General features: G+C 45.6%; 1 protein-coding gene across 8 annotated transcripts; it reads left to right on the top strand.

Moving 5' to 3' along the window:
• The first annotated feature begins 6,845 nt into the window (after positions 1-6,845).
• TMEM25 (transmembrane protein 25) lies at positions 6,846-223,317 on the top strand. Of its 8 annotated transcripts, none has more exons than XM_056544133.1 (11): positions 6,849-9,252; positions 88,540-88,620; positions 129,713-129,780; positions 129,872-129,931; positions 136,915-137,154; positions 137,906-138,142; positions 138,254-138,382; positions 138,516-138,543; positions 162,887-162,987; positions 163,162-163,230; positions 221,848-222,009. In XM_056544133.1, exons 4-11 carry the CDS (start codon positions 129,928-129,930, stop codon positions 221,952-221,954), a joined length of 915 nt encoding a protein of 304 aa, XP_056400108.1. In that variant the 5' UTR covers positions 6,849-9,252; positions 88,540-88,620; positions 129,713-129,780; positions 129,872-129,927; the 3' UTR covers positions 221,955-222,009. The 8 variants fall into 8 exon arrangements, with proteins under 8 accessions (XP_056400110.1, XP_056400104.1, XP_056400106.1 ...); XM_056544130.1 differs by lacking the exons at positions 129,713-129,780; positions 129,872-129,931; positions 221,848-222,009 and adding exons at positions 91,943-92,035; positions 222,107-222,939; positions 223,217-223,317 and having other exon boundaries at positions 8,648-9,252; XM_056544129.1 differs by lacking the exons at positions 129,713-129,780; positions 129,872-129,931 and adding an exon at positions 91,943-92,035 and having other exon boundaries at positions 6,847-9,252; positions 221,848-222,034.
• The last annotated feature ends 15,714 nt before the right edge of the window (positions 223,318-239,031 follow it).

Raw genomic sequence — 239,031 nt, 5'->3', positions numbered from 1 at the left:
AAGGGGTAGAAGGAGAAAATTTATACTTATATTTGTAGCCCAATTTCTCTCAAGAAAGCACATACCTCATATGTCCATGTAAAGTGTTCTGCGGGCGCATTAGAGGGCTCAGAAGGGAAGGAGCGACAAGGGGATTTTGGAGAGTACGTTTTTCTGAAATGGTTTTTGGGGGGCATGTTGCATTTAGGAAGCCCCTATGGTACCAAAACAGCAAAAAATCCACACATGGCTTACCATTTTAGAAACTAGACCCCTTGGGGAACGTAACAAGGGGTAAAGTGAACCTTAATACCCCACAGGTGTTTCACGACTTTTGCATATGTAAAAAAATATATATATTTTTTCACTAAAATGTGTGTTTCCCCCCAAATTTCACATTTTTGCAATGGTTAATAGCAGAAAATACCCCCCAAAATTTGTAACCCCATCTCTTCTGAGTATGAAGGTACCCCATAAGTGGACCTGAAGTGCACTACGGGCGAACTACAATGCTCAGAAGAGAAGGAGTCATATTTGGCTTTTGGAGAGCAAATTTTGCTCGGGGGGCATGTCGCATTTAGGAAGCCCCTATGGTGCCAGGACAGCAAAATAACCCACACATGGCATACCATTTTGGAAACTAGACCCCTTGAGGAACGTAACAAGGGGTACAGTGAGCATTTACCCCCCACTGGTGTCTGTCAGATCTTTGGAACAGTGGGCTGTACAAAATGTTTAATTTGCACAGCCCGCTGTTCCAAAGATCTGTCAGACACCAGTGGGGTGTAAATTCTCACTGCACCCCTCATTACATTCCGTGAGGGGTGTAGTTTCCGAAATGGGGTCACATGTGGTTTTTTTTTTTGCGTTTGTCAAAACCGCTGTAACAATCAGCCACCCCTGTGCAAATCACCTCAAATGTACATGGTGCACTCTCCCTTCTGGGCCTTGTTGTGCGCCCCCAGAGACCTTTGCGCCCACTTATGGGGTATCTCCGTAGTCGGGAGAAGTTGCATTACAAATTTTGGGGGGCTTTTTCCCTTTTACCTGTTGTCAAAATGAACAGTATAGGGCAACACCAGCATGTTAGTGTAAAAATGTATTTTTTTTACACTAACGTGCTGTTGTAGACCCCAACTTCACCTTTTCATAAGGGGTTAAAGGAGAAAAAGCCCCCCAAAATTTGTTAGGCAATTTCTCCCGAGTACGGCGATACCCAATATGTGGCCCTAAACTGTTGCCCTGAAATACAACAGGGCTCCAAAGTGAGAGCGCCATGCGCATTTGAAGCCTGAATTAGGGATTTGCATAGGGGTGGACATAGGGGTATTCTACGCCAGTGATTCCCAAACAGGGTGCCTCCAGCTGTTGCAAAACTCCCAGCATGCTTGGACAGTCAACGGCTGTCCGGCAATACTGGGAGTTGTTTTGCAACAGCTGGAGGCTCCATTTTGGAAACAGTGGCGTACCAGACGTTTTTCATTTTTATTGGGGAGGGCAGGGGGGCTGTGTAGGGCTATGTGTATATGTAGTGTTTTTTTACTTTTTATTTTATTTTGTGGTAGTGTAGTGTTTTTAGGGTACAGTCACACGGGCGGGGGATTACAGCGAGTTTCCAGCTGCGAGTTTGAGCTGCCGGGCAAAATTTGCTGCATCGCAAACTTGCAGCCTGATACTCACTGTAAGCCCCCTGCCCATGTGAATGTACCCTGTACATTCACAGGAGGGGGGACCTCCAGCTGTTGCAAAACTACAACTCCGAGCATGCACAATTTATCAGTGCATACTGTTAGTTATAGTTTTGCAACAGCTGGAGGCACACGGGTTGGGAAACACTGAGTTAGGAAACAGACAATGTTTCCCAACCAGTGTGCCTCCAGTTGTTGCAAAACCACAACTCTCAGCATTCTCAGGCATGCTGGGAGTAGTAGTTCGGCAACATCTTTAGAGCCAGATGATATTGGCGAACTACAACTCCCAGCATGCTTGGAGTTGTAGTTTTGCAACATCTGGAGGACTACAGTTTGCAGACCACTAATACAGTGGTTCCCAATCTGTGCCCTTTCAGATGTTGCAAAACTACAACTCCCAGTATGCCAAAACTGTCCAGGCATGCTGGGAGTTGTAGTTCTGCAATATCTGAAGGGCCAGATGTTACAGAACTACAACTCCCAGCATACCTTGACAGTAAGGGCATGCTGAGGATGTGTAGTTTTGCAACATCTGGAAGGGCACAGTGGTACCAAAACTGTGGACCTCCAGATGTTGCAAAACTGCAATGCCAAGGGCTGTCTGGGCATGCTGGGAGTTGTAGTTTACAGGGTCCCAATACAGCAATGCATGTCGCTTCACGGCGACGTGCATTGCTGTAAAGGGCACGACCACGGCTGAAGATCAACTCACCTGTCGCCGCTGCCGCCGTCTCCGTTGCCGGGATCCGGGTCTTCAGGGACGAGGTAAGTACCGGGGCCGGTCCCCAGCACTCCCCCGTCCCCCGCCGCGTCCTCCGGTCTTCCTCCAGTCCTCTCCGGACTTCAAGGGGCCGGGCAAGGCGGGAGGAAGTATCCGCCCCCCCTGCGATTGGTCGGTTAGTTAACCGACGGATCGCAGGGGATCGGAGGAGGTGGCAGGCTTGCCACCTCGCTCCTAGTCTTCAGCATGGTTCTGGCTGTCTGTGACAGCCGGGATCATGCGAAATTACCGGGCGGTCGGGTCCCAGAGACCCGATCAGCCCGGTATCGCCGCAGATCGCAAGGTCGATTTCCCTTGCGATTTGCGGCGATCGCCGACATGGGGGGCCTACATGGCCCCCCTCAGCGTTTGCCCTGGATGCCTGCTGAAGGATTTCAGCAGGCATCCAGTTCCGATCTCTGCCCGGCGAGCGGCTCTGCCCGGCGAGCGGAAATACAACAGGACGTTCTCTAACGTCCTTGGGCATTAAAGCCTAGGTAGTGAGGACGTTAGAAAACGTCCTATGTCCTTAAGTGGTTAAAGGAGCATCACATGCTTGAAACAATCTTATTTTTCCACAATTTTGAAAGGGTGTCAATAATTTGGTCCAGTCCATTTTTTGAGTTTGGTGTGACATTATGTCCAATTAGCTTTTTTTCCTCCCTTTTATGGTTTAGTACTAATATGAACAAAGGGAATAAACATGTTTATAGCAAAACATGTGTTACTGCAATCCTTTCCTGTGAGAAATACTTCATTTTCTTGAAAAATTTCAGGGGTGACAACATTTACGGCCATGACTGTACATTGTTCATCATAACTGTCACGATTCCGGCTGGCAGGTAGTGGATCCTCTGTGTCAGCGAGGGATTGGCGGGGACCGTGCTAGTGGACCGGTTCTAAGAGGCTACTGGTTTTCACCAGAGCCCGCCGCAAAGCGGGATGGTCTTGCTGCGGCAGTAGCAACCAGGTCGTATCCACTAGCAACGGCTCACCTCGCTGACTGCTGAGAAGGCGTGGGACAGAAGGACTAGGCAGAGGCAAGGTCAGACGTAGCAGAAGGTCGGGGGCAGGCGGCAAGGTTCGTAGTCAGGATGGGTAGCAGAAGTTCAGGTACACAGGCTTTGGACACACTAAACGCTTTCACTGGCACAAGGCAACAAGATCCGGCCAGGGAGTGCAAGGGAGGAGACTAGATATATCCAGGGAACAGGTGGGAACCAATTAAGCTAATTGGGCCAGGCACCAATCATTGGTGCACTGGCCCTTTAAGTCTCAGAGAGCTGGCGCGCGCGCGCCCTAGAGAGCGGAGCCGCGCGCGCCAGCACATGACAGCAGGGGACCGGGACGGGTAAGTGACCTGGGATGCGATTCGCGAGCGGGCGCGTCCCGCTGTGCGAATCGCATCCCCAACGGCCATGACAGTGCGGCGCTCCCGGTCAGCGGGACCGACCGGAGCGCTGCAGGGAGAAAGACGCCGTGAGCGCTCCGGGGAGGAGCGGGGACCCGGAGCGCTAGGCGTAACAGTACCCCCCCCCTTAGGTCTCCCCTTCTCTTTGTCCAGTAACTGCCTCCCCTGGGATGAGGACACCGGGAAAGAATGGAGGGTTTCCTCAACGGCAGGCAGTACAGCAGGAGTGGGAATGGGGAGGGAGGGCAGAGGGCGAGACCTGGCACGGGGCAGTGTGACACCAGGACGGGGGCCATGGGGTGGCACAGAGGCTTGCCTGACGGGACTGGGAGGGGGGGAGAGGCACTTCCTGTGGCAGGCAGAGTCCCAGTTCCTGATCTCCCCGGTGGTCCAATCAATGGTGGGGGAATGAAGCCGGAGCCAAGGCAGACCGAGGAGAACCTCAGAGGTACAGTTGGGGAGAATGAAAAATTCAATCCTCTCAAGGTGGGGTCCAATAGACATGAGGAGGGGCTCTGTGCGGTAACGCACGGTGCAGTCCAATCTGGCTCCGTTGACCGCGGAAATGTAGAGCGGCTTGACGAGACGGGTCACCGGGATGCTGAATTTATTAACAAATGACTCCAAAATAAAATTTCCTGAGGCACCGGAGTCCAAGCAGGCCACGGCTGAGAGGGAGGAGCTGGCTGAAGAAGAAATCCGCACGGGTACCGTGAGACGTGGAGGAGCAGACTTGGAACCAAGAGACGCCACACCCACGTGAGCTGGGTGCGTGCGTGCGTTTCCCAGGCGTGGAGGACGGATAGGGCAATCCACCAAGAAATGCTCGGTACTGGCACAGTAAAGACAGAGATTTTCTTCCCTGCGGCGATTCCTCTCTTCCTGGGTCAGGCGAGACTTATCCACTTGCATGGCCTCCTCGGCGGGAGGCCCAGGCGTAGATTGCAACGGATACTGTGGGAGAGGTGCCCAGAGATCTAAGTCTTTTTCCTGGCGGAGCTCTTGGTGTCGCTCAGAAAAACGCATGTCAATGCGGGTAGCTAGATGGATGAGTTCTTGCAGATTGGCAGGAATCTCTCGTGCGGCCAGCACATCCTTGATGCGACTGGATAGGCCTTTTTTAAAGGTCGCGCAGAGAGCCTCGTTATTCCAGGATAGTTCTGAAGCAAGAGTACGGAATTGTACGGCATACTCGCCAACGGAAGAATTACCCTGGACCAGGTTCAACAGGGCAGTCTCGGCAGAAGAAGCTCGGGCTGGCTCCTCGAAGACACTCCGGAGTTCAGTGAAGAAGGCCTGGACTGTGGCTGTGGCAGGATCATTGCGGTCCCAGAGCGGTGTGGCCCAAGACAAGGCCTTTCCTGAGAGAAGGCTTACTACGAACGCCACCTTAGACCGTTCTGAAGGAAACAAGTCCGACATCATCTCCATATGCAGGGAACACTGAGACAAAAATCCACGGCAGAGTCTGGAGTCCCCATCAAATTTGTCCGGCAGGGACAAGCGGAGGCTAGGAGCGGCCACTCGCTGCGGAGGAGGTGCAGGAGCTGGCGGAGGAGATGGTTGCTGCTGTAGCAGAGGCAGAAGTTGCTGTAACGTGGCGGTCAACTGCGACAGCTGCTGTCCTTGTTGGGCAATCTGCTGCGATTGCTGAGCGACCACCGTGGTAAGGTCAGCGAGACTTGGCAGCGGCACCTCAGCGGGATCCATGGCCGGATCTACTGTCACGATTCCGGCTGGCAGGTAGTGGATCCTCTGTGTCAGCGAGGGATTGGCGGGGACCGTGCTAGTGGACCGGTTCTAAGAGGCTACTGGTTTTCACCAGAGCCCGCCGCAAAGCGGGATGGTCTTGCTGCGGCAGTAGCAACCAGGTCGTATCCACTAGCAACGGCTCACCTCGCTGACTGCTGAGAAGGCGTGGGACAGAAGGACTAGGCAGAGGCAAGGTCAGACGTAGCAGAAGGTCGGGGGCAGGCGGCAAGGTTCGTAGTCAGGATGGGTAGCAGAAGTTCAGGTACACAGGCTTTGGACACACTAAACGCTTTCACTGGCACAAGGCAACAAGATCCGGCCAGGGAGTGCAAGGGAGGAGACTAGATATATCCAGGGAACAGGTGGGAACCAATTAAGCTAATTGGGCCAGGCACCAATCATTGGTGCACTGGCCCTTTAAGTCTCAGAGAGCTGGCGCGCGCGCGCCCTAGAGAGCGGAGCCGCGCGCGCCAGCACATGACAGCAGGGGACCGGGACGGGTAAGTGACCTGGGATGCGATTCGCGAGCGGGCGCGTCCCGCTGTGCGAATCGCATCCCCAACGGCCATGACAGTGCGGCGCTCCCGGTCAGCGGGACCGACCGGAGCGCTGCAGGGAGAAAGACGCCGTGAGCGCTCCGGGGAGGAGCGGGGACCCGGAGCGCTAGGCGTAACAATAACAGAGATATCTATTTCCTAATATGTTCACTACAGCAAAGGTATTTACTTCCCAATATGTTTAATAGGATTTTCTGCTACCCGATACATTGGCTGGTTACCTGAGGGCCCAACGTCACTTCTGCTAGGCATCACGGACCGTCATTTGGCCGTCCCATCATTCGCATACTGAGCGCAATGTCATTTCCGTTCTGTGTCACGGTCCGACATTTTTTCCGGCCCATGGTACACAAGCACGGGACTTCCAGTGGTCTGCCTTCCAGCATAACCCAATCAGAGCTAAGGGGCTACCTCCTCCCAACTGCTTCATGCTGACCGCTATTTATGCCAGTAAAACAGTGTGTTGATTATCACTCGCTGCTGGACCGCGGTCATCATAACTATGGCTCCGAGTGATCACACTGTATCGGCACCTTTATCTCTTTCCCGATGACTTTGGTCAAGAGAAACACATTGAGAGGCTTGTCATCATGATACATCTGATACTTAAGTATTTTTTCTTTTTTTTTTTCTTCTGGGGGTTTTACCACAATTATTTATGAAATATGTTTTCTTCGTCTTTTCTCTGTTGAGTGACTTTTAGGACAGTTTGGGTATTATTGCCACTTTTCCTCTATTGTAACCACCTATTTCTAAACCACACTGCACTGATTAGATCCTTGTTTTATTATATTTTGGTGTAATCTGCAGTGTATATATCCATAGCCTTCTATTAGTAATTAACCCATACTTGGGATACACCAGTTGTCACATATGGGCAGGGAAGAGTGAAGTCCTGATCTCACCAGCTCCCACTTGCCCTGCCTACTTGCGTTCCCGCCCTAGGCGATCCACAGCCACTGTGACAGTCCCTGCCTGAATAAGTGCAGAGTGTAAAACATCAACAAAATAAACCCACATTACAGACAGAGGTTGGTACACTTTATGGAATCACACTAACAGAAATAATAACTAAAGATACACACACAATATATCACAGTCCACAAGCCGAGTCAGTACCAAGAGATAACAGAAAAGCCAAATTGCAGAAACAGGAGAGGAGTCAGAGAGCGGAGCCAATGGGTCAAATATGCCAGGAGTATGAGCTCTTTTGCAGGCAATGCCTGGATGCATACTTAAATAGGGAGCTAAGCAGATGAAAAGCCAACAATGTCAGCTGACCATCCAGAGCACAGGGCATTTCCACAGTAACCAGAATAACAAAAGACCTCAGTGCAGATTAACCCTTCGGGTTCTTACCCAGTGTTATCTATACCATCTGCAATATCAGTATTACCTTTAATAACTATAATATTTGTGCCTTATTTGGGGCAATACATGCTTGACAGTACATCTCTGTCTATATTTCTGGAACTAATGACCAATATATCCTCCCTAGTTTAGTCACTCTTGACTCTGCACTGGGTTTATCAGGCCTGGTGGATATTCAGTGTAGGGAATTGGCCAGATAGGGAGATAGGGGGAGATTTATCAAAACCTGTGCAGAGGAAAAGTTGTCCAGTTGCCCATAGCAACCAATCAGATTGCTTCTTTCATTTTGTAGACAGGTTTTGATAAATCTTTCCCATAGCCTTTATCTTTAGCAAGTAGGTTAGCCTACTATACAGATTAAATAGTACTGTAGGCTAGGTTCCTGTGTGGGAGGGTCCTTATTAGGGCAACCACCCTGCCTATGCTTAGGGCCTAGGTTAGTCCCATCCTAGTTTCTGTTAGGTTCATCTTCCCTTCCCTCCCCCCCCCCCTTCCCCCAGTTGTCCCATCCCGTGACACCACATCCATCTGGTAGGGAAAAATTGTATCACCAACTACTTTTTTTTCCCTAATTCTACACTTACTGCTGTGTCATTTGCTTGTCAGAAGTAACATCTGGTTCTTGGGAAGTGTTTCTTCTACTGGTATTGATCTTTTTATGTGTATTGCTCGGTTTGAGCATAATTTGTGTGTTCTTTGAGGTATTTGCCTCTTTTAATAGGCAGTACTATTAAAAGTTTTGTTTTAGTCTGCATTCTGTGATCAGCTTTTTGACAGTAGACAATTTCATTGGTTTCTGTGAGATTAAACATTATGAGCCAACAAGATAAATCCTGTGTATTCTTAAATTGCTTAGTCTAAGTTTGCACTGGACAGTTTTTATTTATCTGCGCCCATGTTTTGTGGCAGTTCTAAAATCACATTTTGAGCCAAAACCAGAAGTAGAGAGGAAAATATAAAGAAATAATTTATACTTCTTCCTCCTGTTGGATCCACTTCTGGCTGTGTTTGAGCGCTATCTTTCCCAGCCATCTGCAAGCTAGGAAAGTATAGTGCTGGAAAGTGGGTCTAAAACATAGATGAGGTACAAATCTTTTCATTCTACTTTTCTCTGTGTAGACTCCTCGTATTTGTTTTACAAATACTGATGCAAAAAAAAAAAAATGAATGAAATACTGTTGTCACAACAAAGGCAGAATTCCTTCAGTTTTCAGCAAAACTCTCAGCAAAAATATAATTCAAGTGAATCAGAACCCACAAATGGTGCAAATGGTATATCACAAAAAAAAATCACATATGGCCACATTAACAAAAAAGTAATATAGTTACTTAGGCATGTGCACATGCAATTTTTTAGTCAGCATTTAGCCAAAAATAGCAGTGTAACTGACACAGAGAAATCTATATTGGAAAGATTTGCAGCTTTTTCTGGGTTTTGAACTCATTCTGAATTAAAAAAAAAAAAAAAAAGAGCCCTCATCCCTGTATTGTAGTTTATTGCAAAGCAAACAAAGCAAATGTATGAAAAATATGCCCTCTGCTGGACATACGGTAAAGTGTTGTGTGGGCTGGATGAGTGCCATTTGGAATAATACTGCAGTGGCTGAACAGGCCAGAGAAGCTGCTGATACTGCAGGTGCACCGATGAGATACAGATCCCCCCATTAGTGAGGACTCCAGTGATTGAGATGGTCTCGTAATATTTGCAGACTGGAACTGAACACAACATAGGTGAGTGTACATGATGCAGTCCAGAAAAATAGGATACATAATTTATAACTAATGGGTTACTTTGCTATCCACAAGGTCAATTCAGAAATTGTATTTTGTATCTGTGTGCCTTTGAAAAAATTGCAAGCTGATCTGTTGTAGCTCAGGGCTTATAGCCAAATAATACTGGCACTTAACTATTACAACACATTTAAAGGAAACCTAAAGTATAAAGCTGACATAAGTCATATGTGAACAGAAATAGGCCTGTATCTTTAATAAAATGTTTATATATATATATTACTGAAAGGTATGGGAACTCGGCATATGTGAGATAAATAATTTTTTTCTTCCCTTTTTCTTAGTGATCCTGAACCCACTTTTCTTTTTTTTCTTTTTTCACAATCCTTCCTAAAAAACTTGTCTTGTAAGTTTACCACCCATCCATATTTATTATCCAGTCCAGTGGCGTTGCTAGGGTTGGTGTCACCCGGTGCGGTAGAAAATGGTGTCACCCCCATACCTCCCCCCTCCCCCCAGTAAGTTTTTAGCCTGTTGTGACAGACACCACTATTGTAGCGCATTGTGAGAAATTCCAGTATAATAATCAGATATGCCAGTTGCCACAGAATGGGAAAGTGTTAAAGAAGTTTTCACCATTGAAATATACAGCTCCGAGAATTACTTAAAGGGGTACTCCACTGGAAAACATTTACTTTTATATCAACTGGTGCCAGAAAGTTAAACAGATTTTTAAATTACTTCTATTTAAAATCTTAATACTTACAGTACTTATAAGCTGGTGTATGCTCCACAGGAAGTTGTGTAGTTCTTTCCAGTCTGTCCACAGTGCTCTGTCTGTCCATGTCAGGAACTGTCCAGAGCAGGATAGGTTTGCTATGGGGATTTGCTCCTACTATGGACAGTTCTTGACATGGACAGAGGTGTCAGCACAGAGCACTGTGGTCAGACAGAAAAGAAATTAAAAAAGAAAATAACTTCCTGTGAATCGCTTATACAGCAGCTAATAAGTACTGGAAGGATTAAGATTTTTAAATAGAAGTCATTTACAAATCTGTTTAACTTTGTAGCACCAGTTGATTAAAAAAAAATGTTTTCCAGTAGAGTACCCCTTTATGCAGTGGTGAGGTTATGCTGGGAGTTGTAGTTTCACTGACCATAACTGTAGAACTGACAAGCGACTACAGCTCTGATAGGACATAGAGAGGAGAATGTTCAATGATATCAGTGACTACAGGTGACGTCTTCTCTATAGTCTTCCCTTATCTAATTCAGAAGGTACATACCGCCTGGTCCAGCTAAAACTTCTGTCTGTAGAATGTGACGCCCAGACGTCTCCTCACTATGTCAGCGCATTCTCATCCTCTATATGAAAACAAGTATTATTATAAACCTGCCAGACACTGTATCCTCTAAATATAATACTACTATACACTATACTCTGATTATAAACCTTCCATACACCATACCCACTGAATATAATAATACCACACACTGTACATTCTGAATATAATACCATCACATACTGTACACTCTGAATATAAATCTGCCACACACTGTACCCCTGAATATAATACTATCACATACTGTACCCTCTGAATATAATACCAACACATACTGTACACTCTGAATATATTACTACCACCCACTGCACCCTCTGAATATAATACTTAGAGATGAGCAAACTACAGTAAATTCAACTCGTCACAAACTTCTCGGCTCGGCAGTTGATGGCTTTTCCTGCATAAATTAGTTCAGCTTTCAGGTGCTCCCGTGGGCTGGAAAAGGTGGATATTGTCCTAGGAGAATCTTTCCTATGAATGTATCCACCTTTTCCAGCCCACCGAAGCACCTGAAGGCTGAACTAATTTACGCAGGATAAGTCATCAACTGCTGAGCCGAGAAGTTCGTGACGAATCGAATTTACTGTAAGTTCGCTCATCTCTAATAATACTACCACAAACTGCGCCCTCTGAATATAATACTACCACCCACTGTGCCCTCTGAATATAATACTACCTCAAACTGCGCCCTCTGAATATAACATTGCCATACAGTGCACCCTCTGAATATAACGTTGCCATACAGTGCACCCTCTGAATATAATACCACAACCGCAGTAACACCCCTCAACATCTGTTAGCTGATGCTATTACCACGGGAGGGGGGAATTGTTGGTGTTTCTAGTGGATGATCTGGGTGCTACTACTGGGGGGGGGGGGTGTTGCTGAAGGATGATGAGGGTGCTACTGGCCATCCCCCCTGGCAGTATCACCCCCATCATCCATCGCATCCATCAGCAAGATCATCCTCCTGGCAGGAGCATCGCCATCATCCACCATCAGGATCTGCTGATGGAGGTGCTGCTGCTGGGGGGGGGGGGGGGTAGTTGCTGGCGGATGATGAGGGTGCTACTGCCAGGGGGGGAGCAGTTGGTAGGCAGCAGTTCCCCCACATTAGGTAGGTAGCAGTTTCCCCACATTAGGTAGCATCTTTTCCCCACATTAGGCAGCATAGATTCCCCACATTTGGTACCAGTTTCCCCACATTAGGTAGGTACCAGTTACCCCACATTAGGTAGCAATTTCCCCACATTAGGTGGCACAGATTCCCCACATTAGGTAGCAGTTTCCCCACATTCGGTAGCACAGATTCCCCACATTAGCTAGCATAGACTCCCCACATTAGGTAGCATAGACTCCGCACATTAGGTAGCATAGACTCCGCACATTAGGTAGCATAGACTCCGCACAGGTTCCCCACAATGCGTCAAAGTCTCCCCACACACACACACACACACACATGCACACACACACAAAAAAAAAACACATACAACACAGAGAGACACACACACAAACACAGTCATAGAGACACACACTCACAGACAGACACACAGAGTCACACACACACAGAGTCACACACACACACACACACACAGAGTCACACAAACACACAGTCACACACAGACAAACAGAGTCACACACACACAAACATAGATAGAGACAGACACACACACTCACCCATCCAGCGCAGCGATCCTTCTCACCGGGCGCAATGCGAGTGACGTAACTGACGGCCCCTGCGCGGCCATGCGGTGTGACGTCAGGCCGGCGCAGACGTGGGAGCGGAGGCCGGGCACAGTACTGGTGAAGGTGAGGGGGGGGGGAAGCGTGATGACGGACGGGCGCACTGAAAGGGGGGGGGGGGTTGCTAACGGACGGGCGCACCGCACACACAGCACAGGCGGGGGGGGGGGGGGTGCTGACGGATGGGAGGCCGGTCGGGCACATAGGGGGGTGTCAGTGTAGCTGGGGAGGGGGTGTGGGTGCTGCGGAGCGTCTTGGTGTCACCCCATTAGGTTGGTGTCACCCGGTGCGGGCCGCACCCCCCGCACCCAGGTCGCAACGCCACTGATCCAGTCATGTCTTAGTTATGCCCACTATGCCACACTTTCCTCTTTATTATGTCCTGTAAGGACTTGCCCAGCAAGGGTAACAGGGGATCCCCCAATGGGCCCTAGCTCTGATAGAATAATGTGCCATAATTATTCAGCAGAAGTCAATCCTATTTGGAGCTGACTTCTGAGCCAAACACTCGCCAATATGGTCCATTTGTTATAAATAGATATTTGTGACAATATGTCCTATGTGTGCAATGATATCAACAAAGATTACATGCAATTAAAAGTAGACATGGAAATGCTCTGTAAAGATGAAGGGGGCCCTTAAATTATCTACTCTGGTGGGCCCAAGGAACCCCTGCTCGACACTGAATTTATTAATTTTATTTGTCGGCCTTATACTCTTGTTCAGTGTGCAGTTTACAGGTTTTTAATTGTTATTTTTAACCTGCCATGCCTATTGACTATTAACTATTTAAAGTGGTAAATGCAAAATTTCTATTTGATGAATGCATAAATAAATATACAGTGCAATGAATAAGTGTAAAATAGCAAAATTTTTATATAAATATATCTCAGATATACTATGTAGCAATGATCTTACAAACCATTAGGCACAGCAATATTATGTGCAGGACAAATCAGAGCCAAAACAGCTGAGGTACAACAAATACTATGGAAATCATAAGAATGACTAAGGTTAAATCGAACCAGAATATCAAATGTTGGTGTTCATGTAGAATAGGTACATAGACACATGTCCACCAGATTCCCCATGCATTCCATCATTCTATGTGATATGCAGGGCCGGATTAAGAGCATTATCGGCCTGGTGCTGAGAATTTTTCTGGGCCTTTTTATGAAATGTATCACTCCTATCATTATGTAGTGATCCAGACACTGATGGTGGTATGGTATAACTCCTAGTAGCTCCCCACATTAGGTGCAGTATAGCTCCCCACATTAGGTGCAGTATAGTTCCCCCACATTAGGGGCCGTATAGTTCCCCCACATTAGGGGCAGTATAGTTCCCCCACATTAGGTGCAGTATAGTTCCCCCACATTAGGGCCAGTATAGCTCCCCACATTAGGTGCAGTATAGCTTCCCACATTAGGTGCAGTATAGTTCCCCCACATTAGCTGCAGTATTGCTCCCCACATTAGGTGCAGTATAGCTTCCCACATTAGGTGCAGTATAGTTCCCCCACATTAGGTGCAGTATAGCTCCCCACATTAGCTGCAATATAGCTCCCCACATTAGGTGCAGTATAGCTCCCCACATTAGGTGCAGTATAGCTCCCCACATAGTTACATAGTTAGTACGGTTGAAAAAAGACATACGTCCATCAAGTTCAACCAGGGAATTGAAGGGTAGGGGTGTGGTGGGATATTGGGGGAAGGGATGGGATTTTATATTTCTGCATAAGAATTAATGTTATTTTGTTCCAGGAATGTATCTAACCCTGTTTGAAATGTATTAATCGTTCCTGCTGTGACTAGTTCCTGAGGTAGACTGTTCCATAAATTCACAGTTCTTATGGTAAAGAAGGCATGTCGCCCCTTGAGACTAAACCATTTCTTCTCCAAATGGAGGGAGTGCCCCCTCGTCCTTTGGGGGGCTTAACCTGGAACAGTTTTTCTCCATATGTTTTGTATGGGCCATTAATATATTTATATAAGTTTATCATATCCCCCCTTAAACGTCTCTTCTCAAGACTAAACAATTGTAACTCCTTTAATTGCTCCTCATAGCTAAGATGTTCCATGCCCCATATTAGTTTAGTCGCGTGTCTCTGCACCCTTTCCAGCTCCACAGTGTCCCTTTTATGGACTGGTGCCCAAAATGGAGCAGCATATTCCAGGTGAGGCCGTACCAATGCTTTATAAAGGGGGAGTATTATGTCCCTGTCCCTCGAGTCCATGCCTCTTTTGATACATGACAATATCCTGCCGGCCTTGGAAACAGCAGCCTGACATTGCATGCTATTCTGTAGTCTGTGATCTACAAGTACACCCAGATCCTTCTCTACCAGTGACTCTGTCAGTTTAATCGCCCCTAAGACATACGACGCATGCATGTTATTAGTAACCAGATGCATAACTTTACATTTATCCACATTGAACCTCATTTACCAAGTGGATGCCCAGACACTTAGTCTATCCAAGTCATCTTGTAACCTATACACATCCTCTATAGACTGTACCGTGCTACAAAGCTTGGTGTCATCTGCAAAGATAGAAACAGAGCTGTTAGTGCCATCCTCTATATCATTTATAAATAAATTAAACAACAGCGGTCCGAGTACTGAACCTTGGGGTACACCACTAATAACCGGGGACCAATCAGAGTACGAATCATTGACCACCACTCTCTGGGTACGATCCATGAGCCAGTGTTCAATCCAGTTACAAACTAAAGTTTCCAAACCCAAAGACCTTAACTTACCTGTCAGACGTCTATGAGGGACAGTATCAAACGCTTTAGCAAAATCCAGAAACACTATATCCACAGCCATTCCTCTGTCAAGGCTTCCATCACTTCTTCATAAAAGCAAATTAGATTGGTTTGACAACTTCTATCCTTAGTAAACCCATGCTGGCTATCACTTATAATACAATTATCCCCTATGTATTCCTATATGTAGTCCCTTATAAGTCCTTCAAACAATTTATCCACAATGCACGTTAAACTTACCGGTCTATAATTTCCTGGGGAAGACCTAGAACCCTTCTTGAAGATTGGTACCACATTCGCCTTGCGCCAGTCTCTTGGCACAATACCAGACACCAGTGAATTTCTAAATATCGTGAACAAGGGTACAGATATTACTGAACTTACCTCTTTAAGAAGTCTTGGGTGCAATCCATCTGGCCCTGGAGATTTGCTTACATTTACTTTACTTAACTTACCTTGTACCATCTCTACATTAAGCCAGTTCACTACATTACATGATGTGTTACCAGAACTGACCTGTCCAATGTCAGCTCCTTCTTCCTTAGTATAAACAGAACTAAAGAACCCATTCAGTAGCTCCGCCTTCTCTTGATCGCCCGTGACAACCTCCCCATTATTATTATTAAGGGGTCCTACATGCTGTGTCCTTGTTTTTTTTTGCATTTATATATCTAAAAAAATATTTAGGATTAGTTTTGCTTTCTTTGGCCACTTGTCTCTCATTTTGAATTTTTGCTGTTTTTATTACATTTTTACAGATTTTATTAAGCTCCTTGTACTGTTTAACTGTTATAGCTGACCCCTCAGATTTGTATTTTTGAAGGCTATTTTATTGTTGTTTATTGCTCTTTTAACCTCTTCAGGACATAGGGCGTATGGATACGCCCTGCATCCCGAGTCCTTAAGGACCGAGGGCGTATCCATATGCCCGTGGGAATTCCGGCCCCCACCGCTAGCCGGTTGGGGACCGGAGCCGGATGCCTGCTGAAATCGTTCAGCAGGCATCCCGGCATATCGCCCAGGGGGGTCATTATGCCCCCCCATGTCGGCGATCGCCGCAGATCGCTGGACAATTCAGTCCAGCGATCTGCGGCGATTCCGGGTCAATCGGGTCTCCAGTGACCCGATGACCCGGAATTATTGGCTGTTCGGGTCCGTCTCTGACGGCCCCGAACAGCCAGAGCCTGCAGGGGTGAGGTGGCACTGGTGCCACCTCACGATCGCCCTGATTCGCCGGCCGGATTACCGGCCGACCAATCAGGGCGCCTGCTGCGGGTGTCACTCCCGCACCCGCTCCGCCCCTCCTCTTCTGGAGGACGTGAGCGGGTGCGGGACGTGCACCCCGGGTGCTGGGGACCCCGATCCCCGGCGCCCCTGTTGGGATCGGGGCCCCAGGAGCAGCTGCGGCGGCAGGACTGACCTGCAGCGTCTGGATCGTTGGAGGTGAGTGACAGCCTCCTGCTGTTGCTTAGCAACAGCTCCCAGCATGCAAAAAGGGCATGCTGGGAGCTGTAGTTATGCAACAGCAGGAGGCAGACCACCACAACTCCCAGCATTCCCTTATGGGCATGCTGGGACTTATGGTTTTGCAACAGCTGGAGGCACATTCTTTCTATGGAAAAGTGTACCTTCAGCTGTTGTATAACTACAACTCCCAGCTTGCACAAACAGCTAAAGTGCATGCTGGGAGTTGTAGTGGTGCATCTGCTGGTTGCATAACTACAACTCCCAGCATGCCCGTTGGCTGTCGGTGACTGCTGAGAGTTGTAGTTTTGCAAAAGCTGAAGGCACACTGGTTGTGAAACTCATTTTTTTTTTACGTTTCACGACCGGTGTGCCTCCAGCTGTTGCAAACTACAACTCTCAGCAGTCACCGTACACCATGCACCGTACATGCTGGGAGTTGTAGTTTTGCAACAGCTGGAGGCACACTGGTTGTGAAACACTGAGTTAGGTCACAAACTCAGTGATACATAACCAGTGTGCCTACAGTTGTTGCAAAACTGCACCTCTCAGCAGTCACCGACAGCCAACGGGCATGCTGGGAGTTGTAGTTATGCAACAGCTGGATGTCCCCCCCAATGTGAACGTACAGGGTACACTCACATGGGCGGAGGATTACAGTAAGTATCTGGCTGCAAATTTGAGCTGCCGCAAACTTTCTGCTGCAGCTCAAATTGCCAGCGAGAAACTACTGTGAACCCCCCGCCCAGGCGACTGTACCCTAAAAACACTACACTACCACAAAAAATAAAATAAAAAGAAAAAAAACACTACGTATACACATACCCCTACACAGCCCCCCTCCCCAATAAAAATGAAAAACGTCTGGTACGCCACTGTTTCCAGAACGGAGCCTCCAGCTGTTGCAAAACAACTCCCAGTATTGTCGGACAGCCGTTGACTGTCCAGGCATGCTGGGAGTTTTGCAACAGCTGGAGGCACCCTGTTTGGGAATCACTGGCGTAGAATACCCCTATGTCCACCCCTATGCAATCCCTAATTTAGGCCTCAAATGCGCATGGCGTTCTCAATTTGGAGCCCTGTCGTATTTCAAGGCAACAGTTTAGGGTCACATATGGGGTATCGCCGTACTCGGGAGAAATTGGGTTACAAATTTTGGGGGGTATTTTCTGCTTTTACCCTTTTTAAAAATGTAAAATGTTTGGGAAAACAAGCATTTTAGGTAAAAAAAAAATTTTTTTTTTACATATGCAAAAGTCGTGAAACACCTGTGGGGTATAAAGGTTCACTTAACCCCTTGTTACGTTCCCCGAGGGGTCTAGTTTCCAAAATGGTATGCCATGTGGTTTTTTTTTTGCTGTCCTGGCACCATAGGGGCTTCCTAAATGCGGCATGCCCCCAGAGAAAAATTTTCGTTCAAAAAGCCAAATGTGACTCCTTCTCTTCCGAGACCTGTAGTGCGCCAGCAGAGCACTTTTCACCCCCATATGGGGTGTTTTCTGAATCGGGAGAAATTGGGCTTCAAATTTTTAGGGGTATTTTCTGCTATTACCCTTTTTAAAAATAAAAAAATTTTGGGAAAACAAGAATTTTAGGTAAAAATTTTTTTTTTTTTTTTTACATTTGCAAAAGTCGTGAAACACCTGTGGGGTATTAAGGTTCACTTTATCCCATGTTACATTCCCCGAGGGGTCTAGTTTCCAAAATGGTATGCCATGTGTTTTTTTTTTGCTGTTCTGGCACCATAAGGGCTTCCTAAAGGTAACATGCCCCCCAAAACCATTTCAGAAAAACGTACTCTCCAAAATCCCCTTGTGGCTCCTTCCCTTCTGAGCCATCTACTGCGCCCGCCGAACACTTTACATAGACATATGAGGTATGTCCTTACTCGAGAGATATTGGGCTACAAGTAAAAATTTTGTCCTTTTACCCCTTGTAAAAATTCAAAAATTGGGTCTACAAGAACATGTGAGTGTAAAAAATGAAGATTGTGAATTTTCTCATTCACTTTGCTGCTATTCGTGTGAAACACCTAAAGGGTTAAAACGCTGACTGAATGTCATTTTGAATACTTTGGGGGGTGTAGTTTTTATAATGGGGTCATTTATGGGGTATTTCTAATATGAAGACCCTTCAAATCCACTTCAAAACCTGAACTGGTCCCTGAAAAATACTGAGTTTGAAAATTTTGTGAAAAATCGGAAAATTGCTGCTGACTGTTGAAGCCCTCTGGTGTCTTCCAAAAGTAAAAACACGTCAATTTTATGATGCAAACATAAAGTAGACATATTGTATATGTGAACCAAAAAAAATGTATTCGTAATATCCATTTTCCTTACAAGCAGAGAGCTTCAAAGTTAGAAAAATGCAAAATTTTCAAATTTTTCATCAAATTTACGGATTTTTCACCAAGAAAGAATGCAAGTATCGACAAAAATTTACCACTATGTTAAAGTAGAATATGTCACGAAAAAACAAATCTCGGAATCAGAATGATAACTAAAAGCATTCCAGAGTTATTAATGTTTAAAGTGACAGTGGTCAGATGTGCAAAAAACGCTCCGGTCCTTAAGGCCAAAATGGGCTCCGTCCTGAAGGGGTTAACATCATTTGTCAGCCATGTAGGATTTAGTTTTAATCGTTTATATTTGTTCCCCTTTGGTATATATTTAGCTGTATAGTTATCTAGAGTTGATTTAACCTCTTAAGGACCCAGGACGTATGAGTACGTCCTGGGTCCCGGTCCTGCGATATAACGCGGGGTCACACGGTGACCCCGCATCATATCGCGGCGGGCCCGGCGTCTTAGTGAAGCCGGGACCCGCCTCTAATAGCGCGGCACTGATCGCGGTGCCGCGCGCTATTAACCCTTTAGCCGCGTGCTCAAAGCTGAGCCAGTAAGAAGTGCCGGTTAGCTCAGGGAGCTGTTCGGGATCGCCGCGGTATAATCGCGGCATCCCGAACAGCTGTAGCACAGGAGGAATGTCTCTTACCTTCCTTCCTGCAGTCCGATCGCCGATTGAATGCTTCAAGCCTGAGATCCAGGCTTGAGCATTCAATCGCTGAAAACACTGATTGATCCATTCCTATGGAGATGAATCAATCAGTGTTAAAGATCAGTTAATGCAATGTTATAGCCCCCTATAGGAGCTATAATATTGCATTAAAAAAGTGTAAAAAAAATCATTAACCCTTTCAATTATTCCTTCCCCTAATAAAAGTTTGAATCACCCGGCATTTCCAAGAATAAAAAAAACACAGTGTAAATAAAAATAAAAATAAACATATGTGGTATTGCCACGTGCAGAAATGTCCGAATTATAAAAATATACCGCTTTTTAAACCGCACGTTCAATGGCGTACGCGCAAAAAAATTCAAAAGTCCAAAATAGCACATTTTTGATCACTTTTATACCACAAAAAAGTGAATAAAAAGGGATCAAAAAGTCTGATCAGAACAAAAATGGTACCGCTAAAAACTTCAGATCACGGCACAAAAAATGAGCCCTCATAGCACCCTGAACACAGAAAAATAAAAAAGTTATAGGGGTCAGAATATGACCATTTTAAACATATACATTTTCCTGCATGTATTCATGATTTTTTTCTGAAGTGATACAAAATCTAACCTATACAAGTAGGGTATCATTTTAACCGTATGGACCTACAGAATAAAGATATGGTATCATTTTTGCCGAAAAATCTACTGCGTAAAAACGGAAGCCCCCCAAAACTTACAAAATAGTGTTTTTTCATCAATTTTGTCGCACATTGATTTTTTTCCCGTTTCACCGTAGATTTTTGGGTAAAATAACTAATGTCATTACAAAGTAGAATTAGTGACGCAAAAAATAAGCCATCATATAGAATTTTAGGTTAAAATTTTAAAGAGTTATGATTTTTTAAAGTTAAGGAGGAAAAATTGAAAATGAAAAAATGGAAAAAGCCCGGGTACTTAAGGGGTTAAAGATGTCCCATTTACCTTCTGTATCAGTGTTTGACAACACCTCCCCCCAGTCTATGTCCTGTAGTGCAGATCTCAGCCCAGGGAAATTTGCCTTTTTAAAGTTATATGTTTTTGCCTTCCCCGTCTGTCTTTGTTTTCTACATTTTAAATCGAAAGTAACTATATTGTGGTCGCTATTACCAAGGTTTTCCCGCACAGTTACATTACCAACCAGCTCTGCGTTGTTGGAAATGATCAGATCCAACAAGGCATCACTTCTTTTTGGGTCCTCCACAAGCTGGCCCATAAAATTATGCTGCAATAAATTTAGGTATTGTCACCCCTTTGAAGTTTTAGCCAACCCCCGACCCCAATCTATATCTGGATAGCTAAAATCTCGCATTATTACCACTGTACCTGCCCGGGCGGCCCTCTCTATTTGTTTATGCAGCCGACCTTCTATCTCTTCAGTGATATTAGGGGGTCTGTAGATTACACCAAATATTATTTTTTCAGTATTTCCCTCCTTTTGTATTTCTACCCACAATGATTGCACATCCTCAGAATCATCACACACTATGGCATCGTTCACACTGACTTTCATACCACTTCTTACATACAGACAGACTCCACCACCTTTCCTGTTCATTCTATCCTTTCGAAACAATGTAAAACCCTGCAGATTGACAGCCCAGTCAGGCGAGGAGTCCAGCCATGTCTCAGTGACCCCAACTATATCAATATGTTCCTCCAGTATCAAGGCCTCCAGCTCCCCCATTTTATTAGCTAGGCTTCTGGCATTTGTGAACATACACTTTACATTTCTATCCTTTATGTTATTGGGGTTAATTGGATTCAAGGGTATATGTTTTATTTTCCTATGAAGCCTGTTCCTATTAACTATTCTAACCCCTCCCTCCGCTCCACCCCCAGGTACATTAATAATTCCCACCTCTCTATCTACACTATCTTCCCCCTCTTTGCTGTAGGTTCCCTCCCCATAAGTCCCTAGTATAAACACTCCTCCACCCTTCTAGCCATCTTCTCCCCAAGCACAGCTGCACCCTCCCCATTGAGGTGCAGCCCGTCCCTACGGTAGAGCCGGTAACCGACAGCGAAGTCGGCCCAGTTCTCCATGAACCCAAACCCCTCCTTCCTACACCAGCTTCTGAGCGTCTTGTTTACCTTCCTAATCTCCTGCTCTGCTCTGGTGTGGCTCGTGGTACTGGTAGTATTTCAGAAAATACTACCGTGGAGGTTTTTGCCTTATGCTTGCGGCCTAAGTCCCTGAAATCATTTTTAAGGACACTCCACCTACCTCTTACTTTGTCATTGGTGCCAATATGTTCCATGACTGCTGGGTCCTCTCCAGCCCCGCCCAGCAACCTGTCCACCCGATCCGCGATGTGCCGAACTCGAGCGCCAGGTAGATAACACACTGTTCGGCGATCCCGGTCTTTGTGACAGATCGCCCTGTCTGTCCCCCTAATAATTGAGTCCCCCACTACTAGTACCTGTCTGGCCTGCCCTGCACTCCTCCCTCCCTCCTTACTGGAGCAGACACCCCCCTGGCGGTCAGAGGCAGTATCCTGCTGCAGTACTGCTAGCTCTGAAATTGTATCCCCCTTCATCTGCCAAGTGGGCAAACTTGTTGGGGTGTGCCAGTTCAGGACTAGCCTCCCTGAAACTTTTTCCCCTACCCTGCTTTCTAACTGTAACCCAGCTAGCTGCCTGACTGTCCTGCAACTCCGTCCCACTGTCCTCCCCCACCTCTACCTCAGTGAGCAGGAGACTCCTCTCCGGGTTGTCAATGCATCTCAATGTGGCCAGTTGTTCCTCTAGATCCAGGATCTGGGCTTCCAAACGAACAACTCGCTCACATCTCACAAAACAATTTTCACCCTCGAACTGATGCTCAAGGATTGCATACATTGTACAAGATTCACACCGGACTGCATTTTCCAACATGGAGGCCATTCTAGGTTTGGGGATTGCAAAAATATCAGTAAAAAAAACAAAAACAAAAAAAAACAATCAAATATGTCAATTAAACTCCCTGAATTTAAAGTCCCTTAATGTTAAGTCCCTCTCACTTTTATACCCACACTCACTTGTATACTTCACACTCTTGTATACAGATCAAACAATCGCTTGTATACTTCCCTCTTATAGTTAGCAGAGACTTCCTTGCTGTTTCACTGCTGGGAGAGACTGGATGCAAAGGCTGCTGGGAGAGACTGGATGCAAAGGGACAGTATAGTTCCCCCACATTAGGGGCAGTATAGTTCCCCCACATTAGGGGCAGTATAGTTCCCCCACATTAGGGGCAGTATAGTTCCCCCACATTAGGGGCAGTATAGTTCCCCCACATTAGGTGCAGTATAGCTCCCCACATTAGGTGCAGTATAGTTACCCCACATTAAGTGCAGTATAGTTCCCCCACATTAAGTGCAGTATAGTTCCCCCACATTAGGTGCAGTATAGTTCCCCACATTAGGTGCAGTATAGCTCCCCACATTAGGGGCAGTATAGCTCCCCACATTAGGGGCAGTATAGCTCCCCCCATTAGGGGCAGTATAGCTCTCCACATTAGGGGCAGTATAGCTCCCCACATTAGGTGCTGTATAGCTCCCCGCATTAGGTGCAGTATAGTTCCCCACATTAGGTGCAGTATAGCTCCCCACATTAGGTGCAGTATAGTTCCCCACATTAGGTGCAGTATAGTTCCCCACATTAGGTGCAGTATAGTTCCCCACATTAGGTGCAGTATAGTTCCCCACATCAGGTGCAGTATAGTTCCCCCACAGACATACAGCCTCCAGCCATATACAGTGTATGGCTGGAGGCTGTATGCCTGTGTACTGACCCACTTCAGTGTTCCGACAACTATTCCTCTGGTCCGGGGTCACAATCTACTGCTATGGCCTAGAGGCCATAGCAGTAGGTGCCGGGATTGGAGGAGTGGTGGTCGGAACACTGAAGATGACTTACAACACACAGGTAACTCACCATGCGTGCCCGTGGCCTCCTCCTTGCTGCTCTGCTCTTATCAGTGACACCCCAGCGTTTTTAAAGTTAACGCGGGTGCTGCTGCAGAGAGGTAACCGCCGGGACATCCTTGTGTCCCGAAAAGATCTTTCGGGACACAGGGATGTCCAGAATGTGATGGGAGCCCCCTGCGGTGGTCAGGGCCAGAGCGAGGCCCCCACCAGAGCGAGGGTTGGTAGAGCTGCCTCTGGATCTGACTGCCGGCCGCTCCGCTCCTCGGAAGAAGCAGAAGATCAATTAATGAGGCAAATAAACAAGGCAGCAAATCAGAATGAGGTGATAATAATGGGGGACTTTTACTATCCTGATATAAATTGGGAGACTGAGTCCTGTGAATCTCATAAAGGAAACAGGTTTCTGACTATAGCTAAAGACAATTATCTGTCCCAAATGGTGCAGAGCCTGACCAGAGGGGGCGCCGTACTAGACTTAATATTAATCAAAAGACCTGACAGAGTAACTAATGTGCAAGTTGAAGGACACCTAGGAAATAGTGATCATAATATAATACATTATAACTTGTTCTTCAATAAGGGAATCTCTCGAGGGGCCACAAAAACAATGAACTTTAGAAAGGCAAAGTTTGACTAACTCAGAGAAGTAAGATGTATATACCCTATGGGAATAAAAGGGTCACAAATACAAGAAAATCAATATGGATGAATAAAAATGTTAAGGGGGCAATAAATGACAAAAATAAAGCATTTAAGCTACTAAAAGAGGACAGCAGTGAAGAAGCATTGAAAAGCTAAAGAGAAAAATGTAAAATATGTAAAAAAAAACAGATAAAAGCCACAAAAATAGAGACAGACAGACTCATTGCCAAAGAGAGTAAAACTAACCCCAAAATATTTTTTTAACTATATAAATAGCAAAAAGGTCAAAAATGAAAGTGTAGGCCCTTTAAAAAATGATAAAGAAGAAATTTTAAATGGGATCAGGAAAAAGCAAATATATGAAACAAATTCTTCTCCACTGTATTCACCGAGGAAAATGAAATGCCAGGTGAAATACAGTGTGATGAGGTAAACTCCCCAGTACAGGTCACCTGTCTAACGCAGGAAGAAGTACAGTGCCGCCTACAAAAAATCTAAATAGACAAATCACCAGGTCCAGATGGCATTCACCTCCGTGTTCTAAAGGAATTAGGTAGTGTAATAGACAGACCTCTATTTTTAATATTCATGGACTCTATAGTAACAGGGACTGTTTCCCAGGACTGGCGCATGGAAAATGTGGTGCCAATATTTAAAAAGGGGACAAAAGGTGACCCCGGAAATTATAGGCCTGTTAGTTTAACCTCTGTTGTATGTAAATTGTTTGAGGGTTTTCTAAGAGATGCTATTTTGGAATATCTTGATACAAATAAATGTATGACTCCATATCAGCATGGCTTTATGAGGGATCGGTCCTGTCAAACTAACCTGATCAGCTTTTATGAGGAGGTGAGCTCCAGACTGGACCAGGGGCAATCGCTGGATGTCGAATATCTGGATTTTTCCAAAGCATTTGATACGATGCCTCATAAAAGGTTGGTGCATAAAATGAGAAGGATGGGGCTGGGGGAGAATGTGTGTAAGTGGGTAAGTAACTGGCTCAGTGATAGGAAACAGAGGGTGGTTATTAATGGTACTTATTCTGATTGGGTGACTCTAATTAGTGGGGTACCGAAGGGGTCAGTATTGGGTCCTGTACTATTTAATATATTCATTAATGACCTTGTAGAGGGGTTGAATAGTAAAGTAGCAATCTTTGCAGATGATACTAAACTCTGTAAAGTGGTAAACACAATAGAGGACACTGTTACAAATGGATCTGGATAGGTTGGAGGCTTGCTCTGGGAAGTGGCAGATGAGGTTCAATACTGATAAATGTAAGGTAATGCACATGGGGAGGAAAAATCCGGCCTGGGATTATGTATTAAATGGGAGCACACTAGGGACGACTGACGTGGAAAAGGACTTTGGAGTTTTAGTTAACAGTAAATTTAGCTGTAATGACCAGTGTCAGGCAGCTGCTTCCAAGACAAATAAAATCATGGGGTGCATCAATAGGGGCATAGATGCCCACGACAAGGAAATAATTCTACCGCTGTACAAATCACTAGTCAGACCACACATAGAACACTGTGTACAGTACTGGGCACCAGTGTACAAGAAATATACTGTGGAACTGGAGAGGGTTCAAAGACAAGAAACCAGGGTAATACAGGGAATGGGAGGACTACAGTACCAAGAAAGATTATCAGAATTAGGGTAATTTAGTTTAGAAAAAAGAAGGCTTAGGGGAGACCTAATAACTATGTATACATATATCAGGGGACAATACAGAGATCTTTCCCATGATATATTTATACCCAGGACTGTATCTATAACAAGGGGGCATACTCTCCGTTTAGAGGAAAGAAGGTTTACCAGCACAGACGGGGTTCTTTACTGTAAGAGCAGTGAAACTGTGGAATTCTCTCCCGGAGGAGGTGGTCATGGGGAACTCTGTAAAAGAGTTTAAAAGGGGTCTGGATGCATTTTTGGAGAGTAAGAAAATTGCAGTTATATATATTAGAATTATAGGGACAGAACGTTGGTCCAGGGATTTATTCTGACTGCCATATTTGGAGTCAGGAAGAATTTTTTTACCTCTAGTATGAGAGTTTTTTTTGCCTTCCTCTGGATTAACTCAGTAGGGACTCATTAGGGATATAGGTTGAATGTGATGGACTCTGGTCTTTTTTCAACCTTATGAACTGTGTTACTATGAACTATGTTACTTACATTGCGCTAGAGTTTAGAATAATAATTGCCCATTAAAGGAAAGTTGTCAGCTCCTATTTATGATATGGACTATAGATCTGCGCTAGAGTTTAGAATAATAATTGCCCATTAAAGGAAAGTTGTCAGCTCCTATTTATGATATGGACTATAGATCTGGTCAGAGATAGGTGACGATAGGGTGATGATATCAAACATAAGTTTTATTGCAAACTGATGGGCTTATAAAACTATGATTTTCTCACAATGCTCAACTGTCCAGAAGGCAAGACTGCGCTGTTAAAGTGTGACGCAGTCCAATATTTTGTCCACTATAATGGACTACTTAAATGTCAGGGCCTAACTGCTAATGAAGTACTTTCTGATGACCTATTTGCATAGGATGAGGTTTTTAATTGTCTGTTTTTGAATAAGAGACATGAGCTCCATGTATAAGTGTGTATAGTGTTGGTATCCTGCCTTTTCTAGGCCTCCAGCATTACAATACAGCTTTCTTTATATCTTCTGCCCCCTAATGATAATGAGATGACTCTACAGACACAGTCTATACAGCAAAGCTGAAAAGTGAGCTGCATAGAACAGGGAATGGTAAATTGTGCAACTTTTTGTACCAGCCCCTGGTTTGCAAAATAATTTAGCAACTTATTCCCGATCTGAACTGCATTTGCTAAGTGTGTGTGTGTGTGTGTGTGTGGTGGGTTATGATGTTAACTTCAGACCAGCGTGTGTAATTGTGTGTGTTGCGGTTTTAGTATTTTTATTTAGATGGATGGGGATAGTAGCACAAAATAACATTCTAATTTCATTTTGGGGTCAGAAAGTTTCTTTTCATTATATTATCCCCTTCATGAGGAATATACGAATTTCAGAAAAAATTTGATTGGTAACGAATGCGGATATCGATGCGATTTGATCACACGAATCGCTTCATTAAACTCCATTTAATGCGGTCCAGGCTCCAGGGGCTGGGCATCTAAAATGGCATATCAATATGTGAGGACATGGGGCAAGGAATCCTGGGAAGGCGGGAACAAGGGTCGGCGGGATGACCTTGAATCACATGCAGCCTATCAGCAGCCAGCCACCCCTGTGATGTTACAGCCCTATATAATTGGCAGCCATCTTTCGGCCAGTCATATCAGCGTTTTATTACAGAGCGAGAGGGACAGACAGCAGTGTGTGTTGCACAGAAAATCATTTTTACAGCAGCGATTCACCTCCCAGTCACATCAGCGTTCTATTGCAGAGAGAGAGAGGGACAGAGAGCAGTGTTACGCCGAGCGCTCCGGGTCCCTGCTCCTCCCCGGAGTGCTCGCGGTGTTAATCTCCTGTTCGCAGCGCCCCAGTCAAACTCGCTGACCGGGAGCGCTGCTCTTATTCCCCCGGCGGGGATGCGATCCGCGCGGCGGGGCGTGCCTGCCCGCGGGTTGCATCCCGTTCTGCTCACCTGCCCCATCCTCTTTCGGCTCCGTCCTGGCGCGCGCAGCCCAGCTCTCTAGGGCGCGCGCGCGCCGGCTCTATGAGATTTAAAGGGCCAGTGCACCACTAATTGGTGCCTGGCCCAATCAGTGTATTACGACCAAACACTACATAAACCCACTTCCCCTTCCTGTCCTCGCTGGATCTTGTTGCCTTGTGCCCTGTGAAAGCGTTTTAGTGTGTTCCCAAGCCTGTGTACCCAGACCGTCTGCTGTTGCCCCTGACTATGAACCTCGCTGCCTGCCCTGACCTTCTGCTACGTCTGACCTCGCCTCTATCTAGTCCTTGTGTACCGCGCCTGTCTCAGCTGTCAGTGAGGTTGAGTCGCTATCCGGTCGAACGACCTGGGGGTTACTTGCCGCTGCAAGTCCATCCCGCTTTGCGGCGGGCTCTGGTGAAAACCAGTAACCCCTTAGATTCCGTTCCCCTGGTACGGCCCACGCCATCACCTCAATGACACAGAGGATTCACCACCAGTGTCCTCTCCGCAAACCAGTCCGGATCCTGACAAGCAGTGTGTGTTGCACTGAAAAGCATTTTTTACAGCAGCTGTTCACCTCCTAGTCACATCAGTGTTCTATTGCAGAGAGGGATAGAGAGCAGTGTGTTGCACAGAAAAGCTTTTTTACAGCAACAATTCACCTCAAGCCCAAATCGAGCCTAGAAGCACTGATAGGGAAGGGAGTGAGATTGAGAGATAAAGTGCAATTTTGGGTGTAGTACACAGCGACTGTGTGCTGCATCACTGGTGTGTACAACAACTGAAAAGATAATAGTAGCCAGCCAGTTAGGGTAAGCAGAGTACTGAAAGCATATTGTCCTTTATTAAGTGTAACCTGTGCGTACATCTAAGTGGTGTACCATTTTGTTCCTGTTAAAGTCTCAAGGGCCTAGATACTGTGAAAGGCCAGGCTAAAGTACACACCTATAGCAAAAAAGTATAGCGAGTGTGCTCAATCTGTCTGTAGTGTCCGAGAAACTGGCACTGTGCACACCCCCAATGGGTGCACTGTGTAATGGCAGGCACTGTAAGTGATGGACCAAAATTGTGTAAATAAAGGATATGTGCCGTTCTCAAGGATCTAATATAATTTGAAACATGTGAAGAAAGAAATTGTCAATAAATGAGATTGAACAGAATGGTTGTAATATGTGGATTTGAGAAGCTACTGACTAGATGTATATGAATGAATGAAAATAAGTGAGATGTATGAAAATCTATATGTACTGCCCTCCTAAATGGATGGATGATGACAATAGAAATGGGGATGGTGTTAATCTATGATTTTAGGAGTTGTCAAAAGCATGTAAAACAATAAGTAAGGTGTATAACAGATTTATTTTAATACAATTGACGGGGTCTCGGAGTGGATGCCGGCAATCCACTGCGAGATGTGCAGATAAAACAATTTGTTACAAACAAGTTAAAATAGATATAATGTATCTAGTGGTTGTTACTTTAATATATAAACACTGTATCCAGCAGATAAGGGTGGTTTGTCCCAGAGCAACGTTGGTCCTGGAGCAGCGCTGGCGCTACTCAAAAAATTGCCCACCAGTGGGTCTCAAAGTCCACAAGTCAATACACTAAAGTGTAGCGACGTAGGACATATAGATGGTTCAATTGTCAGTAAGAGGTAGCGCTACCTTGATGATACCAGAGAGTGAAGGGGACTGCAGCGGCTCGTTGCCACTGACACCTGTGGGTGAGGATAATGGCTGACCGCCGAGTCCCCCTGCAGTTGTTTCCCCTATGTAAATATGTTGTGTATTATATTGTGTGTTGTATCTTTAATAAATGTACCATGTGATTGTTACCCAGAAGGTACTAGTGACCAGCTGACCCCAAAGGGGACCTATGCGCTCCCTGCTAGTCTCCCCCATTTAAACCCTGGGTGGAGGTAGCTTCTCTCTCTTTTTCCTGAGGTCCAGTGCTGTCAAGTCGTCTTAGTGTGTGTGTCCAGAACATTGGAGGCCTTAAGTTAAGTCCTGCAGCTACAAGTCAAGTCCTGCAGCCACAAGTCAATTGCAAAGTAAGCTAAAGTCACAGTCCTGTCAGTCAAGTCAAGTCTTCTGTCTATCCAGCCTGGCCTGCACTAAATTCTCCTGTCTACTACAAGTCCCAGCAAACTTGCAAGGTCTCTGTGTCACTGGTCACCTCCTTTGGCCCTAGCTGTACTGCATAGACTGTAACAACTGTCTATCCTCAGTTACATAGTTACATAGTTAGTACGGTCGAAAAAAGACATATGTCCATCAAGTTCAACCAGGGAATTAAGGGGTAGGGGTGTGGCGCGATATTGGGGAAGGGATGGGATTTTAAAGCTACCATTTTCCAAAACTAGGCGCCGGAGTCTTCATTGCCCCCGTGCCTAGCCCAGGATCCAGTGGTATACCTTTTGGGTGGTTAAGGCTAAACCACATCCTGTCATCTGCCCCTAGGGCAACAACATCTGCCTTGCACCCCCCCCCCCCCCCCGCCATTACCACACTACCTTCCCCGGAGGTAGTGGAACAGGGGTTCCTGGAGTTGGCTGCAGTAGCAGTCGATCAGTGCAGACTGTCTGTGGGAAAATCAGGTACTCGGCGGTGTGGCAGTTTTTCATCAAGCAACCGGAGGATGTAAACCTGGCTACATGCAAGAAGCAGGGGCGGACACAGACAGCAGAGGGCCCCTGTGCAAAAAATGTGCCTGCCCCCCCCCCCCCCACACACACACACACCAACACAGATGAACATATAAATGCAAATAAATCTATGTTGCCTAAAGGGGGGCCTCTAAATCTATGCTGCCTAAAGGGGGCTCTAAATCTATGCTGTAGATATAGGGCTCCCCTTTAGGCAGCATAGATTTAGATCCCCCTTTATACAGCATAGATTTAGAGCCCCCCTTTAGGCAGCATAGATTTAGATCCCCTTTAGGCAGCATAGATTTAGAGCCCCCCTTTAGGCAGCATAGATTTAGATCCCCCTTTAAGCAGCATAGATTTAGATCCCCCTTTAGGCAGCAGAGCCTAAAGGGGGATCTAAATCTATGCTGCCTAAAGGGGGGATCTAAATCTATGCTGCCTAAAGGGGAGCCCTATATCTACAGCATAGATTTAGAGCCCCCCTTTAGGCAGCATAGTTTTAGAGCCCCCCTTTAGGCAGCATAGATTTAGAGCCCCCCCTTTAGGCAGCATAGATTTAGAGCCCCCTTTAGGCAGCATAGATTTAGAGCCCCCCCTTTAAGCTATGCTGCCTAAAGGAGGGCTCTAAATCTATGCTGCCTAAAGGGGGGCTCTAAATCTATGCTGTAGATATAGGGCTCCCCTTTAGGCAGCATAGATTTAGATCTCCCTTTATACAGCATAGATTTAGAGCCCCCCTTTAGGCAGCATAGATTTAGATCCCCTTTAGGCAGCATAGATTTAGAGCCCCCCTTTAGGCAGCATAGATTTAGATCCCCCTTTTAGCAGCATAGATTTAGATCCCCCTTTAGGCTCTGCTGCCTAAAGGGGATCTAAATCTATGCTGCCTAAAGGGGGGATCTAAATCTATGCTGCCTAAAGGGGAGCCCTATATCTACAGCATAGATTTAGAGCCCCCCTTTAGGCAGCATAGTTTTAGAGCCCCCCTTTAGGCAGCATAGATTTAGAGCCCCCCCTTTAGGCAGCATAGATTTAGAGCCCCCTTTAGGCAGCATTGATTTAGAGCCCCCCCTTTAAGCTATGCTGCCTAAAGGAGGGCTCTAAATCTATGCTGCCTAAAGGGGGGCTCTAAATCTATGCTGCCTAAAGGGGGGCTCTAAATCTATGTTGTAGATTTAGAGCCCCCCTTTAGGCAGCATAGCTTTAGATCCCCTTTAGGCAGCAGATATTTAGAGCCCCCACATCAGGCACTGGCAGCATACTTACATCTGCCGGCGGGTCGTGGGATGTGGGGACTTCTTGGAGGTGTGCGTTATAAGTGATGTGTGCACGTCATCACATGTGCCGCGCAGGAAGTTGGCGTAGCGGCGCAGCGCTGCGCTTGCAATGACATCACTACGCGCACCTCCGCCAGGAAGTACCCGCATCCCGTGACCCGCAGATGTAAGTAGCTATTAGCAGAAATCTCCTGCCCGGCGCCCCGGGACTGCATGTCCCGGGCGTCGGGACACGAGAGCAGGGCTGCCATCAGAAATTTTGTTGCCCCTTACACAGCTCAGGCCTGGGCCCCCTGGACACCCCTCACAGTACCACCAATTGCACATATCGCATTGCATGTCTTACGACGTATAACATGATACCAGTATCAGCCACTTCCCAGTATTTCACTTCCAGTATTTCAACCACTCCCCACTGTGCTATATCATTTGCCACTCCCCTGATCCTCCCCATGCCACTTTATTTCCACTGTCCGATCCCCCCTGCCACTTTATTCCCCCCCTCTGATCCCACCCCCTGCCACTTTATCCCCCCCCCTGATCCCCCTCTGCCACTTTATCCCCCCCCCCTGATCCCCCCCTGCCACTTTATCCCCCCTCTGATCCCCCTGCCACTTTATTCCCCCCCGATCCCCCCGGCCACTTTATTTCCCCCCCCCCCCCGAACCCCCCTGCCACTTTATTCCCCCCGACTGATCCCCCCTGCCACTTTATTCAGAGATAATGGGGAAGAATTATCAGATCCTGTGCAGAGAGAAAGTGGAGCAGTTGTTTCCCTCTGCACAGGATTTGATAAATCTCGCGCATTATCTCTGAATTTCATGTGTGTTGTGGCCTCTGTGCTTACTTGTGGTTTTCTCCTGATGCCTCATATACATGTTTTTAATTTTGTTGGTGTTAATAAAATGACCTTTTGGCAATATGTGGACACTTTTTTTGTTTTGTGTAGGTAATTTGTTTTGGAGTTTTACCCTTACAGTTACAGTCGCCGGCAGATCAGCCAGGTATTGTGGCAGCAGTGGTGGCCGGTCACAGGGGGCTCAGTCATGATTGTGACAGCTGCGACCATGATATTTATACCACTTGTGTATGACAGCCAGAATACTTTTCATTTTCAACTTTCAGACCTATATGAGGCTTGTTGCTTTTTGTGCCACCAATTTTACTTTGTAATGGCATTTTTTACTGTGTATTTCATGCTACCATGAAATACACAGTAAAAAAAAAAACGCCATTTTGCAACTTTTGGGGGCTTCCGTTTATACAAAAAATAGTATACTTAAAATCATCCTCTTCTGACCCCTATAACTTTAGCATTTTTCCATATACTGGGATGTGTGAGGGCTCATCTTTTGCGCTTTTATCTGTAGTTTTTACTGGTACCATTTTTGTTTTGATGCGACTTTTCGATCGCTTTTTTTAAATTTATTTTTTATGGTATATGAAATTACTAAAAATTAGCAATTGTGGACTTTGGTATTTTTTAACAATTATGCCATTGACCGTGTGGGATAATTAACGTTATATTGGAATAGTTTGGACATTTATTTATTTATTCTTAAATCAATTATTTATTGATTCTTAAATCAATAAATGTGGTGGGTGTGTTAAATGCAGTGTGTGGGAATTATATAGTGCAGTGTTTTCCAAACAATGTATCTCCAGCTGTTGCAAAACTACAACTCCCAGCATGCCCAGACAGCTGTTGGCTTTCTGGGCATACTGGGAGTTGTAGTTTTGTAACAGCTGGAGGCACACTGTTTGGAAAACACAGACATAGTAATTTGTGTGTGAGTATGTAGTATAGGTTACCTTCACATGATACACATTCCCCTATACAGGAACTTCTTCCTGGGCCTCCATTGCATAGTAGTCATGCTCCTCCCACCCATGTGACTGATCAGTGGCGTTGCGACCTGGGTGCGGGGGGTGCGGCCCGCACCGGGTGACACCAACCTAATGGGGTGACACCAAGACGCTCCGCAGCACCCACACCCCCTCCCCAGCTACACTGACACCCCCCTATGTGCCCGACCGGCCTCCCATCCGTCAGCACCCCCCCCGCCTGTGCTGTGTGTGCGGTGCGCCCGTCCGTTAGCAACCCCCCCCCCTTTCAGTGCGCCCGTCCGTCATCACGCTTCCCCCCCCCCCTCACCTTCACCAGTACTGTGCCCGGCCTCCGCTCCCACGTCTGCGCCGGCCTGACGTCACACCGCATGGCCGCGCAGGGGGACGTCAGTTACGTCACTCGCATTGCGCCCGGTGAGAAGGATCGCTGCGCTGGATGGGTGAGTGTGTGTGTCTGTCTCTATCTATGTTTGTGTGTGTGTGACTCTGTTTGTCTGTGTGTGACTGTGTGTTTGTGTGACTCTGTGTGTGTGTGTGTGTGTGTGTGACTCTGTGTGTGTGACTCTGTGTGTCTGTCTGTGAGTGTGTGTCTCTATGACTGTGTTTGTGTGTGTGTCTCTCTGTGTTGTATGTGTTTTTTTTTTGTGTGTGTGTGCATGTGTGTGTGTGTGTGTGTGTGTGTGTGGGGAGACTTTGACGCATTGTGGGGAACCTGTGCGGAGTCTATGCTACCTAATGTGCGGAGTCTATGCTACCTAATGTGCGGAGTCTATGCTACCTAATGTGGGGAGTCTATGCTAGCTAATGTGGGGAATCTGTGCTACCGAATGTGGGGAAACTGCTACCTAATGTGGGGAATCTGTGCCACCTAATGTGGGGAAATTGCTACCTAATGTGGGGTAACTGGTACCTACCTAATGTGGGGAAACTGGTACCAAATGTGGGGAATCTATGCTGCCTAATGTGGGGAAAAGATGCTACCTAATGTGGGGAAACTGCTACCTACCTAATGTGGGGGAACTGCTGCCTACCAACTGCTCCCCCCCTGGCAGTAGCACCCTCATCATCCGCCAGCAACTACCCCCCCCCCCAGCAGCAGCACCTCCATCAGCAGATCCTGATGGTGGATGATGGCGATGCTCCTGCCAGGAGGATGATCTTGCTGATGGATGCGATGGATGATGGGGGTGATACTGCCAGGGGGGATGGCCAGTAGCACCCTCATCATCCTTCAGCAACACCCCCCCCCAGTAGTAGCACCCAGATCATCCACTAGAAACACCACCAATTCCCCCCTCCCGTGGTAATAGCATCAGCTAACAGATGTTGAGGGGTGTTACTGTGGTTGTGGTATTATATTCAGAGGGTGCACTGTATGGCAACGTTATATTCAGAGGGTGCACTGTATGGCAATGTTATATTCAGAGGGCGCAGTTTGAGGTAGTATTATATTCAGAGGGCACAGTGGGTGGTAGTATTATATTCAGAGGGCGCAGTTTGTGGTAGTATTATTAGAGATGAGCGAACTTACAGTAAATTCGATTCGTCACGAACTTCTCGGCTCAGCAGTTGATGACTTATCCTGCGTAAATTAGTTCAGCCTTCAGGTGCTTCGGTGGGCTGGAAAAGGTGGATACATTCATAGGAAAGATTCTCCTAGGACAATATCCACCTTTTCCAGCCCACGGGAGCACCTGAAAGCTGAACTAATTTATGCAGGAAAAGCCATCAACTGCCGAGCCGAGAAGTTTGTGACGAGTTGAATTTACTGTAGTTTGCTCATCTCTAAGTATTATATTCAGAGGGTGCAGTGGGTGGTAGTAATATATTCAGAGTGTACAGTATGTGTTGGTATTATATTCAGAGGGTACAGTATGTGATAGTATTATATTCAGGGGTACAGTGTGTGGCAGATTTATATTCAGAGTGTACAGTATGTGATGGTATTATATTCAGAATGTACAGTGTGTGGTATTATTATATTCAGTGGGTATGGTGTATGGAAGGTTTATAATCAGAGTATAGTGTATAGTAGTATTATATTTAGAGGATACAGTGTCTGGCAGGTTTATAATAATACTTGTTTTCATATAGAGGATGAGAATGCGCTGACATAGTGAGGAGACGTCTGGGCGTCACATTCTACAGACAGAAGTTTTAGCTGGACCAGGCGGTATGTACCTTCTGAATTAGATAAGGGAAGACTATAGAGAAGACGTCACCTGTAGTCACTGATATCATTGAACATTCTCCTCTCTATGTCCTATCAGAGCTGTAGTCGCTTGTCAGTTCTACAGTTGTGGTCAGTGAAACTACAACTCCCAGCATAACCTCACCACTGCATAAAGGGGTACTCTACTGGAAAACATTTTTTTTTAATCAACTGGTGCTACAAAGTTAAACAGATTTGTAAATGACTTCTATTTAAAAATCTTAATCCTTCCAGTACTTATTAGCTGCTGTATAAGCGATTCACAGGAAGTTATTTTCTTTTTTAATTTCTTTTCTGTCTGACCACAGTGCTCTGTGCTGACACCTCTGTCCATGTCAAGAACTGTCCATAGTAGGAGCAAATCCCCATAGCAAACCTATCCTGCTCTGGACAGTTCCTGACATGGACAGACAGAGCACTGTGGACAGACTGGAAAGAACTACACAACTTCCTGTGGAGCATACACCAGCTTATAAGTACTGTAAGTATTAAGATTTTAAATAGAAGTAATTTAAAAATCTGTTTAACTTTCTGGCACCAGTTGATATAAAAGTAAATGTTTTCCAGTGGAGTACCCCTTTAAGTAATTCTCGGAGCTGTATATTTCAATGGTGAAAACTTCTTTAACACTTTCCCATTCTGTGGCAACTGGCATATCTGATTATTATACTGGAATTTCTCACAATGCGCTACAACAGTGGTGTCTGTCACAACAGGCTAAAAACTTACTGGGGGGAGGGGGGAGGTATGGGGGTGACACCATTTTCTACCGCACCGGGTGACACCAACCCTAGCAACGCCACTGTGACTGATCACATGGTAATGACATCACTAAAGGTCCTCTGCCTCCCATACATGGACCAATGTTAGGCAGTTATCGCTCCATTGTGCTTCTGTCGTCTGTAAGATCCTTATCCAGGGAGGAGAGGACAGATGGCAGGAAGTATTTTGCAGCCGCCAGTGAAAGCAGTAGGCTGCTGCTTAAACAGCAGTATTCTGTGCTGGGGCTGCTGCAGGGGGGTGCAGCAGGGGCCCGGCCCCCCCTGGGAGATGGGGCCCCTTAATGGAGTACTGGCTGTACCCCCCTGATGGCGGCCCTGCTCGAGAGATACAAATGCCGCCTGCATCATTCAGGTCCCATGGTAGGGCCGGCCCAGCATGAGAGGGGGCCTGCCGCTGACGGGCCCCCTCTCACGCTGGGCCCCTGTGCAGTTGAACATGTTGCACATGTGATATGTCCGCCCCTGGCAAGATGTGTCCGCAGAAGGTGAAGTGTGGCCCGGGTCTCAATGTTGGCACCACGGCCATGCATCAACATATGCAGCTTCACCATAAAGTAGCCTGGGAGAACTGTGGCACTGATGTGGTGGTCCGGCCTGCTGCTTTTCAAAAATTCGATTCGGCTGTTTTGCCGAATTTTCCAGAAAAGTTCGTTTTGATCCGAATTTTTTCGTGGCGAATCTATATTAAAAAAGGCTATTTCTAGCCTATATACAGCCTCTATATGGGAATAGAACACTTTGCTGTGTTCTAAAACGCATATGGAGTGTGCTGGGTTAGTGAAATAATACTGTTATTCAGAATAACATGCAGATTACCGGCATCGCTTTTAGAATCACTGCCGCACAGCAGCACAATGACAGAGCCTGGTGGTGGCATCAGTGTCAGGAGACCATATAGTGACTGAATGACAGCGTGGAGGTGTTGGCAGCATGAGGAGACCATTTAGTGGCTGAATGACACAGCTTGGATGAGGTTGAAGCATGAGGATACTATATAGTGGCTCAATGACACAGAATGGAGGTGTTGTCAGCATGAGGACACCATATAGTGGCTGAATGACACAGCTTGGATGAGGCTGAAGCATGAGGACACCATGTAGTGGCTCAATGACACAAAATGGAGGTGTTGTCAGCATGAGGACACCATATAGTGGCTGAATGGCACAGTGTGGGGGTGTTGGCAGCATGAGGACACCATATAGTGGCTGAATGACACAGCTTGGATGAAGCTGAAGCATGAGGACACCATATAGAGGCAGAATGACACAGCATGGAGGTGTTGTCAGCATGAGGAGACCATATAGTGGCTTAATGACACAGCATGGTCATGTTGGCAGCATAAGGACACCATATAGTGGCTGAATGACACAGCATGGACATGTTGTCAGCACGAGGACACCATATAGTGGCTGAATGACACAGCTTGGATGAGGCTGAAGCATGAGGACACCATATAGTGGCTGAATGACACAGCATGGACATGTTGGCAGCATAAGGACACCATATAGTGGCTGAATGACACAGCATGGACATGTTGTCAGCATGAGGACACCATATAGTGGCTGAATGACACAGCTTGGATGAGGCTGAAGCATGAGGACACCATATAGTGGCTGAATGACACAGCATGGAGGTATTGGCAGCATGAGGACACCATATAGTGGCTGAATGGCACAGTGTGGAGGTGTTGGCAGCATGAGGACACCATATAGTGGCTGAATGACACTGCTTGGATGAAGGTGAAGCATGAGGACACCATATAGTGGCTGAATGACACAGCCTGGAGGTGTTGTCAGCATGAGGACACCATATAGTGGCTAAATGACACAGCATGGACATGTTGGCAGCATGAGGACACCATATAGTGGCTGAATGACACAGCATGGACATGTTGTCAGCATGAGGACACCATATAGTGGCTTAATGACACAGCTTGGATGAGGCTGAAGCATGAGGACACCATATAGTGGCTGAATGACACAGCATGGACATGTTGGCAGCATGATGACACCATATAGTGGCTGAATGACACAGCATGGACATGTTGTCAGCATGAGGACACCATATAGTGGCTGAATGACACAGCTTGGATGAGGCTGAAGCATGAGGAAACCATATAGTGGCTGAATGACACAGCATGGAGGTGTTGTCAGCATGAGGACACCATATAGTGGATGAATGGCACAGCCCGGAGTTGCCAGCAGCATGAGTAGGCACTAGGCCTTCACAATCCCTAACATTAAAAGATGAATTCAGAAATTTAAACCGAAGATTTTGGATAGCGGGTGCTACCTATGAGAAAATTTGAAATGACCAGACCCAGGCCCCACAGCGGCATCAGCAACCCATATATTGCCTAAATGACACAGCCTGGAGTTGGCTGATGCACAAGTACACACCAGGGCTTCACAATCCCTCAAAAAAAACACCACAATTTTAGACATTTTTGAAAAAGATTTTGGATAGCGGGTGCTACCTATGAGAAAAGTTGAAATTAACAGACCCAGGCCCAGCAGCGCCATCATTTTTTTATTTGAAATTTAAAACAACCTTTGCGTGTCCCGGACCCCAGCGTGTGAGTACGAAGGACCAAATCAAAAAAGCCCCCACAGGGCTCATGTGGCCGTGAGATTTAGGCGAAATGTCTCCATTGCCCTGACCGCCCATTGTTTCCAAGACTTCTCGCCAAGGCAAACCATGTGAAGAACAGCGTGACACCGCCATGACCTGCACACATGGAAGGGCCACTGAGACTTGTCCGGGAAGTGGAGGCTTAAGACACAGAGGAGAATGTGGAGGCGGAGTAGCACACTGTCGCAGGACCAACGGGCTGACAGAGTGTAGCAGGAAGCAGCATTGAGTACACACCAGGGCTTCAGAATCCCAAAGAAAAAACTAAAATTTTTAAAATAATTTTAAGAATATTTAGGACAGCGGGTGCTACCTATATGTTGCATGAATGACAAACCCTGGAGTTGGCTGATGCATGAGTACACACTAGGGCTTCAAATCCCTCAAAAAAAACACAATTGTAGAAATTTATGAAGAAGACTTATGGATAGCGGATGCTACCTATGAGAAAATTTTAAATTCCCAGACCCAGGCCCAGCAGCGCCATCAGTAAACCATATATTGCCTGAATGACACAGGCTGGAGTTGGCTGATGCATGAGTACGCACCAAAGCTTCACAATCCCTAATAAAAAAGACAAACATTTTTGACGAAAAATTTTAACGGAAATTTAGGACAGCGAGTGCTCTCTATATATTACCAGAATGACGCAGCCAGGAGTTGGCTGCAGCATGAGGAGACCATTGAAATGTGTGATTTTTTTTATTTGAAATTTAAATCAAAATTTGTGTCCCGGACCCAGCCGTGTGGGTACAAAGGACCTAATCTCACAAGCATCCACAGGGCTCATGTGGCCATAAGATGTAGGCGCAACGTCTCCATAGCCCTGACCAGCCATTTTTGTTTTTTGTACCTTTGTTTAAAAACAAGCGCATATCCAAGAGTCCAGAAGACTCTATAATGCAGGACGGTGAACCACCAAAAGACATTCTTCTATAAAAGAATTTTTTATGAAATGAAGCAGAGTTCATCCCTCAGCGTATTTATTTTTTTTTAAAATTTACTTAAAAAATCACACGCAACAACCGTTCAATGGTGTAATGGTTATTATTGTGGAAAATTCAAGTTTATTACTGTGATAATTATCAGAAAATTTGAAAAAAACACTACCCAAGAGTGTTTAATAACCCCATACATTGCACCATAAATGTTGAAATTTTAATTAAGCATGTATGTATGTACTTCAAAAATCCTAAAATTAAAGGCCCAAGCCCAGAAGCATCAGGAAGTCAAGTACTTCCTGAAAGACACAGGAGCAGTCAGGAGTAGGCATCAGCAGTACCCAAGAGGCTTTAATAACCCCTTACATTGCACGATTACTCGCGAGATCGAGCAATAACAGGTGGGTTATGCCCTCGGATAACCGTTTGTCTATCCTTCACCGACAGGTGCGGGTAACCCGCTGAACCCCCTTCGCCATAGGGATCAGGGATTGCAATTATTTGCCAGGAAAGAAGAATCACAACTAAGCGCCGGTCATAAGCTCGGGTTCATTAAGTCCCTGCCCTTTGTACACACCGCATGTCTCTACTATCGATTGGATGGTTTAGTGAGGTCCTCGGATCGGCCCCGGCAGGGTAGGAGAAGGCCCTAGCAGAGTGCCGAGAATTTAAAGATCATTGTTGAAATTAGCATTAAGCATGTATTAGCTACTGCTAAACTTCCAAAAATTTTAAGCCCAAGGCCTGAGGCATCAGGGAGGCAATTATTTCCTGAAAGACACAGAATGAGTCAGGAGCAGTCATTCGCAGTACCCAAGAGGGTTTCATAACCATCCCATTACATTTAAAAGTCAATGTTGAAATTTGCATTAAACATGTATTTAGCTCCTGCAAAACATCCAAAAATTGAAGGCCCAAGGCCTGAGGCATCAGGGAGGCAAGTAGTTCCCGAAAGACACAGAATGAGTCAGGAGCAGTTATTCGCAGTACCCAAGAGGGTTTCATAACAATCCCATTACATTTAAAAGTCAATGTTGAAATTTGCATTAAGCATGTATTTAGCTACTGCTAAACATCCAAAAATTGAAGGCCGAAGGCCTGAGGGCAGGGAGGCAAGTAGTTCCTGAAAGACACAGAATGAGTATGGAGCAGGCATTCGCAGTACACAAGAGGGTTTCATAACCCCTTACATTTAAAGATCAATGTTGACATTTGCATTAAGCATATATTTAGCTACTGCTCAACATCCAAAAATTAAAGGCCCAAGGCCAGAAGCATCAGTGAGGCAAGTAGTTCCTGAAAGACACAGGATGAGCCAGGAGCAGGCAATCGCAGTACCCTAGAGGGTTTCCTAACCAACCCCCTACATTTAACCCCTTAAGGACTTAGCCCTTTTTCACCTTAAAGGGGTACTCCGCCCTAGACATCTTATCCCCTATCCAAAGGATTTAACATAGTGGTAAAATTTTATGGAAACTTGCATCCTTTCTTGGTGAAAAATCCCAAAATTTTATGAAAAAATTTTGCATTTTTCTAACTTTGAAGCTCTCTGCTTGTAAGGAAAATGGATATTCAAAATAAATTTTTTTTGGGTTCACATATACAATATGTCTACTTTATGTTTGCATCATAAAATTTATGAGTTTTTACTTTTGGAAGACACCAGAGGGCTTCAAAGTTCAGCAGCAATTTTGAAATTTTTCACAAAATTTTCAAACTCAATATTTTTCAGGGACCAGTTCAGTTTTGAAGTGGATTTGAAGGGTCTTCATATTAGAAATACCCCACAAATGACCCCATTATAAAAACTGCACCCCAAAAGTATTCGAAATGACATTCAGTCACTGTTTTCACCCTTTAGGTGTTTCACAGAAATAGCAGCAAAGTGAAGGAGAAAATTTAAAATCTTAATTTTTTACACTCGCATATTCTTGTAGACCCAATTTTTGAATTTTTTGCAAGTGGTAAAAGGAGAAAATGTTTACATGTATTTGTAGCCCAATTTCTCTCGAGTAAGCACATACCTCATATGTCTATGTAAAGTGTTCGGTGGGCGCAGTAGAGGGCTCAGAAGGGAAGGAGCGACAAGGGGATTTTGGAGAGAACATTTTTCTGAATTGGTTTTTGGGGGGCATGTCATGATTCATGTTTATGAAGCCCCTAGGGTGTCAAAACAGCAAAAAAAAAGCACATGGCATACCATTTTGGAAACTAGACCCCTCGGGGAATGTAACATGGGATAAAGTGAGCCTTAATACCCCACAGGTGTTTCATGACTTTTGCCAATGTAAAAAAATTTTTTTTACCTAAAATGCTTGGTTTCCCAAAAATTTTACATTTTTACAAAGGGTTAAAGCAGAAAATACCCTGTAAAATTTGAAGCCCAATTTCTCCCAATTCAGAAGACACCCCATATGGGGGTGAAAAGTACTCTGCTGGCGCACTACAGGTCTCAGAAGAGAAGGAGTCACATTTGGCTTTTTGGAATCAAATTTTGCTCTGGGGGCATGCCGCATTTAGGAAGCCCCTATGGTGCCAGGACAGCAAAAAAAAAAACACATGGCATACCATTTTGGAAACTAGACCCCTTGGGGAATGTAACAAGGGGTAAAGTGAACCTTAATACCCCACAGGGGTTTCACGACTTTGGCATATGTAAAAAAAAAATTTTTACCTAAAATGCTTGGATTCCCAAAAATTTTACATTTTTACAAAGGGTTAAAGCAGAAAATACCCCCCAAAATTTGAAGCCCAATTTCTCCCGATTCAGAAAACACCCCATATGGGGGTGAAAAGTGCTCTGCTGGCGCACTACAGGTCTCAGAAGAGGAGTAGTCACATTTGGCTTTTTGGAAGCAAATTTTGCTCTGGGGGCATGCCGCATTTAGGAAGCCCCTATGGTGCCAGGACAGCAAAAAAAAAAAAAAAAACACATGGCATTACATTTTGGAAACTAGAGCCCTCGAGGAACGTACCAGTGTTACAGTGAGTACTTACACCTCACAGGTTTTTTGAACAGTGGGCCGTAAAAGTGAAAAATTTGATTTTTTAGCACTATATTGATAGTGTTACCCCAAATGTTTCATTTTCACATTGGGTAATAGGGCAAAAGGCCCCCAAAATTTGTAGAACAACTTCGTCTGAGAGAAAAAAAATACCCCATATGTGGATGTAAATTGCTCTGTGGACGTACTACAATGCTCAGAATAGAAGGAGTGAAATTTTGTTGAAATTGAAGTCGGGGGTCATGTGCATTTATAAAGCCCCTCATTGTGCAATAACAGCCCAAAAAAAAAAACATGTGACACCATTTTAGAAACTACACCCCTCAATGAACGTAACAAGGGGTACAGTGGGAAATAACACCTCACAGGTTTTTTGAAAAATGTGCCATAAATTGAAAAATTAGATGTTTTTACACTAAAATGCTGGGGTTACCCAATTTTTAACATTTTCACATGGGGTAATATGAGATATTGGGTTACAAATTTTTGAGGACTTTTCCCCCTGACTATAAAAATACATACACATATGAGGTAACGTGCTGGGCGGGCGCACAACAAGGCTCAGAAGTCATAGAGGTCAGTTTGTATTTGTGACCTATGGCATATCAGTAGCTGACGGTTACATACATTCCGTGGAAAATACAAAAATGAAACACCCACATGTGACACCATTACAGAAAGTACCCACCCTGAGTAATGGGTATACGGGTAAAGAGGACATTTTTAACGCACAGGTGTTTCCTAAATTTATTTTCCAGGAATGGATGAAGGGTAGCTTTTGAAAATTGCAATTTTCAACCTTTGCTCTGCTTCATTTTTCTGGGAACAACTAACATGTGACTCCGAATTGTCGCCTGGAAATACGACAGAGCTCAGCGAGAACTCTTCGCATTTGAGGTGGATGTTTGTTACGGACCTAACAGTTACATACATTCAGAGGAAAATACAAGAAAGGAACACCCACATGTGAGAATATTACAAACAGTACATCCCCTAGGGAAGGTGTATAGGGTGAAGTGGAGATTTGGAACAGACGGGTGTTCCCTTCATTTATTTTCCAGGAATGGATGAAGTGTACTATGGGGGGAAGAAAATTGCAATTTTACTGATTTGCCAATTATTTTCCCAGAATGATGACCCAGAGTACAGCCAAAAGTTAAAATGATGCCCGCCCCAAACCCTATACTCTGAATCATCATTCTGGGAAGGGGATGTGTGGTGCCATCCCTATTCTGTTACCTCAAATGCGCATCCCGCTCAGGTGGGGAGAGAGAGCGTTGCACATTTGAGGCAACTGCAAACCTCCAATGCTGTTGACTCTGTGTCCCATGACCCATTTTTTAGGGGGAAGAAAAAAAAGGTATTGGGGTATTGGGAATTTTTTTTTTTTTTTATGGGGGGGGGGTAGGGTATTTTGGTATAAAATTTGGAAGTCAATGTACCCTGGACTGGTACATTGGAGCCGAATTCTGGGGAATGAAAATTAGGGCAAAGGATGGAAAATGTAGTACTCCATGGAAGTGTGATACTCCCTGATGCAGGCTATGCAGAGGCCCGGATTATCTGGGCAAGTGTCACACTGAATGGTGGTGTCCCTCCGTCTCCCTTCCTGTGACACTCTGAATTTCTTCTGGGTTCGTCCCGACCTTCTTGTGTTGGGGATCACACCAGGAAAGTGTTGGCCCGGGACGATCCGGGGACCTAAAGTTCCAGAGGTGCTCTGACCCGCTCCTTGGCAGTTACCAAAGATGAAGGCCCTTAGAACTACCTCTTGGAACTGCATAATGCAAACATCTCCGAATGGCCTCGAACCAGGGACGTGTCATGGCCATACTGTAGAGGGGTGTCTGGTAAAGGACATCCCCACTCTAATATTGCCTGACACTGGGTTTTTTAACTAGACCCATATGCAGCACGAGGCCCCAAAAGGTCCTCATTTCGGCTGCATCGTCTGGAGTCCAGCCGCCGGGTCTAGCTAAAAATGAGCCCGGGTTAGCGGCGACGAACTGTTGGGCATACAGATTTGTCTGTGAAACCATCAAATTAACAAAGTCGTCACTGAAAAAATGACCGAAAAAGTCCATTTCAGTGAACCCGACAATGTTAAAGGGGTATTCCAGGAAAAAACTTTTTTTTATTTATCAACTGGCTCCAGAAAGTTAAACAGATTTGTAAATTACTTCTATTAAAAAATCTTAATCCTTTTAGTACTTATGACCTTCAGAAGTTAAGGTTGTTTTTTTCTGTCTAAGTCCTCTCTGATGACACGTGTCTCGGGAAACGCCCAGTTTAGAAGAGGTTTGCTATGGGGATTTGCTTCGAAACTGGGCGTTTCCTGAGACACGTGTCATAAGATAGCACTTAGACAGAAAAGAACAACCTTAACTTCAGAAGCTCACAAGTACCGAAAGGATTAAGATTTTTTAATAGAAGTAATTTACAAATCTGTTTAACTTTCTGGAGCCAGTCAATATATAAAAAAAAGTTTTTTCCTGGATAACCCCTTTAATTTTGATTCCTGAGTTGCGAACAAACTCAGGAATCACGGGCTCGTGGTCCGCTGGCTGAGTCCAGACAAGTTCTCCGGTACGATGTACCAGTGAACTTGGCTGGGGGGCTTCACTAGTATGAGCGACAGTGGGACTCATACTAGCATGGGGCACTGGGTCAAGGGCAGAGGAGGTTTGCGGCGCCACACGGCGATATCTCCGCCGCCTTGGAGGCTCATCATCAGAATTAGATGATGAGGAGGACGATGAAATAAGGAAGGTGGGGTCTTCATCGTCCTCTGAGATGCTTTAACCCCTTCACGACGAGCGACGTACATGTACGGTGCCGCGAAGTGTCACTTGGCGCACGGCGACGTACATGTATGTCGCGGGGTTCCGGGAGCGCCGCGTCACCGGTAGCGGTGATCGGGCCGGGATGACTGCTGTTATCTAACAGCAGGCATCCCGGCACATCGCCGAGGGGGGTCCTGAGACCCCCCCCCATGACCGCGATGCGCGCAAATCGCAGGTCAATTCAGACCTGAGATCTGCGCGATTCCGGGTCATACGGGTCACTGGTGACCCGGTGACCCGGAAAATAAGAGGGATCGTAGGTGTCCGAGACACCATCGATCCCCCTAAAGGGATAGGAGTTTGGTGGCAGGGGTGCCACCCCTCCTATCCCTGCTATTGGTCGGCCGAGCGACCGACTGATAGCAGACCGGGGGAGGGGGGGGGTTAAAGTTCGGTTCCCCCGCTTTGCCCACCTATCGGTGTCCGGGCAAAATGTGGGAACCGTCCAGGGAAGGTCGGCGCCGAAGGTCCCTATCTGGATCCCGGATCGCGATCCTCCATGCGGGGATCCCTTACGTGCGGCAGCGGCGGCTTCCGGGTCCTGCTAGGTGAGTTGTTGCCTAGCAACATCCGGAGGGCCACAGTTTACAGTGGTCTCTAAACCGTGGCCCTCCAGATGTTGCAAAACTACAACTCCCAGCATGCCCAGACAGCTGTTTGCTGTGTGGGCATGCTGGGACTTGTAGTTTTGCAATATTTAGAGGGGTTCAGGTTGTAGATCACTAAGTGGTCTCAAACTGTAGCCCTCCAGATGTTGCAAAACTACAACTCTCAGCATGCCCAGACAGCAGTTTGCTGTCTGGGCATGCTGCGAGTTGTAGTTTTGCAACATCTGGAGGGCCACAGTTTTGAGACCACTGGACAGTGATTTACAACTTGAACCCCTCTAAATCTTGCAAAACTACAACTCCCAGCATTCAGGAACAGCATAAGGCTGTCTTGGCATGCTGGGGGTTGTACTTGCGTGCCTCCAGCCATTGCATAACTACATCTCCCAGCATGCCCTTCCGCAATCAGTACATGCTGGGAGTTGCAGTTTTGCAACAGCTGGAGGCACACTGGTTGGAAAATACTGAGTTAGGTCATAGAACCTAACTCAAGGTTTTCCAGCCAGTGTGCCTCCAGCTGTTGCAAAACTACAACTCCCAGCATGCATGGTCTGTCAGTGCATGCTGGGAGTTGTAGTTTCGACCCCCCTCCCGTGTGAATGTACAGGCTACATTCACACTGGCGGCAGTGAGTTCCCCGTTACAAATTTGAGCTGCGGCAAATTTTCCGCCGCAGCTCAAACTCCTAGCGGGAGACTCCGTGTAATCTGCCGCCAGTGTGAATGTAACCTAAAAACACTACACTACACTAACATAAAATAAAGAGTAAAACACTACATATACACACGTACGCTGCCCCCCCACCACCCCACTCCCCAATAAAAATGAAAAACGTATTGTATGGCAGTGTTTCTAAGATAGAGCCTCCAGCTGTTGCAAAACAAAAACTCCCAGCATTTCTGGACAGCAATTGACTATCCAAGCATGCTGGGAGTTTAGCAACAGCTGGAGGCACCCTGTTTGGGAATCACTGGCATATAATACCCCTATGTCCACCCCTATGCAAGTCCCTAATTCAGGCCTCAAATGCGCATGGCGCTCTCACTTTGGAGCCCTGTCATATTTCAAGGCAACAGAATAGGGTCACATATGGGGTATCGCCGTACTCGGGAGAAATTGCCTAACAAATTTTGGGGGGCTTTTTCTCCTTTTACCCCTTATGAAAAGGAACAGTTGGGGTCTACACCAGCATGTTAGTGTAAAAAAATAAAAAATTTTACACTAACATGCTGGTGTAAAATTTTCACAAGAGGTAAAAGGGAAAAACGCCCCCCAAAATTTGTTACGCAAGTTCTCCCGAGTACGGAGATACCCCATATGTGGGCGCAAAGTGCTCTGGGGGCGCACAACAAGGCCCAGAAGGGAGAGTGCGCCATGTACATTTGAGGTGATTTGCACAGAGGTGGCTGATTGTTACAGCGGTTCTGACAAACGCAAAAAAAAAACACACCCACATGTGACCCCATTTTGAAAACTACACCCCTCACGGAATGTAATAAGGGGTGCAGTGAGAATTTACACCCCACAGGTGTCTGACGGATCTTTGGAACAGTGGTCCGTGAAAATGAAAAATTTTGCACAGCCCACTGTTCCAAAGATCTGTCAGACACCAGTGGGGGGTAAATGCTCACTGTACCCCTCATTACATTCTGTGAGGGGTCTAGTTTCCAAAATGGTATGCCATGTGGGGGTTATTTTGCTGTTCTGGCACCATAGGGGCTTCCTAAATGCGACATGCCCCCCGAGCAAAATTTGCTCTCAAAAAGCCAAATATGACGCCTTCCCTTCTGAGCATTGTAGTTCACCCGCAGTGCACTTCAGGTCCACTTATGGGGTACCTCCATACTCAGAAGTGATGGGGTTACAAATTTTGGGGGGTCTTTTCTGCTATTAACTCTTGCAAAAATGTGAAATTTGGGGGGAAACCCACATTTTAGTGAAATTATTATTTTTTTTTTACATATGCAAAAGTCGTGAAACACCTGTGGGGTATTAAGGCTCACTTTATCCCTTGCTACGTTCCCCAAGGGGTCTAGTTTCCAAAATGGTATGCCATGTGTTTTTTTTTTTTGCTGTTCTGGCACCATAGGGGCTTCCTAAATGCAACATGCCCCCGAGCAAAATTTGCTCTCAAAAAGCCAAATATGACTCCTTCTCTTCTGAGCATTGTAGTTCGTCCGCAGTGCACTTCAGGTCCACTTATGGGGAACCTCCATACTCAGAAGAGATGGGGTTACAAATTTTGGGGGGTCTTTTCTGCTATTAACCATTTAAAAAATGTGAAATTTGGGGGGAAACCAACATTTTTGTGAATTTTTTTTTTTTTTTTTTTACATATGCAAAAGTCGTGAAACACCTGTGGGGTATTAAGGCTCACTTTATTCCTTGTTATGTTCCTCAAGGGGTCTAGTTTCCAAAATGGTATGCCATGTGTTTTTTTTTTGCTGTTCTGGAACCATAGGGGCTTCCTAAATGCGACATGCCCCCAAAAAGCATTTCAGAAAAACGTACTCTCTAAAATCCCCTTGTCGCTCCTTCGCTTCTGAGACCTCTACTGCGCCCGCCGAACACTTTACATAGACATATGAGGTATGTGCTTACTCGAGAGAAATTGGGCTACAAATATAAGTATACATATTCTCCTTTTACCCCTTGTAAAAAATCTAAAATTGGGTCTACAAGAACATGCGAGTGTAAAAAATGAAGATTTTGAATTTTCTCCTTCACTTTGCTGCTTTTCCTGTGAAACATCTAAAGGGTTAAAACATTTACTGAATGTCATTTTGAATACTTTGGGGGGTGCAGTTTTTATAATGGGGTCATTTATGGGGTATTTCTAATATGAAGACCCTTCAAATCCACTTCAAACCTGAACTGGTGCCTGAAAAATTGCGAGTTTGAAAACTTTGTGAAAAATTGGAAAATTGCTGCTGAACTTTGAAGCCCTCTGGTGTCTTCCGAAAGTAAAAACTCGTCAATTTTAGGATGCAATCATAAAGTAGACATATTGTATATGTGAATCCCAAAAAAAAATTATTTGGAATATCCATTTTCCTTACAAGCAGAGAGCTTCAAAGTTAGAAAAATGCAAAATTTTAAATTTTTTCATCAAATTTTAGGACTTTTCACCAAGAAAGGATGCAAGTTACCACAAAAATTTACCACTATGTTAAAGTAGAATATGTCACGAAAAAACAGTCTCAGAATCAGAATGATAACTAAAAGCATTCCAGAGTTATTAATGTTTAAAGTGACAGTGGTCACTTTGCTAAAAAGGGCTTCGTCCTAGAGGTGAAAATGGGCTCCGTCCTTAAGGGGTTAAGAGTCAGAGGCAAGTATGGCATATGCCTCCTCCGCCGAAAACTCTCTGCGAGCCATTTCCCTACTCTGCTGTGGATACGGGTGTGTGTGTGTGTGTGGGGGAGAAACTTTATTTGTGTATGTGCTGCGTGTGTGGTGCGATACTACCTCCCTAACCCGCCCTAACCTAACCTAACTAAACTAAACTAACCCGCCCTAACAGAAAATGAAAAAAAAAATATATATATAAAAAGGGGACTTTTTTTTTAAAAAAAGGGGACTTCTAGCGCAAAAAAAGCCCTGCGCAAAAAAAAAAGCGTTTATCTAATCAGTGGTGTGCGCAGGGGGCGCAGAAATCAGTGGGGGGTCCGGCCACTCAGCCCAAAACAGTGGCTGGTGGCTTGTACACAGACCCCCACACAAAAAACCCGAAAAATAAAATAAATAAACGCTTAACCCCGAAAAAATGCACCCACCTGAACCCAAAAAAAAAAACGCTGATCAATGATAAATCACTGACAGCGGTGGGACAGGCTGCACACACAGGTACGGTCCGTCCACACAGTACACACCTGCTACTGGTGGCACGGATCGCCTATGGGTGCAAAAAAGTGCTAGAAAACCCGAAAAAAAGCGACGACACCACAAAAAAAAAAAAACGCTGATCAGTACTACGGGACTGATCAGCGGCGGGTGGGCATTAACAAATGGTGGCGGACCACTCTTTTATAACTAAGAGGGTCCGCACACACGCTTAAGGGAAAAAAAATCTGCGCCAAAAAAAAAAACGCTGGCGGCAGACCCTACCTAAACTAAAGCTATCCCTGGGGATTTCTGTGCCAAGGGGCCACAGAAAGGGGGCAAGGGGCACTTTTTTTTTTTACTGAGGGGATGGTGGGCAGCACGGGGCTCCGTCCTGCTCGCCAGATCTCTGTGAAATGGCGGGCAGAACGGAGCAACATGCTCCTAGCCCCCACCATCCCCTCCCATTACACTGTGATTGGTGTGGCCACTTTGGCCACCCAATCACACTGTAGTGGGGGCGGTGGCAACAATGCCAGCCCCCAGTACAGCACTGATGATGATTGGTGGTGTATATTACACCACCATTCATCATCTATATCCGGGTCACACGTGACCCTGATGACCCGGAACCGCTGCAGAACGCCGGTAAGTAGTTACCGGCACCCTGCAGCGATCGCCGGTATAGGAGGTCCTCCGGACGTCCTCCGGCACACTGCCGGGATGTCTGCTGATGACGGCGAGCGGCAGGGAACGGAATTGCAGCGCATCGCTCGTCTGAATTGACTAGCGATGCGCTGCGATCGCCGACATGGGGGGTCAACATGACTCCCCTGGGCGATATGCTGCGATGCCTGCTGAACGATTTCAGCCGGCATCGGGCACCGGCTCCCCTCCAGCTAGCGGCGGGGGGCCGGGATTTGACAGGACGTACTCAAACTTCCTGAGTCCTTAAGGACTCGGAAAAGGGGCCATTTGAGTACGTCCTGCGTCCTTAAGGGGTTAAAGATGAATGTTGAAATTTGCATTAAGCATGTATTTAGCTACTGCTAAACATCCAAAAATTAAAGGCCCAAGGCCAGAAGCATGAGTGAGGCAAGTAGTTCCTGAAAGACGCAGGATGAGCCAGGAGCAGGCAATCGCAGTACCAAAGAGGGTTCCATAACCCTAATTGATAACCCAAGAGGGTTTCATAACCAACCATAATTGGGAAATGTTGGTGTAGCAGCTTAGTCAATCAATCTGAGGCATTTGGCTTTGGTGGCTGGAAACCCTGGCTGATACATCCCTGATTCATCTTGACAAACGTCAGTCTCTCCACATTTTTGGTGGACAGACGAGTTCGTCTTGGGGTGACTATGGCCCCGGCCGCACTAAACACCCGCTCTGATGGCACACTACTTGCTGGGCAGGACAGCTTTTCCAGGGCAAACTCTGCTAGTTGTGGCCATAAATCAAGTTTGGCTGCCCAGAAGTCCAGCGGATCTTCAATGGTTGTTGGCATGGCAATGTCAAGGTATGCCACCACCTGCTGGTTCAGGTCCTGCTCCATGTCTACCTGCTACTGATGAGTTGCTTCACTATGCGTGTGAAGAAAGCTGCTCATCAGCGACTGTAGACTCAGGCTGCTGCTGATTGAGCTGGTACTGCTCCTCCCACCCCTCTCCTCCCCAGCAGCCATGGAATTGGAAGGTGAGCGCAGAGGGCCCCCCGAGTCAGACCTGCGAGTGGATAGACCATGTGGCCGATAGGCATCAGCCAGGTGACTACGTAGAATGTCTCTGTAGTAGGTCAGTTTGTCCTCCCTCTCAGTGGGTGTAAAAAAGGCCCCCATTTTGGGACGATAGCGAGGGTCTAATAAGGTGGAGATCCAGAAGTCATCCCGCTGACGAATTTTGACAACTGAGCATGCATCGTGCCATTTGCGCCAGTGACTTGGAGGGACTATCTGCCTCCATCTCCACTGCATACTGCCATGGTGTGTCTGGGACCTCTGTCTCAACTTCCGCATAACCCTCCAGCTCCTCTGGCTGCTCCTCCTCTCCTGTCCGAAGACTAGAAACACCGGCCATCTCATCCAACCTAAACTGTGCTCCGCTCTGCCCCTCATCATCCTCCTCCTCCAGTTCAGCCCCCACAGGGCTCATGTAGTCTTGAGATGTAGGCGCAACGTCTCCATTGCTGTGACCAGCCATGGTTTCAATCATTTGTTGTAGGAAATGTAGGAGTGGAATTACGTCGTTCATGGCGTAATCCAGGCGACTCACAAATAATGTGGCTTCCTCAAAGGGCCTCAGCAAATGGCAGGTCTCATGTATGAGCTGCCACTGGTTCACATTGAAGTTACACAGGGGAGTACTCCTATCTGCTTGGATCATCAAGAAATCGGTGATGGCTTTTTTTTGTTCGTATAGTCTGTCCAACATATGGAGGGTGGAATTCCAACGTGTGGCAACGTCACAAATAAGACTATGTTGTGGGATACCGTTCTGACGCTGCAGCTCAAGGAAGGTGTGCTTGGCGGTGTACGAGTGGCTGAAGTGCATGCACAGTTTCCTTGCCATTTTCAGGATGTTTTGCAAATGGGGTGAAGACTTGAGGAAGTGCTTGACAACCAGATTCAACACGTGTGCCATTCAGGGCGCAGGTTTCACACTTCCTTGTTGCAGCGCGGACACGATGTTCTTCCCGTTGTTTGTCACCATGGTTCCCATTTCCAGATTTCGTGGCGTAAGCCATACTCGGATTTCTTTACGAATGAACTTTAGCAGTTCCTCCCCTGTGTGACTCCATTTGCCAAGGCAAACCATGTGAAGAACAGCTTGACACCGCCGTGACCTACACACATGGCACTATGAATGGCCACCGAGATTTGGACGTGCAGTGGAGGCCGAGAACACGGTGGAGCATGAGGAGGCAGCGTCGCACACTGTAACAGGACCAACTGCCTGGGAGCGAGAGCGTGGAGGAGGAAGCGGTGTGACCTGTCCAAGTTGCTGTTGTGGCTGTGCAGGAACCACATTTACCCAGTGAGCCGCAAAAGACAAGTATTGTCCCTGCCCGTAGTTACAGCTCCACACGTCGGCGCTGCCGTGCACTTTTGAACACACCGACAGGCTCAAGGACTGGCCCACCTTCTCTTGTACAAACTTATGCAGGGCTGGTACTGCCTTCTTTGCAAAGAAATGACGGCTTGGGACTCTCCACCTCGGCTCGGCACATACAACTTGAAAAGGGAGGGACTGTTGTCTCTTGGACATGGCTTCGCCGATGGATTGTTGGCGGAATGGCTGACTAAAAGCGGGAGAAGCAGGAGCGACATAAGGAGGGTTTGACACACAGCTCCCTTCGGCAGAGGTGGTGGAGCCTTGGCTGGATGAAGGAGGGAGCGGATGGCCACTGGGTGATGCAGCAGGCTGGACCACTACATCGGAGCCACGGTTCTCCCAGGCCGTTTTATGGTGGCGAAGCATGTGTTGATGCAGGGCCGAGGTCCCGACATTGGGACCCTGGCCACGCTTCACCTTCTGCCGACAGATCATGCATGTGGCTACGTGAACCTCCTCCGGATGCCTTATGAAAAACTTCCACACCGCCGAGTAGCTGATTTTCCCACTCGTAGTCCGCACTAATTGACTGCTACTGGCGGCGTCTGCAGGAACCCCTGTTCCACTACCTCCCGGAAAGGTAGGCTGCCGCGAAGCAGGTGATCTCCCCCGGGCACGTTTGGCTCCTGAATTTCCACTACTGCCCCCACGCTGACTGCCAACCGTGCTACCGCCTTGCTGCCTCAAGGGCAACCTGCAACTCTCTTCTCCTGATGATGATGAAGCCCCTTCTGCACCCGGCTCCCAATTGCGATCAGCTTCATCATCATCAACAGTTGTGTGAACGTCACTGATATCCTCCTCAGGTTCCCCAACAGTGTCTGCTTCAGAACCCTGAACACTTGCAACACCGCCTCCCACGTCACTCTCCGCATCACTACTTGGCCGCCTAGCGGAGCAAGCGGCGCATGTCTCGTCCCCTTCTTGGCTGTCCAGTAGCTGCTGACTGTCCTCTATTGGATCGTCCTCAGTAAATAGTGGAGCTGAACCCACAGCATAAGATACTTTTTTAGGAGACGGAACAGCATAGGACAAAGGCAATGGGAGCTCTCGGGCCATGCCAACTGAGGGTTGTGTCTGAGGAACCCACCGACTGTTGACTGGGGGTGTCAGATGTCACTTATGGATGAGCGTGTTAACCAATCAACGACGACAGATGGGTTGCTGATGGAGACACGACCCCTGGCTGATAACGGGAGCTCAGGCCTTTCGCTGCGACTCCTGCTGCGACTCGCCCCAAGTCTGCGGCCAACTCTGCCTGAAGTATTTAGGCCTCTGCCACTCCTCTGTGCACGTCCTGGCACTTCTCTGCCTGACATACTTAGTGCGTTTATGAGGGTATTACAATACGCTACACTACTCTTTAAACAGTATTTGTCTAGAACAGCAGCAGGTGATTACTTACGGCTGTCCGTGAACAGTATGTAGGCCCTTGACAGATTAACAGGAACTAAATTGTACAATACTTGGATGTACGTATGCGGTATGCACTGATGAGGGCAGTAATATGCCTAACTATTAGCAGAAAAAACTCTGTATTTTTGTAATACACCAGCCGGTGGATACTATTGTTTGGACTTTGACGGTTTGGAGCACCTTGACAGCTACTATATGGTACAATACTTGGATGTACCTATGCGGTATGCACTGATGAGGGCAGTAATATGCCTAATTATTAGCAGAAAAAACTCAGTATTTTGGACTTTGACGGTAGGGAGCACCTTGACAGCTTAACAGATACTAAATGGTACAATACTTGGATGTACGTGTGCAGTATGCACTGATGAGGGCCTATTAGCAGAAAAAACTCTGTATTTTTGTAAAACACCAGCCGTTGGATACTATCGTTTGGACTTTGACGGTATGGAGCACCTTGACAGCTTAACAGGTACTAAATGGTACAATACTTGGATGTACCTATGCGGTATACACTGATGTGGGCAGTTATATATGCGTAACTATACGCAGAAAAAACTGTTTAAAAAAAAAATCAGCCGGTGAATAGTATTGTTTGGACTTGCACAGTATGTAGCCAGCCCCTTGACAGATTAACAGGTACAAAATGGTGCAAATGCACTACAGTCCACTGAACAATCACGTATTTCTGAACAGCAGCAGGACCCAACAGTGCAGCACCACAAAAAAAAATCCAGGGATTAAACCCTAAATTGCACTCTGACACACAATTCTGAGCAGCAGAAGTTTTGTGGAGCAAACAAAAATAAACTCAATTGGGCTGAACAATGAGGAAATAAGATGCTGCAGAAAGTTCAGGCAGCTTGGAGATCTGTATGAGGCAGCTGACAGCTATCTGCCCCTCTCTGCTGCAATGCTCAATAACGTGAATAAAAGGTTTAGCAATCAATGATCCTTCTCAGTGTAACAGCACAGCACTCTGCACTTCTGCCTTTCCCTAATGCTGATGTGACTATCAGTTGCAGTGTAACGCTGTGGTATGAGCTATTCACACACACGCAGTCCCGTCCACTCCATCTGAGTGCATAGATTAAATGAAGAGAGGCAAGATGGCCGCCGATTATATAGGGGCTGTGACATGACAGGGGTCAGTGAACACTGATAGGCTGCATCTCACATGTGATTCAGGGTCAGCCCGTCTACCTTCATTCCCGCCGCTGTTTTCCGCCCTCCCATAATCCCGTGCCCCATGTACTCACATGTGGATCCGCCATCTTAGGTCCCCAATAGCCTGGAACGCTGTAAAATGGAGTTTAATGAAGCGATTCGCACGATAGAATCGCGGTGATATTGGTATTAGTTGCAAAATGAATTTTTCGTGAAATTCGAAACGAATTCGGGTTCGTCAACTTCGATTCGCTCATCTCTAATTATTAGTCAGTCGCCAGGATTACGAGATGAACGACGTCATTTCACTGGTTCATTTACTTCAACATGTGTTGGAAACAATGGCTAGTCAGGGCACTGGAGACGTGGCATCTACATCTCACGGCCACATGAGCCCTGCGGGGGCTGCACTGGAGGAGGAGGGGGAGCACAGTTTAGGTTTCGCGAGATGGGCGGGTTTTCCAAACATCTGACAGGAGAGAAGGAGCAGGAGCAGCTAAAGGGTTATGAAGAAGGCAAGACAGAGGACCCAGACACATCGTGGCAGTATGCAGTGGAGATGGAGGCAGGGAGTCCCTCCGAGTCACTTGCACAAATGACACAATGCATGCTCACTTGCTTGCGCAGTGCCCGACGAATTGTCACCATTCGGCAGTGGGGTGACTTCTGGCTCTCCACCTTATTGGACCCTCGCTTCTTGCACAAAATGGGGGCCTTTGTTACACCCACTGAGAGGGAGGACAAACTGACCTACTACAGAGTCATCCTACATAATCAGTTGGCCGATGCCTATGTGTGCCATCGTCCATCCTCTCGCAGGTCTGACTCGGGGGGGAGGGGGGCCCTCTGCACTCACCTTCCACTGCTATGGCTGCTGGGAGGGGTGGCAGTAGCAGTACCAGTTCCATCAGCAACAGCCTGATTCTACAGTCACTGATGAGTAGCTTTCTTCACCCGCATAATGAAGCAACTCATCAGCAGCAGGTGGACCTGGAGCAGGACCTGAACCAGCAGGAGGTGGCATACCTTGACATGCCCATGCCAACACACCTTGAAGATCCGCTGGACTTCTGGGCAGCAAAACTTGATTTGTGGCCGCAACTAGCAGAGTTCGCCCTGGAAAAGCTTCCCTGCGCGGCCAGTAGTGTGCCATCAGAGTGGGTGTTTAGTGCGGCACGGGCAATAGTAACCCCAAGGAGAACTCGACTGTCCATGAAAAATGTGGAGAGACTGACCTTTGTGAAGATGAATCAGGCATGGATCAGCCAGGATTGCCACCCACCAATGCCTGATGCAGCAGAATAGATTGACCATGGTGCCACACCAACACTTCACAAATATGGAGTGCTAAACATATTTAAGGCATTAGTAACGTAGAGAGAGGTGATTAGGCACTGCAACTGGTTCTGACACTATATCGTATATGCAGGTCCCGTGCAACAGTAAACTCAAGACGTGCCGTCCCTTGAAATTGTAGGTGGGGGTGCTAGCGTTACGAGCAGAAGCAAAAGTTCAATAATCCAACAATTGAAAACAAAGAAAAAGAACGCTGCACTCACCCACTGTAGCAGATAAAATCCTTTTTTAATTCAGGACATCAAACACGGTGCAAGGAAATAGCGAGCAGGGAGTGAGAGATGCCGCTCTCAGTGCAGGGGGCGTACCACTAGACTATACTAGTTTCACGTCATAGGGCGACGCTTCTTCCGGTCAACAGGTAATTAAGTCCACAGTGATAGACATACTTATATACAGGTGTGTTAAAAAGAAATTAACAAATTAGATAATGCAAAAAAGTTAAAAACAACTACAAAAGTACAAAAGACCTGTTAAGCAGACTCCTAGGATGTGGACTATACTGCGATTTTATAGAAATGGGATAGATCGTTACGCTCATTTAACCCTGTCTGCCCCAAGGCCGAGAGGTGCATAATCCAATACGCTTCTCTTCTCATTAGGTGAGTATGGCGATCTACCCCAATTGGGACCCATTGTATGCCCTCCAACCCGGCAAACCAGAGCCCATCGCAACAATTGTTATGTATTTCTTTTATATGTGTTACAAAGTGAGGTGCTCCTTTTCCGGTGCGGAGCTAATACAAATGTTCCCTAATACGGGTGCACAATTTTCTCTTAGTTTTACCAACGTAAAAATAATAACAAGGGCATATAATTGTGTACACCACGTAATCAGACTGGCAAGTGATGAGCTGGTTAATGATAATACTTTGTCCCCCTAACACAAAATTTCTTTGTGCTAAATTAAATCTGCAAAATTTGCAATTCCTACAGGGGTAATTTCCCTTAGGGGTAGTAGAGGTAAGCCAGTCCTCATTTCTCCTTTGCACTTATAATTTTTCATTCTTTATCACATCGCCTACTGTTTTGGTCCGTCTGAAAGTAATGATGGGTTTTTCTCTTGCGAACTCTTGCAAATCTGGATCTTGTTCCAAAATAAACCAGTTATTGTAAATACTTCTTTTTATAATCTCGTTCATACAAGTGTTCGCAAAGGAAAAAACGCAGCGTTTTGTTTCTCTTTTTCTCTTTGATTTTCGCAACAGATTCTCTCTAGGTATATTATCAACCTTCTCTCTTGCCCTTTTTACTATTTCTCTGGGATATCCTCTTTCAATTAGTCTGGAATTAAGTTCTTCTATTTGTTTTGAAATAGTATTAGGATCACTGTTTACTATCTTTAATCTTAGCATTTGACTAAAGGGGATATTGGGGGAGATTTATCAAAACCTGTGCAGAGGAAAACTTGCCCAGTTGCCCATAGCAACCAATCAGCTTGCTTCTTTCATTTTTATGAAGGCCTGTGAAAAATGAAAGAAGCAATCTGATTGGTTGCTATGGGCAACTGGGCAAGTTTTCCTCTGCAAAAGTTTTGATAAATCTCCCCCATTGTCTTTTACACTTTTAAGATGAGAGCTATTATAACGGAGCAATGGATTTTTGGCAATAGATTTACGATAACCTGATGTCACTAGGATATTATTTACTATCTCAAATCTTACATCTAGAAAATCGAGCATTTTATCTCCAAAGAGACTGGTGAACAGCATGTTCTTGTCAATCACTTCATTTAGATAGCATACAAAGTATTCAAAAGATTGTTTGGGCCTTCCCCACACCATCAGAATATCATCTATGTAGCGAAGATAATATCTGATGCAATTGATGAAAGGATTTTGTGAGGAAAAAATGTATTCCTGTTCAAACATGAGAGCGGTGTCTCTCTGCACTGAGAGCGGCGTCTCTCACTCCCTGCTCGCTATTTCCTTGCACCATGTTTGATGTCCTGAAATAAAGAAAAATTTTATCTGCTACAGTGTGTGAGTGCAGCGTTCTTTTTCTTTGTCTTCAATTGTTGGAATATTTAAGGCACTGCTCCCCAGTTACAGACATTCCTTAGCATCAGACCACAAGTGCGTATTGAGGATATGCATTAGGCTGCGTTTGTTACGCCGAGCGCTCCGGGTCCCCGCTCCTCCCCGGAGCGCTCGCTACACTCTCCTCACTGCAGCGCTCCGGTCAGATCCACTGACCCGGGGCGCTGCGATACCGCATCCAGCCGGGATGCGATTCGCGATGCGGGTGGCGCCCGCTCGCGATGCGCACCCCGGCTCCCGTACCTGACTCGCTCTCCGTCGGTCCTGTCCCGGCGCGCGCGGCCCCGCTCCCTAGGGCGCGCGCGCGCCGGGTCTTTGCGATTTAAAGGGCCACTGCGCCGCTGATTGGCGCAGTGGTTCCAATCAGTATCTTCACCTGTGCACTTCCCTATTTATACCTCACTTCCCCTGCACTTCCTTGCCGGATCTTATTGCCATTGTGCCAGTGAAAGCGTTTCCTTGTGTGTTCCTAGCCTGTGTTCCAGACCTCCTGCCGTTGCCCCTGACTACGATCCTTGCTGCCTGCCCCGACCTTCTGCTACGTCCGACCTTGCTTCTGTCTACTCCCTTGTACCGCGCCTATCTTCAGCAGTCAGAGAGGTTGAGCCGTTGCTAGTGGATACGACCTGGTCACTACCGCCGCAGCAAGACCATCCCGCTTTGCGGCGGGCTCTGGTGAAAACCAGTAGTGACTTAGAACCGATCCACTAGCACGGTCCACGCCAATCCCTCTTTGGCACAGAGGATCCACTACCTGCCAGCCGGCATCGTGACAGTAGATCCGGCCATGGATCCCGCTGAAGTTCCTCTGCCAGTTGTCGCTGACCTCACCACGGTGGTCGCCCAGCAGTCACAACAGATAGCGCAACAAGGCCAACAGCTGTCTCAACTGACCGTGATGCTACAGCAGCTACTACCACAGCTTCAGCAATCATCTCCTCCGCCAGCTCCTGCACCTCCTCCGCAGCGAGTGGCCGCTTCTGGTCTACGACTATCCTTGCCGGATAAATTTGATGGGGACTCCAAGTTTTGCCGTGGCTTTCTTTCCCAGTGTTCCCTGCACTTGGAGATGATGTCGGACCAGTTTCCTACTGAAAGGTCTAAGGTGGCTTTCGTAGTCAGCCTTCTGTCTGGAAAAGCTCTATCATGGGCCACACCGCTCTGGGACCGCAATGACCCCGTCACTGCCTCTATACACTCCTTCTTCTCGGAAATTCGAAGTGTCTTTGAGGAACCTGCCCGAGCCTCTTCTGCTGAGACTGCCCTGTTGAACCTGGTCCAGGGTAATTCTTCCGTTGGCGAGTACGCCGTACAATTCCGTACTCTTGCTTCAGAATTATCCTGGAATAATGAGGCCCTCTGCGCGACCTTTAAAAAAGGCCTATCCAGCAACATTAAGGATGTTCTGGCCGCACGAGAAATTCCTGCTAACCTACATGAACTCATTCATCTAGCCACTCGCATTGACATGCGTTTTTCCGAAAGGCGTCAGGAGCTCCGCCAGGATATGGACTTTGTTCGCACGAGGCGTTTTTTCTCCCCGGCTCCTCTCTCCTCTGGTCCCCTGCAATCCCTTCCTGTGCCTCCCGCCGTGGAGGCTATGCAGGTCGACCGGTCTCGCCTGACACCTCAAGAGAGGACACGACGCCGCATGGAGAATCTCTGCCTGTACTGTGCCAGTACTGAACACTTCCTGAAGGATTGTCCTATCCGTCCTCCCCGCCTGGAAAGACGTACGCTGACTCCGCACAAAGGTGAGACAGTCCTTGATGTCTACTCTGCTTCTCCACGTCTTACTGTGCCTGTGCGGATATCTGCCTCTGCCTTCTCCTTCTCTACTATGGCCTTCTTGGATTCCGGATCTGCAGGAAATTTTATTTTGGCCTCTCTCGTCAACAGGTTCAACATCCCGGTGACCAGTCTCGCCAGACCCCTCTACATCAATTGTGTAAACAATGAAAGATTGGACTGTACCATACGTTTCCGCACGGAGCCCCTTCTAATGTGCATCGGACCTCATCACGAGAAGATTGAATTGTTGGTCCTCCCCAATTGCACTTCCGAAATTCTCCTTGGACTACCCTGGCTTCAACTTCATTCCCCAACCCTAGATTGGTCCACTGGGGAGATCAAGAGTTGGGGGCCCTCTTGTTTCAAGGACTGCCTAAAACCGGTTCCCAGTACCCCTTGCCGGGACTCTGTGGTTCCTCCTGTAACCGGTCTCCCTAAGGCCTATATGGACTTTGCGGATGTTTTTTGCAAAAAACAAGCTGAGACTCTACCTCCTCACAGGCCTTATGATTGTCCTATTGACCTCCTTCCGGGCACTACTCCACCCCGGGGCAGAATTTATCCTCTGTCCGCCCCTGAGACTCTTGCCATGTCTGAATACATCCAGGAAAATTTAAAAAAGGGCTTTATCCGTAAATCCTCCTCTCCTGCCGGAGCCGGATTCTTCTTTGTGTCCAAAAAAGATGGCTCTCTACGTCCTTGCATCGACTACCGCGGTCTTAATAAAATCACGGTAAAGAACCGCTACCCCCTACCCCTCATCTCTGAACTCTTTGATCGCCTCCAAGGTGCCCACATCTTTACCAAACTGGACTTAAGAGGTGCTTATAATCTCATCCGCATCAGAGAGGGGGATGAATGGAAAACGGCATTTAACACTAGAGATGGACACTTTGAGTATCTGGTCATGCCCTTTGGCCTGTGCAACGCCCCTGCCGTCTTCCAAGACTTTGTTAATGAAATTTTTCGTGATCTCTTATACTCTTGTGTTGTTGTATATCTGGACGATATCCTGATTTTTTCTGCCAATCTAGAAGAACACCGCCAGCATGTACGTATGGTTCTTCAGAGACTTTGTGACAATCAACTTTATGCTAAGATAGAGAAATGTCTGTTTGAATGCCAATCTCTTCCTTTCCTAGGATACTTGGTCTCTGGCCAGGGACTACAAATGGATCCAGACAAACTCTCTGCCGTCTTAGATTGGCCACGCCCCTCCGGACTCCGTGCTATCCAACGTTTTTTGGGGTTCGCCAATTATTACAGGCAATTTATTCCACATTTTTCTACCGTTGTGGCTCCTATCGTGGCTTTAACCAAAAAAAATGCCGATCCCAAGTCTTGGCCTCCTCAAGCGGAAGACGCCTTTAAACGGCTCAAGTCTGCCTTTTCTTCGGCTCCCGTGCTCTCCAGACCTGACCCATCTAAACCCTTCCTATTGGAGGTTGATGCCTCCTCTGTAGGAGCTGGAGCGGTCCTTCTACAAAAAAATTCTTCCGGGCATGCTGTTACTTGTGGTTTTTTTTCTAGGACCTTCTCTCCGGCGGAGAGGAACTACTCCATCGGGGATCGAGAGCTTCTAGCCATTAAATTAGCACTTGAGGAATGGAGGCATCTGCTGGAGGGATCAAGATTTCCAGTTATTATTTACACCGATCACAAGAACCTCTCCTACCTCCAGTCTGCCCAACGGCTGAATCCTCGCCAGGCCAGGTGGTCTCTGTTCTTTGCCCGATTTAATTTCGAAATTCACTTTCGGCCTGCCGATAAGAACATTAGGGCCGATGCTCTCTCTCGTTCCTCGGATGCTTCGGAAGTTGAACTCTCTCCGCAACACATCATTCCTCCTGACTGCCTGATTTCCTCTTCTCCAGCCTCCATCAGGCAAACTCCTCCAGGAAAGACCTTCGTCTCTCCACGCCAACGCCTCGGAATCCTCAAATGGGGTCACTCCTCTCATCTCGCAGGTCATGCAGGCATCAAGAAATCTGTGCAACTCATCTCTCGCTTCTATTGGTGGCCGACTCTGGAGACGGATGTCGTGGACTTTGTACGAGCCTGCACTGTCTGTGCCCGCGATAAGACTCCTCGCCAGAAGCCTGCTGGTTTTCTTCATCCTCTGCCTGTCCCCGAACAGCCTTGGTCTCTGATTGGTATGGATTTTATTACTGACTTACCCCCATCCCGTGGCAACACTGTTATTTGGGTGGTCGTTGATCGATTCTCCAAAATGGCACATTTCATCCCTCTTCCTGGTCTTCCTTCAGCGCCTCAGTTGGCTAAACAATTTTTTGTACACATTTTTCGTCTTCACGGGTTGCCCACACAAATCGTCTCGGATAGAGGCGTCCAATTCGTGTCAAAATTCTGGAGGGCTCTCTGTAAACAACTCAAGATTAAATTAAACTTTTCTTCTGCATATCATCCTCAATCTAATGGACAAGTAGAAAGAATTAACCAGGTCTTGGGTGATTATTTACGACATTTTGTTTCCTCCCGCCAGGATGATTGGGCAGATCTTCTACCATGGGCCGAATTCTCGTATAACTTCAGAGTCTCTGAATCTTCCTCCAAATCCCCATTTTTCGTGGTGTACGGCCGTCACCCTCTTCCCCCCCTCCCTACCCCCTTGCCCTCTGGTCTGCCCGCTGTGGATGAAATTTCTCGTGATCTTTCCATCATATGGAGAGAGACCCAAAATTCTCTCTTACAGGCTTCATCACGCATGAAGAAATTTGCGGATAAGAAAAGAAGAGCTCCTCCCATTTTTTCTCCTGGAGACAAGGTATGGCTCTCCGCTAAATATGTCCGCTTCCGTGTCCCTAGCTACAAGTTGGGACCACGCTATCTTGGTCCTTTCAAAATTTTGTGCCAGATTAATCCTGTCTCTTACAAACTTCTTCTTCCTCCTTCTCTTCGTATTCCTAATGCCTTTCACGTTTCTCTTCTTAAACCACTCATCATCAACCGTTTCTCTCCCAAACTTGTTTCCCCCACTCCTGTTTCCGGCTCCTCGGACATCTTCTCCGTCAAAGAGATTCTGGCATCCAAGAAGGTCAGAGGGAAAACCTTTTTTTTAGTTGATTGGGAGGGTTGTGGTCCAGAAGAGAGATCCTGGGAACCTGAGGACAATATTCTAGACAAAGGTCTGATCCTCAGGTTCTCAGGCTCTAAGAAGAGGGGGAGACCCAAGGGGGGGGGTACTGTTACGCCGAGCGCTCCGGGTCCCCGCTCCTCCCCGGAGCGCTCGCTACACTCTCCTCACTGCAGCGCTCCGGTCAGATCCACTGACCCGGGGCGCTGCGATACCGCATCCAGCCGGGATGCGATTCGCGATGCGGGTGGCGCCCGCTCGCGATGCGCACCCCGGCTCCCGTACCTGACTCGCTCTCCGTCGGTCCTGTCCCGGCGCGCGCGGCCCCGCTCCCTAGGGCGCGCGCGCGCCGGGTCTTTGCGATTTAAAGGGCCACTGCGCCGCTGATTGGCGCAGTGGTTCCAATCAGTATCTTCACCTGTGCACTTCCCTATTTATACCTCACTTCCCCTGCACTTCCTTGCCGGATCTTGTTGCCATTGTGCCAGTGAAAGCGTTTCCTTGTGTGTTCCTAGCCTGTGTTCCAGACCTCCTGCCGTTGCCCCTGACTACGATCCTTGCTGCCTGCCCCGACCTTCTGCTACGTCCGACCTTGCTTCTGTCTACTCCCTTGTACCGCGCCTATCTTCAGCAGTCAGAGAGGTTGAGCCGTTGCTAGTGGATACGACCTGGTCACTACCGCCGCTGCAAGACCATCCCGCTTTGCGGCGGGCTCTGGTGAAAACCAGTAGTGACTTAGAACCGATCCACTAGCACGGTCCACGCCAATCCCTCTTTGGCACAGAGGATCCACTACCTGCCAGCCGGCATCGTGACAGCGTTCACATCAGAACTTCTCCATCCTACTTGAGTAAACGATTTTATAACTTAAAATCGTATGAAATCGTATATAAAGTTGGATCCATTGACCTCCATTAAAAAAATCGGATCCATTACACACATCCGATTTGATCCGCATCCGATTTCACACAATTTTTGTTCAGGTCTGAAATCGTCGCCAAACCCGATTTCAGACCCGAACAAAAATCATGTGAAATCAGATGTGGATCAAATTGGATGTGTGTAATGGATCCAATTTTTTAATGGAGGTCAATGGATCCTACTTTATATACGATTTCATACGATTTTAAGTAATAAAATAGTTTACTCAAGTCGGATGGAGAAATCGTGATGTGAACACAGCCTTAGCTAAAACTTTTCGTAGGATAAAATATATGTACCCCAAATTGTTTTTAAATCACACAAAAGGAAAGGTCTGCAAAAAAACACCATGTGCCACCTACACCACCAAGTATTGATGTGATGCAAAGACCTCTAAAAGGTGCAAAGGAACAACGTATGGTCCATTGTTATCGGTGGGGGTAAAAACTTCCCCTGTAAGACCCTACTCTCGCATTATTAATTTGCTTTTTGACAAGTATTACTCACCCTAAAAAGGACAGCCCCACACAGGAAACTCTCCCTCTCCCACCGGTTACAATGGACAATATGTTGTTCCCCTCCACCTTTTCGAGGAAAGTGTTACCCGTCTTAAAAAGGGAGGCTCCACACAGGAACAGTGGCGTCTCCAGCATTCATATTTGGGGGGGAACATGGGGGGCCAGTGACAAAAATTTTTAAAACAATATATTTTTATATATATATATATATATATATATATATATATATATATATATATACACACACACCGTGCAGAACATGTTTAATATACACTAAGCAAACTACACTCTCATGTGCACACATACACAGCCCCCATATACACACATACAGAGCCCTGACATACACAGATCTCCATACACAAACATACACAGACCCCCATATACATACATACACAGCCCCATTATACACAGCCCTCCATACACAAACATACACAGCCCCCATACACAGCCGTCCATACACAAACATACACAGCCCCCATATACACAGCCCCCATACACAAACATACACAGGCCCCATACACGCATACACAGCCCCCATATCAACACATACACAGCCCACAAATCCTCAAACACACAGCCCCCATATACACAGCCCTCCATACACAAACATACACAGCCCCAATATACACACATACACAGCCCCCATACACAAATAAACACAGCCCCAATACACACATACACAGCCCCCATATCCACACATACACAGCCCTCATATCCACACATACACAGCCCCGATATACACACATACACAGCCCCCATATACACACATAAACAGCCCACATATACACACATACACAACCCTCCATACACAAACATACACATCTCCCATATACACACATATAGAGCCCCCATATCCACACATACACAGCCCCATATACACAGCCCCCATATACACAGCCCTCATATCCACACATACACAGCCCCCATATCCACACATACACAGCCCCCATATCCACACATACACAGCCCCATATACACAGCCCCCATATACACAGCCCTCCATATCCACACATACACAGCCCTCATATCCACACATACACAGCCCCCATATCCACACATACACAGCCCTCATATCCACACATACTCAGCCCCGATATACACACATACACAGCCCCAATATACACACATACACAGCCCCCATATACACACATACACAGGCCCATATACACAGCCCTCCATATCCACACATACACAGCCCTCATATCCACACATACACAGCCCCCATATCCATACATACACAGCCCCCATATCCACACATACACAGCCCCCATATCCACACATACACAGCCCCATATACACACATACACAGCCCCCATATACACAGCCCTCCATACACAAACATACACATCCCCCATATCCACATATACACAACCCCAATATCCACACATACACAACCCCTATATACACACTAAGCCCTCTAAATACACACTGCCCCCATATACACAGCCCTCCATATACACAACCCCATCCCCATATACACAGCCCTCCATATCCTCTTAAGGACCAAGCACGTATGAGTACGTCCCTCCACCCTGGGTCTTAAGGACCAGGCACGTACTCATACGTCAATGGGAATTTCAGTCCCTGCCGCACCCTGGGCGGGGACCGGACCGGGGTGACTGCTGATATCGATCAGCAGTCACCCCGCGCAAATGCCCAGGGGGGTAATCAGACCCCCCCCCATGTCGGCGATCGGCGCAAATCGCAAGTGAATTCACACTTGCGATTTGCGCGATTCCATGTCATTATGGGGCTATGGTGACCCGGTGACCCGGAATATAAGGGGGATCGCGGGTGTCTAAGACACCCACAATCCCCCTGAAGAGATAGGAGTGAGGTGGCAGGGGTGCCACCCCTCCTATCCCTGCTATTGGTGGTCTAGACGCGACCACCAATAGCAGATCGGGGGCGGGGGGGTTAACTTTCGTTTTCCCCGTCCTGCCCACCCACAATAGGCGGGGCAGAACAGGTAAACGTCAGGGACCGGCGCCGGAGTCCACTTACCGATCTGCGGAGGCTGCGGGCGACGATCAGCCGGTAAGCCGGTAAGTTGCCTAGCAACATCTGGAGGGCTACAGTCCGAGACCACTATATAAACTATTAACTATTAATATAAACTAAGCAAACTACACTCTCATATCCACACATACACAGCCCCCATATATACACAGCCCGACATACACAGCCCTCCATACACAAACATACACAGCCCCCCATATACATACATACACAGTCCCCATATACACAGCCCTCCATACACAAACATACACAGCCTCCATACCCACATACACAGCCCTCCATACACAAACATACACAGCACCCATATACACACATACACAGCCCCCATATGCACAGCCCCCATACACAAACATACACAGTCCCCATACACACATACACCGCCCTCATATCCACACATGCACAGCCCCCATATCCACAAATACACAGCCCCCATATACACAGCCCTCCATACACAAACATACACAGCCCCCATATACACACATACACAGCCCCCATACACAAACATACACAGCCCCCATACACACATACACAGCCCCCATATCCACACATACACAGCCCTCATATCCACACATACACAGTCCAAATATACACACATACACAGCCCCCATATACACACATACACAGCCCACATATACACACATACACAGCCCTCCATACACAAACATACTCAGCCCCCATATACACATATACAGAGCCCCCATATCCACACATACACAGCCCCCATATCCACACATACACAGCCCCATATACACAGCCCGACATACACAGCCCTCCATACACAAACATACACAGCCCCCCATATACATACATACACAGCCCCCATATACACAGCCCTCCATACACAAACATACACAGCCCCCATACCCACATACACAGCCCTCCATACACAAACATACACAGCACCCATATACACACATACACAGCCCCCATATGCACAGCCCCCATACACAAACATACACAGTCCCCATACACACATACACCGCCCTCATATCCACACATACACAGCCCCCATATCCACAAATACACAGCCCCCATATACACAGCCCTCCATACACAAACATACACAGCCCCCATATACACACATACACAGCCCCCATACACAAACATACACAGCCCCCATACACACATACACAGCCCCCATATCCACACATACACAGCCCTCATATCCACACATACACAGTCCAAATATACACACATACACAGCCCCCATATACACACATACACAGCCCACATATACACACATACACAGCCCTCCATACACAAACATACTCAGCCCCCATATACACATATACAGAGCCCCCATATCCACACATACACAGCCCCCATATCCACACATACACAGCCCCATATACACAGCCCTCCATATCCACACATACACAGCCCCCATATCCACACATACACAGCCCCCATATCCACACATACACAGCCCCCATATCCACACAGCCCCCATATCCACACATACACAGCCCCATATACACACATACACAGCCCCCATATACACAGCCCTCCATACACAAACATACACAGCCCCCATATCCACATATACACAACCCCCATATCCACACATACACAACCCCTATATACACACTCAGCCCTCCAAATACACACTGCCCCCATATACACAGCCCTCCATATACACAACCCCATCCCCATATACACAGCCCTCCATATCCTCTTAAGGACCAAGCACGTATGAGTACGTCCCTCCACCCTGGGTCTTAAGGACCAGGCACGTACTCATACGTCAATGGGAATTTCAGTCCCTGCTGCGCGCCGGGTGGGGACCGGACCGGGGTGACTGCTGATATCGATCAGCAGTCACCCCGCGCAAATGCCCAGGGGGGTAATCAGACCCCCCCATGTTGGCGATCGGCGCAAATCGCAAGTGAATTCACACTTGCGATTTGCGCGATTCCAGGTCATTACGGGTCTATGGGGACCCGGTGACCCGGAATATAAGGGGGATCGTGGGTGTCTAAGATACCCACAATCCCCCTGAAGAGATAGAAGTGAGGTGGCAGGGGTGCCACCCCTCCTATCCCTGCTATTGGTGGTTTAGACGCGACCACAAATAGCAGATCGGGGACGGGGGGGTTAACTTTCATTTTCCCCATCCTGCCCACCCACAATAGGCGGGGCAGAACGGGGAAACGTCAGGGACTGGCGCCAGAGTCCACTTACTGATCTGCGGAGGCTGCGGGCGACGATCAGCAACGGAAGCCGGTAAGTTGCCTAGTAACATCTGGAGGGCTGCAGTCCGAGACCACTATATAGTGGTCTCTATACTGTAGCACTCCAGATGTTGCAAAACTAAAACTCCCAGCATGCCCAGACAGCTGTTTGGGCATGCTGAGAGTTGTAGTTTTGCAACAGCTGGAGGGCTACAGTTTGAGACCACTATATGGTAGTCTCTGAACTATAGTCCTCCAGATCTTGCAAAACTACAACTCCTAGCATGCCCACACAACTGTTTGCTGTCTGGGCAAGCTGGGATTTGTAGTTTTGTAGCATCTGAAGGGCCACAGTTTGCAGTGGTCTCTATACTGTAGCTCCCCAGATGTTGCAAAACTGCAAATCCCAGCATGCTGGGAGTTGTAGTTGCGATCCCTCCAGCTGTTGCATAACTACATCTCCCAGCATGCCCTTCGGTGATCAGTACATTCTGGGAGTTGTAGTTTTGCAACAGCTGGAGGCACACTGGTTGGAAAATATTGAGTTAGATAACAGAACCTAACTGAAGGTTTTCCAACCAGTGTGCCTCCAGCTGTTGCAAAAGTACAACTCCCAGCCTGCATGGTCTGTCAGTACATGCTGGAAGTTGTAGTTTTGAAACAGCTGGAGGTTTGCCCCCCCATGTGAACGTACAGGATACATTCACACGGGCAGGCTTACAGTAAGTTTTCTGCCTCAAGTATGAGCTGCGGCAAATTTTTCGCCACAGCGCAAACTCCTAGCAGGGAACTCACTGTAAACCTCCGCCAGTGTGAATGTACCCTAAAAACACTACACTACACTACACTACACTAACACAAAATAAAGGGTAAAACACCACATATACACTCCTTACACTGTCCCCCCCCCCCAAATAAAAACGCATTGCACGGCAGTGTTTCCAAAACAGAGCCTCCAGCTGTTGCAAAACAACAACTCCCAGCATTTCTGGACAGCCACTGACTGTCCAGGCATGCTGGGAGTTTAGCAACAGCTGGAGGCACCCTGTTTGGGAATCACTGGCATAGAATACCCCTATGTCCACCCCTATGCAATCCCTAATTTAGTCCTCAAATGTGCATGGCGCTCTCTCACTTCGGAGCCCTGTCGTATTTCAAGGAAACAGTTTAGGGCCACATATGGGGTATCTCCGTACTCGGGAGAAATTACACTACAAATTTTGGGGGGCTTTTTCTCCTTTTACCCCTTATGAAAAGGAAAAGTTGCGGTCTACACCGGCCTGTTAGTGTAAAAAAAAATTTACACTAACATGCTGGTGTTGCCCTTTACTTTTTATTTTCACAAGAGGTAAAAGGAAAAAAAGACCCCCAAAATTTGTAACGCAATTTCTCCTGAGTACGAAAATACCCCAGAGGTGGGCGTAAAATGATCTGCGGGTGCATAACAAGGCTCAAGAATGAGAGCGCACTATGTACATTTGAAGCCTAAATTGGTGATTTGCACAGGGGTGGCTAATTTTACAGCGGTTCTGACATAAACGCAAAAAAATAAATAAGGACATGTGACCCCATTTTGGAAACTACACCCCTCACGAAATGTAACAAGGGGTATAGTGAGCCTTAACACCCCACAGGTGTTTGACAAATTTTCGTTAAAGTTGGATGGGAAAATGAAAAAAATTATTTTTTTCACTAAAATGCTGGTGTTACCCTAAATTTTTCATTTTCACAAGGGAAAATAGGAAAAATGCCCCCAAAATTTGTAACCCCATTTCTTCTGAGTAAGAAAATACCCCAAATGTGGATGTAAAGTGCTCGGCGGGCGAACTGCAATGCTCAGAAGAGAGGGAGAGCCATTGGGATTTTGAAGTGAAAATGTGTCCGGAATTGAAAGCCACGTGTGTTTACAAAGCCCCCATAGTGCCAGATCAATGGACCACCCAACATGTGACCCCATTTTGGAAACTACACCCCTCACGTAATGTAATAAGGGGTACAGTGAGCATTTACATCCCACAGGTGTCTGACAGATTTTTGGAACAGTGGTCCGTGAAAATGAAAAATGTAATTTTTCATTTGCTCAGCCTACTGTTCCAAAGATCTGTCAAATGCTAGTGGGGTGTAAATACTCATTGCACCCCTTATTAAATTCTGTGAGGGGTGTAGTTTCCAAAATGGGGTCACATGTGGAGGGGTCCACTGTTCTGGCACCACGGGGGGGCTTTGTAAAAGCACATGGCCCCTGACTACCATTCCAAACAAATTCACTCTTCAAAAGCTCAATTGCGCTCCTCCTCCTCTTCTGAGCATTGTAGTTCGACCGCAGGGCACTTGACGTCCACACATGGGGTATTTCCATACTCAGAAGAAATGAGGTTACAAATTTTGGGGGGTATTTTCTGCTATTAACCCTTGCAAAAATGTGAAATTTGGGGGGAAACACACATTTTAGTGAAAAATTATTATTATTTCTTTTACATATGCAAAAGTCGTGAAACACCTGTGGGGTATTAAGGCTCACTTAGTTCCTTGTTACGTTCCCCAAGGGGTCTAATTTCCAAAATGGTATGCCATGTGTTTTTTTTTTTGCTGTTCTGGCACCATAGGGGCTTCCTAAATGCGACATGCCCCCGACCAAAATTTGCTCTCAAAAAGCCAAATATGACTCCTTCTCTTCTGAGCATTGTAGTTCGCCCGTAGTGCACTTCAGGTCAACATATGGGGTACCTCCATACTCAGAAGAGATGAGGTTACAAATTTTGGGGTGTATTTTCTGCTTTTAACCCTTACAAAAATGTGACATTTGGGGGGGAACACACATTTTAGCGAAAAATATATATACACTTTTTTTTACATATGCAAAAGTCGTGAAACACCTGTGGGGTATTAAGGCTCACTTAATTCCTTGTTACGTTCCTCAAGGGGTCTAGTTTCCATAATGGTATGCCATGTATTTTTTTTTTGCTGTTCTGGTACCATAGGGGCTTCCTTAATGCAACATGCCCCCCAAAAACCATTTCAGAAAAACGTACTCTCAAAAATCCCCTTGTCGCTCCTTTTCTTCTGAGCCCTCGACTTCGCCCGCCGAACTTTTTACATAGACATATGAGGTATGTGCTTACTCGAGAGAAATTGGGCTACAAATACAAGTATACATTTTCTCCTTTTACCCCTTGTAAAAATTCAAAAATTGGGTCTACATGAACATGCAAGTGTAAAAAATTAATATTTTGAATTTTCTCCTTCACTTTGCTGCTATTCCTGTAAAACACCTAAAGGGTTAAAACGCTGACTGAATGTCATTTTGAATACTTTGGGAGGTGCAGTTTTTATAATGGGGTCTTTTATGGGGTATTTTTTAATATGAAGACCCTTCAAATCCACTTCAAACCTGAACTGGTCCCTGAAAAATAGTGAGTTTGAAAATTTTGTGAAAAATTGGAAAATTGCTGCTGAACTTTGAAGCCCTCTGGTGTCTTCCAAAAGTAAAAACTTGTCAATTTTATGATGCAAACATAAAGTAGACATATTGTATATGTGAATGAAAAAAAAAATTGTTTGGAATATCCATTTTCCTTACAAGCAGAGAGCTTCAAAGATAGAAAAATGCTAAATTTTCTATTTTTTCATCAAATTTTGGGATTTTTCACCAAGAAAGGATGCAAGTTACCACAAAAATTTACCACTATGTTAAAGTAGAATATGTCACGAAAAAACAATCTCGGAATCAGAATGATAACTAAAAGCATTCCAGAGTTATTAATGTTTAAAGTGACAGTGGTCAGATGTTCAAAAAACGCTCTGGTCCTAAGGTGTTAAATGGCCTGGTCCTTAAGGGTATATATACACACACAGCCCTCCATATACACACAGCCCTACATATAAACACAACTCTCCATATATACACACATATACACCGTCCTCCATATACACACACAGCCCTCCATATACACAGCCCTCCATATATACACACATATACACAGCCCCCATATACACAGCCTATGCCCATACACACACATTTACACAGCCCATCCCCATATACACACTGGAGGAGATTTATCAAAACCTGTGCAGAGACAAAGTTGTCCAGTTGCCCATAGCAACCAATCAACTTGCTTCTTACATTCTCAACAAGGCCTGTGAAAAATGAAAGAAGAGAGCTGATTGGTTGCTATGGACAACTGGGCAACTTTGCCTCTGCACAGGTTTTGATAAATCTCCCCCACTGTCCCCATATACACACCCTATCCCCATATACACAGCCCTACATACACACATATACACAGCCCTCCATACACACAGCCCCATCCCCATATACACAGCCCTCCATATACACAGCCCCATCCCCATATACACAGCCCCATCCCCATATACACACACAGCCCCATCCCCATATACACACAGCCTATCCCCATATACACACAGCCTATCCCCATACACACACATATACACAGCCACCATATACACAGTCTATCCCCATATACACAGCCCTCCATACACACACATACACAGCCCCTATATATACAGACCCATCCCCATATACACAGCCCTCCATATACACAGCCCCATCCCAATATATACACAGCCCTCCATATACACAACCCTCCATACACACAGACCCATCCCCATATACACAGCCCTCCATGTACACAGACAGCCCTCCATATATACACACATATACACAGCCTATCCCCATACACAAATATATACACAGCCCCCATATACACAGCCTATTCCCATATACACACATATACACAGCCCCCATACACACAGCCTATTCCCATACACACACATATACACAGCTGCCATATACACAGCCTCCATACAAACACACACACACACATACACAGCCCACATATACACAGCCCTCCATATACACAGACCTATCCCCATATATACACAGCCCTCCATACACACAGCCCCATCCCCATATATACACAGCCCTTCATACACACAGCCCCATATACACACAGCCCCATCCCCATATATACACAGCTCTCCATATACACAGACCCATCCCCATGTACACAGCCCTCCATACACACAGCCCCCATCCTCATATACACACAGTCCTCCATACACACAGACCCATCCTCATATACACATAGCCCTCCATGTACACAGCCCCATCCCCATATATCAACCACAAAGAAACCCCCTAGGTGGGTAAGGGATCCCACTAGTATATGTTACACAAACCCGGGGCCTAAGCCCAGGGTACAAATCCCTTTAAAGAGACCCCCCCCCCAATTAAAGTAAAACATAACTTTTATTATATTATCATATAAAATGATGATAAGTGATTAAAACCACAATTTCACAGTAACAGATAAGTAGTGAAATCTGGGATCAACCCAGTGATCTCCTGTTTTATGGGTCTGCAGTACCCAAACAGATAGAATCTGTGAAATTGATTAAAATCTGGAAATTTGCGTCGTCCTCAGGAGGAATATGCGGCAAACACCCGTCCACGTGTCTCGCTCTGTCTTTTATGTCCTAGGTTTGTCACCTCATCACTCCCTGACACTCTAAAGGACCAATCCTAAATTCCGATCCTTACATCCAATAGATACCTGCCAGCTCATTTACCTGTATGGGATATAACCAACCAGATTAATGCTTACCTGTTGCTGCCTGATGACGTGAGCTGCTATCGTCACGGAGCGCCGCTGTTATAATATCCCGATCATGTGTGTGATCACATGACCAGTTGACCCCTTGTCCTATTTCCGCGCATGCGCCTGGACTTTTACATCGCCTCACATTTTATTATGCGCAGGTGCGGGGACTTAGAGAAAATTCAGCTTGCTTGCAGTGTATAACTCCATCCCTGATCCAGCGCATGCGCTAGAACTTAGAAATTCATAGTCCACTCTTGTTCCATGTATAGTACTGTGACGGGACATAGACATGCAGTCACTCAGACCCTTACATGGACCGTATTCCGGAATATGCCAGGTAAAATCCTCCTTTCTCAGAAATAGAATTCTTAGGTGAAAATATTATGATGCAACTTATAAACAGCTTAATGGCCGTCACTGACGCTTTACCCTTCAGCTATATATCTTCATAATGTTGTATCTCTATTGTCACTATGTGTAAATATAGCTGATGTTTATTATACATTATATATACAATGAACATGAAATGGTAAGTTCTATATCCTAAGATGAGAATGTCATAATTAGGATATATTAAATGTAATGCAGCTAATATTTATTATACATTATGTGTACAATGAGCATGAAAATGATAAGTTCTATGTCCTAAGATGAGAATATAAATACCCAAACGATCCCTAATGGATCGGTTTCCTATTGCCTATTAGTCAAAAAAAAAACTCTCTGGTAGGTATATCAATCCCCATTGAGGTAAGTATGTCACATTTAGTCATTTTTTGTAGTTGTAAATTGGATATATAACAGATAGGCCTAAAAAAAAGTATATCCTACAGAATGAGATCCCTGTATATAGCATTATGAATGGTTTTACAGTCTTTTAGATTACTACCTGTATTGAATGTTCATATATGTGATTACGACATCAATTGATCATGGTCCTTTGATTAATTGCAGGTATCATATTGTCTTCATATGTGGTCACCCCATCATTTCTGACTTAGAGGTAAGTGATATCCACAATCTTCAAATCTAAGTTCATGCTGGGGAGATATATATCCAGTGACAATCAGTTATAGTATATAACTGTGTGACTCCTACTCCATTAGTCTTTATTAATTTAGCATCCCTAATTACTATAGGATCTTCCATCATGTTATCAGAGTAGACCTAGTATACGTGACGGGTATTTTATTGTCATCTCAGATGTTCACTAAATCATCATAACTTATTGCGGATCTAGAAAAGCGCCGAAGGAGAACCCTTCATTTAGACCCATTGGGGCCATACTTTTTAGTCTATGTATCCATCTCGCCTCTTCTTTCAATAGTAATAAATCTATATTACCCCGCCTGGGACCTAGACGTAACTGACAGAGGCCTACAAAGCGTATGTCCTTCAAATTACTGTTGTGGAAAGCCTGCATATGACGAGAGATAGGAGTGTCTTTTGCTGTTCTTATACAGCTTAACATTGCCTAATCTCATAAGTCAGAGAATCTATGGGGTTCGTAAAGGTCTTGCTTTTAATAATATATGTGCAAAAAGTGCAATGCCCACATGCATATGAGCCAACAGTCTTATTACTCAGCCAATTCCTGTTCGTATTTGGTGTATCTAGATGACTGTGTACCAATAGGTCCTTTAGGTTTGATCCCCTCCTAAAGGTTATGCTTGGTTTCGCTCCTATCACAGGTGCCAATTCTCTATCATTAGACAACAGATGCCAATGTTTGCGAAGGATTCCTATGATCTTGTAGGTATTTCCATCATAGGATCCTATGCATCGTATACGATTTTCTTGTTCCCTGCGGGTCTCAGACCTGAGCATGTAACTCCTGTCTGTTTCTTTGGCCCGATGGTATGCCCTTTTTAAATGTTTCCTGCGGTACTGTCATTGTCTAAATTTAGAGAAAAGTCTCTTGCTTTCCTCTTCAAACTTGACGTCCTCTGAGCAGTTACGACATGCTCGTAAATATTGGCCAATGGGGATACTGGCTTTGAGACGATCAGGGTGCCAACTTCCCCAATGAAGGAACGAGTTGGCTGAAGTAGGCTTACGATAGACCTGCGCTTGTATCTTAAGATCTTCATCTATATAAATGTGCAAATCAAGAAAATTGATTGATCTGCACCCTACCTCACTGGTGAATACCATGCCTATACTGTTGGTGTTAAGTTGGTGAACAAAATCCGTGAATAGTGAAGTATCTCTGTCCCAAAGAATTAGGACATCATCGATATAGCGCTCCCAAAAAATAATGTGATCAGTGACAAAACTAAAAACCTCATCAAAAACAATAGTGTCTTCCCACCACCCAAGAAATAAATTAGCGTACGCCGGTGTGCAGGAAGCCCCCATAGCCATGCCTTGTGTTTGGTGATAGAAAGTGCCGTTGAATAGAAAATAATTGTGAGTCAAAATGAATCAAAGTAAATTAATTACAAAAGTATTATGTGCTGTGAAGAAAGTGCTCTTAGTGCAGAGAAAGTGAGTGATAGCGGTGAAACCCAAATCATGTCTAATGTTGCTGTATAAGCTTTCGACATCTAAACTCGTTAGAATAGTTGATTCTGTTACTGATAAGTCCTAAAGCTTTAATACAGTATCCTTAGTATCTTTCAGATACGATGGTAACGTAACAACAAAGGGGGCCAGTATCTTGTCAATATAGACTCTGGCACCCTGCGTAAGGCAATTATTACCTGACACAATGGGTCTCCCACGAACAGGTATGGTGTCCTTGTGCGTTTATGGCAATTCATAAAACGTTGCAATCGTGGGATGTGCATTGTAAAGGTATTTGTGTTCATCCGTAGAAATAAGTAATTGTTCTTTGGCATCTGCCAATAGAATTTTGAATTGGAAAGTATTCACCAGTGGGATCTGCTGACAGTGTTTCGTACTTTCCCCTATCGCTCAAGAGATCCATTGCCATGGAGACATAGTCAGACCGGTCCATAATCACCACATTGTCCCCCTTATCGGAGGGCTTGATGACTATGGACGGGTCTGCCCTCAATGTCTCCAGGGCCTGTCGTTCCCCCAGTGTTAAGTTTGAATTGATTAAATGCTTCTGAGGATGAATGGACTCAATGTCAGCTGTACCAAGACTTACAAATGTCTCAATATTCGCATATTGAGAGAACAGAGGGGTCATAAGGGATCTTGGTTTGAGGTTGGTGAATGGTGCTTTAAAACCAACAGCAATACCTTAATTATCTAGTAATAGCTCATGGAGCGTGTGTCTAGTCTCCTCATCTCTCCTTAGTTGTGATCTTGAATCAGTATCCAATTGAATATGCCACCTCTTGAGGGCTAATTTACGAGCAAAAAGATTTACATCTTTTATTTAATTGAAACTGTCAAATTTAGGTAAAGGCGTGAAGGAGAGACCCTTAGAGAGCAAATTAGTTTCTTCCGACCATAGACTCGGAAAGGAAAGTACGAAACACTGTCAGCAGATCCCACTGGTGAATACTTGGCCCAATTCAAAATTCTATTGGTATATGCCAAAGAACAATTACTTATTTCTACGGATGAACACAAATACCTTTACAATGCACATCCCACGATTGCAATGTTTTATGTGTTGCCAAAAACGCACAAGGACACGACACCTGTTCGTGGAGACCCATTGTGTCAGATAATAATTGCCTTACGCAGGGTGCCAGTGTCTATATTGACAAGATACTGGCCCCCTTTGTTGTCACATTATCATTGTATCTGAAAGATACTAAGGATACTGTATTAAAGCTTCAGGACTTATCAGTAACAGAATCAACTATTTTAACGAGTTTAGATGTCGAAAGCTTATACAGCAACATTAGACACGATTTGGGTCTCACCGATATCGCTCACTTTCTCAGCACTAAGAGCACTTTCTTCACAGCACATAATACTTTTGTAATTAATTTACTTCGATTCATTTTGACTCACAATTATTTTCTATTCAATGGCACTTTCTATCACCAAACACAAGGCACGGCTATGGGGGCTTCCTGTGCACCGACGTACGCTAATTTATTTCTTGGGTGGTGGGAAGACACTATTGTTTTTGATGAGGATTTTAGTTTTTTCATTGATCACATTACTTTTTTGGGGGTGCTATATCGATGATGTCCTAATTCTTTGGGACGGAGATACTTCAATATTCACAGATTTTGTCTCCAACTTAACACCAACAGTATAGGCATGGTATTTACCAGTGAGGTAGGGGGCAGATCAATCAATTTTCTTGATTTGCACATTTATATAAATGAAGATCTTAAGATACAAACGCAGGTCTATCGTAAGCCTACTTCAGCCAACTCGCTCCTTCATTGGGGAAGTTGGCACCCTGATCGTCTCAAGGCCACTATCCCCATTGGCCAATATTTACGAGCACGTCGTAACTGCTCAGAGGACTTCAAGTTTGAAGAGGAAAGCAAGAGACTTTTCTCTAAATTTAGACAACGACAGAACCCCAGGAAACATTTAAAACGGGCATACCATCGGGCCAAAGAAACAGACAGGAGTTACACGCTCAGGTCTGAGACCCGTAGGGAACAAGAAAATCGTATACGATGCATAGGATCCTATGATGGAAATACCAACAAGATCATGGGCATCCTTCGCAAACATTGGCATCTGTTGTCTAATGATAGAGAATTGGCACCTGTGATAGGAGCGAAACCAAGCATAACTTTTAGGAGGGGACCAAACCTAAAGGACCTATTGGTGCACAGTCATCTAGATACACCGAATACGAACAGGAATTGGCTGAGTAATAAGACTGTTGGCTCATATGCATGTGGGCATTGCACTTTTTGCACATATATTATTAAAAGCAAGACCTTTACGAACCCCATAGATTCTCGGACTTATGAGATTAGGCAATTTATCAATTGCAGTAGCAAAAACATTATTTATGTGGCCGTTTGCTCATGTACGAGAATCTATGTGGGTAAAACGACCCAAGAACTTAAGAGTAGAATCTCTCAGCACCTAAGCTGTGTAAGAACAGCAAAAGACACTCCTATCTCTCGTCATATGCAGGCTTTCCACAACAGCAATTTGAAGGACATACGCTTTGTAGGCCTCTGTCAGTTACGTCCCAAGCAGGGTAATGTAGATTTATTATTATTGAAAGAAGAAGCGAGATGGATACATAGACTAAAAAGTATGGCCCCAATGGGTCTAAATGAAGGGTTCTCCTTCGCCGCTTTTCTAGATCCGCAATAAGTTATGATGATTTAGTGAACATCTGAGATAACAATAAAATACCCGTCACGTATACTATGTCTACTCTGATAACATGATGGAAGGTCCTATAGTAATTAGGGATGCTAAATTCATAAAGACTAATGGAGTAGGAGTCACACAGTTATATACTATAACTGATTGTCACTGGATATATATCTCCCCAGCATGAACCTCGATTTGAAGTTCGTGGATTTCACTTACCTCGATGTCAAAAATGATGGGATGACCACATATGAAGACGATATGATACCTGCAATTAATCACAAGACCATGATCAATTGATGTGGTAATCACGTGTATGAAAATTCAATACAGGTAGTAATCTAAAAGACTGTAAAACCATTCATAATGCTATATACAGGGATCTCATTCTGTAGGATATACTTTTCTTAGGCTTATCTGTTATATATCCAATTTACAACTACAAAAAATGACTAAATGTGACATACTTACCTCAATGGAGATTGATATACCTACCAGAGAGTTTTTTTTTTTTGACTAATAGGCAATAGGAAACCGATCCGTTAGGGATCGTTTGTGTATTTATATTCTCCTCTTAGGACATAGAACTTATCATTTTCATGCTCATTGTACACATAATGTATAATAAATATTAGCTGCATTACATTTAATATATCCTAATTATGACATTCTCATCTTAGGATATAGAACTTACCATTTCATGTTCATTGTATATATAATGTATAATAAACATCAGCTATATTTACACATAGTGACAATAGAGCTACAACATAATGAACATATATAGCTGAAGGGTAAAGCGTCAGTGACGGCCATTAAGCTGTTTATAAGTTGCATCATAATATTTTCACCTAAGAGTTCTGTTCCTGAGAAAGGAGGATTTTACCTGGCATATTCCAGAATAGGGTCCATGTAAGGGTCTGAGTGACTGCATGTCTATGTCCCGGCACAGTACTATACATGGAACAAGAGTGGACTATGAATTTCTATGTTCTAGCTTATGTTTCTAAGTTAGCGCTGGATCAGAGATGGAGTTATACACTGCAAGCGAGCGGAATTTTCTCTAAGTCCCCGCGCCTGTGCATAATAAAATGCGAGGCGATGTATAAGTCCGGGCGCATGTGCGGAAATAGGACAAGGGGTCAACTGGTCATGTGATCACACACATGATCAGGATATTATAACAGCGGCGCTCCGTGACGATAGCAGCTCACGTCATCAGGCAGCAATAGGTAAACATTAACCTGGTTGGTTATATCCCATACAAGTAAATGAGCTGGCAGGTATCTATTGGATGTAAGGATCGGAATTTAGGATTGGTCCTTTAGAGTGTCGGGGAGTGATGAGGTGACAAACTTAGGACATAAAAGACAGAGTGAGACACCTGGATGGGTGTTTGCCGCATATTCCTCCTGAGGACAGCGCAGATGTGGCGAAACTAGTAGAGGAGGCAAATTTCCATATTTTAATCAATTTCACAGATTCCATTTGTTTGGGTACTGCAGACCCATGAGACAGGAGATCACTGGGTTGATCCCAGATTTCACTACTTATCTGGTACTGTGAAATTGTGGTTTTAATCACTTGTCATCATTTTATATGATAATATAATAAAAGTTATATTTTACTTTAATTGGGGGGGTCCACTTTAAAGGGATTTGTGCCCTGGGCTTAGGCCCCGGGTTTGTGTGACATCCATCCCCATATATACACAGCCCTCCATACACACAGCTTCATCCTCATATACACACAGCCCCATCCCCATATACACACAGCACTCCATACACACAACCCCATCCCCATATACACACAGCCCTCCATACACACAGCCCCATCCCCATATACACACAGCCCTATATACACACACAGCCCCATCCCCATATACACACAGCCCTCCATACACACAGCCCCTTCCCCATATACACACAGCCCTCCATACACACAGACCCATCCTCATACACACAACCCTCCATACACACAGACCCATCCCCATATATACACAGCCCTCCATACACACAGACCCATCCTCATATACACACAGCCCTCCTTACACACAGACCCATCCTCATATACACAGCCCTCCATACACACAGCCCTCATAAGTAGATACCTCATGTGTAATTACTGTTGCTGGGAACTGCTCCTCCCCTTCGCTCTCCAAAATTCCCCCTGCTCTGTGTTTTCCCCGTGCAAACTTGCAATCTCCCCATGGTAGATTAGGTCCTGTGGAGACAGAGCAGGGGGAGGGGAAGAGCTGTGTACAGGGGAGGGAGCTGTGTACAGAGGAGGGGAGGAGCTGTGTACCGAGCTGTGTACGTCCTCGCTCTCCCCCTGCTGTGTCTTTTTGTGTAATGTAGAGTGGGGGGGGGGGGGGTGTGAGGTGAGATTTCTGAACCTAAGGGGCGTGGTTAATTATCTCCTGCAGACGTCCGACCTATGGCTTTGCCCTTGCTCCTCCCTGCTCTAGCTTCGGAAAACTTCGGAGAGCAGAGGGGAGGAGCGGTTCGATTTTTGCATGGGTTCGGAAATCTCACCTCACAGCGGCCCCAGTAACTGACATTAAAATTTTTTTTTTTAAATGTGACGGCAGCTGGCCCCCAGCTTGAATGCTTGCAGTGCTTGAATGCCTGTACAATTAGTCCACAGACGGCCCGGTCCGGAGTGCCCGATGGCCAGTCCGGCCCTGAATATAACTTAATTTTAAATTGGGGGCGGGCACAAGGGGGGGAAACGGCCTGATCTAGGGGGGCCATGGCCCCCTCTGCCTCCCCCCCCTAGCGATGCCAATGCACAGGAATCTCTCCCTATTTCCACCTAAAAACCCTGGAAATGGCAGTATATATATATATATATATATATATATATATATATATATATATATATATAAGAAAAAAGAAAGATAGCCGGCACAACAGCCTAATACACGGGTGCACACTGCCATGGCATCAGAGTATACACTGTATGTCACCCAGTCAGAGGCTATATGCCCAGCAGAGGTGAGTGGATAGTTGAGTGTTAGGCTCAGAATTTGTGCTAGGTTCCCATCCTAAATGAGGCCACCTCCCCGTGGTGGATGGGGGACACGTTTTGATCAAAAAGTGCGCTAAGAGCCTCAATTTTTTTGACCAATGTGTGCTGCTGCAATCCTCTTTTTTTGTATACTCTGATGCCATGGCAGTGTGCACCCGTGTATTAGGCTGTTGTGCCGGCTATCTTTCTTTTTTCTTGTGTGTACAATTCAGGGGGTAATGGCACCCTGTTTAGCTGTGCACCCCTCCCCCTTTCTCACAGGTGGAGTTTTAAATGGATCCAGCATGTCACCCAGTCAGAGGCTATATGCCCAGCAGAGGTGAGTGGATAGTTGAGTGTTAGGCTCAGAATTTGTGCTAGGTTCCCATCCTAAATGAGGCCACCTCCCCGTGGTGGATGGGGGACACGTTTTGATCAAAAAGTGCGCTAAGAGCCTCAATTTTTTTGACCAATGTGTGCTGCTGCAATCCTCTTTTTTTGTATATATATATATATATATATATATATATATATATATATATATATACACAGGGTGGGCCATTTATATGGATACACCTTAATAAAATGGGAATGGTTGGTTGGTGTCACATTTTGGCAAATCCAACTCTGAACCAGTTTTACGAAACTTAGCAAGCAGTTTGCTAACTGTAGCATGGGAGATGGGTTGTCTTGTAGGGTGTCTTGCATTGAAATCTGCTGCAATGACCTGGTTACTGCATTTACCAGACATCAACAAATGTATTAAAGGGGTAGTCCAATGGTTAAAAACTTATCCCCTATCCTAAGGATAGGGGATAAGTTTGAGATCGCGGGGGGTCCGACCGCTGGGGCCCCCTGCGATCTCTCTGTACGGGGCCCCAGCTCTCCGCCGAGATAGCGGGTGTCGACCCCCGCACGAGGCGGCGGCCAACACGCCCCCTCAATACATCTCAATGGCAGAGCCGGAGATTGCCGAAGGCAGCGCTTCGGCTCTGCCATAGAGTTGTATTGAGGGGGCGTGTCGGCCGCCGCCTCGTGCGGAGGTCGACACGCCCCCTTCCCGCGGGCTGTCGGGGCTCCGTACAGGAGATCGCAGGGGGCCCCAGCGGTCGGACCCCCCGTGATCTGCAACTTATCCCCTATCCTTAGGATAGGGGATAAGTTGCTCACCACTGAAGCACCACTGGACTACTCCTTTAAACTCAATGACATGTCAATGGCTGTAAACAAAGAGAAATTTATAAATAACTCATGAAAGAATAAAGTTACGTTAAAACCAAGCACACCAGTGGGTTTCTTGTGAAATTCCCAATAAGTTTGATGTGTCACATGACCCTCTTCCTATTAAAAAAACTAAAGTTGGATTCAAAATGTCCGACTTCAAAATGGCCGCCATGGTCACCACCCATCTTGAAAAGTTTCCCCCCCCCTCACATATACTAAAGTGCCACAAACAGGAAGTTAATATCACCAACCATTCCCATTTTATTAAGGTGTATCCATATAAAAGGCCCACCCTGTATATATATATATATATATATATATATATATATATATATATATATATGCACTATTGCATCTTTTCACATGAAATGAAATGCTTATTTTGCACAGAATGAATGCACTTTATGACCACTATACACTTCTCATAATGTTTACATGTATATCTGTATCATTTGCACAAATGTAGTATTCAATTAAGTAATTACACTTGTAAATCATGTGGTCTATTTAACCTGTTAAGGACGGTGGGCGTATCCATACGCCCCCGTTTTAAAGTCCTTAAAGGGGTACATCGGTGAAAAACTTTAACTTTCTGGCACCAGTTGATTTAAAAAAAGAAAAACAGATTTGTAAATTACTTCTATTAAAAAATCTTAATCCTTCCTGTACTTATTAGCTGCTGAATACTACAGCGGAAATTCTTTTCTTTTTTAAACACAGGACTGTCTGCATACATCACAAGCACAGTGCTCTCTGTTGACATCTCTGTTCATTTTATGAACTGTCCAGAGCAGCATTTGTTTGCTATGGCGATTTCGTTTTACCCTGGACATTTCCTAAAAATGGACAGAGATGTCAGCAGAGAGCACTTTGCTCATGATGTCAGCAGACAGCTCTGTGTTTCAAATGGAAAAGAATTTCCACTGTCGTATTCAGCAGCTAATAAGTACAGGAAGGATTAAGATTTTTTAATAGAAGTAGTTTACAAATCTACAGGAAAGGATGTGTAGCTCACTTAGAATATAGGGAGAGAAGTGTTCGAGGTTAAAGGTGATGCCTTCACCCAATAAGGCCTAGAGTAATGTAGAATTAAATAGAAAAGTACCAGTCCTCAAGAACACTAAGGAATAAAATATAGAAAGATAAAAGAAAAGGTATGGATGTGAATCGCGAACGCTGTCGGTAGTTGCAATAGCAGTCCAGGTCTTGGTTTGGGTGAGTGGTTCTCCGGTGGGTTGTGGGTGTCCTGGGCTGGCACGGAGAGGCGTCCGGCCTTGGAAAGTGATGTCCAGGAACCTTGCTATCCGGGGCTGTGGATGAATAACCGGGAGCAGCTGCGTGTCTGGATGATGCGCTAGCAGTGCGCGCGTAGCAGTGGTCCCGGTTTGATGGGCGTCCAGCTGTTGCAAGTCACAAAGAGCGGGTATAGTCTCTTCACAGTCTCTGGTACTTCTGCACTGGATTTTCTCCTATTCCGGGCTGATCTGGTCTCTGGTGACCCGATCACCTGAAAAATAAGGATGACTGGAGCTGTCAGTGACAGCCCCGATCATCCTGAGGGATAGGAGCGAGGTTGCAGTGCTGCGATCTCTTCCCCATTAGTCAGAACTGAGTGGCAGTGCATGACCAATGGCAGTGCACGACAGGGGGTTGCCATGGAAACCCCCCCCCCCATTCTGCCCACCCCTGGATGTCGGGCAGAACGGGGGGAGAAGATGGCGGCCTGTACTTGTGCTGAAGATGCCGTGGGGCCCGCCGATCATCGCTGGAGACTGCATCACTGGAAAAAGGAAGGGGGCAATAAGCGATCTTTACTGCTGCCCTTCCTAGTGGTTGCCAAATTGCAACTTCCAGCATGCCCAGACAGCTAAAGGCTGTCTGGGCATGCTGAGAGTTGTAGTTTTGCAGTTTTGTCACAGTTTGGAGACCACAATTGCAGTGGTGCCCAAATGGTGGTCCTCCAGATGTTGCCAAACTACAATTCTCAGCATGCCTAGACTGCCCAGGCAGGCTGGGAGTTGTAGTTCTGTAACATCTGTCCCTTCAGATTTTGCAATTTTCATGAAAATTTTGAAAATTGCTGCTATACTTTGAAGTCCTCTAATTTTTTCTAAAAGTAGAAATATGTCTATTTTATGATGCCAACATAAAGCAGACATACTGTATTTATGAATCAAAATAAAATGTATTTGTAATATCAATTTTCCTTACAAGCAGAAAGCTTCAAAGTTAGAAAAAGGCAACATTTTAAAAAATTTGCATGAAATTTGGGTATTTTTCACCAAGAAAGGATGCAAGTAACGACAAAAATTTACCACCAAAATAAAGTAGAATATGTCACGAAAAAAACTATCTCAGAATCAGAATAATCGGTAAAAGCATCTTAGAGTTATTAATGCTTAAAGTGACGGTGGTCAGAATTGCGAAAAAGGGCTGCGTCCTTAAGGTGAAAAAGGGCTCAGTCCTTAAGGGGTTAAACCACTCTGTGATTCACCAGAATATGCTTGAGAATGGTGGGATGAGGCTGCTGAAATGTAGCATTTGTTTTTTGCACTGGAAATGGAATAAACACATCACAATTTTTTACTGAATTCTTTTGTGCTGCAGACTTCTTGGCGTTGGTACATAGCTAGCTAGATAGCTAGCAACAGGAGAATACAGCAGCACACTGCTAGCACAAAGATATAGATGAAACATGAGTATATAGATAAAACATGAGTATATAGATAGAACATGAAAAGCTATACAGCTGTAGTGCAATAAATGAAGATATGAAACTATGAAAAAATGAGGTACTTAGCTTGCAAATTTGGCGCAATATTTTTACAATAGTTTGGATCAATAGTGCTGGCCAATTTATCCTTTGGTAGCTAGATAGATAGATAATAGTAAATATGATGCAGCACTCCACAAGTTGCAAAGAAGGGTGGTTTTATTCCATCATGTGCATAGACAACGTTTCACCAGCCTCACGCTGGCTTTTTGAAAAAGCCAGCGTGAGGCTGGTGAAACGTTGTCTATGCACATGATGGAATAAAACCACCCTTCTTTGCAACTTGTGGAGTGCTGCATCATATTTACTATTGTCTGGATTGAGGAACCGACGGACCCAGGTTCCAGCTATGCGGGCACCCCTAATTTCACTTCTCTTCTGGACATTGGTTGTGCCGTTTTTATTTGCATTAGATAGATAGATAGATAGATAGATAACCCAGGATTCATCATTTACAAACTCTCCTACAAAAGTCATTGAGTAGTTTCCTAAATGATGTTTTGTTCATCTTTCAAAGTAAATCTCTGAACTGCTGTTAACAGAGTGGGGCAGCATAGTACAGAAAATGCAGTAAAATCTCAGTTTTAACTGCTGCTGTATTTTTGTCCCACTCTGTCGCTCTTGTTGTTTGTGTTATTAATATGTAAGATAACTTATACTCAATTTTTTTTCTCTACAGGAATGAACGATCATTGATAATTTTTTTGCAAAATGTTGTTCAGCATTTTTCTCCTGCTGACCCAGCAATTCTCCCAGAGAGGTACATGATCATCTATTAAATTTTATAGTGCTCATGTGAATATTGACATGTGGTAAAGAAGTTCTCCAGCGCTGAAATACTGATGCCCTATCCCTACGATACAACATCAAGGTTGCATCAGTGTAGGGCTGTCCAGGGGGTATAACTAGATTCCTGCGAGGCCAGGGCCGTAATGGCACCAAAATAGGCAGGGGCATATAAGACTATGCAGCCCATTACTATTATTTTTTTTTTTTGTTAGAGCCCCAGCAGTCAGACCCACACCAAAATAAAATGGGCGGCACAGTCTAAAATCATCTTGGTTTAATTGGCTCTCCAGCTGTTGCAAACCTACAACAGGGAGAGCTTCAGGCATGATGGGAGTTTTGTAACAGCTGGGGAGCCACAGATTGGGGTACAGTTTTACCCATTACAGCTGCAGAACTTTCAAGTGACTACAGCACTTATGGGACAGTCAGACAGAATACACTATGGTATAATGACACACTGGGGTCTTTTCTTTTTTCTTTAAAGGGGTTATCCAGGAATAGAAAAAGAGCTACATTCTTTCAAAAACAGCTCCCCATCTGTCTCCAGGTTGGGTGTGGTTCTGCAGCTCAGTTCTATTGAAGTGAATGGAGCCAAGTTGTAAAACCACACCCAACCTGGAGACAGAGGGGGAACTGTTTTTGAAAAAAATTAGTTGTGGTTTTCTTTTCCTGGATAACCCTTTAACTGTTCCAGAATGCCAGGACCTCTTCTTTTAGCTACCTCCTACTCTGCAGAGTTTGACACCCAGACATCTTTGGTTTCCCACTTTGTCAGCAAATCCTCATCCTCTGTATGAAGACAATAATGATTAGAAAACTACCACACACTGTTCCCCCTAAGTATAACCCTGCCAGACACTGTGCCCCCTAAATATATAACCCTGCCTCACACTGCGTCCCCTGAATTAAACCCACACATCATGCATCCTGAAAATAATACTGCCACACACTGTTTCGTCTGTTTGGCAGAATACCACCCCTGTGCTATTGGCAGAATAGCACCCACACACTACTGCCCCTGTGTCCTTCTCCTCACCATGTAGAGGAACATCAGCTCTTGGCAGCAGCAGTGGTTCTCATCCTGTGCACAGATATCCACTGTGAGGACCCCTTCAGCATGACCAGAGAAGAAGGCCTTGCATGGGAGAGAGCATCCAGAATTGCATTTGTTTTATTAAATCGCCAGGTACCAGGGCAGATGGATGGCCCTATAGATAGCCGTGTGTGTCTGATGGCCAGTCCAGCCTATTTCATTAAGGGGTGCACCCAAAAGTCACACACTCTTAGCCATGCCCCTATCCATATCCTCAATCATGTTCCCCTAACCACATCCAGCCTTCTTTATATATTCAATGTTCTTTAACTGCTGTTCCATAACACACTGCATATGCATGGTCTACACTCTATTCATTGTTTATGGAGCATTACCTCTCCAAAGAGAATGAATAGAGCACTGGTCCACTCCCTTCATTTTTTGGGACATTTCAATTCAATTATGTGTCCCACTTATTTGTCCCCTGTCCTGTGGTTGGGGATAAAAAAAAACAAAGGTACCTGTGTTGATTCGGAGGAATGGAAAAAGTCATAGTGTCCCGAACTGGTGATCCTGCAGTTTTGGTATATGCTGCAGCAGCACAAAACCTTTGGCAAGTTTTCTTTAACAGCAATAATGTCAGTCTGTCACCTGAGATTAGGAGGACATCTTATATGTGGTGTCCCAGTACCGTATTGCATACCGTACCTTGTGCAGTGGTCCCCAAAGTCAGAGTTACTACGTTCAGGTAGGGTCCCACAGGTGGGACAGCCCCTAGTCACCTTTTCTTTCTAGTCCTGTAATGTCTAAATGTATACATATTTAACATAATGTATATTAGTATGCTTACCTTGGTAGCGTCGCAGGACCTTCGGTCATGTGACTATGTTAATTCCTCTATAGTATGTTGGAGGACCTTTGGAGGTCCTTGGGTCACATGTTTACCCATAACTCTTTGTACAGAAGATTGACAGTTGTTATGGACCTGTGAGCTTAAGTCCAGCCCCTACCCAAATAAGGGAGCTGTAGCCTATGATCGCTCTCTTGGGTTGCTGCTCTCGTGGATGCCGGACTATTAGGATGGATCTGCGTAACTTACAAGGACAAGCTAGGCCAGAAGCCTGCCAGCCTCAGCTTGAAACTAAACCGTGAGTTAAAATCTCAATCCCTGCTAAAGCTAGCGTGACTACTGGACTGAATCTAAACCCTTAAATCCAGTGGATCAGCGCAACAATTACTTTCCTAAGCTCAATAGACTCACGAGGTCCCAACCACTTGTCAAGCTCTAATAGACTTTGTTATATGGACTGTTCCTGTTCATTATTGCATAAAATCTTCAGTAAAAGTTCCGACAAGTTTCTTCAAATCTCCGGTTGTAGACAATCAATTATTTCCTATCTCCCTATCGCTCTTGTGATGGGTGGCAGTAGGACAAGCATACAGAGAATAGCCCCCACCCTGGCGTCACAAATAGAAAGGGTTAAGGAAGCACCCTTTAGTAACTGCACAGCTACACCCCATATACCCTACAACCCCAGGCTACCACATATATTTCTTATGACACACTGACAACAACCACACTGTACAGGATAACATGCGTGCTTATAGCCAACCAGGGCTGCTGCCCTGCCTCCCTCAAGTCTGCTAGACAGGGTGGAGTTAGTCAGTGTAGTGTGAGGAGGAGAAGAGAGTGGAGGTTATCTTTAGACCTCTGCTGTGGACCTGTACCTCACCACATGAGGTCAGGCCTAAGAAAATTCCAGTTGCTGAACTAAAATTGTTCCAGAGCTACAGCACCCTCTACAGGATCCCACCGACCAGGACATCTATCTCAGTGAGAAGCAAGTCTGCAGTGGGGATAAGAGTCAAGAGAGCCCATGGACCCCATGAGCCAAAGAAAAGGATTACAGGATAATTAAATCTTTGAACGGCTCCGGTCCATGAATCCACAGTTTCAACCTGGCGGTAAATTTAATTTCCATATGCCTGCGTGGAGATGAGAACTAGTGTCTGTCAGCTCCCAAGTCTAATAGAAGTTAAACAATCCAAGTCAGTCCAGTCAAAACAATATTCAGCAAGCAAGAAGCCAGTTTATCAACAAGGACTACAAGTCACATAGTGCCCTGAAGCAACTGTGATCCCTGCTGTAAATTCCTGTGAACTTTGCACTACCGTTTGAACTGTTCCTGTATTGCTGCGAGTTCGTAAGCAAATATTTGGGGTTTTTGTAACCTTGAATTTGTGGTCATTATTACCTCAGTGCTTGGCCCAGGAACCTACTACCCTTGGAACGTGGAGGTCAACGCTACCCTAGAGAAACACTACATCAGATACCTAGAGAAGTCTCTACCTGGTGAGTCCCCGCTTGAACAGCGCAGAGCCACTGTGATACAATTTGATAAAATCTGGGGTACGGCATGTTGCGGAATAGCTACCACCCAGGTACACCCATGTCTATCATGTGATTTTCTGCTTACTGTGTCAAGTCAAGCACAAAGCCCAAGAAGACACAGCCAGGGACACAGATAAAAGGGCACTGATGTCACCCACAGCATTCCAAGGGCTCAAAACCTCTGCAGAGAGGAGACAGAGAGAGGGAGACAGCCAGACATTGGGAAAGTTAGTGGATAGAAAGATAGAGATACAGATTAGAAAGAGATAGATAGATAGGTACAGATTATAAAAAGAAACCTTGTGTGTGAACAAAAGTCAATCCCCTTACAAGTTGCTAGACTAAGAACCTGTTGCTACACCCAAAAAAGGGATAATCTTTAGAACACTTGGAATAATTCATGCTATCTTCTTCCCTTGCTAGACTAAGAACCTAATGCTACTGCCAAAAAAGGGATAATTTTTGAGAAATTGGAAAAATCCATGCCGTCTTCTCCCAACTGCCTCTTCCATAGGTAGCACGTTTTTGGGATTTGCCTCATCTTTGTCGTGCACTCCTCCTACTCGATTCCATCAGTTAACAATTGGGGAATCGTTGTGTCCTCCATACAACAGTATTCTCCCAGTCACCCTGTTGTAGTGCGCCTTAATTCCTACTTGGCCAAGTTGTTGGTGGCTCAGGCCTTCCCATATCATCTTGTCGACTCCACAGCCTTCAGGCAACTAATGGGGTGTGCCCAGCCAAGGTAACGTGTACTTAGTCACCATTATTTTGCTAAGACAGCCGTACCATCCATGCCACAGTTGATACATGGAGTAGTACATACAGCCAGGGGGAATACGGGGCCAAAAAAAAGCTTTGCTCCATTTCTGTTGTCTCACCGGGATTTCCCAGCAGGCCTGGACCGCCTGGTTAGGGCAAATACATATTTTTTTTTTCAACTGTAATTTTTATTAAAGATTTTCCATGGGTACAGAATCAAAGAAAGGGGAAAAGAAAAAACAGCAGCTGTCAGGATACTATCGTGGAAATAGAAAGGGAGCCATACAAGGCCTATAACAACACTAAGGCAAAGTAAACTCCCCCTAAACCGGGGTCAAACTCAAAAGACAATAATGCAGGCCATAAAGGGAACTTATGAAAATTGAAGTCAGTTCATCTGCAGAGTTAATCAAATAAGCCCGAAGGGCCACAAACAAAGGAAGAGAAAGGAAGAGAGAGAGAAAGGGAAAAAAGAAAAAAGCAATAGAAAGGATAAGCAGGAGAGATCAAGGTGGTTGTCGATCAGAAAAGCGATCCCATGGTTCCCAACCAGAGAGGAATGAGGGAATGGAGTTATGTAATGAGGCCGTGAGGGATTCCATAGAGCGAATTTCATGAAGACGGGTTAAGAGGTCAGTCTCCAAGGGAATGAAAGCTAGACAGAAAGGAGACAAAAAAGAGCGCAGAGCTTCCCATAGAGTAGTATGTCTATTCAGGGTGATGCAGACTAAGAAGTATAGATCAGTTTGCTCACCTTCTGTTGTTGTGTTTTCCAAGACACAACGACTTTTCAAGCGTAAAGGATTGACCTCGGTTGTCGTGCTGCCTCCCGATGATCAGTAACACGGGTGCTCCGGACCGATAATAGTAGTGGAAATTGAGGGTAATAAAAATTACTGGGTGCCAGGCGCGATCCACAGCAGTGAAGTTTCAAGCAAGTGTAGATAAAAAGGTATCTTTATTCAGCCGATAACACAGACGCGTTTCGAGATAGCAACCTCTTTTCTTCAATGTGAACAATGGCTTTACACAGAGCGGTGCGAGTGACAGGTTTAAAATACTAAAAACGGCGCCAAATGCTCCTGACGTCAGGGGGCATGGATACCTGACGTAACAGGTTACAAAACATATTCATAGTAAAACTTCTGAAGTTCAATTAAAAAGAGACTATTCTTTTACTGTAAAATGTTGGTGTTGTTAATGCATGTTGGAACTTGAACGAGACAATTCAAATATTAAAGCGTGTACATCTGACACATGAACCGGCCAGCGATGTCAGCTGTCAGCAGCGCGCACTGTAGTGTGTGCGCTCTTTTGCTGCCAGGACTTGAAGGTCAACTCATCTGCTGATAAGGATCTACTAGAAGTCCCAGCATTACTTAGAATGCTGTTAAATGAAGTGATCGGGATACTCGTATACATTATGTTGTTTGTCTTGAACATCTTGCGGGTACACTTAAGGAGTTAGCGGGCCCGCGCTGTCGGACCCATGCGCTTGCATACTAGTAGTCCCAGCATGTCTTGTAGCGCTTTAGGGCATAAATTTGACTAAGAGTGTTTATTTTATATCATTTATCTCAGCGTCCAGGTAGATGTGTTTGAGTACTAGGGGGGCCTGGGTGTCGGACCTGTGTACCCCTAAACTAGAAGTCCCAGCAAGCCTTGTAGCGTATTACAGTGTAAATTGGGCTTGGGGTGTTCATTTTATGTAATTTATCCAGGTCTGCTGCTAGATGTATATAAACGTTAAGAGAACCTAGATGTCGGACCTATGTGACCGCATACTAGTAGTCCCAGCATGCCTTTTCGCGTGACACAGTATTGATGGGACCATAAGTGTTCATTTTATAACATTTATCTTGGCATTTTGATGGGTGTATTGGAACATTGGACATAGGTGTCTGTGACTGTATGCTCTGCATACTAGAGGTCCCAGCGTATAGATATTTATACATATGGTAAATATTGATGTGTAGTTATACCATATGTGAAAAAATGCTGCTTGTTTGTTGTGCAGGGAATGGATGAAAATAGGTATTTGAACATAGTTATATTCTTGTATGTTCCTATATTCCTTCACATATCAATATTTTCAAAACTTTCATTGAATCCAAGCGGGCTCAGCGTATTCATTTTAAAAATCCAATAATTCTCTCTTTTCTTGAGTTTTGTAAATCTGTCATCCGTATCTTCAGGGATCTGTTCAATAGCTGTCATACGAAAATCCTTAACTTCACTGTTATGAAAAATGGTGGAATGACGTGATACGCTATGTTTGGGGAATTTATGTATTATATTAAATCTGTGCTTGTTCATCCGACTCCTGAGTGTTTGAATGGTACGACCTATGTACTAAAATCCACACGTACATTCCAGTAGGTATATGATTTAAGTGGAAGAACAGTCTATCCTGATTTTAATAGTAAATGATTCGCCGGTGGTCCGGCTTTTTATGGTATTGACCCCATTTGTCACATTCTGACATAATTTACATGTCTTTGAATTGCATTTGTAGCAACCTGCGATTTCTTTAGGAATCTCTGCGTTGGTATTTGTTGCTCTTATGTCCTTGAGGCGTCTAGGGGCCACAGTGTTTTTGATGGTAGTGGCCCTTCTATAGGTAATCTTGGGGTTTTGGGGAATGGTCCCTCTCAAAAAAAGGATCATGCAGAAGGACGTTCCAATGTTTTTTCAAAATGTTGCGGACCAGATGATGTGATGCAGTATATCTTGTGATAAAGTTGAGTGGGTACTTATTGAGACTTTGAGTCTGAGTTTATTTGGAGGTGCTGGGATGAATGGTGTTCTCATTGGTGGTTTTCTTCGTGGAGGATACCATGTTCCTCTTGATGTTTAAAGCTTTGTGATATGCTGCTTTGATGATGCTATTCGGGTAGCCTTTATCTTTTAAACAAGTTTTGATGATATTGCTTTGTTTAATAAAATCGCAGATTTTTAACCAGTTCCTAAAGAATTGTCCAAAATGGATGTTCATTTTCCCCTTCTCATAGTGGTTACTGGAAAGATCCAAGAGGCTATTATAATCTACCTCTTTAAAGTAGCATGTTCAAGATGTTCAAGACAAACAGCATAATGTCTGTAAACACCTTGCTTGTAGAAGTCGACAGGTTGCTCCAAAAGCCATGTTGTGACTTTGGAAATCAGAGTCTCATCATCTGGAAAATGCTTTCCCTTCAAAAGTAACTTCATTGTTGGAAAGAGGTGGAAGTCCGATGGTGCGAGGTCTGGTGAATAAGGGGGATGCAGTAGAATTTCAAAGCCACAGGAGCATGCTTCCATTTGGACAACATGTGAGTTGTAAACAGGTGCATTGTCTTACAGAAGGCGGACACCTTTGGTGAGCATGTCAAGTCTCTTGGTATTGATTGCCTTCCACACTTTCCACAGCAGTGAAGCATAGTATGCCCCAGTGATCATGGTACCCTTTGCTAGGAAATCCATCAATACTACTTCCTGCTGGTCCCAAAATACTGTGAGCATGACCTTGCCTGCTGAGAGTTGGGCACGTGCCTTCTTTGGAGGCATTGAGTCATGGTGCTTCCATTGCATCGACTGGACTTAGTCTCAGGATCATACTGATGGACCCAGCTTTCATCCTGTGTGATCAGTCTGTTGAAAAAGTCCTCCTGGTTTCCATGGCATATCGTCAATAGAGCCTAAGAGCATTCGACTCGTTCCTGCTTCAGTAAAGGTGTCAGTACCCGGGGAACCCAACTAGGTGGCAAAATGGCGACATTCATTTGCTGGATGGTGTGTTCATTAATAGCTGAGTGGGGTCGCCCTGGAATTGGAGCTGTTTGCACCGAAGTCCGACCACATTTGAATTGACGATGGCAGTTCTTGACTACATCATATGATGGGGAATCATCACCATAAACCTCTTTCATCTCCTCAAACGTCTCCTTTTGTGTGTGCCCTTTCAAGTAACGGAACTTTATGACTGCTCTGTATTCCACTGGGTCCATTATCAAACGTCACACCACTTCAGCCCCTGTAAAATCAAGACCATTATCAGTTCTGAGTTGCAATTTGGCATGTACTCTACAGTGACTTATACTGTATCATTACACATGTGCAGTTTCAGCATCCTGTGATAAATAGAAGTGGGTCAGTAGAAGTGGGTTCATCTTTAATGAACGCCCCTCGTAAGTGTATGCAGAGCTATTAAGGGGTGTACGTAGGATTTAGAGGGCCCAATAGCATAAAAATCAGAAAAGCCTTGCACTGCATCTTGGCTGGCCAAAGAAACAGCTGAACATCATGTGGGGGAGGTGGTCACATAATTCATTCTGGGAGCCCATACAGGCAGACCACACAACCGTAGTTGGTTCCAAATTTAGTAATAAGGCCACTCCTTTCCAGACATACTTTGTAGAGACAAAGGAATCGATTTTTGCTTTGCCAGATTTTCCTGTAAATAGATGCACAAAATAAACTTTCAGCCTTTATGAATGGTCTTGAATGAGATGCGTTTAATCTTTTAGAAGTCTAACTGTACTAGAGATTGATCCACCATGCAAGCAGACTGGAGAATTATATATAAAACAGAAAAAGATAAGATTATCCTTCTACAAGCTTAGCAAGGATCAATATGTAAAGAAAATAGTGTAATGCAACATATCAGCAAGTATTTCATGCTTCTTCGTTTGTACAATCTTTGATCCAATTATATGTGCTGTCGCAGCCTGCCAGAGGTGGGGGAGATGGTTACACAATGCGTTCTTGGGGGTGGGGGTGTTTTTGTGTGTGTACGTGTGAGGGGGGGGGGGGGGGGGCCATAGAGGCAGAACACACGACAGTAGTCGGACCTCCCTGTCGGACCTCCCTGTCCGGGACCAATAGCAGTTGCGTGGTCTACCTCTATGGCAGAGAAAACCCCAAAATCTCCTGCCTATCACTACCTTATTACCATGGGGTGGAATTATTGAATTCTTATATAGCTGTAAACTTGCTATAGTCGAATAAACTTTAGCAATTGGATATACCTGATATATACATAGGAATATAAGTATCCGTCCTGTTAGATAAATACAATGGGGGACATTTATCAATATGTGTCTGTGTGCATGTGCAGTCATTACTTCATTACTGCCTTTTTTTTTGCTGTGTTTTTGGTTTACTTGCACCAAATTTATCAATATGGCGCACAAAATTTTGCTGGCACATTGACTTTGATAAATTTTGCACAAATGAAAAATAACCTCAGCTTGCTGTGGGATGTCACTTCTCTAAGGCAATGCAGATGTGGTCTGAATTTGCTGTTTTTTAGAATTCTTGGGAACCTTTTTTATGCTGTAAAACAGCTCTTTTATGGCTCTTTAACCCCTTAAGGACGCAGGACATATTCAAACCGCGCATTTTCTGAGTCCTTAAGGACTCAGGACCTTTGAGTGCATCCGGTCAAATCCCGGCCCCCCGCCGCTAGCTGGAGGGGAGCCGGTGCCCGATGCCTGCTGAAATCGTTCAGCAGGCATCGTGGCATATCGCCCAGGGGGGTCATGATGATCCAGTGACAATGACAATTCAGTCCAGTGATCTGTGGCAGATTCCGGGTCAATCGGGTCTCCAGCGACCCGGTGACCCGGAATTACAGGCTATTCGGGGCCGTCTCTGACGGCCCCGAACAGCCATAGCCAGCAGGGGTGAGGTGGCACTGGTGCCACCTCACGATCGCCCTGATTCAGTGCCTTCAGCTGTTGTATAACTACAACTCCCAGCTTGCACAAACAGCTAAAGTGCATGCTGGGAGTTGTAGTGCATCTGCTGGTTGCATAACTAACCTCCCAGCATGCCTGTTGGCTGTCGGTGACTGCTGAGAGTAGTAGTTTTGCAACAGCTGAAGGCACACTGGTTGTGAAACTCAGAGTTTTTTTTTTACCTAACTCAGTGTTTCACGACCGGTGTGCCTCCAGCTGTTGCAAACTACAACTCCCTGCATGCACCGTACATGCTGGGAGTTGTAGTTTTGCAACAGCTGGAGGCACACTGGTTGTGAAACACTGAGTTAGGTCACAAACTGTTGCAAAACTAAAACTCTCAGTATGTACAGTCTTTCAGCGCATGCTGGGAGTTGTAGTTTTGGAACAGCTGGATGTCCCCCCCCCCCGCCCCCCCCAAATTGAACATACAGGGTACACTCACATGGGCGGAGGTTTACAGTAAGTATCCGGCTGCAAGTTTGAGCTGCGGCAAATTTTCTGCCGCAGCTCAAACTGTCAGCGAGTGTTACGCCTAGCGCTCCGGGTCCCCGCTCCTCCCCGGAGCGCGTACGGCGTCTCTCTCTCCGCAGCGCCCCGGTCGGTCCCGCTGACCGGGAGCGCTGCCCTGTCATGGCCGTCGGGGATGCGATTCGCACTGCGGGACGCGCCCGCTCGCGAATCGCATCCCAGGTCACTTACCCGTTCCCGTCTCCTGCTGTCATGTGCTGGCGCGCGCGGCTCCGCTCTCTAGGGTGCGCGCGCGCCAGCTCCCTGAGACTTAAAGGGCCAGTGCACCAATGATTGGTGCCTGGTCCAATTAGCTTAATTGGCTCCCACCTGCTCCCTGGCTATATCTGAGCTCCTCCCTTGCACTCCCTTGCCGGATCTTGTTGCCCTTGTGCCTAGTGAAAGCGTTTTGTGTGTCTAAAGCCTGTGTACCAGAACTTCTGCTATCCACCCTGACTACGAACCTTGCCGCCTGCCCCCGACCTTCTGCTACGTCCGACCTTGCTTCTGTCTACTCCCTTGTACCTCGCCTATCTTCAGCAGTCAGAGAGGTGAGCCGTTGCTAGTGGATACGACCTGGTCACTACCGCCGCAGCAAGACCATCCCGCTTTGCGGCGGGCTCTGGTGAAAACCAGTAGTGACTTAGAACCGGTCCACTAGCGCGGTCCTCGCCAATCCCTCTCTGGCACAGAGGATCCACTACCTGCCAGCCGGCATCGTGACAGTAGATCCGGCCATGGATCCCGCTGAAGTTCCTCTGCCAGTTGTCGCCGACCTCACCACGGTGGTCGCCCAGCAAGCCCGACAAGAGCACCAGCTGTCGTACTTGACCACCATGACACAGCAACTCCAGTCGCAGCTACAGCAGCAACAGTCACAGCTACAGCAAGTTCAGTCTCAGCTACAGCAGCAACAACCATCTCCTCCGCCAGCTCCTGCACCCCTTCCGCAGCGAGTGGCCACTCCTAGCCTCCGCCTGTCCTTGCCGGACAAATTTAATGGGGACTCTAAGTTTTGCCGTGGCTTTCTTTCGCAATGTTCCCTGCACTTGGAGATGATGTCGGACCAGTTTCCTACTGAAAGGTCTAAGGTGGCTTTCGTAGTCAGCCTTCTGTCTGGAAAAGCCCTCTCATGGGCCACACCGCTCTGGGACCGCAATGACCCCGTCACTGCCTCTGTACACTCCTTCTTCTCGGAAATTCGAAGTGTCTTTGAGGAACCTGCCCGAGCCTCTTCTGCTGAGACTGCCCTGCTGAACCTGGTCCAGGGTAATTCTTCCGTTGGCGAGTACGCCATACAATTCCGTACTCTTGCTTCAGAACTATCCTGGAATAATGAGGCCCTCTGCGCGACCTTTAAAAAAGGCCTATCCAGCAACATTAAAGATGTTCTGGCCGCACGAGAAACTCCTGCTAACCTGCATGAACTCATTCATCTTGCCACTCGCATTGACATGCGTTTTTCTGAGAGGCATCAAGAGCTCCGCCAGGAAAAAGACTTAGATCTCTGGACACCTCTCCCACAGTCTCCATTGCAATCTGCGCCTAGGCCTCCCGCCGAGGAGGCCATGCAAGTGGATCGGTCTCGCCTGACCCTGGAAGAGAGGAATCGCCGTAAGGAAGGGAATCTTTGTCTGTACTGTGCCAGTACCGAACATTTTTTGGTGGATTGCCCAATCCGTCCTCCACGTCTGGGAAACGCACGCTCGCACCCAGCTCTCGTGGGTGTGGCGTCTCTTGATGCTAAGTCGGCTTCTCCACGTCTCACGGTGCCTGTTCGGATTTCTACTTCAGCCAGCTCTTCCCTCTCAGCCGTGGCCTGCCTGGACTCTGGTGCCTCTGGGAATTTTATTCGGGAGTCCTTGGTGAATAAATTCCGCATTCCGGTGACCCGTCTTGTCAAGCCACTCCACATTTCCGCGGTCAACGGAGCCAGGTTGGATTGCACCGTGCGTTACCGCACGGAGCCCCTCCTAATGTGCATCGGACCTCATCACGAGAAAATTGAATTTTTTGTCCTTCCCAATTGCACTTCCGAAATTCTCCTTGGACTACCCTGGCTTCAACACCATTCCCCAACCCTGGATTGGTCCACTGGGGAGATCAAGAGTTGGGGTCCCTCTTGTTCCAAGGACTGCCTTAAACCGGTTCCCAGTACTCCCTGCCGTGACCCTGTGGTTCCTCCTGTATCCGGTCCCCCTAAGGTCGTTAGGGACTCTGCCTGCCACAGGAAATGCCTCTCCCCCCCTCCCAGTCCCATCAGGCAAGCCTCTGTGTCCCCTCATGGCCCTCGTCCTGGTGTCACACTGCCCCGTGCCAGGCCTCGCCCTCTGCCCTCCCTCCCCATTCCTACTCCTGCTGTTCTGCCTGCCGTTGAGGAATCCCTCCATCCTTTCCCGGTGTCCTCATCCCAGGGGAGGCAGTTACCGGACAAAGAGAAGGGGAGACCTAAGGGGGGGGGGGTACTGTTACGCCTAGCGCTCCGGGTCCCCGCTCCTCCCCGGAGCGCGTACGGCGTCTCTCTCTCCGCAGCGCCCCGGTCGGTCCCGCTGACCGGGAGCGCTGCCCTGTCATGGCCGTCGGGGATGCGATTCGCACTGCGGGACGCGCCCGCTCGCGAATCGCATCCCAGGTCACTTACCCGTTCCCGTCTCCTGCTGTCATGTGCTGGCGCGCGCGGCTCCGCTCTCTAGGGCGCGCGCGCGCGCCAGCTCCCTGAGACTTAAAGGGCCAGTGCACCAATGATTGGTGCCTGGTCCAATTAGCTTAATTGGCTCCCACCTGCTCCCTGGCTATATCTGAGCTCCTCCCTTGCACTCCCTTGCCGGATCTTGTTGCCCTTGTGCCTAGTGAAAGCGTTTTGTGTGTCTAAAGCCTGTGTACCAGAACTTCTGCTATCCACCCTGACTACGAACCTTGCCGCCTGCCCCCGACCTTCTGCTACGTCCGACCTTGCTTCTGTCTACTCCCTTGTACCTCGCCTATCTTCAGCAGTCAGAGAGGTGAGCCGTTGCTAGTGGATACGACCTGGTCACTACCGCCGCAGCAAGACCATCCCGCTTTGCGGCGGGCTCTGGTGAAAACCAGTAGTGACTTAGAACCGGTCCACTAGCGCGGTCCACGCCAATCCCTCTCTGGCACAGAGGATCCACTACCTGCCAGCCGGCATCGTGACAGCGAGAAACTACTGTGAGCCCCTGCCCATGCGACTGTACCCTAAAAACACTACACTACACTACACCAACACAAAATAAAATAAAAAGTAAAAAACACTACATATTCACATACCCCTACACAGCCCCCCTCCCCTCCCCAATAAAAATGAAAAACGTCTGGTACGCCACTGTTTCCAAAACGGAGCCTCCAGCTGTTGCAAAACAACTACTCCCAGTATTACCAGACAGCCACTGACTTCCAGGTATGCTGGGAGTTTTACAACAGCTGGAGGCACCCTGTTTGGGAATCACTGGCGTAGAATACCCCTATGTCCACCCCTATGCAAGTCCCTAATTTAGGCCTCAAATGCGCATGGCGCTCTCACTTTGGAGCCCTGTCGTATTTCAAGGCAACAGTTTAGGGTCACATATGGGGTATCGCCATACTCGGGAGAAATTGTGTTACAAATTTTGGGGGGTATTTTCTGCTTTTACCCTTTTTAAAAATGTAAAATTTTTGGGAAAACAAGCATTTTAGATAAAAATTTTTTTACATATGCAAAAAGTCATGAAACACCTGTGGGGTATAAAGGTTCACTTAACCCCTTGTTAAGTTCCCCGAGGGGTCTAGTTTCCAAAATAGTATGCCATGTGTTTTTTTTTTTTTGCTGTTCTTGCACCATAGGGGCTTCCTAAATGCGGTATGCCCCCAGAGCAAAATTTGCTTTCAAAAAGCCAAATGTGACTCCTTCTCTTCTGAGACCTGTAGTGCGCCAGCAGAGCACTTTTCACCCCCATGTGGGTTTTTTTCTGAATCGGGAGAAATTGGCCTTCAAATTTGGGGGGTATTTTCTGCTATTACCCTTTTTAAAAATGTAAATTTTTTGGGAAAACAAGCATTTTAGGAAAAAAATAAATTTTCTTTTTACATATGCAAAAGTCGTGAAACACCTGTGGGGTATTAAGGTTCACTTTACGCCTTGTTACGTTTCCCAAGGGGTCTAGTTTCCAAAATAGTATGCCATGTGGGTTTTTTTTTTTTTTGCTGTTCTGGCACCATAGGGGCTTCCTAAATGCGGCATGCCCCCAGAGCAAAATTTGCTTTCAAAAAGCCAAATGTGACTCCTTCTCTTCTGAGACCTGTAGTGCGCCAGCAGAGCACTTTTCACCCCCATGTGGTTTTTTTTCTGAATCGGGAGAAATTGGGCTTCAAATTTTGGGGGGTATTTTCTGCTATTAGCCTTTTCAAAAATGTAAAACTTTTGGGAAACCATGCATTTTAGGAAAAAAAATTTTTTTTTTACATATGCAAAATTTGTGAAACACCTCTGGGGTATTAAGGTTCACTTTACCCCTTGTTATGTTCCCCGAGGGGTCTAGTTTCCAAAATGGTATGCCATGTGTTTTTTTTTTGCTGTTCTGGCACCATAGGGGCTTCCTAAAGGTGACATGCCCCCCAAAAACCCATTGTCGCTCCTTCCCTTCTGAGCCCTCTACTGCGCCCGCCGAACACTTTACATAGACATATGAGATATGTGCTTACTCGAGAAAAATTGGGTTTCAAATACAAGTAAAAATTTTCTCCTTTTTACCCCTTGCAAAAATTCAAAAATTGGGTCTACAAGAACATGCGAGTATAAAAAATGAAAATTGTGAATTTTCTCCTTCACTTTGCTGCTATTCCTGTGAAACACCTAAAGGGTTAAAACGCTAACTGAATGTCATTTTGAATACTTTGGGGGGGGGTGCAGTTTTTATAATGGGGTCATTTATGGGGTATTTCTAATATGAAGACCCTTCAAATACACTTCAAACCTAAACTGGTCAATGAAAAATAGTGAGTTTGAAAATGTTGTGAAAAATGTGAAAATTGCTGCTGAACTTTGAAGCCCTCTGATGTCTTCCAAAAGTAAAAACTCATAAATTTTATGATGCAAACATAAGGTAGACATATTGTATATGTGAACCAAAAAAAATTATTTTGAATATCCATTTTCCTTACAAGCAGAGAGCTTCAAACTTAGAAAAATGCAAAATTTTCAATTTTTTCATCAAATTTTGGGATTTTTCACCAAGAAAGAATGCAGGTTACCACAAAAATTTACCACTATGTTAAAGTAGAATATGTCACGAAAAAACAATCTCGGAATCAGAATGATAACTAAAAGCATTCCAGAGTTATTAATGTTTAAAGTGACAGTGGTCAGAATTGCAAAAAATGGCCGAGTCATTAAGGTGAAAAAGGGCTAAGTCCTTAAGGGGTTAAACAGATAAAAAAAACAGACCACAACCATGTACTGCAATGCTGCAATATCAAGATTATTTAGCCTACAAATAATTAGTTAACACATATTAAGTATTATGCACAAAAAAATAATTAATAATCCGAAGAAGGGAGGAGAAACAAGACACACAAGAGTTAAATGTAACAGTTCATGGGAAAACATAACTCGAATATTTGATCCAGCAGACACTAAAATACATCAATTTAGGCACATGATCATAAATGGAAAAATATGCAAATAAATGTTAGAGAAATATCTATGAGTGCTAGTGCAACTAGAGATGAGCGAATCGAAGCAGATGAACCCAAATTAATTATGATTTTCATGATTTATTCAATTTGCAATGAATGTGAATATCGCCGCGATTCTATCGCACGAATCGCTTCATTAAACTCCATTTAACAGTGTTCTAGGCTCCGGGACACCTAAAATGGAGGATCCACATGTCAGTACATGGGATGCTGTGTAGGCGTGGTGACCCTGAATCACATGCGAGATGCAGCCTATCAGCATTCATTGACCCCTGTGATGTCACAGCCCTATATAATCTGCAGGCATTTTGCATCTCATTTCATGCCATACACTGTAGAGGGATAGGAGGGACTGCGTGACCTCGGTGTGTTACACAGACATAACGCAGCGTACCACTGCCAACTGCTAGTCACATGAGCATTGTGGACAGAGAGAAGTGCAGTGCTTTGCTTGTTGTCACGGAGAAGGATATTTCTGCCAGCCCACGTTATTCATCATTTTATCAGAGAGGGGCACATAGCTTTTTGTTGCCTCATACATATCAACAAGCTGCCTTAACTTCATGAACCATATCAGAGGAGGCAGGAGTGATTTTTCAGCGCAATTCTATGTATTTTTCCCACAAGAAATCATCTGCTGCTTATACTATTCTGTAGACGGTATAATAACCAGCAGCAGTTCCCACCATTCTTAATACTCTGTGACAGAGTGCAATTTTGGGTTTAATACAGATTTTTCTTTTTTTTTGTGGTGCTGCACTGTGGGGCTGCACTGTTGTGTATTTTTCTACCCTCATACGTGAATACCACATACCTACATCAAAGCAGTCTACTATTTTGTACCTGTTAATCTGTCAAGGACCAACATACTGTGAAAGTCCAAGCAACAGTACTCACTGGCTGGTGTTTACAAAAATACTGAGTTTTTGGGCATATTGTAGCGCATTTTTCTGCCCTCATCAATACGCATGCATACGTACATCTAAGTAGTGTACCATCTAAGTAGTGTACCTCTTAATCTGTCCAGGGCCTACATACTGTGAAAGTCCAAGCAAAAGTAATCACCTGCTGCTGTTCTAGACAAATACTGTTTTAAGAGTAGTGATATACGTACTAAGTATATAAGGCAGAGAAGTGCCAGGACATGCACAGAGGAGTAGTATATAGCGGAGGTAGTGCCGGGTGCAGTGTAGGTCTCTAGCCGGTGTAGGTGGGTACCCAGGTGGAGGGTAGCGTGTCCCTTGCCGGTGATGTTAGCTTGGTATGCAGGTCTGCAGCGTGAGGATGGAGCCCAGAGGTTGATCCGTATGTAGAATGCAGAAAATGTAGAAAAAATGCTGCGGTGGCGCTTCCAAGGAATTCACCCAAAGTCGTGGGTATAGGTATAAAGTAAATAATTTATTTTTACAGCATAAAGAAATCAAAGAAAATAAATAAATAAAGCAGACGCGTTTCAGGAGTCACAGTTCCCTTTTTCAATGGCAGGTGGTTGCTGTGTGGCCAGGTGACACGTGTGGGAATTTAAATACACAAAAATGGCGCCAAACCAGGTGAGCTGGTGACGTCATGTGTGATGGATGCTGGGGCCAGGTGTGGACTGGGCAACAGAGACCTACATAGTACAACATTTTCAATAAAAGAGCATGAAAACCACGTAAAACATGAAAAAAATGCATAGGTATAGTCTTTTACAGGAGTATTTAGAAGTTCAAATAGAACTGCGAGAAATGTCCATAGTAGCGACCAATCAGAGAGCTGCCGGTGTCCGTGGGACCAATCAGGAGGCAGTAGGCGGAGGCTGTCATCGCTGTGCTGGGTTGCCGCGGCAGGTGTATGAATGGAAGCGAGCCTCTTAAGGCTGATTGGTCGCTTGCTGTGGGATAGTGTAAAGGCGACCAATCAGGATCGTGCTGAGTATAGTTACGCTGTCATGGGCGAAAGTCTGTGTGGAGATGTCGGCCAAAGATGGGCATGGGGATAGTGGGCTAGATTCTGATAGGCTGTCCGTGATATCGAGTGAGCCAATCAGAGGGGGGATGTATAAGTCCGGATTCCAGGTTGCTGCCACTGGTGGCGGTAAAGTGTCTTTAAAAAATGTCAGCCAATCGCTGCTAGGGTCATCCGGGCGGTGGCCAATCGGAGATGAGACGTGTATATCCTCTCCGGGAGATTCCTAGAGGCATCGGCGGCAATTCTTTTTTGAAGAGTACGACCAATCGCTGCTGAGCTGGTCCAGGCGGCGACCAATCGTGAAGAAGGAGGTGTTTTGGCGACCAATCATGAAGAAGGAGGTCTTTGAGCGCTGTCAGGGTGCCGGTATCAGGCTTGAACTTTGTCCGGTCGGGCTGTCATCCGATCTGGTGGTCATCGGGGTCCGGATATCGCTTGGAATTTTTCATGTAAGGGCTGTGAGACCTGTAAAGAAAAGGAGAGATAGAGAGAGAGAGAGAGAGAAAGGGGAGGGGAGAGAAACAGGTGGCTTCTGCGGCGGCTTGGTGTCGTCTTGTCCCGCAGTGAGGAGGAATCTGCTACGGCTGTCACGATGTCATCGGGACCCATCAGCTTGTCTTTAGCTGGCATCGGTGAGGTGGGTGGACTTGCATTCCGGCAGCAGTAGGTGGAGGGGTGGATTAGGTAACATTTTCGATGTATTCATTCAAACCCGAGGGTGTCAAAGTTTTAAGGGTGAAGATCCAGAAATGTTCCCGTTTTCTCAGTACTGCGAAGCGGTGGGCAGTGTCAGCGGAGATGTGTTCAATAGGTGTGATGGTGCGGCACCTGAAATTGCTGCTGTGCTTTTCCGCTGCATGTCTGGAGACACTGTGGAGTTGGTACCCCTTGGTGACATTATATCTGTGCTTGTTAATGCATTGATTTAGTGGTTGGATGGTGCGCCCGACGTACTGAAGACCACAGGGGCACTCGTGGAGGTAGATCACGTCGGAGGTGCTGCAGTTAATGAAACTCCTGATGGGGTAAGTGATGTTTGTCACCCTGCAGGTGAATTTTGTGCATTTGTTAGCAATGTTGTTGCAGCATTTGCAGAGAGGTTTGTTGCACTTGTATGAACCGGTGACAGGTGGGGTGTCCAGCAAGGTGGTTTGCTTCTATGGTGCTTTGAGTTTGCTGGGTGCCAGCATGTTTTTGAGGGACCTTTTTTTTCTGGAGGTGATGTTTAGTCTAGGTGGCAGAATGTCTTTGAGGAAGGGGTCCAGCAGGAGAGTTTTCCAATGGTCAGTGATGATCCTTTTGATGAGTTTGATGAAATTGAAGGAGTGGGTTTGCTCAGGTCAGTCATTGTTGGTGACTTTGGGTTTCAAGCACTCTTTTTGTGAGAATTTGCTTGCCTTGAGCTTGCTTTGGTTGATGAGTGAGGTAGGATAGCCTTTGGATGTGAAGCGCTGGTCCAGGATTTTACTTTGGTTCTCGAAGTCTGAATGTTCGGTGCAGTTTCTTCTAATTCTTTTGTACTGACCAAGGGGATGTTCTGTGTCCACTTTCTGAAATGGCAGCTGTCATAGTTGAGGTAGCTGTTCCCATCCACTGACTTGAAATAGGTCTTGGTTTTGACCCGATTGTCCTCGGTGTGGTAGACGATAACATTCGTTATCGATGGATTCCTCTGAGTGGTTAGAGGGGAATTGGATGTTCCAGGAATTTTCATTTAGGAAAGTCAGGAAGTTGTTAAGGTTTTCCTTGGAGATATCCCAGATGATGAAGATGTCGTCTATGTATCTTTTGTACAGTATGCAATTTTTGAACAGTTCATGTTTGTACAGTACAGTCTCTTCAAAATGACCTATAAAGAGGTTAGCGAGGCTTTGTGCGAATCGGCTACCCATGGCTGTGCCGCAGCACTGGTGGTAAATGCTGCCATTGAATTGGAACGTATTGTTCTGCAGGATGAAGAGGATGCTGTCCAGGATGAATTGGCGCTGGAGTGATGGCATAGTAGGATCACTTTGAAGGAAATGCGATACTGCAGCAATGCCCAGGTTGTGGTCAATGATGGTGTACAGGAAGTAATGTCCATAGTCAAGAGGCTGTAGGGATTTTTCCACCTTACATAAAGGATAGAGTTAATGAAGTCTGTGGTGTCCCTGGTTTAGAAATGGGACTTGGGTTTGAGTCCACTGTGATGCGGTGGAGGAACCATCAATGTGGCAGGAACCGGCGTCTGTGTAGCTGCAGGTGTCTCCTTGGCGTAGTGGCTGGGTACGTTGAAATGTCTTTTGAGGGTTAATTTCCTGATGTATGCATTGAGGTCCAGGAACAGGGTGTAGTCATCTGGTCTGGCTGATGGGCAAAAAGACAGACCTTTCTGGAGGACACTCTCAAAGTGTTTGGTGAGAGTTTTGCAGGACAGGTTGAAGATTTTCACTGTGTCCAGGTGGGTGGAGGATGTAGGTGGTGGTTCAAAGTCTTTTATTGGAAATGTTGCTTCTTTCTTTATTTTTCCTCCTCTGCATCCTCTCTTTCTTTTTTTTTTTGTGTTCTGGGTATTAGCGTCGGGGCTAGTGATACTTGCTCTAGGTTATCGGTGATGATCCCCGCCTGCATGGCCTCCACCTGAAGCGGCGTGGTGTTGCGGTTCAGGGCCGGGGGAAGGACTAAAAAAGACTCGACCAGGGAGGTGTTAGCAGAGGGGGAGTCCTCTAGGTCAGTCGCTTCGTGTTTGTGGAAGTCGGAGGGAGAGTGTGGGAAGCTGGCTGTGGGGGTGAAAAAAGAGGTGTTGTCTCTGGAAGCAGACTGTAGGGGTGGTGATTGCTGGGTGAGTGGAGGTGTGATGCTGCCGTGCACCGTGATGAGAGAGTCATCGAAGGATGAGGAGGACTCGTTGGCTGATGAGTCGAAGCGACCGGAAGGTAGCCGAGGTGGAGTAATGCTGGGTTGGTCGCTTTCCTTCTTGTGCTGTCTTTCGATGAATTCAAGGAGTTCAGGTGGGATGGTTGGGGGGTCGACAGTCTTTGCGGGAGTACGGGTGGGTTTCTCCGCTGTGGGGGCTGTGGCCGGGGTTTGGGTGGTTGCTCCGCTGTGTGCCGCTGTAGTTGAGGGTACCGCTGGGCGAGGAGCGTGGGTGGCTGGGGTAGCTCTGCAGGGTGCCACGGTAGTCAGAGGTACCACCGGGCGAGGGGCGGGTGTTGTCGGAGTTGCTCCGCTGGGTTCCATGGTAGTTAAGGTTACCACCGGTTGGGGAGCTGGGGGAGCAGCAGGATGTCGGGGGGGGGGGGGGGGCGCACCTTGATGGTAGGTGCGCGGGGGTAGGGGTGGGTGGCGGGGAGGAGGAACAGTCTGTTTCTGCTTGTACTATGTAGGTCTCTCTTGCCTAGTCCACACCTGGCCCCGGCATCCATCCCACATGACGTCACCAGCTCACCTGGTTTGGAGCCATTTTTGTGTATTTAAATTCCCACACCTGTCACCTGGCCACACAGCAACCACCTGCAATTGAAAACGCGTCTGCTTTATTTATTTATTTTCTTTGATTTCTTTATGCTGTAAAAATAAATTATTTACTTTATACCTATACCCACGACTTTGGGTGAATTCCTTGGAAGCGCCACCGCAGCATTTTTCTACATTTTCTCCATGCACAGAGGAGTGGCAGAGGCCTAAATCCTTCAGGCAGAGGTCACAGAAAACTAGGGGCAGCAGTAGTGTTGAGCGGCATAGGCCATATTCGAATTCGCGAATATTCGCGAATATATGGGCGAATATTCGTCATATATTCGCGAATATTCGCATATTCGTAACATCCTCGTTTTATTTTCGCATATGCGAACATTCACGTATGCAAAAATTAACATATGCGAAAATTAGCATATACAAAATTAGCATACGCGAAAATTCGCATACGCGAAAATTAGCATATGCTAATTTTCGCATATGCGGATTTTCGTCCGGCAGTCTCACACAGTAGTATTAGAGCCTTCTTTACACCACACAAGCTGGAAGCAGAGAGGGGTGATCACTGTGATGTGTACTGTGAAGAAAAAAAATAAATAAATAAACGAATATTCGTAATTACGAATATATAGCGCTATATTCGCGAAATTCGCGAATATGCGATATTCGCGAATAATATTCGAATTGCGAATATTCGCGAGCAACACTAGTCAGCAGGCGTCGCAGCAAGAGGCCTGAGCTCCCGTTATCAGCTAGCGGTCGTGTCTCGACCAGCAACCCATCTGCCATCGTTGATTGGTTAACACGGTCATCCACTTCATCACAAGTGACATCTGACACCCCAGTCAACAGTCGTTGGGTTCCTCAGACACAACCCTCAGTTGGCATGGCCCGGGAGCAGTCCCTATCCTCCCATTGCCTTTGTCCTATGTTGTTCCCTCTCCTACAGAAGTATCTTATGCTGTGGGTTTAGCTCCACTATTCACTGAGGACGATCTAATAGAGGACAGTCAGCAACTACTGCCCAGCCAAGAAGGGGAGGAGACATGGGCCGTTTCCTCTGCTAGGCGGGCAAGTAGTGATGAGGAGAGTGACGGGGGAGGCGGTGTTGCCAGGGTTCAGGGTCCTAAAGCAGACACTGTTGAGGAACCTGAGGAGGACATCAGTGACGTTCAGACACAACTCGATGATAATGAAGCCGATCGCAATTGGGAGACTGGTGCAGAAGGGGCTTCATCATCAGGAGAAGAGAGTTGCAGGTTGCCCGTGAGGCAGTAGCTGAACCAGCAAGGGGGTAGCATGGTTGTCAGTCAGTGTGGTGGCAGAAGTGGAAATTCTGGAGCCAAACGTACCTGGGGGAGACCACCTGCTTGGCGGCAGCCTACCTTTCCAGGAGGTAGTGGAACAGGGGTTCTTGGAGATTAATTAGTTCCTGCAGTCAATTAGTGGGGACTGTTGGTGAGAAAATCAGCAACTCGGCAGTGTGGCAGTTTTTCATTAAGCATTCGAAGGAGGTTCACATAGCCAGGGTCCCAATGTTGGCACCACGGCCCAGCGTCAACACATGCTTCGCCACCATAAAGTGTCCTGGGAGAACCGTGGCTCCAATTTAGTGGTCCAGCCTTCTGCATCACCCAGTGGCCAGCCGCTCCCTCCTTCAGACAGCCAAGGCTCCACCACCTCAGCCGAAGGGAGCTGTGTTTCATACCCTCCTTCTGTCGCTCCAGATGCTCCTGCTTCTCCCACTTTTAGTCAGCCATTCCGCCAACAATCCATCCGCAAAGCCATGTCCAAGAGACAACAGTATGCACCCACTCATCCAATGGCGCAGAAGCTGAATGTGCTCCTGTCTAAGTTGCTGGTGCTGCAGTCCCTCCCTTTTAAAGTGGTGGACTGTGCTTGAGAACTGATGGCTTGTGCCGAGGTGGAGAGTACCAAGCCGTAATTTCTTTGCGAAGAAGGCAGTACCAGCCCTGCACAATTTTGTGGAAGAGAAGGTGGGCCAGTCCTTGAGCCTGTCGGTGTGTACCAAAGTGCACAGCAGCGCCAACGTCTGGAGCTCTAACTACGGTCAGGGACAATACATGTCCTTTACAGCTCACTGGGTGAATGTGGTTCCTGCACAGCCACAATCCCAACTTGGACAGGTCACTCCGCTTCCTCCTCCACGCTGTCAGCCCGTTGGTCCTGTGACAGTGTGCGACTCCACCTCCTCCTCATCCACCGTGTCCTCAGCCTCCACTGCTCAGAAAAGTCTCAGTGGCCTTTCAGCATACCATGTGTACAGGGCACGGCGGTGTCAGGCTGTTCTTCACATGGTTTGCCTTGGCAAAAAGAGTCACACAGGGGATGATCTGCTGAAAGTCATTTGTAAAGAAATCGTAGAATGGCTTACTCCACGAAAACTGGAAATGGGAACCATGGTGACCGGCAACGGGAAGAACATCGTGGCCGCGCTGCAAAAAGGAAGGGTGACCCATGCACCCTGCATGGCACACTTGTTAAATCTGGTTGTCAAGCAGTTCCTGAAGTGTTCCCCCCATTTGCAAGACATCCAATGAATGGGAAGGAAACTTTGCATGCACTTCAGCCACTTGTACACCACAAAGCACACCCTCCTTGAGCTGCAGCGTGAGAATGGTATCCCCCAACATAGTCTGATTTGTGACGTTTCCACACGTTGGAAGTCAACCCTGCATATGTTGGACCAACTGTACAAACAGAGAAAAGCCATCACGATTTCTTGATGATCCAAGTGGATAGGGGTAATCTCATGTGTAACTTCAATGTGAACCAGTGGCAGCTCATACGTGAAACCTGCCGTTTGCTCAGGCCATTTGAGGAAGCCACATTATACGTAAATATAATCGCCAGGATTATGGGATTAACAACGTCATTCCACTGCTTCATATCCTACAACAAGTTTTGGAAACGATGGCTGGTCAGGGCAATGGAGATGTTGCGCCTACATCTCACGGCCACATGATACCTGTGGGGGCTGAACTGGAGGAGGAGGAGGATGAGGGGCACAGTGGAGCACAGTTTAGAAATGATGAGGTGGGCGGTGTTTCTAGTCATCTGACAGAAGAGGAGGAGCATGATGAACTAGAGGAACTAGAGGGTTATGAGATAGGCGAGACAAGGACCCAGACACACCGTGGCAGTATGCAGTGGAGATAGAGGCAGGGAGTCCCTCCGAGTCACTTGCACAAATGGCACGATGCATGCTCACTTGCTTGCGTAGTGACAGCCGAATTGTCACCATTTGGCAGCGGGATGACTTCTGGGTCTCCACCTTATTGGACCATCGCTACCGGCACTAAATGGGTGCTTTTTTTTACACCCACTAAGAGCGAGGACGAACTGACCTACTACAGAGAGATCCTTCGTAGTCAGTTGGCTGATGCCTATCAGCGCCATCGTCCATCCACTAGCAGGTCTTACTCGGGGGCCCTCTGCGCTCACCTTCCACTGCATTGGCTGCTGGGGAGGGGTGGGGTGGCAGGAGCAGTACCAGCTTCATCAGCAGCAGCCTGAGTCTACAGTCACTGATGAGTACCTTTCTTCACCCGCATAGTGAAGCAACTCATCAGCAGCAGGTAGACATGGAGCAGGACCTGAACCAGCAGGTGGTGGCATACCTTGACATTCCCATGCCAACGCACCTTGTAGATCTGCTGGACTTCTGGGCAGCCAAACCTGATTTCTGGCCGCAAGTAGCAGCGTTTGCCCTGGAAAAGCTGTCCTGCCCGGCCAGTAGTGTGGCATGCGGCGGGGCAATAGTCACCCCAAGGAGAACTCGTCTGTCCACGAAAAATGTGGAGAGACTGACCTTTGTGAAGATGAATCAGGCATAGATCAGCCAGGATTTCCACCCACCAATGCTAGATGCCTACAAAGTAGATTGACCATGGTGCTACACCAACACTTTACAAATATGGATAGTGCCAAACAGATTTAAGGAACTGCTCCCCAGTTAAAAACATTCCAGCCACCTTCATCACCGGGTACTGGTATTGCCACCGACTGCACGACTCTGTCACGTGGTCACTTTCAGGACTCCTGATGCTGCTTTTGCCACCTCCAGGCTGTTTCATTCAGCCACTATTTTGTCTCCTTATGCTTCTGCCAATCCAGGCTGTGCCATTCAGCCACTATATGGTTTCCTCATGCTTCGGCCAACTCCAGGCTGTGCCATTCAGACACTATATGGGCTCCTTATGCTTTCCCAACTCCAGGCTGTGTTATTCTGCCAATATATTGATTTCTGATGCTGCTGGGACTGTCTTCGATATTACAATTTTTTTTATGTAAACACTAGCAAACATACATGCTCAATCGAGATTTCAACATTGATCTTTTAATGTTAGGTGTTGTGAATCCCTCTTATGTATGCATCCTGCTGCCTACTCTAGGCTGTGTGTTTCAGCAACTATATGGTTTAGTGATGCTGCTGGGCCTGTGACTAAAATTTGTTGAGGTAAGCAATACCTAACATACATCTTGTACACAGATTTCAACATTAACATTTTAATGTTAGGGGTTGTGAAGCCCTCTTGTAAACACATTATGATGCCTACTCCAGGCTTAGTGTTTCAGCAACTATATGGTTTAGTGAAGATGCTGGGCCTGTGCCTAAAATTTTTCAATGTGTTAGCACTAGCTAACATACATCTTCTATACAGATTTCAACATTAACATAATGTTAGGGGTTGTGAAGCCCTCTTGAAAACTCATGCTGATGCCTGCAACAGGCTGTGTGTTTCAGGAACTACTCGGCTTAGTGATGCTGCTGGGCTTGGGCCTTATATTGTAGGATGTTAGCACTAGCTTACATACAGGCTGAACTGAGATTTCAACATTGATCTTTCAATCTTAGGAGTTATGAAACCATCTTGTGCACTCCTGCTGCAGACTGCTCTTATCTGTGTCATTCAGCAACTACATGGTTTAGTGATGACATTACCTATAAGACATTACCTATATATGTTTATGGTAGCACTAGGTACCAGACATCTTCAATGGAAATTTCAAAATTCATCTTTTATTTTGAGAGATTGTGAGGCCCTATTGTCTCCTCATCTGCCGCCAACTCCAGGCTGTGCCATTCAGACACTATATGGTCTCCTCATGCTTGAGCCACCTCCAGGCTGTGTCATTCAGCCAATATATGGTCTATATATTGACTGTGTATTGTAGGAAATATGTGGCTATCCTTGAGTTACTCTTCCAGAATTATTGCCATGTTGATACCAGACCAGTAATAAAAGGAATATTGCCAATGACTAGCAGAAACAGGGAACTGTGGATACTGACCACCGGCTGTTGGAATTGGCTGACTATCCCAGGTGGTAGATTTACCATTTTTAAGTTCCTCAGTTCCAGTAGGCTTTAAGTTGTTCATTACTTGGCTTATTGATGCTTCTGGGCTTGGGCCTTAAATTTTTGGATGTTTAGCATTAGCTAAATACATGCTTAATAGAATGTAAGGGGTTATGAAACCCTCATGGGTACTGCTGATGTCTGCTTCTGTGTCTTTCAGGAACTACTTGGCTTTATGATGCTTCAGGGCTTGGGCCTTACATTTTTGGATGTTTAGCACTAGCTTACATACATGCTTAATTGATAATTCAACATTGATATTTCAATCTTAGGGGTCATGAAATCCTCTTGTGTACTGCTGATGCCTTTTCCTGTGTCTTTCAGGAACTACTTGGTTTACTGATGCTTCTTTGTTTGGACCTTAAATTTTTGGATGGTAGCACTACCTAACATGCATCTTCAATAGAGATTTCAACATTCACCTTTTAATTTTAGGGTTGTGAACCCCTCTTGTGTACTCATGCTGCATTTTGATCCACTCTGTCAACCCGTTGGTCCTGTGACAGTGTGCGATTCCGCCTCCTCATCCTCCACCATGTCCTCACCCTCCACTGCCCAGACAAGTCTCAGTGGCCCTTCAGCATACCATGTGTGCAGGGCATGGCGGTGTCACGCTGTTCTTCACATGGTTTGCCTTGGCGAAAAGCGTTGGAAACAATGGCTGGTCAAGGCAATGGAGACGTTGCACCTACATCTCACGGCCACATGAGCCCTGTGGGGGCTTGTTAAATTTGGCCTTTTTTACCCACACACCGGGGTCCAGGACACTAAGACCTGGGAGTTAAAAGTTCAATTTCAAAATCATTAATTTAAATTTCAAAATCTTAAATTTAAATTTAAAAAAATCATACATTTCAATGGTCTCCTCATTCTTCAGCCAACACCAGGCTGTGTCATTCAGGCAATATATGGTTTACTGATACTGCAGCTGGGTCTGGGAATAAAAATGTTGTTATGGTAGGAAGCCCTAGCTATCCATAATCTTCGGTTTAAATTTCTGAATTAATCTTTTAACAGTGCTACTTAGAGCATCTTAGCGCACAGCGCTGTACATTTACGGCGCAGTGTTCCGGGATCGCCACGTCACCGGACAGGGTGATCGGGCTAGGACGGCTGCTGTTATCTAACAGCAGCCATCCCGGCATATCGCCCAGGGGGGTCCAGAGACCCCCCCCCCCCCATGTCGGCAATCACCGCAAATCGCCAGTCAATTCAGACAGGCGATCTGCGTTGATTCCGGGTCATCCGGGTCTCCAGTGACCCGGTGACCCGGAAAACAAGGGGGATCGGGGTGTCCAAGACACCCCTGGTCCCCCTGAAGGGATAGGAGTTAGGTGGCAGGGGTGCCACCCCTCCTATCCCTGCTATTGGTGGGTCAGAAGCGACCAACCAATGGCAGATCCGGGGTGGGGGGGTTAAAGTTCAGTTCCCCCGTTCTGCCCACCCACGGTAATGAGGGCAGAATGGGGGAACTGTCCTGTGACCTGCGGCGGCGGTGGTGGAGGTCCAATAGCGCTGATCCTCTCTCCCCCCTGGTGCGGCGTGTAGTGATCCTACGGAAGCCGGTGAGTTGCCTTGCAACATCTGGAGGGCTACAGTTTGGAGACTACTATACAGTGGTCTCTCAACTGTAGCCCTCCAGATGTTGCAAAACTACAAATCCCAGCATGCCCAGACAGCAAACTGCTGTACGGGCATGCTGGGATTTGTAGTTTTGCAACAGCTGGAGGGCTACAGTTTGGAGATCACTGTGCGGTGGTTACTAAACCGTGGTCCTCTAAATCTTGCAAAACTACAACTTCCAGGATGCACGAACAGAAAATGGCTGTCTCGCCATGCTGGGAGATGTAGTTGCGTACCTCCGGCTGTTGTATAACTACATCTCCCAGCATGCCCTTTGGCGATCAGTACATGCTGGGAGTTGTAGTTTTGCAACAGCTGGAGGCACACTGGTTGGAACATTCTGAGTTAGGTAATATAACTTATCTGAAGGTTTCCGACCAGTGTGCCTCCAGCTGTTGCAAAACTACAACTCCCAGCATGCACAGTCTGGGAGTTGTAGTTTTGCAACAGCTGGAGGTTTCCCCCCCCCCCCCATGTGAATGTACAGGGTACATTTACACGGGCGGGTTTACAGTGAGTTTCCTGCTTCAAATTTGAGCTGCGACAAGTTTTCCACCTGCAGGGCAAACTCCTAGCGGGAAACTCATTGTAAACCCGCCTGTGTGAATGTACCCTAAAAACACTACACTGCACTTACTCATAATAAAAGGTTAAAACACTACATATACATCCCCTTACACTGCCCTCCCCCCCAATAAAAATGAAAAACGTATCGTATGGCAGTGTTTCCAAAACAGAGCCTCCAGCTGTTGCGAAGCCACAACTCCCAGTATTTTCGGACAGCCACTGACTGTCCAGGCATGCTGGGAGTTTAGCAACAGCTGGAGGCACCCTGTTTGGGAATCACTGGCGTAGAATACCCTTATGTCCACCCCTATGCAATCCCTAATTTTGTCCTCAAATGCGCATGGCGTTAACTCACTTCGGAGCCCTGTCGTATTTCAAGGAAATAGTTTAGGGCCACATATAGGGTATTTTCCGTACTCAGTAGCAATTGCGTTACAAATTTTAGAGGGCTTTTTTCTCCTTTTACCCCTTATGAAAAGGAAAAGTTGGGGTCTACACCAGGCTGTTAGTGGAAAAAATGTAACACTAACATGCTGGTGTTACCCCATGCTTTTTATTTTCACAAGAGGTAAAAGGAAAATGTGTAACGCAATTTCTCCTGAGTAGTGAAATACCCTATGGGGTGTAAATGCTCACTGCACCCCTTATTAAATTCTGTGAGGGGTGTAGTTTCCAAAATGGGGTCACATGTGGGGGGCCCACTGTTCTGGCACCACGGGGGGCTTTGTAAACGCACATGGCCCCCGACTTCTATTCCAACCAAATTCTCTCTCCAAAAGCCCAATGGCGCTCCTTCTCTTCTGAGCATTGTAGTGCGCCAGCAGAGCACTTGATGTCCAAACATGGGGTATTTCCATACTCAGAAGAAATGGGGTTACATATTTTGGGGGGCATTTTATCCTATTACCCCTTGTAAAAATGTAAACTTTGGGGAAAAACCAGCATTTTAGTGAAATTTTTTTTTTCATTTACACATCCGACTTGAACAAAAAGTCGTCAAATACCTGTGGGGTGTTAATGCTCACTGTACCCCTTGTTATGTTCCTTGAGGGGTGTAGTTTCCAAAATAGTATGCCATGTGATTTTTTTTGCTGTTCTGGAACCATAGGGGCTTCCTAAATGTGACATGCCCCCCAAAAACCATTTTAGAAAAACTCATTCTCCAAAATCCCATTGTCGCTCCTTCCCTTCTGGGCCCCCTAGTGCACCCACAGAGCACTTGACATACACATATGAGGTATTTCCTTACTCAAGAGAAATTGGGTTACAAATTTTAGGAAGATTTCTCTCCCTTTACCCCTTGTAAAAATTAAAAAAAAACTGGGTCTACAAGAACAAAAAAATGAAGATTTTGAATTTTCTCCTTCACATTACTGTGATTCCTGTGAAACACCTAAAGGGTTAACACACTTACTGAATGTCAATTTGAATACTTTGAGGGGAGCAGTTTTTATAATGGGGTCATTTATGGGGTAGCTATAACATTTAAACAGTACAAGGAGCTTAATAAAATCTGTAAAAATGTACTAAAAACAGCAAAAATTCTAAATAAGAGACAGGTGGCCAAAGAAAGCAAAACTAATCCTAAATATTTTTTTAGATATATAAATGCAAAAAAATCAAGGACAGAGCATGTAGGACCCCTAAATAATGATAATGGGGAGGTTGTCACAGGCGATAAAGAGAAAGCAGAGCTACTGAATGGGTTCTTTAGTTCTGTATATACTAAGGAAGAAGAAGCTGACATTGGACAGGTCAATGCTGGTAACACATCATGTAATGTACTGAACTGGCTTAAGGTAGAAATGGTACATGGTAAGTTACGTAATATAAATGTAAGCAAATCTCCAGGGCCAGATGGATTGCACCCAAGGGTTCTTAGAGAACTAAGTTCAGTAATAGCTGTACCCCTGTTCATGATATTTAGAGATTCACTGGTGTCTGGTATTGTGCCAAGGGACTGGCGCAAGGCGAATGTGGTGCCAATCTTCAAAAAGGGCTCTAGGTCTTCCCCAGGAAACTATAGACCGGTAAGTTTAACGTGCATTGTGGGTAAATTGTTTGAAGGACTTATAAAGGATTACATACAGGAATACATAGGGGATAATTGTATTATAAGTGATAGCCAGCATGGGTTTACTAAGGATATAAGTTGTTAAACCAATCTAATTTGCTTTTATGAAGATGTGAGCAGAAGCCTTCACAGAGGAATGGCTGGGGATATAGTGTTTCTGGATTTTGCTAAAGCGTTTGATACTGTCCCTCATAGACGTCTGACAGGTAAGTTAAGGTCTTTGGGTTTGGAAACTTTAGTTTGTAACTGGATTGAACACTGGCTCATGGATCATACCCAGAGAGTGGTGGTCAATGATTCGTACTCTGATTGGTCCCCGGTTATTAGTGGTGTACCCCAAGGTTCAGTACTGGGCCCACTGTTGTTTAATTTATTTATCAATGATATAGAGGATGGCATTAACAGCTCTGTTTATATCTTTGCAGATGACACCAAGCTTTGTAGCACGGTACAGACTATAGAGGATGTGTATAGGTTACAAGATGACTTGGATAGACTAAGTGTCTGGGCATTCACTTGGCAAATGAGGTTCAATGTGGATAAATGCAAAGTTGTGCATCTGGGTACTAATAACATGCATGCGTCTTATGTCTTAGGGGGGATTAAACTGGCAGAGTCACTGATAGAGAAGGATCTGGGTGTACTTGTAGATCACAGACTACAGAATAGCATGAATTCCGGCTAGAGGAAGTGCGTATATCGCATGAAACCAGCTCGTCCCGGCTCGTCTCCTGTCTCGCTTCTTTTGTTCCATGTAGCATGCAATGTAAGGCTGCTGCTTCCAAGGCCGGCAGGATATTGTCCTGTATAAAAAGAGGCATGGACTCGAGGGACAGGGACATAATACTCCCCCTTTATAAAGCATTGGTACGGCCTCACCTGGAATATGTTGTTCAGTTTTGGGCACCAGTCCATAAAAGGGACACTGTGGAGCTTGAAAGGGTGCAGAGATGCGCGACTAAACTAATATGGGGCATGTAACATCTTAGCTATGAGGAGCGATTAAAGGGGTTATAATTGTTTAGTCTTGAGAAGAGACGTTTAAGGAGGGATATGATAAATGTATATAAGTATATTAATGGCCCATACAAAAAATATGGAAAAAAACTGTTCCAGGTTAAACCCCCCCCAAAGGACGAGGGGGCACTCCCTCCATCTGGAGAACAAAAGGTTTAGTCTCAAGGCGCGACACGCCTTCTTTACCATAAGAACTGTGAACTTATGGAACAGTCTACCTCAGGAACTGGTCACAGCAGGAAAAATTAACAGCTTTAAAACAGGGTTAGATACATTCCTGGAACAAAATAACATGAATGCTTATGAAGAAATATAAAATCCCATCCCTTCCCCAATATCGCGCCACACCCTACCCTTCAGTTCCCTGGTTGAACTTGATGGACGTATGCCTTTTTTCAAACGTACTAACTATGTAACTATGTAAGGTAGGTAAGTATCATTATAATGTGTCACCCACACTACCTGCCTGTATCGACATATCTTTATGTACACTGTGTACTTTACTTTTGGTGGCTGTATCATGTTCCTTCCTCCTCTGGATTTTTTGATTTAGTTCCTTTTATCCCTATCATGTAATGAATTGTAATTATAATAGAAGATTATTTTGTCAATTCACTTGTTTTATGCATACTATTTGGGATAGCCGCTTATTTGTAGGTTAAAAATGGCATCAATGGGAAGAACCTGATATTCTGGGGTGAAGGAGACAGGTATATGGATTTGTAATACAGTTTATTAATTTGTACAATTTCTTCAGGTTTTGTTCTGCATATATATATATATATATATATATATATATATATATATATATTGTCCATATTTCATCTGCACTTGTTACATTTTCTGTTTAAGGGTAGGGTCACGCGCAGTGCATCCACAACATATTTGAAGCTGTGGATAAGTTGTTGGCAGTCACAGAGTGCCGTGTGTCCACTTGTAGCAGCAGATTTTCTACCGGCAGTCATGAGCTGATACCCAGAGCTACCTGGCCGCAGCAAGTCGCTCTGTGACTGCCAGCAGCACATTTGCAGCATCAAATACGCTGCGGATATGCTGTGTGTTACCCTACCCTAACAATTAAAGTCATTGGCCCTCATTTACAAAGACTGGAGTGTCGGTTAGGTGTTTTTTTTCAGTGTACTCGTCTTTTTTTTCCTTGTGATTTACTAATCTGTCGCATGCTTCGGTTTTTAAATTATTAAATTCTGTCGCACGGGAATAAAAAGTGTCGCACTGGAAAAATAAAAATTAAACCAAATAAATAAAGTTACTCTGCACAAGGATGTAACTTTGCATACATGATTGTTAATGGGTTAACAACCCAAAAGTAAAAAAAAAAAAAAAAAAAAAATATATATATATATATATATATATATATATATATATATATATATATATATATATATTAGAGGTGCACCGAAATGGAAATTTCAGAACCGGAACGAAACCGAAATAAAAAAAAATATCCGGCCGAAACCGATGCCGAAAATGACTTCTCCCCGTCTTCTGGTAAAATGCAGCGCTCCGCTCATTAGATTAGATTAGATTCCCCCACATTAGATTGCCAGCTCCCCCACATTAGGTCGGGAGTTCCCCCACATTAGTAGGCAGCTCCCCCACAATAGTAGGCAGCTCCCCCACAATAGTAGGCATCTCCCCCACAATAGTAGGCAGTTTCCCCACAATAGTAGGCAGCTCCCCAACAATAGTAGGTAGCTCCCCCACAACAGTAGACAGGTTCCCAAATTAGGTCAGCATTTCCCCCACAATAGTAGGCAGGTTCCCCACAATAGTAGGCAGCTCCCCCCAACAATAGTAGGCAGTTCCCATACAATATTAGGCAGCTCCCCCCAACAATATTAGGCAGCTCCCCCCACATTTTTAGGCAGCTCCCCCCCACGTTAGGTCAGCAGTTCCCCCACAATAGTAGGCAGGTTCCTCACAATAGTAGGCAGCTCCCCCACATTAGGTCAGCATTTCCCCCACAATAGTAGGCAGGTTCCCCACAATAGTAGGCAGCTCCCCCCAACAATAGTAGTTCCATAGTTAGTACGGTCGAAAAAAGACATATGTCCATCAAGTTCAACCAGGGAATTAAGGGGTAGGGGTGTGGCGCGATATTGGGGAAGGGATGGGATTTTATATTTCTTCATAAGCATTAATGTTATTTTGTTCCAGGAATGTATCTAATCCTGTTTTAAAGCTGTTCATTTTTCCTGCTGTGACCAGTTCCTGAGGTAGACTGTTCCATAAGTTCATAGTTCTCAGGGTAAAGAAGGCGTGTCGCCCCTTGAGACTAAACTTTTTCTTCTCCAGACGGAGGGAGTGCCCCCTCGTCCTTTGGGGGTGTTTAACCTGGAACAGTTTTTCTCCATATTTTTTGTATGGGCCATTAATATACTTATATACGTTTATCATATCCCCCCCTTAAACGTCTCTTCTCAAGACTAAACAATTGTAACTCCTTTAATCGCTCCTCATAGCTAAGATGATCCATGCCCCATATTAGTTTAGTCGCGCGTCTCTGCACCCTTTCCAGCTTCACAGTGTCCCTTTTATGTACAGGCGACCAAAACTGAACAGCATATTCCAGGTGAGGCCGTACCAATGCTTTATAAAGGGGGAGTATTATGTCCCTGTCCCTTGAGTCCATGCCTCTTTTGATACATGACAATATCCTGCCGGCTTTGGAAGCAGCAGCCTGACATTGCATGCTATTCTGTAGTCTGTGATCTACAAGTACACCCAGATCCTTCTCTACCAGTGACTCTGCCAGTTTAATCCCCCCTAAGACATACGATGCATGCAGGTTATTAGTACCCAGATGCATAACTTTAAATTTATCCACATGGAACCTCATTTGCCAAGTGGATGCCCAGACACTTAGTCTATCCAAGTCATCTTGTAACTTATGCACATCCTCTATAGACTGTACCGTGCTACAAAGCTTGGTGTCATCTGCAAAGATAGAAACAGAGCTGTTAATACCATCCTCTATATCATTGATAAATAAATTAAACAACAGCGGGCCCAGTACTGAACCTTGGGGTACACCACTAATTACCGGGGACCAATCAGAGTACGAATTATTGACCACCACTCTCTGGGTACGATCCATGAGCCAGTGTTCAATCCAGTTACAAACTAAAATTTCCAAACCCAAAGACCTTAACTTACCTGTCAGACGTCTATGAGGGACAGTATCAAATGCTTTAGCAAAATCCAGAAACACTGTATCCACAGCCATTCCTCTGTCAAGGCTTCTACTCACCTCTTCATAAAAGCAAATTAGATTGGTTTGACAACTTCTATCCTTAGTAAACCCATGCTGGTTATCACTTATAATACTATTATCCCCTATGTATTCCTGTATGTAATCCCTTATAAGTCCTTCAAACAATTTACCCACAATGCACGTTAAACTTACCGGTCTATAGTTTCCTGGGGAAGACCTAGAGCCCTTTTTGAAGATTGGCACCACATTCGCCTTGCGCCAGTCCCTTGGCACAATACCAGACACCAGTGAATCTCTAAATATCATGAACAGGGGTACAGCTATTACTGAACTTAGTTCTCTAAGAACCCTTGGGTGCAATCCATCTGGCCCTGGAGATTTGCTTACATTTATATTACTTAACTTACCTTGGACCATCTCTACATTAAGCCAGTTCAGTACATTACATGATGTGTTACCAGCACTGACCTGGCCAATGTCAGCTCCTTTTTCCATAGTGTATACAGAACTAAAGAACCCATTCAGTAGCTCCGCCTTCTCTTGATCGCCCGTGACAACCTCCCCATTATCATTATTAAGGGGTCCTACATGCTCTGTCCTTGGTTTTTTTGCATTTATATATCTAAAAAAATATTTAGGATTAGTTTTGCTTTCTTTGGCCACCTGTCTCTTATTTAGAATTTTTGCTGTTTTTATTACATTTTTACAGATTTTATTAAGCTCTTTCTACTGTTTAAATGTTATAGCTGACCCATCAGATTTGAATTTTTTGAAGGCTATTTTTTTGTTGTTTATTGCTCTTTTAACATTATTTGTCAGCCATGTAGGATTTAGTTTTAATCGTTTATATTTGTTCCCCTTTGGTATATATTTAGCTGTATAGTTATTTAGAGTTGATTTAAAGATGTCCCATTTACCTTCTGTATCAATATTTGAGAACACCTCCCCCAGTCTATGTCCTGTAGTGCAGCCCTCAGCCCAGGGAAGTTTGCCTTTTTAAAGTTATATGTTTTTGCCTTCCCCATCTGTCTTTGTTTTCCACATTTTAAGTCAAAAGTAACTATATTGTGGTCGCTATTACCAAGGTTTTCCTGCACAGTTACATTACCAACCAGCTCTGCGTTGTTGGAAATGATCAGATCCAACAAGGCATCACTTCTTGTTGGGTCCTCCACAAACTGGCCCATAAAATCAGTAGGCAGTTCCCACACAATATTAGGCAGCTCCCCCCAACAATATTAGGCAGCTCCCCCCCACATTAGGTCAGCAGTTCCCCCACAATAGTAGGCAGGTTCCCCACAATAGTAGGCTGTTCCCCCCCAATATTAGGCAGCTCCCCCCACATTTGTAGGCAGCTCCCCCCCACAATATTAGGCAGCTCCCCCCCACAATATCAGGCAGCTCCCCCCAACAATATTAGGCAGCTCCCCCCAACAATATTAGGCAGCTCCCCCCACAATATTAGGCAGCTCCCCTCCACAATATCAGTCAGCTATCCCCAACAATATTAGGCAGCTCCCCCCCCCCACAATATTAGGCAGCTCCCCCCCCCACAATATTAGGCAGCTCCCCCCCACAATATTAGGCAGCTCCCCCCACATTTGTAGGCAGCTCCCCCCCACAATATTAGGCAGCTCCCCCCCACAATATCAGGCAGCTCCCCCCAACAATTTTAGGCAGCTCCCCCCCAACAATATTAGGCAGCTCCCCCCCAACAATATTAGGCAGCTCCCCCCACAATATTAGGCAGCTCCCCCCCCCACAATATCAGGCAGCTCCCCCCAACAATATTAGGCAGCTCCCCCCCCCCCACAATATTAGGCAGCTCCCCCCCCCCACAATATTAGGCAGCTCCCCCCCCCACAATATTAGGCAGCTCCCCCCCCACAATATTAGGCAGCTCCCCCCCCCCACAATATTAGGCAGCTCCCACCCCACAATATTAGGCAATTCCCCCCACATTTGTAGGCAGCTCCCCCCCACATTAGGTCAGCAGTTCCCCCACCCCACAGACATACAGCTTCCAGCCATATACAGTGTATGGCTGGAGGCTGTATGTCTGTACTGCTGCCCCCACAGTGTTCTGGTCACCGCTCCTCCGGCCCGGGGTCACATCTACTGCTATGGCCTATGGACCATAGCAGTAGGTGCCGAAACCGGAGGAGCGGTGACCGGAACACTGAAGAAGATGACGCGGTCACTTACCAGGCCCCGGCCAGCGTGCGTTCTCCCGCGACGATCCTGTGGTCCTCCTTCGTCTCTATGACGTCCCGTGCATACGACCATAGAGGCGGAGAAGCGAGGGACCGAAGGAGGATCGCAGGAGGACGCCGGGGAATGGTGAGTGACCGGAGGACATCCTTATGTCCCGAAAAGATTTTTCGGGACACAGGGATGTCCGGGATAGGATTAGGAATACTTCTTTTTATGTGCCCGGGCCGGCTTCCGTGTGTGGCTGCAGGCGGGGGCCGAACAGAGCATATAAAAATTAATATACTGTATACTAAAAACCAGGGGGCCTCCAGCTGTTGTGAAACTACAACTCCCAGCATGCCCGGACAGACTTTGCCGGTCTGGGTATGCTGGGAGTTGTAGTTTCACAACAGCTGGAGGCCCCCTGGTTTTTAGTATACAGTATATTAGTTTTTATATGCTCTGGCCGGCCCCCGCCTGCAGCCACACACGGGAGCCGGCCCGGGCACATAAAAAGAAGTATTCATATCCCGGAGAGCGCAACCCCCCCCCCCCCCCCCCAGATGTTGCGGCCGGCCCCCCCTGCACCCCCCACGAGTGCCTCTGCCACTGGCAGTGTTTGTAACTTGTGCTGTGGGCGGGCAGGGGAGGTGGGTCATTATCGGCACATTTTTTGTTGTTTCGGCATTTTGCCGAAATAGCTATTTTCGGCCGATATGTATTGGCCGCCGATATATCGGTGCATCCCTAATATATATATATATATATATATATATATATATATATATATATATATATATATATATATATATATATAAATTTAAAAAATCTATTACTTAATTTAATCATAAAAGAGTTAAGGGGTTAAAAATGCTTTTGAAGTATAAAACAAGAGGGGGAATGTGGGGGTTATGGACAGGCAAAATTACATAAAAATGTGTGAATCTTTGCTTTTGGATAGAAACACGTATGAATTTCTACCAAACAATCCGACAAGGGACTACAGGGAGGAACTCCTGGTTTTGCTCTCCACAGCAAAAACGGAGGTCTTAATCAGTACTGAAGAATTTGACTTCCTGTTTCCCAAAGCACCTATTATCCCAACCTTTTATGCACTACCCAAAGTGCATAAGGGGACCTCCCCATTGAAAGGTAGACCAATTGTCTCTGGTATAGGGAGCCTATCACACAGGCTGGGTACATATGTTGACAAGGTACTCAGGGGATTTGTGACATCTCTACCATCCTATACCAGAGACACCACAGACCTTCTCAGCAAATTGGAGGGGGTTACTGTGGAACCACAGACATTACTCGGAAGTATAGACGTGGAGGTACTATACTCCTCAATACCTCACGAGTCAGGCCTCTTTGCGACTGAATATTACCTCTCTTTCCGTGGTAACCAATATCAACAACATAGTAAATTTGTACTTAAATGTCTGGAATACATCCTCTCAAGAAACTATTTTCTTTTCAACGGCAGGTTCTTCCACCAGCTTTGGGGCACGGCAATGGGGAGCCCGTGTGCCCCCACATATGCCAATTTGCTCTTGGGCTGGTGGGAGGCAATCATCACCTTTTCCGGGGTTTGTGAGCGTTTTGAGGTATATACATTACTTTGGTCTCGGTATATAGACGATGTGCTGGTCCTTTGGTCCGGCACTAAAAATGATTTCATTGAGTTCGTGAGACATCTTAATACTAACATTATTGGTCTCCAATTTACTTTCGAACTCAGTGAAAACTCTCTACCTTTCTCTCATTTCTAAGGACATCTCTGGGAACCTGCGGACCACTGTGTTTAGGAAGACTACAGCAGCCACCAATAGCCTCCTGAGGTGGGATAGCTGCCACCCGGCCCCCCTGAAAAGGGGGATCCCGAGGGGTCAGTACCTCCGCCTCAGGAGGAACTGCTCAACGATCCAGGAATACAAGAAACAGGCAGGGGAATTACAACATCGCTTCCTGGCCCGAGGGTACCCACAGTACACATTAAATCAGGCTCACAGGACAGCTTTACTTACTCAGAGAGAGAGACTGCTCACACCCCAGAACAGAGATAAGACACCACACATTATTAGGGTTATAGGCACTTTTGATAGAGCGGCCCCACAAATAAGATCCATCATTCAGAGACATTGGTCCATCTTATTGATGGATGAGGACTTGAAATCGGTCATCAGTCCATACCTCCAAATAACATACCGTAGGGGTCGGAATATAGGGGATTACCTCACACACAGTCATTTGAGCCCTGCCACAGAAGAGAGGAACACATGGCTTGATTGCCTTAAACCAGAGGGTAGCCACAAATGTGGCCGATGCAAAGCGTGTGAACACATGCCAACAACTAAGACAGTGATAAATCCCTTACAGGTCAAACCTTTAAAATTAAGGACTTTATAAACTGCAATACCAAGGCAGTTATTTATCTAGCCAGATGTGATTGTCCTACTCTCCATCTGGACAGCTGGGCCCCAAGGGGACTGAATGAACAGTTTTAAATTTTTCATGTTTTCTGGATTAGTTCCAGTTAGATGATAGGGGTGCACCCTGCACATAGTGGGGTCGGCCACTAGGCAGTTAGGGAGGGTCGTGGGACCTACCAGGAGCTAATTTGACCCATCCAATAGAATAGGGATGTCCAGTATATAACAGGCTAGGATCCTGTGTGGGACCGCACTTATTAGTGCAGCCACCCCACCTAGGCATAGGGCCTAGTGCAGGGACGTCCAGGGTCTAGCAGGGCAGCTCCCCCGATAACTCCCCATTATCATCACATAATTAGGTCAGGGTCATTTCCTATAAAATACCAGGGTTGCACCCCGCATCTACTGAACAAATACATTTTTGCTTTATCCTACAATTAATAGGCCAATTGATACACTCTTTAAATGATGGGGTTGTTACTCTACCCCTACATTTCATCCAACACATATTTATTCTAAAAATGCTGTATCTTATATAGCCCCATTGGAATTTACCTTTAGGGCGTAGTATGCATCTTTTGAGTACATATGTTTATACCGGTATTCCACCTCTATAGTGCCTGTTGGCCTCCCGGGATACACTGTCGTTTTTGAACCCTTACACACTGTTACTGGCCTTTTGTATGTAATGTTTATACTAGCCTTGCAAACACCATCTGTTTATTTCTAACATCCGGCGCATGTGCGGCTGCGTGTGTCTCTCCGGCCGCTGGGTTACCTAGGTGACGGAGACGCTCCCTCTTGTGGCGACGGTGTTTACGGAAGCGTGCGCATTACATCACACGCCACCCGGATTCGCTGTATAAAGCGGCCGGATATTCAAGCTCCTTTGACTGCCATTGCAGCAAGGTGGAGTAGGCCACTATACCTCCAACGTAATCGTGAGTACAGGGTAGATCGGGGGCCTGGCGCTTGGAAAATGGTCCGGCCACTGATCCCCGACTTGTATTGCTTTCTCCCTGTTTATAGGTATGCGGTCACCATTGCCTACGGCTCATGCCGCAACTTTATGAATGAATTGTTATTATGTGATACAGGTATTTCTCTTTTCCTATACTTGTAAATGGTTGGACATGGATATTTGCAAAGAGATACAATTATCTCCTTGTTTCCTTCCCTTGTTCGCAGGTGATGACCCTCAGAATTTTCGTATCCGGAACCCCTGATTCAGGAGGGGATTGGTTATGGGTAGGACATAGTGAGGTCTTGCGACACATAATAACTTTAAACGTTGGAGCGATACTATCCACTTATTCTATGCCAATATCACTGAATTTATATCGTTACCACCTCATGTTGCTCTAAAGACCCCCCCACCCCCAGTGGTTGTTCACCCCTGATGAAGTCACCGCATATTTTGGTGACAAAGTCTGCTTACTTCCCTCTAGTCCTGGTTGGGTCTGTGTAGCTCCGCCCCCTAGTGATGACGTCATTAGGAGGCAGAGATACAGATGGGAGCCAGGCTGGTAAGGGTATAAGGCTCTGTTCACATTTTCCATTTTGTATAATGTGAACAGACCCTTCTGTCAGTGTCTTCCCAGACAGGGAGACTCCAGCTGTTGCTAAACTACAACTCCCAGCATGTCTAGATTTGAATCAATTCGGATTCGATGGATTACGGCAAATGAACTGGATTTTTTTTTATTTTAATAAAATGGTTAACGAAGGCTGTGGAGGAGTGTTTTTTAAAATAAATAAAAATTTCCAATGTGTTGTGTTTTTTTTTTTTTATTGAATTTTCAGGCTTAGTAGTGAAAGCTAATAGACAGAATCCATTACTAAGCCAGGGCTTAGCGTTAGCCCCAAAAACAGCTAGCGCTAACCCAGCCGGGACAGGAGCAAGGGAGGCAAGTGGACCTCTTCTGTATACACTATATACAGCTATCTATAGATAGGGGCTTTAGGAGCAGGGATTCCCGGCTCCTGTATAGTATACACTGGTACACTATGCACCTGTAACGCCGAGCGCTCGCGGCATTACATTCCTGCTTGCAGCGCCCCCGTCAGACTCGCTGACCGGGAGCGCTGCTCTGTGTCCCTCGGCGGGGATGCGATCCCCGCGGCGGGACGTGCCCGCCCGCGGGACGCATCCCGTGTCACTCACCGGCCCAGTCCTTCTGCTCAGTCCCGGCGCGCGGCCCCGCTCTCTAGGGCGCGCGCGCGCCGGGTCTCTCAGATTTAAAGGGCCAGTGCACCATTAATTGGTGCCAGGCCCAATCAGTTCCAATCCCTCCCTACATTATAAAAACCCACTTCCCCTTCCTTTGTGTATTCCCTAGCCTGTGTATCTGACCTTCTGCCGTTGCCCCTGACTATGAACCTTGCTGCCTGCCCTGACCTTCTGCTACGTCTGACCTTGCCTTTGCCTTGTCCTTTGTACCACGCCTGTCTCAGCGGCCAGAGGGGTCGAGTCGCTACTGTGGGACACGACCTGGTAGTTACCGCCGCAGCAAATCCATCCCGCTTTGCAGCGGGCTCTGGTGAAGACCAGTAACTACTTAGAACCGATCCCCCAGTACGACCCGCGCCATCGCCTCTCCGGCACAGAGGATCCACCTCCAGTGTCCTCACTAGTGTTGAGCGACATAGGCCATATTCAAATTTGCGATATTTCGTGAATATATGGACGAATATTCGTCATATATTCGCTAAATTCTCATATTCGTAATATTGGCGTTTTATTTTCGCATATGTGAAAATTAGCATATGCGAAAATTAGCATATAAAAAATTAGCATAAACAAAAATTCACATATGCGGAAATTAGCATATACAAAAATTAGCATAAATGGTAATTCGCTTATGTGGAAATTAGCATATGCGAAAATTTGTACGCCAGTCTCACACAGTAGTATCAGAGCCTTCTTTACACCACACAAGCTGGAAGCAGAGAGGGATGATCACTGTGATGTATACTGCACATGGAGATGTTGTCGGACCAGTTCCCCACAGAACGGTCTAAGGTGGCGTTCGTGGTCAGTTTACTATCCGGGAAGGCCTTGGCCTGGGCCACGCCGCTCTGGGACCGCAATGATCCTGCCACTGCCTCCATCCAGTCCTTCTTTTCTGAAGTCCGCAGTGTCTTTGAGGAACCTGCCCGTGCCTCATCCGCGGAAACAGCCTTGTTGAACCTTGTCCAAGGAGATTCTACAGTGGGCGAATATGCCATAAAATTTCGTACTTTGGCCTCTGAGTTGGCCTGGAACAATGAGGCTCTCTGCGCAACCTTTAAAAAAGGTTTATCCAGCCACATTAAGGATTGTCTGGCCGCACGAGAGATACCCTCCTCCCTGACTGAACTCATCCAGTTGGCTACCCGCATTGATATGCGCTACATTGAAAGACGTCAGGAGCTCTGCCAGGAGAAAGATCTTGTTCGCACCAGGCAAAAAACCCACACCTGGCTCCTCTCTTCCAGCATCCTTTACAGCCTGTTACTGTGCCTCCTGCTGAGGAGGCCATGCAAGTGGACCGGTCTCACCTGACCCAGCAAGAGAGGACTCGCTGAAGGAACGAGAACTTATGCTTATACTGTGCGAGCTCTGAACATTTCTTAAAGGACTGTCCTCTTCGTCCTCCGCGTCAGGGAAACGCTCGCACCTAGTGAACGTGGGAGAGGCGTCACTGGGTGTAAATTCTTCCTCTCCACGCCTGACTATTCCAGTATGGATTTCTCCAGCCGCTAAAGCCTCCTTCTCTGCGGAGGCCTTCTTGGACTCTGGTTCAGCAGGAAACTTCATTAAAGCCTCCTTCATCAACCGGTTTAACATCCCTGTTATCCGTCTTGTCAAGCCCTTCTTCATTTCTTCGGTAAACGGAGAAAACCTGAATTGCACTGTGTGTTACCGCACAGAACCCGTGCACATGACTGTGGGGGTTCTGCCAAACTGCACCTCTGACATCCTTCTAGGCTTGCCCTGGCTTCAGCGTCACTCTCCTACCCTCAACTGGTCCACTGGGGACATTAAATCCTGGGGCTCTTCCTGCCACACACGTTGCCTTAAGTCGGTACCTACTAGCCAAGTCTCCATCGCTTCTCCATTGCTTGGCCTTACGAAGGCCTATCGGGACTTTTCTGACGTCTTTTGCAAGAAGCAGGCAGATGCCTTACCACCACATAGGCCCTACGACTGTCCTATTGACTTGCTCCCTGGTACCACACCGCCCTGTGGCAGGATTTACCCTCTCTCCGCTCCAGAAACTAAGGCCATGACGGAGTACATTCAGGAGAATCTCAAGAAAGGTTTCATCAGGAAGTCTTCTCCTGCTGGAGCAGGATTCTTCTTTGTTGCCAAGAAGGACGGGTCACTACGCCCTTGCATTGACTACCGCGGCCTCAATAAAATCACTGTAAAGAACCGATACCCTCTGCCTCTCATCTCGGAACTCTTTGACCGTCTGCGCGGAGCAAAGATTTTTACTAAGCTTGACCTTAGGGGCTTGAGTGGAAAACCGCTTTTAACACCAGAGATGGCCACTTCGAATACCTCGTCATGCCATTTGGTCTTTGCAACGCCCCTGCAGTCTTTCAAGACTTTGTCAATGAAATCTTCCGGGACTTATTGTGTACCTGCGTAGTGGTCTATCTTGATGACATATTAATCTTCTCCTACAACCTAGAGGAACACCGCCTCCATGTTTGCCAAGTGCTTCAGTGCCTCCGTGTTAACCATCTCTACGCCAAAACTGAAAAGTGCCTCTTTGAACGTAGCTGTCTTCCTTTCCTGGGATACCTGGTCTCAGGACAAGGTCTTCAAATGGACCCCGACAAGCTCTCCGCGGTCTTGGATTGGCCACGCCCCTCATGACTTCGTTCTATCCAGCGCTTCCTCAGATTCTCTAATTACTACCGTCAGTTCATCCCCCACTTCTCCACTATCGTGGCTCCCATTGTGGCACTAACAAAGAAAGATGCAAATCCGAGATCCTGGCCTCCCCAAGCGGAAGAAGCTTTTACTTGCCTTAAGGCCGCCTTCACCTCCGCCCCAGTCTTGACTAGGCCCGATCCTCTGAAACCATTTTTCCTTGAGGTAGACGCCTCTTCGATAGGAGTCGGGGCGGTCCTTCTTCAAAAAACCGCTAAAGGAAAAAACGTCACCTGCGTTTTTTTCTCAAAAACTTTTTCTTCTCCTGAAAGGAACTATTGGTGACCGTGAATTGTTGGCCATTAAGTTGGCACTAGAGGAGTGGAGACATCTCCTGGAAGGATCCCTTCACCCTATCACTATCTACACTGACCACAAAAATCTGTCCTACCTACAGTCCGCCCAGCACTTAAATCCTTGCCAGGCCAGGTGGTCGTTGTTCTTTGCCCGCTTCAATTTCCAGATCCATTTTCATCATGCAGACAAGAATGTCAGGGCGGATGCCCTATCACGTTCCACCGATGCCACAGAAGCTGAAGCCACTCCTCAACACATCATCCCTCCTGAGTTTCTGATTTCTGCTGCTCCCGCTTCCCTTGTGCCAGTTCCTCCAGAAAAAACTTATGTCCCTCCACGTCTTCGCCTCTGGACTCTCAAATGGGGTCATTCCTCCCACTTGGCGGGTCACGCTGGAATAAAAAAAATCCATTCAATTCTTTTTGCACATTTTTCGTCTCCACGGACTTCCCACGCATATCGTCTCTGATAGAGGTGTTCAATTCATCTCAAAATTCTGGAGAGCCCTCTGCACTCAATTGAAGATTAAATCGGAATTTTTCTTCTGCCTACCACCCGCAGTCCAATGGGCAAGTGGAGAGAGTGAACCAGATCCTTGGTGACTACCTGCGTTTTGTCTCCTCCCGCCAAGATGATTGGGTCGACTTGTTACCCTGGGCTGAATTCTCGTACAATTTCAAAAACTCATCCGCCAAGTCTCCATTCTTTGTGGTGTATGGCCGTCACCCGCTTCCCCCCCTCCCCATCCCCACTTCATCTGTAGTTCCTGCCGTAGATGAATTGACCCTGGACTTCTCCTCTATCTGGAAAGAGACCCAAAAGTCGCTCTCACTGGCCTCTTCTCGCATGAAGAAACATGCGGATAAGAAGAGAAGAACTCCTCCTGTCTTTGCCCCTGGTGACAAAGTGTGGCTCTCTGCCAAATATATTTGGTTTCGTGTCCCTAGCTACAAGCTGGGTCCTCGTTACCTCGGGCCATTTAGAGTCAAAAGTCAAATCAACTCTGTCTCCTACAAGCTCCATCTTCCTCCTTCTCTTTGTATTCCTAACTCCTTTCATGTATCCCTTCTCAAACCTCTCATTCTTAACCGCTTTTCCCCCAAGGTCACCGTTCCTGCTCCTGTCACTGGGTCCTCTGACGTCTTCTCGGTAAAAGAAATCCTCGCCTCCAAGGTCGTCAGAGGTAAAAAAAAATTCTTGTTGACTGGGAGAATTGTGGCCCCGAAGAGAGGTCTTGGGAGCCCGAGGACAATATCCTCGATAAGGAGCTCATCCATAGGTTCCTGGGCTCCAAAAAGAGTTAACGCCGAGCGCTCTGGGTCCCGCTTCTCCCCCGGAGCGCTCGCGGCGTTACATGCCTGCTTGCAGCGCCCCGGTCAGACTCGCTGACCGGGAGCGCTGCTCTGTGTCCCTCGGAGGGGATGCGATCCCCGCTGCGGGACATGCCCGCCCGCGGGTCACATCCCGTGTCACTCACCAGTCCCGTCCTCCTGCTCAGTCCCAGCGCGCGCGGCCCCGCTCTCTAGGGCGCGCGCGCCGGGTCTCTCAGATTTAAAGGGCCAGTGCACCATTGATTGGTGCCTGGCCCAATCAGTTCCAAACACTCCCTACATTATAAAAACCCACTTTCCCTTCCTGTCCCTGCCGGATCTTGTTGTCTTGTGCCCTGAGAAACCGTTGCCCCTGACTATGAACCTTGCTGCCTGCCCTGACCTTCTGCTACATCTGACCTTGCCTTTGCCTTGTCCTTTGTACCACGCCTGTCTCAGCGGCCAGAGGGGTCGAGTCGCTACTGGGGGACACGATCTGGTAGTTACCTCCACAGCAAATCCATCCCGCTTTGCGGCGGGCTCTGGTGAAGACCAGTAACTACTTAGAACCGATCCCCCAGTACGACTCGTGCCATTGCCTCTCTGGCACAGAGGATCCAACTCCAGTGTCCTCACCAGCCGCTAGTCTGGATCCTGACAGCACCCCTGTATACTATACGGCCGGGGGAGGTGAGCAGTGATGCTGTACATTACCCCTCATCTCCTTACACTCTGTGGACCGGGCACTCAGCATCCGACCCACAGAGTGGTACCCTGAAGGCAGTGAAAAAACTGCCACAGGGGACAAATTTGGCTGTTTCCACACACCCGGAAAACGCAAGAAAAAACGCCAGAAAAACTGCCGAAATGCAGGAAAAAGCTGTGGCGGTTTTTCTGGTGTTTTTGTTGGCATTGTTTTAGGTGTTAAAAAAAAACAAGTGGAAACCTAGCCTTATAGTTTTTCTCTGTGTTAATTACACTCCTTGATTTGGTAAAAAAAAATCTGAACAACTTACTAAGCAAAATACTGACCGGAATACTATGTGTAAAATACAGCCCTAAGATTAGGTTCACATTGCGGAATCTCCGCACAGAAAATTTCCTGGAGATTCCGAGTGCGGCTAACACTGACTGAATCAGTCGGCGCTAGGACCGTGCAGACACTGACCGTGCAGTCTCCAATAGACTGCAATGTGTTCCACAAGTATTTCCGCCTGAGCAACGCCATTCTTCAGGCGGAAATTTTTTTAAGCAGATTTTCCATTCACAAATTCCGCTTCACAAATCCCGAAGTGTGAATTTGTGAACGGAAACCCGTTCACTATACTATACATTTTGGTAAGCAGAATTTCTACCTGGAATTTCAATGCGGAATTGCATAGTGTGAACCTAACCTAAAAGAAGCTGAAAATTCAGCCTCTGAGGCACACCCTTGGACTTCTGATACAGATCTTGGTATTGCATGATGCATTACTCAAAGTGGTTTCTTCATGGAATCCACACAGAATTGGATAAAAGTACAATTAAAATAAAAGTAAAAGTGAAAAAAACTGCTTCAGTTTTCTATCTGTTTCATTGTTTAATCATGTTTCATGTTTAGCACATTATTAATCCATCTTGCTTCCATCTTCAGATGCTTTTAATAACTCTCTCTCTCTATCTCTCTCTCTCTCTCTCTCTCTCTCTCTCGCTTATTTCAGTTCTTGGAAAGCCATTTTTAAAGGGTGATAATCATGGAATGTTCTGTGAATCAAGTGGCTCTTCCCTCACTTGGTACCTAAATGGTGTAAAGCAGGAGGTAGGGCTTGGTAAAGATCCCCCATTTATGCTACCAGTATCCCCAGGGAGTACCAGCAGCCTGTCTCTGGCAGACATTGTTGGAGAAAACTGTAATAATAAGAAAAGCAAAGATAAAGATGAAGAGCTGCTGACCATTCATTGTAAGTACCAAGGGTGTACAGTGACCCCAGGTTACCTTAGCAGGTAGATAGTGTTGGATTTTTTAAGTCAATAGTTTTTAGAAAGGTAACGATATTCATGTAACATTGTAAAAAGCATAAAATACAATTCATACCCATGCTGCATACAGTTCAATATTGGGTTTAATAGAATAATGAGTAAATATTTTACAGTATAAGGAGAACATCCATATAGGCTGGGGTAATAAAATAAAAGAATGCATACTAAAATATTATAGACTGATGTTGGAGTTGGAACTGTAGTTGATTCAGCAGTAAGTAGACCTACTTTTGTAGCTTGTATAAAATAATTTAGCTAAAGACAGCTCATTCTTATCCATTACATTCAGAAAACTTATATTGTTATAGTAGTATTTAAAAAGCAATGGTCGAAGGATGAATCTGTATCCACAAAGCCTCAATTTCAAACATACAGTCTGTTCTTCCTTTTAATGCAGCAATGCTTCTTTTTTTTTAAAAAGTTTTCTTTCTTCTAGAGGACACACTGCATTCTTCCTGTGAAGAAAAGACAACCAGAAAACAAAAATAGGGATGCTTAGTCTGACTATAACTAGAATAACTGGTAATTTTCAGTTAGTTAAAGAAGTGTGTGCCTAGAAGTGGATATGTAGGTTCATGCAGTGAATAATGGAAGTGAACAGTTTAGGGGAAAATAATAGATATTTTGCTTATATGGAGCTCAGGGTTAACAAGTTGATTTCTCACCTTTTAGTCCCACCAGACTCTCCAGTTAGTTCACCCCACATCTCTGGATTATCCCTCCTACTTCTACTAGTCATCCAAAGTCGGCCTCCCTCTGGCTTTAACTTTCAAGATCAAGATGGACGATTCTATGCCAATTCGTCTCGTTTTCTTCTGTTGGACACGCGCAGTGTAGATGGCAATGGTAGTCTGAGGCTAAAAGTCAGCACCAAGCAAAGTGAAGTCAGTCAAACTTCTGTTATAACAGGTAAGTCATCTAAATCTATTTTTAGCAGTAACACATCTATGTTATATCACCATGATTGAGTCATAATGATAGTTACTTTGAGCAATAATTTCATTCCTTCTTTACCTACAGGTCTCCTGTCAGCCAGGGTAGAGCTCCCAGTATTGCTTCTGATTGTGGCAGGTTCTGCACTAGTTTCTGGCATTCTTATGGTTAATGTCCTTGTCTGCTGCCTTGTCCTGAAAAAGAGAAGAAACAAATGTAAGTGATAGCATGGATAGTGGTGGTCTTTTGAGGAAAGGAAACTTTGTATTTAAAAAGTGGAGGGAGGTAGGAGGTGGGTGGGAATCAGAATTCAACTCTTAAACTTACAAATAATCTTTCTTTTTTTTAGATCATGTGGGAAACCAACTATCACTAAGGTGAGAATCTAGCAAAATATGCCTCACTACAGTCTCTTTTGCTGGTTTAGTGAATGTTTATGACATAACCTACCTTGGTTTGGACATTTGCATAACCAGAATATGGCTGCATCAAGAGGTTATTTACTTCTACCCCAGAGGCCACAGATAAAATATGGCATTTAAAGTTAATATTTTGTTGCAGGACTATCCTAGAACATATCCAAGGATGTAATAGTTCATTCTTGCATGTGAACATAAGTGGCAAAGGTTGACAATGGCTGCATTTTGTATGGTGCTACAGAAGGGCTGCTATGGAGTCTATGCTGTACCTCTGTATACCTTTGATTTTATGCAGAGGTATATGGAGCTTTTTGGGGTTCTGAACCTCAGCATGTTTTAGTGATAACTAAGGATATTAAATAATTTGTTCACAATTCTTGATGAATTTGATACTTTGAAGGCCTTTATATTTACCATAGCACCATCTAATGCAGTGGTTCTTAACCTGGGTTTGATCGAACTCCAGGGGTTCGGTGAGTCAGTCTGGCGGGTTCAGCGGAGGTCAAGACACACACCCGACTCCAGGCCTGTCGCAACAGGACAGGCAAACCAAGCAATTGCTTGGGGCCTCGAGCAGAGCCGGTGTTTGCCTGTCCTGTAGCGACGGGACAGTTCCCCACATCACTATTAACTCCCTGCGGCCATGCATTAAGTTTAGAAACATTGATGTCCCGTGCGTGCGCCCATAGAAACTAAGACGGGGGGAACACTGCCTACATAATGTGGGGGAACACTGCCTGCCTAATGTGGGGGAACACTGCCTGCCTAATGTGGGGGAACACTGCCTACCTAATGTGGGGGAACACTGCCTGCCTAATGTGGGGGAACACTGCCTGCACCTAATGTGTGGGAACACTGCCTGCGCCTAATGTGTGGGAACACTGCCTGCGTGCTTGGCTCACAGAACTCTCAAACTTTTACCAAACCAGTAAAGGCACAGAAAATAACGTAAAAAGCATGGCATTTTGGAACCCAGATGAAGCAGAAGGACCATGGGGTGGTGGGGTCAGGTGACCAGCATATCACATGATAACCCCAGGTTAGAGAGAGGGACAGACAGGCAGACAGAGTGAGACAGATATATGGATAGAAATAGGACAGAGATAGGGAAAAAAGAAAAACAGACAACGTGTGTGTGTTTGTGTGTGTGTGTAAACAGGAGCCACAATTCTCCAGTAACCAGAATCCATTCCTGATCTAGGTTTTAGGAAGATTAGATTTGAAAGATAATCTGTTTTCCCTTAGTCTCAAAGGAAGTTTAAATAGCAACATTTTTTATAGCAATAAAAGTAAATGGAATTTTTAATACAAATAAATTCCCCTGCCCACAGAATGGGCACAATAGCTTCACTCACCAGAGTAAATTATAAAGAAGAAATAGACTGAACTAAACTAGGGAGGGAGCCATGTGCTTGGAGGAGAATAAAGGAAATCAGATTTAAATCTCATCTTCGCTATATTATATTAACAAAAAAAACATTTGAGCAGTTGTCCAGGTGGTAGACAAACAAATCTGCTCAATGGGTACAGAGTATTCTTCTGCTCAAGAAGATCCAATAGGTCTAGTGGAATGAGCTTTATTAAATGCTGGAGGGTTTAATCCCTCTAAAGTTCCTCTTGCCTCTATTGCATACCTGCGGGTTTTCTTCTTTTCTAAAAGCAGATGTTCCATCTAGATAAACCTGGAGACAGTGTACAATGTCCAGATTTCTCAGACATTCCTTTTCCTCTGGTGGAAGAGAAGGTAAAGCAAATAATTGGTTTGTGTTTTGGAAAGTGGGTAACAATCTAAGAAGGACCTTGTTCAGAAAAAAGACAGTAAATGGCTCCCTAGAAGAAAGAGCCTGAAGTTCTCCCACTCTCTTTGACAAAGTTATGGCTAGGAGGAAAGCTGTCTTCAATTATAGCAATTTTAGGTCAATCTCCTCATTCAAAGGGATAAGTCCCAAGGAGAGGCTGGCTTTAGTACTTTTGGTCCTAAACCAGAGACCGCCCTTATGAAGGCTTTGACTTCTGGAATCAGAAATAATCTTCTTTGAAGAAATGTTCAGAGAGCAGAGATTTGTACCTTTAAGGTACTCAGAGACAAGCCTTTGTCAATTACCTCCTGGAGAAAATCTAAAATTTCTGGTTTGGATGGTACGGAGGGATCAATACTTTTAGACATACACCAAGAATACAAAAAAATCTTATTCTGGCATAGGATCTGTTAGTGGCTTCACGTCTTGTATGATCAATTGTGTCTAAAACCCTAAAATAACCCCTGGCCATTAATAGGGAGTGATCAACCTCCAGGCTGTCAGGTTGTAGAATCTCAGACTGTGACAGAATTGTGTCCCCTGAGACACCAGGTTCTGTCTGAGAGGAAGTGTCCAGGATGTCCCTCGACTCATCGATATGAGTTGGGCAAAGCAGAATCTCTTGGGCCAGAAGGGTATAATTGATATTACCGAAGCCTGATCCTGTCTGATCTTCCCTGAGTAGCTTTTTCAATCTGGTGTGTCCTGTTTATTGATGTAGAAGACAGAAGCAATATTGTCCGACTTGATTTCAATGTCTTGAAAGGTAAGGGGCAAAGTGACATAGAGCCAGATAGATCGCTCTCAACTCACTAACATTCAATGACAGGGTCTTCTCCACAGGCTTCCATGTTACCTGAATTATCATTTGAAGCATGTATGCTCCCCAACCACTGCCGGAAGCACCGGAGATAAGTATGATCCACTCTAATCCACTCTCATAAATACTTCTCTGGTGAGGGTGTGATGGTAGGGCAGATGTTATTAACCCTAGGGGCAGATGGCATTAATCCCTTGTGTTCGTGTCTCCAGGGTGTGGTTATCCTCTACACCGCCACTAGTTCCTGGGCCAGGCGCAGGGCAAATAATCACTCCGGTGCATGGTTACGGAACAATGGCAGCTTTACTGAGGTAGACATATGTTATAGTCTTTAAAGCTCAGTTAGGCCAAGGGGATGACCATTGACTTTAGGAGACTTGAGGACTCGCTGGGACTTGTAGTGGACTTGGACTGAATTATGCAATCCCACGCTGACTTTAGACTTGACTGTGACTGACTAGACTTCTACCATGTGATTGCTTACTAGGTTTTGACTTTCACCTGAAGGGGTTTCATGGTTGGTGGAAGTGTGCCTGCATTATTAGGCCTTTGGTCTCCCTCAGGAAACCAACCTCAGCAAGGTCTAAACTGACTAGGCTAGCTCCTCCCTGGTTTATTAGGGAGCAATTTGAAGGGGTCCTATAGGTCACCCATAAATCACCTGGTCACTGACACCTTCCCTGGTTACAGGACTTAAAGACATATTCACTGAAATACAACACATTAACCATTTGTATAAAAATGTTGGGATGAGAGTCCTGAGGAGTGTGGGGGCCAGGGGACTGGGACTGAGTCCACCTGAAAGGACCAAGCAGTGTACAGAAGGGCCACTTCTGTAATGGTCCACCACACGTCATACCTTCTGCAAGGCGATCTTTCATGAGAGAGGAACAGTCTCATTGTAACGCTGAGCGTTCCGGCCCCTGCTCCTGGACTGGAGCGCTCACTGCGTTTGTCCCCGCAGAGTGCCCCGGTCAGACTCGCTGACCGGGGACACTCTGTTTCTGTCACCGGCGGGGACGCGGTCCGCGCTGCGGGATGTCCCCGCGCGCGTCCCGCGTCCTATCCTCACTTACCTGCATACGCTTCGACTCTCTCCTCTGTCACGTGGTTCCCAGCGCGCGCGTCCCAGCACTATAGGGCGCACGCACTGTGTAAAATTTAAAGGGCCAGTGCACCATTGATTGGTGCCTGGCCCAATCCAATAATAGCTGTCCCTATAAATGTATCCTGCCCCTTCCTCCCCTTGCCGGAACTTTGTTGCCTTTGTGCCCAAGAGAAAGCGTTTACTGTGTACTCCTTGTCTGTTGCCGAACCCGTTGCTAACGACTACCGCCTCTGAATCTGTGCTGCCTGCCCTGACCTTTTGCTATGTCTGACTATGCCTCTGCCTGTCCCTTCTATACTACACCTATCTCAGCAGTTAGTGAGGCTGAGCCGCTACCAGAGGACACGACCTGGTAGTTACCGCCGCAGCAAGACCGTCCCGCTTTGCGGCAGGCTCTGGTGAAAACCAGTAACTACTTAGAACCAGTGGCGTCGCTAGGGGGGGGGCCAGAGGGGGCCATGGCCCCCCTAGATCAGGCCGTGCCCCCCCTTGGGCCCCCCCAATTTAAAATATATAGGGATGTCCCAATACATTGATGGCTCTGCCCCCAGCACAGGAGAGGAAGGGTCGAGAGCTGACAGGCTTCATATGAGGTGAGTGATGTCCCATGTCCTGCCTCTCTCCCCCTGATCAGCAGTATAACCCGGGGCTGAGTAATGTGTATGGTAGCAGTCCAGAGCGGTCACTTTCCCTCCTCCAGTGTCCACAGATCTCCAACAGGTCACATTATCACAACAATTTTTGGGGAAAATTGCGGCAAAAATTGCGCGCTTTTACCGCGATTTTTCGTAAATCGCGGTAAAACAGCGCAATTTTTGCCGCGATTTTTCCATAAATTGTTCTGGTAATGTGTCCTGTTGGAGACCTGTGGACACTGCAGGAGGGAAAGTGACCCCTCTGGAAGGACAACATGTGAACACATTAACCCCTCATTAACCCCTCAAGGGTACATTCACATGTACAGGATCTGCTGCATATTTTTGCTGCATATTTTGTGCTGCTGATTTTGCAACCCATTAGCTTCAATAGGTAGCAAAATCAGCTGCAGAAAATATGCAGCAGATCCTGTACGTGTGAGCGTATCCTAAGGGCTCATTCAGGGGTGGATCCGCAGTGTATTTTACGCTGCGGATCCGCCGACAATGGACCCTACAGTGCTGCCTCTATCTGTGCCTGCTCATAATGGCAATCCTCCGCTACGAGCAGACACGCTTTGATGTGTATACTCGCACACATCATGGCCGCTCCTCCTGCTCTCTGAACTAGGCCGAGAGCAGCCGCGATGTGTGCATTGTCGGGGGATCCACAGCGTAAAATATGCTGGGGATCCATCCGTGTAAATGAGCCCTAAGGACACAAGGCGTATGTGTACGCACAGTGCCTGCTCCCACTGTGTTGTATAAATCATTAGCTAGAACCCTCGGCTAATGCCAGACATCACCAATCAGGCTGATGTCTGACATTAACACTTTAGATGCCGCTATCAAAGTTGATGGTAGTGTCCAAAAGTTTTAACGCCTTAAGGTCCGAGCGTTTTTCCGTTTTTGTACTTTTGTTTTTTCCTCCTTACCTTTTAAAAATCATAACCCTTTCAATTTTGCACCTAAAAGTCCATATGATGGCTTATTTTTTGCACCACCAATTCTACTTTATAATGACATCAGTCATTTACCCAAAAATCTATGGCAAAAACGGAAAAAAAATCATTGTGTGTTTATATATATATATATATATATATATATATATAAATATATATATGTGTGTGTGTGTATATATATATATATATATATATATATATATATATACACACACACACATACACACGTTTTAAAATTGCCCCCCACTTTTGTCACTGGCCCCCCATGTGCCCCCCCTAAATTTGAATGCTGGAGACGCCACTGCTTAGAACCGATCCTCCGGTACGGTCCACGCCATTCCCTCACTGACACAGGGGATCCACTTCCAGTACCGCTTCCTGCTACCAGTCCGGATCCTTACACTCATCTGGATACAATCGATCTTGAATCCAAGAAATGATCCTGTTCCCAATTTACAATCCAGCCTAGTTGGCTTAAGAGTTGAAGAGTATCCTCTGTCTGATTTCTTTATAAATCATCTGACTCTGCTAATATCAGTCAGTCTTACAGTCTAACCCTTATTTCTCATGGCAACCACAGAGAACACAACCTTCGTACAGGCAGGAGGCAGTGGATATGCCAAAGGAAAGAACTCTCAATTGGACATGCAAAAGAGTACCCTGAACCCATACTGCAATCCTCAGGAACTTCCAAAAGGACAGATGAATGGGATTGTGGAAGTATGCGTCCTTTAGATCTAAGAACGCAAGGGAGTCTCCCTCTTGTAGAATCATCTTCACTGTGCGGATCGTCTCCATCTAGAACTTCTTCTTCATTATAAACTGGTTGAAATATATTAGGTCGATTATTAATCAGAATTTTTCTAAAGGCTTGGGGACAAAAAAAACAGGAGTATAAACTCCTCTTCCTACTTCAGAAGGGGCTACAGGTTTGACTGCCCTTAACACGGGCAAATCCAAAATAGAAGCCTCTAGAATTTAAATCTCCAGGGCACTGTTGGAGAGTTCTACTGGTCCTTTACTAGATCCTCCCAAGCCAGAAGAAAATGATGAAGACTCCCACCCACCCCACAGGAAGACACAACACATCAAATCTCATTTTTTGGCTGAATTTTTGGAAGATTTGGAACTTTGGTTTCTGAAGCCTCTGCCATGACCAGACAGACGGCCATGTCTAGATCTTGGAGGAGAGAAATCTCTTCTAAATGTCCCATTTATGTCCCATCTACTCCCAGACATGGGCTGAAGCAAAGACTTTACTTTGTATTCAGGAAGCCCTTTAATTATGACATCAAATTGGGATCCAAACAGACATCTGGGAGCATATTTCACATTACACAAGTGGAATTTTAATGGATTATACCCCATCCATGGCCTAAGCACTGTACATTAGCCAATGTGTCTAAAACCCTATTAAAATAACCCCTGGGGAGTGATCAACCTCCAGGCTGTCAGGTAGGTTGTAGGATCTCAGACTGTGACAGAATTGTGTCCTCTGAGACACGAGGTTCTGTCTGAGATGCAGTGTCCAGTATGTCCCTCGACTCGTCTATATGAGTTGGGCAAAGCAGAATCTCTTGGGCCAGGACGGTATCATTGATATTACGGAAGCCCGATCCTGTCTGATCTTCCTCAACACCTTTGGAATCATAGGTACTGGAGGTAACACATAAGCTAAACTGAAAGTTCAAGGAATGGACATATCATCCACCGCCAATGGTTTGTCCACTGGATATAGGGAGCAGAAATTCTTGAGCTTGGTATTGCATCATGTGGCCATCAGGTCCACCTACAGGGTGGCTCACATCCTGGTTATCTGTAGAAAAATTTGAGGGTCCAGGGACCATTGGAAAAGGGCCATCTCCCTAGAAGCTAGGGTTACTTGCTGAGATGCAGCATCCACTAAATAATGCACAGTTAGATTGATTCTCTTGAAGCTATCCAAGATATCATCATGCTTGACCCCAGAATCCATGTAATCTTGATCCTGGGATAACCACTTCTTGAGAGACCTACTGACATCACGAGTGGCAGAGGCAACGATGTTAGAGCTTGAAGCCGTTCAATAAGCTCTCTTAAGAGCAATCTCCATAGGATCTCTAAGGTTGGACCCATCCTCAGCTGGGACAATAGTTTGTTAAGAAAGAGGAAGAGTCTTCCTCTGAGATGGGATAGAGTGTTCAAAACCTCTTGGCCAATACCAGAGGTTTCTTCGGATTCTTGAATTCTCTGTTCAATAGACACTTCTTGGTATCATCCAAGAAAAAGGTCCTTGGTCCCTTAAAAGTGGATGGAACTTCAACATCTTTAATCAGACCCTCGCTCTGGACATATTTAATTCATTTCTGGGATTTGCCTATGGGGAATAAGGCCCAGGAAAAATCTTCCTCTTCCTCAGACTGGAAGAAATTTGAAAAAGAATCTGTGCCAAGTAACATCAGTCCACCATCTCATGCTGTATACTAGTAACATCAGACAGCCACCACCTGCTGTACGCTGGCAACTACTAGAGAAAAAATCCCCCATCACCCTACTTCCATCTTGGCCTACACGTACACAACCCATCATTCCCCAAAATAGGGCTAATTTTTTGGGCTTTTTATATAAAAGCTATTTCTTTACTACTTATGAACACCAATTCTGTTACTACTCCCAATAAATGTATGATTTTGGAATGCTTATAAAAAATCCATGCCATCTTCTTTACTTGCTAGTATCAAAACCTGTTGCTACTTCCAAGAAAGGTCATTTTTGGAACATTTGGAAAAATCCATGCCGTTTTCACTTGGAGAAACCAGTAAGTTGAAGTTTTCAAAAGTTTACTTATCTCTTGCTGTGACTTACTGAATATACATTTCTTTTAATACATACTTAACTACAAAAGAACACTACTCTAAGGAAATATAATGACATTTAGTCATGAAATAAAAATGACATATACTAAGTAACTTAGCGCCACCTTTCACACACTAAAAGGAGCCAACTGCTTCCAACTACCACCTGCTTTTCATTGTGTTTAGTGGGACAAAAAAGTATAGTCAGCCACCAATTGTGCAAGTTCTCCCACTTAAAAAGATGACAGAGGCCTGTAATTTTAATCATAGGTATAACTCAACTATAAAAGACATAGGCCCTTATTTACTAAGAGTGGAGTGTAGGTTTTTTTGTGGGTTTTATTAAGTATTTATTAAGGTTTCACTACATTTTCCACTTTCCCTATGCTTTTTTTTTTTTTTACACATGCTCTGATCTGTTTTTCCTCAGCTCAAATCCACCACATTTTATGTGGAAACCTTAATAAATATGTTGGGCCACGCCCCCCTTTTAGGTTTTATTAGCAAAATGGAGAGTTAGTAGGGGTGTTTTCAATTCTGGTGCAAATTCCGGTGTAAAATCTGGCGCAGACAGAATTTCTGACGCACAACCCGACAAAACATGTTGGGTTTGCAATAGTAAATGAGGGCCATAATGAGAAAAAAAAATAAAAAAAATCTTATTGTTTGATTCTTAAATGATTTATTTGCTAATTATGGTGGAAAATAAGTATTTGGTCAATAACAGAAGTTCTTCTCAATAGTTTGTTATATACCCTTTGTTGGCAATGACAGAGGTCAAATGTTTTCTGTAAGTCTTCACACACTGTTGCTGGTATTTTATCCCATTCCTCCATGCACATCTCCTTTAGAGCAGTGATGTTTTGGGGTGGTCGCTGGGCAACGCAGACTTTCAACTCCCTCCAAAGGTTTTCTATGGGGTTGAGATCTGGAGACTGGCTAAGCCACTCCAGGACCTTGAAATGCTTCTTACGAAGCCACTCCTTCGTTGCCAGGGTGGTGGGTTTGGGATCATTGTCATGCTGAAAGACCCAGCCAATTTTCATCTTCAATGACCATGCTGATGAAAGGAGGTTTTCACTCAAAATCTCATGATACATGGCCCCATATTTCCTTAACATGGATCAGTCGTCCTGGTCCCTTTGCTGAAAAACAGCCTCAAAGCATGATGTTTCCACCCCATGCTTCACAGTAGGTATGGTGTTCTTTGGATGCAACTCAGCATTCTTTCTCCTCCAAACACATGTTGAGCTTTTACCAAAAAGTTCTACTTTGGTTTCATCTGACCAAATGACATTCTCAAAATCCTCTGCTGGATCATCTAAATGCTCTCTAGCAAACTTTAGACAGACTAAGACATGTACTGGGTTAAGCAGGGGGAAAAGTCTGGCACTGCATGATTTGAATCCCTGGTGGCTTAGTGTGTTACTGATGGTAGCCTTTGTTACTTTGGTCCCAGCTCTCTGCAGGTCATTCACTAAGTCCCCCTGTGTGGTTCTGGGATTTTTGCTCACCATTCTTCTGATCATTTTGAGATCTTGAGCCCCAAATCGAGGGAGATTATCAGTGGTCTTGTATGTCTTCCATTTTCTGATAATTGCTCACACAGTTGATTTCTTCACACCAAGCTGCTTGCCTATTGCAGATTCAGTCTTCCCAGCCATGGTGTAGGTCTACAATTTTGTTTCTGGTGTCGTTTGACAGCTCTTTGGTCTTGGCCATAGTGGAGTTTGGAGTATGACTGTTTGAGGTTTGAGGTTTTATACTGATAAAAAAAGTTAGAGGTCTGTGAGAGAAAGAAATCTTGCTTGTTTGTAGGTGACCGAATACTTATTTTCCACCATAATTTGCAAATAAATTCTTTAGAAATCAGACAGTGATTTTCTGGATTTTTTTTCTCATTATGTCTCTCATAGTTGAGGTATACCTATGATGAAAATGACGAGCCTCTCACATCTTTTTAACCTCTTAAGGACCGATGACGTATGCATACGTCATCACACCCTAGGTCTTAAGGACCCATGACGTATGCATACGTCATGGTCTTTTCCTGGTCTCCGCACTCACCCGGCGGAGAACGGAAGCGGATCTCTGCTGAAATCCTTCAGCAGGGATCCAGGGCAGACGCCGAGGGGGGTCCCGGGACCCCCACATATCGGCGATCGTCACAGATCGCTTGTGAAATCATGCAAGCGATCTGCTCCGATTCCGGGTATTCGGGTCACTTGTGACGCGATGACCCGCAAAAAAGAAGGTGATCAGCGGTGTACGATACACCGCCAATCACCTTCGGTTGCTGGGTGCGGTGACAATACTGTGACCACCCCAGCAACGCTGCTATTGGCCGGCGATCGTCCGGCCAATAGCAGCGCGGCAGAGGAGGGGTCAACGGACCTCTCACGCAGCTTTGCGCGCTCGCTGAGTTCAGTCAGCGGGCAAAGCTGTGTGAAGAGGACCGGAACCCCCCCCTCTGTGCTCCAGAGCCCCCTCACAGAAGACGATTGCCCCCCTAGTGCAGGGAAAGTGTGTCCCTTAGGGAAAGGTAGATAAACTGAAAGTAAAAGTAACATAAAAGTAAAAAAAAAAGTTTGTTGGCGACTCAGGAATCCGGATTGACACGGCTGGCTTCACTGATCTGGACTTTTTAAAGTTTTTTTTCAGTGACAACCTGGTCAATCTAATGGTGGAGCAAACGAACTTGTATGCCCAGCAGTTCATTGCCCACCACCCAGATTTGTTTTTGGCCAGGTCCAATAAATGGCGCGCCATTGATGCAGCGGAAATGAGGACATTTTGGGGCCTCACGCTGCATATGGGCCTGGACAAAAAACCAAGTGCTCGTCATTACTGGAGCGGGGACGTCCTCTACCAGACCCCGTTTTACAGTATGGCGATGACACGGAAGCGGTACAAGGCGATTCGGAAATGCCTGCATTATGCGGATAATGAGGCATGTCTGCCCCGAGGTGATCCCGCCCATGACCGGCTTTACAAAGTGAGGCCGGTCATCGATCACTTTGGGGCCAAATTTTTGGAGGCCTATGTACCGCTCAGGGACCTCTCGGTAGATGAGTCTCTCATCAGTTTTAAGGGGAGACTCATCTTCCGCCAGTATATTCCCTCGAAGCGGGCGCGGTATGGCGTGAAGCTCTATAAACTCGGGTACACTCTCAAGTTTAGAGTGTATGAGGGACGAGATTCCCGTATTGAACCCCCAGATTGTTCCCCCACTCTGGGTGTTAGCGGGAAAATCGTTTGGGACCTTATGCACCCATTGCTGGATAAGGGTTACCACGTGTACGTGGATAACTTTTATACCAGCATCCCTCTCTTCACATCCCTTGTCGCCAGATCCACGTCCGCTTGTGGGACCGTGCGGAGGAACCAGAGAGGCCTCCCTCTAAATTTGGTCAAGACGCCTATCCCCAAGGGTGAGTCCCGTGCCCTCACCCATGATAACCTGTTGTTGGTGAAGTATAAGGATAAGAGGGATGTCCTTATGCTCACCACTATTCATGGGAATGGCAGCACCCCTGTCCCTGTGCACTGTGCGATTCTGGACTACAATCGGTATATGGGGGGAGTTGATCTCTCAGATCAAGTCCTCAAGCCATACAACGCCATGCGGAAAACACGGGCATGGTACAAAAAAGTTGCCGTCTACATGGTACAGGTTGCCATGTAGAACGCTTTTGTACTATCCCAGTACGCTGGCAACACAGGGACATTCCTCCAGTACCAAGAAGAAGTCCTAAGGTTCCTGATCTTTGCTGACCGGGAAAGATCAGGCCGGACTTCCCAAGGGTCTGGAGTTGTAGGCGCCAGGATCGTCCCAGGCCAGCACTTTCCAGGTGTGATCCCCCACAGTGGAAAGTCGGGACGATACCAGAAAAGATGCAGAGTGTGTCACAAGAAGGGGAGACGGAAGGACACCACGTATCAGTGTGACACTTGCCCAGATAATCCGGGCCTCTGCATAGGCTGCTTCAGGGAGTATCACACTTCCATGGAGCACAAAATTTTCCCTTTACATTTTAATTTTCCATAATTTGACCAATGTACAAAGTCCAGAGTACATTCCAAATTTTAACCCCCATAAACCACTAAATTGCCCCAAAAAACTGAAAAAAAAAACCTGATAAGACCTCTGGGGTGTTTTTTTCAGAAATGGGTCATAGGTCACTGAGTCACTATCATCGGGGACTTTTTTTATGTTGCCTCAAATGTGCAGCGCTCTCTCTCCACCTGAGCGGGTGCGCATTTGAGGCAACAGGTTAGGGACGGCCACACACATCACGTTCCCAGAATGATGACTCAGAGCATAGGGTTTGGGGCGGGCATATTTTTTTTAGTTTTGGCTATGCTCTGGGTCATCATTCTGGGAACATAGCCTGTTTTATTATTTTATGATTTATAGTTTTCTGGCCCACTGTACCCCATATTACGGGCCTCTGTACCCCACCTGTCTACCCCAGTTACGGCCCGTTGTCCCCCATAGTGTTCCCTATTTTAGGGCTCAGTGCTCCCCCCATTAATGCTCCTTGAGGGGGGGTCCCACATCCTGGCTGCTATAATAAGCTCAAGGCCCCTGACTGACTTCCCACTCCAAGACCTGGTGTGCACCCGCGGAGCGAAAATCATAAAAAATTAAGGTATATCCTTATTCCAAAGAAATGTATTTACAAATTTTGGGGTGTCCTTTCTGCTATTAACCCTTGTAAAAATGTAAAATTTTGGGGAAAACCCACATTTTAGTGAAATTTTTATTTTTTTATTTTACATATGCAAAAGTCGTGAAACCCCTGTGGGTTATTAAGGCTTACTTTACCCCTTGTTACGTTCCTCAAGGGGTCTAGTTTCCAAAATGTGATGCCATGTGTTTTTTTTTTGCTGTCCTGGCACCATAGGGGCTTCCCAAATGCGACATATCCCCCCCCCCCCCCCCATTTCAGCAAAGTTTGTAAATGTGACTCCTTCTCTTCTGAGCATTGTGGCGCTCCTGCAGTGCACTTGACGTCCACTTATGGGGTACCTCCATACTCAGAAGAGATGGGGTTACAAATTTTTGGGGGTATTTTCTGCTACTAACCCTTGCAAAATGTGAAATTTGGGGGGAAACACACATTTTACTGGAAAAAAATAATAATTTACATATGGAAAAGTCGTGATTACGTTCCTCAAGAGGTATAGTTTCCAAAATGGTATGCCATGTGGGGTTATATTGCGGTTCTGGCACCATAGGGGTTTCCTAAAGGCGACATGCCCCCCTAGCAAAATTTGCTCTCAAAAAGCCAAATATTACTCCTTCTCTTCTGAGCATTGTAGTTCGCACGTAGTGCACTTCAGGGGAACTTATGGGGTACCTCCATACTCAGAAGAGATGGGGTTACAAATTTTGGGGGGTATTTTCTGATATTAACCCTTGCAAAAATGTGAAATTTGGGGGGAAACACACATTTTAGGGAATTTAAAAAAAAAAATTTACATATGGAAAAGTCGTGAAACCCCTGTGGGGTATAAAGGCTCACTTAATTCCTTTTTACGTTCCTCAAGGGGTCTAGTTTCCAAAATGGTATGCCATGTGGGGTTATTTTGCGGTTCTGGCACCATAGGGGCTTCCTAAATGCGACATGCCCCCCTAGCAAAATTTGCTCTCAAAAAGCCAAATATTACTCCTTCTCTTCTGAGCATTGTAGTTCACCCGTAGTGCACTTCAGGGGAACTTATGGGGTACCTCCATACTCAGAAGAGATGGGGTTACAAATTTTGGGGGGTATTTTCTGATATTAACCCTTGCAAAAATGTGAAATTTGGGGGGAAACACACATTTTAGTGAACAAAAATATTTAAAAAATTTACATATGGAAAAGTCGTGAAACCCCTGTGGGGTATTAAGGCTTACTTAATTCCTTGTTACGTTCCTCAAGGGGTCTAGTTTCCAAAATGGTATGCCATGTGGGGTTATTTTGCTGTTCTGGCACCATAGGGGCTTCCTAAATGCAATATGCCCCCCCAAAAACCATTTCAGAAAAACGTACTCTCCAAAATCCCCTTGTCGCTCCTTCGCTTCTGAGCCCTCTACTGCGCCCGCCGAACACTTTACATAGACATATGAGGTATGTGCTTACTCGAGAGAAATTGGGCTACAAAGACAAGTATACATTTTCTCCTTTTACCCCTTGTAAAAATTCTAAAATTGGGTCTACAAGAACATGCGAGTGTAAAAAATGAAGATTGTGAATTTTCTCCTTCACTTTGCTGCTATTCCTGTGAAACACCTAAAGGGTTAAAACGCTGGCTGAATGTGATTTTGAATACTTCAGGGGTGCAGTTTTTATAATGGGGTCATTTGTGGGGTATTTCTAAGATGAAGACCCTTCAAATCCACTTCAAACCTGAACTGGTCCATGAAAAATAGTGAGTTTTGAAATTTTGTGAAAAATTGGAAAATTGCTGCTGAACTTTGAAGCCCTCTGGTGTCTTCCAAAAGTAAAAACTCGTCAATTATATTGTCTATTATATGTGAATAAAAAAAAATGTATTTGGAATATCCATTTTCCTTACAAGCAGAGAGCTTCAAAGTTAGAAAAATGCTAAATTTTCAAATTTTTCATCAAATTTTGGGATTTTTCACCAAGAAAGGATGCAAGTTACCAAAAAAATTACCACTAAGTTAAAGTAAAATATGTCACGAAAAAACAATCTCGGAATCAGAATGATAACTAAAAGCATCCCAGAGTTATTAATGTTTAAAGTGACAGTGGTCAGATGTGCAAAAAATGGCCGGGTCCTAAGGTGTAAAATGGCTGGGTCCTTAAGGGGTTAAAGGGGTTCTCCGGTGCTTAGACATCTTATCCCCTATCCAAAGGATAGGGGATGAGATGCCTGATCATGGGAGACCCGGCGCTGGGGACCCCCGTGATCTTGCACGCGGCACCCCGTTTGTAATCAGTCCCCAGAGCGTGTTCGCTCTGGGTCTGATTACTGTTGATCACGGGGCCGGCGGCCAACTAGGTATTTGTAGTAATTGTGGTATGGTTTAGTTGCTTTGTAACTGCTTTTGGAATGACAAATGAACAAGACAAACAAACATATAACAAGACTTTGCTGTACACCATGGGCTGCAGCAGTACAACTTCAAGGGAACTCCTAACGGTGAGCCGGTACTGCTGTAGGCTATCATTTCGCACCCGGTCTAGAGTCACGGGGCCCATTGGCTTCTAGCATTTCTCCCGTGACAAGAATTCGAGTCCTCCTCCGTGGCTACACCCTGGGACAAATCAAGATAACATAGAGACACCTCCATCCACAGCAATTTAACTACCAAGGTGCCACCTTAAATTTTGGGGCCCTCATGCGCTTCAAGAGAAACTTACAAAGTACACCATAGAACATGAAGAACATCCTGAAAAACATTTTAACTAACTGTCTGGCTGTAAGAATTACAGTGGCATTACGCAAACAGGATTTAATGACAAGACAATCTTAGGTTGACCAGACAAAAATCTTGGCAAAAATGTAAAGAAAGCACACTGGAAGGAAACATTATAGGTAGAGATAAGCGAATCGAAGCAGACAAACCCGAATTTGTTACGAATATCATGATTTATTCGATTCGCAACGAATGCGAATGTCGCTGCGCGCGCGATTGGCTTCATTAAACTCCGTTTAACAGTGTTCCAGGCTTCGGGACACCTAAAATGGCGGATCCACATGTCAGTACATGGGGCAGGGGATGCTGGGAAGGCTGGAAGGCAAGGCGGGAAGGGAGGTAGGCGTGATGACCCTGAATGACATGCAGGATGCAGCCTATCAGCATTCATTGACCCCTGTGATGTCACAGCCCTATATAATCGGCAGTCATTTTGCGGCTGCTCATTTCCTGCCATTCACTGCAGAGAGAGAGGACGGCTGCGTGTCTCTGTATGTTACACAGACACGCTGAATTGATCATACCGCTGCGTTCCACATCCAACTGCTAGTTACATCAGCATTGTGGACAGAGAGAAGTACAGTGCTTTGCTTGTTGTCACTGAGAAGGATTTTTATGTCAGCGATTAACCTCCCAGCCACGTTATTCAACATGTTATCAGAGGGGCAGATAGCTTTTCATTGCCTCATACATATCAACAAGCTTCCTTCACTTCATGAACCTTATCACAGGAGGCAGGAGTGATTTTTCAGCACAATTCTGGGTATTTTTCCCACAAGAAATCGTCTGCTGCCTACTCTAGTTTGTAGACGTATAATACCCAGCAGCAGTTCACACCATTCTTAATACTCTGTGACAGAGTGCAATTTTGGGTTAAATACACATTTTTCTTTTTTTTGTGGTGCTGCACTGTTGTTTTCTGTTGCTGTGCAAAAATATGTTTTTTCAGCGGACTGTGCTGCATTTTTCTGCCCTCATAAGTGCATACCGCATGCGTACATCTAAGTAGTGTACCATTTAGTACCTGTTAATCTGTCAAGGGCCTACATACTGTGAAAGTCCAAGCAAAATTACTCACCAGCTGGTGTTTTAAAAAAATACTGAGTTTTTAGGCATATTGTAATGCATTTCTCTGACCTCATCAGTGCATAACGCATACGTACATCTAAGTAGTGTACCATTTTGTACCTGTTAATCTGTCAAGGGCCTACATACTTTGAAAGTCCAAGCAACAGTATTCACCAGCTGGCGTTTTACAAAAATACAGAGTTTTTGGGGGTATTGTAGCACATTTTTCTGCCCTCATCAGTGCATACTGCATACCTACATCTAAGTAGTGTACTATTTTGTTATTGTTAATCGGTCAAGGGCCTGCATACTGTGAAAGTTCAAGCAAAAATAATCACCTGCTGCTGTTCAAGACAAATACACTTTTAAGAGTAGTGAAGCGTATTGCACTCCCCTCATATACGCACTAAGTATGTCAGGTAGAGAAGTGTCAGGACGTGCACAGAGGAGTGACAGAGGCATAAATCCTTTAGGCAGAGGTCGCAGCAGACTAGGGACGAGTGGCAGCAGGAGTCGCAGCGAGAGGCCTGAGCTCCCGTTATCAGCTAGCGGTCGTGTCTCGACCAGCAACCCATCTGCCGTCGTCGATTGGTTAACACAGTCATCCACTTCATCACAAGTGACATCTGACACCCCCAGTTAACAGTCGCTGGATTCCTCAGACACAACCCTCAATTGGCATGGCCCGGGAGCAGTCCCTATCCTCCCATTGCCTCTGTCCTATGCTGTTCCCTCTCCTACAGAAGTATCTTTCACTGAGGACGATCTAATAGAGGACAGTCAGCAGCTACTGCCCAGCCAAGAAGGGGAGGAGACATGCGCCACTTCCTCCACTAGGCGGGCAAGTAGTGATGAGGAGAGTGATGTGGGAGGCGGTGTTGCCAGGGTTCAGGGTCCTGAAGCAGACACTGTTGAGAAACCTGAGGAGGACATCAGTGACGTGCAGACACAACTCGATGATGATGAAGCCGATCACAATTGGGAGCCCAGTGCAGAAGGGGCTTCATCATCATCAGGAGAAGAGAGTTGCAAGTTGCCCGTGAGGCAGCAGCTGAGCCAGCAAGTCATTAGCATGGTTGTCAGTCAGCGTGGTGGCAGAATGGGAAATTCTGGACCCAAACGTGCCCGGGGGCGACCGCCTGCTTCGCGGCAGCCTACCTTTCCGGGAGTAAGTGGAACAGGGGTTCCTGGAGACGGCGGCAGTAGCAGTCAATTAGCGTGGACTGTTGGTGGGAAAATCAGCTACTCGGCGGTGTGGCAGTTTTTCATCAAGCATCCGGAGGAGGTTCACATAGCCACGTGCAAGATATGCCGGCAGAAGGGGAAGCGTGGCCAGGGTCCCAATGTTGGCACCACGGCCCTGTGTCAACACATGCTTCGTCACCATAAAGCAGCCTGGGAGGACCGTGGCTCCAATGTAGTGGTCCAGCCTGCTGCATCACCCAGTTCCCCCTCCTTCAGCCAGCCAAAGCTCCACCACCTCATCCGAAGGGAGCTGCGTGTCATACCCTTCTTCTGTCGCTCCAGATGCTCCTGCTTCTCCCATTTTTAGTCAGCCATTCCACCAACAATCCATCTGCAAAGCCATGTCCAAGAGACAACAGTATGCGCCCACTCATCCAATGGCACTGAAGCTGAATAAGCTCCTGTCTAAGTTGCTGGTGCTGCAGTCCCTCTCTTTTTAAGTGGTGGACTCTGCACCTTTCAGAGAACTGATGACTTGTGCCAAGCCGAGGTGGAGAGTCCCAAGCCGTCATTTCTTTGCGAAGAAGGCAGTACCAGCCCTGCACAATTTTGTTGAAGAGAAGGTGGGCCAGTCCTTGAGCCTGTCAGTGTGTACCAAAGTGCACGGCTGCGTCGACGTGTAGAGCTGTGACTACAGTCAGGGACAATATATGTCCTTTACGGCTCACTGGGTGAATGTGGTTCCTGCACAGCCAAAACCCCAACTTGGACAGGTCATGCCGCTTCCTCCTCCATGCTGTCAGCCCGTTGGTCCTATGACAGTGTGCGACTCCGCCTGGAAAACTGGAAATAGGAACCATGGTGACCGACAACGGGAAGAACATCGTGGCCGTGCTGGGACAAGGAAGGGTGACCCATGCGCCCTGCATGGCACACTTGTTAAATCTGGTTGTCAAGAAGTTCCTGAAGTTTTTCCCCTATTTGCAAGACATCATAAGAATGGGAAGGAAACTTTGCATGCACTTCAGCCACTCGTACACCGCAAAGCACACCCTCCTTGAGCTGCAGCGTCAGAATGGTATCCCACAACATAGTCTGATTGGTGACGTTGCCACACGTTGGAATTCCACCCTGCATATGTTGGACCGACTGTACGAACAGAGAAAAGCCATCACCGATTTCTTGATCCAAGCGAATAGGGGTAATCTCGTGTGTAACTTCAATGTGAACCAGTGGCAGCTCATACGTGACACCTGCCGTTTGCTCAGGCCCTATGAGGAAGCCACATTATATGTTTGTCACCAGGATAACGGGATGAACTAAGTCATTCCACTGCTTCATATCATACAACAAATGTTGGAAACAATGGCTGGTCAGGGCAATGAGACGTTGCGCCTACATCTCACAGCCACATGATCCCTGTGGGGGCTGAACTGGAGGAGGAGGATGAGGGGAACAGTGGAGCACAGTTTAGGTTTGATGAGATGGGCGGTTTTTCTAGTCATCTGACAGGAGAGGAGGAGCATGATGAACTAGAGGAGCCAGAGAGTTATGAGGAAGGTTAGACAGAGGACCCAGACACACCGTGGCAGTATGCAGTTGAGATGGAGGCAGGGAGTTCCTGCGAGTCACTTGCACAAATGGCATGATGCATGCTCACTTGCTTGCGTAGTGACAGCTGAATTGTCACCATTCGGCAGCGGGATGACTTCTGGGTCTCCACCTTATTGGACAAAATTGATGTCCTATTACAGTAACATTCTATGTAGTCAGTTGGCTGATGCATATCGGCACCATCGTCCATCCACTAGCAGGTCTTACTCGGGGGGCCCTCTGCACTCTCCTTCCACTGCCATGGCTGCTGAGGAGGGGTGGGGTGGCAGGAGCAGTACCAGCTCCATCAGCAGCAGCCTGAGTGTACAGTCCCTGATAAGTACCTTTCTTCACCCCCATAGTGAAGCAACTCATCAGCAGCAGGTAGACTTGGAGCAGGACCTGAACCAGCAGGTGGTGGCATACCTTTACATGCCCATGCCCATGCCAACACACTTTGAAGATCCGCAGGACTTCTGGGTAGCCAAACTTGATTTGTGGCCGCAACTTGCAGAGTTTGCCATGGAAAAGCTGTCCTGCCCAGAGAGTAGTGGGACATCAGAGCGGGTGTTTAGTGCGGCGGGGGCCATAGTCACCCCAAGGAGAGACTGACCTTTGTGAAGATGAATCAGGCATGCATCAGCCAGGATTTACACCCACCAATGCCAGATGCATCAGAGTAGATTGACCATGGGGCTACACCAACACTGCACAAATATGGATAGTGCCAAACACTGCTCCCAAGTTACAAACATTCCAGCCACCTTCATCACTGATTACTGGTATTGCCACCCACCGAATCACTCTGTCGCCGGGTCACTTTCAGGACTCCTGATGCTGCTGCTGCCACCTCCAGGCGGTTTCATTCAGCCACTATTTTGTCTCCTTATGCTTCTGCCAACCATCCCTGCTCCCGACTGTGTGTTTCAGGAACTACTTGGCTTATTGATGCTTCTGGGCTTGGGCCTTAAATGTATAAATGTTTAGCACAAGCTAAATACATGCTTAATAGAAATTTCAACATTGATCTTTCAATGTAAGGGGTTATGAAACATTTTTGGGTACTGCTGATGCCTGCTCCTGACTGTGTGTTTCAGGAACTACTTGGCTTATTGATGCTTCTGGGCTTGGGCCTTAAATGTATAAATGTTTAGCACAAGCTAAATACATGGTTAATAGAAATTTCAACATTGATCTTTCAATGTAAGGGTTTATGAAACCCTCTTGGGTACTGCTGATGCCTGCTCCTGACTGCTCCTGTGTCTTTCAGGAACTACTTGGCTTACTGATGCTTCACGGCTTGGGCCTTACATTTTTGGATGTTTAGCACTAGCTTACATACATGCTTAATTGAGATTTCAACATTGATCTTTCAATCTTAGGGGTTGTGTACTGCTGATGCCTTTTACTGATGCTTCACGGCTTGGGCCTTACATTTTTGGATGTTTAGCACTAGCTTACATACATGCTTAATTGAGATTTCAACATTGATCTTTCAATCTTAGGGGTTGTGTACTGCTGATGCCTTTTCCTGACTGTGTCTTTCAGGAACTACTTGGCTTACTAATGCTTCTGGGCTTGGGCCATACATTTTTGGATGGTAGCACTACCTAACATGCATCTTCAATAGAGATTTCAACATTCACCTTTTAATTGTAGGGGTTGTGAACCCCTCTTGTGTACTCATACTGCTTCCTGCTCCACTCTCTCAGCCCATTGGTCCTGTGTGACTCCGCCTCCTCATCCTCCACCGTGTCCTCAGCCTCCACTGCCCGGACAAGTCTCAGTGGCCCTTCAGCATACCCTGTGTGCAAGCCACGGCGGTGTCACGCTGTTCTTCACATGGTTTGCCTATGTGAAAAGTGTTGGAACAATGGCTGGTCAGGGCAATGGAAATGTTGTGCCTACATCTCACGGCCACAGGAACCCTGTGGTGGCTTGTTAAATTTGGCTCTTTGTACCCACACGCTGGGGTCCGGGACACTAAAACTTGGGAGTTAAGAGTTCAATTTTAAAATCATTCATTTGAATTTCAAAATCTTAAATTTAAATTAAAAAAAACATACATTTCAATGGTCTCCTCATGCTTCAGCCAACTCCAGGCTGTGTCATCCAGGTAATATATGGTTTACTGATAGTGCTGCTGGACCTGGGTCTGGGACAGAAAATGTTGTTATGGTAGCACTAGCTATCCAAAATCTTCATTTTAAATTTCAAAAATTCTTGTGTGTTTTCTTGGGGATTGTGAAGCCCTGGTGTGTACTCATGCTTCAGCCAACTCCAGGCTGTGTCATTCAGGCAATATATGGTTTACTGATACTGCTGCTGGGCCTGGGTCTAGGAATACACATTTTGTTATGGTAGGTAGCACTAGCTATCCAAAATCTTTGGTTTAAATTTCTGAATTCCTCTTTTAATCTTAGGGATTGTGAAGGCCTAGTGTCTACCCATCATGCTGCTGGCAACTCCTGGCTTTACCATTCAGCCACTATATAGTCTCCTCATGCTGCCAACACCTCCACGCTGTGTCATTCAGCCACTATATGGTCTCCTCATGCTTCAGCCACCTTCAGGCTGTACCATTCAGACACTATATGGGCTCCTTATGCTTTCCCCACCTCCAGGCTGTGTAATTCAGCTAATATATCGTTTTCTGATGCTGCTGGGACTGGGAAATTAACTCAATATATGTTATGGTAGCACTAGCAAACATAAATGCTTAATTGAGATTTCAACATTGATCTTTCAATGTAACTGGCTATGAAACCCTCTTTGGTACTGCTTATGCCTGTGCCTTACTGCTCCTGTGTCTTTCAGGAACTACTTGGCTTACTGATGCATCTGGGCTTGGGCCTTAAATGTTTGGATGGTAGCACTAGCTAACATGCATCTTCAATAGAAATTTTAATATTCACCTTTTAATGTTAAGGGTTGTGAACCCCTTCTTGTGTACTCATGCTGCTTCCTGTTCTACTCTGTGTGTTTCAGGAACTACTTCGCTTACTGCTGTGCTGGGCCTGGGCCAAAAAAACTTTGATGGTAGCACTAGCTAACATACATCTTCAATAGAGATTTCAACATTCATCTTTTAATCTTAGGATTAGTAATTTTTTTCAAGACTGAGGCCCTTTGGCCCTCAGCATCATATGACAGGTGGAATTATCACAAGAATCCAATGAAACATGTTGGAGCAATAGCAATAAACCATATGTGATTAAATGAAACATTCGTACTTTCATGATCAGGGGGGCACTGAGAGTCAGGGGTTGGAACAGGTGATATCTCGCCTGGCGGAGGACCGCCAGCTCGACGCTCGCCAGAATGGGTAATGTAAAAATTTAATTTTCACATCAAAGTACATTAAATAGGACATAAAAGATCTCTTTATCCTCTTCAATTTTGACACCTTATGGTCTCCCTGCAGCGGTGATTCTAATGGCAATGCCTGTAATCTGCATGCCAAAGTGAATAACAGTATGATTTCACTAACCTAGCACACTCCCTATACGTATTACAGCAAGGCAAAGTGTTCTACACCCCTATTGGGGCTCTCTGTAGGCCAGAAATAGCTGTTTTAACACAGTTTCGCCGCAACTTTATTCGACCTGAAACAAACTTTTCGGAAAAGTTCGGCGAAACGGCCAAACCGAATTTTTGAAAAGTTCACTCATCTCTAATTATAAGCACAATTTAAGACTATCTAGGTTATGCAAATTTTCTCCACTAGACAATCCTAAGTATAAAAATTATTTTTGTGGTACTCATTTAAGGCTACCAACAAGGAAGGCATAAGGATAAGTAGTAGAGTTCACAACATAAGTCGGGCACAGTTCTTAAACATTGCAGGAACTTGAAAATGAACATGTAGCAGTCCTGGGGCATTGATGTTGAATGTCTTACAAAGGCTGGTAGAGGGTATATGTATCAGTCCTGTGGCATTGATGTTGACTGTCCTACACAGGCTGGTAATAAACAAAAGCAGGAACTGAAGATGTAGGCTTTGTCGCCAAAAAGGGTAGTAAACAAAACAAATGTAGAAGAAAAGGCACATGAAAGGGTGAGTGTTATTATGGCTCACCTTTCTTCGCCATAGCAAACTTTCTTTAGTAGGTAGGCTACATGCCATCCCAGTTGCAGCGGTCACCACCTCTCCTTGGCTAGGACAGGAATCTTGCAGCTCTTCCTGAAGAACCCTCTGGCAGGTTAATTGTGTTGATCCAGGAAACTTTAGACAGGTTAGAACTTGAAACAGTTGGGCTAATAGTAACTACCATCTGTACAGAGGCACCTGGCCCTGCTGTGGCAAGAGGTTCTGCACTCAAATTTACTATATATATACATATATATATATATATATATATATATACACAGGGTTCCCAATTGCTGGACCAGCCCTTAATTGGAAATCTTGGGTGAGTTCCCACACTTTTTTCCCCCAGGAATTGACACCTGTATATATATATATATATATATATATATATATATATATATATATACACATAGAAGATGGTGCGGCACTGCGTGAGTGACAAGTGGTGGCGACCGAGCTCCTGTTTCGCACGCCAAGAGTGCTTCGTCCGGCCGGAAACAGGAGCCGGAAACAGGAGCTCAGTCGCCACCACTTGTCCCCCCACCATCCCTCTCTTCTGTACCCCTACCGTGAGTATGTCTCAATAAAGAAGACTTTACAGCCACACCGGTGAGTGCCGATATTTCTTCTTTCTTCTTCATGGACACTATATATATATATATCTGTCTGTGTGTGTGTGTATATGTATGTGTTCATACTGTATTATGCTTCAGGTTTTCTTTCTATAGTAAAGAGCATGCTTTTGAATGTTCAAGTTTCTTTAAATATATTACAGCACTTCCAACAACATGAAGCTCAATAACAGTTGTCTGCCTCGGGAGCACATGTCATTGCCATCCAACTTGCAACTCAATGACCTCCGACCTCAGGTAAAAGGTATGTACCCATTTTTTTCTTTTATTGATTGATACAATGCAATAAGATTTTTTTTTTAATTCTGTATTATTTGTCATGAAACTTAATTGTTTCACTGCAGAGAAAACGCTTTTAAGACAAGATAGTAGAAATTTTTTGGCTTTTCTTCTACATCTAATACCGTCTGTGCCACAGGGTCGGGAAACTCTACATGTGACACACAGGAGGACGTGTCTGCACCCAGTGGGACAGCTAATGACTCATGTAAGTAATAACAAAATAAATATATGAGACGTAAAGAAAATAAAAATCTGCACAAAGGTTTTACCTGCAATTTAACATCAGTTCTATTTGACCTAGCTCATGTACATAACTATAGCTGTGGTAAGCTGCAATGAGGACCAGTGGTTGAGGGGACCACATAGGGTACTTTTTTGTATGGAAAAAGAAGTTGGTCTAGCGCTACAATGTGGGTTCTCTGATAGATGGCACAGTTATCAATACCTTTCATTGTTGATACTTATCCTTCTTTTTCAATTTTCTGTTATTTGGTGGTAGAAGACCCTATGCGATGGGGTCCTATGAATTCTGGTTACGCCTCTGACCCATATTATGCTGCATGGTGTAATAAACTTCCTATCAGCATCTCAAATAGTTGGGATTTCTCCAACCCGGCAGACTAATAGGACAGATGGAACTTTTAATACATAAGCCCTACTCAAGATTTTTTTCTGTCCTACTGATTTAGGACAGGTGGATACTACAGAATTACATGACAGTGCACTCAGCCTATCACGGGCCGAGGCGGGACATAGCTGCGGCTGGCAATACGCTGACTGCAGTGTGACGTTCCGAGCCTAAGAAGCAGGGACCTGAGCAGTGCTGGAGGAATGGGACGCCAGTATCTGCGCAACAGGGGAACGTAGGAAGGTGAGTTAAAGTTTTTTTTGTTTTTGTTTTAGCAGCCCGGGCACAGGGAATGTTAAAAGTTTGTCACAGCATTTCTCCTTTAATGTCTAAATTGTGACAATGAAAGTGAGTACACCCCCCAACTGGAAATGTCCCAATTGGGCCCAAAGTTTCAAAATGTTGTATGGTCACCATTATGTTCCAGTATTGCCTTAAAGGGGTACTCTGCTGCTCAGCGTTTGGAACAAACTGTTCCCAATGCTGGAGCCGACACTGGGAGCTTGTGATGTCATAGCCCCGCCCCCTCAATGGAAGTCTATGGGAGTGGGCGTGAAGGCTTTTGGGCATGGAGTTCACCAGAGCTTCACATGTTGTCACTGGAGTCCTCTTCCCCTTCTCCATGATGACATCATGGAGCTGGTGGAAGTTAAAGACCTTGCGCTCTCCCACTTTCTGTTTGAGGATGCCTTATAGATGCTTAATAGGGTTTAGATTTGGAAACATTCTTGGCCAGTCCTTCACCTTTACCCTCAGCTTCTTTAGCAAGGCAGTGGTCGTCATGGAGGTGTGTTTGGGGTTGGTATCATGTTGGAATACTGCCCTATGGCCCAGTCTCCAAAGGAAAGGAGCCCAGATCCTGGATCTAGAGGAGCAACTGACAACACTGAGAAGCATTGACAACTTGGAGAGGAGTCTCCTGCTCACTGAGCAAGTACTCTCTGGGATAGAGGTGGGGAAGGATAGTGGGACGGAGGTGCAGGACAGTCAGGCAGCTAGCTTGGATACAGTTAGAAAACAGAGTAGAGGTAAAAGTGTCAGGGAGGCTAGTCCTGATCTGGCACACCCCAATAAGTTTGCCCGGTTGGTGGATGAGAGGATGCCATCTCATAGCTAGCAATACTGCAGCAGGACTCTGCCTCTGAACGCCAGGGGGTTGTCTGCTCCCGGAAGGAGGTAAGGAGGAGTGCAGGACAGGCCAGACAGATACTGGTAGTGGGGGACTCAATTATTAGGGGAACAGACAGGGCAATCTGTCATAAAGACCAGGATCGCCGAACAGTGTGTTGTCTACCTGGCGCTCGAGTTCGGAACATCGCGGATCGGGTTGACAGGTTGCTGGGGACCCAGTGGTCATGGTACATATTGGCACCAATGACAAAGTAAGAGGGAGGTGGAGTGTCCTTAAAAATGACTTCAGGGACTTAGGCCACAAGCTTAAGGCAAGGACCTCCAAGGTAATATTTTCTGAAATATTACCAGTACCACGAGCCACACCAGAGAGGCATTGGGAGAACAGGGAGGTAAACAAGTGGCTCAGAAGCTGGTGTAGGAAGGAGAGGTTTGGGTTCATGGAAAACTGGGCTGACTTCGCTGTCGGATACTGGCTCTACCGTAGAGACGGGGATCAGGAAAAAGCAAATATATTAAACAAATTCTTCTCCACTGTGTTCACTGAGGAAAATTAAATGCCAGGTGAAATACAGCAAGATAAGCTAAACTCCCCAGTACAGGTCACCTGTCTAACCCAGGAAGAAGTACAGTGCCGCCTACAAAAAATCAAAAGACAAATCACCAGGTCCAGATGGTATTCACCCCCGTGTTCTAAAGGAATTAAGTAATGTGATAGACAGACCCCTATTTTTAATATTCACGGACTCTATAGTAACAGGTACTGTTCCCCAGGACTGGCGCATGGCAAATGTGGTACCAATATTTAAAAAGGGATCAAAAGGTGACCCCAGGAATTATAGACCTTTTAGTTTAACCTCCGTTGTATGTAAAATGTATAACCCCATATCAGCATGGCTTTATGAGGGATTGGTCCTGTCACACTAACCTGATCAGCTTTTATGAGGAGTTGTGCTCCAGACTGGACCAGGGGCAATCGCTGGATGTTGTACATCTGGATTTTTCCAAAGCATTTGATACGGTGCCACATAAAAGGTTCAAATAAAATGAGAAGGATGGGGCTGGGGAGAATGTGTGCAAGTGGGTAAGTAACTGGCTCAATGATAGGAAACAGAGGGTGGTTATTAATGGTACTTATTCTGATTGGGTGACTCTTACTAGTGGGGTACAACAGGGGTTCGTCTTGGGTCCTGTTCTATTTAATATATTTATTAACTCCTTAAGGACACATGACGTACTGGAACGTCATGTGTCCGTTCCCGATCTATAACGGTCGGACTAATAGCGCGCAGCATTGATCGCGGTACCGCGCGCTATTAAGCCTTTAGACGCGGCGTTCAAAGTTGAACGCCGCGTCTAAAGTGAAAGTATGCCGGTTAGCTCAGTGGGCTGTTCGGGATAGCCGCAGTGAAATCGCAGCATCCCAAACAGCTTACAGGACAGCAGGAGGGTCCCTACCTGCCTCCTCGCTGTCCAATCGCCGAATGACTGCTCAGTGCCTGAGATCCAGGCATGAGCAGTCAAGCGGCAGAATCATTGATCACTGGTTTCCTATGAGAAACCAGTGATCAATGTAATAGATCAGTGTGTGCAGTGTTATAGGTCCCTATGGGAGCTATAACACTGCAAAAAAAAAGTGAAAAAAAGTGAAAAAAGATCATTTAACCCCTTTCCTATTAAAAGTTTGAATCACCCCCCTTTTCCCATATAAAAAAGACAATGTAAATAAAAATAAAAATAAACATATATGGTATCGCCGCATGCGGAAATGTCCGAATTATAAAATATATTGTTAATTAAACCACACGGTCAATGGTGTTAAAAATTCCAAAGTCCAAAATAGTGCATTTTTGGTCACTTTTTATATCATAAGTCCGATCAGTGCAAAAATGGTGCCGCTAAAAACTTCAGATCACGGCGCAAAAAATGAGCCCTCATACCGCCCCATATGCACAAAAATAAAAAAGTTATAGGGGTCAGAATTTTCCTGCATGTAGTTATGATTTTTTCCAGAAGTATGATAAAATCAAACCTATATAAGTAGGGTATCATTTTAATCGTATGGACCTACAGAATAAAGATAAGGTGTCATTTTTTACCAAAAAATGTACTATTTAGAAACGGAAGCCCCCAAAATTTACAAAACAGCGTTTTTTTTTTCAATTTTGTCTCGCAATGATTTTTTTTTCCTTTTCGCCATAGATTATTGGGCAAAATGACTGACGTCATTACAAAGTAGAATTGGTGGCACAAAAAATTAGCCATCATATGGATTTTTAGGTGCAAAATTGAAAGAGTTATGATTTTTTAAAGGCAAGGAGGAAAAAACGAAAATGCAAAAACGGAGAAACCCTCGGTCCTTAAGGGGTTAATGACCTTGTAGAGGGGTTGAATAGTGAAGTAGCAATCTTTGCAGATGACACTAAACTCTGTAGAGCGGTAAACGCTATAGAGGACAGTGCACTGTTACAAATGGATATGGATAGGTTGGAGGTTACAGATGGGAAGTGGCAGATGAGGTTCAACACTGATAAATGTAAGGTAATGCACATGGGGAGGAAAAATGTGGGCTGGGATTATGTATTAAATGGGAGAACACTTGGGAAGACTGACATGGAAAAGGACTTAGGAGTCTTAGTTATTTTTTTTTTTTTAAACATAATTTATTAAAGTTTCATTAAAATGACACAAGAGCACAAAAACACTGTCCCAACACTAAGGACATAGTTACAAATAAACAGTGCAAATAAGAAACTGCTATTGCCCATGCAAGGGGTGTAGGAGAGACATGCCACCAGTAAACATAGTAAACAGGTAAACAAGTTATACTGACATCAAGATAGTAAAGACAGCAAGTTATGGGTGCTGCCCTGCGGCTGTAGCTTCTGCGGGCCTCACAGTAGGGGGCCTAAGAGCTCCTAAGGTGTCCCCCAATTCCCCCCTGCAATACCATTCAGTAAATTCAAATGGCCGAACCATGTCCGCTATTTCTTTGCAGAATACGTGGATGTGATAAATACTTCCCACTTGAAAAAAACTTTTGAGTGCGAGTTGTCTTGTGACATTCAGTATCAAGTCTATCAATATGGCAATATAGTTTTAACTGAGTCAGGAGTCTATGATGTGTGGGAAAATCAGGAGATAGCCAAGCGGCAAACAAACATCTAAGGGCGACCAATAGGACCACATGAATCAATTGGGGGATCCTGGGGAGGTGAGAAGTGTGCTGATCGGGGGGTCGGAACTGATGGAAAAGTAACGAACGCGGGGTGGCAGGGAGTGTAATGTTCCACGTGTCATGTATGTATGTCAGAACCATTTGCCAGTAGTCAACAGTCTTGGAACAAGTCCATACCCCATGCCAGGTGTTAGTCAGGGGAACTGCGCACTTAGGGCATTCTGTGATTCTGTCGGGGAAATTAGGAGAAGGGAGTATATTGAAACCGTACAGTGCTTTGTGGGCTAGCTTGAAATATGTTTCCCGCCATCTTTCATTAATTACCGCTTTCCTCACTTTGTGCCATCCTTGCAGTATGCAATCAGAGATATCCTCATCAGGTACCCAGCTGGACCAAGAAGCAAAGAGTGATTCAGGGTCCAGTTTGAGAAGGGTTTTTTTAATGGTGGGGTAGAGAATGGATATTGTCGTTTTGCGAGGGGATGGGCCAATAAGATTATCAACTGCGTGGATAGGGGTCTCCTTAGACAGGTCACGTAATTTGGATCTGCAAAAGGAGTAGATTTGGTTTAGGTATAGTAGATGGGAAGAGGGGAGGTGGTAAGAGGAGAGTAAGGCTCTGGGCGACAACCAGCTTTTGGAGGTACGATCCATGAGATTCCCCGCCATCAGCAGCCCTTTAGATGCCCAATGGTCCAGTACCCGCTGGGGAACACCTGGGGGAGAGACAGGGTGACCTGTGAACGGAAAGTGTTTGGACATCGAAAAGGGGAGGTGGGATAACTTCGTATCACATAGGAGAATAGACCGTTTTACAGTAGGAAGCAATTGCGCATAAGGGGTGTGCAGTAAAGCCGAGAGACTCCATGGGGATTCCAGGTTGGTTATAGCATGGAAAGAAGAGGCATGGATCCAGTCCACAACTAAGCGGAAGAGGCAGGCAAGGTTATAGCCCCGGATATTAGGAAAATTTAGGCCTCCCTCCGCTTTACTCAGCATCAGTTTCTTAAGTGCTGTCCGTGGCCTCTTACCCGCCCAGATTAATTTTGTAAATGCGGATTGCAAGAGTCTAACATCAGTGTGAGTTAAAAGCAGTGGGAGTGTTTGTAAAGGATAGAGGAGACGTGAAAAGCTAACCATTTTAATTAAGTGGCATCTGCCCATTAGAGTTAGGGGCAGGCCCTTCCACTTCCGAAGTTCCGACTGTATTTTCTGGAAGAGAGGGGGATAGTTCAATCTATGAAGAGTGTCAGGTGTTCTACCAAGTTTAATGCCTAGGTAAGTGATTAAGGTGGATGTGACCTTGATTCCCGTATGGGAAATCAAAGTTGTCCACTGCCGGTGGGTAGAGCCTAAGGGGAGGATTTCCGACTTAGTAATGTTAATTTTGTATCCCGAAAAGCTACCAAAGAAAGTCAAGAAGTCAAGGACTCGCTGCAAGGCTCTTTCCGATGCATTCATGAAAAGAAGGATGTCATCTGCAAACATGGTCAATTTAGCTACCTCCTGCCCTATTTTGATACTTTCGTATAGGTTAGACTTCAGTAAATGTTGTGCCAGTGGTTCAATTGCGAGATCGAACAAAAGTGGAGAGAGCGGGCATCCTTGTCTGATCCCTTTGCAAAGGGCAAAGGGGGCAGAAAGAATCCCTGGGGTGCTGATTCTAGCTCTTGGCGCTCTGTACAGGCCCGTGATGTAATCCCTGAAGGCTCCCTGGACTCCAAAACGGTCCAGCACCAATCCCAACCAGTCCCATCTAACATTGTCGAAAGCCTTCTCGGCATCTAATGTGACCAAAGCTGGCATATCACCCGGGTGGGGCTGATGCTGTAACCTGTCTAGAACTGCCATTACTGTTCTGATATTCATAGTGGCCGAACGGTTCCTAATAAAACCCACTTGATGACATCCCACTAACAACGGCATGAGTCCAGACAATCTATCCGCTAAAATTTTTGAGAGTAGTTTAATATCCTGGTTCATCAGGGAAATCGGGCGGTACGAGTTGGGGTCGCTAACGTCTTTAACGGGCTTGGGCAATACTTTTATGTGTGCCATAGAAGCTTCGCCTGTTATATTCCTAGAGGACATGAACACAGAGAAGACATCACGGAGCACTGTATCCGTCTGAACCTGGTGCCTTATTATTAGCAAAGGAGCGTATGGAGGGTTTGGATCTCTTCCACTGTCACAGGGGCATTCAAGATGTCACAGTGAGCAAGGGATAGACGGGGTAAATTAATGCTATTCAGGAAAGCCACCCCTGGTTCAGGATTAGAAGGGGTGTCACTGTATAGATTGGCATAGAAATCAGCCACTGTTATATGCGTGCGTTTAAGGGAGTTCAAGTATGAAATCAGTTTGCCCCTCAGCACTACCTTTCCTGTTTCCCAATAGAGAAGCAGGTCCTCGCGATGTGAAGAATTAGTACTGTCAAACTCTAGCCACCACTCCTGTAACTGTTCCACAAAAGATTCATCCCTAGTTAAATGTGAGGGGAATCTCCATAAAATATCAGTGCCTTTAGGATGGGTGGAGTGTAACGAAAGATATGTAGGAGAGTGGTCTGAAATTATGAGATCTCCAATGCTAATCGAACAGAGTCTCGCATTCATAGGAGAGGCAATGAAAACATAATCTATGCGAGACCACGTCTGATGAGCATGCGAGAAATGCGTGAATTCCCTACCGTCAGGGTGGGACGTCCTCCAAGCGTCTATCAGGTCAAAGCGGTCAAGTAGTAATGGCAGTACACAGTCCCTAGGAGTCAGCGATGAGGTAGAGGAGCCAGTCCTGTCAATGTGGGGCTCCATAACAGAATTAAAATCTCCCCCCAAAACTTTCCAAGGGGTGCTATCAGATTGGAGTCAGTTGGTCAGGTCCCCAAAAATTAAAGCGTTTTCCCCATTCGGTGCATAGATGTTATATATACTAAAAACCTCACCATTGTGTTCCAATTGAAGGTGAGACACTCGGCCCTCTGCTTCAGTGACATGAGATAAGAGCGTAAAGGGGAAAGATTTATGTATAAGAGTCAGGACACCCGCTTTTCCCCCTATAGCTGGGGAGCCAAATATTTGTCCGACCCACTGCTGCTGCATCCTGCTCCTCTGCCAGGTGAGTCTCCTGCAATAAGACTATATCAGGGCGGGATTTTTTCAGATAGCGGAGTATAAGTCTGCGTTTTTGGGGGGAGCGGAGACCATGTACATTCCAGGACACTAAGTTAGGCATAATCACTATTCATAGGGGGAGTGTTAAGCAGAATTAAGAGGATTGGAGGGCCTGAACGGAGCAGCAGCAGGTGGTCGCACAAGCAGCAACATACCAATAGAATGAGCTGGGGGACATCAGCATTTAAGACAATAATAGAGGTGGCATATAATGAACAATAACTTCGGGTAGAAGTAGCACAGTGAAGCATAGTAAAAAAAAATTGAAAAAAACACAATAAACAAAAAACCTATAAGCCCCGGACAAGCTCCCAAAAAAGCGGGAACAATATCCATTAGGGTAAGGGACTTCCTTTTTTCAGGCAATAGAGGATGAAAAATACCCAAACGGACCACTAAGACCTGGAAGTGAAAAATTATTATGACTATGCAGTATGTAAGTGACCAAGCACTATCGATTAATCCAGGTACTAGTGTTGGCTATAGGTATGTGAACTCCAAACAGAATTAGCAAATAACAAGAGAAAGAAAAACGGAGTCACTTATAAAGCATATATCATTTTATTAATTCCGTAGAATGTAAGTACATAAAAATTGTATATATATTAGTTAAAAATACTATTTTTCAAGGAGGAATGAGGCTAAAAGGTGGTGTCACCGGCTCTGCAATGAAGGCTGGGTTGTATATAGTGTATATATTACTGGATCCACCACAATGAGATAGAAATGATACAATAATCTTGCACACAAATTTGCAAAAACAAAATGTTAAGCAGCATGTAGAAAACATGTATATAAATCTCACAATGAGAGCAAAAAATATTGCATGCCAAATAAAGTGCAGTGTGCATGTAAACAAACATAACATTGCAGGGATACAAAACAGTATGGCGATATACCAGAGTACAACAGCAATCAGCAGAGACCGGAACAACACCACTCCAACGTACGTTTCGGTACGCAACCTTCGTCCCAGACGAATGTCCACAGAGAATCACTTGGCGCGGTCTATGTGCTAGCGCAGCCGGGTCAGGGGTAGATTCTGTCGCAGTACCAATACAGTGGGCCCTCTCTACCCTGCAGGGGTGCGATAGCCCAAAAGCCTTAGGAATGTCCCTTTCACAGAAATTCTGTAGCTCTGCCGATGTTATGGATTCCTTGACTCCCACAATGCGTAAATTATTCCTCCTCGACCTGTTCTCCAAGTCCTCCAACTTTTCAGACAAATGGGCTTTATCAAGCTCAGTAGATTGCAGGCGCCTTTTTAGCGGCACCTCACCATCCTCCAAAGATGAAACACAATGCTCAACCTCCTTAATGCGGTTGGAGTGGTCTGTAACCTCCAATTGCAAATTCTGTAGCGCCGATCTGAGGGCATCTTCAATTATACGCTGCACAATGGGCGAAATCTGCTGGGCCACTGTGGCCACCAGCGTATTGTAATCCACAGCAGAGGAGGGAGTGTGACCAGTCCCAAGAGAAAATGGCTGCATGTTTATGAACGGTGTCTGTCCCTTTAAGAGAGTGCATTCATGACAAGGTACCTGACAGCCCTCTGTGGAGAGAGGGCCTGGGGCAGTATCCATGCAGTCTGCCCCCAGGTCCGACTGCCCGGCCACCTGTGCAGTAGACGCAGCCCCTTTATCAGCAGGGGCTGCGGGAGGTGTGGCGGCATTGTGAGGAGCGGCGGCCACTGCGGCGGCCTCCGCTGTGCGAAGTGATCTAAGGCGGCGGGTGGCGGAGGGACCGCCGGAGAAGCCGCTGATGCTGTGCTGGGCGGCGCGGCGGCCATGACAGGGACGCGCTCTGTGAGGAGACTGGTGGCTGTGGTGGCGTCCCCGTGAGCTGCGAGCCGCTCCTCTGTACAAATAAAACTGACAAACTGGAGTTGATAATTAGAGATGAGCGATTCGATCGCGCAAATCGCTTCATTAAACTTCATTTTACAGCGTTCCAGGCTATTGGAGACCTAAAATGGCAGATCCACATGTGAGTACAAGGGGCAGGGGATTATGGGAGGGCGGGAAACAGCGGCGGGAATGAAGGTAGGTGGGATGACCCTGAATCACATGTGAGATTCAGCCTATCAGCATTCATTGACCCCCGTGATGTCAAAGCCCTATATAATCGGCAGCCATCTTGCCTCTCTTCATTTCGTCTATGCACTCAGAGATAGAGAGAACGGGACTGCGTGTGTCTGACTAGCTTATACCACAGCGTTACACTGCAACTGCTAGTCACATGAGCATTGGGGAAAGACAGGAGTGCAGAGTGCTTTGATGTTCACACTGAGAAGGATCATTGATAGCTAAACCTCCTATTCACGTTATTGAGAATTGCAGCAGAGAGGGGCAGATAGCTGTTAGCTGCCTCATACAAATCAACAAGCTGCCTGAACTTTATCAACCATCTTACCACCTCATTTTTCAGCGCAATAAATTTTTATTTTTTTGCTCCACAAATCATCTGCTGCTCAGAATTGTGTGACAGAGTGCAATTTAGGGTTTAATCCCTGAATATTTTTTTATTGTGGTGCTGCACTGCTGGGTCCTGCTGCTGTTCACAAAAATGTTATTTTTCAACGGACTGTAGTGCATTTGTCTGCCCTCATATGTGTATAGCACATGCCTACATCAAAGCAGTCTACTATTTTGTATCTGTAACAAGTCTAGATACAGGGAAAGTCCTGACTCATCAGTGCATACCGCACAGGTACATCCAAGTATTGTACCATTTAGTACCTGTTAATCTGTCAAGGTGCTCCATACTGTCAAAGTCCAAACAATAGTATTCACCGGCTGGTGTTTTTAAAAAATACAGAGTTTTTTCTGCCTATAGTTGCGCATATTACTGCCCTCATCAGTGCATACCACATAGGTACATCCAAATATTGTACCATTTAGTACCTTTTAATCTGTCAACTTGTTCCATACTGTCAAAGTCCAAACAATAGTATTCCCGGGCTGGTGTTTTTAAAAAACAAAAAGGAGTTTTTTCTGCGTATAGTTGTGAATATTACTGCCCTCATCAGTGCATACCGCATACGTACATCCAAGTAGTGTACCATCTTGTAGCTGTTAATCTGTAAAGGGCCCAGATACCGTGAAAGGACAGCCATAAGTAATCACCTAAATCACAAATACTGTTTAAAGAGTAGTGCAGCGTATTGTAATACCCTCATAAACGCACTAAGTATGTCAGGCAGAGAAGTGCCAGGACGTGCAAAGAGGAGTGGCAGAGGCCTAAATACTTCAGGCAGAGTTGGCAGCAGACTTAAGGTGAGTGGCAGCAGGAGTCGCAGCTAGAGGCCTGAGCTCCCGTTATCAGCCAGCGGTCGTGTCTCGACCAGCAACCCATCTGCCGTCGTCGATTGGTTAACACGCTCATCCACATCATCACAAGTGACATCTGACACCCCCAAGTCAACAGTCGGTGGGTTCCTCAGACACAACCCTCAGTTAGCATGGCCCGGGAGCAGTCCCTGTCCTCCCATTGCCTTTATCCTATGCTGTTCCCTCTCCTAAAGAAGTATCTTATGCTGTGGGTTCAGCTCCATTATTTACTGTAGACGATCTAATAAAGGACAGTCAGCAACCAAGAAGGGGAGGAGACATGAGCCACTTGCTCCACTAGGCGGCCAAGTAGTGATGCAGAGAGTGACGTGGGAGGCGGTGTTGCAAGGGTTCAGGGTCCTGAAGCAGACACTGTTGGGGAACCTGAGGAGAACATCAGTGATGTGCACACACCTGTTGATGATGATGAAGCTGATCGCAATTGGGAGTCGGGTGCAGAAGGGGCTTCATCTTCATCAGGAGAAGAGAGTTGCAGGTTGCCCTTGAGGCAGCAAGGCGGTAGCACGGTTGGCAGTCAGCGTGGTGGCAGTAGTGGAAATTCAGGAGCCAAACGTGCCCGGGGGAGACAACCTGCTTTGAGGCAGCCTACCTTTCCGGGAGGTAGTGGAACAGGGGTTCCTGGAGACGGCGCCAGTAGCAGTCAATTAGTGCAGACTGCAGGTAGGAAAATCAGCTACTTGGCGGTGTGGAAGTTTTTCATAAGGCATCCGGAGGAGTTTCATGTAGCCACATGCAAGATCTGTCGGCAGAAGGTGAAGCGTGGCCAGGGTCCCAATGTCGGCACCACGGCCCTGCGTCAACACATGCTTCGCCACCATAAAGCGGCCTGGGAGAACAGTGGCTCCGATGTAGTGGTCCAGCCTGATGCACCACCCAGTGGCCATCCGCTCCATCCTTTATCCAGCCAAGGCTCCCCCACCTCAGCTGAAGGGAGCTGTGTGTCAAACCCTGCTTCTGTCGCTCCTGCTACTCCCGCTTTTAGTCAGCCATTCCGCCAACAATCCATCGGCGAAGCCATGTCCAAGAGACAACAGCATGCGCCCACTCATCCAACGGCACAGAACTTGAATGTGCTCCTGTCCAAGTTGCTGGTTTTGCAGTCCCTCCCTTTTCAAGTGGTGGACTCTGCACCTTTCAGAGAATTGATGACTTGATGAAATGGAGAGTCCCAAGTCGTCATTTCTTTGCGAATAAGGCAGTACCAGCCCTGCATAAGTTTGTACAAGAGAAGGTGGGCCAGTCCTTGAGCCTATCGGTGTGTTCAAAATAGGGATCGACCGATTATCAGTATGGCCGATATTATCGGCCGATAATCACGATTTTGGGCATTATCGGTATCGGCAATTATCTTGCCGATAAGCCGATAATGCCCCGCCCCCCGCACCGCCCCCACCGCACCGCGACCGCCACCCCCTCGACCCGCCGCACCGCACCGCCGACCCACCTCACCCCCCACCGTGATGCTAGGCGGTATACCGGTATGGATTTTTTCCCATACCGCTATACCGGTCTGGCCCCTCCCCCACCCTCCCAGTCAATAAAAAAATTAAACTTACCCATAATGGGGGTGGTCCGGGCCATCCATCCATCGTTCCTGTAGCGTCCGGGGGCGTTCCGGGTGGAGGGTGGTCCGGTCCGGGCTGTCCTTCTTCTCCCACGGTCTTCTCCTCCACTCCGGGCAGGCTCCGGCCTAGTACGCTGCATAGACGCCGCTACGCCGTGACGTGAGGTGCATCGCTGCGCACGGGCGTCACTACGCAGCGGCGTCTATGCAGCGTACTAGGCCGGAGCCTTCCCGGAGTGGAGAAGATGACCGCCGGAGAAGAAGGACAGCCCGGACCGGACCACCCTTCACCCGGAACGCCCCCGGACGCTACAGGAACGATGGATGGATGGCCCGGACCACCCTGACAGGTAGGGGGAGAGAAGCGGGTGGCGGCGGCGGCCTATGGCCCCGCAAAAGCCACTGCAGATCATTGATTTAAAGCGCCCGCTTTAAATCAATGATCTGCAGCGGTGTCGCAGGGGATTAAATAGCCGATAACTTATATCGGAATATCGGTATAAGTTATCGGCTATCGGCCCTAACCTGCACCGATTATCGGTATCGGTATCGGCCCTAAAAAAACGATATCGGTCGATCCCTAGTTCAAAAGTGCACGGCAGCGCCGACGTGTGGAGCTGTAACTACGGGCAGGGACAATACTTGTCTTTTATGGCCCACTGGGTAAATGTGGTTCCTGCACAGCCACAACAACAACTTGAACAGGTCACTCCGCTTCCTCCTCCATGCTCTCGCTCTCAGGCAGTTGGTCCTGTTACAGTGTGCAACGCCGCCTCCTCATCCTCCAGCGTGTCCTCGGCCTCCACAGCAAGTCCAAATCTCAGTGGCCCTTCATAGTACCATGTATGTAGGGCACGGCGTCAAGCTGTTCTTCACATGGTTTGCTTTGGCGAACAGAGTCACACAGGGGAGGAACTGCTAAAGTTCATACGTAAAGAAATCCGAGTATGGCATACTCCACGAAATCTGGAAATGGGAACCATGGTGACTGACAACGGGAATAACATAGTGTCCGCGCTGCGACACAGAAGTGTCAAACATGCGCCCTGCATGGCGCACGTGTTGAATCTGATTGTCAAGCACTTCAAGTCTTCACCCCATTTGCAAAACATCCTGAAAATGGCCACTCGTACACCGCCAAGCACACCTTCCTTGAGCTGCAGCGTCAGAACGGTATCCCACAACATAGTCTTATTTGTGACATTGCCACACGTTGGAATTCCACCCTCCATATGTTCTAGAGAAAGGAAGGAAGGCGCCTCATGTGCGCAATCAGTAGATCTTGCAGGTGGGGGTAGGGGACGGTGATTCCCAAGCCGCTTACCGAAGTTGGTTGTGCGCCCACACACAACAAGGTCAAGAGCAGAAAAGATATGGAAGAAGGTCCACTGCAGCCCTCCTGGGTAAGAGTAGAATCAAAGGCGGATGACCAGGGAGTCAGGAGTTTGTCTGGCGCAGAGAGGGACCATCAGACAGCCAAGTAAAATCAATGGATTTATTAGATGCAACGCGTTTCGCTGCGCATGCGCAGCTTCATCAGGCATGACAAGGGAAGGCTGGTAACAGATATATATACCTCCAGGAATTAACCATTAGAGTGCTTTTTGAAAGTGTTGTTACATAGAATTACATATCCATATGACAATGTATGAAAAAATATATATAAATAGATATAAAAAAATATAAATAAACAGAAATCACTAAAATAGTAATAAAACAGCAATATGAAAGCACAATGCAATCCTGTAAACATATATATATATAGATATATATAACATAATGTAATTATCGCATGTGGTGTGAATATAACACCATAAGCGACTCAAGAAGTCACACCGCTTAGTCACCGGTGCGATATTCAATAACACAAGTTGGATATTATTTCAAAAAATGTATATGATATAAAGAGTTATATATATTAATTCAAGGGATAGAAAAATTATTTAATTGTATATCGCTGCCTTATTAAAATAAAAGAAAGAATAAATGGAGGACAGTGCGGTAAACCAAATCGCAACTGACCAGAAAGAAATGTATGAACACTACTCGAATAACTAGTGCGGTATTGAATACAGCAACCAGCGAAAACGCAGGGTGTGAATATTCGTACAAAAATCCAAATTAACAAACAATAGATGAATAAAAAATACAAAAGTATTTATATGTAAAAAAAATAGGAAAATAAACAGAACTTAGATAATAAAACATAGGAAATAATAAGTACACAGTGGGGCTCTCCAGGGTGAACAGCACAGAAGAAGCGAAAAGAAATCAAGGTATAATATTTTCCATATGAAGAAATGGGAGATTTTTAAACCCCAAATAATTAAATTATTTAACTGTATCGATACATTCATTAAAACCTTGAGGGTGCAAAGTATGTAGTTTGTGAATCCAGAAGGATTCGCGATTGTTTAATCTTTGTATTCTATTAGGTAAATGAATGGGGATAGTTTCTAGGATAATTAATTTTAAAGTTTCAGTGTTTTTTTGATGATGAAGAGTGAAGTGTCGGGATAAACTATGCAACAAAAAACCATGTTTTATGTTCCATCTGTGTTTGTTCATCCTGGAGCGCACCGTTTGTGTGGTACGACCAACGTATTGGCGGTCGCAACCACAGGTTAATAAATAGATAGCAAAAGTGGTGTCGCAATTTAGTGAATCTTTAATTTTAAATGTTTGTTGTGTAAAAAAGGAAGAAAAAGTATCAGTTTGGATAATCCATTCACAACAAAGGCAGCGACTTTTTTTTACAAGGAAAACAATACGGTTTAATAGAACAGGAATTCTGTGGTGTACGATATTCGGAAAATCTGCTGGGGGCTAATAAATTGCTGAGATTTTTGGAACGTCTGCAGGTGACATTAGGGACTGGGGGAATTAATTGGTTTAGAATTTTATCATTTTGAATAATGGGCCAATTTTTAGTTAATATTTTTCTAATATTAGATGCCTCAATATTGAAATTCGTAACAAAAGCGCCCGCTTTAAATCAATGATCTGCAGCGGTGTCGCAGGGGATTAAATAGCCGATAACTTATATCGGAATATCGGTATAAGTTATCGGCTATCGGCCCTAACCTGCACCGATTATCGGTATCGGTATCGGCCCTAAAAAAACGATATCGGTCGATCCCTAGTTCAAAAGTGCACGGCAGCGCCGACGTGTGGAGCTGTAACTATGGGCAGGGACAATACTTGCCTTTTATGGCCCACTGGGTAAATGTGGTTCCTGCACAGCCACAACAACAACTTGAACAGGTCACTCCGCTTCCTCCTCCATGCTCTCGCTCTCAGGCAGTTGGTCCTGTTACAGTGTGCAACGCCGCCTCCTCATCCTCCAGCGTGTCCTCGGCCTCCACAGCAAGTCCAAATCTCAGTGGCCCTTCATAGTACCATGTATGTAGGGCACGGCGTCAAGCTGTTCTTCACATGGTTTGCTTTGGCGAACAGAGTCACACAGGGGAGGAACTGCTAAAGTTCATACGTAAAGAAATCCGAGTATGGCATACTCCACGAAATCTGGAAATGGGAACCATGGTGACTGACAACGGGAATAACATAGTGTCCGCGCTGCGACACGGAAGTGTCAAACATGCGCCCTGCATGGCGCACGTGTTGAATCTGATTGTCAAGCACTTCAAGTCTTCACCCCATTTGCAAAACATCCTGAAAATGGCAAGGAAAGTGTGCATGCACTTCAGCCACTCGTACACCGCCAAGAACACCTTCCTTGAGCTGCAGCGTCAGAACGGTATCCCACAACATAGTCTTATTTGTGACATTGCCACACGTTGGAATTCCACCCTCCATATGTTGGACAGACTATACGAACAAAGAAAAGCCATCACTGATTTCTTGATGATCCAAGCAGATACATAGTTACATAGTTACATAGTTACATAGTTAGTACGGTCGAAAAAAGACATATGTCCATCAAGTTCAACCAGGGAATTAAGGGGTAGGGGTGTGGCGCGATATTGGGGAAGGGATGAGATTTTATATTTCTTCATAAGCATTAATCTTATTTTGTTCCAGGAATGTATCTAATCCTGTTTTAAAGCTGTTAATTGTTCCTGCTGTGACCAGTTCCTGAGGTAGACCGTTCCATAAATTCACAGTCCTCACGGTAAAGAAGGCGTGTCGCCCCTTGAGACTAAACTTTTTTTTCTCCAGACGGAGGGAGTGCCCCCTCGTCCTTTGGGGGGGTTTAACCTGGAACAGTTTTTCTCCATATTTTTTGTATGGGCCATTAATATACTTATATACGTTTATCATATCCCCCCTTAAACGTCTCTTCTCAAGACTAAACCATTGTAACTCCTTTAATCGCTCCTCATAGCTAAGATGTTCCATGCCCCATATTAGTTTAGTCGCGCGTCTCTGCACCCTTTCCAACTCCGCAGTGTCCCTTTTATGGACAGGTGACCAAAACTGAACAGCATATTCCAGGTGAGGCCGTACCAATGCTTTATAAAGGGGGAGTATTATGTCCCTGTCCCTTGAGTCCATGCCTCTTTTGATACATGACAATATCCTGCCGGCTTTGGAAGCAGCAGCCTGACATTGCATGCTATTCTGTAGTCTGTGATCTACAAGTACACCCAGATCCTTCTCTACCAGTGACTCTGCCAGTTTAATCCCCCCTAAGACATACGATGCATGCAGGTTATTAGTACCCAGATGCATAACTTTACATTTATCCACATTGAACCTCATTTGCCAAGTGGATGCCCAGACACTTAGTCTATCCAAGTCATCTTGTAACCTATACACATCCTCTATAGACTGTACCGTGCTACAAAGCTTGGTGTCATCTGCAAAGATAGAAACAGAGCTGTTAATACCATCCTCTATATCATTGATAAATAAATTAAACAACAGCGGTCCCAGTACTGAACCTTGGGGTACACCACTAATAACCGGGGACCAATCAGAGTACGAATCATTGACCACCACTCTCTGGGTACGATCCATGAGCCAGTGTTCAATCCAGTTACAAACTAAAATTTCCAAACCCAAAGACCTTAACTTACCTGTCAGACGTCTATGAGGGACAGTATCAAATGCTTTAGCAAAATCCAGAAACACTATATCCACAGCCATTCCTCTGTCAAGGCTTCTACTCACCTCTTCATAAAAGCAAATTAGATTGGTTTGACAACTTCTATCCTTAGTAAACCCATGCTGGCTATCACTTATAATACAATTATCCCCTATGTATTCCTGTATGTAATCCCTTATAAGTCCTTCAAACAATTTACCCACAATGCACGTTAAACTTACCGGTCTATAGTTTCCTGGGGAAGACCTAGAGCCCTTTTTGAAGATTGGCACCACATTCGCCTTGCGCCAGTCCCTTGGCACAATACCAGACACCAGAGAATCTCTAAATATCATGAACAGGGGTACAGATATTACTGAACTTACCTCTCTAAGAACTCTTGGGTGTAGTCCATCCGGTCCTGGGGATTTGCTTACATTTATATCACTTAACTTACCTTGTACCATCTCTACATTAAGCCAGTTCAGTACATTACATGATGTGTTACCAGCACTGACCTGGCCAATGTCAGCTCCTTCTTCCATAGTGTATACAGAACTAAAGAACCCATTCAGTAGCTCCGCCTTCTCTTGATCGCCTGTGACAACCTCCCCATTATCATTATTAAGGGGTCCTACATGCTCTGTCCTTGGTTTTTTTGCATTTATATATCTAAAAAAATATTTAGGATTAGTTTTGCTTTCTTTGGCCACCTGTCTCTCATTTTGAATTTTTGCTGTTTTTATTACATTTTTACAGATTTTATTAAGCTCCTTGTACTGTTTAAATGTTATCGCTGACCCATCAGATTTGTATTTTTTGAAGGCTATTTTTTTGCTGTTTATTGCTCTTTTAACATCATGTGTCAGCCATGTAGGATTTAGTTTCAATCGTTTATATTTGTTCCCCTTTGGTATATATTTAGCTGCATAGTTATTTAGAGTTAATTTAAAGATGTCCCATTTACCTTCTGTATCAGTATTTGAGAACACCTCCCCCCAGTCTATGTCCTGTAGTGCAGCCCTCAGCCCAGGGAAATTTGCCTTTTTAAAGTTATATGTTTTTGCCTTCCCCGCCTGTCTTTGTTTTCTACATTTTAAGTCAAAAGTAACTATATTGTGGTCGCTATTACCAAGGTTTTCCCGCACAGTTACATTACCAACCAGCTCTGCGTTGTTGGAAATGATCAGATCCAACAAGGCATCACTTCTTGTTGGGTCCTCCACAAACTGGCCCATAAAATTATCCTGCAATAAATTTAGGAATTGTCGCCCCTTTGTAGTTTGAGCCAACCCCGGACCCCAATCTATATCTGGATAGTTAAAATCTCCCATTATTACCACTGTACCTGCCCGGGCGGCCCTCTCTATTTGTTTATGAAGCCGAACTTAGATAGAAGTACTCCCCTGTGTAACTTTAATGTGAACCAGTGGCAGCTCATACGTGACACCTGCCATTTGCTGAGACCCTTTAAGGAAGCCACATTATTTGTAAGTCGCCTGGATTACGCCGTGAACGACGTAATTCCACTCCTACATTTCCTACAACAAAGGATTGAAACCATGGCTGGTCACGGCAATGGAGACGTTGCACCTACATCTCAAGGCTACATGAGCCCTGTGGGGGCTGAACTGGAGGAGGAGGATGATGAGGGGCAGAGCGGAACACAGTTTAGGTTGGATGAGATGGCCGGTGTTTCTAGTCATCTGACAGGAGAGGAGGAGCAGGAGCAGCCAGAGGAGCTGGAGGGTTATGAGGAAGGCGAGAGAGAGGACCCAGACACACCGTGGCCGTATGCAGTGGAGATGGAGGCAGGTAGTCACTGGCGCAAATGGCACGGTGCATGATCAGTTGCTTGCGTAGTGACCCCCGAATTGTCAAAATTCGTCAGCGGGATGACTTCTGGATCTCCACCTTATTAGACCCTCACTACTTTCCCAGAATGGGGGCCTTTTTTACACCCACTGAGAGGGATGACAAACTGACCTACTACAGAGAGATTCTATGTAGTCAGTTGGCTGATGCCTATCGGCCACATAGTCCATCCACTCGCAGGTCTGACTCGGGGGGCCCTCTGCGCTCACCTTCCACTGCCATGGCTGCTGGGGAGGGGAGGGGTGACAGGAGCAGTACCAGCTCAATCAGCAGCAGCCTGAGTCTACAGTCGCTGATGAGTAGCTTTCTTCACCCGCATAGTGAAGCATCAGCAGTAGGTAGACATGGAGCAGGACCTGAACCAGCAGGTGGTGGCATACCTTGACATGGCCATGCCAACAACCATTGAAGATCCGCTGGAATTCTGGGCAGCCAAACTTGATTTATGGCTGCAACTAGCAGAGTTTGCCCTGGAAAAGCTGTCCTGCCCGGCCAGTAGTGTGCCATCAGAGCGGGTGTTTAGTGTGGCGAGGACCATAGTCACCCCAAGGCGAACTCGTCTGTCCACTAAAAATGTGGAGAGACTGACGTTTGTCATGATGAATCAGGGATGGATCAGCCAGGATTTCCAGCCACCAATGCCAGATGCCTCAGAGTAGATTGACCATGCTGCTACACCAACATTTCCCAATTATGGTTGGTTATGAAACCCTCTTGGGTTATCAATTAGGGTTATGAAACCCTCTTTGGTACTGCGATTGCCTGCTCCTGACTCATCCTGTGTCTTTCAGGAACTACTTGCCTCACTGATGCTTCTGGCCTTGGGCCTTTAATTTTTGGAAGTTTAGCAATAGCTAAATACATGCTTAATGCAAATGTCAACATTGATCTTTAAATGTAAGGGGTTATGAAACTCTCTTGGGTACTGCGAATGCCTGCTCCTGACTCATCCTGTATCTTTTAGGAACTACTTGCCTTGCCTTCTGGCCTTGGGCCTTTAATTTTTGGATGTTTAGCAGTAGCTAAATATATGCTTAATGCAAATGTCAACATTGATCTTTAACCCCTTAAGGACCGAGCCCTTTTTCACCTTAAGGACCGGAGCGTTTTTTGCAATTCTGACCACTGTCACTTTAAACATTAATAACTCTGGAATGCTTTTAGTTATCATTCTGATTCCGAGATTGTTTTTTCGTGACATATTCTACTTTAACATAGTGGTAAAATTTTATGGTAACTTGCATCCTTTCTTGGTGAAAAATCCCAAAATTTGATGAAAAAAATGAAAATTTTGCATTTTTCTAACTTTGAAGCTCTCTGCTTGTAAGGAAAATGGATATTCAAAATAATTTTTTTTTTGGTTCACATATAAAATATGTCTACTTTATGTTTGCATCATAAAATTTATGAGTTTTTACTTTTGGAAGACACCAGAGGGCTTCAAAGTTCAGCAGCAATTTTGAAATTTTTCACAAAATTTTCAAACTCGCTATTTTTCATGGACCAGTTCAGGTTTGAAGTGGATTTGAAGGGTCTTCATATTAGAAATACCCCACAAATGACCCCATTATAAAAACTGCACCCCCGAAAGTATTCAAAATGACATTCAATAAGTGTATTAACCCTTTAGGTGTTTCACAGGAATAGCAGCAAAGTGAAGGAGAAAATTCAAAATCTTCATTTTTTACACTCGCATGTTCTTGTAGACCCAATTTTTGAATTTTTGCAAGGGGTAAAAAGGAGAAAATTTTTACTTGTATTTGAAACCCAATTTCTCTCGAGTAAGCACATACCTCATATGTCTATGTTAATTGTTCGGCGGGCGCAGTAGAGGGCTCAGAAGGGAAGGAGCGACAAATGGTTTTGGGGGGGCATGTCACCTTTAGGAAGCCCCTATGTTGCCAGGACAGCAAAAAAACACACATGGCATACCATTTTGGAAACTAGACCCCTCAGGGAACGTAACAAGGGGTAAAGTGAACCTTAATACCCCACAGGTGTTTCACGACTTTTGCATATGTAAAAAAAATATTTTTTTTTTAACCTAAAATGCTTGATTTCCCAAACATTTTCCATTTTTAAAAAGTGTAATAGCAGAAAATACCCCCCAAAATTTGAAGCCCAATTTCTCCCGATTCAGAAAACACCCCATATGGGGGTGAAAATTGCTCTGCTGGCGCACTACAGGTCTCAGAAGAGAAGGAGTCACATTTGGCTTTTTGAAAGCAAATTTTGCTCTGGGGGCATGCCGCATTTAGGAAGCCCCTATGGTGCCAGGACAGCAAAAATACACACATGGCATACCATTTTGGAAACTAGACCCCTCAGGGAACGTAACAAGGGGTAAAGTGAACCTTAATACCCCACAGGTGTTTCACGACTTTTGCATATGTAAAAAAAATTATTTTTTTTTTACCTAAAATGCTTGGTTTCTCAAAAATTTTACATTTTATAAAAGGGTAATAGCAGAAAATACCCCCCAAAATTTGAAGCCCAATTTCTTCCGATTCAGAAAACACCCCATATGGGGGTGAAAAGTGCTCTGCTGGCGCACTACAGGTCTCAGAAGAGAAGGAGTCATATTTGGCTTTTTGAAAGCAAATTTTGCTATGGGGGCATGCCGCATTTAGGAAGCCCCTATGGTGCCAGGACAGCAAAAATACACACATGGCATACCATTTTGGAAACTAGACCCCTCGGGGAACGTAACAAGGGGTTAAGTGAACCTTTATACCCCACAGGTGTTTCAGGACTTTTGTATATGTAAAAAAAAAAAAAAAAAAATTTTACCTAAAATGTCTGTTTTCCCAAAAATTTAACATTTTTAAAAAGGGTAATAGCAGAAAATATCCGCCAAAATTTGAAGCCCAATTTCTCCCGAGTACGGCGATACCCCATATGTGTCCCTAAACTGTTGCCTTGAAATACGAAAGGGCTCCAAAGTGAGAGCGCCATGCGCATTTGAGGCCTAAATTAGGGACTTGCATAGGGGTGGACATAGGGGTATTCTACGCCAGTGATTCCCAAACAGGGTGCCTCCAGCTGTTGTAAAACTCCCAGCATGCCTGGACAGTCAGTGGCTATCTGGCAATACTGGGAGTAGTTGTTTTGCAACAGCTGGAGGCTCCGTTCTGGAAACCGTGGCGTACCAGACGTTTTTCATTTTTATTGGGGAGGGGGGCTGTGTAGGGGTATGTGTATATGTAGTGTTTTTTACTTTTTATTTTATTTTGTGTTAGTGTAGTCTAGTGTTTTTAGGGTACAGTCACACGGGCGGGGGTTCACAGTAGTTTCTCGCTGGCAGTTTGAGCAGCGGCAGAAAATTTGCTGCAGCTCAAACTTGCAGCCAGATACTTACTGTAATCCTCCGCCCATGTGAGTGTACCCTACATTCACATTGTGGGGGGGAGGGGGAACATCCAGCTGGTGCAAAACTACAACTCCCAGCATGGACGGTCTATCAGTGCATGCTGGGAGTTGTAGTTTTGCAACAGCTGGAGACACACAGGTTGTGAAACACAGAGTTTGGTAACAAACTCAGTGTTTTGCAACCAGTGTGCCTTCAGCTGTTGCAAAAGCTACAACCCCCAGCATGTACGGTCAGCGGAAGGGCATGCTGGGTCTTGTAGTTATGCAACAGCCAGAGGCATACTACATTGGCTGGGGATGCTGGGGATTGTAGTTATGCAACAGCTGGAGACACACTGGTTTACTACTTAACTCAATGTGCCTTCAGCTGTTGCAAAACTACAACTCTCAGCAGTCACCGACAGCCAACGGGCATGCTGAGAGTTGTAGTTATGCAACCACCAGATGCACCACTACAACTCCCAGCATGCACTTGAGCTGTTTGTGCAAGCTGGGAGTTGTAGTTACACAACAGCTGAAGGTTCACTTTTCCATAGAAAGAATGTGCCTCCAGCTGTTGCAAAACTACAAGTCCCAGCATGCCCATAAGGGCATGCTGGGATTTGTGGTGGTCTGCCTCCTGCTGTTGCATAACTACAGCTCCCAGCATGCCCTTGTTGCATGCTGGGAGCTGTTGCTAAGCAACAGCAGGAGGCTGTCACTCACCTCCAACGATCCAGCCGCACAGGTCAGTCCCTCGTCGTCTCCGCCGCCGCTGCTCCTGGGGCCCCGATCCCAACAGGGACGCCGGGGATCGGGGTCCCCAGCCCCGGGGGTCGTCTTCCCGCACCCGCTCACGTCCTCCGGAAGAGGGGCGGAGCGGGTTGCGGGAGTGACACCCGCAGCAGGCGCCCTGATTGGTCGGCCGGTAATCCGGCCGACGAATCAGGGCGATCGTGAGGTGGCACCAGTGCCACCTCACCCCTGCTGGCTATGGCTGTTCGGGGCCGTCTCTGACGGCCCCGATCAGCCAGTAATTCTGGGTCATCGGGTCACTGGAGACCCGATTGACCCGGAATCCGCCGCAGATCGCTGGACTGAATTGTCCAGTGATCTGCGGCAATCGCCGACATGGGGGGACATAATGACCCCCCTGGGCGATATGCCGGGATGCCTGCTGAACGATTTTAGCAGGCATCCAGCTCCGGCTCCCCTCCGGCTAGCGGTGGGGGCCGGAAATGCTCAGGGCGTATCCATACGCCCTCGGTCCTTAAGGACTTGGAAACGGGGGCGTATGGATACGCCCTATGTCCTTAAGGGGTTAAATGTAAGGGGTTATGAAACCCTCTTGGGTACTGCGAATGCCTGCTCCTGACTCATCCTGTGTCTTTCAGGAACTACTTGCCTCACGGGTGCTTCTGGCCTTAGGCCTTTAATTTTTGGAAGTTTAGTAGTAGCTAATACATGCTTAATGCAAATTTCAACAATGATCTTTAAATTCTCGGCGCTCTGCCAGGGCCTTCTCCTACCACCGCTGGGGCCGATCCTCACTAAACGATCCAATCAGTAGTAGAGACATGCGGTGTGTACAAAGGTAAGGGACTTAATGAACCCGAGCTTATGACCCGCACTTAGTTGGGATTCTTCTTTCCTGGCAAATAATTGCAATCCCTGATCCCTATCACGAACGGGGTTCAGTGGGTTACCCGCACCTGTCGATGAAAGATAGACACACGCTGGTCCGTTCAGTATAGCGCGCGTGCAGCCCCGGAAATCTGAGGGCATAACACACCTGTTATTGCTCGATCTCGCGATTGATCATGCGATGTAAGGGGTTATTAAAGCCTCTTGGGTACTGCTGATGCCTACTCCTGACTGCTCCTGTGTCTTTCAGGAACTTCTTGACTTCATGATGCCTCTGGGCTTGGGCCTTTCATTTTAGGATTTTTGAAATACATACATGCTTAATTTAAATTTCAACATTTATGGTGCAATGTGTGGGGTTATTAAACACTCTTGCGTAGTGTTTTTTTCAAATTTTCTGATAATTATCACAGTAATAAACTTGAATTTTCCAGAATAATAACCATTACACCATTGAACGCTTGTTGCGTGTGATTTTTTAAGTAAAATTTTCACACAAAAAAATACGGAGAGGGATGAACTCTGCTTCTTTATTTCATAAAAAATTATTTTAGAGAAGAATGTCTTTTGGTGGTCCACCGTCCTGCATTATAGAGTCTTCTGGACTCTTTGATATGCGCTTGTTCTTAAACAAAGGTACAAAAACCCAAAATGGCCAGTTAGGTCTATGGAGACATTGCGCCTACATCTTACGGCGACATGAGCCCTGTGGGTGCTTGTGAGATTAGGGATTATGGAGAGAAAAAGGAGGCCCTTAGGTTCGGCGCTGCTTGGTCCACAAAGGTTCAGTCGAAATAGTGATGGAGGTTAAAAGTGATTTATTTAAAATTAATAAATTAATAAATAAAGCAAATGTCCAAATGCATGTGAGCAATAACGCGTTTCGGGATTAGCATATCCCTTCTTCAGATTGCAGATGTGTAGGAGATGACAAGCATGAACCTTTAAATAGACGGTGAAAAAGCGCCAAATCGATGTTCAAGGTCAGGGGGCGTGTGTTCATACCGGAACGGGATCGGGGAACATTACTACTTAAAATCATGTGACGTCTTACGATACAAAAGAATTATGGATATGTGGTTTATACAGATTAATGCTGATATGATCGCAACAGGATTTGAATGCGCATATGTATTATTTTATACTTAATGGGTTATGAATGACATCAGTCGTGTTGGAAAAAAACCCAAAAGGAGGCTTGGGACGCAAGACAGCGTAAACCATAGGGAGGCTTAGAGTGTACCGAACCAGATGATGTCAAAACAGGGTTAATATGAATGAACCTATGTTTGGTTGAAAAAACAGCATAGAATCGCATGACATGTTTAAAGGCTAAATTTAAAAAAGGATAAATTTTAAAAAAGGAGCTGTGATGCGTGATGCGTATGTAGCCAATCAGGCAAAAGAGGGGGGTGTGGCTAAAACTCAATAGCCAATCAGTTGGCAGCACGGCGTATGCTCTTGACGAGGATGTAAACAGAAGGTCACCTGGGGGATAGCGACCAGTTAGGGGTGGATTGGGTGGTGCAGAAAATTCAAGGTAAGTGTTGTACTGGGAATACCCAATCTGATTGTAAGTCAGGATGATAAAGACTAATTAGACCGGAGAATGTGTAGTTGAATATTATGGTTATGATAAAAGTGGCTTCGAGAGACAATATAGTGCTATTCCAACTTAAGTTACACGTTCGATATACTCATTGAGTCCTGATGGTTGTAAACTTTGTAAACGGAATATCCAGTAGTTTTCCCGGCGGCGTAAACTCGTGTATCTTTGGTTGGTATCTTCTGTGATGTGTTCTATTGGGGTAATTCGAAAGTCTGAAAAACGGCAATCATGCACCACCGCAGCGTGCCTTGACACACTGTGGAGACTGTATCCATTTGTTACATTAGATCTATGTTTATTTAAGCGGCAGCGCAGGGTTTGGATGGTGCGTCCTATATATTGGAGGGAACAGGAACATTCTAACAGGTAGATGATGAATGACGTATTGCAATTCATGAAGGTTTTTATGTTGAATATCTCTTGGGTTATATTAGATTTGAATGTTTTTTGAGCATGGCTGATAGAATGGCAGCATTTGCATCTTGCGGTGTTACAACGATAACTACCTGTTATCGGGGGCATAGAAGGGAGTATAGAAGTTGCAATTTTAAGATTCTTTAGACGACTGGGGGCTAAAATATTTTTAAGGGATTTGTTTTTCCGGTAAATGACATGTGGGTTGGGTGTAATGATATCCTTTAGATACGGGTCTAGTTTGAGGGTATTCCAATGTTTTTTTAGGATCTTGTTGATGTTTTTATGGTCACTTGTATAGGTAGTTATGAAGTTGCACGAAAAACCAGTATTTTTTCGGGAAGCATTTTTTGTTTCTGAAGGTAGTAGACAGGTCTGTTGGTCTAGAGCTCTTGCTTTCTGGCAACTGTTTGAAATTAGGGATATTGGGTAGCCTTTAGATTTAAATCTCTTGGTTAGGATTTTACTTTGCAGGGTGTAATCTGACAATTGTGTACAATTTCTTCTTATCCGCTTGTATTGACCATACGGAATATTGTTTAACCATTTGTGAAAGTGGGAACTACTGTAATCCAAATAGCTGTTGCTATCAACTGATTTGAAGTAGGTTTTGGTGTTGATGGAATTATCAGGGTTGTGAAAGACGATAACATCCAAGAATTCTGCATTATTAGGGTAGATGTTGTGAGTGAAGTGGAGATTCTGAGTGTTATTGTTCAGATCAAGAATGAATGTGTTAAGCAAGTTAAGGTCGGTATCCCAGATGATGAATATATCATCAATAAACCTTTTGTAAATAATGCAGTGATGGAATAGAGGGTGTGTATAGATAAGCAGCTGTTCGAAATGACTCATAAAAAGATTTGCCAGACTGGGTGCGAAACGCGTGCCCATCGCTGTGCCTTGTTCCTGTTTATAGATGCGATTATTGAATGAAAAGTAATTGTGGTGAAGTATAAATTTGATACTATTTAGGAGGAACTTTTTTTGTGCAGTTGGCATTGTGGGATCTGAGTCTAAGAAAAAAGATACAGCCTGTATGCCTTGGTCATGATCTATTATTGTGTACAGAGATGTTATGTCCATTGTTAGAAAGCAATAGGAGTCTTTCCAGGGGATACTAATTATGGAATTTATGAAGTCGGCAGTATCACGGAGATAGGCAGGTGAAGTGATGACAAGAGGCTGTAATAGGATATCTATATACTGGGAAAGGTTGGAGGTGAGAGAATTGATCCCTGAAATGATGGGGCGTCCTGGGGGGTTAGTGACATTTTTGTGTATTTTGGGTAGATAATAAAATAAAGGGGTATCTGGTTGGGAAATGGTGATAAACTCCAATTCTTTTTTACTTAAAACGCCAGAGTTATAACCTTGCAAGAGAAATTCTTGTAGTTCGTTGGAATATAGGGTGGTGGGATTGTGAGGTAATTGTATGTAGAAGGTGGTATCAGACAAAAGGCGATTAGCTTCAAGGAGGTAGTCAGTTCTATCTAATAACACGATGCCACCTCCTTTATCAGCTGCTTTGATTATAATTGAATTGTCTTTAGACAGAGAGGTAATGGCTTCCCGTTGTTTTTTGGAAAGGTTACGTTTGTAGCTATTTGTAGTTGTGGAGCATAATTGTTTGAAGTCAGAACTGACTGCTGCTGAAAAGGTGTCTAGGAACGGGCCTTTGTGATGGGTCGGATGAAATGTGGATGGGGGTTTCAAACCTGTAGCTATAGGGGCCGGATCAAGATTAATGGAGTATAGTTCTTTGGATGTAATGGGTACAGTGCTATTCGTAGAGGTTAGATTGAAGTGTCGTTTTAGGGTTAGTTTTCTAATGTAATTATTTAGATCAAGAAAGAGGTCGAAATCTCTGGACCTGGATGTAGGACAAAAGGATAATCCCTTTTTGAGGACACTCTCTTCAGTGTCGGTCAGGGCATGTGAAGAAAGGTTAAAGATTCGCACTGTGTTTAGTTCTGGTGATCCGGCTGGAGTAGCTGATGGTTTAATTTGTTTCTCTTTTCTCTGTCTTTGTTTCTGTCCTCCTCGACATCCTCTCTTTCTTTTCTTTTGGACGACAAAGGGAGGGCTAGATGGATTTTCTCCGCTGGTTGACGGAGTTCTTGAATTGATATTGGCGGTGTGTAATTCATGTTGGGGGGTAGCCCTAAAAAAGAAAGGTTAGCTCCAGAAATATTTAGAATCGATGGTGATTCCGGAGTGGTGGAATTTTTCTGGATGTCAGCTATGGGTTCAGTGCATGGTGTAAAGTATCGTGTATTTAGCGAGTTATTAGTGGGTGACGGAGAAGTCATACTGTGCGTGGGGTGAATTGTAAGTACAGAATCACTGAGCGATATGGTTGATATATCGGAAGGGGAGGATTGTTCATACCTGCCAGATGGAAGATTGGGTTTATTGTTGGTGTTTTCCAGTAGCAGGAGTAGATCCTCTGGGACTGAAATAAGGTCAACAGGTTGGACTACAGGTGGTGGGGGGAGTAAGGGGGAAGTTGAGTTATGACTAAACATATTGGAATTGGATTTAATGGAGGCGTGATTGGATATGGGTGGGTGTGATCGTGGTTTGGGTATTGGTTTAGACATGGGTTTTGGACAAGTAGTAGGCTTGGGAGCTGTTTTGGGGAGTGATCTATGATTTTTGAATGTATTTTTATTGTATGTTGGTCTGTTGGGAACAGGTTTTGATTTTTCCCAGAATCTTATATTGTTTGTTTTATAATCTGTTCGGTCTCTGTTCAATTTGTGTAATTTAGTATTTACTAGTTCTTTTTCGTATTTGTTTATCTTGTGTTGAATTGTTTGGTTGTTTTGTTGGTATTCAGAAGTGTTTTGAAAGGGTGTTAGATGCGACAAACAATTATCAATTTTGTCAGAAATGTTGTCTACAAGTGAACACCTTTTTTCTATTAATACATCAATGAGTAAACGGGAGGACTTGTGGAGCGCTCCTTCCCATTTTGAACAGAATTCTAAATCCTCCGGAAAAGAGGGTGCAATACGTAGACGGAGACCTCTAGGAAGAATGTTTTCGGTGAGGTATACTTTCAGAAAGGTGTAGTCAATATGATGTTGGATCTCGGATATAGAAAGAGTCTCGAGACTCTTTCTATATCCGAGATCCAACATCATATTGACTACACCTTTCTGAAAGTATACCTCACCGAAAACATTCTTCCTAGAGGTCTCCGTCTACGTATTGCACCCTCTTTTCCGGAGGATTTAGAATTCTGTTCAAAATGGGAAGGAGCGCTCCACAAGTCCTCCCGTTTACTCATTGATGTATTAATAGAAAAAAGGTGTTCACTTGTAGACAACATTTCTGACAAAATTGATAATTGTTTGTCGCATCTAACACCCTTTCAAAACACTTCTGAATACCAACAAAACAACCAAACAATTCAACACAAGATAAACAAATACGAAAAAGAACTAGTAAATACTAAATTACACAAATTGAACAGAGACCGAACAGATTATAAAACAAACAATATAAGATTCTGGGAAAAATCAAAACCTGTTCCCAACAGACCAACATACAATAAAAATACATTCAAAAATCATAGATCACTCCCCAAAACAGCTCCCAAGCCTACTACTTGTCCAAAACCCATGTCTAAACCAATACCCAAACCACGATCACACCCACCCATATCCAATCACGCCTCCATTAAATCCAATTCCAATATGTTTAGTCATAACTCAACTTCCCCCTTACTCCCCCCACCACCTGTAGTCCAACCTGTTGACCTTATTTCAGTCCCAGAGGATCTACTCCTGCTACTGGAAAACACCAACAATAAACCCAATCTTCCATCTGGCAGGTATGAACAATCCTCCCCTTCCGATATATCAACCATATCGCTCAGTGATTCTGTACTTACAATTCACCCCACGCACAGTATGACTTCTCCGTCACCCACTAATAACTCGCTAAATACACGATACTTTACACCATGCACTGAACCCATAGCTGACATCCAGAAAAATTCCACCACTCCGGAATCACCATCGATTCTAAATATTTCTGGAGCTAACCTTTCTTTTTTAGGGCTACCCCCCAACATGAATTACACACCGCCAATATCAATTCAAGAACTCCGTCAACCAGCGGAGAAAATCCATCTAGCCCTCCCTTTGTCGTCCAAAAGAAAAGAAAGAGAGGATGTCGAGGAGGACAGAAACAAAGACAGAGAAAAGAGAAACAAATTAAACCATCAGCTACTCCAGCCGGATCACCAGAACTAAACACAGTGCGAATCTTTAACCTTTCTTCACATGCCCTGACCGACACTGAAGAGAGTGTCCTCAAAAAGGGATTATCCTTTTGTCCTACATCCAGGTCCAGAGATTTCGACCTCTTTCTTGATCTAAATAATTACATTAGAAAACTAACCCTAAAACGACACTTCAATCTAACCTCTACGAATAGCACTGTACCCATTACATCCAAAGAACTATACTCCATTAATCTTGATCCGGCCCCTATAGCTACAGGTTTGAAACCCCCATCCACATTTCATCCGACCCATCACAAAGGCCCGTTCCTAGACACCTTTTCAGCAGCAGTCAGTTCTGACTTCAAACAATTATGCTCCACAACTACAAATAGCTACAAACGTAACCTTTCCAAAAAACAACGGGAAGCCATTACCTCTCTGTCTAAAGACAATTCAATTATAATCAAAGCAGCTGATAAAGGAGGTGGCATCGTGTTATTAGATAGAACTGACTACCTCCTTGAAGCTAATCGCCTTTTGTCTGATACCACCTTCTACATACAATTACCTCACAATCCCACCACCCTATATTCCAACGAACTACAAGAATTTCTCTTGCAAGGTTATAACTCTGGCGTTTTAAGTAAAAAAGAATTGGAGTTTATCACCATTTCCCAACCAGATACCCCTTTATTTTATTATCTACCCAAAATACACAAAAATGTCACTAACCCCCCAGGACGCCCCATCATTTCAGGGATCAATTCTCTCACCTCCAACCTTTCCCAGTATATAGATATCCTATTACAGCCTCTTGTCATCACTTCCCCTGCCTATCTCCGTGATACTGCCGACTTCATAAATTCCATAATTAGTATCCCCTGGAAAGACTCCTATTGCTTTCTAACAATGGACATAACATCTCTGTACACAATAATAGATCATGACCAAGGCATACAGGCTGTATCTTTTTTCTTAGACTCAGATCCCACAATGCCAACTGCACAAAAAAAGTTCCTCCTAAATAGTATCAAATTTATACTTCACCACAATTACTTTTCATTCAATAATCGCATCTATAAACAGGAACAAGGCACAGCGATGGGCACGCGTTTCGCACCCAGTCTGGCAAATCTTTTTATGAGTCATTTCGAACAGCTGCTTATCTATACACACCCTCTATTCCATCACTGCATTATTTACAAAAGGTTTATTGATGATATATTCATCATCTGGGATACCGACCTTAACTTGCTTAACACATTCATTCTTGATCTGAACAATAACACTCAGAATCTCCACTTCACTCACAACATCTACCCTAATAATGCAGAATTCTTGGATGTTATCGTCTTTCACAACCCTGATAATTCCATCAACACCAAAACCTACTTCAAATCAGTTGATAGCAACAGCTATTTGGATTACAGTAGTTCCCACTTTCACAAATGGTTAAACAATATTCCGTATGGTCAATACAAGCGGATAAGAAGAAATTGTACACAATTGTCAGATTACACCCTGCAAAGTAAAATCCTAACCAAGAGATTTAAATCTAAAGGCTACCCAATATCCCTAATTTCAAACAGTTGCCAGAAAGCAAGAGCTCTAGACCAACAGACCTGTCTACTACCTTCAGAAACAAAAAATGCTTCCCGAAAAAATACTGGTTTTTCGTGCAACTTCATAACTACCTATACAAGTGACCATAAAAACATCAACAAGATCCTAAAAAAACATTGGAATACCCTCAAACTAGACCCGTATCTAAAGGATATCATTACACCCAACCCACATGTCATTTACCGGAAAAACAAATCCCTTAAAAATATTTTAGCCCCCAGTCGTCTAAAGAATCTTAAAATTGCAACTTCTATACTCCCTTCTATGCCCCCGATAACAGGTAGTTATCGTTGTAACACCGCAAGATGCAAATGCTGCCATTCTATCAGCCATGCTCAAAAAACATTCAAATCTAATATAACCCAAGAGATATTCAACATAAAAACCTTCATGAATTGCAATACGTCATTCATCATCTACCTGTTAGAATGTTCCTGTTCCCTCCAATATATAGGACGCACCATCCAAACCCTGCGCTGCCGCTTAAATAAACATAGATCTAATGTAACAAATGGATACAGTCTCCACAGTGTGTCAAGGCACGCTGCGGTGGTGCATGATTGCCGTTTTTCAGACTTTCGAATTACCCCAATAGAACACATCACAGAAGATACCAACCAAAGATACACGAGTTTACGCCGCCGGGAAAACTACTGGATATTCCGTTTACAAAGTTTACAACCATCAGGACTCAATGAGTATATCGAACATGTAACTTAAGTTGGAATAGCACTATATTGTCTCTCGAAGCCACTTTTATCATAACCATAATATTCAACTACACATTCTCCGGTCTAATTAGTCTTTATCATCCTGACTTACAATTAGATTGGGTATTCCCAGTACAACACTTACCTTGAATTTTCTGCACCACCCAATCCACCCCTAACTGGTCGCTATCCCCCAGGTGACCTTCTGTTTACATCCTCGTCAAGAGCATACGCCGTGCTGCCAACTGATTGGCTATTGAGTTTTAGCCACACCCCCCTCTTTTGCCTGATTGGCTACATACGCATCACGCATCACAGCTCCTTTTTTAAAATTTATCCTTTTTTAAATTTAGCCTTTAAACATGTCATGCGATTCTATGCTGTTTTTTCAACCAAACATAGGTTCATTCATATTAACCCTGTTTTGACATCATCTGGTTCGGTACACTCTAAGCCTCCCTATGGTTTACGCTGTCTTGCGTCCCAAGCCTCCTTTTGGGTTTTTTTCCAACACGACTGATGTCATTCATAACCCATTAAGTATAAAATAATACATATGCGCATTCAAATCCTGTTGCGATCATATCAGCATTAATCTGTATAAACCACATATCCATAATTCTTTTGTATCGTAAGACGTCACATGATTTTAAGTAGTAATGTTCCCCGATCCCGTTCCGGTATGAACACACGCCCCCTGACCTTGAACATCGATTTGGCGCTTTTTCACCGTCTATTTAAAGGTTCATGCTTGTCATCTCCTACACATCTGCAATCTGAAGAAGGGATATGCTAATCCCGAAACGCGTTATTGCTCGCATGCATTTGGACATTTGCTTTATTTATTAATTTATTAATTTTAAATAAATCACTTTTAACCTCCATCACTATTTCGACTGAACCTTTGTGGACCAAGCAGCGCCGAACCTAAGGGCCTCCTTTTTCTCTCCATAATCCATTATCCTACGGGTTCCTGCATAGGACACCAGTCAAGGCACCTCGGCTGCAGCACGGACACTTCCAACACCCCTGGAAACGGGGAGATACGCATAACCCTCAAGAGGGTCACCAGGTGAGAGTTTACCCTGTCAGGGTTTTCAACTGGGGTCCGTTGTTTTTACGGTATCACACGAGGCGCTGTCCTCTCTCCATCTTTTTCTCTCTCTCTACGCTTGTGAGATTAGGTCCTTTGTACCCACATGGCGGGGTCCGGGACACAAATTTTGATTTAAATTTCAAATAAAAAAATCAGACATTTCAATGGTCTCCTCATGCTGCAGCCAATCCAGACTGCGTCATTCAGGTAATAGCACCCGCTGTCCTAAATTTTCGTCAAAATTTTTCATCAAAAATGTTTGTCTTTTTTATTAGGGATTGTGAAGCTTTGGTGCGTACTCATGCATGAGCCAACTCCAGGCTGTGTCATTCAGGAAATATATGGTTTACTGATGTCGCTGCTGGGCCTGGGTCTGGGAATTTCAAATTTTCTCATAGGTAGCACCTGCTATCCAAAAGTGTTCTTTATACATTTCTACAATTGTTGTGTTTTTTGGGGGGGATTGTGAAGCCTTGGTGTGTACTCATGCATCAGCCAACTCTAGGCTGTGTCATTCAGGCAATATATAGGTAGCACCCGCTATCCTAAATATTCTTAACATTTTTTTAAAAAATGGTTGTTTTTTCTTTGGGATTCTGAAGCCCTGGTGTGTACTCAATGCTGCTTCCTGCTACACTCTGTGAGCCCGTTGATCCTGTGACAGTGTGCTACTCCGCCTCCACATCCTCCACTGTGTCTTAAGCCTCCACTGCCCGGACAAGTCTCAGTGGCCCTTCAGCATACCATGTGCGCAGGGCACGGCAGTGCCATGCTGTTCTTCACATGGTTTGCCTTGGCTAAATGTCTTAGAAACAATGGCCGGTCAGGGCAATGGAGATGTTGCACCTACATCTCACGGCCACATGAGTCCTGTGGGGGCTTGTTGGATTTGGTCCTTTGTACCCACACGCTGGGGTCCGGGACACTGAAAGTTTGTTTTAAATTTCAAATAAAAAAATGATGGCGCTGCTAGGCCTGGGTCTGGAAATTTCAAATTTTCTCATAGGTAGCACCCGCTATCCAAAATCTTTTTCAAAAATTACTAAAATTGTGGTGTTTTTTGGGGGGAATTGTGAAGCCCTGCTGTGTACTCGTGCATCAGCCAACTCCAGGCTGTGTCATTCAGGCAATATATGGTTTACTGATGCCGCTCTGGGGCCTGGGTCTGGGAATTAAAAATTTTCTCAAAGGTAGCACACGCTATCCAAAATCTTCAGTTTAAATTTCTTAATTCATCTTTAAATCTTAGGGATTGTGAAGGCCAAGTGCCTACTCATGCTGCTGGCAACTCCGGGCTGTGCCATTTATCCACTATAAGGTGTCCTCATGCTGCCAACACCTCCACGCTGTGCCATTCAGCCACTATATGGTCTCCTCATGCTGCCAACACCTCCACGCTGTGCCAATCAGCCACTATATGGTCTCCTCATGCTGCCAACACCTCCACGCTATGTCATTCAGTCACTATATGGTCTCCTGACACTGATGCCGCCACCAGGCTCTGTCATTGTGCTGCTGTGCGGCAGTGATTCTAAAAGCGATGTCGGTAATCTGCATGTTATTCTGAATAACAGTATTATTTCACTACCCCAGCACACTCCATATGCGTTTTAGAACACAGCAAAGTGTTCTGTACCCCTATAGAGGCTGTATGTAGGCTAGAAATAGCCTTTTTTAATATAGATTCTCTGCGAAAAAATTCAGATCAAAACAAACTTTTTCGGAAAATTCGGCGAATCGGCCGAATCGAATTTTTGAAAAGTTCGCTCATCTCTATTGATAATGTCTGAGGAAAATTATGACATAGTGGGTATAACAGAGACTTGGTTGGACGATAGCTGTGACTGGGCATCACTGGGTTATAGTCTATTAAGGAAGGATCGGACAAAACTGAAAGGGGGAGGAGTTTGTCTTTATGTAAAGTTCAGTCTGAAGGCCACACTGCGTGAGGATATACAGGAGGGAAACGATAATGTGGAGTCATTATGGGTAGAAATATATGGAGATAAAAAAATAAATTTATGATAAGTGTTTGCTATAAGCCATGAAACATAATGGAAGAGGCAGAAGATCAATGACTGAGGCAAATAAACAAGGCAGGAAATCAGAATGAGGTGATAATAATGGGGGACTTTAACTATCCTCATATAAACTGGGAGACTGAGACCTGTGAATCTCATAAAGGAAACAGGTTTCTGACTACAGTGACCCCCCCGACCTACGATGGCCCCGACATATGATCAAATCGACATACGATGGCGGCCATCGCATGTCGATGTCAGCATCGACATACGATGCTTTTTTTTGTCAGGGCCATCGCATTAAGTGCTATCCGGCAGCGCAAAATGCTTAAGTATTACTTACCCCTCCACGATGCTCTGGGGTGCCCTCCGGGTCCAGCGCTGGTCTTCCGGTGTCTTTTCGGCCCTCTCCGATGATGTCAGTACGCTGCTGTGCACGTCATCCAATAGGAATGGCGTATGAAGCGGCGTAATGACGTCGCTACGCAGGCCCAGTAAGGCCCTGCGGAAGACAGCAGAGGACCGGAGAAGACAGCAGAGGACCGGAGAAGACAGCAGAGGACCGGAGAAGACAGCGGACGACCGGAGAAGACAGCGGAGAGCCCAGCGGAGGCCCGGGGTCACCATCGGGAGCGGCGGGGACACCATCTCGAGCGGCGGGGACAGGTGAGTACAGCTTCCTATACTTTACTTTACACGAATCCCTCAACATACGATGTATTCGACAAACGATGGCTCGTTTGGAACGAATTACCATCGTATGTTGAGGGACCACTGTATAGCTAAAGACAATTATCCGTCCCAAATGGTGCAGTGCCCGACCAGAGGGGGCGCCCTACTAGACTTAATATTAACCAACAGACCTGATAGAGTAACTAATGTGCAAGTAGAAGGACACATGGACACAGAAGGACCAGGAAATAGTGATCATAATATAATACATTATAACTTGTTCTTCAATAAGGGAACCTCGCGAGGGGCCACAAAAACAATGAACTTTAGGAATGCAAAGTTTGATCAACTCAGAGAAGCCCTTAACAATATAAAATGGGACTATGTCCTCAAAACACTGACACTAAATGGGAGACTTTTAAGAATATTTTAAATTCTCACTGTAAGAGGTATATACCTTATTGGAATAAAAGGGTCAAGAATAAAAGGAAACCAATATGGATGAATAGAAATGTTATGGGGCAATAAATGAAAAAACTAAAGCATTTAAACTACTAAAACAGGACGGCAGTGAAGAAGCATTAAAAAGCTATAGAGAAAAATGTTAAATATGTTAAAAAAACAGATAAAAGCCGCAAAAATAGAGACAGAAAGACTCATTGCCAAAGAGAGTAAAACTAACCCCAAAATGTTATTTAACTATATAAATAGCAAAAAGGTCAAAAATGAAAGTGTTAGCCCAATAAAAAATGATTAGGAAGAAATTATTAACAGGGATCAGGAAAAAGCAAATATACTAAACAAATTCTTCTCCACTGTATTCACCGAGGAAAATTAAATGCCAGGTGAAATACAGCAAGATAAGGTAAACTCCCCAGTACAGGTCACCTGTCTAACCCAGGAAGAAGTACAGTGCCGCCTACAAAAAATCTAAATAGACAAATCTTCAGACCCAGATAGCATTCACCCCGTGTTCTAAAGGAATTAACCACTTAAAGGGGTATTCCAGGCCAAAACTTTTTTTTATATATAACAACTGGCTCCGGAAAGTTAAACAGATTTGTAAATTACTTCTATTAAAAAATCTTAATCCTTCCAATGGTTATTAGCTTCTGAAGTTGAGTTGTTGTTTTCTGTCTAACTGCTCTCTGATGACTCCCGTCCCGGGAGCTGTGCAGTTCCTATGGGGATATTCTCCCATCATGCACAGCTCCCGGGACGTAACATCATCATTGAGCAGTTAGACAGAAAACTTCAGAAGCTAATAACTATTGGAAGGATTAAGATTCTTTAATAGAAGTAATTTACAAATCTGTTTAACTTTCCGGAGCCATTTGATATATATAAAAAAAGGTTTTGCCTGGATAACCCCTTTAACCCCTTAAGGACCAAGGGCGTACAGGTAAGCCTTTGCTCCCTGGTACTTAAGGACCAAGGGCGTACCTGTACGCCCGTGGGAATTTCGGTCCCCGCCGCGCGCCGGGCGGGGATCGCGCCGGGGTGACTGCTGATATCTATCAGCAGGCACCCCGCGCAAATGCCCAGGGGGGTCATTAGACCCCCCCCCCATGTCGGCGATCGGCGCAAATCGCAAGTGAATTCACACTTGCGATTTGCGCCGATTCCGGGTCATACGGGTCTATGGTGACCCGGAATAGAAGGGGGATCGCGGGTGTCCTAGACACCCACGATCCCCCGTAGCGATAGGAGTGAGGTGGCAGGGTTGCCACCCCTCCTATCTCTGCTATTGGTGGTCTAGACGCGACCACCAATGGCAGATCGGGGGCGGAGGGGTTTACTTTCGGTTTCCCCGTCCTGCCCTCCCACAATAGGCAGGGCAGGACGGGGAAACCGACAGGGACCGGCGCCGAAGATCCACTTACCCATCGGCGACGGCAGCGGCGACAGCGGGCGACGAACGGCGGAAGAAGAGGACGGCGACGCAGCTCCCTGGATCCGACGGAGGCCGGTGAGTTACTTAGCAACATCTGGAGGGCTACAGTCTGAGACCACTATAGTGGTCTCTAAACTGTAACCCTCCAGATGTTGCAAAACTACAACTCCCAGCATGCCCAGAGAGCTGTTTAGGCTTGCTGGGAGTTTCAGTTTTGCAACAGCTGGAGGTCTACAGTTTGAGACCACTGCAAAGTGATCTCTATACTGTGCACCTCAAGATCTTGCAAAACTACAACTCCCAGCATGCCCAGACAGCAGTTTGCTGTCTGGGCATGCTGGGAGTTGTAGTTTTGCAACATCTGGAGGTCCACAGTTTGGAGACCACTATGCAGTGGTCTCTAAACTATAGCTCTACAGATGTTGCAAAACTGCAACTCCCAGCAAGGCTAAACAGCTCTCTGGGCGTGCTGGGAGTTGTAGTTGCGATCCCTCCAGCTGTTGCATAACTACATCTCCCAGCATGCCTTTCGGCGATAAGTACATGCTGGGAGTTGAAGTTTTGCAACAGCTGGAGGCACACTGGTTGGAAAATACTGAGTTAGGTAACAGAACCTAACTGAAGGTTTTCCAACCAGTGTGCCTCCAGCTGTTGCAAAAGTACAACTCCCAGCATGCACGGTCTGTCAGTACATGCTGGGAGTTGTAGTTTTGAAACAGCTGGAGGTTTGCCCCCCCATGTGAACGTACAGGGTACATTCACACTGGTGGGTTTACAGTAAGTTTTCTGCTTCAAGTTTGGGCTGTGGCAAATTTTTCACCGCAGCGCAAACTCCTAGCGGTAAATTCACTGTAAACCCGCCAGTGTGACTGTACCCTAAAAACACTACACTACACTAAGACCTAATAAAGAGTAAAACACAACATATACACCCCCTTACACTGTCCCCCTAATAAAAAATAAAAAACGTATTGTACGGCAGTGTTTCTAAAACAGAGCCTCCAGCTGTTGCAAAACAACAACTCCCAGCATTTCCGGACAGCCACTGACTGTCCAGGCATGCTGGGAGTTTAGCAACAGCTGGAGGCACCCTGTTTGGGAATCACTGGCGTAGAATACCCCTATGTCCACCCCTGTGCAATCCCTAATTTAGTCCTCAAATGCGCATGGCGCTCTCTCACTTCAGAGCCCTGTCGTATTTCAAGGAAACAGTTTAGTGCCACATATGGGGTATCTCCGTACTCGGGAGAAATTGCGTTACTAATTTTGGGGCCTTTTTTTCCTTTTACCCCTTATCAAAAAGAAAAGTTGGGGTCTACACCAGCCTGTTAGTGTAAAAAAAAATGTTTTTTTTTACATTAACATGCTGTTGTTGTCCTTTACTTTTTATTTTCACGGGAGGTAAAAGGAAAAAAAGACCCCCAAAATTTGTAACGCAATTTCTCCTGAGTACGGAGATACCCCATATGTGGACGTAAAATGCTCTGCGGACGCACAACAAGGCTCAGGAGTGAGAGCGCACCATGTACATTTGAGGCCTAAATTGGTGATTTGCACAGGGGTGGCTGATTTTACAGCGGTTCTGACATAAGTGCAAAACAATAAATACAGACATGTGACCCCATTTTGGAAACGACACCCCTCACGGAACGTAACAAGGGGTATAGTGAGCCTGAACACCCCACAGGTGTTTGACAAATTTTCATTAAAGTTGGATGGGAAAATGAAAAAAAAAATGTTTTTCACTAAAATGCTGGTGTCACCCTAAATTTTTCATTTTCACAAGGGAAAATAAAAAAAGCCCCCCAAAATTTGTAACCCAATTTCTTCTGAGTAAGAGCATACCCCATATGTGGATGTAAAGTGCTCTATGGGTGCACTACAATGCTCAGAAGAGAGGCCATTGGGATTTTGAAGAGAAAATTTGTCCGGAATTGAAGGCCACTTGTGTTTACAAAGCCCCCATGGTACCAGAACAATGGACCCCCCCCATATGTGACCCCATTTTGGAAACTACACCCCTCATGTAATGTAATAAGGGGCGCAGTGAGCATTTACGCCCCACAGGTGTCTGACAGATTTTTGGAACAGTGATCCGTGAAAATGAAAAATGTAATTTTCCATTTGCACAGCCCACTATCCCAAAGATCTGTCAAACGCCAGTGGGGTGTAAATGCTCACTGCACCACTTATTAAATTCTGTGAGGGGTGTAGTTTCCAAAATGGGGTCACATGTGGGGGGGTCAACTGTTCTGGCACCACGGGGGGCTTTGTAAATGCACATGGCCCCTGACTACCATTCCAAACGAATTCTCTTTCCAAAAGCTCAATGGTGCTCCTCCTCTTCTGAGCATTGTAGTTCGCCCGTAGTTCGCCCGTAGTAACTGAAGGTTTTCCAACCAGTGTGCCTCCAGCTGTTGCAAAAGTACAACTCCCAGCATGCACGGTCTGTCAGTACATGCTGGGAGTTGTAGTTTTGAAACAGCTGGAGGTTTGCCCCCCCATGTGAACGTACAGGGTACACTCACACTGGTGGGTTTACAGTAAGTTTTCTGCTTCAAGTTTGGGCTGTGGCAAATTTTTCACCGCAGCGCAAACTCCTAGCGGTAAATTCACTGTAAACCCACCAGTGTGACTGTACCCTAAAAACAATACACTACACTAACACCTAATAAAGAGTAAAACACAACATATACACCCCCTTACACTGTCCCCCTAATAAAAAATAAAAAACGTATTGTACGGCAGTGTTTCCAAAACAGAGCCTCCAGCTGTTGCAAAACAACAACTCCCAGCATTTCCGGACAGCCACTGACTGTCCAGGCATGCTGGGAGTTTAGCAACAGCTGGAGGCACCCTGTTTGGGAATCACTGGCGTAGAATACCCCTATGTCCACCCCTGTGCAATCCCTAATTTAGTCCTCAAATGCGCATGGCGCTCTCTCACTTCAGAGCCCTGTCGTATTTCAAGGAAACAGTTTAGTGCCACATATGGGGTATCTCCGTACTCGGGAGAAATTGCGTTACTAATTTTGGGGGCTTTTTTTCCTTTTACCCCTTATCAAAAAGAAAAGTTGGGGTCTACACCAGCCTGTTAGTGTAAAAAAAAATTTTTTTTTTACATTAACATGCTGGTGTTGTTCTTTACTTTTTATTTTCACGGGAGGTAAAAGGAAAAAAAGACCCCCAAAATTTGTAACGCAATTTCTCCTGAGTACGGAGATACCCCATATGTGGGCGTAAAATGCTCTGCGGACGCACAACAAGGCTCAGGAGTGAGAGCGCACCATGTACATTTGAGGCCTAAATTGGTGATTTGCACAGGGGTGGCTGATTTTACAGCGGTTCTGACATAAGTGCAAAACAATAAATACAGACATGTGACCCCATTTTGGAAACAACACCCCTCACGGAACGTAACAAGGGGTATAGTGAGCCTGAACACCCCACAGGTGTTTGACAAATTTTCATTAAAGTTGGATGGGAAAATGAAAAAAAAATGTTTTTCACTAAAATGCTGGTGTCACCCTAAATTTTTCATTTTCACAAGGGAAAATAAAAAAAAGCCCCCCAAAATTTGTAACCCAATTTCTTCTGAGTAAGAGCATACCCCATATGTGGATGTAAAGTGCTCTATGGGTGCACTACAATGCTCAGAAGAGAGGCCATTGGGATTTTGAAGAGAAAATTTGTCCGGAATTGAAGGCCACTTGTGTTTACAAAGCCCCCATGGTACCAGAACAATGGACCCCCCCCATATGTGACCCCATTTTGGAAACTACACCCCTCATGTAATGTAATAAGGGGCGCAGTGAGCATTTACGCCCCACAGGTGTCTGACAGATTTTTGGAACAGTGATCCGTGAAAATGAAAAATGTAATTTTCCATTTGCACAGCCCACTGTCCCAAAGATCTGTCAAACGCCAGTGGGGTGTAAATGCTCACTGCACCACTTATTAAATTCTGTGAGGGGTGTAGTTTCCAAAATGGGGTCACATGTGGGGGGGTCAACTGTTCTGGCACCACGGGGGGCTTTGTAAATGCACATGGCCCCTGACTACCATTCCAAACGAATTCTCTTTCCAAAAGCTCAATGGTGCTCCTCCTCTTCTGAGCATTGTAGTTCGCCCGTAGTGCACTTCAGGTCCACTTATGGGGTACCTCCATACTCAGAAGAGATGGGGTTACAAATTTTGGGGGGTATTTTCTGCTATTAACCCTTGCAAAAATGTGAAATTTGGGGGGAAACACACATTTTAGTGAAAAAAAAATATATATTTTTTTACATATGCAAAAGTCGTGAAACCCGTGTGGGGTATTAAGGCTCACTTTATTCCTTGTTACGTTCCTCAAGGGGTCTAGTTTCCAAAATGGTATGCCATGTGTTTTTTTTTTGCTGTTCTGGCACCATAGGGGCTTCCTAAATGCGACATGCCCCCCGAGCAAAATTTGCTCTCAAAAAGTCAAATATCACTCCTTCTCTTCGGAGCATTGTAGCTCGCCCGTAATGCACTTCATGCCAACTTATGGGGTGCCTCCATACTCAGAAGAGATCGGGTTACAAATTTTGGGGGGTATTGTCTGCTATTAACCCTTGCAAAAATGCGAAATTTGGGGGGAAACACACATTTTAGTGAAATTTTTTTTAATTTTTTTTACATATGCAAAAGTCGTGAAACACCTGTGGGGTATTAAGGCTCACTTTATTCCTTGTTACGTTCCCCAAGGGGTCTAGTTTCCAAAATGGTATGCCATGTGGGTTATTTTTGCTGTTCTGGCACCATAGGGGCTTCCTAAATGCAACATGCCCCCCAAAAACCATTTCTGAAAAACGTACTCTCCAAAATCCCCTTGTCGCTCCTTCGCTTCTGAGCCCTTTACTGCGCCCGCCGAACACTTTACATAGACATATGAGGTATGTGCTTACTCGAGAGAAATTGGGCTACAAATATAAGTAAACATTTTCTCCTTTTACCCCTTGTAAAAATTCAAAAATTGGGTTTACAAGAACATGCGAGTGTAAAAATAAAGATTGTGAATTTTCTCCTTCACTTTGCTGCTATTCCTGTGAAACACCTAAAGGGTTAAAACACTTACTGATTGACATTTTGAATACTTTAGGGGTGTAGTTTTTATAATGGGGTCATTTGTGGGGTATTTCTAATGGGAAGACCCTTCAAATCCACTTCAAACCTGAACTGGTCTCTGAAAAAAAGCGAGGTTCAAAATTTTGTGAAAAATTGGAAAAGTGCTGCTGAACTTTGAAGCCCTCTGATGTCTTCCAAAAGTAAAAACACGTCAATTTTATGATGCAAACATAAAGTAGACATATTAGAAATGTGAATAAAATAAAAAAATATTTTGAATATCCATTTTCCTTACAAGCAGAGAGCTTCAAAGTTAGAAAAATGCAAAATTTTCTAATTTTTCATCAAATTTTGGGATTTTTCACCAAGAAAGGATGCAAGTTACCACAAAATTTTACCACTATGTTAAAGTAGAATATGTCACGAAAAAACACTCTCGGAATCAGATTGATAACTAAAAGCATTCCAGAGTTATTAATGTTTAAAGTGACAATGGTCAGATGTGCAAAAAACGCTCTGGTCCTAAGGTGTAAAATGGCCTGGTCCTTAAAGGGTTAAGGACCCAGGGCATACAGGTACACCCCGGTACTTAAGGACCCAGGGCGCACCTGTACGCGCGTGGGAATTTCGGTCCCCGCCGTCCGCTGCAGTGACCCGGTGACCTGGAAAATAAGGGGGATCGGGGACAGTGGAGGTCCCTTACCGGCAGCGATCGGCCGCGGCGGGCATCGATCCTCTCCCTGGTGTGGCGTGCGGCGATCCTGCTGACTACGGAAGCCGGTGAGTTGTTGCCTAGCAACATCTGGAGGGCTACAGTTTGAAGACCACTATACAGTGGTCTCTAAACTGTAGCACTCCAGATGTTGCAAAACTTAGCCTTAACACCCCACAGGTGTTTGATGAATTTTCCTTGGAGGGAAAAATGAAAAAAACATTTTTTTTAACTAAAATGCTGTTGTTAACCTATTTTTTTTTTATTTTCACAAGGGAAAATAGGCAAAAAAAGCCCCCCAAAATTTATTTGTAACCCCTTTTCTTCTGAGTAAGAACATACCCCATATGTGGATGTAAAGTGCTCTGTGGAAACTGTGCAAACTACAATGCTCAGAAGAGAAGCAAAGCCCCCATAGTGCCAGAACAATGGATCCCCCCAACATGTGACCCCATTTTGGAAACTACACACCTCTTGTAATGTAATAAGGAGTACAGTGAGAATTTACGCCCCACAGGTGTCTGAGAGATTTTTGGAACAGTGGGCCGTGAAAATGAAAAATTTAATTTTCATTTGCACAGCCCACTGTTGCAAAGATCTGTCAAATGCCAATGGGGTGTAAATATTCACTGCACCCTTTATTACATTCTGCTTGGGGTTTAGTTTCCAAAATGGGGTCACATGTGGGGGGGTCCGCTGTTCTGGTACCACAGGAGGCTTTGTAAATGCACAAGGCCCCCGACTTCTATTCCCACCAAATTCTCTCTCCAAAAGCTCAGTGGCGCTCCTTCTCTTCTGAGCATTGTAGTGTGCCAGCAGAGCACTTGACATCCACACATGGGGTTTACAAATTTTGGGGTGCATTATCTTCTATTACCCCTTGTAAAAATTTAAAATTTGGGGAAAAAAACTGCATTTTAGTGAAAAAAAAATGTCATTTACACATCCGACTTTAACGAAAAGGCGTCAAACACCTGTGGAGTGTTAAGGCTCATTATTTCCCTTGTTACGTTCCTTGAAGGGTGTAGTTTCTAAAATAGTATGCCATGTGTTTGTTTGTTTTTTGTTTTGTTTTTTTGCTGTTCTGGCACCATAGGGGCTTCCTAAATGCGACATACCCTCCAAAAACCATTTCAGCAAAATTTGCAAATGTTACTCCTTTTCTTCTGAGTATTGCCAAAAGACAGGAGGAATTGCACTTTGAAAGCCCGCCTGACTCCTGTGTACCAACGTCCACCTCTCCTGTTTCTTGCGCCTCTTACCGAAGAGGTTATACAAGGAGATCGTTCTTGTCTTACGTAAGAGGAGAGGTCACAACGACGTAATGAGAATTTGTGTTTGTATTGTGCTAGCCTGGAGCACTTTCTCAAGGACTGTACAGTTCGCCCGTACCTAGGGTATGTGGGAGAGGCTTCCCTGGGTGTGAATACTACCTCTCCATGCTTAACTATTCCTGTACAAGTCTTCGCTTCAGCCGAGTCTCCCTTCAGCAATACAGCATTTTTGGATTCTGGACCAGCAGGTGACTTTATTGATGCGGCTTTAGTCCACAAGTATCATCTTCCCCTTACTCGACTTGCCAAGCCCTTGTTCATCTCCTCTGTTAATGGACAAAATCTGGACTGTAAGGTTCACTTCCGTACTGAATCTCTCGTCATGCAAGTGGGAGTATCGCATAAAGAAAAGATTGAATTCTATGTTCTGCCACACTGTACTTTTGAGATTCTTCTTGGTCTTCCTTGGCTGCAACGCCATTCCCTGCAATTAGATTGGAGAACTGGAGAAATAATTCGCTGGGGACAATCCTGTCAAAATTTTTGCCTCCAACCTGTTCTGCGTAAAGTTGTTTCTTGTCTTCCTCCTTTACCTGGCCTGCTGCTAACTTACCAAGATTTCTCAGACATTTCTGCAAAAAAAAGGTTGAATCTCTGCCTCCACATCATCCTTACGAATGCCCTATTGATCTTCTGCCTGATACCACTCCTCCTCGTGGGAGGATATACCCTCTTTCAGTTCCTGAGACCAAAGCCATGGTTGAGTATATCCAGGAAAATCTCCAAAATGGATTCATCCGTAAGTCCTCTTCTGCTGGAGCAGGTTTCTTCTTTGTGGGGAAGAAGGATGGCTCACTCCGTCCATGCATTGACTACAGGGGACTTAACAAAATCACGGTCAAGAACCGTTACCCTCTACCTCTTATCTCATATCTCGTGATGGACATTTTGAGTATCTTGTTATGCCTTTTGTCTCTGCAATGCTCCAGCCGTTTTCCAGGAGTTCGTTAATGACATCTTCCGTGATCTTCTCTACACCTGTGTTGTCGTATACCTAGATGACATCCTGATCTTCTCTTCCAACTTAGAGGAGCATCATGCTCATGTTCGACTGGTTCTTCAGAGACTACGGAAGAATCATCTCTATGCCAAATTGGAGAAATGCCTGTTCGAAAAATCTAGTCTTCCGTTTCTTGGCTACCTTGTCTCTCATCAGGGCCTGCAGATGAATCCAGATAAGTTATCTGCAGTTTTGGATAGGCCTTGTCCGTCGGGCCTGCGTGCAATTCAATGCTTTCTGGGATTCGCTAACTCTTGTCGTCAGTTTATCCCACATTTTTTATCCTTGGTTGCTCCTATTGTATCTCTCACTAAAAAAGCATCCAATCCTAAGTCTTGGCCTCAAGAGGCTGAAGAGGCCTTCTTCCGTTTAAAGTCTGCGTTTGCCTCTGCTCCCGTGCTTACAAGACCTGATCCAGAGAGGCCCTTTGCGTTGGAGGTTGATGCATCATCTACTTGAGCGGGTGCCGTCCTCACACAGAAAAAACGCCAAGGGCAAGAGTGTAACTTGTGGGTTCTTCTCCAAGACTTTCTCTCCTGCTGAGAGGAATTACTCCATTGGAGATCGTGGACTCCTCCCTATTAAGCTAGCTTTGGAGGAATTGCGACATTTACTGGAAGGTTCTTCTCATCCGGTCAGCATCATAAGAATCTTCTATACCTTCAGTCTTCTCAGCGTTTGAATCCCCGCCAGGCAAGATGGTCACTGTTCTTTTCCCGTTTCAACTTCTTCATTCACTTCCGTCCTGCAGACAAGAACATCAGGGCTGATGCACTCTCCAGGTCCTCTGACGTCATTGGTTTGGACCCCACGCCTAGGCACATTATTCCTCCTGACCGTTTGATTCCTGCCGCTCCTGCCGAGATTCAGCAAGTTCCTCCGGGAAAATCCTTTATGCCCACCAGATTGAGACGCAAGGTCTTGAAATGGAGTCATTCTTCCTTGACAGCAGGACATCCTGGAATACGCAAGACCCTACTTCTTATTTCCCGGCACTACTGGTGGCCCCATATTGAATGTGATGCTTCTGATTTTGTTTGTGTCCTGTGTAACTTGTGCCCGTGACAAAACTCCTCGGCAAAGACCTGCAGGACTCTTACAGCCTTTACCCATTCCAGAGACTCCCTGGTGCCATATCGCCATGGATTTCATCACCGATCTGCCACCTTCTCATAATATCACTGTCATCAGGGTCGTGGTAGATTGGTTTTCCAAGATGGCTCATTTCATTCCTCTACCAGGTCTTCCTTCTGCCCTGCAGCAGGCGAAGTACTTCTTGTCGCATGTCTTTCGTTTACATGGTCTTCCACAGCATATCGTTTCGGATCGAGGTGTGCAGTTTGTCTCTAAGTTCTGGCGAGCCCTTTGTAACCGTCTGGACATAAATCTGGACTTCTCCTCGATCTTGTCAAGATGATTGGGTCGACCTTCTCCCCTGGGCTGAATTCTCATATAATCTTAAGGATTCCAAGTCCATGAGGTCGTCTCCCTTTTTTGTTGTCTACGGACTCCATCTCTGTCCTCCTCTTCCTCTCCCAGTCTCCTCCGGTGTGCCTGCTGTTGAAGAGCTGGTCCGTGACTTCTCCACCATCTGGCAACAGACCCGACAGTCATTGTCCCAGGCTTCTTCACGCATGAAGGCGCAAGCAGATAAAGGTAGAAGACCTCCTCCGTCCTTCTCTCCTGGTGACATGGTGTGGCTTTCATCCAAATACATCCGCTTCAAGATCCCCTGTTACAAGCTCGGTCCCCGCTACCTTGGTCCCTTCCAGATTCTACAAAAGATCAATCCTGTCTCCTACAAACTCTACCTGCTACGTTACGTATTCCCAATTCCTTCCACATCTCTCTCCTCAAGCCTCTTGTTGTAAACCGGTTTTCTCAGAAGAATCCTCTCCAAACACCTGTCTCCAGCTAATCTGATGTCTACAAAGTTAAACAGATCCTTTCTGCAAAAACTGTGAGAAGTAAACAATTTTCTTTGGTTGACTGGGAGGGTTACGGTCCAGAGAAGAGATCTTGGGAACCTGAGGAGAATATCCTGGACCGTGACCTTCTCAGAGTTTCCTCTCTCGTAAAAGGAGGGGGAGACCATCACACGCTGGCCGTGAGCGCATGGTCCCCTTACCTTCTGCTGCCAACGGGGCTGGGACTCGCATTGTGGGACGCACCCGTATGCAAGCCCCAGTCCGTCACTTTCTGGTTGTTTCCCCTGCCTCTGCTTCCACCTCTTTGCTCTGGCACGTGTGTCCCCATCCCTTAGGGCGTGAGCACGCCGGAGCTTTAAGATTTAAAGGGCCAGTACTCTCATTAGTGTAACCACCTGTGTCTTATTGATAAATTCCTCCACCCTCCTCAGTTTTCTGCCGGATCTTTGTTGCCCTGTGCCTAGTGAAAGCGTTCCATAGTATTGTCTTGCCGTGTACCAGATCTCCTGCTCTTATGACCTTGACCTTGCCTCTCTGCCGCCTGCCTACTGAACTTCTGCTACGTCCCGACTACGCTACTGTGCCGCCTGCCCTGACCTACAGCTATCCTGACTATGAGTTGTCTCATTCCTTCTGTGCTTCACATCTCCTCAGCCGCCTGTGTGGTAGAGCCATGCCGGGGGTAGCGACCTGGGTGTCGCCTGCAGCTGCAAGCCCATTCTGCTTTGCTAAAACAGACAAAATGGGGTACAGCGCTCCATGGTGCATTAAAAGATAAACCTGTGTGGTGTATAAAATATGAATTCAACGCTCACCTATAGGGGTTGTGTTTCCACATACACAACAATGGTGAGCGCATATAGTGGTAGTGTCCGCAGCCGGCCGGTCAGGTATAGAGATCAAACGGATAGCTTCGAAGAGGGACACCGGTCTCAATGTGGCGCTGGACACAGATGATACACACGAGTGGATAAAAGCAAAGTAGTTTATTCTCCCATCATGTAACGCATTTCACTGCAACAGCAGCTTCATCAGGCATAGTTAGAGACACATGAACAGTGAATTTATATGGGAATTTTGAATGGTGTGTCAGGGGGCTGGTCCCCGGCAAACCAATCCAAAACAGCAAAGAGTTGCACTTCACAGGTGAATAGATTAAAAAGGTGACTTTATGCAACAGTAAAAATTGCAATATGTATATATGCAAAATAAAATGCTGCTAGGAAGATATATTATCAATAAAAATAAATATATTTATAAGAGGGAAAGGAAGAAAACTATTTCTCATTTTCCCTTCTTCCTGTTACTATTTCCTTTGTAGCAGGCAATGAATATATTAAAATATCATTATATGTATATTGTGTCTGAACAGAGACCTTTATGGAAAAAAAGGAATCCAAAAGATATTAAAAAAAAATTAAAAAAAATAAAGAATGAAAACACAGAGTAGACTAGAATAAAAAATAAAAAAGAACATAAGAAAATAGAATAAAAAAAAATGTTATATTAAATATGTGTAATACCATGGTCCGAACAAGACTAGAGAGAACCCAGCAATACTCACTCACGATTGATCAGATGTTGGAACCGATTTGGTCTGTCTAGGGGGACAGACTCTAAAATAACTAAATGTAAAGAGAATACATCACTATTGTGCACAGAAGTAAAGTGGCGTGAAACGCTATGTGGTGTGAACCTATTCTTAATATTCGAACGGTGCTTAGACATACGACAGCGAACTGTCTGGATTGTGCGACCTACATATTGTAGGTCACAACTACAAGATAATAAATAAATTGCATATTGGGAATTGCAACTTAAATTCTGATTAATATTAAATATTTTTTAGCATGAAAAGACGTGAAATTATTGCTAAATGAATCCATCATATTGCAACATAAGTAGCGAACCTTGCTGCAAGGCGAGCAACCTATAGTTAACCCATTGTTGGGTGTGTCAGTGAATAATGTGTCATTTTTGAATCTATTGGGGGCTAGTAGATTTTGCTAATTTTTAGATCTTCTATATGTGATCCCTGGTTTGGTGGGGACTATGTCCTTGAGTATTGGGTCATTGCGAATAATGTGCCAATTTTGTTTAAAAATATTATATATGAGAGGAGCAGCTCTATTGTAATTTGTAACAAAATTAAATTTAAATGGATTTTTATCCTTTTTCTGTTAGGCATTTTGTTGTAGATTGAAAGAAATGAGGCCAGTTTGTTTTTTATTTTTCACTTTGTGGTAAGCTTGTGTAAGTAAAGATGCAGGATAACCTTTGGAAAGAAAACGATTTTTTTAAATTTGAGATTGTATGGAAAAATCTTTATCATTAGTACAGTTTTTTCGAAGGTATTGTCCATATGGGACTCCACGGAGCCAGCTGGGGTAATAAGCACTAGTATATTCAAGAAAACTATTTACGTCCACAGATTTGAAATGTGTTTTTGTGCGAATATGACCCATATTGTTAATAATTTCCAAGTCTAAAAAATGAATAATGGAGGGGGAGAAATTAAGGGTAAACTCTAACCCCCAAGTGTTTTCATTGAGGGATCGAACAAACTCCTCTGCTTGATGTTCTGTACCTGTCCAAAGAAAGAATAAATCATCTATATAACGCCTGAAAAATAAAATATAAGGTGGATAGATCAGAGACTGTGCTATGTGGACGGCTTCAAATGCCCCCATAAATAAATTAGCATAACTGGGGGCGAAGCGCATCCCCATAGCACAGCCTCTGATCTGTTCATATATATAATGTCATTGAAAGAAAAAATATTGTGTTTTAAAATGAATTAAATGGATTGTAGTAAAAAGGAAGCTTGTTCCGGGTGCAGTGAACTATCATTGAAAAGGACATTTTTAATAACATCTAAGCCTAAATCTGTATTGATGTTTGAATATAATGAACTAACATCCAAAGTTAAAAAAGAAAAAGATGGATGTAAAGTGATGTGTTGTAATTCAGGAATTAATTGTGAGGAATCTTTCAAATAAGATGGAAGGTTTAAAACATAAGGCTGTAAAAAGAGATCAACAAAATGAGACAAATTGGATGTGAGAGATGAGATACCAGAAATTATAGGTCGACCGGGAGGGTGTATAGGGTTTTTGTGAAGTTTGGGTAAATAATAAAAATCGGGAAGAGAAAAATGCTTCACAGTCAAAAAGGACAATTCTTTTTTATCAAAAATATTTTTACAGGATGCTGCCTTAATCATATTAGTGTACATTTCAAAAAATAATTGAGAGGGATCTGATGAAAGAATCTGATAATAGTTTATGTCTGATAGAATTCTTTGTGATTCAAGGACATAGTCCCCACGGTCGAGGATGGTCACACCGCCCCCTTTATCAGCCGGGCATATGATAATTTGTTTATTATTTTTTAAACTCTTTATCGCTTGATGTTCCATTTTGTTAAGATTATCTATTGCTTGAAAATTGATGTCATGATTTTTAATACGGTTAAATTCTGTCAGAATAAAAAGTCTCCAAATAATTACCCTGGTGGTGTAAGGGATAAACGCAGAGTGTGGTTTGACTTCTACATGTTTGATCAATATATTAGAACCAGAGCCTCCATCTGTTGAATAGATTGGTGCATCAGACATAATCTGGTTTTGGGTGGATAAAGAAAAATGTCTAGTGAGGGTAAGTTTGCGAATATACTGATTGAAATCTAAAAATAATTGGAAGTGACTAGGGTTGCTCACCGGGCAAAAGGATAAGCCTTTAGACAAAAGGTTAATTTCATGTTCCATTAACACATAAGATGATTGTTACGCCTAGCGCTCCGGGTCCCCGCTCCTCCCCGGAGCGCTCACGGCGTCTTTCTCCCTGCTGCTCCCCGGTCAGTCCCGCTGACCGGGAGCGCTGCACTGTCATGGCCGTCGGGGATGCGATTCGCACAGCGGGACGCGCCCGCTCGCGAATCGCATCCCAGGTCACTTACCCGTCCCGGTCCCCTGCTGTCATGTGCTGGCGCGCGCGGCTCCGCTCTCTAGGGCGCGCGCGCGCGCCAGCTCTCTGAGACTTAAAGGGCCAGTGCACCAATGATTGGTGCCTGGCCCAATTAGCTTAATTGGCTTCCACCTGCTCCCTGGCTATATCTGATCTCCTCCCATGCACTCCCTTGCCGGATCTTGTTGCCTTGTGCCAGTGAAAGCGTTTAGTGTGTCCAAAGCCTGTGTTACCTGAACTTCTGCTATCCATCCTGACTACGAACCTTGCCGCCTGCCCCCGACCTTCTGCTACGTCTGACCTTGCCTCTGCCTAGTCCTTCTGTCCCACGCCTTCTCAGCAGTCAGCGAGGTTGAGCCGTTGCTAGTGGATACGACCTGGTTGCTACTGCCGCAGCAAGACCATCCCGCTTTGCGGCGGGCTCTGGTGAACACCAGTAGCCTCTTAGAACCGGTCCACTAGCACGGTCCACGCCAATCCCTCGCTGACACAGAGGATCCACTACCTGGAAGCCGAATCGTGACAGTAGATCCGGCCATGGATCCCGCTGAGGTGCCGCTGCCAAGTCTCGCTGACCTTACCACGGTGGTCGCTCAGCAATCGCAGCAAATTGCCCAACAAGGACAGCAGCTGTCGCAGTTGACCGCCACGTTACAGCAACTTCTGCCTCTGCTACAGCAGCAACCATCTCCTCCGCCAGCTCCTGCACCTCCTCCGCAGCGAGTGGCCGCTCCTAGCCTCCGCTTGTCCCTGCCGGACAAATTTGATGGGGACTCTAAACTCTGCCGTGGATTTTTGTCTCAGTGTTCCCTGCATATGGAGATGTTGTCGGACTTGTTTCCTTCAGAACGGTCTAAGGTGGCGTTCGTAGTAAGCCTTCTTTCAGGAAAGGCCTTGTCTTGGGCCACACCGCTCTGGGACCGCAATGATCCTGCCACAGCCACAGTCCAGGCCTTCTTCGCTGAACTCCGGAGTGTCTTCGAGGAGCCAGCCCGAGCTTCTTCTGCCGAGACTGCCCTGTTGAACCTGGTCCAGGGTAATTCTTCAGTGGGCGAGTACGCCATCCAATTTCGTACTCTTGCTTCCGAGTTATCATGGAATAACGAGGCTCTCTGCGCGACCTTTAAAAAAGGCCTATCCAGTCGCATCAAGGATGTGCTGGCCGCACGAGAGATTCCTGCCAACCTGCAAGAACTCATCCATTTAGCTACCCGCATTGACATGCGTTTTTCTGAGCGACACCAAGAGCTCCGCCAGGAAAAAGACTTAGATCTCTGGGCACCTCTCCCACAGTATCCGTTGCAATCTACGCCTGGGCCTCCCGCCGAGGAGGCCATGCAAGTGGATAGGTCTCGCCTGACCCAGGAAGAGAGGAATCGCCGTAGGATAGAAAATCTCTGTCTTTACTGTGCCAGTACCGAGCATTTCTTGGTGGATTGCCCTATCCGTCCTCCACGCACGCACCCAGCTCACGTCGGTGTGGCGTCTCTTGGTTCCAAGTCTGCTCCTCCACGTCTCACGGTGCCCGTGCGGATTTCTTCTTCAGCCAACTCCTCCTTCTCAGCCGTGGCCTGCTTGGACTCTGGTGCCTCTGGGAATTTTATTTTGGAGTCCTTTGTTAATAAATTCCGCATCCCGGTGACCCGTCTCTTCAAGCCGCTCTACATTTCCGCGGTCAACGGAGCCAGATTGGATTGCACTGTGCATTACCGCACAGAACCCCTCCTGATGTCTATCGGACCCCACCACGAAAGGATTGAGTTCTTCATTCTCCCCAACTGTACCTCTGAGGTCCTCCTCGGTCTGCCATGGCTCCGGCTTCATTCCCCCACCCTTGATTGGACCACCGGGGAGATCAAGAACTGGGACTCTGCCTGCCACAGGAAGTGCCTCTCCCCCCCTCCCAGTCCCATCAGGCAAGCCTCTGTGCCTCCTCATGGCTCCCGTCCTTGTGTCTCCCTGCCCCGTGCCAAGCTTCACCCTCTGCCCTCCCTCCCCATTCCTACTCCTGCTGTACTGCCTGCCATTGAGGAAACCATCCATTCTTTCCCGGTGTCCTCATCCCAGGGGAGGCAGTCACCGGACAAAAAAAAGGGGAGACCTAAGGGGGGGGGTACTGTTACGCCTAGCGCTCCGGGTCCCCGCTCCTCCCCGGAGCGCTCACGGCGTCTTTCTCCCTGCTGCTCCCCGGTCAGTCCCGCTGACCGGGAGCGCTGCACTGTCATGGCCGTCGGGGATGCGATTCGCACAGCGGGACGCGCCCGCTCGCGAATCGCATCCCAGGTCACTTACCCGTCCCGGTCCCCTGCTGTCATGTGCTGGCGCGCGCGGCTCTGCTCTCTAGGGCGCGCGCGCGCCAGCTCTCTGAGACTTAAAGGGCCAGTGCACCAATGATTGGTGCCTGGCCCAATTAGCTTAATTGGCTTCCACCTGCTCCCTGGCTATATCTGATCTCCTCCCATGCACTCCCTTGCCGGATCTTGTTGCCTTGTGCCAGTGAAAGCGTTTAGTGTGTCCAAAGCCTGTGTTACCTGAACTTCTGCTATCCATCCTGACTACGAACCTTGCCGCCTGCCCCCGACCTTCTGCTACGTCTGACCTTGCCTCTGCCTAGTCCTTCTGTCCCACGCCTTCTCAGCAGTCAGCGAGGTTGAGCCGTTGCTAGTGGATACGACCTGGTTGCTACTGCCGCAGCAAGACCATCCCGCTTTGCGGCGGGCTCTGGTGAACACCAGTAGCCTCTTAGAACCGGTCCACTAGCACGGTCCACGCCAATCCCTCGCTGACACAGAGGATCCACTACCTGGAAGCCGAATCGTGACAATGATAAATTAAAACGTTTTACTTTTTCTTTTTGACTTGTAGGGCAGATCCTCGGGAATCTGCGTGATTGTCCTCCTCTGCATCCTCTGTGAGATCTTTTTTTTTTACAGAGGGTTTGTGTTGGGATGTCTTCGATAGGGGTGGATAGTAATGTGTGATGTGCTGGGGAAGGGTGGAGGGATGGCGCTAGCACAGGGTGAAGGGTGTGTGTGTGAAGAGGGGCCGAACGGTATCTAAAAAAGACACCTCCGAAAGAGGTGAAGGACAAAGAGTAATGGAGGATAGTGAATGATCATGTGTAGTGAGTGCCGAAGAATTGAGAAGAAAAGAATGAGAAGTGATCGGATCAGAGGAATTGTGTGTGTCAGATGAATGAGGATGGGATGTGGCTTGACCGGAAGAATGGTGTGTGGCAGGTGGATGGAGAGGGGATAATCTGGAGCAAACCATGTAGAAAATTCAGTGGAAAGGGATGTGGAAGAAGTAGGAGAAGTAGAAGGAAATAGTAACAGGAAGAAGGGAAAATGAGAAATAGTTTTCTTCCTTTCCCTCTTATAAATATATTTATTTTTATTGATAATATATCTTCCTAGCAGTATTTTATTTTGCATATATACATATTGCAATTTTTACTGTTGCATAAAGTCACCTTTTTAATCTGTGAAGTGCAACTCTTTGCTGTTTTGGATTGGTTTGCCGGGGACCAGCCCCCTGACACACCATTCCAAATTCCCATATAAATTCACTGTTCATGTGTCTCTAACTATGCCTGATGAAGCTGCTGTTGCAGTGAAACGCGTTGCATGATGGGAGAATAAACTACCTTGCTTTTATCCACTCGTGTGTATCATCTGTGTCCAGCGCCACATTGAGACCTGTGTTCCTCTTCGAAGCTATCCGTTTCATCCTGCTTTGCGGCGGGCTCTGTTGAAGACCAGCGGCACCTTAGATACCGCTCCCTGGTATTGTCCGAGTCATCTGCCACACAGGTACAGTGGATCCACATACACCGAAGTTCCTGTCTTCAGAAACGTGAGTGTTACAGTGGGTTCTTTACTGTAAGAGCAGTGAAACTGTGGAATTCTCTCCCGGAGGAGGTGGTTATGGCGAACTCTGTAAAAGAATTTAAAAGGGGTCTGAATGCTTTTTTGGAGAATAATAAAATGACAGGTTATGTATATTAGAATTATAGGGACAGAACGTTGATCCAGGGATTTATTCTGGCTGCCATATTTGGAGTCGGGAAGGAATTTTTTACCTCTAGTATGAGTTTTTTTTTTGCCTTCCTCTGGATTAACTCAGTAGGGACTCATTAGGGATATAGGTTGAACTTGATGGACTCTGGTGTTTTTTCAACCTTATGAACTATGTTGCTATGTAACCAGAGGGGATGTCAGCTGGACCAGAGTCATACACAGAATCAAGAACTATAGGAGCGCAACTGGAAATCAGAGATCACACAAGGGCAGAGGCTGTCTGAACTGTTGCAGTTAAATAGCTGGGGTCCATAGGAAAGGGGCTGGTTCACTGAAGTGTTAGATTAACTGAGGTGTTGCTGTCTGCTGAGAAGCAGGGTAGTTGAGCAAATGGCAAAATCCTGTCACACTTTCCCAGACCGATTCAGGGTTTTTTCTACTCCTGTAGCTGAGCACTTTTTAGTTTCTATAGGGGTTCTTCTTGATACTAGCCCCCTATTTGTGCTGCTAAAAGGAGAAAGGAAAAACAGATTTACATTCAAAATTGTAAACTTTACCACAACTTATGTGTCCAGTACTACATTCTCCTGTTAGTCTGCCAATATCTCTTTTTGCGGAATCTACAGCTTTCATCAGTGCATTAAACCAACTAAAGAGAATGCAAAGGTAGCAATCACAATTAGGTTCTGGTGCCTCAGGGAGAGCAAAAGCCCCCAGCTACAGAAGAAGACACCAATATTATAAACGGCATATTTATAATACTGAACAACTTAATTATTAAAGTTTATTTCCTACTTAACTGTGCTCAGAATGCATTTAAAATATATATATTGTGTGCTGCTGCATTCTTCTGTTGCTGTATATATATATATAAATATATATATATATATTGTGATAAGGTGGCAAGGAAAGGGTGTATTTCCTTTGCTCACCCTGAAGATTCTCTTACCTGCTTCTTAAGTAGTGAGGCAGCAGGAAAGGGGGGTGTATATAAGATGGAGACTCAGTCTAATCTGTGCTCTCCCTTGGAAACAGTATGCTGGCTGTTAGAGGGGGAGACACACGGGCCCTGTTTAGGTAACACGCAGAAGGCGCTGCGAGTGGTCCAAGTTCGGGTGTGAACTGGTAGTAAAACAGGTTGCAGGTGGCACAGGTTTTTAACTGGATGAGGGAAGCTCACCAGTTGATAGACAGGGCATGCTTACATGTATAGTCAGTGACCAGATGGTCTAGGGCTTTATTTTTGTTCCTGTTTATGTTTTGTTTTACCTGCAACCTGTGGAAATAAAGCTGGCGAGGGGCCAGACTTGTATGAGGAACTGTGGTCTGCTGTGTTATTGTGAGGAACGTGTCCCGTGGCAAGTGACCAGGACGATCCCAGAGCTAATCCCCAAGACGGTTCGTCACAATATATATACATACAGCAACAATGGCGCAGCACTCCAAAAATATATACCCTATACTTAAACCCTATATATACCCTATACTTAAACCCCTTTCTCACTTTCTCTGTGTCAGTCCCCTGTTGAACTGCACTTCCTCTTGTATGTGTCACACAGGGACCTTTCCGCTCAGCCAATTAGTGCCTGCAACAGTGTCCCAACATGGAAATTGCGGGTGTGGCAAGGAAAAGAGGGGTAAGTATAGGCCATCTAGTCTTGAGTAGCTGACTCCCCAACCCTGCCTTCAATTGGTTAATATTGACAAGTATTTTTTTCTGTTCGTACACCCCCTTTAAGGGTTCTTTATTCAAATACAAAATAACCTTTTTGACCATGTCTTACTAACACACTGATCTCTCTTGTCTTCAATCTGCAGGGTTTGATAGATTTCCTCTAGTGGGCTACATCTATAAAGCATCAAGTGTAAGCAGTGAAGAAATCTGGCTGTAATTGACTGTTTGACGATTAGACTTTCTTCCAAGTTTGAGCTGAATAGCTGAACTTTCTTATACTGGATATTTGACCTGTCACTGAACAGTGCATCACATCAATCATTCAGCCTAATCCACCCTTAGGCTTTTTGAATATGGATATCATATACCAGTGCCCCGCTTTGTGTAGCAAACAACCTCGTCCAATATAATTTAATTTCAATGCTTGCTATATATAAAATAATGGCTGTTTTTACAGTTAGTGCTCTTGTATTGTTTGGGCTCAAATTATATTTTGCATACAGCACTTCAGAACACCTCTGGAACCAAAATAACATATCTGGATGTATACCATTTTGTGCCAGGTGTGTCATCTTTTTATCATAAATTGGCAGGTTTATATCTTTATTTTCTTTTTAGACTGTTTTGTGAAAGGTTGGCTGCAGAAGTATTTAAAACAACAGGATACCAACTAGCTGAAGAGCAAAAAAGACACATTTTTCTCTTCCCCCTATAAGAAAAGAAAATGGATCTGCATGCACCTGTAAACAAATTTTAACAGATCTATTTGAAGTATACAGTTAGCATTAAAGGGGTTTTGCTATTGATAAGTGTCTGATTGCACTGGTGATGATTTGACTGCAAGGATGGCAAGTCAAACTAGAACCCTCCCAATCTGAAAAAAGGAAATCCCACAGCTCCCATCTGAATGAAGCGGTATTGTGTATGCTTGCCTACAGCTCTATTTATTGCCTATGAAAGTGCTGAAGATACACGAGTAAGTATTTGCACCACTGTTTCAGGGGTTCCATTCTTGAAATCGCAGGTGGGGATCGCATGTGTCAACCATGTGTGCATGTGTCGACATTTCCATCCATGCAGCTCTATGAGATAGCTGGAGATACAGGAACGTCCAAGCGCTCTTATAGAGATTTATGGAAGGGTCGTGCCACCTTTCGTGCGATGGTTGGCACAGCTCAGTGCACAGAATGGTGCACGCTCAGTGCATAAGGAGAGCCAGAGGGGTCCCAATTGAGTTTTTTTTTTTCTAACAGAAACCTGAAGGTTTTGTGCCAAAATTGACAGATATTTGGAACTGTTCATAAATCCCTCAACCCAGGCAAAGCACCCGTTTCCCGGTGAAGAAAAACAGCCCCAAAGCATGATGCTGCCACCACAATGCTTCACTATGGGTATGATGTTGCTTGGGTAATGTGTAGTGTTGTTTTTTGTGCCAAACATAGCGTTTGGAATTATGACCAATAAGTTCAACCTTGTTTTCATCAGATATTTTCTCACAGGATTTTGGGACACTTGATGTTTGTTTTTCAGCAGGGCTTGGATGTTTCAGTAAGTTTAAGCTGGGTTTGGATGTTTTTCTTTGTAGGAAAAGGCATCCATCTTGCCACCCTACCCCATAGACCAGTGTTTTTCCAGTTGTTGCTAAACTACAACTCCATGCATTCCCAGACAACCAAAGGCTTTCCAGGCATGCTGGGAGTTATAGTTTTGCAACAGCTGGAGGCACCCAGTTTGGGATTGCCTGCCATAGCCTATTCATGTAAAAAAAATACAAGAAATTGTTGTGACATTTAACACACAGCCAGAACTTGCCAGAAACTTAAAAAACAAAGACTGGTGCCAGAAACAGAGACTGGTGCCAGAAACTTAAACAGATTTGTAAATTTAGTGCTAGCTAAACAGTGCTCTCTGCTGACACCTCTGTCCATTTCAGGAACAGTCTAGAGCTGGAGCAAATCCCTATAGAAAACTTATCCTGCTCTGGAAAGCAGGGTCGGCGTTAGGGCGGGGCAAACCAGGCAAATGTCCCTATTACCTTTCTGCGACGGCCACCGCGTTAACTTTACAAATGCAGGGGCAGCCGGGAACTAGCGCATGCAGGGACGTCATTGAAGTCCCGTGCATGCGCCCATAGCAACGAAGGAGAGGAGCGGAGCTGTGAGGAGGACGCGCGCTGGCCGGAATGGTAAGTCACCAGCGGCACATCCTCTTCGGTGCTCCGACCACCGTTCCTCCATTCCCGGGACCTACTGCTATGGCCTATAGGCCATAGCAGTAGATCGTGACCCTGTACCGGAGGACCGGTCGTCGGAACACTGAAGTGGGGCAGTTCACAGACATACAGCCTCCAGCCATACACTGTATGTGGGGGAACTATACTGCACCTACTGTGGGGAACAATACTGCCAACCTAATGTGGGGGAGCTATACTGAACCTAATGTGAGGGAGCTATACTGCACCAAATGTGGTGGAACTGTACTGCACCTAATGTGGGGAACTATACTGCACTTAATGTGGGGGAACTATACAGCACCTAATGTGGGGAACTGCACTGCACCTAATGTGGGGAGCTATACTGCACCTAATGTGGGGAACTATACTGCACTTAATGTGGGGGAACTATACTGCACCTAATGTGGGGAACTGTACTGCACCTAATGTGGGAAGCTATACTGCACCTAATGTGAGGGAACTATACTGCACCTAATGTGGGGAACTATACTGCACCTAATGGGGGGAACTATACTGCACCTAATGTGGGGGAGCTATACTGCACCTAATGTGGGGGAACTATATTGCACCTAATGTGGGAGAGCTAGACTGCACCTAATGTGGGGAACTATACTGCACTTAATATGGGGGAACTATACTGCACCTAATGTGGGGAACTGTACTGCACCTAATGTGGGGAGCTATACTGCACCTAATGTGAGGGAACTATACTGCACCTAATGGGGGGAACTATACTGCACCTAATGTGGGGGAGCTATACTGCACCTAATGTGGGGGAACTATATTGCACCTAATGTGGGAGAGCTAGACTGCACCTAATGTGGGGGAACTGTACTGCACCTAATGTGGGGAACTATACTGCACCTAATTTGGGGACTACACTGCACCTAATGTGGGGGAACTATACTACACCTAATGTGGGGGAACTATACTGCACCTAATGTGGGGGAACTATACTGCACCTAATGTGGGGGAACTGTACTGCACATAATGTGAGGGAGCTGTACCGCACCGAATGTGAGGGAACTGTACTGCACCTAATGTGGGGAACTAAACTGCGCCTAATGGGGGGAACTATACTGTACCTAATGTAAGGTAACTATACTGCACCTAATGTGGGGAACTGTACTGCACCTAATGTGAGGGAACTTTACTGCACCTAATGTGGGGACCTATACTGCACCTAATGTGGGGAACTGTGCTTCACCTAATGTGGGGGAACAGTACTGCACCTAATGTGGGGGGAACTGTACTGCACCTAATGTGGGGGGAACTGTACTGCACCTAATGTGGGGGGAACTGCACTGTACCTAATGTGGGGGAACTGTACTGCCTCTAATGTGGGGGGAACTGTACTGCCCCTAATGTGGGGGAACTGTACTGCACCTAATGTGGGGGAACTGTACTGCACCTAATGTGGGGTAACTATACTGCACCTAATGTGGGGAACTGTACTGCAACTAATGTGGGGAGCTATACTACACCTAATGTGGGGAACTATACTGCACCTAATGTGAGGGAACTATACTGTACCTAATGTGAGGTAACTATACTGTACCTAATGTGGGGAACTACACTGCACCTAATGTGGGGAACTATACTGCACCTAATGTGGATAACCATACTGCACCTAATGTTGGGAACTATACTGCACCTAATGTAAGGGAACTATACTGCACCTAATGTGGGGAACTATACTGCACCTAATGTGGGGAACTGTGCTGCACCTAATGTGGGGGAACAGTACTGCACCTAATGTGGGGAACTATACTGGACCTAATGTGGGGGGAACTGTACTGAACCTAATGTGGGGGAACTGTACTGCACCTAATGTGGGGGGGAACTGTACTGCACCTAATGTGGGGGAACTATACTGTACCTAATTTGAAGAAAATGTACTGCACACCAAATGTGGGGGAACTATACTGCAGGTAATGTGGGAGGAACTGTACTGCACACCTAATGTGGGGGGAGCTGTACTGCACCTAATGTGGGGGAACTATACTGCACCTAATGTGGGGAACTGTACTGCACCTAATGTGGGAGCTATACTACACCTAATGTGGGGGAACTATACTGCACCTAATATGGGGAACTATACTGCACCTAATGTTAGGGAACTATACTGCGCTGCACCTAATGTGGGGAACTATACTGCACCTAATGTGGGGAACTATACTGCACCTAATGTGGGTAACTATACTGCACCTAATGTGGGGAACTATACTGCACCTAATGTGGGGAACTATACTGCACCTAATGTGGGTAACTATACTGCACCTAATGTGGGGAACTATACTGCACCTAATGTGAGGGAACTATACTGCACCTAATGTGAGGGAACTGTGCTGCACCTAATGTGGGGAACTGTGCTGCACCTAATGTGGGGGAACAGTACTGCACCTAATGTGGGGAACTATACTGCACCTAATGTGGGGGAACTCTACTGCACCTAATGTGGGGGGAACTGTACAGCACCTAATGCGGGGGAACTGTACAGGGAGGGGGGATGGACATGGGAAAGGGAGGGGGGATGGACATGGGGAGGGGGGGATGAACATGGGTGAGGGAGGGGGGGGATGGACATGGGTGAGGGAGGGAGGGATGGACATGGGTGAGGGAGGGGAGGGAAGGACATGGGCGAGGGAGGGCGGAGATGGACATGGGCGAGGGAGGGGGGGACGGACATGGGTGAGGGAGGGGGGGATGGACATGGGTGAGGGAGGGGGGATGGACATGGGGGAAGGTGGACATGAAGGAGGGGGAATGGACATGGGTGAGGGATGGACATGGGTGAGGCAGGAGGGGGATGGACATGGGTGAGGGAGGGGGTGGCTGGACATGGGGGAGGGGGGGATGGACATGGGTGAGGGGGGATGGACATGGGTGAGGGGGGGGGATGGGCATGGTACAGTACCTTAAGCAAGCCATTTTTCTTCCCTGTTCTTCCCCTCTCCGGCAGGGCAATCATTCACTGTGCCACAGGGGTGAGAGGTACGCTGGGGCACTACACCAGCCTGGCGCAGCTTCCGCATACTACCCCTCTCTGGGTCGCAGGGGGAGGGGGAAGCTAAGGGAGGCTGGGGGATGTAGGGGTACGCTGAGGCGTAGAACAGCAGCCCCTGATTATGTGACTCCTCCTCCTCCATGTGACTGATCACATGACGGTGATATCATCGCAGGTCCTGTTACGGCGCACACAAACTTCCCTCCCCTTGCGGCGCCGGGGAGGGAAATAAAAAAAAATAAATCACGGTTGGGAATCACTGCGCTCTGGATGGTACTGGGAGCCTACAACTTATAGTTCCGCCTCTCTGTGGCCGCTTTACACAAGGTCCTGACTTAGTGTCAGCACCTCGTGCGAGTGAGCAGCCACTGTGTGGCCGAACACGGGCCGGCCCCTGCCGGCCCACTGTGTGGTCGGCCTACCGGGAATTTTACCGGTATCCCGCTAGGCCAGTCGGGCCCTGCCTGTTACCGCCTAGGCCCAGGAGCACCATTTTTGACACTCCGGGTCTCTTACCACCTAGGCCCAGGAGCACCAGTACCCACGGCTTAGTAATGGACTTCATCTATAAGACATCTTTCACTACTAAGCCTGTAAAGTAAATTAAAAAAATGTTTAACCCCTTAAGGATCACAAGATTTTTTAATTTTCGTTTTTCCTCCTTACCTTCTAAAAACCATAACACTTTCAATTTTCCGGCTTGTTTTTTGTGCCATAAATTTTTACTTTGTAATGAGAAATCCAATTTTGTAACTTTTGGGGGCTTTTGATTTTATTCGAGCACTTTTCGGGGCTCATTTTTTTGTGCCATGATCTGAAGTTTTTATTGGTATCATTTTGTTTTAATGGAACTTTTTGATCGCTTTTCATTTTTTTAGTGTATACGAAGTGACCAAAAATACACAATTTTGATATTTTTTTTGATGCATACGCCATTGTCCATGCGGTTAATTAACATAATATTTTTATAGTTTGAACATTTACGCACACGGTTATACCACATATGTTTATGTTTATTTTTGTTTACATATTTTTTTTTAACCCCTTAAGGACCCAGCCAATTTTCACTGTAGGACCCGGCCATTTTTTGCACATCTGACCACTGTCACTTTAAGCATTAATAATAGAGATGAGCGAATCGAACTTGACGAACCCGAATACGTTACAAATTTCATGAAAAATTTGATTTGCAACGAATACGAATATCGCCGTGATTCTATCGCACAAATCGCTTCATTAAACTCCATTTTACAGCATTCCAGGCTATTGTAGAGCTAAGATGGCGGATCCACATGTGAGTACATGGGGCAGGGGATTATGGGAGGGCGGGAAACAGCGGCGGGAATGAAGGTAGGCGGGCTGACCCAGAACCACATGTGAGATGCAGCCTATCAGTGTTCACTGACCCCTGTGATGTCACAGCCCCTTTATAATCGGCGGCCATCTTGCGTCTCTTCATTTCATCTATGCACTCAGATGGAGAGGACGGGACTGTGTGTGTGTGAATAGCTCATACCACAGCGTTACACTGCAACTGCTAGTCACATCAGCATTAGGGAAAGGCAGGAGTGTAGAGTGCTGTGCTGTTACTCTGAGAAGGATCATTGATAGCTAAACCTCCTATTCACGTTATTGAGCATTGCAGCAGAGAGGGGCAGATAGCTGTCAGCTGCCTCATACAGATCTCCAAGCTGCCTGAACTTTCTGAAGCATCTCATCTCCTCATTTTTCAGCTCTATTGAGGTTTTTTTTTCTCCACAAATCTTCTGCTGCTCAGAATTGTGTGACAGAGTGCAATTTAAGGTTTTTTTTGTTGGTGCTGCACTGTTGGGTCCTGCTGCTGTTCAGAAATAAGTCATATTAGTGTGGACTTTAGTGCCTTTTTACCATTTTTCACCTGCTCCTCTGTCTCTGTGCTAAATTCAGTGTTATACCACACGTTATACACCTGTCGGTGTATTAAAGAATTATTTTTTTTCCTGAGTACAAATACGCTTTTTCAGTGGCCTTATCATTGCAAAGGGCCTAAATACAAGCAAATAGCATACCATATACCACCTTTTTTTCTGTCTCTGTGCTAAATTCAGTGTTATACCACACGTTATACACCTGCCGGTGTATTAAAGAAAAATACGTTTTTTCTTGAGTACAAATACGCTTTTTCAGTGGCATTATCATTGCAAAGGGCCTACATACAAGCAAATAGCGTACCATATACCACTTTTTTTCTGTCTCTGTGCTAAATTCAATGTTATACCACACCTTATACACCTGCCGGTGTATTAAAGAAAAAAAAGGTTTTCCTGCGTAAAAATACGCTTAACAGTGGCCTTATCATTGCAAAGGGCCTACATACAAGCAAATAGCGTACCATATACTACCTTTTTTTCTGTCTCTGTGCTAAATTCAGTGTTATACCACACGTTATACACCTGCCGGTGTATTAAAGAAAAAAAGGTTTTCCTGAGTACAAATACGCTTTTTCAGTGGCCTTATCATTGCAAAGGGCCTACATACAAGCAAAAAGCGTACCATATACCACCTTTTTTTCTGTCTCTGTGCTAAATTCAGTGTTATACCACACGTTATACACCTGCCGGTGTATTAAAGAAAAAAAAAGTTTTTCCTGAGTAAGAATACGCTTAACAGTGGCCTTATCATTGCAAAGGGCCTACATACAAGCAAAGAGCGTACCATATACTAACTTTTTTTCTGTCTCTGTACTAAATTCAGTGTTATACCACACGTTATACATCTGCCGGTGTATTAAAGAAAAAAACGTTTTTCCTGCGTACAAATATGCTTAACAGTGCGCTCATCAATGCAAAGGGCATACATACAACCAAGTAGTGTACTATTTAGTACCTGTATTTCTGTCTCGGTGCTAAATTCAGTGCTATTCCACACATTAGTGTACACTGGCTGGTGTATACAACAAAAAAATAGTTTTTATCTGCGTATAAATACGCTTAACAGTGCGCTCATCATTGCAAAGGGCATACATACAACAAAGGAGTGTACTATTTAGGAACTGTTATTCTGTCTAGGGCCTATATACTTTGAAAGGACAGCCGTAAGTAATCGCCTGCTGCTGTTCTATACCCTCATAAACGCACTAAGTATGTCAGGCAGGGAAGTGCCAGGACGTGCACAGAGAAGGGGCAGAGGCCTACATACGTCAGGCAGAGTTGGCAGCAGACTTGGGGCGAGTGGCAGCAGGAGTCGCAGCAATAGGCCTGAGCTCCCGTTAACATCCAGCGGTCGTGTCGTTGACCCATCTCTCCTCGTCAATTGGTTTGCACACTCATCCCCATCATCACAAGCGACATCTGACAACCCCAGTCAAGAGTCGGTGGGTTCCTCAGACACAACCCTCAGTTGGCATGGCCCGGGAGCAGTCCCTGTAATCCCATTGCCTTTGTCCTATGCTGTTCCCTCTCCCAAAGAAATATCTCATGCTTTGGGTTCAGCTCCACTATTTAGCGAGGACAATGTAATAGAGGACAGTCAGCATCTAATGGGCCGCCAAGAATGTGAGGAGACATGCGTCCCTTGCTCCGCAAGGCGGCCAAGTAGTGATGCGGAGAGTGACGTGGGAGGCGGTGTTTCAATTGCTCAGGGTCCTGAGGCAGACACTGTTGTGGAACACGAGGAGGACATCAGTGACATGCACACATCTTTTGATGATGATGAAGCCGATCGCAATTGGGAGCCGGGTGCAGAAGCCGGGGCTTCATCATCATCATCAGGAGAAGAGATTTGCTCTTTGTCTATGAGGCAGCAAGGCAGTAGCACGGTTGGCAATCAGCGTGGTGGTGGCAGTAGTGGAAATTCAGGAGCCAAACGTGCCAGGGGGAGACCACCTGCTTCGCTGCAAGCTACCATTCAGGGAGGTAGTGGAGCAGGGGTTCCTGGAGACGGCGCCAATAGCAGTGAAATAGTGCAAACTACGGGTGAGAAAATCAGCTACTCTGTGGTGTGGTTGTTCTTCATAAAGAATCCGGAGGACCTTAGCGTAGTCACATGCAAAATCTGTGGGCAGAAAGTGAAGTGTGGCCAAGGTCCCAATCTCGGCACCACGGCCCTGCGTCAACACATGATTCGCCACCATAAAGCGGCCTGGGATAACCGTGGCTCCGAGGTAGTGGTCCAGCCTGCCGCATCACCCAGTGGCCATCCGCTCCCTCCGTCATCCAGCCAAGGCTCCACCACCTCAGCCGAAGGGAGCGTTGTGTCAAACCATCCTTCTTGCGCTCCTGCTTCCTCCACTCGTAGTCAGCCATTCCACCAACAATCGATCGGCGAAGCCATGTCCAAGAGACAACAGTGTGCGCCCACTCATCCAACGGTGCAGAAGTTGAATGTGCTCCTGTCCAAGTTGCTGGTGTTGCAGACCCTCCCTTTCCAACTGGTGGACTCTGCAGCTTTCAGGGAATTGATGGCTTGTGCCGAGCCGAGGTGGAGAGTCCCAAGCCGTCATTTCTTTGCGAAGAAGGCAGTACCAGCACTGCATAAGTTTGTACAAGAGAAGGTGAGCCAGTCCTTGAGCCTGTCGGTGTGTTGAAAAGTGCACGGCAGCACCGATGTGTGGAGCTGTAACTACGGGCAGGGACAATAAATGTCTTTTACAGCCCACTGGGTAAATGTTGTTCCTGCACAGCCACAGCAGCAACTTGGACAGGTCACACCGCTTCCTCCTCCACGCTCTCGCTCCCAGGCAGTTGGTCCTTTTACAGTGTGCGCCTCCTCCTCCTCCCCCGTGTCCTCGGCCTCCACTGCACATCCAAATCTCGGTGGCCATTCATCGTACCACGTGTGTAGGGCACAGCGGTGTCAAGCCGTCCTTCACATGGTTTGCCTGAGTCACACAGGGGAGGAACTGCTGAAGTTCATTAGGGAAGAAAACCGAGTATGGCTTACTTCACGAAATCTGGAAATGGGAACCATGGTGACTGACAATGGGAAGAACATTGTGACCGCGCTGCGACAAGGAAGTATGAACCATTCGTCCTGCATGGCACACGTGTTGAATCTGGTTGTCAAGAAGTTCATCAAGTCTTCACCCCATTTGCAAGATGTCCTGACAATGGCAAGGAAACTGTGCATGCACTTTAGCCACTCGTACACCGTCAAGCACACTTTGCTTGAGCTGCAGCGTCAGAACGGTATCCAACAACATAGTCTCATTTGTGACGTTGCCACACGTTGGAATTCCACCCTCCATATGTTGGACAGACTATACGAACAAAGAAAAGCCATCACGGATTTTTTGATAATACAAGCAGATAGGAGTACTCCCCTGTGTAACTTCAATGTGAACGAGTGGCAGCTCATACGTGACACCTGCCGTTTGCTGAGGCCCTTTGAGGAAGCCATGAACGACGTAATTCCACTCCTACATTTACTCCAAAAAATGATTGAAAACATGGCTGGTCACGGCAATGGAGATGTTGCGCCTACATCAGAAGGCTACATGAGTCCTGTGGGGGATGAACTGGAGGAGGATGATGAGGGGTTTGAGCGGAGCACAGTTTACGGTGGATGAGATGGCCGGTGTTTCTGGTCATTGGACAGGAGGGGAGGAGCAGGAGCAGCCAGAGGAGCTGGAGGGTTATTACGAGAGAGGCGAGACACACCGTGGAAGTATGCAGTGGAGATGGAGACAGGTAGTCCCAGTGAGTCACTGTCACAAATGGCATGATGCATGCTGAGTTGCTTGCGTAGTGACCCCCGAATTGTCAAAATTCGTCAGCCCGATGACTTCTGGATCTCCACCTTATTAGACCCTCGCTACCGGCCCAGAATGGGGGCCTTTTTTACACCCACTGAGAGGGAGGACAAACTGACCTACTTCAGGGAGCTTCTACGTAGTCGGTTGGCCGATGCCTATCGGCCACATGGTCCATCCACTCCCAGGTCTGACTCGGGGGGCCCTCTGTGCTCACCTTCCACTGCCACGGCTGCTGGGGAGGGGAGGGGTGGCAGGAGCAGTACCGGCTCAATCAGCAGCAGCCTGAGTCTACAGTCGCTGATGAGTAGCTTCCTTCAGCTGCATAGTGAAGCTACTCATCAGCAGCAGGTGGACATGGAGCAGTACCTGAACCAGCAGGTGATGGCTTACCTCGACATGACCCTGCCAACAACCGTTGAAGATCCGCTGGACTTCTGGGCAGCCAAACTCGATTTATGGCCGCAACTAGCGGAGTTTGCCCTGGAAAAGCTGTCCTGCCCGGCCGGTAGTGTGCCATCAGAGCGGGTGTTTAGTGCGGCCAGGGCCATAGTCACCCCAAGGCAAACTCGTCTGTCCACTAAAAATGTGGAGAGACTGACGTTTGTCAAGATGAATCAGGGATGAATCCGCCAGGATTTCCAGCCACCAATGACAGATGGGTCTGAGTAGATTGACCATGCTCCTACAACAAAATTTTCTCTATTGTGGTTGGTTATGAAACCCTCTGGGGCAGACCTGGGGATTGTACGGCCTGCTTGACACATACGGCCCTTTGATTGGCTCTGACCGGCCCGCGCTGATTGGGGGACAACTATGCTGCCTAATCTGGGGGACATCTATGCTGCCTAATCTGAGGGACAAGTATGCTCCTAATCTGGGTGACATCTATGCTGCCTAATCTGGGGGACAACTATGGTCCTAATCTGGGGGACATCTATGCTGCCTAATCTGGGGGACAACTATGCTCCTAATATGGGGAAAACTGAAGCTTCTGGCTGTGGGCCTATAATTTTTTGAAGTTTAGCAGTAGCTAAATACATGCTTAATGCAAATGTCAACATTGATCTTTAAATGTAAGGGGTTATGAAAACCTCTTGGGTACTGCAAATGCATGCTCCAGACTCATTCTGTGTCTTCCAGGAACTACTTGCCTCCCTGGTGCCTCTGGCCTTGGGCCTTAAATTTTTGGATGTTTAGCAGTAGCTAAATACATGCTTAATACAAATTTCAACAATGATCGTTAAATTCTCGGCGCTCTGCCAGGGCCTTCTCCTACCCCGCCTGGGCCGATCCGAGGACCTCACTAACCAACTCACTAACTAATCCAATCGCTTATAGCGACGGGCGGTGTGTACAAAGGGCAGAGACTTAATAAACACCAGCTTATGACCCTCACTTACTGGTAATTCCTCGTTTTAAGATTAAATAATTGCAATCACAGATCCCTATCACGAACTGGTTTCAGCGTGCAACACGCACCTGTCCTTGAAAGATAGAGAGACGCTAATCCGTTCAGTGGAGCGCTAGTGCGGCCCAGGACATCTGAGGCCATAACACACCTGCTATTGCTCGATCTCGCAATTGATCGGGCAAGGTAAGGGGTTATTAAAGCCTCTTGGGTACTGCTGAGGCCTACTCCTGACTGCTCCTGGTGCAATGTATGGGGTAATTAAACACTCTTGGGTAGTGTTATTGTTAAATTTACTGGTAATTTTATCAGTAATAAAATAGAATTTTGCAGAATGCTAACCGTTACACAACGGAACGCTTGTTGTGTGTGATTTTTTAATGAAAAAAAAATTGATGGAGAGGGATTAACTCTGCTTATTCATTTTTGGCGATTAGAATCCTTTTGCCATCTGATTTTTTGGAGACAGATGCACAGATACACACATGTAATAATTTTTTTAACCAAATTTCAAACATTGTGTGGTTTATTACTTTTGAGAAGAATGTCTTTGGGTGGCCCACCATCCTGCATTATAGAGTCTTCTGAACTGCTGTATATGTGCTTGCTTTAACAAAAAGGTATTTTGTCAGACAATTTCGAAAACATTTTGCGTTTTTTTGGGGTGGATTATGAAGCATGGGTGACGGGTGTGTAGTGTGTACTCGTACATCAGTCAACTCCAGTCTGTGTCCATTAGGCAATATATGGGTTACTGATGCAGCAGAGGTGGGGCCTTGGTCTTGGAATTTCAATTATTTAAAAAATGTAACATATTGTGTGGTTTATTATATTATAGAAGAATGTCTTTGGGTGGTCCACCGTCCTGCATTATAGAGTCTTCTGAACTGCTGTATATGCGCTTGTTTTAACAAAAAGGTATTTTGGCAGACAATTTAAAAAAAAATTGCGTTTTTTTGGGGTGGATTGTGAAGCCCGGGTGTGTATTCGTGCATCAGCCAACTCCAGGCTGTGTCTTTCAGGCAATCTATGGGTTACTGATGCCGCAGAGGTGGGGCCTGGGTCTGGGAATTAAAAATTTTTGGATTGCGGGTGCTACAAAAAAAGATGGACACACCCTAATCCGTTCAGTGGAGCGCGCCTGCGGCCCCGGACATCTGAGGGCATAACACACCTGTTATTGCTCGATCTCAGGAGAAGGGGGTTCATCATCGGGAGAAAAGAGTTGCAGGTTGCCCTTGAGTCAGAAAGGCGGTAGCGCGGTTGGCAGTCAGCGTGGTGTGGCAGTAGTGGAAATTCTGGGGCAAAACGTGCCCAGGAGAGACCACCTGCTTCGCGGCAGCTTACCTTTCCGGGAGTTAGCGGGTTACCAGCACCGGTCGATGAAAGATAGAGACACGCTAATCCGTTCAGTGGAGCGCGCATGCGGCCCCGGAAATCAGAGGGCATAACACACCTGGTATTGCTTGATCTCGCAATTGATTGTGCAAAGGTAGGGGGTTATTAAAGCCTCTTGGGTACTGCTGAGGCCTACTCTTGACTGATCCTGGTGCAATGTATGGGGTAATTAAACACTTTTGTGTTTTTTTTTTTATTTACTGATAATTTTATCAGTAATAAAATTGAATTTTCCAGAATGCTAATCGTTACACAACGGAACGCTTGTTGCGTGTGATTTTTTTAATGAAAAAAAATAAATAAATACGGACAGGGATTAACTCTGCTTCATCATTTTGAGAAGAATGTCTTTGGGTGGTCCACCGTCCTGCATTATAGAGTCTTGTGAACTGTTGGATATGTGCTTGTTCTTACACAAAGGTATTTCTCTAAAAAAATTCTAAAATGTTGTTGTTTTTTGGAGGGGATTGTGAAGCCTGGGTGTGTACTGGTGAATCAGCCAACTCCAGGCTGTGTCCTTCAGGCAATATATGGGTTCATCAGGAGACCGATAAGGATATAGATAGAGGATAAGGAGCACGCCATCCATGTGCACCCTGCAGCGATATCAGAGGGTTCAGAGCCGCACAGAACCCTCTGATATCGCTGCAGGGTGCACATGGATGGCGTGCTCCTTATCCTCTATCTATATCCTTATCGGTCTCCTGATGAACGGGATAGTAAGAAACGCGTCGAGACGTTAACCATGCATCTTCATGACTACAAACCATAAGTATCCCAGCTAAATGGTCTGATTTATACCTTATGATTAATATGGAATGGTGATAGTGCTGTATCCTCTTGCTGCTATGCACATGTACGAATGATATCCATATATCAGTGGGAATTGTGTCATATTAGCCTTAAAGGGGAAAGGGATATATACTGTCAATTCTCTGACTATACTAAGGTTGACCATCTCCTTGCAGCCCTGACTCCTCTGCTCTGACTGATCATAAATATTATTATATATAGATCAGCACTAGGGTATTGGCCCCGCAGGTAGTCAGTCATATTGAGTAGCTAGCAAGTGAGTTTATTGTAGGGTGGTGATAGTACAACAGGGAATAGGTTCCTGTGCGGGACCGTCCTTATTAGGACGCCCACCCCGCCTAGGGGTAGGCTATCTAGGGGTAGCATAGTATCTAACAGGCTCCCTACCAACCCCCTCCTGTTGTCCCACCCTGAGACCCCCCCCGAATCATGGGGAAAGGGACAGAATCAGCTAGGCTGGTATTACTTGGTTAAAGAATATCAAATATCTGAGTACAGCTAATGTGCTGAATTTTTATATCTGTATTTGGAGCAGAATCTTCATTTATTTACACTTATTGCACATGTGGTGTTTTTCTGTCCAGGTTTTGGAGGACAGTTTTAGTTGTACCTATTAAATGTTAAGTTTTAGTCTACATTTTCAGATCATATAATTGTTGGTAGACCATACATCCCAATTTTTGTTAAGTAAAATGTTATCGATACTTGCTTGATTTCTTGTTGAAAAATTCCAAAATTTGATGAAAAAATCTGAAGCTCTCTGCTTATAAGGAAAATGGATATTCCAAAAAAATGATATATTGATACACATATACAATATGTTTACTTTATATTTGCATCTTAAAGTTGACATGTTTTTACTATTGGAAGACATCAGAGGGCTTTAAAGGGGTACTCCGGTGCTTACACATCTTAACCAAAGGATAGGGGATAAGATGCCTGATCGCGAGAGTCCCGCAGCTGGGGACACCCGGGATCATGCACGCGCACCCCGTTTGTAATCAGTGCCTGGAGCGTGTTCGCTCCGGGTCTGATTACAGTCGACTGCAGGGCCGGCGGCGTGTGACGTCACGCCTCTGCCCCCGTGTGACGTCACGCTCCGCCCCTCAATGCAAGCCTATGGGAGGGGGCGTGACAGCTATCACGCCCCCTCCCGTAGGCTTGCATTGAGGGGCTGATCATGGGGGTCGCCAGCGGTGGGACTCCGACGATCAGGCATCTTATCCCCTATCTTTTGGATAGGGGATAAGATGGGTAAGCACCGGAGTATCCCTTTAAAGTATAGCAGCAATTTTCCAATTTTTCACAAAATTTTCTAAATCAAAATTTTTCAGGGACCAGTTCAGTTTTGAAGTGGATTTGAAGGGCCTTCTTATTAGAGATACCCCATAAATGACCCAATTATAAAAACTGCACCCCTCAAAGTATTCAAAATGACATTCAAAAGGTTTGTTAACCCTTTAGATGTTTCACAGGAATAGCAGCAAATTGAAGGAGAAAATTCAAAATCTTAATTTTTACACTGGAATGTTCTTGTAGAGGAGGGTAATAGGAGAAAAAGCCCCCCAAAATTTGTAACCCAATTTCTCTTGAGTAAGGAAATACCTCATATGTGTATGTCAAGTGTTCAGTGGGCGCAGTAGAGGGCTCAGAAGGGAAGGAGCGACAATGGGATTTTGGAGAGTGAATTTTGCTGAAATGATTTTTGGGGGGCATGTCGCATTTAGGAAGCCCCTATGGTGCCAGAACAGCAGAAAACCCCCACATGGCATACCATTTTGGAAACTACACCCCTCAAGGCACATAACAAGACGTACATTGAGCCTTAAAACCCCACAGTGTTTGACGACTTTTCGTTAAAGTCAGATGTGTAAATGAAAAAAAAAATTTCAATAAAGTGCAGTTTTTTCCCCCAAATTTACAATTTTTACAAAAGGTAATGGGAGAAAATGCCCTCCAAAATTTGTAACCCCATCTCTTCTGAGTATGGAAATACCCCATGTTAGGATGTAAAATGCTCTGCGGCCGAACTACAATGCTCAGAAGAGAAGGAGTCACATTTGGCTTTTGTGACTTTGGGCATGTCGCATTTAGGAAACCTCTATGGTGAAAGCACAGCATAAAAAAACACATGGCATACTATTTGGGAAACTACACCCCTCAAGGAATGTAACAAGCGGTATAGTGAGCCTTAACACCTCACAGGTGTTTCACGACTTTTTGTTAAAATTGGATGTGTAAATGAAAAAAAAAAAATTTCACAAAAATGCATCTTTTTCCCCAAATTTTACATTTTTACAAGGGGTAATTCTCCATGATGTACGTGTACCTCATGGGTCCTTAAGTACCAGGGTGTCATGACGTACGCGTACGTCAAGGGTCCTTCAGGGGTTAAATGGGAAAAGGGGGGGTGATTCAAACTTTTATTAGGAAGTGAGTTAATTCACATTTATTAACTTTTACACTATATTAAAGTCC

The sequence above is a fragment of the Hyla sarda genome, chromosome 10 (assembly GCF_029499605.1).
Source record: "Hyla sarda isolate aHylSar1 chromosome 10, aHylSar1.hap1, whole genome shotgun sequence".
Classification (NCBI taxonomy): domain Eukaryota; kingdom Metazoa; phylum Chordata; class Amphibia; order Anura; family Hylidae; genus Hyla; species Hyla sarda.
Note: the sequence above shows the minus strand (reverse complement) of the source record. Positions and strands in the feature narration are given on the sequence as shown.

Excerpts from the sequence above, each read along its gene's own strand:
- TMEM25 (XM_056544129.1), top strand. The coding sequence starts at position 88,572 with ATGTTGTTCAGCATTTTTCTCCTGCTGACCCAGCAATTCTCCCAGAGA. Across the intron at positions 138,383-138,515 it reads GAAAAAGAGAAGAAACAAAT|ATCATGTGGGAAACCAACTA; the intron begins GTAAGTGATAGC and ends TCTTTTTTTTAG. Across the intron at positions 138,544-162,886 it reads GGAAACCAACTATCACTAAG|CACTTCCAACAACATGAAGC; the intron begins GTGAGAATCTAG and ends AATATATTACAG.